General features: G+C 40.6%; 2 protein-coding genes across 6 annotated transcripts; both read right to left on the bottom strand.

The window, feature by feature from the left end:
• Positions 1-62809: 62809 nt before the first annotated feature.
• CTXN3 (cortexin 3) lies at positions 62810-70767 on the bottom strand. Of its 3 annotated transcripts, none has more exons than XM_020790663.3 (2): positions 70641-70767; positions 62810-63297 (listed from the first exon to the last, which is right to left on the bottom strand). In XM_020790663.3, the coding sequence occupies exon 2, from the start codon at positions 63248-63250 to the stop codon at positions 62957-62959; it is 294 nt and encodes a 97-aa protein (XP_020646322.1). In that variant the 5' UTR covers positions 63251-63297; positions 70641-70767; the 3' UTR covers positions 62810-62956. The 3 variants fall into 3 exon arrangements, with proteins under 3 accessions (XP_020646322.1, XP_020646323.1, XP_020646321.2); XM_020790664.3 differs by lacking the exon at positions 70641-70767 and adding an exon at positions 70534-70579; XM_020790662.3 differs by lacking the exon at positions 70641-70767 and adding an exon at positions 70281-70515.
• A 34262-nt stretch (positions 70768-105029) lies between these two features.
• On the bottom strand, positions 105030-241276 carry MEGF10 (multiple EGF like domains 10). 3 transcript variants are annotated; one of them, XM_078386217.1, is made up of 25 exons: positions 240634-241198; positions 200696-200817; positions 197578-197679; positions 196478-196578; positions 189613-189705; positions 174756-175002; positions 172854-172974; positions 171567-171703; positions 165091-165303; positions 159228-159402; positions 157802-157922; positions 153774-153937; positions 152287-152389; positions 131565-131711; positions 126685-126819; positions 124943-125071; positions 121944-122072; positions 120067-120195; positions 114977-115105; positions 111915-112151; positions 110640-110767; positions 110341-110446; positions 108971-109015; positions 108203-108409; positions 105030-107417 (listed from the first exon to the last, which is right to left on the bottom strand). In XM_078386217.1, exons 2-25 carry the CDS (start codon positions 200797-200799, stop codon positions 107257-107259), a joined length of 3363 nt encoding a protein of 1120 aa, XP_078242343.1. In that variant the 5' UTR covers positions 200800-200817; positions 240634-241198; the 3' UTR covers positions 105030-107256. The 3 variants fall into 3 exon arrangements, with proteins under 3 accessions (XP_078242343.1, XP_072848496.2, XP_072848497.2); XM_072992395.2 differs by having other exon boundaries at positions 110323-110446; positions 240634-241197; XM_072992396.2 differs by lacking the exon at positions 121944-122072 and having other exon boundaries at positions 110323-110446; positions 240634-241276.
• Between the last annotated feature and the right edge of the window lie 30718 nt (positions 241277-271994).

Raw genomic sequence — 271994 nt, forward strand, 5'->3', positions numbered from 1 at the left:
TTGTAGCCATGTGGGCTGGGGCTTGAGGGAGTTGTATCCCAAAAAGTAACTGTTGGAAGTTCCCTGCAGAATCTACCTGTATCACATGAGGGAACTTGGGTTTCTGTTTCCTGTATGTGAGAAAATATTACCACAATGTTTTGATAACTGTAGGGAAAAGCATGCCATGTTTGGTCATGTTGAACTTCCAGGTTGGCATCTAGAGAGGTTCAAAAGAAGGACTGTGGCCAAGCCTAGAGAAACAGGCTTAACAATTAACAATGAAAGTCCTTTCAGCTACAGAAACTCAAGCTGGCTAAGAAAGTCCAGGGAGGTGTGGAGCTGTTCCGAAGAACTGGCCAATCTCTTTGTTATTTTCTTGCCCACTAAGGAGGAGGACAGAGTTGTGGAGTCATGGTGTATGACTGATGATTAAATACGGCAATGTAAGACCAGTTATTTATGTTTAGGCCTCCCTGGAATATCTTCTCTCCAGAACAAACTGTCCTGTGGGTGAGCAACTGTGGATGAAAGTACAGCACACTGTAAGCCAGACAAACAGCTTGACTGGCCTAAAGGGTGCATGTTGTCCACCCCTAAAAGTCATTTGCCAGACAATGCAGTGTTGATGGGCGAGTTCTTATCTTTCGTACATGTGGCCCTTTTAAACCAGGGGAGACATCATGCAGAAGCAAACTAAAAAAATACAAAAAGTAAATGCTCGTACTGTCTTACTTAACATTGCTCAGACAACTTTTGTGGCAGAGCAAATCAAGAATATTGATGCTTTTCGTAATTATCTGGGAGCCCATGTGGTGTTGTAGTTAGGATGTTGGCTGGGAGTTGGGAGCCCAAGGTTGAGGTCCCCACTGAGCCATGATACTCATTGAGTGACTTAAGGGTCACTTAGTTTCTCTCAGCTTGACCTCACAAGGCTGTGGAAAGGATGAAATGATGAGAAAGAGTGCTATGCATGCCACCTTGAGCTCACTGGAGGATAGGTTGTGTAGAAACATAACTAAAGGGGTAAATACATTGGCCATTTACCCCACAAATTATCAGATTTGGCACAGATTAGCAGATAATGGTCAGTGACATAAAGTCAATGTAGGCGAGCCCATTGTCAAATTGCCTTTTATATATATATAAAGGCAATTCTTATACTGTATATATAAGAACAAAACAAATACAAAAATTCAAAATACTTGCTATACAATCTAAACTACAACCAGCAGGAGTGGTTCAGATTTGTTCCCAGTGGGTTGACATCACTTTTGTCTGCTTTCTCCAGTATCACCATCTGATCTAATGGCAAAGGAGCAGTCACAAGGGTATCAGTTCCCTATAGCTGAGCACTTTTCTCCAGATAGTATATTGTTTGGGGGCAGATGGGGGAGGTTTTGGCTCTGCACTGGAACAGTTTGGCTAGGAGGGTTCTATAAGCTAAAAGAGTGAGGTGGAGGTTGCCAATGAGCACCTTGTTAGCACCTTATGGCAGCTTTGGCTATTAGAGCTAAGTGCCAGTGGAGCTCCCTGCCTCTGTTTTTGCCTCTGCCAAGCCCTGCAAATTGTCATCTGGAAGGCTATAATGATTCACCCAGGTGAACTCAGTTTAAGAAACTTCAAATATACAGTGGATCTGACTGTATTTTTTCCACGGCAAACCAAACAGTACTTTAATTAATGGATAAATATCATTTAGCTGACATTTGAGCTTTTGCCACTAATTGCCCCTGGTTGCATGCTGAGTAATGTGAATGAGTCAGTATCCTTGATGAAAGTAGCTAATATGGCGGAAATGATAAAAACTTTTCTAAATTTTGAAAACAATCTAATATGGGAAAAAGGTTCTGCTTCTTCGTCTACAAGCTGGGCTTTTTTTGCCCATTTCAAATTTGGGAGGATCTTTGCCTTAAGGCCAATCAAACACAGATGAGTTTCTTTAATGCTTTCCCTTGGGAGATCAAGGGAAAGCATTAAAGAAACGTTTATCCTTCCACCAACAGCTGAAGACTCATCTTTTCAGGCAGACTTTTAACTTCATGTTTGAATCCCTGAATGCCTTCTTAGAGTTAAGATAGTTTAAAATGTTTACTTGCTGAGAGCTCAACAGTGGGTGTGGCGGAGAAGGGTGGCACCTTGAGTTCCTTTATCGGGAGAAAGGTGGCATATAAATAAAACAAACAAATTAATAAGTCAGCTCTTTTCTCCATGTTTCATCCAGAAGATACTGGTTGGAGATGAGCACAAACTGCTTCAGCACTTCAGTGCGGTTTGGTGGATCAGTGTTGTGCTGAGTTCTGGATTTCCTGGCCCACCTCCTCCCATAGGTGCTCACTCAGAGGCACCCCAGTCTTCCCTGCCCCACCTCCTCCTCTGTGTGGGTGCCTGAGGAAGGAGATGGAGGAAGGAATCTGGGGTGGTTGAATTGAATTAAGACCATTAAGAAACAAGAGGGATGTATCGGCATGCTTGACTGAAGCCTGAATTATGTGGAATTCATACAGAAAGATGGACAAATCTAAATACACACATTGTTATCTTCCTAAAGGTAGAGAAGGAAGATAAAAAGAGCCCTATGCCTTTATGAATCAAGGAATGGTGATAATTAAATGACACAGAAAAAAAGATAGTTTCACAAGCCTAACTCAAAGGCATACAACCTACAGGGGTTTAAGTGCAGACAGAAGCCTTCTGGCAGAAGAAGAGCGAAAAAGCCTGAGGAGACAGGAGGAGGTTAAAGGAAGAGCCAGGAATGACCCAACCCTCCTCTAGCCCAGGGCTGAGTCACTATCCCATTGCAAAGTTCGTTCAGATGATGGTAGCTGTAAATAATTTCAAACATTCTTATGCTAGGAGGAGTTTGGGTTCATCTGATCTAGTGTCAGCTCAACCATCCTGCAGCCATCTTCGCTAATTTAGAACTCTAAATTGCCTGAGCACCTTTTAGTTTACGGCATATCAGAAGGGGGCATATTTTTTATGGCTGGCTGCCTGGTGGGAATTATTGTGAACATTTCCATTAGGGGATGAGGATACATTGCAACTTGTTGTTGAAGGTCTATTTGCGTTACCCTTATTAATAACTGGATACCCTTCTTTTTAATCCGATAAACCACAACAATTCTAAGCATCTATTCCCAAACCTGGTGCTACACAAGAGCTATTGTTGTTGTGGGTTCTGTGGTTTATTTTAGAAATGAAAATAATATAAAGTAAATCTAATCAGCTGAGCTTAATCATGTGCACAGGTCACAGAAAACTGGTTCCTTCCAGCAAGCTGCAGAAGATACTAAATCTTCCAGACAGACCAACAGCAATAGTTACCAGGCATGCAAAACAGAGACGAAGTTCAACCATAAACAGAAGTGTTTTGGTTGCTATTCAAAATCATTTAGCTGACAAATTGAAGATTCTGGTACACCTATTAAAGAACTGGCTGAAGATAATCTAGAGGAACAGGAAGGATTCTGTAAGACAAAACATTAGAGGATTACATTTTCAAGGAAATTCCTAATTTAAGTATGCACTGCCACAGAAGAACCAGAGTTAATTATTTCATATTCAGGTTATTGGACCTACACATTAACTTAACTAACTGAGCATCTGAACACTTGTCTAGTTAGAAGATTGTTAAAACAGGGAAAGCATGTGAGCTCTGTCAGTCTCCATTGGCCCAGCGGGCATCCCTGCTTCCATCTCTGAATGCACACTCCTCAGACCAATGGGTTGAAATAAAATGGGGTTTATTGACTTGGGTAGGGAATGAGCAACAAATAGCTCAACATACTGCTTAGTCCACTTCCCTCAGCCCTAGTTCTTAGTATGGGTTCAAGGTCCTTTTGCACAGACTTGCTCCCTGGCTCTAGCTACTGAGAGTAAAGCGAGCCCTCCAGGACAATTAGTTCTCTCCACTAGATCCTTGGGCAAGCAAGTGTGTACAGTCCCACACATCTGATCCCCCAATAGCAAGGGCGGTGAGGGCAAGTGTGTGTGTGTGGGGGGGGTATTTCCCTGTATGGTGACAGGTTGTTCCTGGCTCTTGTGGTTCTCCTCCTTGGTTGCTTCTTGATGCTGATGTTCCCAGTTTCTCTTCTTGTGCCAGCATTTGGTCAGATGGAGGATTTGGTTTGCCCGCCTTCTTAGCTTCTTGCCTCTCCCATTTGCCCCAATATGACAGCTAGTAAGGAGTCTTTGAATTCTTGAGTTTCACCCCTCTTTCTTGGGGACTCTTAATTGGACCAATACCCCTCTTCATGGGTCTTACATATAAGTAGAATCCCACTCTCCCAGGGCTCCGGTTTTTCACCAGGGAAACCCTCCATCAAGAAAGTCCCCAATAATTCTTCCTGGGCATCATCCCACTTTCCATCTTCTAATTCCTCATTTTCTACTTCCTTTCTCTACCAATTCACCTTTAGATTTCCTTTCCGTCTTTCGCAAAGCACCTTGCCTTTCCTCGCCTTGACCTATCCAGACTTCCTTCTCTTACCCTCATCCCTCAGAGGTTCATATCCTTTCTGGTGCCTCCTTTCTTTCCTGCCCTTTCAGCAGCAAGGCTCCCTTTATATCTGCCATGTGCCAGGGGTAAAGTAACTCCTCCCTCTCCCTTAGTGGGCACCATCCTATCTATAAGGCTGATACAGCCACAGAGGCCTCTGTCTGAATCCCACTTTTCCAGGAACTACATGTGATGGTGCCCTCCTGTTCAGCATGTTGCATAACACCCCTTGTGACTGGCTCACTGGGGTGTGGGTTGTGTTGTATGTGCTCTGGGCTGGAGCTCGACAGACCACTGACAGGGAAACCCATGCCTCTGTCCTTCCAGAGCAGCAGCAAGAATAGGATAAGGAAGTGATGATGATGAGGAGGAGGAGGAGGATATGGATTATTTTTTTTGAAAAATTATCCTACCTTTCTCCTTGAAAAGGACCCAAGGCAGCTTACGTCATTAATAAGACAATATCCAAAAGCTAAAAACAGTAAGTATACAAATTTTTAAAAGAAATTAAATATTATATTAAAAGCAGTAAGTGAAATCGATATTGAACACATTTAAAACCACAGAACACAACAATCCATTTTTAAAACTTCAGTGATGAATTTAATATAAATTCACCATGGTTACACAGTACAGTCGTATTTTTATGTTTCCATCACAGACATCTCATATTCAGGTTTTTTTCTGTCTCTTTTCATTAGGATCTTTGCATTTATTCACTGGCTAGAACCCTTGGCTGGCTGGGACAACATAGAATTGTAGAATAATGGAGTTGGAAGGAGGCTATAAGCATCAGCATGTTTCAAATTAATGAAAAATTCTGGCATATTCTATTCAATTATCCTCACAGCTTTTTGGAAGTGGGATAATCTGTACCCAGAAAGTGACTTGTCTCAGGAAATATGTTTGGAAGTTCTTTTAATAGTTCCCTTGTTTTCCAGTGGAAGGGAGCCATTGTACCTTTGAGAGAAATGCACTTTTAAAACAGGAAATGGGCCACTCGCTTTTATGGCCTTCACAATTCCATAATGTTGAAGGTCAATGAATTATATCTCAAACTCCTTTTATAGGTTAGCCATATGCCTAATATTCAGTTTTTCCTCTTCCTTCTCCCACCCCTTCTTTTCATTTGGACATCTAAGTCGTCTGTAGGTCTATAGTAATGGAAATTTCTCTGCATGGTGGGGCCCTGAATATGTGGGTGGAAATGATGGGAGGAACTGTGTAACATCCTGTTTGTGGCTTAAGATACAACAATGCTGCTCGTCTGAATGTGGTTTACTGAAGTGCCATTTTGGAGACATCCATTTCTCAAAGAGATGCTCTATCAAGTGGCAAAAAGGTGTAATTATGAAATCATGTTAACAAATATTGAAATTTCATAGGGTGTACTTTAAATGGATGTCTCCAAAATGGCACTTCAGTAAACCACGTTCAGATGGGCAGCATGGTTGTAACTTCAGCTACAAACAGGATGTTACACAGTTCCTCCCATCATTTCCACCCGCATATTCAGGGCAGCACTGGTGGTCAATAGTCAAGATGGCAACATTATCACCTTCAGTATCAGAGGTGTGTACTTTTGTACATCAGTTGCTAGGGAACACAACATAGAAGGTGCAGTTGCCTCCATGTCCTGCGAGGAAGAGGGCATATACATATACAACTGATGAATCATTGTGTGAACTAAATTGGCCTATTGGTCTGATTCAGCATCAGTCTTCAGAAATATGGAACATACACTCTTTTCAAAAAGCGTCCTCAGATTTGAAATGAAGTGGTATCCCTGATACAGCACAAAGCCAGGAAGATGTGGTATGCCTGGATTCTGAGACCTAAAGGACATGCACTATATACTGTACAGATCAGTCCATATCTGGAATGTGCCAGTTTCCTATACAGTGGGGTCTCTACTTAAGAACTTAATCCGTATTGGAAGGTGGTTCTCAAGTTGAAAAGTTCTTATGTTGAATCTGCATTTCCCATAGGAATGCATTGAAAACCATTTAATCCGTATCTGCTCTTTTCCGTCCATAGAAACTACAGTGGAACCTCTACTTAAGAACTTAATCCGTTTTGGAATGGTGTTCTTAAGTTGAAACGTTCTTAAGTTGAAGCAAAATTTCCCATAGGAATGGACTGAAAACCAATTAATCCGTTCTGGCTGTTTTTTTGTTATGTAGAAGTGCGTTCGTACATTGAAGCATTAGTTCCCATAGGAACTAATGCAAAGCTGGTTAATACGTACTCTACCACTAGGGGGAGAATTTTTTTAACCTAAGATGACCTAAGGTTAAAAAAAGAGCTGGAAAGGTTTTTTTTCCTGTTCTTATCTTGGATTTCTGTTCTCAAGTAGAAGCAAAATTTAGCAAATGGAGCTGTTCTTAAGTTGGATTGTTCTTAAGTAGGGACATTCTTAAGTAGAGACCCCACTGTATATTAATTCAGGAATCCACTCCCACATCAACTCCCACATCATTCTGTGTTATTTTTTTTTAAAAAAAAACCACAAGCTTTGAAACACCAACTTACAGTCATGAGAAAAAGAAAGTACACTCTATTTGAATTCTATGGTTTGACATATCAGGACCTAATAAAAACCATCTGAGTCTTAGCAGGTCTGAAAATTAGGTAAATACAACCAACCTCAGATGAACAACAGCACACAACATATTTTTGTACACAACCTTTCCTAATATACACATTTTCTAGGCCTTGTTGGATCACAATGTTCAGAGAACCACAGAATCTTTTTTTTAAAGGATAATTTTGTTTCAGTTGACATATTACTCTAATGGTTCCCAAACTCTGCACCACGGAACTCAGCCAGGGGCACTGCAGAATCCTCAGAAGCACTACTCCGTCTGGGCTTCCCTCACTCAAAGTATCATATTGGGGGAGCTGTGGCCAGTGGCCAGTAAGCCAAGGGAGCCATGAGTCGAAAAAGTTTGGGAACCACTGTATTCGTCTGAGGAATGCAGCTTTGGTCAACTCATTTTAAAAAGCAGGTCCACAGTCACACAATCAAAGGTAGATTTGTACATGTCTGTTTTAATGAATAATGTCCTGGTCTATATTTAAGTATAGCAAAGTCCCAGTATCAGCACTAATGATACTTTACTTTTTTAAATGTATTTATTTTATTTTATTTTATTTATACCTCACCCATCGAAGTCTACTCTAGGCGGCTAACAATAAAAAATGGAATAAAACAATATAATAAAATAAAAAACAACAATAGTAATATAGTTCAAGATGGGGGAAAAATTCAAGTGATGACAGGAGGGAAAGCCTGCCTAAAGAGCCAGGTCTTAAGTCTGCTCTTAAAAACACCCAGCGAGGGAGCCAGACAGATCTCTGAGGGCAGACTGTTTCAAAGGTGAGGGGCCACTCCCGAGAAGGCCCAGTTTCTTGTTCTTTCTCTCTGGGCCTCCCTCGGCGTTAGGCCCCTCAGCCACCCTTCCTGATTAAAAGGAGTGGTTCTAGGTGGGAGGAGGTGTTCCACTAGATATCGAGGTCCTAAACTGTTTAGGGCTTTATATGTCATCATTAACACTTTGAAATCAATGTGGAAATGAACGGGCAGCCAATGCAAGGCAGCCAGAGTGGGGGAAATACAGTATGCTGATATTTTCTCACCCCAGTGAGAAGTCTTCAGAGTATTTCAGAGTACAGCATGTTTTTCCACTTTAGGAGTGATTAAAGCCCAAAGAATAAAACTGTAGCATGTCCTAAAGCCTTCAGCGAACCTTTTAGCTTTGCATCGTAGGGTTTAAGCTGTAGTCCTACACATGCTTATCTAGGAGGAAGTGCAACTGAAGCCTGTGGAACTAGCCTTTGAGTAGATGGAAACAGAATTGCAATATTAAACCCCTGTCATACTCATATGCTCCGAGTTTTGTCCTCCATCTGATTAAAAGAAAAAGAAAAAAAGGCAGAAGCTGTGCTGCTGACTGACACTGTGTCCCAATAAATAATAGGCAATGATCAAGGGCACTGTTCCTTCCTTCTAGTTTTGAAAATTGCTCTGAAAAGTTACTTTTTAGACCACAGCTTCCAAAAGTTGCCTTTTGGACTACTTTCCAGAATCCCCCAAGCAGCACAGCCAGCTATTGTCTGAAAAGGTAACGGTCCCAAGTTCTTGTCTAGGACCTAGGTAAAGGGGTGTGAATTATCCAAAAAGTTTTCTAATAATTTTCCTTTCCATACCTACCCCAACTGTTGGAATATTTCACTCTGTCCCCTGCAAAAATTTTTTGGCAAAATGTCTTCTATGCTGTTCCACTGCTCAGAAATAACATGGAGAACTTTGGAAAATCATTTTTTATTCAGCCCTTGAATAATGAAATATACAGGTATTGTTTTCTTCCACCCCATCTTGGGTAGGGTTCTTACACCTTATTTGTTCACCCTCCTCCCCTCTGTCTAAAGACACACAGTTCTGGAAAAATGAAGGTTAGGCCTGGTGTGGAGGTAGTGCCCCCTTACTTCTCAATGAGTTCATTTTGTTTACAAAATTTCACTGTAGCCCACCAGAGGTGGCCATTAGGTGACATTGCAAAGGAGGGTGACTATAGTGAGGCAGAACAACATTTGAGAATGGATGCAATGCCTGTGGGTAACCTATTGCAGTATTGTGCATACTCATGTCTCACTAAGTGAAGTGGGGCTTACTGCTTAGTAACTATGGTTAATGTTACTAACCCTAGTCCATGGCAGAAGCAAGACTGGAGTCATAGATTTCATGTTGGAAGAATCTGTCAACTTTGCTTTTCCTTACATTTGAATTTGTAATATCTCAAGTCCTTAGAGATATTCCGCTGTTATCCAATTGTGTTTAAGGTTTATAAGAAATGAACTAGGATCCAACCTCTTACATTCAGAGCTAAATACTCAAATCCTTTTGCCACTATGGGTAAATCTATTTCGCTTTCTCTAACAATTTATTTTTTAAAAGGTCAAGATTTGTCACTTAATTTGTGACAAAACTTGTAAATTTTGGAATGTTTTTATACCAGAGAGAGAGAGAGAACACGGTACCAAATTCTCACCCATCCCTGCCTCATGATTCAGAGCTCCACCTCTGAGCCATTACACCTTGCCAAATCTTATTCAATGCCCTTTTGTCTTTATGAAGTAAAGTGTACTTGAGAAGAACCAGCAAGGAATACTTTTACTGGGAGACTGACACAAGGAAACAAACAAATCCCATGGCAAGTGTCAAACAAAAAGCTGACTGAAGAGAAGGTTATAAAATAATGCTATATAAACAGCAATAAAAGTCTTAAGTAAGTTAATGTCAGAGAGAGACAATATGTTGCCAAAGCAGGTCAACAATAAAGCTCTTCTCCTAGATGAATGCACTGAATGCAAATATTAAGCAAAGCCAAAAGGCAAACTGCTTTTTTAAAGCAGATAGTCTGTCTATGTAAGTTACTTGGAATGGCAGAAGTGTGATGATGGACAAGTTGGGAGAAATTGGCAATACTTGCTGTTTACAAGAGGAGCAGCAACTAGAACACATTGTGACTAGAAACATTTTTTAAGATGCCTCACATTATTTTTACACATGTTTAACAGGCATGATGAGGGGCCTACCCATAAGTGTATGTGCGGACCAAGCTCAAATGAAGGCCGCACACTTATCTTGGCAGTACCATTAGGTCAGGACTTTGAAGCAGACCTCCAGGCTCGCACTCAGCATGAATGGGCAGGAACTCCCTAAGTACAACAGGGCCACCAAACTAAGGTAATGAAGGAAGATCAATTGTGCCCTATTTTCAGAGATTTGGGGCACATTATATGAGACCAGGGCTATACCCTTCTGATGTCATGGGGGTAGAGCAGGCAGTGGTTGGGAGAGAAGAGAATTCATTTTTCCCTGCAGCTGGTGCTCCATTTCCTTGTGCCATTGTTTCCTTGAATTAAAGGGCAAGATAGACTCAACATTGACACACCAAAACAAAAACAGAGATAAGGGACTGGGGGGCGGGGGGAACCAGTGTGTGTATGTACTTGGGCCCATGGTGTCATTTTGAGCAGCACAGACACCAACACCTTCATGCTAAGCCAGTGAGCTGAGGTTGTGAACCCAGGCTTTAATGATTTTTTGACAAAAATCATACCTTTTCACCTTCCAGTGCTGCTTTCCTGAAACACAGGGAAACAGAACAGTTCCCTGAAATTCCAGACAGTATCCAAAGACCCTAACATTGCAGACAGTGGTGCTGTGGAAAGGCAAGTTGGTGAGGGACTGCTATTCTTTGATACCTCTAAAGGGACTCATGAGAACAGTTCTAGGACCCTTGTTACCAAGGGTTGTATCTGACTAAGTTACTTCCTTCATACACTTATTCAAAGTATTCAGGGACTGTCTATTGCATCTGGTAAGCCCTGTCATTTGAGGTTCAGTGTATCAGCAAAGAAGGAAAAGGACTTGCTTTTTTCTTCTTTTTGCATATCTAGAAAAACTGCAGGACTACAAGGATGAGAAACTGACATGAAGATGAAGTTAACAGTATGAGCTGAAAGATTTGGATGAAAGAATGCAGAGGTTTAAAAAAAAGAATGGTGTGTGAGGATTAGCTGCGGCACCTGAGAGCAGGACTGGGCCTACTGGAGGCAAAGGCAGTGCCCTCTGCCAGCAAAGTCTGGGAAGTAGCAGCAGAGGGTTGGAGGAGATAACAAAGTGTGCAACAGCCCCTCAAATCCCTGCTGCCTTCAGGTGAGGTGGAGGATGCTATCTAAGCATTCCAGCTTGGGAACATCTAATTCTCTGAGGTGGCAATAAGAAGGGCAATCTGGATAAGATGTCCCAGAATCTGGATAGAAACTAACTAACTAGGTAATATGGAAATCCAGACCTGGGTGGGGGGTATTTGGGTGACGAGACAGATGGCAAAAGATGCCACAGCGACAACTAGGAAATAATGGAGATGAGTGTTCAAGCTTTAAACTACCTCACAGAAACCAAAGTTTCTTCTCCTTCACTATAGCTTGCCCTGACATTTTCCCCTGCTTAAAGACCTGGATCACTATTGTTGAAGAAATTTTAGCTGCCAGTCCAGTTGGATTTTTCACAGGAAATGGGAAAGTTTATTCACTAGGATGTTCTTTATGTCATGTCTTGGGCTAGTCCTTTCTGAGAGCCTCTATGGGATAGTTGGAAGACTATCTGCAAGATGGAGGAAGTTGCCAGAGATGAAGTACTATACCTTTTACCTTTCAAAAAATGATCAACAATCTTCTCCTTGACTCATAAATCTTAACCATTAATCACTTAACCATTAATAAGCATTTTTTCCTTTTGCTGGGTTTTTGCAAGATGAGTTATAATAAAAGCCCAGTGCAGACATTTGTTCAGGAATGCCAGCTACCCCTTTCCACGTTATGTGCAGACTCTTTGTTTCAATAGGAGCCTTCACGCAAGCATGCATGCACATGTACTCACACACCAATCCATTGCAAAGGATTATATCCTACACACTTTTGTTTCTCTATACATCCCCGTTTAGAGAAGAGCTTGAACATCATGAGCTAAACCCCAGTAACAGAATAGAGAAACTTGTTACGGGTCTTCAAATATTGCTGTACTCCATAACCAGAGACAACGGTCAACCATGATGGGAGCTGTAGCCCAACAAACTTAAATGGCTACAAGTTCCCCTATTCTGATCTTCATGGAACTATTGTGTCTGATAAGAAGCAGCATTAAAGAACTCTTTGCTGGTATTCTGTTGTCTTCCCAACTTCCTGCGCCTAACATTCATGAACACAATAGACCCAAATGTTTGCACTGCATGCCTGCACTTACAAGTAAAAGTGATTATGTGACATAAATAAATAAATATGTGCACCATTAACTCTGCGAGATGTGCAATGTGAGATTTAATGTGATCCATTGACCAGTAGTAATTTAACGCATAGTTTATTTCTTTTTTCTCATTAATTAGCAACTCAGCAGAAAAACACATTTCTCTTGTGGAAAAATATAAAGCCTAAAATATGAAAATTCACAATATGTTTTTTAAAAATTGTCATTAAGAGCAACTAAACGTTTAAAAGCAGACAATGAAACTCTAAATTATGACTTCGTAGTCAAAGAGAACAAAAACAAAAGATTTATTGTCTGGCTGAGAATTTTTTCTCATGGAGATAACAGGAAAGAGTAGAAACTGCAAATGCTTCAACTATATATCTAAAAAGATAAGCGACAGGCATAATTTGCTCAATTGAACAAGGTTAAAAGACCAAGTAATCCAACTCTCCAATGACATTTTGAATGGATTACACTGGGGAAGGGAGAAGGGAGATGGTGTACTTTAAAGAACTCTGCCACAAAAAGCTTCTTCTTCTTCTTTTTTTTTTTTGCATGATTGTAACTACTGTGTTGGTGGCATGAAAATCTATATTAGCTACAACAAGGTGTGGTGTACAACATGATAACTGACATCTTACTGTCTAGCTCAACAATTGACATTTTTAGTACAAGCAGCTGGAAAGAAAAAAAGACAGAATTTATAAGTGTATTAAGACTTGGAAATAGTTAACAATCCTAATGTGTAATTGCTATGCAAATTTTGGGAAGAAATATTGTTGCTTAAACTTAGATGTTATTTATGCATGGCAGGCTGGTAAGGAAGTGTTCTTTTTTTGTTTATATGGAAACAGTTTTCTATGATTTTTGTGCACACACAAATATTAGCATACAGTATTAGAGAGACAGGGAAATATCAAAATAAACAAAATACACAGATGTGGTTCTAAATATTTCTCTACAGTTGTGCAGATTTGTTAGTTTTTCTGCTCAGAGTAAGGCCCACTGAGTTGAGGAAGGCTCAAACTAAAGTAAACATCTAGGTAGATGTAGCTTTGTGGAGCAAGCTTGACTCCTAGATCTGATATTCTGAAGAAATTCAAATGGAGGGAAAGCAAAGCTTGGAAAAGTTATTTTCCCCTCACCCCTGGACTACACAAAGCCAGTGTGATGCGTGTGGCTGTGGCATTCTGAGAGTCCCAGTCCAAAAAGAGGGAATACTGCTAAGCTGAAGGATAAATGCTATCCACCACTGGACATGAGCTCCATCAGCAGGCGGGATACTTCCTGTTGTAGAAAGTTCCTTGGGGGATAGATGGATTGCCAGCAGTGTTTCCATGGACAGCAGGCCCTGAAACAGGATCATTTGTGGGTGGAGGTAAGGCAGAAACAGTGTAGAAGCCAGGTTGGATCTACAGAAATACAGAGGTACTGTCCCTACCTTCCCTTACAAAGTATTGGGTCCCTCATTAATGGTGGACAGGAATCCCTCCCAATTAAACTATTACAAGGTAAAAACAAGAATATTAAGAACAGTTAAAACAGTTAAAATTACATTTTCCAACCTCTATGTTCTCTACTGTGATCTGTCTTGGACTGTTGAGAAGATTCTAAGGAACACTACAGAGAAGTATACTGGTGAGTAAGAGCTTCATAAGGGGCATCCACGTGGCTTGTGGTATTAAGCAGTGGACTGCTGTCTACACCTATGGGAGAAACTGGTCAACCAGGTTAGCAGCCAAAAGTAAACATTTCTATTCTGTAACTTCTTTGTTTTGAAACTCATCTTGCGGTGGCAGGGAAGGCCTTCTCAATTTCCTCTTGACTGTAACTTCCCCTTTCTACACTTTTCTATTTAAAAAACAAAAAGAGTTTTCCCAAGCTTATGACAGTACCTCTGAATTTTTGTAGATGCAGTGCTTCCCTGAAAAGTGAGCAAGCACATAGTGGCTGGAATCCTATTGTTTAGCATAGTAAGTCACAACTTAGAGTAGGCCCATAGACTCAATGGACGTTAGAATTGACTTATCAAGTCCCCCTGATTCAAGGGGCCTACTCTAGTTGTGACTTACTGTACTAAGCAACAGGATTTTGTCCTCTGTTTCGTAACTGTTGAGAACAGCAAGACTGTGACGTCCACCCTCATGCCCCTTTGCTTGACCTTCAAGCCTCAGAGCACACGAAGGCAAACACTCTCTTCTTTTACACTTGCTGCCACCAGGTGATCTCTAAATCACCATTTACTTCAGAAAGATTCAGGTCCACACTTCAAGTTCTTTTAAATAAAACTTTGGTTTATTGATTACAGAGATTCATAAACATCTTCAGTAGCTAATCACACCTAAATTTCCCAAACTACACACTCTATTACTCTGTCTGGCTTTTGTCTCCTGCCTGACCTACATTTCGCTAACTGACTCAATCTGTCTTAATCTGACTTCTGACTCCGCCTCTTATAGCATCTCTCTTGGCTCCGCCTCTCAGCAATATGAATATTCATAAACCATTACATAATACAACAAGCACCATAGATCTAATAAATGGAGAACACTACAAAGACCAACAATAATCAGGGTCTTTTCACTGTACATCTCTCTTTGGTTCTCATTACTGTTCATCATGATAGATTGTCAAGGTGAACATATCTGCTTATGGTAATTCAAGCCTAGAATCAGTCTGTGTGCATCAGAAAAGAGAAAGTAGAGAACTTTTTGAAAATGCCTGAGGCCCAGGCTCTGGCAACATGTCATCACATGCCATCAAGGCAATTTGAACTTAACAGTGGCAATTTCCAGGGTTTTCTAGGTACAAATTCCTGACCTTTCTGCAGCTAGGGGATACCCAACTCTCTGAGCTATCCAGTCAGGTGACAGCATAAATAACTTAACTGAAAATATGAACTGCATTGTACCAATGGTAAAGTAACTTTGTGGCAGCTAGTTCTGCAACCAGATGACAATAGTGCACGTACAGTGGTGCCTTGCATGACGACGTTAATTCGTTCTGCGAAAATCGCTGTAAAACTAAAACGTCATCATGTGATTTTTAAAAGCTCATAGAAACGCATTAAAACCTGATTAATGCATTCCTAGGGGCTTCAAACTCACCAATCAGCGAAGATCCTCCATAGCGCGGCCATTTTTGCTGCCCGTGCAGCGAGGAATCCATGCCAGAAAACAGCGGGCGGCCATTTTTTTTACCTGGTGGCCATTTTGAAACCGCCGATCAGCTGTGCGAAAATCATCGCTTTGCGATGATCAGTTACCGAAACAGGGGACCGATCATCGCAAAGCAAAATTTCCCCATAGGGAACATTGTTTTGCAATCACTTTTGCGATCGTCAAACGGAGCGCTCGTAATGCGAGGCACCACTGTAATTGTTTCATCACAGGAAACAAGTTAACACCTTCTCATTTGTTCAGGAATTTTAACAGGCTGATTCCATTTGTTTTATTGAATCAATAATAAATGGGTTTTTCCTTGAGGACAGGTTTCCACCAGCCCTCAAGGAGACACTCATTAGGCCCATAAGAAAGAAACTTAATATGGTGGCAGACGAAATTGGCAATTATAGGCCTGTCACCAATGTTTCTTTCATGAGCAAAGTGGTCAAGAGGGTGGTCGCTTCAGGCTTCAGGCCCACTTGGATGAAACGGATGCCCTGGATCCATTTCAGTCGGGCTTCAGGCCGCTCCATGGTACAGAGACGGCATTGGTCGCCCTGTACGATGACCTGTTGAGGGAGGCTGACAGGGGTAAAACATCTCTGTTGGTTCTCCCTGACATCTCGGTGGCCTTTGATACCATCGACCATGGTATCCTCCTGGGGAGGCTTTCTGAGTTGGGAATTGGTGGCCTGACACTTGCCTGGCTCCTTTCCTTCTTGGGGGACCTATTGTGTGCATTCACAGAGGCCACAAAGAAGAATTGTTGTTTTCTGATGAATAAGGATGTTCTTTTTCTTGTTTTTGGACTGGAACTCCCAGAATCCTCCAAGAATTCACCAGGCAGAATTCTAACTGTTGCAGCCCACTAGCCCAAATCTAGAGACCTTAGATTACACACACATGCACACACACACACACACAGAAGAGCTTTATTTATCTCAGGTGATTTATCTTGATGTTGACTTGAATATGACCTTGAAGCTAGAGAATGGCATGTTGGAGTTAGAACCTAGAGGCTTTAACACCCACATCCTTTCTGAAGCCACAAAGAATTGCAAACACAGGCTGTGTGAATTGGGTTGGCAAACACTGTGTCTGGGAGGGAAGAGAAATAAACTGAAAACATCTCTGTGCCAACAATAGCCTAATACACAACCGGAACTAGAACTCAGCTGTCTGCGGTAGGCAGCCTTAACCCTGACGGATTCTTTGCTTTGCATTTTGGTTGTTTGCTGGTGGCGATGATAGCTTACTTGAGCCTTGGGAATTAATTAGCTAGGTGCAAATTAATTGATTCACAAACACTGGGCTTTTCAAAGGTTGAGGATCTGTTTTTCCCCACATTGGTTGGTTACTTGTTACAGTGGAATTCTGTTTCACTGGAGTTTGCACAAATAGCAGACTGTCTATGAGTAATGAAACTCTTAATATCTGTTTCAAAAAGAATATAATAATCTGCTTGTTTCAGATGATAGCTACTTCTGAGTGCTTTAGCCTAATGTGTTTTTCTCTGTGTTAAGCCTGTGTCCTTATAATCTAAGTGCATGTCTATTAGAAACTATCTAATTATTAGTGTTAAAGAAAATAAATATTCATTTTCCGCAAGGCTGACCTTAAAACACTACCTAATCCTCAGGAGGAAAAAGTAAGAGAGGGGAAACTTGGCACAACATTATTCCTTTTAATTTTTCCAGCCCAGTCCTCACAGGCCTTCTGTTAATGGGAGTTTGGTTCATGGCAACAATGAGGCTTATAGTGCTCAACCCTTTCAGCCGAATTCATTCATATGATGCATTCTCATGCCAGATTAACTCTCAGAGGTCATGAGAAGTTATCCATTTCTAATTTGTTGCAGGGAATCTTTGTGACCAAGGAAGAAGTGCTAAGATGCATGAATAAAGAGCAAGAAATGATAAAACACAGAAAGCTAGAATGCTCTGGTCACATAATCAGACAGAGAAAGTTCAGACTGACTGACTGACTGACTGAATGTTCCAGCTGATCACTCAATATAAAGTACAGTAAATGGAAAAAATAACAGACAAAAAAGAAAAAAAATCTTGGCTAAATATCACAGATTAGTCTAGATGCCAACTTCAGGCCATATATGAAAACAACATCACTTAGTTAAACCTGAACCAGTCCTTTCACTACCTCTCTGTACAATCCTGACACTGTCACTATCCCCATCAACCTGGTTCCGGTCACCTCCAGTGGCTACCATGTCTCTTGAGTCTTATGCATGTCATAAAAGAGGTCTGTTGGCTAGTGTTAGAGAGAACCAGTGAAGCTCTGAAACCAGGAAGCGGAAGATGAAAAAGCTCTGAAGCACATGTTGAGATGCTTTGAAGGTTTAAACTGATCTACTCGTACGAAACAGGGCATTAAAAAGCAGAGCTTAGACAAGTGGCCACACTGGATGGAGCATTTTAGGATCTGTAGTCCCTGAGACAGGATAGGCATTTGAAACAAGAACGTTGTTTCATAAGACATGAATTCAAGGTCCCCAGGTTTATTTTATTGATTATAAACAAAATGAAAGCTGCACACCCGAATAATTAGAAAAGCAGAAAAAGAGAGAAAATAATAGCGGGCAGTAATGTTGACATCCAAAACAGACTGAAGACCTAATCAGATAAGAGTTTAGATGTGTGTGTGTGTGTGTGTGTGTGTGTGTGTGTGTGTGTGTGTGTGTGTGTGTGTGAGAGAGAGAGAGAGAGAGAGAGAGAGAGAGAGAGAGAGAGAGAGAGAGAGAGAGAGGTGAGTGTAAGAAGTACATTGATGACTCCCAGGCCCAAAGCACTGGACAACTTCATGAAGATATTAAAATTGATATATGAGAACAAATGAATGTATCCCATAAACCAAACACAGAGTGGGCATCCACTAGCTGGTATCTACAGTCCAAGAATGAAAAGAGCCACATAAGACATAAGACATAAGACATAAGAAATTTATTTGTCATTGTGCTCACAAGTGGGTGCAACGAAATGAGGTGCTCTTCCCCAAGGTAAAACTGGACAACACTACAAAAAAAAGTTAAAATATACACAACTTTCACCATCCAAATATAGATACCCCATTTTCTCTCAGCAATTAAAATTCCACCAAAAACCTATGGCCCCGCATTTAAACTCAATACTGCATTTGGGTAAAAACTGTTCTTGAATCTGCTTGTCCTTGCTTTCAATACCCTGAATCTCCTTCCTGATGGTAATAGTTTAAAGAGCTGATATCCCGGATGAGAGGAGTCTTTCAGTATGTTAGATATCTTCCTCTTACATCTGTTCTTATACAATTCTTCCAAAGAGAGGAGTGAACAGCCAATGATGTTTTGGGCCGTCTTAATCACCCTTTGAATTGCCTTTTTCTCTGCCACTGTGCAGCTCGTGAACCATACACAGAGACAGTAGGATAATATGCTCTCAATCGAACTCCGATAGAAGGTGATTAACAAACTCTCAGTCAATTGTTGCTTTCTAAGAATCCTTAGAAAATACAACCGTTGTTGTGCCTTCCTGATTAACGCAGCGGTGTTTGCACTCCAAGTCAGGTCATTTGTTATGATAGTCCCAAGAAACTTACATTCAACCACCTGTTCCACATAGCTTGCTAGGTGACTCAATAGGTGGCCCTTGACCAATTCTACCAAATGCCATGGAGAGATCCAGAAGAATCAACAGTGACATGCACCCCTGTCCATGTCCAGCGTAAGCCATCTGCAAGGGTGATGATGAGGGATATTTCCACTCCAAAACCAGGCCCTGAAAAAAAAGTGGCAATAAGTTGGTATTGTCAAGAAAAAAACAAGAATAAATTTGTCAAGAGGTAGGAATCTTTCAACTTCTTTAAAGTAATTTTCCTTTGATTTTTTGTAGCAAATGTATTGTTTGCCTTCTGCAAAGTCCAAATGTTACATGCCTTGTGTTTGAAGGGAAGCAGAGTAAAAGGGCAACCCGTGTAGAGATTATGAGATGGAAAGAAAAGGTTTTCATTTTAGTGAGCAGGAGCCTTAAGTGAAACACAACATGCTCATTTACTCTAATCCTATTCAGTATGCATTTGAACTAGCTGTTTTCCAATGCTGCTGGTTAAGGATGAATGAAATATTTTAAATAACACTGCTCATTTCCTCATGGTTGCTATTTCCAACCACAGATGCCCAAGCAGAAAATGTTGAGTTATCACCATTTATCCAGCAATGTTTGCCCATTGACACTTTCTCATTTAGTTCCCTGGTTGATGAAAAGAGTCTTTCTCCCAGAATGTTCTTCTTTCCTCTGTTCCTACTAAAAAAAATACTCTTCGGGCTTCATACTTGTCAACTAGAACTTCAATTATAGGTTTTACAATGTGTGATTAGGGCTCTGAATGGACCCCCAGTCTGGCTTTAGGGCTTCTGAACATCACACATTTGAACTGGAGCTATTTGTGCAGCAGGCAACCTTAAATTGTGTTTTACAAATAAAAAAACAAAAGACTGAAACAGTTTAATTCTCTTTAACCTCTGGACCCAGCTTGGTTTTTAAATCCATATTGGTTCATTTCAGAAGCAAATACGGCCATTCCACAGAACACAGAACTGCATTTCACACAATATTGTCTAAATCAGTCCAATTTGGTTAGAAATTTGGGATTTCTCTCAATCCAGTGTGCAACCCTGCCTATAACAGATGTAGTTTCAAAGCAACAAATGAGATAACAAGTTGAACAAAGTACCTGTCTGACAAACCAAAAACATCTCGCGCCCAAAATCTCTTGCTTGCAAAGTTCATACTATGTCAGAACAGTTATGAGCTATATAGTAAGCCCTTCTATTTTCCAGGCCTGGATATAAATGCAAAAGTCTATCAGAATGCTGGTGTGTTTGTTCCCATCCCACTTTTAGCTGGCCTTCTTTGTCCTCCCCCCCCCCCACTTCAGAAACTTCTGTGCCAACATTCCTCTTTACTCCTATGCAGATCATAGGGTTTTAGAATTTTGCCAATTGTGGAGAGAGAGAGAGAGAGAGACAGAGAGAGTTAGGCAGGGCAACAAATTGGGTGCAATAGATGTTTGTGCAGTGAGTTCAATTTTCATTTGAAACAGCAGCAATATACACCAGACCTAGAGATGGGAAGTGTTTGTATTCTGGATAATTCCCAGTGCAGGCTGTGCCATAACTTGTAGGATTCTGGGTGTTGTAATCCAAGAACCAAACATTTCCTGTCTCCATTACAGCCTAAATAAACATAAACGTGCTAAAATGGAAAATTGCAGTATTTATATACACAGTGGTCATGTTGATAGTAATGATAATAGCAACAGCATTTTTGTCTTCATCTGCATCATACATGGGAAGAACTCCTGCATTTCAAACATAATTTAATAACCATCTAAATGTGACAGTCAAAATTAGGGCTGTAGCTACCATCGGGCATATGGAAATGACTACATATAATCAGGTCTAAGCTAAGAAATTTTACTGCCTGGAGTGGTCATGCTTCTTCCTGCTCATGCCCTCCCCAGTCTACCTTACAAACACTCACTAGACATTCAACTGAAACTTGATTCACCACCGGCAAAAGATAGGTTGCTGTCTCAACCAGAATTTAGGTAGCAAACTGTCAGAGTTCCCCAGGTCAGATAGGATCAAACTAACTACTCAACCACATTGCCCTGATTGTCCTGGTGTGGGTAAAGTCCAGGAAGGTCAAATGTGCTGATGTCTGGGGGCAATCTTCTTGCCTAGTATCCTCCCAACACCTTAGTCCACTCTGACTAAGCAGTGCTTCCAGGGAATAACCAAAAATCCACACGGCTAAGTGCTTTGACTCTCACTCCAACGCACAAACACACAGGGTCTTGATTAGAGATGGTCACAAACGGAACTACGAACCAGAAAACAAACACAAACCAGGCTGATTCGTGGTTTGGTATGTGCAACCCATTTTGCTGAAACAAAACAAAACACCAAACTTTTTTTCCAGTTCATACTTCATTTTACTTCTGCAAAACAGATCCCCAACTGCCCCCTTACTGCCCTCCCCATTGCCTCCCCACCTGGTCTTCCTGCTTCCTCCTCCTCCACTGTCACCATCTTCAGAGAGAGTGGCCTGGCATCCCTTCCAGGAGCCAGACTGGCTGTCTCTGAAGATGGTTGTGTTGGCATCGGAACCAGGTAGGAAGATGAGGGCAGTGGGAAGGGGGAGGAGAAAGAAGGTTCCCCTCCTCCCAGGCACAAACTGGAAAAATGAACCGCAAACTGGCTCATTTTTCAGGGAGTTTGGAGGTGGTTTGGGGTTCATGGTTCATAGCTACCTACAAACCACAAACCATTACAAACTGCTGGTTTCCCCATCTCTAGTCTTGATAAGGACTGTCAAGGTAAGGGCTGGTTTTAAGTATCATCAACCCTCTTACTCCATAAGAACTAAACGGTTGTTAGAATTTTGTATTTTATTAAAGGTGATGAAAAATGTGGAAAAGAACAAAACTTTAAAACCAGTCCCAACAGTTACAGAAACAGTCAAAAGGTTGTGGAGCAAATAAGCAATCAAAAAGATGAGGCAAGAGCAACTACAGAACAAAACTCCAAGAAAAGAGGAAAGCTAGCTATCATATGCTAATATTTACATCTTAGCATAACTTCAGCACAGTTTCAGAGCATAAACAAAGTGCAAACTATGCTACGCAAAGTAACTCCTGTCCCCATTTATATACCAAAAGTTCCAGTTTCCAGACTCTTCCAGAAGATCCACCAATCAGTTGTCAAATTTTCCCAAACTTTCACAAAGAGAGTAACGTCTTCCCGCTCTCTCAGTCAAAACCATTCTCCTAATTAACTCCATACCAAGGAGTGAGCTAATCCAAGCCTTGACATTCCCTTTCTCACAGATATAATCTGCAGGAGTTATTACATTCCCTCCCCTCTTTTGGTCAGCTTATCCTAGGCACGAACTACAAAGCCTGATTTTCCAGAAGAGCAATAGAGTCCATGATCCCTCTTTTTCTCATTTTCTTGATATATGCTAGTTTACAGTTCTGAGATGCACAGGGTAAGGATCTGTCCTTCAATGGGAGGGCGGCACTACTAGAAGACTCCCATTGCTGCAACACACCACAAGCATCTCTTGTCTCACATAGTTACCTACATCTGCCCAGTTGTAGCTTCAGCCCTGATTTCAGTTGTCACCTGTAACTGGAGATCACCAAATTCCCATTTCTTCTCTTCTGTATGAGTGTCGCTGATTGCTTTATTGTCTACTTGTCATCCCATGAATGTAGATACAATCTTGGAAACAAATGGTCCACCATATTATTTCTCTGTATATAGGGAAGTCTTCTGCTTCTCACAGAGAAGCATTTCTATCTTGCTAAAAGAGAATTCCAGTGTGTTTGCATGAAATGCAATCCCCATGAGTTACAGAAAGGTATACAGGCAAACTCTCTACATGAAAAAGTAGTCTGTTAGTGACCTTTCAAGTTGTCCTAGGAAATTAGCACAGAGATATGTTATGGCGTGTTCCATGCCTAATGTCCAGAAATGTGGAATTCTCCAGTCAGCTGATATGCATGAAATGCAACCCAGGCAAATAAAAATGATGCTTAATGCTATTTGCTCACTTTCATCTCTGACTAGTCTAACCAAGAACACCTAATTTCAAACAAAGTTGTTCTCACTAGATCCACTGTTCTTTTCAAAATCCTAAAATACAATAGGCAATGCATTTTTGGGCAATTATTGCATGCCTGGGATGATGTTTAACCACCCAGCAAGTACAATAATCCCCTAGCAATGCAGTAGCTGAAATATCCTGTTGCTTTCATAGAGCTGAGTTTACAAAAGAATCATAAGGAAAACAGTCTAAATGGGCACTGACCTAAATAGGATACTTCCACTAGTTGGTCTCCAAAGCTTCCCATAAGTCTAGAGTGTGAGCGCTCATTACATAAATAAGCACTTTCAACGTGCTTATTGACTGAGATCATTTGGCTTAGAAGTCACATCTGCCATGGAACAGTGTATGCTAGAACGAGGCAGAGCATCTGAACTCCTATGATATATTGGATCCTCGGGAAAGATTTGAACAATTATCCTTTCTTTTGTGCAAATCTTAGATAATCAATCAGGCATGATTTGAATAACACTTGCAGAGTCATTTCGAAAATGCAGCATACACTATGGGAGGAATGTGCCAGCCAAACTCTCTCCATCATTGCTTCAATCATGTGAAAGTAACCATTTGAAAAGGGGGAGGCCAGTATATCTATAGCAGATCCCATTTTTAGAATAACCAAACAGGGCTACAGAATGTCACAGATATGCTGGCTGAAATCTTGTTGCCAGTCGTATTAGAGTAGGCTCATTGTTGATTTTGTTTACCATTTTTAGTATGGTATTTGTTTGATTCTTTTAGATATCTGTATAATTATTGTTTGGGTCCTTTTAAGGAGAAAGACAGGGTGTGTATAAACAAACAAACAAATGGGAAAGGCTGCTATGGACACTTCTGTGGGAGTCTCATGGAAATTACGGACCTAACCACTGTATACAGATGTGTCGTGTCGGTTCATTGATTGCTGAAGGCTATTTTAAAAGCTCTAATTCGGCCAGTGTTTGCCTCTTCTCTCTTAGATGGTATGCTCATAACCAAGATGTCATTTAATGCACTTACTTATTGTTTAAAAAGTGCAAGGCAGGTTTTTTCGAGTCACCAAAAAAAAATATTTGATTTTCTCATAAGTAATTGAGGAGAGGAGAATTACTGTCAATATGTTTTCCAGAAACATTGTTCTATGTGGAATAGACATTATGAATGGAAAATTCCTGCCCAGAACAGGAATGTCTTGTACAGTTCTGAACATGTGAAACCAGAGAGAAAATTAGAAGGGAAACTTTTCAACATTAATAAGGTGCACGATAGGGTTTCTAAAAACCCAAACCACTATTATATTGTTAGAGTTATTAAACTCTTTTAAAAATATGTTCTGATGTTTTTTCACTGGATTTATTGTTGTACAGAATAATACGACTCTTCATGGCAGTTAAGAGCAAGCATGTTTATTCTTTTTCCAAAGCCAGCAAGACAACATGAACAGAAGTTAGAAATGTCAAATTAGAGGCCTTTGTCAATGGGACGCTGCCATACTCACTATTATTTTTTATTATCATTTATTCAATTTGTATACCACCCATCTCACCTGTGGTCACTTTGGCCAGTTCACAACACAATAAAACACAAACATAATACGTATAGCAAAGTGCTCTGAAGTAAACTAACTTAAAGTAAATAACAAAAATGTAAACAATAAAAAAACCTAACAATTAAAAACAGGTTTAAAATTGATCAAACAGGCTATAATAAATATAAAAGGCCGATACCCTACTCAAGATACAACATGGAAGAAAGTGATCTAATTGGGAGAAACATAGCGCTTAGTTTTTAGGCATATTAAAACCACGTGTGATGGATTAGTATCATTAACTTGGTAATGCCATGCTCAAAAAAGTGTCTTGATCTGAAAAGCCATTTGTGAACCGGGGGCAAAGCTGCAGCTCCAAGAATGCATAAGAGAAAGCTCATTCAGATCAGGAAAAAGCTTTTACAGTATTTTGAAAACTGGCTGATCTAAAGAAGCAGAGAGGTTATGCACTGTACCTTTTTGAACAGCAACTCACAAAATCTCCCAGTTGATACTGCGACACTGGTGACTAGTTTCTCAGAACTGGAGTCTACAAGGTAAGTTTTCCAGCTTTAGTTGTCAAGATCTATCTCCACATTTCCAACATAATGTTCAGCAAAAACCATATGGATCCATGGGATATGTTACTTCTGGATAGGGAAACAGCTCGTGAAATTAAATATTCAAGTGACAACATACAAGTGTGGTGTAAATTGCTGATGCCATTGCTCATTTTGGGAACATGTGAAGGAACTCTTACAAAATGTGCTCAGTTCTTTCTTTCATATTACAGAAATTGTATCTTTATTGCTTTATGTACAAGGTGATAACTATTACAAGAGGGAAAAGGTATGTAGAACCATCAAACCCACAGAATTGTAGAGTTAGGAGGACCACAAGGGTAATCCAGTCAAGCCCTTTGTCAAGGCAGGAAATCCACAACCTACAGCATCCTTGACATAAGGTTGTCCAACCCCTGCTTAAAAACCTCCAAGGGAGAACAGTTCAGCTGTCCTCTGGGACAGGCCATCCCACTACTAACAGCTTTACTTGTTAGGAAATGGATTATTTGAATTTATTTGTTTGGCTCCTGCCTTCTGGAGCAGCCGAAAACAAACCTGCTCCATGTTCCATATAACAGCTCTTCCAATGTTTAAAGAGGGCTATTAGATCACTTTTCAATCTTCTCTAGACTAACAATAATTTTAGTTACTAGATTTCATTTTGATTATCAACATTAACTGAAAATGCCTTAATATTTTAGGCACATAAAACTTTCTACACCTGATGACATTGACAAATGTTTTCCCATTGGTTTCAAATAATGGTATTCTTTATTTTGTTATCCCTCAGTTTTTCCATCTCATATGATGATATCTTCATGTTATTTGTCACATCCTGTTATGTTGTTAGTCAAGGTTGTATTCATGCTTATTACTTTGCTCACCCCATTTTTGTAAAAAAACAGCCATCGCTCTAACCAGCTAAAATTGTAAACTTCCTTTAAAGCCTATTTTACACAAGCAAGCAGTGCTGTGCTTGGAATAATGTCTTCATTATTCATTAATTCTTCACCATGCCAGATTTGTGGGAGATCTGTTTGCATTTCTTCAGGAAGCATATCAATTTCTCCTTAACTTCAGTTTAGGGAAGATGTTTAACTTGTGTAATTGCTAAGTGATAAGCTGTTAGGAAGAATATCCTGGTTCAAATTTCAGCCACAGACACCCTGGAATAGGATAGGTCAGTATTATATTCCAATAGTAATACCATGTTGACCAATCCTAGAGAACCGTTGTGAGGTTTACTGAGATAATATAAAAGATGTGCTTTGAATAATTAGGAAATTCACTTTATAAATGTTGTGGTCAGGTGTACGGGAAACCTTCTGCAGTTTCCTTTCTCTCACACAGCTTCTGAAGCTGAAAGAATGCTGCTCTGAAAAGTCTACTAATTTTGTCTTATGGGGCAATACTAGGAAGAGATGGTGGTCAAAAGTCTGAACAGGGGAACAGAAAGTTACCACAGAGATCTTGGGATATTACCCGAAGCATTGCTTTTACTCTTTAAAAAGGAAGATTTAGCCACAACCTAAATACAGCTTAGCCCAGACTAATCCTGGATATATCAATACAAACACTGGAGATTTTTCCTATCCTAAGACAGGGATGCACCTGTTGGAGTTTATTTATTTTTAAACTACATGTTTGGTGGTTAGGATGGTCAGTTATAAAAGGGAACAACCTAGGACATTGACAAGTGAGACTGTGTTAAAATATCCACCTTTTAACAACTCTTTTGCTTCTGGCCATCTGAATAATACAGTATTGTAAATACCTCCCTAGCCGTGTATAAAGAGATTAAGGCGTGTGGAGCACAAGCTCTTTAGTTAGAGCTGTCATAATTTCTTTTCCAGAAGGACTCAAAGTCTTTTACAATGAAAATAAACTCAATGGTTATGCTGCGAAGAAGATACGTGTGCTTTCTAACAAAACTTCACTCAGACAAAATACAGCTGATAAGAGACATCAGGCAGCCAACTACAAGAAATGTGTAGCCTGTGTAATTATTTTAACAATTTTAAACCCCCCAGAGAGTGATTTAAGTACTGTGGGGAGATATGTAAGCCACACACTTTGCTTTGCCCTTTTTCCTTTGGTTCAGTTCTAGCACATGTGATCTCTGGGATCAAACCAAAGCAGAGCTTGCAGCTTTAAACCTCCCTTCTATTTTCAGTTTCCCAATGGAGTTAAGTGGTTTAAGAAGACAGTTCAGCGACTTCATGATATTGGGAAACGAAACATTTCCTCTGCCCCTCTGTAGAGAGGGCAGAGTAAGGACAGCGCTGATGGAGTATAATGCTCAGAGGGAGGAGAAAGCTTCCTCCCAGAAGGAAGAGGAGAGAGAAAGGGACAAGAAGGGGATTTTGTTGTTTTCTTAAGGGAAGCAGACCAAATTGGGTTGCTTGAGGAGTATATAGCATGTAGATGCAAGGATCACATCAGATGGCATACCCTGCCTTAAGTGACTCTATTTAGACATGTAGACAAGCTCTTAGTGGATACACAGGTGTGCAGATGTGAAAATTAAAAAGACATTTGAACAAGCAGGGAACGGTAGGCAGAGATGTGAGGAAGAAGTACTGTATGTAAATGATGGGGGAAAGGGGGAAACAGGTGAGGATAAGGAAAAGGAAGATGAAGAATATGCTGCAAAGATGTAGATGACCCCAAGTGGAGGAAAAGGAAAAACACTCACTGAGGTGATAAAGTAAGGAAAATAGAAACTCTGGGACCACTATGGAGCAGGTGTGCATTATCAGTGCACACACCACCGACAAAGCAGTCCCAGTACAGAGTATACAAAAAGCCAGAGGGTAACCAGCAGTTCCTGCAGCAGGAAAAGAAGACACGAAGAGGCTTTTGCTATGGGTTTTCCCATGTATGATGTGCATCATGGGTGTCAGGGTCCAATATAGCAGTGGTCCCCAACCTTGGGCCTCCAGATGTTCTTGGACTACAGCTCCCAGAAGCCTACACCAACCACCTCTTCTGGCCAGGATTTCTGGGAGTTGAAGTCCAAGAACATCTGGAGGCCCAAGGTTGAGGACCACTGCAATATAGGTCCGTGAGTGCTCTATGTGCCCGAGAAGTCCCTGAAGTCTAACACTGGGGGGGGGGGATCTTAATTTTAAGGTTCCACATCTTTTTGAAATAAATATTGGGTATTTTGCCTTGCCTCAAAAAAAAAAAGTAGTGTATGTGTGTGTATATGTTTGTTTATTTTAGCAATGTTCATGACAGTTAATGCAATCAGCTATTCTCCAAAAGAGGTTCTCCATATATTAACACCCAATCTCCCCAGCACATTTGTGAGTTCCCTTATATATATATATGGTATTTCTCTTACGAAAGGGGACTTGTCCCCTGTTACTCTGTGCTTCCATTCACACTGACCTCACACCCAACTTAACAGTAGTAGTAGTAGTAGTAGTAGTAGTAGTAGTAGTAGTAGTAGTAGTAGTAGTAGTAGTAGTAGGCCATCAACCTGATTCCAACTAGTGCTAACCTCTTTCAAAGTTTCCTAGGTGTAAAGTACTCAGGAGTGGTTTGCCCTTCCATTCTTCTGAGAGTGCTTTGAGATTATGTAGCATGCCCAATAAATAGGGGTTAATTCAATGAATGAGTTTCTCCAGTATGGAGCTGTCCCTCTACAGCACCGCACCATAGGTTCCATGATGCCTCCCTGGTGAACAAGGCAAGCAGGCTATGACCCTGGGAATCTTGTGACACAGTGTTCCAGGAAATAGCCTTTGTTTGCCCACACTGTGACTCTTTTATTTATTAATATGTGTACTGAACAATGCTTATTGTCTCTTCATATTAGAATGCTGTCACATGAGCAGTTTGAGTGACATCAAAAGGATTGTGGAGCAAAGACAAGTGGCTCTCTGCTTCCAACAAGCGATGCTAGAATACGTTAATGCTCTACATGCTTGACAAATGTCTCTTTTCAGACCCAGTCACCCACATGCGTTCTTAACGTTTTCGGTTACAAGGAAGCACCCAAACAATAAAGCTTGTAGAAAAGCATTTTTCCCCTCAAGGCACACAAAGGAATGATTAATTCATACTTTTGTGGAGGCAACATCTCTCTTTCTGCACAAAAGGCAATTAAGTGTGTGATCAGATTAGGTAAAATTTCTGAATACTGAAGAGTTTAATTCAAAAGACCTTTCTTTTTGGAGTTTATAACTGTTAGACTAAAAAAAAATGGATACTTTGGAGGGAGAAAATATTTCCAACCCTTACAGGTTCTCTAAATGATTTACAGTGCATCGAAAACACATAATTTTTTTTTCATTTGTTGTGGAAGATGAGAAAAATCTGAATAAGGGATTCTTGCTGTTAGCTACTCACATGTATAGTCAGCCCAGCTATCAGGTGTGGGGGCAGTAAGAGCATTCCCCTAGCTGTTCCTTCTGAGCCTTTTCCTTTTCCTTTCCTTGATGGACACTCCTTCTGTACAGCCAGTTTTGCTCTCCTAAGTTCAGCAGGCAGTTTTGTCATTTTTGGTGTGTCTGATTAGGGAAGGAAACCACCTTCTTTTTACAGCCCAAAATCACAGACAGACACTGCTCACATTATAAAGGGGGAAAGTAGGGATGCTTCAGGAGCTGGCACATCACAAAATTCTTTCCTGAACTTTGTGACTCAGTACTATACAGAACTATAAATAGACCGTCTGTCTTTTACCCAGATGTTTATGGGCCACATCAAATTCCATACGTGATGCTAACTGTACCACTTGAAATCACTTGCAAATTAAAATGTCATGACTTGCGAATTAAATTTTATCACCTGCAAATTAAAATGTTATTAAAAAATTTTTAAAAAATTTTTAAATTTGCTTTATTTATAACATGTCCAGAGAAAAGCTCAGCTCTCCCTAGTTACATTCACAGCAACATCCCTTCTTGCGTGCTGCAGCTCAACTGGTCTATAGTATCAATACTATAGTGTTCCTGATTATTTATTTATACTTTATTCTGCCCATCTAGTGGCCAAGCCAATATTCTGGGTGGCTTACAACAAAACAACCAAGACATGGGAAAAAAATTCAATAATAGGCATCAATTAAAACATCAAACAAAAGAAAAAGCAGCCCCATACTAACTAATAAATAAATAAATAAATAAACCGCCCCGAGTAGACATGGTCTAAAGGGGCGGGGTAAAAATCCAATAAATAAATAAATAAATATAAAATCCAGCTGATACAGAAGATGGTGGCAAAATAGAGATGATTAACCTCAAAATAACAGGATGTCAGCAATTAAAGGAGACAAAATTAACCAGGGGTAAGGCTATGGAAGACCTGAGTGAACAGCCATGCTTTTACTTGTTTTCTGATTACTATGTATAGATGTGAAAGTTGGACAGTGAAAAAAAAAGACAAGGAAAAAACTGATTCATTTGACATGTGGTGCTGCAGGACAGCTTTACCGACACCATGGAAAACCAAAAAGACAAATAACTTTGTTCTGGATGAAATCAAGCCTGAATTCTCACTAGAAGCTAAAATTGTACTATGGACTCTTGAAAAAACAAGAGTGATGGAGAAGAGAAAATTGAAGACAGTAGGAAAACAAGCAAATGGGAAACCCTAACATAAGGGGCACTAACTCAAAAGAGGGAGCTTTTAGGATGCAAGATCTGAGCAGGGCTTCTAATGACAGACACTTATGAAGGTTATTTATCCGTAGGTTCACCATAAATTGGAAGTAACTTGACCTCAATAATAACAACAATACTGTTTTCGCACTCTACCAATGGCCCTTGCTTTAATCGTCTTTCATACCATTGTTATTATTTTGTGCTTGGTGACCTGGCAAGGAGGAAGAGTGGCACCCAGTGGCCAAATGATTTTACATCTTCAATGTATGACCAAGCTTGGCCAGTTTTGTATGAGTATTATTCAACAACAACACAGTGATTCCATCAGTTATTGAAATGTACTGTACTGTTTTACTAAAATCTTCTCTGGTCCCTTGAAAAATCAATGTATTCAAAAGTATTAAAAGTCTCATATTATTGGGGAAAAGTAAAGGTAATATTATCTATTCGCATTGTGCCCTGTCTAATTCTGTGGCATCTGAATTTCTATTTACCTAGTTATCTGTCTTTAAAAATATTTTTATTTATCCCACCCTTCTTTAACCTAATATTTCATATTAACTTATTATAATGATAGCTATATTCAACAGTTCTTTATACCATTCATTTAACTGAAAATCACCCAACAGTTCCATTGGTTTCTGTCATTCCAGCGAGGCCTTGAATCCTATGCTGCTTTACCTGTAGAACACAAACGCAAGGAAAGTTGTCCCCTTGTGCCTGACTCTACACTGGCACTGTGGATTGTGGAGAACTTGTTGCCAGGCTTTGAGAACTTTCCCCCGAGCCCCTGCACTGCTTCTGTCATGGTTTATGTAGCAAGAAAGCTCATAAATCACAACAGTAGCATGCCCCTCCCTGTCTTGGCACCAGGCACCCAAATGCAGACACCCACTCCCTGTCTCATCAGGCCACTCCAAAAAGTGCTGGCTTTTTGGGTGTGCCAATGTTGTACAAGCACCTAAAAATACTTCTGCAGTGAGCCCTGGTGCCAGCTGGAAAAAGGTAGATATGAGTGCCAAGGATTTAGGAGCAACCACACATTCTTCCCTCCTCTTGTGCCACTCTCTTTGAGATTTGTAACTTCACCTGGAGAACTGGGAAGCATAGCAACTCCATGGATTTCCAGGTCCCCTCATGGGCCCTGAGACCGGGCAAAGCTATTCAGTAGTGGGTTGATGCTGGATCCTCCAGGTTTGGGTTCGACACAAAATGTTTCCTTCCAGATATGGGACTGCAGTTCTCAACATTCCTCACCATGGCTAAGACTGATGGGAACGCAGTTCAACAAAGTTTAGTGGACTGAAATTTGCCAACCTTTGCTTTGACTTCCCCTCCTGACTCGTAAAAATCCTGTTTCTCATCTTTCTTTTCTTTTCTTTTTAGGCTTTTAAAACCCTAAAAGCAAAGTGTGCTGTTTATATACCACCACACAGTGTTTAAAGCTCTCTCTGGGCAGTTTACAACATTGTTATGCTACACATTGCCCCACCCTGTGAGCTGAATCCTCCGACCTCAGTAGAATGGGAGGCTGTGTCAATCTTGAGGACTGAACATTGTGAACATAATCTTGACTGCGGTACTGCAGCTTAACCACTGCACCATGAGGATTTAAAACAGTAGCTAAGGAGCGGTGAGCCAATGTGAGTGGTCGCGAGTGCACGTGATCCAGTGGTCTGCTTGTAATTCGAGCACCACAAGAAGTATCTTGGTCAAGAAAGAGACCAGAAGAAACTGTAGAAAACACTTTTGAATTCAGATGTTTCAGGATGAGGCAGCCAACACGTGGTCTTGGGGGTACAAGCAACCTGAAAGGGGAGAAAGGCACCCCCCCCCAGGGTGTCCAAGCCAGTAAATGAGTTATTGGATTAGGTCTGTCCTCATAGGCGCTGTCAGGCTTGCACAATAGGTAATAATTCCCTTTGGTTGTCCTTGTAGGTGGGTGGTCCTCTTTTTCTCCATTGCTGAGTCCTGCCCCTTCTTTGTCTCACAGTGGGAGTATTTTGTCTCAGTTGCAGAGGAGAACTATCCAAAGTTCCCCTCCAGCAACTGCTGCTTTACACTGAGGGGGGGGGGTGTCTTTTCTTTTGCTTTCTCCTTGTGCTCCTTTTTCTCAAGCTTGAGGCCACCCCCTTTCAGTTGCTATCCAGATAGGGAACATAGGATCCTATTCCCTTATGGCTGCCCTGCAATTCTCTCCCAGGGAAAAGCACCTGATTTCTTCTGTCATGATGTTGGTGACATTTTGGACTCTAAAACATTTCATAATAATAGACCCTCTGTCGATAATCTTTAATTCCTAGAGAACAGGTGAGGTTCTGAAGATAGGAGGAAATCGAATGTCATCCCCATTTTTCAAAAAGTGGAAGAAAGGGGATCCAGGCAATTATTAACTAGTCAGTTTGACAAGATACCAGGAAAGGTCTTAGAGCAGGTCATTAAACAGTCAGTCTGCAAGTACTTAGAAAAAAATGTGATTTATAAGACCCAGCATGATTTTTTCAAAAAAACAAGCCATGCCGGAGTAATCTTATTTCTTTTTTAAATAGAGTCACAAGCTTAGCTGATGAAGGAGACGATGGAGATGTTGTATATATTGATTTTGTCAAGGTTTTTGACAAGGACCCTCATTGTAGTCTTGTGGCCATGTTGGTAAAATGTGGGCTAGATGACGCTAGTATTTAGTGGATTTGTACCTGGTTAACAAGCTGTACCCGAAGACTGCTTGCCATATCATATGTCATGATTCTGGAGAGAGGTGACTAGTGGGGTGCCACAGGGTTGTTCAACATTTACATAAACAACTTGAATGAGGGTATGGATACTTCTGTTCTCATTAAATTTGCAGATGACAAGAAATTGGAAGGAACAGCTAATGCTTCAGAAGATGAAATTAGGATTCAGAAAGATCTTACTGGCCTGGAGAATTGGGCTAAAACAAAATGAGTTTCAACAGGCGAAAATTAAAGTTATACATTTAGGCAAGAAAAATCAGATGCTGTACACAAATATAGAGTGAGAGACAGTTGGCTTGACAGTATTACATGTGGGAAAGATCTAGGAGTCTTAATAGACAACAAGCTAAACATTAGTCTACAATGTAATGCAGCAGGAGGAGAGAAAAAAGGCTGGTGTGAAAGTCAGCTGTAGAGATGGGCACAAATCAGGAGCATGGTGTTCCATTTTGATTTGTGATTAATTAAAGTTGACAAATCAAAAATAATAAAGTTGACAGATCAAAAAATCATGAATTAAAATAATTTTTTCTGATGAATCAGTTTGTCAAATCATTTTTTGCATTTAAAACCCTATGAAACAGCCCCTCAAGCACTCAGAGACACCAAAATCACAGAGCAGCTCCCCCGGACTGTCCTCTACAATCCCTCCAAGTTTGGTGAAGTTTGGGCTTTGGATGTCCAATTATACAAACACAATGAGGACTCCCCAAGAAAGTTCCCCCAAGGCACCTAGAGACATCAAATCACAGAGAAGCTTCCCCTGATTCTCCTCTATAATCCCTCAAAGTTTGGTGAAGATTGAGTTTTGGATATCTGAGTTATACACCCACAAAATAGGTCCCCCCAGGAAAGCGTCCTTTAGCAAGTGGCTTGGAGAAACCCAGTCTTCACAAAACTAGGAGATATTATATTGGTGTCTCTGGGCACCTGGTGAGCTATTTTATAGCCCAATAAATAGAGAAATTAAAAATCGCTTAAAACTCATTGATTCATATTTGTCCAGGGGCATTGATTCATGCCAATACAAACTGAGAAATTAGCTGAATTTTTCAATTCATTTTTCAATTCATGTGGCTGACAGGCTGACAGTGTGAGCAAATTCAATCACATTTTCTCAGTCCTGGCTTGCCTACACTGGCTAGCTGTGAGGTTCCAGGCCAGGTTCAAGTTTTTGGTTCTTACATACAAAGCTCTCCATAGTTTGGCCCTTGTTAGTTTTCAGAATGCCTTTCCCCATGAACAACCATTCACACCACCAGATTTTTGCAGGCAGTGGTCCTATGGGTTGCCACAACAAGGAAAGACATCCATCAGAAATTGTGCCTTCTCAGCTATGGCACTAGCCCTTTGGAATGGGCTCCTGATTGAGTTGCACCTGCCCCCCTCCCTTCTTGCCTTTAAGAGGCTGCTTAAAACTATGTTTTTTAAAGAAGCGTTCAGTAGCAGCCTTTAAGGACTTGCCAATTTTGCCCTGTTGGTCAGACTGTTCTTATCGCCCTTGGTGTCTTTGTGTTATGCTGTTTTATTGATTGCTCCATTTGTATTTTTGACTATTTCTTACCCTTTCATGTATTATTGCTTTTTGATTTATTTGTTGTCAAGCATCTAGAGTAGTGCTTTGCACTAATTGGGCACTATAAAAGTGACATAAACAAACAAACACATTTTCCTTTTCAAATATGATTTCTCAGACACAAACAACCGCCTCGGTAACATCTCTCAAAAGCGAACAGGATTTTGCTCTAATGATGGATTATTTGTAATGTATACAGTAGTTTGTTGCTCAATGCCCCTGTTTTTGCTCCATTTCTGCCAGGAATGTGTAGGCTATTAAATGGAACACTAGGTGTGGCAAACAACTATCATTTTTCTCACTGCAAGTGGATAGAAATAATATGTTGAAATTGGGCACTCTGTGGCCTAAAATTAAAATCTGTTTGGAATGGCTGTTGCTAAAACACCGAAACCAACATTTTCCGCCTAGGCACATTACTCTCTCTCTCTCTCTCTCTCTCTCTCTCTCTCTCTCTCTCTCTCTCTCTGTGTGTGTGTGTGTGTTTTGTTAGTGGGATTGAGCCCTATGTTTAATGACAGAAAGCATGCTTTCTGCCACTAAACTTAGGGCTTGATCCCACTGACAATAAGCACTGTTGTTATACTGAGTTCTCCTTTTTAAAATAATGACTTAAATTTTAGTGTAATGTCTTAAATTTTAGTTTACATTAGGGTAAATGCACGCACAGAGTAATGTACCAAGGGTGCAAGTTTTTATGCTCTTCCTCCAGAGGTCTGTCTATGCTGAGGTAGATGATTCATTGGAATTGACTTTACACATGAGAACGCCCTGATAGTAGCAGGAAATCTCGCTCACAGGATCGCCCTCTCGCTTGCCCAGCCATCCACTTAATTGCCCACCCAATGGTCCCTCTGCCCACCCCCTTGCTTGCCCATCCACTTACTCACCTGCCCAATCACACACACACCAATCACCCCCACCAGCCAGATCATGCTCTTGCCACCGGGAGAGAGAGTTTCAGAGTCTGGGAGCAATAACAGAGAAGTCCCTCTCCTGCGTCCAGACTAAAAACACCTGTGAGGATGGTGGGACCAAGACACAGGCCTCCCCTGACAATCTTAATACCTGAGCAAGCTCATGAAGCCTTTGAGGTACCTTGGACCCAAGCCATTTAGGGCCTGCCCCCAAGTGATGGTACTAATGTCTACCAATTCCTTACTAATGCTTCCTTCATGAGCTCCTTTTCTATCTTCTCCATTTTCCACTTTCTGAAGACAAATATATGGGGATGTAGTTCATCACTCTCTCTCTCACTCTCTGTGTATGTGTATAAATCATTGAATTGTTAGTCAATTTTTGTATCTAGGGTGATAATATTGTTCTTCCAAGCCTTTCTATAGTCTGCCCCTAATTAAGTAATCTTATGTATCCCTCTTGACTGTCCACCTGACAAAAAGGTTTTGGGCATTTTACTGGGTTCCTGAGGTTATGTTTTGGAACTTTTCCCCCTCTTGTAATTTTTTAACTATTTTTTGTCCTTGCTATTATTGTTTATGACTTTGTTCTTCTTGTTAACCACCCAGAATAGTAGTCTAGCTATTAGTTGGGTGGAATAAAAATGGAAAGAAGGAAAGAGAGAGAGAAGGAGAAAGAGAGAGAGAGAGAGAGAGAAGAAGGAAGGAAGGAAGGAAGGAAGGAAGGAAGGAAGGAAGGAAGGAAGGAAGGAAGGAAGGAAGGAAGGAAGGAAGGAAGGAAGGAAGGAAGGAAGGAAGAAAGAAAGAAAGAAAGAAAGAAAGAAAGAAAGAAAGAAAGAAAGAAAGAAAGAAAGAAAGAAAGAAAGAAAGAAAGAAAGAAAGAAAGAAAGAAAGGCTTTTTCAAGGAAAGGGATGAGACTGGGCAGATCTCGCTATGTTTTTCCTCTGTACTGAAAAGGGAAGAACTAAATTACGAATCCATCCAACTCACTCAACCCAGGCTATTGAAATCTTTAGTTTCCAATAATCATCCAATTGCATTTAAACTGAGTGATACATTTGTAACATGAGGAACAATTATTTTCTCCACTTGTACTTGATAGTCCATCCAAATAAATTTTCTATTTGAACCTAAACACAGTTGGATTTTGTTTTGTTTTTTTCAAAATTTATGTAAAAAATATACACAACTCCTGGCAAGTTACCCTATATTTGAACAGCTAATATAGTTTATTTACGAAAAAATCTCTGATGATAGAAGACCGCACTGCACATTGCACCACTGACACATTTTACTTATCCACTTATATTCACGTATCTCATTACAATAAAGGGTCAAAAGGTGAATCAAAAGAAATCAAACTCAAAGGTGGTTGTTCTTCAGACCAGTACATCTGCCTGGAGGTTACTTTTTCTTTTCATTCCCTCCTCAAAAAACCACACCCATTCTGTTTAAACTCCACACTTTAAAGGGGGATCTATTTCTGGCTCAAATTGCCAAGCATTTTAATGAAAGAAGCTGATTAAACTCATGTGGCTCCACTTAGATTTCATCCTCAGCTAGTTCTGCCATGCATAATGGTGATTAGAGCAATTAGAAACAGATAATCAGTTGAAAACTAGGACAATCTTTCACATTAGAGGAGTGGGAGAATAAGCCCATGAATGCAACAAAGGGAAAAGACAGATTTTCTGGTAGTTTTAGAGATTTGTCCCACCAGACCAGCTCATGGCCAAACGTCATACACTTCTACCCATACCTTTTTGTGCAGATGCCAAACACAATCACAACTGGGTTCAATAAGATTTTCCTGTGCATTGAAAGATGTGCAACTTAGTGAGGTCATGTGACCTATTCCATAGACCTGCCCATTCAGCCAAGAGACTCTATATACATATGGATATACATGTGCCTCCTTGTATCCCATCTTTCATTCAAAGGATGCCACATTACCATCTTTTAGCAGCTCATGAACTTTGTTTTTAAAGAACAGAAACAGCTAAAGGCCACAATTAGTTATAGCAGTACAAGCCAATTAAATAGGTTACCATGTGAAAACAAGTACTGACATAAAGCAATTCAAAATCACATCAGAACAAAGTAAAACGAAAAAAATTACTACATCCCCCTTTGAAGGCACTTTCTTCAGTGGCCCATTCAGAAATCAAAAGCCTGCCTGGAGAGGAATGCCTTTGTCTGGCTGACACAAGGACAAGAGGGAGGAGTCAAGCTAGCCTGTAGCAAGAAGTCCCACAGGTTGAGAGGAGGCACATGGCAGGAGGTGCGGCCACTGTATTTGTCCAAAGGAGGATGCTGAGTTGCCCCAAAACAACCTCACAAACTGGTTAATGCAGTCTCCCTCCCTCCCCCATCTCTCTCTCTCTCTCTCTCTCTCTGGGTGTGTGTGTAATCTGAACTCCTCTTTCACTAATACCCTTCATGGAATAAATATAAGGTTTATCCTGCTTGAGGCTGATGTAAACAGTCAGAAGGGTGAATGATGTAGTCATAGCCTCAAGTCTAAAATATGGATGCTACAGCTCAGTGAAGCAATTTGCCTTGCTCTTGAGGGAGATTAGAATTTAATATGACTTCCCTTTAAATAGCAATGAGCTTGCACGGCACAAAATTAGGGCTTCAGTTTGAGTAAGAGATCAGTCTTAATTATGCATGTTGTTCCACAGTAACAGCTCTTAAAAGGGTTCTTAGTACTTTGTGACTGAAGTTTGAAAAACAAGTTACTTGTAATGAATTTATTCTCTTTTTTCTTTTAAATTTTTAAATAAACATTGTTGCTTCACACACCAATATTAGAATAACCAAATCAAGAAATTGAAGAAAGAAAACTAATTTAGAGAACATGTTGATAATAATTACATACACACTGTTGTGAGACAGGAGGCGAGTCAGGGTCCCCACTCGCTGGAGTGCCATCCCTTCTCACCAAGGAAACAGAGAGTGGAGGGAAAGGTCGATTCCAGACGACTCCGGACAAGGTCCCTGAGGAGTCCTTACAAAGAGCAGAAGAGATAGTCGAGGGCTTGAGGGGGGCGGGAGTGAAAGATGAGCAGTTGGGAAGACAATTGAAGAGGGGGAGGAGATTGAAGCAGAGGAGGGAGAGGTGATAGGAAGAAGTGAGGCATTACCTCTGGTGGCAAGATCCATGGACCCAAAAGTGGGAGAGAGTAAGAATGCCGAGGGAAGAAGCAGATCATAGGAAATGGTCAGTGATTCCTCCCCGACCCTCTTATTGGGGAGAGGCTGAAGCGTGAGAGTGGAGAAGAAAGCTGAGAGAAGAAAGAGACAGGGTGAAGCAGGAAAGATGAGAGAGGAGCGAATGGCGAGCACAGGAGATGAGGAGGATGGAGGGGTGGAGAAGGTCTGGGAGATGTTGGAGCCTGGGAGAAGTTCCCATTGGGAAGATTTCATTGGAGACACATCCGTGCCACTACTGCCAGTACAGACGGGCACGACAATAAAGGAATGGACACTACACAAATTACCAGGACCCTGGAATTCCAGTTATGGCAACCCCTTTGTTTTAGAAGAATGGAAGCCCCTTTCTACCCCATTGGAGGAAGGAGATAAAGACTTTGCTCCAGTTCAGGATAAAGGTTTATTTGTCAGTTTGAAAATAAATGTTCCACAGTTACCACTACAAATGTTGACTGAAATTATTGGGGAAAGGGAAGAACCCTGATCTCATACTAGCAAACCCTCACAACTGTCAAATAAGTTCTAAGTTATGCTGACTCTTTCCAGAATTTCTAGATACAAGGGCTCTTGTTCTTGCTCATGGTTCAGAGTATTAAGATGACCAAATGAGGGGTCTCACCCTCCATTTGAAGGGTTGCCTCCTATGCCAATCACAAGTTGCCACTATGGGCTCTCATTGAGCTGTGAGATATGAATCAAGGACTGTCATCTAAAATGTTCTTATTTTGAGTAGAAGAAACACATTTCCTTTTCATTGCTTTTGTTAGAGGAAAGTGTCTTTGATGCAGAAGAAATCTAATTACCCACACCCATCTCTCTCTTTTAAACCAAATTTCTGCCCATCTTAAGTCATTTGGATCTGATTTACAGTCTTCCTATAAGCCTGCAGAATATATTTGACTGTCCAGACAGAAGAAATGAGCAGCATATCTTATTTCGTATTTGAGGAATGGAAAAAGGGAGCATTCATATGTACTAAAAATATCACATTAAAAGGTTAGGGTTTGCCAGGACAATCAAGGCAAATACTGACTGTTTATTAGCTCTGAAGTACCAGAAAGTGCTGGTTTTCCTGCCTGCCATTGCTACTTTTATTGTGATGCCAGGCAGCTGAAAAGGAAATGTACCACATTCTTCTCCTTGTAGATGGAACAAGGCACCATTTTAATGGGCCATTATTTTTACCACCTAGCCACAATGGAATAGAATGTTATTTCTTCCATCGCTAGAAACATGTTTTTTCAGATGTTGATGAAATAATTCTTTTTTTGGCGAATGAGTTCTAGGCAGTGAGTTTGTAATTGTCCATATTGTCCATACGTACAACATGAAGGCAGGAAATGCTGCTTGTTACATAGTGAACAAATGGAAATGTAGTTAGGTAAATAATGTGATTCTTAGCACTTACTTTTGACTGTGGGTTTTTTAAAGCCTTCAAACACAAACATTTTGAAACACATAAATTGGGTAAACACTTTTTTAACTTGATTTTTATCTCCATGACAGAAAATCCTCATTTGCTAAATGTTTGCAGCTCAGATTGCTAAATAAATCTCAGGAGCAGAAAAAAAGAAAGAAAAACTGACTCCTCTGACATGTGTTAGTGACTTGTTGAGTACCAATTTCTGTAACTTTCCTAAGTGCAGTTAAAGAAGACTTCATCAGTATGTCATGCACACTAAATGAGGAAGGAACAGTATGCACTTAAAACAAGGAAGCTTAATATTTTAACTGGTTTAAAATGACTGTGAAAACAAAAACAAGTCATCTAGCTTTGGTATAGAATGTATTCTGCAGTGTGGAGCAGAGATATGTGCTCAAAAAACTACAATAAAAACATATGTCTTTGACAATACAGCATCTTAAAATGGTCCTTACATCAAGTGTAAGGCTGTGTCACTAGAGAAAAAGACCAAGATCATCCATACTCTTGTATTTCCAGTCAACATGTATGAGTGTGAAAGCTGCACAATAAAGAAAGCTGTATGGAAAAAAATGATTAGTTTGAAATGTAGTGCTGGAGGAGAGTTTTGTGAATACCCTGGATGGCCAGAAAGACAAACAAGTGGGTCCTGTTGTTGTTGTTGTTTAGTCATTAAGTCATGTCCTACTCTTTGTGACCCTATGGACCAGAGCACACCAGGCCCTCCTGTCTTCCACTCCCTCCCAGAGTTGGGTCATATTCATGTTGTTGGCTTCGATGACAGTGTCCTAGCATCCCGTCCTCTGTCGTCCCCTTCTACTCTTGCCTTCACACTTTCCCAACATCAGGGTCTTTTCCAGGGAGTCTTCTTTTCTCATGAGATGGCCAAAGTATTGGAGCCTCAGCTTCAGGATCTGTCCTTCCAGTGAGGACTGAGGGCTGATTTCCTTCAGAATTGTTAGGTTTGATCCAGTGGTGGGATTCAAATAAATTAACAACAGGTTCTATGTCCTAATGATTGATTGATTGATAAATAAATAAATAAATAAATAAATAAACAAATAAATAAATAAATAAATAAACAAATAAATAAATAAATAAATAAATAAATAAATAAATAAATAAATAAATAAATAAATAAATAAATAAATAAATAAATAAATAAATAAATAAATAAATAAATGCCCAGGACATTTTTAAAAAAGGTACCACATAAGCAACGGTCTTATGTGGTACCTTTAACTTGAAAAAAATCATAGTAAAATGAGGACGGTTGGGTGTTTGACTGAAGCGGTCTCACCCCAAAACTTTTTCCCTCTGTGTCCTGCCCTCATGCCTTGTCAATCACCCCCCTCTGCCTCGAGGCCATGAGCTTTCCTCCAGTGACGTCAAGGACTCATCCTCCCCCCCTTTCCCCCATTGATGCCTCTGCTCTTTCCAGGGCTTTATCTCTCTCACCCACACCCCACCTCAGACGGCTCTGTGTGGCGCAGGAAGGGAGGCAGCTAATTGCGCCCCCCTCCCCCCGCTCGTCGCTGGTCACCTGGCCCCTCCTCCTTCATTCATCTCAGGCCAGCAAACGGTTCTAAGAACCAATAGTACATTTAGGAATCGGTTCTATAGAATAGGTGCGAACCTGCTGAATCCCACCTCTGGTTTGATCTCCTTGCAGTCCAGGGGACTCTCAAGAGTCTCCTCCAGCATCACAATTCAAAAGCATCAATTCTTCTACGGTCAGCCTTCTTTATGGTCCAGCTCTCACTTCCATACATCGCTACTGGAAAAACCATAGGTTTGACTATGCAGACCTTTTTCGGCAAGGTGATGTCTCTGCTTTTTAAGATGCTGTTGAGGGTTGTCATCGCTTTCCTCCCAAGAAGCATATATCTTTGAATCACGTGGGTGCTGTCACCATCTGCAGTGATCATGGAGCCCAAGAAGGTAAAATCTGTCACTGCCTCCATATCTTCCCCTTCTATTTGCCAGGAGGTGATGGGACCAGTGGCCACGATCTTAGTTTTTTTAATGTTGAGCTTCAGACCATTTTTTGTGCTCTCCTCTTTTACCCTCATTAAGAGGTTCTTTAATTCATACTCACTTTCTGCGATCAGAGTTGCATCATCTGCATATCTGAGGTTGTTGTTATTTCTTCCGGCACTCTTAATTCCTGCTTCAGATTCATCTAGTTCTGCCTTTTGCATGATGTATTCTGCATATAAGTTAAATAAGCACAGAAACAATATACAGTGGGTCCTAGGTCAAATCAATTCTGAACTACTGTATCTCTGGAGACAAACATTTTGAAACTGAAGTTGTCTTACTTTGGGCACATCATGAGAGACAGGATTTTCTGGAAAACATAATAATGCTGGGTAAGGTGGAAGGCAGCAGGAAGAGAGAAACCCCAACTATGAGATAGACTGACTCTCTAAAGGAAGCCATAGGCTTGAGTTTGGAAGAGCTGAGCAGGGTGGCTGAGGACAGATTAGAAGGCACATAACGACAAAAAAATGATCCCTTAATCATTATGTATGTATGTATGTATGTATGTATGTATGTATGTATGTATGTATGTATGTATGTATGTATGTATGTATGTATGTATGTATGTATGTATGTATCGGGTGCTGCTGCAGCTACAATCAATCAATCAATCAATCAATCAATCAATCAATCAATCAATCAATCAATCAATCAATCAATTTTTAGTGTGCACATGAGGCATGTGCACGTGCAGAGTACTGTGCCAGGGGAACAAGTATTTCTACTCCTTTGCCAGAGGTCTATTTATTTTGGGGTGGATGGGGAATTGATTCATTGGAATCAGTTCTGCATATGTGAACACCCCATCCACTTAAAAAAATTAATTCCTGCTACTTGATAGTGCGCTATACCAGATAGGATGTTTAAAAAACCACCATACACTTGCTGAAAAAGCCGCCACCCGCCCTATCGCTTGCTCGTCCCACTTGTTCCTCTGCCTGACTTTGGCCCAAATCCGTGTGATTTTAGTCCAAACCAAAAAAAGAGATCCCCCTGCCAGTTTATTCCAGCAGTGGAAACAGGGCCTTAGTGAAACATTTTGAACTCCCCCGAGAGCCCAATAATCAATTGAATATCAAGAGAGTCCTGAAATAACGAAAGTGAGGCTGACATCAGCTCATTTCAGACAATGCTACTAGTTGATCCAAATATTCAGTCTAGATTGTCTTAAAATGCAGCAACTATTTTAATATGGCCCACACTCACCACAACTGGACTTGTGAAAATACCTAGTGGGAGGGAGGAAAACTCAGGGGCTGACCAGGTTTGTGAGTATGATTATTTTTAAAAATATTCAAAGGTGCATCATCAAAAAGTTTGAAGATCAGAAGTATACAGCTAGATGAATTCTTTTAAGCAAGCTATTTTGAAACATTTAAAAAATCTATTTCCTCTTCTTTTTAGATTTTTGCGACATTGGTTCTTCAGCTTCTTCAAAAATGTGATTTTGTTTCTGGAATGTGGAGACCTTAAAATACTGAGTGATTGTATAAAATATATACACAGGGAGTCAAAAGTCCCAGAACAACAAGGTTCTGGACAACGTTTGTAATTGTAACTCCCTCAGCAATGTGTCCTTTTAATATTTTTGGCCACTGATGAGTAGCCCATTCTAAGTTCTCTGTTAGGTTGCCAGGCAAAGTTAAAGGACAGGGAGTGTTGATTGGTGCAGATGTGTTCCACCTCTGTGCCGCCTCTAAATTTCTGATTCAACAATTGGCCCTGGTGCTCTGGCGAATACAAAAACAGGCTTTGAGACTTTGTAAATAAATTTGGACAGAGAGTCAGGCACTGACACCTATCAGAAGCCTTTCAGCAACTATTTGATTTTTTCAAACAATTGTTTCCTTCATATGTTTATCAAAGCCAGGCGAGAGAATGTGGAATGTACAGCATGAATGCCCTTGCAATCTCAGGTAATTTTCTTTTCCTGTCTCTTTCTCTCACTCACATACACATACAGAAAGTGAGAAAGAGGGTAAGAGAGAGATCTAAACTGATTGATTTCTTTACCTCTGTTCATTACAATCTCTCTTACTTTAAACCGTTCATTGCCAAGCAGACACCGAAAAGGGCTTGAACAGAACACGATTCCAGGATATCAAGATGAGAATTTATATATAAGTTCATGTTTGTAGTTCTAAATACTATATTTATGGATCTTTCCAATCAAAGTTTAGCCTGAGTGTAAGATTGTAGGATTTGGCATATAATTTATACATCATGGCAGTGATCCTCAGAACAATTATTCTGGACCTAATCATGTTTGGCTTACTGAATGCAGAGACAATATAAATAGTTAGCTTAACAGTTCAAGAAAATATTATAACAAAACTATTACAGTCTATAAACTTGCATTCTTACTATAGGGATGAGATAATATACTGTAGTTCAAGATATAAAGGAAAAAAATAGAAATAACAGTAAGCTGAAGCACATTTACCCTCTCATGGAGATGAAAGCAGTAACATATAAGAATTTATGTTAGAAAATTGCCCTTAAGGCAGCATAGTGCTTGTTTAGGCAAACGATCATGGCGATGGTCAGGGGAAGCTAAACTTTAATACATTGGTAAGCTTCATGGTAGCTGGCTGGTTAGCTCAGTGGTGCGGGTGTCTTGACTGAGCCAGTAGCTGAGCATTCTGTTCCCCAGTGTGCATCCTAACAGAGCCAGCCTGTGTGATGTTGGGTAAGCTCCTCGGTCCCAGAGCGCCCCCAGAAGAAGGAAATGGTGAACCACTTCTGAATACTTTATACCTAGAAAACCCTGGAAAAAGGTTGCCATAAGTCAGAATTGACTTGACAGCACATTATTGTTGTTGTTGTTGTTGTTGTTGTTGTTGTTAAACTTCATGATGGGAAAGAAAAGTAAAGAACTGTGGATCCTATTTTCAAAGTCTCATGGGGATTCAAGCCAGTAATACAATTCTTATCAGCTTGATATCAGGTTTTCAGATATTTGGGACTGCAAATTAGATTGTCCTTGCATTATTAAGACTAGGAGAAGTGGTTGACTGATGATACAGTAAAAGGAGTCAGCTTCTGGGGTTTTATATTGTGTGGTGTCACTTTATGAACTGTAGTGAACACAAGAGGGTATCCTGTAGACCATCTTGACTTGAAAGATTGGGAAGACTGACAGTGTAGACCCTTGGTGCTCAGATCACATTTGAGCTACAATGTGGAAGGAAGGTTCTCCAAGTGGCAAGTGAAATTTCAAGGCAAACAGCATTGGAGGAGGAAATAGTATGATTGTGTGTGTGTGTGTGTGTGTGTGTGTGTGTGTGTGTAAGTTTTGGAACATGTATCCACTTATTCCTAGTTTGTACCAGGCTTCACATGTTTGCGTGTATGTTGCTCCAGAGGGCTTAATGAACCCAAGATCATGCACTCACCAACATTCTCCCATTCCCCCCCCCCACTCCTGGCTTTTAGGCATGCCTGCTCTGCCTCCATGGCATCACTAAGGTACACCTCCAGTCTCAGGTTTTGCTGCTTACCCAGCAGCCCAAAATCTAAGTCTCCACGTGAGGAGATAAATCTCAGAGTGAACAGGAGTGGAGCAGGAGAAAAACTATTTTTGTGGGTGTGTAACAAGGTAATTTGAATCCTGGGTACACTTCTTCGATATTTCCCAGCAGAATCGGTGTAAAGAACTAGGTTGCCTTTATGTGGTTAGCCAGATTTTATTCTGCTTCTAGGACTATGTTCCCTCTCACTCCCATTTTCATCATCAGCTGGCCCAGAAGCAGCGCCAGCTGTTCTCCTAACTCTTGCCTACCCTATGATGCCGGTGACATCACAAGCATCTGCCCCATGACAGCACAATGGCCAGCACCCAAGCATATGTTTTGGCCCTAAAATTCCTGGGAAAGGGGCACTACTGATTTGGCAACTGTTCCCAAGAGATAGGGATATGGCAGGAGGCAGGCCCCCATGTTTTAGCCCTCAGGCCCTCTGTGGGGTACAATGGGGGGGATGAGTGGTGCAAGGAACAAGATGACATTAGTTCCCTCCTGCAGTGCCATAGGGAAAGGCCACTACCCTGTCATAATTACTGGACATCCTGAATATGAAACAAAAGACACAAGAGACTTGTCCCCTGATGGATTTTTCAGGGTGCCCAAATTCATATCGTTTGAAGAATTTTTAACTGGGGACTTCTCCAGGTAGAACATTTGTTCTGGTGTAAGATCTGTCACTGACCAAACTCTTTTTTACTTAAAATTATGCTGCTGAAAGGGAAATGACACCACCTGCAACAGCAGATTGCTCATAATTAAAGAGGCCCACTTTGTATTCGCGAAGGCTTTCACGGCCGGGATCTAATGGTTGATGTAGGTTTTTTGGGCTCTTTGGCTGTGTTCTGAAGGTTGTTCTTCCTAATGTTTTGCCAGTCTCTGTGACCGGCATCTTCAGAGGACAGCACTCTGTGCTCTGGTGTAGTTGGCTTGGGAGTGGAGTATTTATGGCTGTGAGATAAGCTTTTGTCCTTTTCTGGAGATGGGTGATTAGTGTGTCGTTGTGGGTGTATTGTTGTGATAAAGAGGAGAGATTATCTGTCATTGTGATTGATGGGTGTCATTAGCTGGTCTTTTGTGTGTAGTGATTCCCCAGTCCTTGTGGCTGGGTAGAGTTCGTTCACCTTTTGCACGCTATATTTTTGAGCTTTGCTCCAAGCTCTCAAAAATACAGTGTGCAAAAGGTCAACGAAACGTTAGGAAGAACAACCTTCAGAACATGGCCAAAGAGCCCAAAAAACCCACAACAACCATTAGGCCCGCTTTGATTTGTGGTCCTGCATTAAGGCACTTAGTTCAGGTGCAATGAAATTACATTTAAGCAATGAGGAACTGAAGCAGAGACTGTTTAATCAGCAGCAACCTGTTGCGTGTGACGTTATATTTTTTATGCTGGTGTAACTTATCACAATAGAATTTTGGCCAATGTTTTAAAAAATATTTCCTTGCTACCCAAATGATGTAAACCTTTGTTTCAATTCATACAATTACTTTTCCCTTGACTTTCAAGGGGTTTTTCATCCCTGCTGAAAGTGTTTGTTTCACTTCATTCTGGTGAAGCTCAGTTTTGCAGCATTTCCTATTTGAAATTAGGCCAGTGGGATTCTCCAAATCAGAAGCATTCAGTTTAGCAATAAATGGAACAGAAAAGCTCTAGAAGAAAAACTCCATCAGAGAAATGGACTTCTTCATCCTTTATGGAAGAATGGTTGAAAACATGCTAAACATAAGTACTTTCCTTAAAAAGGAGAGAAGTGCTTTTTAAAGGAGAGGTTCGGATATTGGTGAAGTCCATGCTCCTTCACAACCAACCGATAGAAGGAAGCAGAACTTTTGCATTGTGTGGAAGAAGCCCTACTTGATCCAAAAATGTTGGTTGTGCCAAAGTGAGCAGCCCTCTTCACAGACTACCATTAAGTACAAATTGCTATGAATACTATAGCACAGGGCTTGTTTTTCAGAAACATTCTTGGCTGTTTCTGAAGAAACCCTGGATACTACTGTCTTTTCTACACCCCTCTCATATTAAAGATGTAACATTCTGGGCATGTGGAATTTGTTTTGACAGACAATGATGTTGCATAGAGGTCATAGAAAAGTTTTAGCTGGATTTGATAAAACAATTTATTTTAAAATTCTAGGCCCATGTGGTTTTACTTGCAGCTGAACTCCCAAAATAGAATGAAGTAATTCTTAAATTTGAAATGTGCAACCGTGCTGATCACCAGATGTTCCCCACCACCATATTCCATGATTTTGCAGAGGTTGGTCTTGGATGCAAAAGGCTGACGATGTAAATTTCTCTGAAACTATATATATTTACTTCAGACTCTGTCCCACTGAAAGCAATGGAATGTCTGAGAAAATATACCATTATCATCTTTTATAAGACAAAATAAAAGCAGATGACTCTGATGCTTTACAAACATGCATTTTGGGCGGTCTACATGTATACATATAAAAGACTTTTATAAAGTGTGTATGCATTGGAGCTGGCTGGAGAGCTCAGTGGTTTAAATATATGGCTGAACAGCCAGAGGTTGGGAGTTCACTATGCATCCCAAAAGACCTAGCCTGTGTCACCTTGGGCAAGCTGCACAGTCCCAGGCTCGAGCAGAAGAAGGGAGTGGTGAACCACTTCTGTGTATTCATTCTCTACCTAGAAAACCCTGGAAAGGATCACGATGTCAGAATAGACTTGAGGGCACATGATTTTAAAAATGCATTGGAAGCAAAGAAATTTATAGCTCCTGGTGTTGGCTCCAGAACAATTCAAAACAGAGAATAAAACAATCGCAAATATGCACAAGTGCAAAGTCATCCCCAACTGTCAACACTACGCCACATCTACAGAACACATGAGGAATGTACTGTAAGGTGAAAGAAGTGCCCCTTTCTGTGAAAACACCTCAGCACTTTTGGAAGAGAACCACAAAATGTGAACATATCTTGGGCGGGGGGGGGGGCGGGGGGGAGAGAATGTAGAGAAGCTGTCAGTAAAAGGCAACCAAAACCTTTGGGAACTATGGAAATGAAAATTGATTACATTTCAGCTTACTCCAAGTATTAGTTGCAATGTTTCACTGCAGACTGGAAACATACCTTTTGTTCTTTCTTAGCACAACCCCCCTGTCACAGCAGCTCTACTGGCTGCCCATCCATTTCTGGGCCCAATCCAAAGCCCAGCTGATAGGTGGGTGCATGTGCAGAGGTAGCAGAATGGCTCCGGAAAGGGAGGCTGGGCTCACTGCCTCTGAGAATGGCAGCAGCTGCAGTGGAGGAGGAGGAGGAAGAGGTGGTGGTGGCAGGACCAGGGAAGGAGGCAACAGGGGCAATGGGAAGGGGGCGGGCAGGTGTCAGAGGACAGGACCAGGTAGGTTCCTCCCTGGTATGAACCAGAAAAAACAACCATGAACCTTGTTTGTTCTTCTGGGGTTTGTGGTGGCTTGTGGTTCGTGGTTAACCATGAACCAGAAACCAGCCTGATGTGTCGTTTTTCAAGTTTGTCCCCATCTCTATTAGTTATGTGTATGTCCGCTACCTGGACCATTTCCCAGTTTCATAGAATGACCTGGGCTCCAAGAGTGTCACCTGCTGAGGTGAAAAGAAATTTCCCAAAAGCCATCAGAAAACTCCCCATGATAGCCTCCCTCAGGAGACCACTTTAAGTGACTCCCCCACTCCTCCAGAGGTTCTGAGTTTGAACAAGTCTAAATAAATGCGAGTAGATAAATAGGTACCACCTCAGTGGGAAAGTAAAATGGCATTCCCTAATCACGCTGGCCACGTGACAATGGAAACTGCCTTTGGACAAGCACTGGCTCTACGGCTTGAAAAACGGGATGAGCACCTCCCCCTAGAGTCGGACACGACTGAACTAAAAATGTCAAGGGGAACCTTTGCCTTTAAACCTCAGTTAATGGACTATCCATGACAATGTGACTACACAGAGCTCTCCAGAGCCAGATTGACATCTACTCCCCCAGGCCAGAAAACTATCTGAAGTCTGCAATATAGAGTATGCACTGTGAATGTGATATTTTGGACTGACTCGTGGTTTTCATGAAGGACGTCAGTTTTGCTTTCTCCCTCATTGAAGAAGCTTAAATTCAAGTTCTTTCTAATGCAGTGGAGAGATGCAAGGTTTGAAAATTTCTCATAAAAAAAATGCTCACCCATCTCTATAATGTGCTACTGGAGGCTTCCTCCCGACAGATGTTCATAAGGAAGTCTATATATGCTATGTACATTAAGGATGGATGTGACTGGAACAGATCTGATCTGCCACTCACCCATTATAGCAACAAATGAGGAAAATGTCTTAACAGGGAGTCAGTGGTGTCTGCATTCCTGATGAAATGTTTTAAAGGCAAACCGTGAAGTGAACTGTAATGCAGCACTGACCCACAGTGGACTAGCAGAGTAAATGAGTGCTTCCATTCAGAAGGCTCAGGTGGAAATAAGAGTTTAGGGGAGAAAACCATTCCTTTTCCTGTGAAATAAATCCTATGTTCTTTCTATATACTGTAAAAGCAGCTCACATCTGAAATTCCAAATGCCAATAAGCAGAGAGAAGAGGAAATTATTTATCTTCAGTGGAAACAATATTCACACATCTCAAGAGAAAATAGTATAACTGAGTACTGTATGTGCACAATTGTCACATCAATCAGCTATGAATGTGGTATCAAGAACGAGGCATAGTCAGAAGTAGAGATTTGATTTTTAAAAAATTCTTGGACTGCAAATCCCATGAAACCTCATTCTGGGAGTTCTTCCTGATTTATGCACTCTTAACAGACACCTACATATGACTCATGTGGGGAAGAGGAAAGGACTAAACTAGAAGGCTTTGAGGCTTAGCTAGGCCTAGCTCTGCCTAGCTCCGTATTTAGAAACAAAACTACCAGCTAGGATGGGGCAGGAATAGGAAGCTTGGGCAGCACTAGGCCTAGCTAGGCCTCGAAGTCTTCCGTTTTAGGCCTTTCTTCCAGCTGAGCCACATTTAGGTGCCTGTGAGGTGCCTCTCTGTCAGGGAGCCCCCAGAGTAGATAATTAAGAGATTTCTATTCCAGTAAATTAGAAAGTCTGATTCCTAGAAAATAATTTTTGCTTCCTCAAGTGGCCAGTTATGATACTGTATGCTGGATGTATTTATAAAAATCCAAAAGGTGAGCAAAGCAAAACAGAAAAAGTAGTTATCTTGCCTCTAAAATGCCTTTACATTCCCTGAAAAAGTAACTGTTCAAAGTAACAGAGGGTTACTGAGTATAGCTAAGTGACTTAAGAGTTACATCTAAAAATAACACTTGTACCTACTAGCTGCTACTTTATCAGGCCAAAACCAAAGAAAAATTAAAATTAAAGAAGACAAATGTTGTGGCACCTTAAAGACTAACTGCTATGTTTTACTGTGACCTTTCATGGACTAGTCCATATCCTGTCTTCTAAGACTGATTGCCTCCTATAAAGTAACTAATTAAAAGTGACTGTATTACATGGGACCAATTGCTTCCAAGCTCTGAATAAAGCCAATGACAAGAGATTACCCTTTGGTTAACAGTATAGTAACCGTGCTTTCTTGAGCTAAATTACTGTAGATTACATTAGTGTACATTATATCAATATCTCTCCGGAAAGTACTCCTGGTTGCTATCAGGTCCATTGCTTATGTTGTGAAGACCGCTAGAAGTCTTGCATGCTTTTTATTCTAGTATATCAAATAGCTATAAAATATAATAAGAGAGAATTGCTCTCCAGTGCAATTTTTCTCCTTTGGTACCTTCTGTATGTAGTCCCCAGCCATGGTGTAGTCATAGTCCAACAGATTTTGGAATCAGTGGTAGAAGATTACTTTAGAGGAAAAGATTTTATTTGCCTCTTGATAGACGTTTAGCTTTTTGTCATGGTTATATGGAACTGATAAACATGCCATTTGGAGAGCAAAATAACTTCCATGCCTTGTCAATTAGCAAGCTGAAAATATCACATTGTTTGCATGGCGTTTTAATTTTATGAAGTCTGTATTGAATCCATTTTAATTTTTGTCCGCAGATCTACAAACGCTAACTTGGAAATAAACCCCTGGGAACTCTGAGGTTTACTTATGATCAACATCTGTAGAATTGATTGGGTTGTGAGTTTCCTGTTATGGTGATAGTGCAGCAAAACAAAATATTAAAACCCTCTTAGACAAGAACAAAACATACGGTTTCTGTTTCCTTACCACTAAGGCTCTTTATCCTTGCATTCATATTTCATGAATGAAATTGGCTGTTATGAAAGTTAGTGACAAGTGAAACAGGGAGAGCAAGATTAGTTGTGGATAATTGGTCAGTCCTTGTCTTGATGCAAGCCAAGTCCTCTGATACATTAGTCGGCAAAATTGCACAACAAGGGTTAATGAAAGTGCAATATTCATTAAGTTTGAGGTCTAAAATAGGCTGCCAGGATATTGGAAGACACAGGTGCGGATGCCTGTCCAGAGCCCCAGAAGCCAGCCTGCTTTCTTCAAGTGCTGTGGAGTGTTCTGCCATGTCAGTAGTGCTGAAGTCAAGTCAGATGTCTGTCCCATTGGCTTTTTTATCTGAAATCGGGGGTTGATTGGATGTACAGTATCACTGTGTCTTTTGTGTCAGGCAGCAAAAAACCTTGGTCTGTCCCTAATTAAAATTATCCCCATATTGCAGATAGGAGCAATGAAGCTAAAATGAAGGGCCTGCTTTTCCTTCAAAACAGGTGACGGTTACTTTGTATCTGAGATCAGATTTCAGTGAATTCTTATCTCTTAGTCTTCACTGTCATACTACACTATTCCCAGGGCTTTCAGACTTCTGGACAAAGGCCGACTGTGTGGAGCTGTCCAGCAGCAACCCAGAAGAAACAAATTCACACACAGTAGTAACCTGGCCCTCCCACTACTTGAGGCAGAAAGAGGAAGGTCACTGTTGCCGCCACCTCAACGTTTATACTATTTTCTGCTCAGAGTCCCTTTGGGGGCCATAGAGACTCCCCAAAATGATGAAAAACATTTTTTTTAAAAAAAAATGAAACAAGAAATGGCTGAACGTCTACTTCCAGTTTTGAAAAAAAAAAGTTATTGGGAGAATTGAACAGCTTAGAAGGATAGTAACTAGAGGTGGGCTCATACTGGAAAACCAATGGTTTGTAATGGTTCATGGCTACCCATGAACCATGAATGTTTACAATCCACCTTGAAAAATGAACCTGTTTGTGGTTCGTTTTTTTGGGTCCATGCCCGGGGGAACTGCCCGCCCCTCCTATTGCCCCTGTTGTCTCCTTACTTTCTCTTGAAGCCTCAACCACCACTGTAACCATCCTGACCATCAGCAGGTCCAGCTTCAAGGACCTGGGCCTGCTGCTTCTGCTCTTGCGCCCACCTATCAGTTGAGCGGTGGGGGCATGCACAGAAGCAGCAGGCCAGGATCCTTGCAAACAAAAAACACAGAAATTGAAAGAGGCTACCCCCCATGAGAGAATCCAAAATCAAACAAAACTGAAGTTTCCACAGGGAAATCCACTGTTTCCCTGCCATTGTTCTGTGTAACTAGCAGATCTCAGCTGTGCTATAACTGTTTGCTGATTGTTTCACCTGTTTTTGCCTTTTAAATTTGTGGAGAGAAATCCTATCAAGTCCCCATTAAGTTTATAAAATCAATGAATGGGTACCAAGTCTTGTCAAATGGGGCACCATCGCTTTCCCTTCTCAAGATAGGCACTTGTATGGTTAAGCCCTATGTACCAAATTCTGATATAACACAGACCCTATCTTTAACATCTTTCCAGTGTATTGCAATTAATAGCCTGGCAGATAAGCAGAGTAGGGAAATTAATGATTTATGTAACCGTTCTGAATAACCACCCTCTGGTTCCCTGTATCAGATGCCTGTTGAAGTAAAAACAAGAGTCATCATGAATCACACTTTAAACCTTCTAGGAGGAAGCCAAGAATCTAATACACTCTTTGTTTCCTATTCAATTTACTACTATCAGCATCTATCCTTCATGGATAGGTACTGGTAGGATGAATAAAGTTACCCTGAGTTGTACAGAGATACGGTAATGTAATGGGTGGAGGGAATTCGCTTGCAAATTTGGGATTTTTATTCTTTTTTCAAGATGTGAGAACCATCTAGGATTTTTATACTGACCCACAAGCTTTTCCCAATGCACCCTAACATTTCACCATTTGAAGCAACAGCAACTCATTGGTCCAAATTATGTATTATACATACCACTTCATGACATTATTCTGGCAGATCTTCATAACTAAGATATCAGATGTAGCCTGTGTTTACATCCAGAAGACCAATCACAAAAACAGAGCAAGCTAATTTAGAATCAGATATCTGAAAAGCTCTTGCAAGGACCATCAGGCATTTCTGTGCCTAAGAACATCCATCTCTTAATGATGTGCTCTCTGTATCAAATAGTTCAACCTTCTGGCATTATCTACAGAATGGGTTGGCAATATCCAACATCCAAATACTGTAATTTTATTTCTACTGGCTCATTCTAAGCAAGACAGATAGAAAAAAAGGTTGACATTCATGCCATTTTCCAGTCAATTTCCATAATTTGAAATGGAGGAAAACGTCTTAGAAACTTGTGCTTTGTTTTGTTTTGTATTTGTGCTTCCCTCCACTGACTGCCATGCTTGTGATCTCCTTTACCCATGTTTACCTTCACAACACAGGAGTCAGTAGTATGCAAAAGAACAGCTTTTATTAAACAACTTCCCGAACTCTTAACACTACCTGTTTTTAACAGCAAATGTCCATTTTCTCTTTGTAACTCTCTGGTTAATCTAACCCAGGATGGCTTCTTAACCTTAGCAAAAGTCAATGTTGAGTCCCCCAATTTCCCTCAGGGTACAGCAGTGGCTTCACATATGCCAGACAGGGCTTGCGACAACAAGGAGGGCTCATACACTGAACATAAATGGTCAGCTCTCCTCTCTTGCCTCTTGAACTTCCTAGGGTGTGGAGAGTTGGAGCGCCCCACTCTTGGGCCAGGGTACCACTCTTCCCTCATTCCTCTTTCAGAGAATAACTTCCTGAGCTCGACATCTTCTCTCTCATCAATCTCACTGCCCCCAATAAGAGAATTTATGAGGGGGTTGAGTTGATCTTATCCTTTCTGCCTCTACCTTGGGGGTTCGGAACAATACCAGTTCTCCAGTCCAAGGATCCTACTTTACTCCCTCCTCCCGCTCCTGAAGGTGCTTAATTTCCTCCAGGATTCCTATTTCAACTAGGTTGGTGTCAGCCACCTGCTTTTGCACCATGCCCTCATCCATTTCATTCTTCTCCATCTCTTTTCCTGCCTACCCCCCTTTTTTAGATCCTTTCTCTACATTGCCCTTCTCCTCCTCTACAGGTGCCCTTTCACTCTCCCCCCCCCTTCCTATGTTCTTTCCTGGCATCTTCCTCCTCAGTCATCTCAACCCAAATGATTAGCACTTATCCCCAATCAACAGCCAAGCTTGAGATTGTAGATTTTTGTGGCTCAGGAGAATGGCGAAGGCTCTTCAACAGGGTTCCTGGGTCACTGGTCACACAGTTTTGTTTTGTTTGTGTCTCAGGAATCCACAAAATTAATGTGGAGCTGGGAATACACAGTGGAGAGTAGCAGGGTTCAGTTCAAAACACTTCAGGTGGACTGCTTTCATGCATTTCTTTCCCACATTAATTTTCTTGTGACTTTGGATGGGGGGGGGGGAAAGCCATTTTTAATACAATGATGATCATATAAATATCCGAGAAACAGGATGACCAAATGGAAGTCAAAGTTCTTGTATCTTTAATGGGCAAAAGGAGACATTTCGAGGCAGGCACTGGCAATGTGTCAAATTATAAAACTCACAGAGACAACAGAAAAATTCCCTCCCTCTGGATGTTTCCGTGCAATTAAATATGGCAGAACCCAGTCCTTTGCATCTCTGTTGATTCCTTATATATAAGATATCCCAATACATTTCTTTCAATTCTCACTCTATGGGTGTAAATGTTTTTTGTAAACCACCACCACTCTGCACACCCAAAAATGTTTGCTTCTTGCTGGAATTGCCCTGCTATTTCCCCCAGCAATCAAATGTAAACTATTCCCACATTGCTTGAAATACTTTTATTGATCAGCTACCAGGCCTACAGACACACACTGATCTTTGTTATCAGGCAGAAGAAAATTGCATTCCAATATCCTCTTTATTGCACATAAAAGCAAAGAAATGAAAAGCACAAGGACCATATGCCATTCCTTATCCAAACTGTCAGTGGAAGAGCCACACAGAAGGGCTCGTGTGCCAAAAAGCCTTCCCCAGAGCAATCATATTTGTGTGCCTGCTGTAACAAGAGACCACTCGCCAGACAGCAAAGCGTTATCCTATCCTAGGATTTTTCAGCTGTCTGATTCCCAACTGGCTCATTTTCATTATTAGCATCAGCCAGGCTCCGCTATTTTGTACCACTGTGTTGCCTGTTATTATAGCATCTGCATGGTAATGTCCATTAGCAGAGAAGGTTTTAAGCTTTGTATTTGCTACGGGCACATGTGGCCAGAATAGGTAAAGGTAAAGCTTGCCCTTGACATTTAGTCCAGTCGTGTCCAACTCTAGGGCGTGGTGCTCATCTCCGTCTCCAAGCCATAGAGTCAGCGTTTGTCTGAAGACAGTTTCCATGGTCACACGGCCAGCGCGACTAGAGATGGAATGTCGTTACCTTCCCACCGTGGTGGTACCTATTTATCTACTCGCATTTACATGTTTTCAAACTGCTAGGTTGGGAGGAGCTGGGACAAGCGACAGGAGCTCACTCCGTTGCGTGGATTCGGTCTTATGTGACCATCACAGAGGCTTCTGTGGTTTAACCCACAGAGCCACCATGCTAGCCAGCAATTGGAAGAGTTGGTTAATTGTAGGTCTCAGCAGTTGTATGAGTTGATGCATTTAGATGGCAATGCCACTTGTGTTTCACTTTTTAAATTGTATCATTTCGGATAGGTGGGGATTAAAGTACATTAGTGCACAATCCTTTATATATCTAGTCAGAAGTATGTCTCACCAAGTTCAACAGGGTCCCCAGGTAGGGGAACACAGCATTGCAGCCCTAATTGCTTATGAGTATGTATCAAGGGTGCGAGGGATCCATAATGAAGCCAAATGCAGTAGTTTATGTAGCAAACTCAATTTGCATGGCAACTAACATCTAACAGTGAAATCTGAGAGACTGAGGGTTGTACCTTGCTGTATGTGCCGAGTGCAGAACTTTAAATGAATAAATGTAAATCTGATTGTTCTCATTGTTTAATCAGTTTTGTAATGTATGGACAACTGACTTCTGACTCCATGAACTTTTGCTTGGATCCACTTGGGAATTGGTCAGTTAAAAGGTTGGGAGAGAAAGGCAGGAGATGAGTAATAGGTGGCATTTGTCTCCTCTTTTCTGGGAAGATGTCACCAAACAGCAATTTAACATCGATGTAATGGTTGCCAACTTGCCCCTTCCAATATACACTTACAGTACATGAATTAGAGACACAGAACAAAAACCCATGCATATACATGCTGCCAGTGACACAGGCAGAAGGCAGCAAGAATTTCCTGTATTACTTTTGCAAGTATTTGTCATGCAAACTGTTAGTTTGTACTCCAGTGCAAATGTGACCAATGAAATGTTTGCCTTTTCCTCTATAGCAAAAGTCATGCAGATAGATGTAATTTCTCTCTAAGCCTGCCAGAAGTGTAGGGATTTGTTGAAGCCTTACTGCAGTAAAAAGTAAATCCATGTATATTTCTTTCTGCAAAAATAGCTCTTCCTTACATTTAAATGTACTGTACTTTTGAATTTAAATTACCACTTGCATGAAGCATGCCAATAAATCCATTAAAATGTTTTGCCTTTGTCATTTTAGAAATGTATGGATATCATGTTATTACAATTTATGTGATAAATGAAATTATAATATGGATTTTCCTTCTGAAAACTTGGCATACAGAGAAAAAAACAGGAAGATGAATTAAGCATCACAATAGTGATTTAGCTGCTGCTCCATATACCATAGCCGAAGGGTGTACATAATTCAGATTTGTTTTAGGTCTCAGGGATGGAATATCATCGCTATGGACAAGAAGCTGGGCTAAACTGAATGGATACCAAGATACATACCTATGTTTATCTGCTGAATGACAGCGAAAGTTAAGGCATAAAGGACAGAGAGAGTTAAGACTGGGGTAAGAGGAAAATCCATTGACAGGATAGGGGAACAAAAAATTGTTCATTTCTGTTAGTCACCTATTGCCCAAGAGATTATATGGGTTGAGATAATGAAGCCCTCCCCCCTTTTAAAGATAGTTCAGTCAAAGCTTTGTTTGTGAGAAACATGGCAGTTACTTCTTGTTATTCTATTAAAGATAAGATGAGAGCACTGACTATATCTGGCTGCCTTTGGATTAGGCAAGTCATGTGGCCTCCTTGTCGGAGTCTAGTCCTCTGTTTGAAGAGCTGCCAAATCCAAGTCAGATTCAAAGATACAGAACCAGGAGGAGAGACATCAGAGACCTTGACATTGCCTATCCTCAGCTGACGCTTGGATGGGCAGACACTCAAGGCACCTAGTCACAGTCTTCTCTACTCAGCTGACATGCATTGTAATTCTATATACAGGTATAAATCATAAAAATCATTTTTTTAAAATTTTGAATCTGTACATGGAACTCTAGATAAAAATCATCACAAGTAATTTTAGGCAAATGGGTTGCTTTTGGGCGGTGGGTGGGACGCATGATTTGTAAGCGGCCATCCTGCTTGGGATAAAATTATTTATTCCACTTAGGCCCTGGTCACATGAGAGAAATGTTTTCTAGTTCTTCTGATACTTTCCATACCTCTGTTGTACTACATCGTGGTCACATGGTTTATATCCTAGGATGAACGTCCCAAGGACTTTTAGCAGTACCAATTTATTTCCTCCTATTTGAATCATTATGGCTGGCTACACCATGATACTGTTTATTTTTCCTTTTGCTTCAAGGGGCAATTTAGCCCTTTGATTTATATAGAGAGATAAATAATATTTACTGATGCATCGATGTATCAGAAACAAGGCTCCCTCTAAGACTGCACAAGTGTGCTTGACTGCACCCCCTCTCCGGAGATCAAGTACTATCCTACTGAGCTTCTGCATGTTTAAATATAAGAAAATGGATAAAAACCAGAATATTTTATTAGAATATTCCATTCTAACAGTACTCTCTTTGTCTTTACTCTGTGAAAAAGAACAGACAGCCCCTGAGAGTAATATTTCTGAACTATATCAATCTCTGAAATGCCAGTCTTGACTGGGGTTAGCAGGATTGAACCTAAAATGGAGCCTTTGAGAAACAAAAGGGAAGTATCTATGAGCCTGAAGCAACCCCAGCTTTTGTACAGTGTGCATTGGGTAAGATAGCTATACACTGCAATGTTTTGTTGCAGATCCCATCCCACTTCAAACAACACATTATTAATAGTGAAGCCATGTGGAGTAATAGCTTATCTAGGCCTCATTTACCTTTCACCTCAGTAGTATTTTGATCTTGGTTGGATGGTTCTATGAGCCCCGGCCTACCACACAGCCTTATAATTATAAAAGTTCCAGTTTTGCAGACAGGATAGAACTATCACTTTAAAAAAAAGACGTGAGACGTATTTATTCCAGCTTTTAGAAATAGGATATTAGAATAGACTTGGTTTGGGACTCAGTGGAATTACACCAGCAACCAGACAGACAAATTCTAGAGGCTGGGAATCTGCTTGTCCTCAGGATTCCACAGGGTCACCTGACCCATTCAACATATATGTGAAGGCAGTGGTACTGAGAGAATGAAATACAGTATCTTAAAACCTGCAGAGGCTCATATCAAGACGTTTGACCCTTCAGATAGCCTCAGTCAAGTCCTTTAGATCTTTGTAGGAAAGCCAGCACTTTGAACTGGGCTTGGAGGCAGACTCATTTCATGAGTGAGCAAGAGGTGATGTCATAGTATCAATAATTCTCAGATTACAAAAGAAACAATACTGTACACATGCGGTATCCCACCAAGATTTCCTGCAGACACCCCACCATCACCACTGCTGTGGTATATTGCTTACACATTGCCTGCCTGTCTACTGAATATTGTATAAAGAGCTTGGAAATAATGAATTACCAGTAACAAAATTATCTGTAACTCCTTATCTCTCTTTTTTCTTTTTAATGAGAGTGCAACCATTTCGTATTTCTAAAGTAATCTTATCAATATGAACATTATTTCTTATTTCAAGGGCTGCAACAAGCAACATTCTTTGTTACATTTCAGTTACTTTTTAAAAGGCATTTTGAAGATAAATTTTCAGTAGCATTCCATTCTCTTTCTAATAATTAGTTTCTTTCCCCCAAATAGTGCGATGGAGTAATTTAATAGTGTTTAGATCACAACAAATTACTTATGAGATGTGGATTTTATATCAAGTTTCGTAATAAATTACATTTTTAAGTAACTTTGCAGGCTCTGGTTGTATCCATTTACAATGTACTAAGCTCCATTGCATTGACATTTGAAGAGACAATCTTAAGAGCTTCCTCACCTGCGCGCGCGCGCACACACACACGCACGTGCATGCATACACACACACACACACACCTACAAAGACTATAATTAATACTTGTATTTATTTATTTACCATTATATCAGCTACTTTGGTTATGCTCAAGAGAATTATTACAAAAGAACACTTCAAAGCATTTGTTCCTATGCAGTACAGAACCAGCCACCTCACTCTAACAGGTAGAGAGCAGCAATAAGGTTCCAAAGGGCAGAGCTGTGTGAGAACCACCTGTGAGATGGTTGTCCTCAGGTGATGTGCAGGTGAGGTTGTTTTGACTGTATCATAGGTGCAAGTTACATACATTCAATAAGGAGGCTGAGGCGGCAGCTGGTAAGCCAGCCCTGTTGCCTTTGGACATTGTCTTGCTCATTCTGCAAGGGGGCCCTGAACTTCCTCCCCACTTTGTTGTCCTGAGTCCAATGCTGAGGAGAAGCCTTAATGTTGCCCGTTAACTATTAGCACCTAGAGGGCAAACTAAGCAGGCACACAGTCTTCCTCAAAGTGTATTGTATTTTGTTTAAATTACAGTTTAAAAAAATTTCTGATACCCAGTGTGGTGTAGTGGATAGAGTGATGAACTAGGACTCAGGAGGACTGGGTTCGAATTCCCATTCAGCCATGGAAACTCCCTGGGCGTGTGGAACTGAGGAAACCACTCCTTAAATATCTCATTTACCTTGCAAACCCTATTACATCTTGACGGGACATAACATTTCCCCCCTATGTACATTACTTGTATTCCAATCACTGTGTTTTTTTCTATTTAAATAGTTTCTATTTTAATTCTAATAATTATAGGTGCACTGTAGTTGCATCAATATGCACAGGTTAGGCTATGCACATTTTATCCAAAGTATCTTATTTTGTTATCTTTTTCTGGTGCCGTATTTCCTCATTTTGGCAACCTGTGAGTGACCACCATAACTGTGAAAAGTTATGAAAAATTATGAAAGCTGAGACATTTTGTTAGCTAACATAAAAATTACAAAAAATCCCAACATATTCCTGAAGGCAGTGTTCTATAAGAGACCCACTAACAGAGAGAGTAGGAAAATATTTGGAATATGTATGCACTTTTTGGTTTCTATTAATGGATTATATGGCTACCTTTTCTTTGTATTCTTAAAAATGAGGCTCAAACAACTAAATTAAAACTGCTGCTGTGCAGCTCCTTAAAAAAAAAAAACTACCACATCCACATAGTGTTTCAAACAGAGTAGATTATACATTACCCTCACACTAAGAAAAGCTCATTATTTATATTTATAATTGTAGTCATGGATTTATAATGAGAAGCATACTATAAAAGTGTGGGATTTCCCCACTGAAATCACCAGACACTATCCAGCTTTAATTAACTTTGCTGAGAACCTTTTAAGTCTCTGGTAAGGGCAGAAAGGGGAATGGAAAGAATTTTTGTCAATGCTTGGAAAATGTTACCACATGTCCACATGCGATCTGCAAAAGAAAAATCCCATGCTTGCCTTTCAATATGAATATACTCGTTACAATTATGAAGGGGGGGGGAAGGGAGGAATGCAGAGGTAAGCCTGTTTCCATCTGCTGCAAATCAGAGTGTAGCCTGAGTGTTGTATTTTGTTTGCTTGCTTGTTTGTTTCATAGTTACATTTATATCCCACCTTTCCTTTGGTGAACTCACACCAATATACTGTACGTGGCTTTCCTCCCCGCCCACCCACCCCCCCAATTTTATCTTCACAACAGCGAAACGAGCTAAGCCAAGCCACTCAATGAGCTTCATGTCTGGGTGGGTATGAGAGCCAGGATCTGACAAGTCCCAGGTCAACGGCATAACCACGAACCACATGAATATATTGTATGTGTATGTGCATGTATGTGTGCAGATTTTCATTATACTTTGAAACCAGACATTGCTAACTAAAAACAAACATCAGTTTTGTCCAGAGAAAACCGATCACTTCCCATCAAACGTAAAGCACGCCTTACAACTATTTCAGTTTAATCATTTCTGAAATAGTTTTGCCTCTGCCCAAATGAGGTGTGGCTTCAATATGTCAGAGATACTTTCCAGATCTCGTTGCTATATCTTTGACTCTAAGCCAGAGCATACTCAAACTGGCCTTTCTCTAGCCCGTCAAGTCCATCTGTCCAGGTGGAAGTTGGCATACTCCTGTATGGGTCTAGGAGAATTCGGAAACACCGGACAATGAGGATGCCAAGAAAAATGAATAATAAAATCACAAAGACAAAAGTTGTTTTCTGTTCCAGGGTAATGCCAGTTTCTGAGGGAATGTTTCCTGAAGAGAAAAGAGTAGATGTGAAGGAATCTCCATCCATCCTCCAAGAATGATGAAAAAAATAATCGCACAATATTCTTCTTTTCATCATCAGGACATGGAAATCATGATAGGTGTTGCACTGAAACTCATTCTTACCTAAAATGCAAGTGATGAGAAATAGATGTTATAAGAGGAAACTGAAACATAATATTGCACTGTGAATGCTTCCTATTAAACATTTGAGCCATTTCATTCTATTCGCCTTCTATCCTTCATTTTTTCATCCCCATCCCCACTCAGTCAGTCAGTATACTGGTGCCTCGACTTACAAAATTAATCTATATTGGAACTGTGGCCGTAACTCAAAATGTTTGTAAGTCAGAGCACCATTTCCCATAGGAATGCATTGAAAACCGATTAATCTGTTCCGGCCAAAGAAAAAAATACCAAGAAAGAAAGAAAAAGAAAATAAACAGAGCAAGTCCCATGCTGGGAATGCAAAAAAATAAAAACAAACAAACAAACAAATCCAAAAATAAACATTGGAGCAAGTCCCACGCTGGGACTGCCAAAAAAAAGTCACCAAAAAACAAAACAACATAGAAACAACCCCCCCAGCCCACACTTACCCACCCAGAACAACTTTTTAAAAAGGAAAAAGCAGCACCTTACCAGTCCGAAGCTGGAGGCCTCACTGGTTTCCCCACTGCTGTCGGAGGCCTCACTGGCTTCCCCGCCACTGTTGGAGGCTTTCTGGGGTTCCCCAACGCTGTGACTACCGCTGTCAGAGGCCTCCCGGCCATCGGAGGCCTCTGGAGGCGGCAGTTGCAGCGGCGGAGAACCCCGGGAGGACACCTACGGTGGCGGAGAAGCTGGTGAGGCCTCTGACAGCGGGGAACCCCAGGAGGCCTCTGACGGTGGCGAGGAAGCTGGTGAGGCCTCCGGTGGCGACGGTCGCAGCAGTGGGGAACCCTGGGAGGCTGAGTCCAGCCGGGATGGTCCAGCGGCTTGCCTCCCAGCGGCGGTGGCAGCAGCGGTGGAAGTCCGGGAGGCTGAGCCTCCCTTTTCCTAACCATTGGGGCGAAGAAGCAGCCACCACCAACAGTTTGAATTTCCCGCCCTTTCCCCCTGCCTTTTTCCATTCGTAAGTGGAAGCTCTGGCTGCAAGTCGAAGCAAAATTTTGTGGCTGGAGCTTTTCGTAAGTAGGGATGTCCGTAAGTCAAGGCACCACTGTATTCTGCTACCAGTGAGAATATTCAGATCTCATTGCAGTGAACCTCTTGGCACAATGGTTAAACTGCTCAAACTCAGATTCAATCCCAGGTAGCCGGCTCAAGGTTGTCTCAGCCTTTCATCCTTCCAAAGTTAGCAAATGGAGTACCCAGCTTGCTGGGAGGAGGGGGCAGTGTGTAGCCTGCATAATTAACTTGTAAACATCCCAGAAAGTGCTTTTAGTGTTATGGGGGAGTATATAAGCACCACACTTTTTGCTTTTTTGGTGATTTCCCACTTTGAGTTTTTTCCCCCTTAGAATTTTGCACACCTTTGCAAAATTGAGGTTTCTCCCAAGCCTGATTATAACTTCCCCTTTCTGTAATAGATTGTGCCACTTTGGCTACACAAACAGTGGCATTCAAAGTTAATATCTGACAGCTCCCAACCCTCTTGCTACCACATGGGAAAGAAAATAGCACAAAGGAAATAGCACTAAAGCACAATGAAAGCACTTTCATTGTGCTTTAGGTTCTTAAAAAGATGATGCATATTGTTTGCTGTGGAATGTGATACCCATTGTATGATGTCATTTGTCACTCCTTCACCAGAAGAGTTTTCTAATGAGGACAAAGGGCAATATAACTTCAAATTCCCCCTGAGGGAGACCCCGTGAACTTCACAGGGCTTTAGGCTGGACCAGTGGTCTCCAACCTTGGGCCTCCAGAGGTTTTTGGACTTCAACTCCCAGAAATCCTGGCCAGCAGAGGTTGTGGTGAAGGCTTCTGGAAGTGGGAGTCCAAGAACCTCTGGAGGCCCAAGGTTAGGGACCACTGGGCTGGAGGACTCTGCATCTCCTGAAGGGAAGAACCAAGTTTACATTAGACTCCAGGCCTCCTCCAGTCACTGAGAATGTAGGAAAATGAACCTAGGCAGTAGGCCCTCAGATGGAATGCAAGGGAAAAATTTACATGAATGGTGGTTTCATCAGGAACAAAGGATCTTTCTGACAGTTAGTCCTATTTTATACGGAGACCTAAGCCTTCCTAGGCCACAACTGAGTCCTGAGTGGTTTCCTAGAAACTCCTGTTTCACCCATGCCCAGTGCTGGAAGCAAATTATTTACCACAGCTTGAACTTGCCCTACCAAACCCTGCTGGATTCCTCACTGACATGCCATGAGTGACCTGGACTATTTATTGTTGTACTCCACGTTTCTCCTTTTGGACTGTCATCATCTGCCAGGTAATTATTGTGGACTGTTGACCTTGGCCGGGACACCCTTTGTTGGAAACAATACTACCAGTAGGATTTTATTTCCTGACTATTCAGGGTCTGTGTAACTGGATCCTTCCAACAGAATTGCTCTTAACATATTGCCTCGACATCCCAGTGGAGCTGCTGTCCAGAAGCAGGACATCATAAACCCACTGGATAATAATCTATATAAGAATCAGCATGGATGCAAGAGAGGAAGATGGGCATTAGTGCATTAGTTGCTACAGAAACGTACAGAAATATAGCTTTTCTCACCTTTGTGAACACTATAAATTCGCAAACTGCCTACTAAGGATGTAACAAATACTCCCATTTGCTCTCATCCTTGACAAAAATGAGTTTTTTTAAATAAAGAATTTGTTGGAAAAAGGTCAACCGCTGTGGATTTATTTTATTTTATTTTTTGTTCCTGTTATTAACCGTTAATCAGAGGAAAGGCAGGATATAAATATATAAATGTTTAAATCCTACAAATAAACAGACAAACAGATAAATAAAAAGGAATGGTAAATGGTTCTTTTTTTTTCATAAGCTGTTGGCCATTGGCTATGCTGGCTGTGGGATTTTCAGGATCATAGTTAGAAAAGAAAAGAAAAAGCAGTTCTGTCTGTGGGACAAAAGCTTCTGAGGTGCTAGAGAAGCTGGGACTGGGAAACAGTACCAAAAAGCTTTACTTCCTCTGAGAAATCTTTTAGCTCTTTCAAACTTGGGGGGGGGGGGAGAGAAGGACCTTCTTAGCTCTACATTCTAGTAAGCTGCACAGTCTCAGGATGCCCCCCCAGAAGAAGGGAATGGTACTCTCTATCTGGGAAACCCTGAAAAGTTATAGATCATCATCAATATAAAATAATTTGATATGTTCAGATGTAGCATACTTCTGAATACCAGGAGACAAGCAGCAGGGATAGGTTTTAGCTTGTAGGTATGCTTATACTTTTTCTAGAGGCTACTGGATGAATAACATGGGGTGGGATCTTTAAGAACATCTTCACTGGATCCAGCATGGCTTCTCTGCAGGCCTCCAGATGCTCTAGACACCAACTCCCATCATTCCCAGCCAACATGGCAGTGATGTGGCCTTATGGAAGGTGTGGTCCATAACACGTAGCGAGATCTGATTTGGGAAAAGCTATTTTATGGTGGTTGTTGTGGGTTTTCCGGGCTCTTTGGCCATGTTCTGACGGTTGTTCTTCCTAACGTTTTGCCAGTCTCTGTGGCCGGCATCTTCAGAGGTAGGAATGCTCTGAGGAAGGACTAATTCATGTTGGCACTTACATTATCTAGTTCCTGGCAAAAAGAGCAGAGCACAGAGTGCTGTCCTCTGAAGATGCCGGCCACAGAGACTGGCGAAACGTTAGCAAGAACAACCTTCAGAACACGGCCAAAGAGCCCGAAAAACCCACCACAACCATTAGATCCCGGCCGTGAAAGCCTTTGCGAATACACTATTTTATGGTGTTGGACAGAAACCGTCCATTAAGGTTTGTTGAGCCAATTGAAAAAAAGTAAGGGCGGTGACTACATGGGCACTTGTCCCACTGTAGGGGTAGGCTGGTTTGCTCTTTTTGACAGGGACTAGACAATGTAAGTGCCAACATGAATTAATCCTTCCTCAGAGCATTCCTACCTAAACACCTCTGGCTTTCTGTCAGGAGCTACTCTTTTTTAGGTGCAGCTAGGTTTACTCCCTTTTTTGGCTAGTTTCCAGCATGCACAATCACTGGGATTGAATCAAAGTGTAACCTGCTGCTTTAAATTCCCCATCTGGTTTCAGTTTCCCAATATCATAAAGCTTAGCCACTTATTGATATTGGGAAATTAAAAATTCCTCTGCTCATCCATGCAGGTGCGGAGGGAGGAAGCCTTTTTTTAAAAAAAGATTCCTCCCAGAAGGAGGAGGGGGCAAGGAAGGCAATCCCTCCCCCTTTTTTTTCTTAAGGAATGTGGATGTGAAAAATTGCACCAAGTGGCATACCAGACTTCTATGTGAACTTAAGCAAACCTATTCAGTCCAGCCTGCTCCAATTGACCCATCTAGCCAAGCCTTATGAAGTGGTAGCTGAGTTGTACAGACCTGTACAGTAGGCACAGAGACCTTTGGGTAGTGTGGGTGGCATATAAGTTAAATAAAATTGAATAATTAAATAAATAAATAAATTATTTATTTATTTATATGCCACTTTGCTCCTCATAGAGAGACGATTGAAGAAGGATGAGAATGTGTACCATACAGTGCATAGAAAGCATGCTAGAAGGTGAGGAGAGGCACAATTAACAGTACTGGAAATGCATGGTTCAGATATTGAAAGGGAACTAATAGGGAATAGGGTAAAATGGAATTGAAATGTGATTTAAAGACTAATTTATGTTTGCTGAGCAATGAATACTAACTTTCCAAGTTAATAAAAATATTACAAGTAGTCCTCAATTATTTGTATTATATACATTATACACATAATGTATTATATACATTACGGTACATTTATTTTAAAATATGGGTATCAGCCATGGCACCGAAACAAACAAACAAACAAACCCACCAGTCTGGGTGCTGTATTTTACCATGCAGTAAAATCAAATAACTAGCATACTACTATAAAACATGCTTTGAGGTCTTTCAGTTAGGTGAGGTTGCACAAGCTTAAGTGCTACAAAAGCGGACATGCACAATTTTGGTTTTGACCATGGGAAGGACAACATCTATTTGCAGCCACAGAAAAGTTTGGCATTCATATTTCCCAAATACCCGTTCAGGTATGGGAAAACTTATATTTGGCTTTGGCCAAATCCCTAATTTTCAATCCAGTTTACTTCAGAGGATTGTTGCTCGGATAAAACTTTGCTTTGGCTGAACAGGATACAAGCATAGCACATAGTAATCAGCACTTTCTCCTCTCCACCATGTCTGATTCCAGCTTTAGCAGTCACTTGGTTCTTACAGTTGCCACTGCAGAGACCATGAGAATGGTGGCAACCAGAACCCCCTCTGTTGTGGATTGGATCCAGATTGAAACACACTCAAAGTGACTGAAATGAAGGTGTTTAAATTAGACCAAACTAAGAGCAGCCCCACTGAGTATAGCTAAATCGGTATCCAACTTGCTGGTTGGAGCAAGTTTATTCTGCGGTCTTACCCTAAGCAAAAGCTCCACTTCCATTAGCTTCTTTTTGAAGCTAATTGTACCCCATTAATTTGCTGAAGTTATAAATGACAAGTGGTCATCCTCAACACACTGGATGGGAAATGTTGTCTGCAAGTGTATATGCAGACGACATGTGAAATATTCCTTGTCCTTGGCTTAATTTTTAAATGTTTACCACTTAGCTCTGTGACTTCCAGCAACTAATACACACACTGTGTTGATGAACTCTTGTTTTAAAAGCAGACTTCTGGCCTTGAGCACAGACATCCATCAATACTGTACAAGACAGAGCTATCTTGAGTTGCCCGATATCTTGAAACACACATAGCTTTTAAAAATGCTTTCAAGAAGATAGCTAAACAAGAAGACATTTCTGCTTCAGTCTAAGTACCAATGGCATCTATAGAGCAGTTCTTAGCATCAGCTGATGGCCTTGCCCAAGGGGAGTGGGCCCCCATCTGTGCGCCACCTCCAGCAATTCCACACATAATGTAGGACTCTGACAAAAATAAAAACATGGTTTAAAGTTCAGCACCTGATCTTCCAAAGTAGGCTCTAAATTAAGAACTGGATTGTTTCAATAACATTCGTGGTATGTACCACCGGCCAGTCAGTTCCAGGGGAGTAAACACTTCGTGTGCCATGCATCTGCCCATTGTCTCTGCAGCTGTTGTTTGTAAAGCAGAGTTAATCAGCTGCAAAGGTCAATGAGGTCTCTAGCTGTAGAGCCAGAGGTTCGGAGTTCAATTCCCCACTGGGCCACCTTGACAGGGGCTGGACTTGATGATCCATAGGGTCCCTTCCAGCATTGCTGTTCTACAGTTGTTAAACAGTAGACCTCAGAGACCAATGGTGGGTAAAAACATTTAAACAAATGCAGGCGGGGAATCCCACAGAAGTATGATTTTGGAATTATATGGAGGGACAAAGTTAAGCTGAGAGCAAAGGTACTCAGGAAGGTACTCAATATTTTAAGAAATATTTTGCATTGCACTTTGTTGCAGTCTTTCAATAGTGCAGTACAGTACTAGTTATTACTTCAGTACACTCCAGAAAGAATGTATGTCATATGTCAATGTATGTGAACAGCTTTCCTTAATTTGATTTCATTTCTTTTCTATTTTAAAACATAGCAACCATTTAAAAATGCATCATATATGTAGCATGCAACTTTCATTTTTATCTACCTCTGCTAATATACATGTTTACTCAGAAGTATGCCTTACTGACTTCAGTGGACCTTAGGGTTGAAGCCTTATATAGCCTCCACAACTTATTTCACATCCAAGGTTTTGAAGCTAGGCAAACGTTTTTCCACGTCGCTTTTTAGATGAGGATGATCATCATCATCTTAGAACTGTAGACCTGGAAGAGCCCCTATGGATCATCAAGTCCAGCCCCTGTCAAGGAGGCACAGTAGGGAATCGAACTCCCAACCTCTGGCTCCGCAGTCAGGTCCCTAAACCACTGATCACAACCTAATAAACCAAACCAAAAAAGCAAACCTCCAGTTCTTCTGATCTGTACACAAACCGCGCTGACCAGCACGTTAATGCCTCGTATCACCATCACCCTTCTTTCAGGTTGGAGCGAGGCTTGTTCCCTCTCCATCCCACCGAGCATGGCGGGAGGGGGCGGGGTGGGGGACCCACTCCTTCCCCTCAGCCTCGCCACAGCCAGCCTGGATCGCCGGCGTATTGGTGGCACACAGGTGCCGACAGAGGTAACGGGGAAGTGCAGCTGTTACCCTAGAAGTACCTTTGTCCAGCCACGGGCGAAACTTCGCCCCCCCCCCGCGCGCCACGGGCGCAACTTCGCCCCCCCCCGCGCGCCACGGGCGCCGTTACAGGTAGTTTTGCTCTCACTCTGCAGACCGGCGCTCGTGTTTCCAAAGGACCACGAATCCAGGCGAAGAACCAGGGCTCCGTCCAAGGCTTCGGGTCTCACGCGGGTTTTGCCAGTGTTTTTCAAGGCGCGGGAGCCCACTTGCCTGCCAGCTGCTGGAAAGTAATTAGCGGGCGGCGACCGTCGTTCCTTTGAGGCGCGCCGACGGTTTGCTTCAGGTCTGCCTCATGGCTTCTGAGGCACTGAGGAGCGGCTCCCTCTCTAGAAGTCATTAACATTCAAGGGGGTTGCCGCCATGTGAAGGGGGGCGGCGGAAGTCTCTGGGCATTCCCTGTTTCTCTGCAAAAGAATCAAAGCCACCCATTTCACGACGTTACTCTCTCGATGCCGTATTGATTGCTGTCAGTAACCTGCCTTTTCGGTGCCAATTAGTGTTCTTGCAGTCGCTGCCTGGGGTATTCGTTACAGTCAGTGTGACCTTCAGACACACCCCCTTCCCTGAAAGACTTGCATGGTAAGAAGTAAATACGAATAATTCATGGACCCATGGCTAAGAGGAGATAAATAAACCTTGTGACTAAGATGCCATGCTTCTCGCCAGTGCACAGTATTTCTGGGACTGTGCCTTGCTCTCTTTGTTCCTGGGAGCCTTTCTGGCTGTATTTCTGCTGCCTGTTCTCCACTGGGGAAGGCCATATTGGCTGAGCACCCACCCCACGGTCCATCAGGGCAGTGATATCATGATGATACAGCTTTCATTTGGAGATCTTTTGAGGAAATGAATGTGCTGTTTCAGACAAGAATGTACTGTATCTTCTATACAAGAGAAACCTGCAACAAAATGCTGAGGTATGACCCTTGTAGGGTTTGAGCCAGTCATGACCCAAGACATTCCATTCAATTCCTGTTCCTCATTGCTTTTCCATTCCACATTTCCATCAACTTTCTGTGCCCAGTGGGTATGCCTTGTCCTGACTGAGCTGTTCCCTCTCTTGGTAGAATGGAGCACCAAAGTGTGTGGCAAGTGTTCTGAGCCAGTGGTGGACAGACAGTCAGATATATTTTTGCCTTTATAGTTTGTTGACGTATATGTAGCTTGGTACTCTTAGGCTGATTGCCTTCCTCCTCCTCCTCCTTTTAAGATCCTATCTTGTTTCTCCTCCTCTTAGCTAGAGAATGGGAGGTGCACGTGGCTTCATCATAATGGCTGCTGGCCAGCCTTGCACATATGGTAGCCTGTTGTGGGCCCTTTTCTGCAACTAAGGTGTGACTAGATGGCTGAATTATCCCAGCCTGGTCTAGTCTAGATTGTGCTAAACAGGGTCGCTTTGTGATGTGGTACTGTATATTATTTGGTGCAACCCTTGCAACCACGTGCAAGGATCTACCACACCGCACCTCAACTGACCTTCTTTATCATGATCAAGGTTTTTTTTTCCTTTAAAGGGGACTCTTCCTATTCCTCAAGATGGTTGAGGGCTGAGGCAGAACATGGAGGAGGAAGCTGGTTATTGATGCCGAAAAATGGGACGTTTCCCTTTTAAATCTTCCTTGCCACTCCCCTTTGGAGAAGATGGGAGGAGAAGTATTGCATTTCTTTTTATTTGTTGCACACCAACACAGTGCATCAGTCTTTGAGGAGATTTTTTTAAGGCCCTTTCAAAGCATTTCTAATGCATGAGGAAAAAGAAACTCAAAACCCCCTCTCCCATGCCTTGTTAAATGGCTTCCACACCCAGCCACCCACTTTGGTTCTGTTCCCACACCTAAATCGAATGGGTCCTGCCAAGGCATCAGAAGGGGGTGGATAGGAATGCTTTGGGGCTGGGCTGCACTTACATCATGTGGCCTCCAGCAAAAGGAGCAAGCCAGCCCGTCCTCAAAGCAGACCAAATAGCAGGACAGATCTCTGTGTAATCACCCCCTAAATTCACAGACTTCGTTTTCTAATATACATACACTGATTTCCTTAAAAAATAAAACAGTATGTTTTTCATTTTTGCCTTAATGCCAATTTCAAGCGTGCCTTTTCTCTTTAATAACCTTAGGGTCAGCTGTACCTTGCTGCACTCTGCCAATACAAATAATCCTAACACAATCAGGATTTTCCCTCTGAACTTTTTTGGTACTGTTTTAAACTTACAGCATTCCCAAGCCTGCTGATACTTTCATTTTCTGTGTTGATGGTGCAGTTTTGGCTAAGCATGTTTGTACACTTGGAGAAATGGTTTGTTGTTGGTATATTCTGTCACTCTATAAAAGTGGAGCATGTATCCTGTTCTTCCTATTTTTGTACTGACCTTCTGTAAAACTTCACTAGCTACCTCTTGTAATAGAAAATACAAATACTGTACTGTACTGATAAAATAAAGAAGGAACAGACTAGTACTACAAAAAAATGTGCTGCTTATACAGTATACCACTCTCTGGGTGGTTTTCAGTTTAATTACACAGGCTACACATTCCCTCATCCCAACAAGTTGGATACTCAGTTTGGCAACCTTAGAAGGGTGGAAGGCTGAGTGAACTTCAAGCCAGCTGTCTGAGATTGAACCTGGAGCATGAGCAGAGTTTTGGCTGCAGTACTACAGTTTAACCAGTGCACCACAAGGTATACTGTACAGGTAGATAATTTTAGATCTTGCACATAATAGTTTGAAAGGAGTCTGCTTTGGTTGGCCATGCATCAAAGGTTTGAAATATGCAAATATGCATGCAAAAGCTGCAGTTTATAGTCTGCACTGCATATTCTGCCTTATATTGGAGGACGGGGGGGGGGAGTAGTCATCATTTACAAAAACACATTGGAGGCTGCCAGGCTGTTCTGCCCTGGCCATTCCAGACCTGGAGACCCTCCATGTGTCATTGGGGGCAAGGGATGGATTCGGGATTCTACTGGTTTACCGTGCTGTGAACCAGCACTCACCTTTCCAGAACTGGTGGACTTCATATTGGCAGTGCTGTTGAAGTCCCCCAGACTCCTGGTTCTGGGTGACTTCAACAACCACACTGAGACAGAGGTTTCTGGGTCTGCTCTTGAGTTTTTGGAAACCATGGCTCCTTTGACATGTCCCAAATGTCCCAATTTGTCAGCAGCCCCACCCATGGTTTTTTACAACAGGGCCTGCTTCCACGTTCTTGACTGATATACATTAGAGCAACTTCTCCTCCAAATAACAAACTAACAAAAACCTGTATGTCAGTTGGGTCTGCTAATCCCTAAAACTGAAATATTTTGATGATAATAATAATAATGAGACAAAAACAGATGATACAGGGATGATTACAGAGTCAGTGGGCCTGTAATGGTCCACGTTCTCACACCAGGCCTAGCTGCTTCCTGCCACCATCCCACCTCCCACGTTTGGGTGGTCATTTTTCCTGATTGCCTTTCCTCAGTCCTGAGATACTGTGCTAATGCCACAAATTCATTACTAAATGTGAAAGTACAATATTTAGTTTGCAACACGGGCAGATGTGCATGACAAATATGTTGAGAACTAAAAGGCTGAGAACTAAGGAATGCACAAGGTGATGGAGGAAGGGGACAAGCAAGTGCGTTCCAAACAAACCCAGCTTGTGTTGTGCTGAGACAACGTTTAAACTGGGTTTTTATAAAGCCCCAGAGGAGTGGGCGTGAAATCAGCCATCTAACCCTCCTTCCCTTTTCCTCTTCCTCCTCCTCCTCCTCTGCTTCTTCCTTTTCATGGAGTTCCCTCTCAATTGTTTGCACAAGTGAGGATCAAGCTGTGCTTTGGATTGTGCATTCTTCTGAGCTTTACAGTATTGCTTGAGCTGAGGAAAATATATGCACCAAGTGTATATATTAAACAATGTTATATTAAGAAGTGTTTACAAATGTACGTACAGCAGAAAAGTATTACAAATCAATAATATCAGTGTAAAGATATTTTTAAAATGTACACAACATACACAAATCTGAAAAATGTGCACTTGAAAAACCATATACTGTACATGTTGCTGTTTCTTTCTTTCTTTTTTTCTTTAAATACCACAATCTTATATGGAATGGGCCCACATTGACCTTTAAGAATTATCTCAGTAAAAGCCAGCCTTGATAGGTCTGTTAAAAAACCACTATCCAAGCCGTACTGGGATACCAAATGAAATGCCGTTGTTTCAACTTATATATTGCCCCATAGTGCTAGAGTACTCTCTGGGCAGTTCACAACTTAATTATGCAAACAGCAACTTGCTTCTCAGTGAACTGGGTACTCAGCTTACCGACCTCAGAAGGATGGAAGGCTGAGTCAACCTTGAGCAAGCTAACTGAATCCTTTGGGATCGAACTCAGGTTGTGAGCAAAGGCTTGATTGCATGAAAGCGAATGAAAACAATATCCTAGTTTTCTAGTGCAGTGAAACTAATGTAGCCTGTAAAGAAGGCTGTAGAGGAGAATGTTATAAGTTCATTTTGGCACTTTAGTCAAGAGACTACATTTACATATACTTCCTTTACCAGTTAATTTATGTTTGGCTTGTTCTGCAAAATACAGAGAACTGAGCAATGGCCTTTTAATAATTCATTATATTTTGTCAAAACATACATTTCAAAACCTGTCACGGCCCTCTTTCCATTTTCCCTTCACCCCTCACTTTCAACGCTGTCAAGAAAGGTAGTCTTAAAAGAAAATGAGATGATTGTGAAACGGATGACATCTGCCGAAACAAAAAATCAGGGGGGTGGAGGATAAACAGTACAAAATTCATCTTTCCCCCTGCACCCACTGGTTACCCATGCAAATGTCTTAGGATAATTTTGAAAGCAGTGTGACAGCAACTTATTCATGCAGGTTGTTGCACTTAAGGGATGTGACAGCCGATCCATAACAATCAGCTTGAGGGAAAAAAAACCCACAACCATTCAAATTTGCAGTCCAAGCAACTTCATTAGACAAAAGCACAGGTTAACTTTCAGAACAAAAACAAAATACCAATAAAAGTATTGGCCATTTTACAGACTAATGGGCTTAATTCAGCATGAGATTTCACAGATTATGACCTACTTCATGAGACTATAGACTGAAGGTTTATATACAGCTATATTTTGTGAGGGTGTCTGGGGATCCAGTGGAGTAGGGATACGGGCTGACTTGTGCTTTTGAAATCAACTTGTTGATATGTTCATAGTATTAAAACCTTATTTTTCCCTGCAAATATATGTCTTCACAAAGATTCATTTTCCCTGTAGAAGATAACCTGTTGTCCTATAGCTATGTTGGCCCAATTTCATGTGGGCATCGCCTACGTCAAAAGAATTCAGTTCAGAGACTATTGACAAGTGTGACCTCTTTCTCCCATGGGAGAGGAAGGGCAGAGGGAAAGACAGGAGAAGAGGAGGGGGAATGAAAATATCTATCAAAGAGGGGCAAAAAGGAGTGACAGGAAAGCAAGAGAAGAGATCAGTGCAAAACATTTGTCACTCTGGACCCTGGCTTTGGCTCTACTCACAACCACAGGCAGCCCCAACATACTAACCCCACAGAAATGTGGCTTTCAGAAGTAAGAAGACTCCTCAGTTTTCTTGTAGCCAAACAGACCTGCTCTTTCAGGCATGCCACCTCAATTTACCAACCTCAGAAGGATGGAAGGGTGAGTTAAACTTGAACCAGCTAGCTGAACCCATTGGGAGCAATCTCAGGTGTTGAGGAGAGTCTTGACTGCAGTACTCAGTTACCCCAGACAGCAGGACATGTAATAATGAGCTCAGGCTACAGGAAACCAGATTTTGGTTGAATATCAAGAAAAACTTCCTAATTGTTAGAGCAGTACAACCATGGAACAGACTACCTCAGGAGGTGGTGAGTAACATTGGAAACATTCAAAGGAAAATGAACTGTATGATCTACAGTGGTGCCCCACAAGACGATGTTAATTCGTGCCATTGAAATCGCTGTCTTGTGAAAACATCGTCTTGCGAAAAGCGTTTCCCCATTGGAACGCATTAAACCCATTTAATGTGTTCCAATAGGGAAAAATCGTTGTCGTCCAGTGAAAATCACCCATAGGGAAGCTGCTTTGCGAAGTGCAGATCAGCTGTTTAAATCGCTGTCTTGCGAAAAAAGGTCCCGAAAACACCCGTTTTGCAAAGATCGCCCCTAGGGAAGCCATTTCGCGAAGCCAACAATGAGCTTTAAAAATCGTCTTGCAAAAAAAACAGTCTGCGAAGCACGGACCAAATTGTCGTCCAGCAAAATTCCCCATAGGAATCATTGTTTTGCGAAGCAAAATGGCAGTCGCAAAACCTCGTCATGCGGATTTGTCATTCTGACGAGCAATCATCTTACGAGGTACCACTGTACTCTGGTTTGGATTCCTACATTGAGCAGGAGGTTGGACTCAATGGTCCCTTTCTATGATTCTATGAGGCTCCGTCATCTTATCGACACTGAACAAGTACTAAAAATAATTCCACTCATTAGGGGTTTTTAAATTTAAAGACACTTTTAATGTTAACCATAGATTACTCCCTCAGACTTTGAGTTGCTTCTCATAGAATGGCAGATTTATGCAAAACTTAGAAAGCGTACTTGTTTTGGAGGTCTGCTCTCACAATCCACCAACTAGTGACCAGAATTTAAAACTGCAGTTTCTTTTACTTTTTAAAATACAGTACTGACAATATTGCATTCTCACCATTGCACAATCAGATGCATTTCAGAGGAAAGCCCACCAGTTTCAGACACAGAAGCACACAATTTATTCTAGAACTTGAGACAAAACAGTTTAAAGTATGATCTGTCAGGATTTTTGAATTCAAATTTTTGGACTGTATATGTTCTTTGAAGAAATAATAATTAGCTAAATAAATCCATACAGTTTTCAAAGAATCAAATTTTAATGTATCATTATCTATAGAGTTTGAGGGAAATAACATCTTTTCTAAGTTAAATACTGTAACTGCTTAATTGTAGGATCAAATTATCTTAGAAAAGTGAAATGTAAGTCTAACCATATCTGTTTACAAGCAAACCTTCCAAAACCTGAGTGCGTGTGTGTGTTTAGTCGTTTAGTCGTGTCCGACTCTTCGTGACCCCATGGACCAGAGCACGCCAGGCCCTCCTGTCTTCTACTGCCTCCCGGAGTTGTGTCAGGTTCATGTTGGTTGCTTCGCAGACACTGTCCAGCCATCTCATCCTCGGTCGTCCCCTTCTCCTCTTGCCGTCACACTTTCCCAACATCAGGGTCTTTTCCAGGGAGTCTTTTCTTCTCATTAGATGGCCAAAGTACTGGAGCCTCAGCTTCAGGATCTGTCCTTCCAGTGAGCACTCAGGGTTGATTTCCTTTAGAACTGATAGGTTTGTTCTCCTTGCAGTCCAGGGGATTCTCAAGAGCCTCCTCCAGCACCACAATTCAAAGGCATCAATTCTTCGGCGGTCTGCTTTCTTTATGGTCCAGCTCTCACTTCCATACATCACGACAGGAAAAACCATAGCTTTGACTATTCGGACTTTTGTTGGCAAGGTGATGTCTCTGCTTTTCAAGATGCTGTCAAGATTTGTCATCGCTTTCCTCCCAAGAAGAAGGCGCCTTTTAATTTCAGGGCTGCTGTCTCCATCTGCAGTGATCATGGAGCCCAGGAAGATAAAATTTGACACTGCCTCCATATCTTCCCCTTCTATTTCCCAGGAGGTGATGGGACCAGTGGCCATGATCTTAGTTTTTTTGATGTTGAGTTTCAGACCGTTTTTTGCACTCTCCTCTTTCACTCTCATTACAAGGTTCTTTAATTCCTCCTCACTTTCTGCCATCAGAGTGGTATCATCTGCATATCGGAGGTTGTTGATATTTCTTCCAGCAATCTTAATTCCGGCTTGGGTTTCTTCCAGTCCAGCCTTCCGCATGATGTATTCTGCATATAAGTTAAATAAGCTGGGGGACAATATACAGCCTTGCCGTACTCCTTTCCCAATTTTGAACCACTCAGTTGTTCCATGACCAGTTCTAACTGTTGCTTCCTGTCCCACATATAGGTTTCTCAGGAGACAGATAAAGTGGTCAGGCACTCCCATTTCTTTAAGAACTTGCCATAGTTTGCTGTGGTCCACACAGTCAAAGGCTTTCGCATAGTCAATGAAGCAGAAGTAGATATTTTTCTGGAACTCTCTGGCTTTCTCCATAATCCAGCGCAAGTTAGCAATTTGGTCTCGAGTTCCTCTGCCTCTTCGGAATCCAGCTTGTACTTCTGGGAGTTCTCGGTCCACATACTGCTGAAGCCTACCTTGGAGGATTTTGAGCATAACCTTGCTAGCGTGTGAAATGAGTGCAATTGTACGGTAGTTGGAGCATTCTTTGGCACTGCCTTTCTTTGGGATTGGGATGTAGACTGATCTTTTCCAATCCTCTGGCCACTGTTGAGTTTTCCAAACTTGCTGGCATATTGAATGTAGCACCTTAACAGCATCATCTTTCAAGATTTTAAATAGTTCAACTGGAATGCCATCACCTCCACTGGCCTTGTTGTTAGCCAGGCTTTCTAAGGCCCACTTGACTTCGCTCTCCAGGATGTCTGGCTCAAGGTCAGCAACTACATTGTCTGGGTTGTCCGGGATATCCACATCTTTCTGATATAATTCCTCCGTGTATTCTTGCCACCTCTTCTTGACGTCTTCTGCTTCTGTTAGGTCCCTCCCATTTTTGTCTTTTATCATGTTCATCTTTGCGCAAAATGTTCCTCTAATATGTCCAATTTTCCTGAACAGATCTCTGGTCTTTCCTTTTCTGTTATCTTCCTCTATTTCTTTGCATTGTTCATTTAAGAAGGCCCTCTTGTCTCTCCTTGCTATTCTTTGGAAGTCTGCATTCAAGTTTCTGTAACTTTCCCTATCTCCCTTGCATTTTGCTTCCCTTCTCCTCTCTGCTATTTCTAAGGCCTCGTTGGACAGCCACTTTGCTTTCTTGCATTTCCTTTTCTTTGGGATGGTTTTCGTTGCTGCCTCCTGGACAATGTTACGAGCCTCTATCCAAAGTTCTTCAGGCACTCTGTCCACCAAATCTAGTTCCTTAAATCTGTTCTTTACTTCCACTGTGTATTCATAAGGGATTTGGTTTAGATTATACCTGAGTGGCCCAGTGGTTTTTCCTAATCTCTTCAGTCTAAGCTTGAATTTTGCTATGAGAAGCTGATGATCAGAACCGCAGTCAGCTCCAGGTCTTGTTTTTGCTGACTGTATAGAGCTTCTCCATCTTTGGCTGCAGAGAATATAATCAATCTGATTTCGATATTGCCCATCTGGTGATTTCCATGTATAGAGTCGCCTCTTGTGTTGTTGGAAAAGAGTGTTTGTGATGACCAGCTTATTCTCTTGACAAAACTCTATTAGCCTTTGTCCTGCTTCGTTCTGAACTCCAAGGCCAAACTTCCCTGTTGTTCCTTTTATCTCTTGGCTCCCTACTTTAGCATTCCAGTCCCCTAGAATGAGAAGAACATCTTTCTTTGGTGTCAGTTCTAGAAGGTGTTGTAGATCTTCATAGAATTGTTCAATTTCAGTCTCCTCAGCAATGCTGGTTGGTGCATAAACTTGGATTATTGTGATGTTGAATGGTCTGCCTTGGATTCGTATTGACATCATTCTATCATTTTTGAGATTGTATCCCATTACAGCTTTTCCCACTCTTTTGTTGACTATGACGGCTACTCCATTCCTTCTACGGGATTCTTGTCCACAATAGTAGATATGATAATCATCTGAGCTGAATTCGCCCATTCCTGTCCATTTTAGTTCACTGATGCCCAGGATGTCGATGTTTATTCTTGCCATCTCCTGTTTGACCACCTCCAGCTTCCCAGTGTTCATAGATCTTACATTCCAGGTTCCTATGCAGTATTTTTCTTTGCAGCATTGGATTTTCCTTTCACTTCCAGGCACGTCCACAGCTGAGCGTCCTTTCGGCTTTGGCCCAACCACTTCATTAGCTCTGGAGCTACTTGTACTTGTCCTCCGCTCTTCCTCAGTAGCATGTTGGACGCCTTCCGACCTGAGGGGCCCATCTTCCAGCGTCATATCTTTTAGCCTTTTGTTTCTGATCATGGGGCGTTCTTGGCAAAGATACTGGAGTGGCTTGCCATTTCCTACTCCAGGTGGATTGCGTTTAGTCGGAACTCTCCACTATGTCCTGTCCGTCTTGGGTGTCCCTGCACGGCATAGCCCATAGTTTCTCTGAGTTACTCAAGCCCCTTCGCCACGACAAGGCAGCAATCCATGAAGAAGTGCAAACCTGAGTGCAATTATTTCTTATTGATTATGCTATTAAACTTATAGTTCTCTTGAGCGATCCTATGAATCTTTGCTTGATACTATGTCCACTGGTAAGTATCAGGAGAAAAGAATAGGATTTCTGCGTGAAGATGTATGGGCTCATACTCCTTAAAACATTGCCTTTTTAAAAATGTCCTGGAATTAGTTGGAGATATCGATTCAAAGAAGCAGTGCCTATTTAGAAAAAAGGTTTTTGAAATTATACAGTGGATTTTAAATGACCATTCTAATGAAGTCTTTCTGACTCAGCCTTTGGGTGTCAAAATAAATCATCCATCATTAAAACAAGCACACCTAAATATGTATATCTGTCATCGCACTGAACTGCCAGCACTAAACATTTTGTTTCATGAACTTTTCTATTTTTACTCATTTTACCAGTCTTTCCAGTAGGTCCCAGGCATCTGTCTTATTAATCAAAGGGAATTCAAATTTATCTTAGTTTATGTCTATCCCTGGCAGAGCTGAGAGATGACACATGATCAACAAAGAAGCAAGCGTTTAAATATTCTTCAGTTTTGTTAATGCAGCAGGAGTTCTTCAAGTGATTAAAATCCAACTGGTAGCTGTTTAACTGCTTGTCACACGACAGGTGTAACCACTACTAAGGTAGGGGTGGGGTGCGGTTCTTCCACGCACCTCTAGGTACCTTAATCATCCCCATTCTAGACTACAAGCCTCTGAACAACTCACCAGTTTTACAACGTACACATGTTGTTAGGACCTCACCTTGTGCTGGAATTTTTGAGAATTCTGGCTTTCTATGAGTAGGGAAGCATGCCAGTATACCTTGCCAGGTTTCTCCCACTGCACGTGAGAGAGACTAAACAAACCACAGACATTTTTGTCTATGGTTTGTTTACTATGGCACCCAAACCAGGCATTCTGGCATGCCTCCTTCCTGACAAGCCAAAGGAACAAGCCACTGTTTGTTCTTGGTTTCTTTACCCAGAATGTCTAGGGAGAGACAAGCCAGACCGCTGGTTCCAGAAGGCCTGGGGTTTGCTTAGCTGCATTTGCTTGCAGAGGATTTTGGCTTGACTGGGACCTGTGCACCCAGTCAGTAAGTGAAGTTTTTTTTACAAATTTTGGTATAGATAATTAAATGGCCTATAGATAGCAGGGCCAGAAATATGAGTAAACAAGTCAAAGGAGGGGGAGATAGTTGCATGTGTTGCCCTACACATTATGCTATGTAAAAAAGTAACAAAAACAAACACATTTAAAATTCGCCAGCTTGGTGATTGTTTGGTTTTGTATTTGAACCATTAAATCATCATCAGAAGCCTCAAAGCATTGTGGGTAAACTGCAGGGCTTCAGTCAAGACTCTCTTCACAACTTGAATTTGATTCTGACAGGTTCAGCTAGCGGGCTCAAGGTTGACTCAGCCTTCCATCCTTCCAAGGTCAGTAAATTGAGTACCCAGCTCATGTAGGGCGGGCGGGGGGGGGGATGACAACGTGTAGCCTGCATAATTAAATTGTAAACTGCCCAGAGAGTACTTCAAGCAGTATGGGGCAGTATGTAAGTAGAACACTTTGCATTGCTTTGCATTTACATGTTGTGAATGCTGGACTTCCCACAGACCCTCATGGTAAAGCCAGCACTTATTTCATAAACCAATTTCACTGCAGCGGTTGCATAAAAAACAGAGGCAACCTTGTTTGGAGATCCTTATTTACTGCATGGAATCTGGGAGAATCCAATCTTGCTAAAGGGTGCCTTTGCATGGTGTTGCAGGGCATCTTCCTTTCTGCAAAATCTCAAAAAGGATTTCTTTGCTTTGGTGCCCACTGTGCGGAATGATCTTCCCATGGAGAGCAGGCGGGCTTTCAGTGCTACATGCTTCTACCACCAGCTGAAGAACTCTCTGCTTACTGAGACATTTTCCTGAGCACTTTGCTAATTGTGGCACTATCGGGTTTTCCAGGTTTTGAATTGACTCTTTTAACATATATGATTATTTTTGTTTTTCTCTTCTTTTTAGCTACTTCTTTTATTGAATAACTCAGTGGGTGGGAGCACTTGGCTAAGGAGCCAGGGTGGAGAGGTTGCATTTCTACGGTGCTTTCTCAGAGGGGGGCAAGCAGGGGAGCCTCTCTGGCTGGCGGGGTTACACCGGCCATCTGTGCTGTGCTGCCGAGAGCAAGCTGCACAGTCCCAGAATGCTATTAGAAGAAGGGACTGGTAAATCACATCTGGCTACTTTGTAACTAGAGAGAGAAGCCATACGTCAGAAGCAGTTAAGGGCCTATTGCTATTACTTAGTGAATCTGTTTTTGTTGCAAGCTCCTGGATTTTTCCCCTAAATTAAATATGGTATAGAAATGTTTTGAAGTAAAATAAAATTTTGGCATCTAATCCCAAGTTTTTGAAGTCAACAGAGCCATTAGAAAAATAGCCTTAAGAATGCAAGGTAGCTGAGAATATTCCATCTTATTAAATGGCATGGAGTGATTGTCACAAGACTTCAGACGGGGCAGGATATAAGCAGCCCCCCTCAGATCATAGGCCAAGCTGAGTTCCTCTGACTTCTTGCATCTTTTGTGTGGCCTAGTGATCATTGGCAAATATGCTTGAGTTCTTTTGGATCCTTTCTATGAGAAAGGTCCTCTGCCATATCCATGATAGATGGGAACTTGTCTGCAACCTTGCCATAAAATAAAATAAAAATTCAATTTCATCCTACCTATTCCTTCAATAAGATTAAGAAGCCTTGAGAAAGCACAATAGCTGCCTTTTATAACTGAATCTACAACATTAAGATCCAATATGCCTGCCTAATTTAATTGAGCACATAATTTTTTGAATTAATTAGGTTATGTAAGAATATACATGTTTTCTTGTGCCCTAAAAGAAAATTTCAGACATGAGAAGAAAACCACTGTGGTCATTTTCAGAAATCAGCTACAAAACTGAGAGAAAAATATTCTCTTTCCCTGCATAGTTAGGTTCACTGGTGGCTGTATTGATTTCAGAACCCTAGGATTAGTTTCTGGGCAATCTCCTAGATTATGCTTCTAGGTTATCTAGGAAGTTACATTCATGTAATGATAGGCGCTGGGCAAAAGGGCCCTGAATGGGGGTTATGCATCAACCTGAGAGCCCTTTTCTGCACATGGGTTGCATTGGCAAGGAAGGGTCGGTACTCTTTCACAGCCAAGGAAAAGAAGTGGAATGTTTTTTCTAATGCAAATCAGAAGCTTTCATTGGGATCAATAATTCACCCAATCACAAGGATAATCGGAAATAGGTCACAGCAGTAGAGAAATTGAATTTTTATGTTCTCTAAAACAAGCTCAAATCCTCGCAATAACATACTTTATCTTGACAACTGAGTTCAGTACAGTATGAGAATAAACTTTAGCTTCTTACTGGTGGGCTCAAAGAGAAGATATTTTTCACGCTGTAAGTGTGAAACTATTTACCTAGTAGTGGTTTGCTTTTACTGAATGTCTCAGAGCAGAATCCAAGATTATCTTCTTTCCAGCATTAGGCAATCCATGTACAATATCTGTTTTGATTCAGCTAGGGTTGTTCACTATGCATATGAAACAAACACAGAGCACTGTTACATGTAGGAAAAGACAATATTTGAATCATATCTAGCATGTTTGACATCAGTTTTTAAAAAGGTGAGTACATGGCACACATGGAAGCATGGATTTGTTTAGTTTTTTGGCCGGGGAAGCATGTTTTTTGGCTGGAAAGTGAGGTATTTTACTCGGCAGCAAAATAGCAGCTTATTTTAAATCGGTTGTGAAATCACTTTATTTTCAATAATGTTGGCATATGTGGCTCCCACCCCTTCTCGACTCCCTCTGTGTGTCAAGAAGAGAGGTGTGTGTGTGTTTGTGTGTGTGTGTGTGTGTGTGTGTGTGTAGGTGTAGGTGTAGGTGTAGGTGTAGGTGTGTGTAGGTGTGTAGGTTTGTCTCTCCCCTTCACAAGCCTGGAAATGCCAATTTAGTCAAAATGTCTCTTGTCAGTTTCAGCCTGGACTAGTAGTAGTTGTGTACTACCTCTCCTTCTCTCTCTCTCTCTCTCTCTCTCTCTCTCTCTCTGTGTTTGTTTTTGTGTGTGTGTGTTTTGAAGTCTATTGTTTATGATGCAAGTACAGATGGGGAAAAGAGCATCTCTCCCATCAATGCTGAGTCAGAAGATCAAGGTGTCTAGCTAGACCTAAGAGAGTTCCCATATCTTCAATGGCTTTCCCTCTTCTGCTTCAATCAAGAAAAGGGTTTCAGGTTTCCCTTACAGTAAAGGCAGATGTATTCACACTCCTTTGCCCTCCCATTCCAGAATAATGAGGCGAGACACAGGTGATGGGTATAAATAGGGCCACACTTTATTAAATCAACATGCCATAACTTATGGCTTAGAACCAGGGGCTGCAGTAGGTTTGGTGCCAAAGGTCTCACAGGACCCCCTCACCAACCTATACGGGCGAGTCCCACGGCCTGTTGTTGTGCTGTCCCTAAGATAACATGACCCCGGCAGGTGAAATATCAAGCCCTCCTGGGCATGTAAACCCCCAGCCTTTCGCGGCCCTCAGCCCGGGAAGGGTCCCAGCAGGTCTTTCCTCCCAGCATTGTAACCTCACGATCCACAGCACCAAAAGTTCAGACCCGCTATGCACTGCTTGAACTCCACGGGCACTCACCAATTCAGTTTCCTTCACAGTGTGACCAAACATTAAAACAATTAAATAGCAATGGAGCTATACTAACCACATGCCAGTGTGGGATAGGTGGAAAATCCCTGTGACTACTTCAGCCAATTGAGTAGCGGTCAAAAATTCGTATCTGGCCCGCAATAGGACGACCAGTCAGAATCATACTGGATATCGGGCGGGTGGGACACAAGCCTCAAAAGAGGCCAAGCACGGGTCACTACAAGAATAGTGTCTCGCACTATCCTAAGGGAAGGGCAAAGGAGCTCCGCTCGGCGACAAGCACCACTGGAGCCAACATTAGATTGTGCTTGTATAAAATATATTTTTGGAACAGTTTGTTTCTGTAGAACACTTACTTCAAATGCCGAGAGTTTTTAAAAATTCTGGTATTGATTTCAGTCATAGTGATACATCACATATGTGACTAAATATACTCAAAATTGTATTTCTTTAGAATGTCTCGTATGTCTGGAAAAAAATAGTCAAAGTTTTAATATGATTGGGAAATTCCAGTAATACTGGAAATTGCATTCTTGCACTTTAAATATACAGTACCTTTGTGCAAAGATATCAGAATATTGCTGCATTACAATTAGGGCAGAAAGGGCTCCATCCATCACTTTTAAAGAGATTTATTTTTTCAATATAAAATCCAGACATCAACGAAAGCACAGCATAAGCATTTATACAAACAGGATATTGTTTTCCTGATTTCTTTAGAGGCAAAGAGGAGGCCAACTGTTTACAGTACCTTACCATTTGCCCTCTGAATTTAAAAACACATCATTTGTAACATAAAGTAAGCGATACATCATAGTGAGTAATGCAATGAAGTTTGACATCTGCGCAATGTTCTCTTACCTTAACAGGATTACTGCTGCTTATATTGGATAGAAAGAGGCAACCATTTGGCAGAGATGACAAGATCTGCCTCTTGTATCGGCCGCATTTCATACCAGACAGAGTGAGTTTTGTCAGAATTTTGCCAGCAGGCCTTCAAAGGCAGAAGAGTGCATAGTCCAAAAGATACAAACACAGGTGGCTAGGCATTAGGCTACTTTAATGGCAGAAAGACACAAGATGGCAGCCTCAGAGTTAGAAGCAGAGTTGTTGTAAGAAGAAAAGGTGTTTGATTAGCCTACAAAAAGGTTTCACATCTACGCCAAGTACATTGTACTGTAGCTCACTTTTGTTTGGTGGTCTCTAGAAAGAAGACAGCGCTTTGCTTGCATGTTGATTGAGCAAACACAGCACTTTTGAAGGAGTTTTATCACCTTTTAACAGTAAAGCCTCTGTCTCATTTAGTTCATCTCCAAGAAGCCTCATAGGATAGTGTTTCATAAGGCACAAACATTTTGACAAGTTACTTTTGGTGTACTTGTTCAAGAGCATGAAGAGGAGCAATGGAAAGAAGGAGGATTTCATGTTGGAGAGGAGAACAGAAGACCCAGGAAGAAATTCACATCTTTTCTCCCCTCCCCTACCAACATCCTGGCCCTTATTGCCCGATCAGGGTTGCCAGCCGAAACAACTGCAGCAACCAAAGCTATAAGAGAGTCATATTGCCAGGCCAGCCATGGCAAATATCAGTAGGGCTACCAGAAAAAGCTGCAAAGGCTTCAGGATTTTTATACACAAGAATATATGAATATAACAGTAAAACAAAACAGAAAGGCACTTCTTGGTCAATTATATTTATACTGCATTACTCATCGGCAAATGCAGCTAGCCCAGTTTCACTTTTCAGGCCTGTTTCTCAACTCTACTGTACAATCTCCACTCCACAGATTAATGTCTAACAAGATTGCTTGCTTAATTGTGTCAGCAGTATTTTAAATATCCCTTCCCAAGCATATATTTTTCTGTCAGTTTTACCGATGTTTAATGATTGTAGAATAGCAAACATATTGTTACAATTTCATATACATGGATATTGAGAATAATGAAAAACATGGAGGCAAGCAACTTGATACCATTTGAGATCATTCTGTTGCCTGTAATTCTTTATATTTAAAAAAAGAAAGTGTGTTCTTTTTAAATTAAAAAGGCCCAGTGGTTTCAAAACATTATATAAGAAATATATTAAAAGGTAAAAGAACACTGTGCTTACCTGAAGCAGGAGAGTTTTGTTGACTTTATTGACGCCAAGATTTCTCTTATAGATGTGCGTGCAATGAGCCATATCTTGGAACAGTATTTTCCTCATGTATTACCTCCTTGACTACAATCCTGATGTCTTATTCAGCATGTTGACATAGAATCAGCCCCACCTTCTCCATCAGGAGGCAGTGCCCTGGCTTCTGTGCCCCACCTCCTCCAGGCACTGCCTGTAAGTGGGCACCTGCTGGAGGAGGCAGGGCTGGGAACTGCTGAACACCTGTTTGGCTGGTAAACAAACCGGCATGAACCACCAAACTAGTGGTTCGTGCCCATTTCTGCTTCCAGTGCTTTGGGGTTTGATATTGTAATCATGACCTGGTCTAAGCTATTTCACCAGCTGAGGCAAAAGCAAAAGAGCACATGACAGTCCACATTGTGCCAGTCAAAATACTGTATGTACACAAAATGTACATGCTACGATACACACAAGGCCTCTTGACGCATTCATCTGGACATATATGTAGAGATGAAAGCAGGGGTGGGACATATGTGTACATGTGAGGACCATGCCCCTGAAGAGTGCTGCACCCTGCAGCATCAGAGACCATCACATGTTGAGCATCAGTTATGAACAGGATTTTGTACGCACATTTGGCTGGGCTCAGTTTCTAAGTTCCTATAAGCGGAAGCCTAACTTTACCAGGAGTCTCAGTCACTGGAGCTCTGGAGCTGTTTTCATGAAACATGGTTAGAGAGATCTTTTTAGACTTTTTCCACCTGAAGGTCTCTGGTGCTGCAAAATGTAGATCCTTTCAGGCAACAGCAAAGGGAAGGAAAAATTTTAGTGGCTTACTGTAATTTATTGTATTTATATGGTTTACTTACAGGAACAGGAAGATTTCCTGCTTCAGGTTACTTGGGGATCGAATGGGGTGCATCAGTGCCACTGTCCGCCCTCCTGAACTCTGTATAGTCTACTCAGAGAGCCCAGACAGGCATAAAAAGGAGATAGAAGCATCTTCATTACAAATTATGTCAAAAAATTCTGACAAAAGTCCTGCCTCATCTAGAAGGCAGTACATATTGTAGCTCTTCAGCAACAGTGTCTCTTTCTTCCACCCCATACTGTTGGTGGCATCTCTTCATCTAGCCCATATTTTAAAAAAGCACACACACACACACCCCTTAAAACTTCAGCAGACCATTGCTTCTCAAATAAATAATGCATTGAAAAAGGAGGTCTTCATTAGAGATTTGTGTGGTGTATAATAAAATTGAAGAAATAATATTTTCTTTATAGTCTGAAGTAATTGTACTTGAGAGAGTTTACAATTCATTTTTTAAATTTAATTCTATTAGAGAAGCATTAATTATATACTAGTGCATTGATTATAGAAACCTTAATACGTTTCATATCAGGAATGACTGATGGTGGCAGCTTCAAAATCTAGTTATCAAAGATCTCTAGAATCTACCAAGATCAATGACGAATGCATTGACTGAAAACAATGGGATTTTTGTTTTAAATGGTAATTTTCTTCATCATACAAATTTAAAGTTGTGCTTCTTTTATATCCCTGGAAAATGTCCACTTACTGTTGCTTTGTGCAGTTTGCATTTAGCGTTTCTTAGAATGCTCTGGAATCCCAACATATTTGGGGGATGGGGAATAAGCTCTGTGATGTGGCAAGTGTGTGTGGAGAAAGGTCCTTAGAGTCACCTTGTGCCCTCCATGGCATGTTTTGAGTGGCATGCAGGATTCCTGGCCCACCTCACCCCACCTCCACTCCTTTAAAAATAGCTTATTTGTTCAAGATCCTGAGGGAGCATTTCAAAGGTATGTCCTGGGAGCAGTACAGATGTCAAAGGTCTAAGGATGGGCATGTGCAGCCCCTGCACAAGAGAGTGCCTACCACTGGCTGGCTGTGAGGAAACAAAGCTACTGTACTTCCTGAAACTAAACAGGAAGGTTAAATCAGGCTAATTCTGTGTCTCATATTAAATATCTTGGTACCCCACTCCCAATTCAGAATGGAAATACTACTCATTATAAACCTTCTTCAAGTTAAATGTAGTCCTACTTAAGTGTAGTCTGATGTGTGAATGCTTCTTGTCATGAAGCAAGGTTTTTTTTCTTTTGAAAGCGCATATCATAATGCAGCCAGAATCTCTAAAACAGAGCAGCTTATGAAGGTATGCTTTGTCATAGGTATAAGTGGAATCCTGTATTTGGCATCTGATTAAAGCAGATGGAGTTCTAAATGGACTGTGCTTCTGCGCTAAAAAATTCCCTATAAAATATCAACCTTTATTCCTTTTCTGTCAAAAGAATAAATTGGAGATTAAAGGATCAAAAAGTTATACCCTCCTGAGGGTTTGGTTACACTGTTGGGTGATGGGGGAGGGGGTTGAACTCAGTTTAAAGTCACATGGCATTCACATGGTTTTTGGACTGGTGTGTGAGTCCTCTTGGGACACGTATCAATCCATTTTTATGCTTTGTTGTATATCAACTGAAGAGGCTACACAGGTTTTCCCCCCAAATCTTTGCATTTCAGACTTTGTCCTGTGCCTCCCCCACGCTTGCATTGGCATGTGTTCTCAGCTGCATAGGTTTGTCAAGCAACGGCTGCCAGGATCATGGGTTTATACTGAACTAGTTCTATTATAGTTTGAAATAAATAAAAAATAAAGTAAATATTAAAGATAACACTGGTGGCGGCAGAGAGAGGCAGAGAGCATGAGGGCGGGTGGGTGCTGCAGACTCATTGCATTTGAAGCCTTGTCCCGGACCTACCCACTTTGACAAAAAACACTGTCTCACCTCAGATGCAATTTCCCACTTTTGAGCTGCAATGGTTCAAAAATAACTTTTCTTTGATTTTCCAGGGCTCTTAATCATGCCAGAAACTCCCATACATCTTTGTGGGCTGGGCTAAATGTGCAGCCCCACAGCTCACCTCTATTTGTATTGGCTTTTCTGGGGAATAACCGCAGAACAAGGCTGGAATAAGGCTGCGAGAAGCTATTTTTGCATAGATATGTGAGGACTGATACAGAAGGTATTGCATTTGCTACATAGGCAGGCATGTACAAATAATGCTTATTGCATAGGTTGGCTAAGCAGTGCTAGAGTCTTTTACTGATGATAAATAGATAACTTAAGGGTTTTTGTTTTTTCAAAGAAAAAAATCCTTATTTACTCCACGTCCTTGAGATGGTTCAAGCTAGACATTTAACGGTGATTTTTAAAAATCTTGTTAGTATTAGTATGGATGCAGTTATTGCTTTCTATTTCAAATTATTTCTAATGGTTTGCTAAATGTGATACTGCCAGAAGGACAAGTAAGTGGGTTCTAGAGCAAATCAAGTCTGAACTCTAATTAGAAAATAAAATAACTGAAGTAAAACTATTGCACTTTGGATATACCATGAGAAGAAAAGACCCACTGGAAAAGATAATACTGTAATGCTAGAGAAAGTGGAATGTGGGAGGGAAAGAGGAAACCCTAACATGAGATCATTAACTTTGTAAAAGAAGCCATGTCCTTTAGTTTGCAAGACCTAAGCAGGATTCTCAATGAAAGAATGTTTTGGAAGTCATTAATTCATAGAGTTGTCATGACTTGATGGCACAGGAGTAGTAATACATCCATTTCTCTCTTTGATAGTTGAACCATGCAGTAACATGCACATGATGCAGCCCAGAGCAATTAAAGCCGTATTTGGGATTGCCATTTATTTTCAGTTTATTCCCTCTCCAATTATTTTAACAATGTTTTGCTCCAATTATCATACAATTTCGTGTTGCATACATAGGTAGAAGAGAACATGTCAGTCACAGTAATCAAGTAAAATCTGCATTTCTATGCAAATCTTTTCATAGCATATGCAGTTGCTCCATTTTAGATGAATATGATTATCCTTCTCTCAAAAATATTGTGTAGGAAATGGAATCTAGTAAGAAAAGAAACCACTTCCAGTCAGTAGTTTTAGAATAAGTAACTATGTTAGTTTGTGCTAGCATATCTGGCCCCAAAAAAAGACAAAAAAAAATATAAAGAAGTAAACATGTTGTGGCATCTTAAAGATTAACTGATATACAGTATTTTAATCTGAACTTTCATGGACAAGTCCACTTCCTCACACCTAAGAAAGGGACTACCTCATGTCTGAGGAAGTGGACTTGTCCACAAAAGCTCACATTCAAATATAGCAGTTAGTCTTTAAAGTGCCTGTGAGCGAAAGTCAACAAGTGTGCTGTCCTCCTTGAAGAATCAGGCAGGAGAGACAGAAGGATGTGTTGTGGGGGAACTGATTAAGATCGATGATGGAAAAATAGGGTGGAGCAAAGCTGTGGAGGTGTTTCTAGCAGAGGGAAGACAGAAACAGAAGAGGGTGGAGTTAGATTTAATGAGATGGGATGAGATAAAAAAGGAGGAGGAGAAGGAGGAGGGGCAGAGGACGAAAGATGACAAGAACATACAGACAGAAGAGACAGGAGAGACAAGGTATAAATTTGTAAATCTAGCAAAGGAATTCCCTAATTTGTTGACTGGGGGAGGTCTGCTGCCTGACCCCCCTAGCGAGATTAAGAAGAAGTATAGTGAGAAAGCAGGATAGAACATGAGAGCGGCTTATCCTATGCAGGCTGTGGAGAAGAAGGAGATCTCTTCTGATGCCAGCAGCTTTCTCCCCCGTCTGGAGGGAGACTACGTGAGACAACCATGCTGTGGGACAATATGTGCGGTACTGAGTTCCCCAGTGTGGAGCAAAGTTATGACAAACTCCTTTGGAGTGAAGAAAGATTAAGAAGTAATAGAAACGTTGAGTTCGGGAAAGTTAAAAGTTACAAGTTGTTGCCAGAGGTGAACGAGCTAGATCCATTTGGTTTGGGAATTGTTGATGTTAAAGTGAATAAAGAACCATTATTTGTACTGGATGCCTCTTCTCCTTCTGTTCTTCCCGCCAAAACCCCGGGCCTGCCCACGCTTACAAAAGAACCCAATCACAGTGCCACAATGTTTTTGTCTTTATTTTTTTATTTTGTTTTTGCTCAGTACACTTCTAGTCAGAGAGTGATTTCACATGGGATGGCAGTGCTTCTTGCTCTGGTTTAGGCCTGAAGTGTCTTGCAGAATAAAATTTAAGCCCACCGTCTCCTGAGGACTTGGGTGTTGAGAACATGACCGCTTTTAAAAAAGGTTCTGCCCTGGAACATTTTTCACTCAGAGCCGTGGTTCCACACATTGGGTCCCCAGATGTTCTTGGAGTACAACACCCAGAAATCCTGGCCAGCACAGCTAATGGTAAAGATTTATGGGAGTTTCTGTCCAAAAACATCTGGGGCCCAAGGTTGAGAAGCACTGATAAAGCATTAGAAAATTGTAGTATCTGTTCTGAGCCAATATATAGTGTTGTCCCCTTTCCATGAAGTTATCCTTGTCTGTACTCCTCAATTTCCGGGAAAGAATATAGTTCCAGCTAGGATAGATCCCTGGCAGATTTCTTTATTCCAGTCCATAAATGTGCAAAACATCCAGCATACCACATCCTGATGCCCACCCACTCAATAGCTCAGGGCAGAAACCGTAATCAGCAGAGTTAGCAGGACCTTTCATCACTTCTGGCAAATGTCAGGGCTAGCATCAACCGGCACCCCTCCCCACTATTATACCTTAGAGCAGCAATGGCGAACCTATGGCACATGTGCTACAGCTGGCACGCAGAGCCTTCTCTGTGGGCATGCGAGCGATAAGTCGCCATCAAGAAATACTTACCTGTCCTCCCATCCCAGATCAGCGAAGGGGTGCAATGGCAGCCATTACTGGTCTAGCCCAACATGTGATTGGAGGACCGGTAAGTATTTCTCTGTTAATATCATCCCGGGGGGGGGGGGGGGAATGTAAAAATATAAAAATGATTTTTTTTTAAAGTGAGCTAAGACTCGATGCAAAACTAGCAAACACCCCTAAAAAGTATGTTTAGTTGTACATCATATGGACTGATAATTGTAAATGAATTTCAGGTATGTTAAAACCAACGCAAGTACAAGGTGAAAAGGATGAGTAACCATGCCCTAAACAAACCATCCATATATTTAAAAGTGGCCCTGTGGCACTTTGTACAAATCATGAGTAAAGTTTGACATTTATCAGTCAGCCAGTGAGAAAAATTTTAAATGACTGATTTGACAACTTCAGTGTTTTGAGGGACTTTGCTAATTTAATGGTGACAAAACTCTCATTTCCTAAAATCACCTGTGATAAAATCTCTAGTGGTCACACTACGGAAGTATTTTGCCCTATAACAAGTGTTTCTACAATAATAAGCCTGATAACAACTCTTAGCTCTCAAAAGATATGCTTGTAAAATCACCTCCCCCCCCCCAATAAAAAGCTGCTACAGTGCTGTGACAAATGAAATCACTTTGCTGAAATCTTTTTCTGAGATTCTCAAGCAATTATTCTCAGAATATAGATAAAAACCTTGTCCATAGCAGTTTCATTATAATGCAGGTTGCATATAAATAAAATATGTGTTTTGTCTTATGTCACACCCATCAATATTCTGGCTATTTCTAATATAGTCCAATGACATTTGCTCTAATTTATAATCTTTTCTTCCAGAACTAACTACTGCATAATAATTTTTAATAATTGGTCAAAATAAGTGGGTAGGTTGGTGTTTTTATGTATTTTTGTGCATGTCAGTTGCCCACTGGCATGCCCCACTAGATAGATAGGATAAAAATCAAATCAAATCAAATCAAATCAAATCAAATCAAACAATCAATCAATCAATCAATCAATCAATCAATCAATCAATCAATCAATCAATCAATGTTTTTCAAATATCACTGAAACACAAAAAGCTAGACCTACAAACTTTTGTGCGATACTACTGATTTTCCTGCTTATATAATTGGGTAGGTAGCAGCCCTGAAATCAGTTCCCACAGAGCCTTGAATGAGACCATGGACAATCACTTTTGATTATCACCTGCTCGTAGGCATTTGCTGGAGCCTTCTGGAAAGTGTAGTTTTGGAAGAGGTAGCCATGTTAGTCTGTGCAAGCATATCAGGCAAAATCCAAAGGAACAAAACAAAACAAAAAGGGGAAGGGGGGCACCTTAAAGACTAAGCATTAGTCTTTAAGGTGGCAGAAGGCCTAATTACTGCATGTAACCAATGAACATTTAGAATGTGAAACTGATATTTCTTATACATTTCATTTCATTTCATTCTATCTCTTAATGTCTGACAAAGTGGATGTGTCCATGAAAGCTTACATTAAAATTTAACGGCTAGTCTTTAAGGTGCCACACGTTTTTGTCTTGTCTTGTCTTTTGTTTCTTTGGATTTTGCCTGATATTCTGAAAAGTGTGTAAAACTAGTTTCAACTACAAGACCCTCTTCCCTCTGGCTACAATACAAGACTTATTTTGAATGCGGTTTGTCTGTCCCGAGGGCTCTCTGAAACAATAACAGCTAGGAATGCATATATTTTCATGGATATTAATGACTGCCCAATTTAAATATCTGGACTGGATATGTCTCAGAGGTCCCCTAGTCTCCCAACTGGGCTGACTGACAATTAGGTTTTTGTAGTTCTGGATCATGGGCCACTTTTCTGTAGAGCATGTCAGAAAGTCTTCTGAGCCACTTCCCCTCTGGCTCTGAATCATACAGTTCATCTGTTATCAAATAGGTTCTTAAAATATTTATCACACAATACTGTGTGTTCTAATAAATATGTCAAAACATATCGGCTCAGATGGGGATAAACTAGCACGCAAAAATGGGAAAATATTACAATGTGAGCTGAGAATGCTGTTTTTTCAACTGTAATAATTGGATGAATGTCATTGTTCATTAAAGGTGTTACCTTTATTAGATCACTGAAAGTTCATACACTGTGGATTGAAATGTCTTTCCCAATCCTCTTAGACAAAAAGGCAGCATTCCCCCTTCTCCATTGCCCTATAAGGAAATATGTGGTACGTTATTGTACATTATTGTACCATGTTTCATTATACACATGAAACATGTATTTTTGGTGGGGAATACACAGAAATGTGGCAAAACTCATATCAGAGTGACTGGAATACAATTCTCTGTCTTTTTTTCTATTGAGTTTCTGAGGCATAGAAAGTCTGTTGTGGTGGGCGAGCTGCACTGAACTTTTCTCGTGTGCTGTTACCTGCTTTTGGAGTAGATTGAGCCTCTCTTGCCTTACCCCTGCTTTGGAGGATGTTTTATGAGTTCTTCAGGGTTTTAGCACTTGCAACAGAAAACACACATGGGGGAAAACAAAATGAAGTGAAAACTAAGAGCTTCATGCATGAAAAAACAAAAGAGGCCCCCTCTCCCCAAAAAAAGGAATTGGACGCAAAATATTTTTCTCTCTCCACACATCCCTATCCTAGGCTGTTGACTTCTTCCTTGTGTTTAGTAAGAAGGAGCAATAGACATGGGTGTCATCGATATTTACATCAAAGCTTCAAATGACTTTTTTGCCTTTTGTATGCTCTACTTTACAATTGCTGAGTGGAATATAAGTACAGCTTTCATTTGCAAGGCTGATTGCTGAGGTCTCTATCTCTGTCACTATTAAGAAAATCTGCTTTGGGAGGGAAAACAGGGAAAACATTTCTTGCATCGCTTCTTTCTTAAAATTGCTGTTATTTTTGATGCAGCAGATCTGGAATCACCAGCCAACATTGTGACTGTGTTCGCTGAAATATTTATTAATATTTCCGAGTATATTGGCAACAAATATTTTTAATTAAGATCACTTCTGCAGTTCATATATTCATGGTTTTCCAAAACTGCACATTCATTGATATAATACTGCCCCCTTGTGGTTCAAAGAGCAGTTGGCCTAATAAAGGCAACCTCTTTCTGAACCTTTTTATCCTAGTAAGTCAAACACCCACATACAGTATGTAGATGCAATGTTACATATGGGGATAAGAAGAAAGTGTATGCAATGCTGAAGAATTTCAAGGGTTCTGTACATGAACACTAAAGGCAATTTCAGCCTTTTTTCAGGCACACCAGGTGGTCAAGAGCTAATTTTACTGGGTGGATATTTTTTTTTCCCCATTAAGGTGAATTATACAGATGGGCACAAGCTTTGGTTTGGAGGTTTCTGGTGCCATGCGTTCTCTTCAACCTGACCAGATCTCCCACTCGCCAGCTGGTGCCCACTGCTCTCCTTTGCCTCTTTGCACGATTGTCCAGACCCAGCAGGAGTGTGTGCTTCCTTCCTCTGCCTGATCCAGCATCATCCACCCTCCGGACCAAGGTTCGTGCCCATCTCTAGTGAATTCTTCTTCTTGCTCTAATCAAAGGCAAAAGTGCCCGTACACAAAATGGAGGAACTTACTGTAAGGGGAGAATTGTCTTCAGCTTGAAGAGACAGTTAATACTTTTGTCCCTTTTGATGCATGAATATAAAGCAATGAATGGAGCCGCCTTGGCTGTTTCCCTCTTTGTGAGAAGCGACAGTTTGTGTTTCAGCGGAGCTGAGTTTCCAAGCAGTAGTTCAAATTACCGAACACACTGTACACCTAAGCCTTTGAAGCAGGGTTTTGTACACTGGCAGTTTTTTTAACAGATTAAATAGTCAATATTTTTTAAACCTAGAAAGGAGTTCCAGTAATTAGAGTCAGATGCAGGTCAGCTCCTAATGGTTTGGAAAATATTTTCCGACAAATATTCATTTTTTAAAAAAAGTTCCAGACTTGACTGTGAAATTCCAAAAGGCAGCCAAATATTATTTTATTTCACAATAAAGAGACCTGAGGCAGACACTGGGACAGCTTACTTTCCGAACTGGAAACTAGGTGGAGCTAAAACTATGCTAGGCCATAAAGCTTTCCAGCTTAGGCCTGTCTCCCAGGGAGCCATATTTAGGTTTCTGTACACGTCTGTCTGATAAATTGGCTCCCCAGGAGAAAGGCCTAAGCTGGAAAGGTTTGTGTCTGTATGTGTTTTTCTGGGTACCCAGTATGATGCAGTGGATAGAATAAAGGACTAGGCTTCAGGAGGCCTCGGTTCGAATCCATGCTCAGCCATGCAGACTCACTGTGGGAGGGGTACTAGTAAAACCTCAACTATCTCATTTACCTTGAAAGCCCTATTAGGGTCGGTTCAGACTTGGCAACACATAACAACATACCTGTCTATCAGGTGGCACTGCCAGAATGGAGAATTGTGGGATTTGTAGTAAAAAAAAATGGCACATCTCTATTCCATAGGTTGTGGCATCCCCCAGCAGAAGGCCATACAGTGGCCAAGGGTAGATTAACTTTATATTTCTGTTGGTCCAAAGCAAATGCTGGCTGAGTTATGTAACTATAGGGGTTTGCTGAGGGACAGATCTTCCTATCTCCCATTTGTCCTTAGAAGAATGATACATCTAGGAGCTAATGCATTCTCAGAAACCACTGGATTGCTCTCTTCAAGCGGCAATTTTGGAATCTACATGAGGCTTCTGTTGAAACTGACTCAAACTACAGTAGGTGTAGAATGTGGCTGCGAGGCTGGCGTCAAGTGTGAGTAATTTGACCAGATCTCCCCAGTTCTGGCTCAACTGCATTGATTACCTGTGATATTCTGGTTCAGGTTTAAGGTTTTGTTTTTTTATAAAGTCCTCCACAGTTTGGGACTTCGTTACTTGTTGGAGCACCTTTCCTCAAGAATGTCAACCAAAACCATCAGATCCTCGCAGGCCATGCACCTATGGATTGCCACACCAAAGGAGGCCAAAAAGTCTACTACCAGAAATCAGGTCTTCTTGTTTGTGGCAACATTCTTATGGAACGGATTTCTGGTCGAGCTGTGCCTAGATCCCTCCCTCCCACCCTTCAAGAGACTCCTGAAGATGATGCTCTTTAGTGAAGCTTTTCAAGGCATCCTCCAATGATGATTGCCAAATTACGTTTGCCCATCTATTTATTGTTTGAGGTTGACTGATTTTTTTTAAATATTAATTGATTTGACTTACTTTATTGTATTACCTTTGTTGTCGTCATATTGTATTATTTGTGTTGTTGACCATGCAGAGTAGTCCCTTGCACTAAGTGGGCGGTACAGAAGTTCAAGAAATAATATAAAATAACTGCCACATTTTAACTGAGACCATCCCGGACAACTGCAGTAATTTCCAAAATACTGTTTCGAAAGGGTAAGAAGAAACTGTTCTACCTATTTCAGCAATAAACTGACCAATGCAAAAGGAATGTGAGGATGAATGTTCCAGTCGAAAGCCAAGGGCAACCATCTCGTTTTTCATGAGCCTGCCAAAATGGCTATTAATTGCTAGCATGCTGTTGTCGTATACAACAGAGACCCATCAATTGTTACCATTCATGAAGTTACGTGTTACTTCTCCACCAACAGTTCTCCACTGACAGAGAGGACAAATTGGCAGCATGTGAGGGGAGGATGTGAAAGAAAATGCTACTGGGAAGCAGGGGGAATTACTCTAGTCCCATGCATCTCTAATTGGGAGAAACTGGTGGTCATTTTTTAAGACCACCCTAAGATGAAGAATGGTTCCCCACCCCCCGTTTCTGTCTGCTAGCACAACCCTCCTAGAGAATAAGAAGTAATGGTTCAATTGCTATGAGCCTCCATAACCCTCCTGCTGATTACTTAGCCTAATATTGTAGATAATTTTCCTGTTGATTCAGCATGTTCTTGTTTCTGTTGGTTAATTACAGTGGTGCCTCGACTTACGAACTTAATCCATCCCAGAAGATGTTCGCAAGTCGAAATGTTCTTAAGTCAAATCAGCATTTCCCATTGAAATGCACTGAAACCCAATTAATCCATTCCAGCTGTTTTTTGTTTGTATGTAGAGGCGCTGGTTGTAAGTCGAAGCATTAGTTCCCATAGGAACCAATGCAAAACCAATTAATCTGCCCTCTACCACTAAGAGGAGAATTTTTAAAAAACCTAAAATGACTTAAGTTAAACAAAGGGCTGGAAAGGAGGGAGGGAGGGAACAATGCGGAAAAGAGAAAAGAAAGAAGGTCATCACTGGGGCACACAGATCCCTCAGATAAAAGTTGTGCTTTTAAGCACAAAAAGAGAGAAGACGGAGAGAGAGAAGACAATGGGGGGGAGAGAGTTTGGAGTCTAAAACACATTTTAAACCCACACATTTTACACCAACAGATTTTAAACCAAACCAGGCAACCAAACTCCATTTTAGAGCACACCAGTCAGCACAGACCCTTGCAGAAAGGGTCTGCAAGACCCATCAGAGCACAAAACATAACCCCCTCAACTAACCCAAATCCAAAAATCAAAAATTTAAAAAAGCCAAAATAAATACAGTAAATACAGTACAGTACCAGGCAGTACCAGGCAGTCTGAAGTCTCTCTCCGTATCCACACTCTAACCACTGGGGCGAGCAAGGTAGCAGACAAATAGCCTCTTCACTGGTCAATGGTTAGCTGAAAGTTCAAATTTCCCACTTTCCCCACCTTCCCCGCATTTTTTCTGTTCGTAACTTGAAGCTCCGGTCGCAAGTCGAAGCAAAATTTTGCGACCGGAGCTGGTCATAACTCGAACTGGTCATAAGTAGAGGCATTCGTAAGTCGAGGCACCACTGTACCTGAATTAGGTCTTGTATTTGCATTTTTAAACCACAGAGTGAGTAATAATTTCCAGCATTTCATAACAACTCGTACTTCAATTGCATCATGCCACATTGTTTCATTACAGTTTATGCAAACCCTGTTACTAAGCTAAAATATTAGAGCAATAATCCTAAAATTTTTGAGAGAAAGCACAGGGTGTCACAGCAAAAGTTACCAGCTTCCTGTGACAGCTTGACAAAAGTCCTTTTTTTCACTCCCAGTGCAAAATGCTGTGTGCTGTCAGCTCTTTATGAGCCCCGATAAATGCAAAGTAGAACTAAGTTTATTTTGAGCAAAATATTAAAAGTGCCTTACTTGGTAAGATGCAACGTTGCAAAATACATTTTCAACAAACATAGCAGCCTGCTTCTTCTACATCACTCCTGGCCCTCTCAAGCTGTTGTTTTTGAGGCACTCTGAACCACAAGGAATAAAATCATCAATAGACTAATGTAGCTCTCACCACTTAAGCTGAACCACAGCTACACCAAAAGAATGCTAGGGTGGATAGACAAAGAGGAATTAACAGATGGAAAGAATGCTGGAAATATGAAAGTTTGCAGCAGGAGTATAGGATGCTACAGCACAGTACAGTGTTGTAGGGTGTTTTGCTGCCAGCAGTAGGCTGTAAAAAGAACACAGATTTCACTAAGCATCTCTGGGAGTTGAAGAAGATATGGCACCACTTATACAGTAGCATTTGTATGAATATATTTAAAAAGGAAATTTCCAGCATGGAAGTGGGAGTGGGGAAGACACAGTCTTGATTAGGATCCTGGAGTGGAATAGGACAGCTTTAATCCTTTCATATCTGCTGCTCTCCCAGTCTTAGGGTGTGGCTGCACTGGCCCTTTTTGTGCAGGCTGCTGTGGTCTAAATAGGGTTGCTTGAGATCCGGGGGGCAGGGGGGAGAGAAAAATGATATTCCACTTGGCCTGATCCTCAATTCCAAATGGCATACTGATATCAAACAACCCTCCAGCTCCTTCCCCTATCAACTGAACACCTTTGGGTAGAGTGGGCGGCATATAAGTTGAATAAATAAAACAAACACTTCCCCTGTTCCTGTGCTCAGTCATCACTGATACACTCAATTACTTCAATTTTCTTTTTGTCTGTGTGTATAGTGCTAATTGAAAAACTGTCCACAGCTACAGTTTTGATTGGCACTTCACTCAATGGCAAATTTAGATAGATAGATAGATAGATAGATAGATAGATAGATAGATAGATAGATAGATAGATAGATAGATAGATAGATAGATAGATAGATAGATAGATAGATAGATAGATAGATAGATAGATAGATAGATAGATAGATAGATAGATAGATAGATAGATAGATAGATAGATAGATGTAACATAAATCTTCGGAATGTATTTATTACAGGAAAATGCAATTATTCCAGGCAGGTTCAGTGAATGTGACATTGCTCTGCCAATCCATTTCTATTACTCTCTTGAAGGTTCATAAGTACAATTTGTTTAAATAATTGCAGAGACCAGCATGCCTCTTGTCTCATGGGCTGACCTTACTGAGATAACTGTAAGAGGAAAGTGACCACTCCACACATGGATTTCAGCTGTACACATCTAGCTTCTAAGGGAAGCAGCTTTGGAAGGAATCATTTGGAAGAGAGATTGAGTCAGTAGCTAAAAGCAAGCACAGGTTAAAACTTTATTAGACCACTTAAAATACATTTTTAATCGGCTTGCTTTCAACTCATGCAATCTTCACTCGGCTGGGTACCAATATCTTGTGGATGATGCTGAAAAATCAGGTAAAAGTTCCAAAAGTCATGGCAGATATCAATGACAAGTCTATCTCTTTAAAATGAGTTCCAAAATGCAGGGTGTAAACACATGTCAGGAGTGCTGAAATTAATTTGAGCTCATAAAATCATTTTTTAAATTATCATTTTAATGAAAGGCTCAAACTCTCAGGTCTTTGGAATTTCTACTCGCCTTCCAGTCTGGGAATTATTGGTTTGTATGGATCTTGGCACAAGGCTTATAGAAAGTGCAGCAACAATAATTTATTTCCATATCCATACAGTATTAGCGTCACTGTTTCCAACTAGTTTGGTGTCTTGGAAGGGTTTTGTTGAGATTTTGATGTGAATGTATTAATGTTGTATAGTTAAACCTGAGACATGTATAGATGGTATTCAAGTGTGGATCAAGGTTTCAGACTAAATGCTGTACAGCTGTGGTAGATGATGAAACCTTATGTAACTGAAGATGATGTAATGCATTCTATGATGGGTCCCAGAACTATGCATAAGTCATGTGAAAATGGGACATTGTATCTCCTGTAAGTCAGACCACTTTTTCCTATGCTGTGTGTTGTTTCATGCCATGTTATGCTGCCAGAGGAATGTCTATTCTCTATGTATAGACTAAGTTGATTTTACTCTCTCAGGGTCATAGTGTCATAAGTATCTCTGCTAACCAATATCTCCTTACTCTGCTAATGTTATAAGAATACACATTATAATCAAAATTCTCAACAGGGTGGTGGGCCCAGAGGAGATTGTATTTCAAGCAGATAAGTGCTGAATGTCTGGGAGGAAGAAACACATAAAAGCTGAGGCTGAAGTTGGAACGCAGCTGGAGTCTGATGGTGCTGAAGTAACTGAGAGTGGAAGTACTTCAGAGGACGTGGAGCAGACTGTAACAGCAAGTTCCATGATGCAGCAGGCAAGTAGAATAATGTGTACAAAACTAAATGATACTAATTACATGCCCTGGTCTTTTAAGATGGAAATGTACTAGAGGAGAGAGTCGCTGTGGCAGTATGTTGAAAATCCTCCTGATGATGAGGGATGCACAAATGATGATAAAGCAAGAGTCACAATAATATTGTGCTTGGAAGATTTGCAACTGACATGGTTTGTGCAGTTACTTAAAGATGCAAACATACAAATTGATTTACTGATTGATTGATTTGCAAACATACAAATTGATTTATGTTAGAGTGCATAATGGCAGCACCACTTACATTCAGTTGGCAACTGAGAGTCAAATGAAGAGTAGAAGCAAGCATATTTGCATAAAGTATTGCAATGTAAAGAGTGCTGTGGATCAGAAGTGTCTCGGTCATGTGCGGCCAGTCGAGCACCGCCGGCGAAGACTTGCTGCCCATGCCCAGGCTGCTGCCACTGCCTCCTCCACCGCCTGATGGGGCAGCGCTCAGTCCTTGGCCCTGTGGGTGTGGCTCCCCTTCTCCACCGGCAGGCCATTGAAGAGCAGCAGGTGGCTTGCCCACTGGGGGGTGCCCGATGCCGCCTCCCGCTCCAGCACTGGCACCGGCTCCGGTGGCTGCTCGCCGGTGCGGCCACGTTGGGCCTTGGCGTTGGGGCTCCCGCGGGCACAGTTGAAACTCCCGCGGACACAGTTGAAACGCCGTAACAGCTGCCGCACGGAGGGTGAGAGGCTCTACCAGGGTTGGCCAGCAGGCACAGAGGCGCCGCTGAAGGAAGCCATGTGGCCGGGCTAGCACTGCTGCTGCCTGACGGGCTCCTCAGGGACAGGGATGGAGCATACAGCGGTGGTGGCCCAGCGCCAGTAGGCTGAGCCTGGCCCGGGCAGCTGTTGTGGCCGTGCCTGCCCCCCTCCGTTGCGATCCACCTCTCCAGGCACTGGAAGGAGAGGCTCCTCTTGGCCGGGGTGCTCTGTCTGCTCACCCCGGCCTTGCCCTCCGCCATGGCCAGTCCTGCCACCGCCACCTCAGCTGCCCTACACCACCGGCTGCCATCCGCCATGGCTCGGTTACAGCCGGGCCGGAGAAGGGGGCAGGAAGGGGGCGATCGGGCAGCCAGGGACCCCCCCCTCTGGGCAGAAGAGGAGGAAGAGGAGGAGGGAAGGGGGTTAGGGTTGTGTCCTCATTACCCCCAGTATTTTCATTTTTACCCCATTTGGGGTAATTTACCTCTGTTCCCTGATCACCATCTTGACTGCTGCCATTGGTGTTGACAACATTCAGGCTGCCCTTTGCTATATAAAGTTTGGCATCCTTTTTCCTGCTGGCAGTAATTCCATTCTACTTTATCAATGGCTTTGAAGGTATCTAATAAGGGTGAAGACATTAGTTGTTTTGTATGTGGATAACATTAAGAATCCTTCTAATTGTATCAGCCATTTACAAGTCAAGTATGAAGCCTTACTGATTTGGTCCTAAAGGTTATATAAATTATGGATCCTATTTGGATCCTATTTAATAGTCTAGTCAGGAAAAACTTTAAATTTACAAGAGCTGTAGGTCTGTATGCTGGTAAACAAAGGTCACTGCCAGGAGTTTTAGGATTCTGGAGGTTGCACAGCTTTGTGGGAACATTCCTCCACCCATTATATCATAATGAAGTGTTAATACATGGGCAATTAACCATAATTCCAGATACTTTTCTGGTTTGGCATTTAATTGTGCTCTTAATTTATTTGACTGTAATTGGACTGCCTAAAGAATGTGTGTATGTGTGTGTACTGGAAAGGCACTGGATGCCTAACAAATTAATGTAGTGTTTATGTTGTGTTTTCTATCTAATTCTGGTTTGTACACATCCACATGAAAGATTTGTTTTTTCAATGATATGGACTAAAGCAAGCCATCTCCATTCAAGCTTTGAGATTCATGACTTTTTAAGGATGGTGGGACCAATTCCTATGACTTTTACACTACTAGGAAATTACCACTGTAATCACATTTCAAAAAAGATAGGCTTTATTTGTCAGTCTGTATAACATAATACAAAATTGTGTAGAGCTATTCCAAACACCATAGTAAACCTACCCTACAGAAAAGTATTTCTGCTGCTTACCTTCCCAGACTCCATGGTTTTCTTTTTCCGTATTTGCACGAGCAAAGAAGATTACATAGTTTTCAGTATTTCAAGACACAGGATGCCAAAATTTAGATCAAACTATGATTTTTGGTGGATAATGCCTTTAAAAACTACCGAATAATGCAAAGTAGAGTATACTTCTATTTCTGTACCAGTTTTTCTTGAGTACTGAGGAAGATTTTTTTAAAACAATTCCCGCCACCATGTGTGGCTGTTTTCACTTCTTCTTCTTCTTGGAACATGGTTACCCTAGTTCTGTGGATCTTGCACTACTACTGGAACACTGAACCCTGACATTTGTAGTAGAGCTTGGAAATCAAAGGCAGGAAGAAACATCTGTAGAAATGTTGAGCACACAGGATTTTTAAAAAACACATTCTATTGTGATAAACTCCTAAATTAAGGGCTTTAAGATTTATGGATAACATAGAGATTAAACTGGCCATCGTAAACTGATGAGAACATAACTATTAACACACAAGGGAATGAATGCTCTGTTCTGGTAAGGAGCAGAAAACCATCTAAAAGTGGACAGTTAAATTGTATAGAACAACTCTACACTGAGAGACAGATTAGTTGCCAATTTTTATGTTTTATATTAAAATTGAACTATAAATTGTCTCACTAGAACATACAGAAAAGGTCTTTGGAACTTGGGGAATGACACTTGTAAAAAAACCTATTCAAATTGAAGATGAAAAAATCTTATTTCTTTTCTGTTTAATAGTTTCTTTTTAATATACTGTATAAACATCCCTTCCATTAACACCAATTCAGATATTTTTTAAAAAATCTGACTAATTGCCATTGTTTACATTGATTAAAAATGATCATTCTAGCCTATCTCCAGGGGAAATAACATTATCTAAATATTTTTTCTTCTTTTAAAAATTTTGTTCCTAAATCAGACAAAATGGGAGAAGGAGGTTTTGGCAAAAATACAAGGGACACAAAATATTTCTGCACTGTTATGCTAAAGCACTAGAAAACATAGCTACATTACTTTAAAATAGCAATACCAGTTAATGAAAAGTGGGGTATATGTGCCAGGTTATGAGCAATGCAAAAGACCAGCTTAAGCATATTTTCCTATATCAGTTTTAAAAAGAAAAGGTGCCTTTTTAACAGGTAAGCATGAAGACTGATCAGTTGATTACAGGTGAAAATAAAAATAAAAAAGTTACTATTCCTCTTACAATTAATAGTACTACTTGCTGTATCACTTGAACCTTTTCTGGTATTTTAAGATGTGCAGCATACATTGCATTTCTCCTTCTAGTACTCATTTAATCCATTTTGACAAAAATAAACCTTTTTACTTACATGTATGAAATACCGATATGTTGCGAACTTGGCTTTAGCAAATAGTGTAGTCACCGCTGCTAACTGTGAGCCTCCACTCTGCTCATGATTCCCCAAGAACCACTGCCAAGTCCTACTTCATGACAACAGCCTCATAATCATATTCATCCAAGGATTTCCTTGCACTCAAATCAATTCCTGTATTATTTCCATTACCAGCAATGGAGAAAACATCTTTGTCTTGGCTTTCCCAAACTGATCCAGCACTGTAGTTAGTTATATTCTAACAGACTGTATCACCATATAAGTCATGGCCAAGGGGATATATAATGTCATGAGGAGGAACAATAAACACATTTGGTTCTCCCCTCTGCTCTCCACCACCCAACGCAACTAGGAATTCAGATGGCCTGGTGAAGTGATGATTTGGTAGGTTGTACCATCTTGGCTTCATGTCAACTATATAAGTTGAACTAGTGAAAAATTGGCCATTGTTTGAGAGGAACTGCTATCCAGTTGACAGAAGAACTGTTCTGCAAGCACGTACCTTTGAGCCAATACATTACAGTATAAATGTTTGGCGTTCGTTTTAAAAAAAGCCACCTTATTGCAATGGAAATTATGTCAGGATCTTCCAAGTTTGACATTGATCCATCTGCTGTGCATATGTACAAAAACCATAGTTTGATTATCTTGCAGCAAATGTTTACTGAATGGCAAAATAGGAGGAGAAGGATAACAACATCCTAGGTCTCCTTGACTGTGCCCCAGAATGCTCATCAGGTGTCATTCACTATTATCGTCTTTCTCTGAAGAAGCAGGACTATCCCGAACAGGCAGCAGATCATAATGGCAAGGGATGTGGCTGTTTTTTGGTAGATCATAAAGATCTTGGCTGAAAGGTTCATTGTTATTTGTTGTTCCTTGGATAACACTGACTGTAGGTTCTGCAATTAAAAAAAAATGCATTGGTGCTCTAGTGGGAAAGAATCACAACATTTAATGGACATTAGTAAATGAGTCCTTCAATGGTCCCCTGCTCTTTTAAAACAAGGATCACCTCTTCACTCTAGATAGTTCTGATAGGATATTAAATAATCTGCTAAAGCAGAGTATAAAATGAATATAATTTAGTATATAATAATGAGAGTGCAAGATACTTATATGATTAAGCAGAGCTGCACCTTCTGTCAGTAGGATGAGAGGGGGTGCTTGATATAATGTCTCTTAATTAAGGGACTTTTGAATTATGCTTTCCGGGAAGCCTCATTTAAAATCAAGAAAGTTGCTACAGAGCTCCAGTAGAGATATTTCTACTGACATTCTCCTACCCTTTAAAAATGATGGGACTCTAAAATGAGTTTCCCTCTCTTTCATGCTGGGGAAAAAAGATTATCAACATAGGCAAAGACAGCAGCATTTTGGGAAAGAGGGGATTTTCAGAGGACAAACTAAGATGGGACATCACAATTTTTTTAGGAGTTTATAGACCAGATGGGCGAGGTACAAATCAAATAAATAAAATAAAATAAATTACTTATTCTGATAGTTGCTAGCTACACTGATTTGATAACACTAACTTATCTAACCTTGCACATCTCATCTTTGTGTTTTATTTTCAATTTAGCCACTCTTTGTGAACCGTTTTTCAAACTTACACAATGTGTCCAGCAATTATCTAGGTTTGTACAATGCACACAAAGATACAGGAAAACACTAAACTGGAACTTACCAACTTCATACACATTCTTGTTGGTTGAAGCACTATTACTTATTTCTGCATATGCAGAGTCCCTGCGTGCTGGTGACTTCATTTCAACATATCCACAATCTGAATTTTTTGGAGTGAGTGCTGGTGGATCTTTAATAGTAGCATATGGATTTTCAGAGCTACTTAGAGAGCAGTTACTTATATTGCATTCAGAATTCTTCACTAGATCTGAGGAAACATATTTAAAAACCCTAAATGTTAATGGTACAGTACAAAGAGAAATATATTTTGTGGTGTGTAAGTTTAATGATGATTCTGTCAAATTTATCTTTTTTGCTACTTGCCAAGCCTCTTTCATTTTGAAATTACCCTATAAAACAATATATATAGTGAAACAAACAACACGACTGACAACTCTAATTTCTGTTGCCACTGAGGAATTTTGGGGGTTATTTCCTTTCAATAATATTCATTAGGTTGGGAGTTGTATGTGCTTATGTTTTTATCTGTGTAAGCCACCCAGAGCAGTGGCTCACTAGAGAGGTGGGGTAAAAATGTAATTAATTAATTAAATTAGTATCTTTGCATATGCTCCGGAAACTCTGAAAAAGTTTGTGAATACTAATTGACAATTTTTCCAACCCACTCTACTTTACGGCTTTCACTCTATGAAATGCTGAGGCCCCTGCTGCTTACTGTCAGAAAGATTGCAAAGTAAGCAATATGAATGCTGTAAGACCATTCATTTGACCCTGATATGTTTAAATCTGTGAGAAAATGCAAACTCACCTTTCAGAGATTTCCCTAGGCAACCTCTATCAATTCCAAAAGCCCCTGTAAATAAGAGAGAGAAGCAATATCAAAGAAAGTTGTAAGACACATGTATTGAATGCAAATCAGGAAAAGTTGCTTTTAAAAAGTAATCAATAATTGGTCTAAAATCTTTTCAACATCATAGTATTTTTTAAAAAAGAAAAACCTTTTGATATCTTGTTATCCAAAAAACAATTAAAACGTTGCTTTTATTACTTTAAAAACAGAGGTGATAACAGTGTGGTCAATGGTCCTATGCAACCCTATGGCGTAACCCCCTAGCCTCTTCATCCTGTGGTGATGCCCCTTTCTGTGGCTTCCTGTTTTGCTATTTTAAAAAATCTTGAGAATGCTGCAGTCCACTAGCCTACAGTAAAAATACACCTCAGTAATGTAGCCACACATTTTATGTTAGACTAACACTTGCACTGCAAAGGACAGACATTATCCCTTCTTATATTTACAATCATTATGCAAATTAGTTACTTATGACTTAGTTGCAATTAATTGTACATAATTCATTCTTGCACCATGTTACATTTTGGTTACATTAGTCACCATTATCATCATCATATCTTGGAACCATATTTTTTTTACATTTATTCATAATTTAGGGCATTCCTGATAAGTGTGTTTTTAATACTGTGACTTCCATAGCTGCAACCAGCAATTTTGGTGCTGAGGACTTTGTTGCCCTACTGTTAAGCTCAGGTCACGTGACATTGGCATACATAGGGGGAAAGGCGGAAAGAAGAGGCAGGAATGCTAATCAAAGTGCACAATACCCATATTGGGTCCATGCTGATCCCACTTGCTTTGTGTTTCCTTCTGCCTGAGGAGAAGAGATTGGAGTGTTATGTGCTCAGCACAGGCAGGTTCACACCATCCCAGCAGCAAATATTATTGGGTGGGTTCACTCAACCCTGGCAACAAAATTCTGCACTTTCTAAAGTCAAAATCCTGGCATTCCGTGTCTAGTCATGCTGGCCACGTGACCATGGAAATTGTCTGTGGACAAAACGCTGGCTTTACAGCTTGGAAACGGGGATGAGCACCACCACTTAGAGTCCGACACGACTGGACTAAATGTCAAGGGGAACCTTTAAGTCAAAATCGTATCTGCTACATCCTAGTAATGGGCTCTGGAGACTTCCTGTTCATTGTGACTCCCACTGAATTGGATGCAGCTGCACAAATGAAGAATCTGCATTCTGTAAATCATGGTCAAGTTCTCAAAACTTGTCCTGCTGGATGAAAACATCACTGTGTTTTCCTTCTAAAAAAGGGGTGGGGCAAACCCATGCTTTAAACTGATTTTCTTTCTATACCAAGTTCATTAAGGTAACCTCCGTGCTTCCAGTCAGCAGGCAACGTTCCTGTGTAATCCATGACAGGGCCTCGCTTCCCAGGTTCCACATTCTTGAGATTCACAAACAGCTGGTTGTTAGTTGTCTGTTTCAAAATAAAAGTGCAATGTCACATAATAAAGCCAGTAACTTAGTAATATTTGTCACAAAGAGTAATATTATAGCACAAATAGGAAGTGTGATAATTTACACAAGTAACATATTAAATCCAAAATGAATGAAAAACAAACAAATTATAAATATAACTAATGAATGAATAAATAAATGATTTTTTTTACCTTTGCCAGTGTCATCCTGTCAATGTTGTTAATGTTTGCTGGGTTTCCGCCCTGTGTCAGGGTGTGGTAGCTGGGATTGGAGAAGTAGTGACTATTTGCATTTCCACCATTACTGTGAGGAATGGTTTCTGTGGGGGAACCAAATGAAAAGCAGATACTGTATCATTTCCCACCCTTTTGAGTTTACATTGTTGACACCAACACCAACTCAACAGTTACCCTAAGACAAATGCAAATGTTAATATAGCTGTCTATAATAAATATCCATTTTTTCTGTTTCTAAAATGTACTTAACTAGTCCAACCTCTTCCTGTATGTGACAGATGCAAATGATCATTCTTTTTTTAAAAAGTTGCCTACTGCATTCAGAGGTTTACTAAAATACCTCATTTTTATTTACTTTGTTGCACCTCTACCAGTTTTACATAAAAGTTGGGGAACCTGTGCTTCTCTGTATGTTATGAGACTACAATTCCCATCATTCCTGACCACTGGATATGTGAACTGGGGCTAATTTTATTTATTTTATTAGATTTATATCCTGCCCATCTAGACCAAAAGTCTACTCTGGGTGGCAGAGGTGGAGTCCAAAAAATCTGGAGAGCCAGTTTCCCTACTTGCACTTTACACATCTCCTTTTTAAAATTCATCTGTTTTAGTATTACTAATAGTTTCTCAGTAATTATTGATTAGATATTTCATCAACATCTTGAACTTAGGAGAAGTGAAACCAAACACGTTGTTTTCTGTCCCCAATTTTTTCTGTGGTCCAGACCGCGGATATAATATTCTCCCTATAGTTTGCTTGAAGGTTAGCAAACTGGTTGCCAGCATTAGGAATGTTCACATACTTCCTGTAGTTTCTCCCTCTCTCTGTAGCATGTTTCTCCTCCTCCTTTAACACGAGTTTATAGAGAAGAATGTTAACTGTAGTTGTTAATGGCTAACCTGGTTTCCCCTTAAGCCAGATTTTGAAACAGCAATCTGAAGTAATGCTCGGTAGCTGGCATCATGACAACAGGTGGTGATTAACAGGTAGTAGGTGCTGCATGTAAAGATATTTCTGCTATAAAAATGCTGGACTGATGGACCACCTCCAAATTTTCAACCTTCTTGGCTGTACTGGACACTCCGGCCAGACAGTAATGGAGGATATGCCCCTGATAAAGCTAGCAGAGCATAACTTGTTTGGAAAGTCAGATGAAACAAACCTTGTCCTTGATGAAGCCATGTTTTACAGAGAACGGATTAAAGTTACCACCACTCCCTTCCTACCTGAAATAGTGTAGTCTCCATTTATGACCCTCGCGGCAGGTGTATAGCTAACTGCTGGCATATTTGTTTCCTTCCCCTTCTGTTTTTGCCGGTAAATGATGAATAGCACTAGCAGAAAGAGGACAACGAGGACAAGAACAATGATGCCAGCTATGGCCCCAATCTGGTAAGAATCAGCAGGGATGGCAGCGCTCGTACGGCTTAAGCTGTTCAAATTTCCCACTATGATTACCCCAGCTGGAAAACAAGAGAAATGAAAATACAGCCCATGAATGTACAGAAGAAGTAATCACACATATAAACTACAGTTTGAACTGTGGATTCAGTATTCGGTTGTAGATATTGATTTATGTTTAAACTCATTTGATGAAATTCTAGAAGATCAGATAGCTGATAGATTGGAATTCTAGAAATCCATGCTTTAAACATAAATTCTACCAGTGCAGCATGCTTTGTATGATTTTGTTTACATTTTGTGTTTCTTAAAACTACATATTTACATTAAGTTGTTTCAAGCTGATTGATCTGTGGTTGTTTTAACAATTTGTAAATTTTAATTTACAATCTGAAGTTACAAGTCTTTTAGTTGGTGAGTTTTCCTGAAGTGCTTTGGAATTTTTCACTCATCTCTTCAGTGGCTGAAATCTTGTTGCTTAGTGCAGTAAGCTGCCATTAGACTATGCCCATGGAATCAATGGAACTTCCAAAGGAGTTGACTCACCATCATCAGCACATAATTCAATGGGCCTGCTTTAGTTGTGATTTACTATGCTAAGCTACAGGATTTCGGCCACAGAGAGAGAAAATACTTTTTTTGCAATCATGAGGACCAGCAACTTGTATTTTAAATAAATCAAAACATATGGTCCTGAATATTCAGGTTTCTAGATACCTGAAATATTATATTCTGGTATTATTATCTCACTGACACAGTTTTTCAGAATACCTTTATTATAATTAGTAATCACATGCCATCAAGTCAATTCTTGATTTATTAATAGAGATGGGCACAGACCTCAATTTGGAGGTTTGTGCTGGTTCGTACACACATTCCCTTTCCCAGCTGGATTTCCACACTTAGCAGCTCCTCTCTTTCTTGTTTTTGGCTGTTCGACCAGTCGCTGGCAGGAGCACGGGCTTCCCTGCCCCACCTCCTTGGCTGAATGCCCAATCAGACAAGGAGGCAGGACAGACAAACCCTTGCTTCTGCTAGGGACCAGTCGAACAGCTGAAGAGGAGGAGAGGAGCACACTCCAACTGGTGAGTGGGTCATTGGCTGGGGAGGAAGGGGAAGGAAATGTGTGGCACCTATGATTCATGCCTGTCTCTAATTATAAATGATGCATTCTGATTTATGGCAATCTTCATAGGGTTTTCCAAAGTATAACAATAGTTAAAAGTGATAATTCTTCTAAGTGCTCTGAGCCATGAAGGTTGCCCAAGGCTGCACAGGTGGCAGGGCATGTAATACTATCAGCTACACATGATAGCATGTAATGCCATCAGCTACTATATTAGCTGACCCCTCTCCTGGAAATCCTGGCTTGGTTTTGCAACCATGTGTTCCAGCCACTGAGATATAACAGTTAATAATACCACACAGGTGCTATGACAGTGGTGCCTCGACTTATGAACGTCCCTACTTACAAACATTTTGACTTACGAACAGCTCCGTTTGCAGAATTTTACTTCGACTTGCAAACGGAGCTTCAAGTTACAAACGAAGAGGCTGCTTATCTGCTACCTTGCTCGTCCCAGCAGTTAGAGAGTGGATACGAGAGAGACTTCAGACTGCCTCATACTGCCTGATACTGTACTGTATGTACTATATTTTTTGCGGCTTTTTTTATTTTTGGATTTTTGACTTTCGTTTTTAAAACAAGAGGCTGCCTGTTGTGGGTGAGCACACTGTATTTACTGTACAGGTTTTTTTGCAGCTGGGGGCTAGGACTAGGTGGGGGTTTATGTTTCTGTGCTTTGATGGGTCTTGCAGTGTGGATTTAAAATGTGAAAAGTAGACTAATATTAAATTTAAATTAAATGTGAAAATTAGGCTGTACAGGAAAATTAGACTGTACATGTAAATTTTATTTACTTATTTTTGCATTCTGTGGCTTCTAGGGTTTGCGTACTGTGACCTCTCTTTTGTTTTAAAATGTGTGGGTTTAAAATGTGCATTCCTATGGGAAATGCTGATTTTTTTTCCATTTTTTTATTTTTTACTTTATATACACATATCCGTACATAGACATATATATACACACATATGCCTAAATCTCTGTTTACAAACGATACATACTGTAGAGCTTAGCCTACAAGCCTTTTGTATAATAACACATTTCTTTCAGCAGTGTCTTCTCCTCATTATTCCTTTTGGTCATTTTCTATTTATTACAAAGTTTTTGCTTTGGGAAATGCTGATTTGACTTAAGAACGTTTTAACTTAAGAACACCATTCCGATACGGATGAAGTTCGTAACTTGAGGCACCACTTTATTTCTTTCCACATCTGCTTTTGAAACATGAAATACATTGAAAACTGAAAAAAAAGAAAGTTATACTAGAGAAGATCCAACAAAATGTAAAGTGTCAGATGGGAACAAGAAATTTAGGAGGCATGTCTCTTTTCTTAAATTATGGCCCTGGAAGCCAAGCTGCCATTTAGTCAAGATGCTAGTTTGTATGTACACAACAGCATAGGGTATGTTTTAAGAGCAGGCAAGGAGACAGGTTGCAATCCTAATGGAGGAAGCGCCATTAAAATGAAAGCTACTTTTGATTAAACATGCATGTCATTCTATTGTTAAGCCTCAATTCTGAAAATACATAGGAGGAAACACAGTGTAAATTATTTTTGAGTAAATATACAGAGAACATGCTTGTATTACCACCCAACTAATTAGAAGCAACAAAGCTGTTGTATGAAAATTTCTGCTTTCTTAGTTTGTCTCACAGGGTTAAGACAGCTAAATTAGGTATAGCCATTTGGGATGCTTGCTATGGCATTGCCAACATATCCATGATTTCATAAGTATATTACTGTATATGAAACAAAGCATTACCTTGGTCACATCTTGCCCCTTTCCAGCCAGGGCTGCAATAACAGGTTCCAGTGATGTGGTCACATGTTGAGTTGTTCAGACAGTCACATATTTGCCGGCAACCATACCCATATGTACCTGGAGGGCACTCTGTACAAATGACAAACATCAACTGCTGATTTTGCCTTTTAACATATTGAAGTTTGTGTGCAAGTTCATAAGACATTCACGCTGACAGTGAATGTAATCTAGTGAAGCAGCGGTGTGTGTAGCAGGCACTGTCAAACTGTCAGTGATAGAAAATGAAGACACAGCACTCCATATGCTTCTGGAGCTTTGCTGCTCCACTCCTAACAACAGGAGTCCCAAGTGCTCCGCAGTCTTCTGAATCAAAACCAATAAAAAAAAGACATTTCATGGCTGGTGTTTCAGAATGGAGCATAAGCAAGGACTTTAACTGTTGATCTACTTGCAGTTAATGTGGATCTTTTAAAAGCCTGAAGGAAAGGGACGTTATCGAAAATGCTGCAATTTGCCATTGTCAAATCTTCCACCTTTTAGTGTAATTGTGGAAGATTTAATGTGGATCCACTAGGTGGCAATGTTTAATCACATCCATTCAATATGAAAACCACCACAAGTTGGTGTAATTAATGTATGTTCTTGAGTGCAGATTGGGAATCATGTAAGTATAAAACCTTGTAAAATTATCATTCATGCAGCAACAGGAAAAGTTGACAACGTTCTTCTTGGAAAGCTAAAAAGATTTCTAATACAGGAAACTACAAAGAGGTTAGACAGTCAACTCACAGAGCAAAAACAATTTCTCTTGCAGTGTCACATATTTTACACAGAATTACATTTCGGCAAATATGTTTTATTCAGATTGATGGTCAGTCAACATTTTGGGAGAGGTCACAATGTCAGACATCTATTTTCAGAATAGAAGTAAATATATGATTGGACAATGATAAAATCTTGTTCTGGATTGTGCTGGATTGCTTCACTGGATATAACCTCTCTTAAAATGACCTTTCTGAGCACTTGTGATCCAGTCCCAATTGCTCCAGCCCAACTTAAAAAAGAAAAAAAAAAGAGTAGACCTGCCACTGGACGAAAAAGGTACAGACTGGATACAGAGCCATTGTCTCATCACCAGAAAAACCACATTATGGCACAAGCAGTCCAAAACTTGAGCTATATCATTGTCTGATTACACCCTAAGTTTTTGAAAACTTGCTAAATTTCACTGGTGGTCTACTCAATTCTAGAACTGAAAAATGTTAAACCCAATCTACTAAGATATCACAGCAACTAAGTTCCATTTTTAAAGCATTTTGGGAGGGATCAATACATGAAGCTTCCAGCTCAATTCCACAATGATTTGTGGAAATTTGTTTCCTTGTGACTGCATTTAAGAATTTTTTCAGGCCCATAGGCCCATAGATTTCAGTGTATCTGATAGAGTTTGATGGGGAACAAAAAGGCAAGCCAACTGCCTTGGCTCCAGCACTGTTGATCAGGACAGATGAGAGGGCGAGTTCTTGTTGCTCCTTGTATATTTGACTCCCCCAACAGGGATTGTGACTATCTGAGGGGGTGGAGTTACTCTGGATCCAAAGCTGGTGTCAACCCACTCCCCTCGTCTCCACTGAATACTGTCTGGGGCCTCTTGCTTGCTCCTGCCAAGTGGGAGAGCCATTGGCAACAGCTTTGCATGCAGCAAGGGCCTCCACTGTGGCACATCAGCTTCTCCACATGTGATGCTAATCTCAATCGATGATGAGGCACCAACGTATTATTATTACTTCCAGACATCAATGGTGTGTGAGTGGGTGTGAACCAAACTCTTAAGCACTTTTACTATGGATTAGATGCCACTCACCCCTTCACGGATTGCTGCCTTGTCATGGCGAAGGGGCTAATTCAGAGATGTTATGGGCTATGCCGTGCAGGGATACCCAAGACGGACAGGTCATAGTACAGAGTTCTGACTAAATACCATCCACCTGAAGCAGGAACTGGCAAGCCACTCCAATATCTTTGCCAAGAAAACCCCATGGACAGAAACAAAAGTTAAAAGATATGATGCTGGAATGTGAGTCCCTCAGGTTGGAAGGCATCCAACATGCTACTGAGGAAGAGCAGAGGACAAGTACAAGTAACTCCAGAGCCACTGAATAGGTTGGGCCAAAGCGGAAAGGATGTTCAGCTGCGGACACGCCTGGAAGTGAAAGGAAAGTCTGATGCTGCAAAGAAAAACACTGCTTAGGAACCTGGAATGTAAGATCTATGAACCTTGGGAAGCTGGAGGTGGTCAAACAGGAGATGGCAAGAATAAACATTGACATCCTGGGCGTCAGTGAACTAAAATGGACAGGAATGGGCGAATTCAATTCAGATGATTATCATATCTACTATTGTGGGCAAGAATTCCATAGAAGAAACGAAGTAGCCCACATAGTCAACAAAAGAGTGGGAAAAGCTGTACTGGGATACAATCTCAAAAACGATAGAATGATTTCAATATGAATCCAAGGCAGACCTTTCAACATCACAGTAATCCAACCACCAATGCTGAAGAGACTGAAATTAACCAATTCTATGAAGATTTACAACACCTTCCAGAACTGACACCAAAGAATGATGTTCTTCTCATTCTAGGGGACTGGAATGCTAAATTAGGGAGTCAAGAGATAAAAGGAACAACAGGTAAGTTTGGCCTTGGGGTTCAAAACAAAGCAGGGCAAAGGCTAATAGAGTTTTGTGAAGAGAAAAAGTTGGTCATCACAAACACTCTTTTCCGACAACACAAGAGGCGCCTCTACACATGGACATCACCAGATGGGCAATACCGAAATCAAATTGATTACATTCTCTGCAGCCAAAGATGGAGAAGCTGTAGAAGCTGTGCCTGAAGAACTATGGATGGAGGCTCATAACATTGTACAGGAGGCAGCAACAAAAACTATCTCAAAGAAAAGGAAATGCAAGAAAGCAAAGTGGCTGTCTAACGAGGCCTTAGAAATAGCAGAGAAGAGAAAGGAAACAAAATGCAAGGAAGTTAGGGAAAGTTACAGAAAATTGAATGCTGACTTCCAAAGAATAGCAAGGAGAGACAAGAGGGCCTTCTTAAATGAACAGTGCAAAGAAATAGAATAATTATTAGAAAGGGAAAAACCACAGATCTGTTCAGGAAAATTGGAGATATTAAAGGATAATTTTGTGCAAAGATGGATAAAGGACAAAAATGGGAGGGACCTAACAGAAGCAGAAGATATCAAGAAGAGGTGACAAGAATACACAAGGGAATTATACCAGAAAGATCTAGATATCCCGGACAACCCAGATAGTGTGGCTGGTGACTTTGAGCCAGACATTCTGGAGAGTGAAGTCAAGTGGGCCTTAGAAAGCATGGCCAACAACAAGGCCAGTGGAGGTGATGGCATTTCAGTCAAACTGTTTAAAATCTTAAAAGATGACGCTGTTAAGGTGCCAAACTCCATATGCCAGCAAGTTTGGAAAACTCCACAGTGGCCAGAGGATTGGAAAAGATCAGTCTACATCCCAATCCCAAAGAAGGGCAGTGCCAAAGGATGCTCCAATTACCATCCAATTGTACTCATTTCACATGCGAGCAAGGCTATGCTCAAAATCCTACAAGGTAGGCTTCAGCAGTATCTGGACTGAGAACTCCCAGAAGTACAAGCTGGATTTTGAAGGGGCAGAGGTACTAGAGACCAAATTGCTAACATGCGCTGGATTATGGAGAAAGCCAGAGAGTTCCAGAAAAAACATCTACTTCTGCTTCATTGACTATGCAAAAGCCTTTGACTGTGTGGACCACAACAAACTATGGCAAGTTCTTAAAGAAATGGGGGTGCCTGATCACCTTATCTACCTCCTGAGAAATCTATATGTGGGACAGGAAGCAACAGCTAGGACTGGATATGGAACAACTGATTGGTTCAAAATTGGGAAAGGAGTACAACAAGGCTGTATATTGTCTCCTTGCTTATTTAACATATGCAGAATACATCATGCAAAAGGCTGGACTGGAGGAATCCCAAGCCAGAATTAAGATTGCTGGAAGAAATATCAACAACCTCAGATATGCATATGATTCCACTCTGATGGCAGAAAGTGAGGAGGAATTGAAGCACCTCTTAATGAGACTGAAAGAGGAGAGTGGGGGAAAATGGTCTGAAGCTCAACATTAAAAAAAAACTAAGATCATGGCCACTGATCTCATCACTTCCTGGCAAATAGAAGGGGAAGAGATGGAGGCAGTGACAGGTTTTACTTTCTTGGGCTCCATGATCACTGCAGATGATGACAGAAGCCACGAAATTAAAAGATGCCTGCTTCTTGGGAGGAAAGCAATGACAAACCTAGACAGCATCTTAAAAAGCAGAGACATCACCTTGCCGACAAAGGTCCGCATAGTCAAAGCTATGGTTTTTCCTGTAGCAATGAATGGAAGTGACAGCTGGACCATAAAGAACGCTGACTGCCGAAGTATTGATGCTTTTGAATTTTGGTACTGAGAGTACCCTGGACTCCAAAGAGAACAAGCCTATCCATTTTGAAGGAAATCAACCCTGAGTGCTCACTGGAAGGACAGATCCTGAAGCTGGGGCTCCAATACTTTGGCCATCTCATGAGAAGAGAAGACTCCCTGGAAAAGACCCTGATGATGGGAAAGTGTGAAGGCAAGAGGAGAAGGGGACATCAGAGGACGAGATGGTTGGACAGTGTCACCGAAGCTACCAACATGAATTTGACTCAACTCCGGGAGGCAGTGGAAGATAGGAGGGCCTGGCGTGCTCTGGTCCTTGGGGTCACGAAGAGTCAGACACAACTTAATGACTAAAGAACAACAAGATGCCACTCAATGGCCACAATCTCATTAATTGTGCATAAATTTCAGCAGTGAATTGCTGTCGCAACTTGTATTCTTCACCACATGACAAATTATACAACAGTTACCAACAAGAAGCACAATGACTCATACACTCTATTTTTCTGAGCTTCAAAATAACTGGTTAGGGAGATTCATACATTTACATATTTCCTCCTAACTGTACAGAGGACATTGGTTTCCAACTTACTCTGTTCACAGTGGTTCCCCATGAATCCAGTGCGGCAGGTACATTGCCCTGAGATGTGATCACAGTCAGCTCCATTCTGACATTGGCAGATCAGGGCACAGTCTTTTCCATAAAATCCCAAAGGACATCCTGTAGGAGAAGGAAAGAGAAAGAGGTAAAGTAACTTATATTGAATACTGTTGTTTCTAATCATATTCAGGATTTTATGGGAACAATGAAATGAAGTTCCAACATAAAAATTTCATGATCTAGACAGGATATGAAGCATCATATTATTTAAAATTGACTATGTAGGAGTTATACATCCTATTATTTAGAAAGTCTAACAAAATCTGTTACATTTCCAGAGTAATCCCATTTATCTTTATTCAGAAGTGTCACTAGCAGAGTGCTTTGTTATCAGCAAAAGTTATGCAAATAGTCTTCGTTTAGATTTTATGTATCACTGCCAGTACATTCTGCATTCAATTTCTTTTTGATCTCTCTGCCTATAAATCCACTTATAACAATGTGTACTGTATATATACACCTGAAATTCTGAATAACAGTCCAACCATATGATCATGCAAAGTAAATTTATAGTCTTCAAGATTCTTCAGACACTTTGTTTTGTACATGGGTTATTGTCCCATGTAAGTATGTATAACTCTCTCATACAATGTCCAAGAGACTTTTAATGCAACTCATTAAGATTTTAAGCAGAGGGACATAGGGAAGACTTTTCAATAATCAACAGCACCTTCGGATGTATATTGTGCATACAGAGTCCAAAAGCACAAGAAGTAACATAACAAAACCATTTTTACTCAGCCCTGCACAAAATATATAAGCCTTGAGTACTGATGGTAGCAGCATAGAACAGCTAGATGGCTGCATGCAGGGATATACATCTTCATTTATCTCATTTTTACAGATGAGGACCTCTAGAATTATACTATGGGTGAGGTATTTTTTGTACTCCTGGTAAGAAGAAAATGAAGATGATACATTTTTTGTGCCAATTAAGCAAAGTTGTTTAACACTTTAATACAAACAACACATCTTGCAAGAAACAGCATTACTTGTTTTGTTGCACGAACATTTAAGGACTAGAAGCATCACAAAAGGTATCTGTGTCTGTTTCAACAACCAGACGTTGTCCTGTGCTTGCTCTGCATGTGTTTGCGTGTACACAGAAGTGTACATGCTTTTCTTCTCCACGGGAGAGGACTAAAATAGACACCTAGATGGGGGGAAAAAAGCACTTTTGGGCTCTCTTGCTAGAGATGACAAATCAGGGGACTGAAAATTTGCTTTGGCCGAAAAGTTCTCAATGAGGCACCTCATTAAGTCAAGACAGCCAGAACACAACATTTAGCTAGTGTTCTTTATAGCTTTGTTAGTATGTTTATTTTCCTAATGTTATAAAGTTCTACTCTTTGGAAAAGAAAAGCTACTATGCTCCTATTGTAACTATGGCTAGGGCGTTCTGTGGCTGACCTCCTTCTGAAGGTAAACAAACCTGGAAAATATCCTCATTCCTAATACAGTGAGAAGCTTTCTTCCATAATCAGCGATCAACCCAAAATCACACAGGAAGCCTTTGCTGAAAGGGATGAAAGATTGAGTACCTTTTTTTTCATTATAGACATGTCATTTACATTTAGTCACCTTGGGTTCTTCTTAAGGAGAAAGGTGGGGTAAAAACAAACAAACAAACAAACAAACAAATTGCTGGGAGCACTCAAATACATGAGTCCTCCTTCTGACGAAATCTACATCAGGTTAAAAATTCAAATATACTCTTCTGACTTTTGGTAGGCATTCCCAAGCTATAATTTTCATATTGCTAGTTATCTTTACCTCTTATTTATTGATAAGCATAAGGGCAAACTCACTTTGTGTACAGTAGAGACCAGTCCATCCAGGTGTACATTTGCACTCCCCATCATAGGCACTACACCGAGCTCCGTTATGGCAATTGCAGGTATGAATACAATTTGGGCCCCAATGGGAAGGAGGACAAGCTGCAACAGTCCAAGTTAATTGTTTAGTCTTTTTAACAAAAGCACAGTGCAGTGGTGCTTTATGGATGAATGGCTGGCTGTTCCTAGAGGTACCAGGCCAAAGACACCATGCAGCTCTTCTGTCTTTCTTTCCTTAACATACTTTTTCAGGTAAGAAAAATGGAAGAAGCAAGTGGGGAAAATTGAGGGAGAGGGAATGGAAGGTCATGATATCTGGACCTCTCTTGCTGCCTGTAAAATTCTGGGAATGAGGCAGAGCAACTGCACACAAAAAAAGCTTCACGTAAAGGCACACTGTTCCTACAGGTTTGATGAATCTTAATCAAATAAATGAGATGATGTGATATAAATAGGAGGATGAAGTTACAAATCTTTTAGTTAGTGAGGACCAATGCAGATTTAAAATGAGCACTAGGTGAAGTACAGGAGCTAGAGTTAAACAGACATAAGATGTAAAACCAGATCCAGAAAAACTGCCCAAATGAATGTGTCCTAAGGATGAATGTGGAGTTACTCTCCCTCTTGCACAACACCAAGCGAGATGGAAACATATTTTTTAATTCCCAGACTGTGTGGACTAATTTCCAGACCCAGTTATCTGAAGTGGTCCACTGACCAATGCCCTCTGGGGTAAATCACAGTGACCATTGTGGCAATGGACTCTCTTGCTTGCTACAACCTATGAAACATGCCATAGCTGGTCTCACTACACAAAACTGTAAACTCAATACAACACCACGAGAAAGAATTGTTATCTCAATCTACAGGCCTACTGAAATCACACTACTGAAATTCATTTTCGTCAATGCAGAAAAGCTTTCATGAGAACCTACTAATGAGGTTTGGATCACAGCTCTTGCCTCAGGATTAATTTCTGTTTTCATCAGCCCACAAATCAATAACTCTTTCCATGTCATAGTTCATTATTTATGGAACAGTACAGTAAACAATCATTAAAGACATGCTTTCAGATTTGTTTGGGACAATTTTAGGAACTAATAAAAAAAATTTAGCAAAAAAAAGTGTTAAGTCGACGTATAATCCCCCCGATTATCCTATTATATTTATTATTTATAACTAAGATATGGGGTGGCGTGAAAGTCAGTGGTTTACACAGATAAAGAACTGTCAAGTCATGAACACAGAAATCTTTAAGAAGGTTCATGGAGGTCACATTGAAGACATTTTAAAGTAATGTGATCACATCTTTCTACAACAACTAAAGACCTCTACACAAGTCAAAAATGCTTCCCCTTTCCTGGTCTAAAGGTCAGACTTAGTAGATAGTTTAACTTGACTGTTAATTTTAAAAAATGCCCTACAACAGTTGTTCATTATGAGGATGTAATAGAACAAGAACCATTATCCAACACTAAATTTTACTGATGAATTCTGAAATCACAAAGACATAAAATCCCAAAACATTAATTTAAGAGAATAAGCATTAAAAATAATACTTTTTCAAAATAATTAACAACATTATTTTCATACAACTGTTATTTATTTGGCATCTTGTCTCAAATTGAACCCACTGTTCTGTATCAAATAAAGATGAATGCTGAACCCATCAAATTTAGAATTTTCTGAATGTACCAGATGTTGTGTAGCAGTGGGATACAGAAACCTTCTCTGTATTTGTGAAATCAGGAATGATGTGAACAAATGAGGCATATTAAAAGGAGTGCAGTGTCTTAGAACAGTTTTTTACACTCTTAATTCTCACATACTCTGAAATGCAACTTTGGGTACATCAGTATCATGTAAATACTGATTGAGACCAATCTATTAGAAATGTGCAGCTAGTTCTGCTATGTCTAATACTTCCCAAGTACTTATTTAATTCCATTGGCTACTAATTCAAGCAGACTTAATTAAACCAAAGTTGGAAGTCAGTATGGTGCTCAGCCACCCTGCCATTTAAGTTTTTCAATGAGACAAGACTGAGTTCACCTTCTTTAGAATAATGAACCAGAAAGCAAAGAAATATAGATAACTTTAAGGGATTATGTCAGAATGGCTGAAATTCTGTTGCCCAGTTATGCAAATAGTGCAATGTTAGATGCAAATTGCTGTATGTTAAGACATATCTGTAGACCTTGCGTGTTGTGGAACTCATTATGCAACAAATAATGTCTATGGAGATTTCTTAACTTATGGCAATTTGTCTCTAAAAGTTATATTTTAACTGTGCAACAGGATTGCTTAACTGTGCAACAGGATTTCAGCCTGTGTTTCAGAGGCTAGAAACACTACTTTTCAGATTATAATTTTGAGAATTCCCAAGGTAGCACAGCCAGGGGATTCTGAGAGTTGCAATCTAAAAATATAGTATTCCAAGTTCTGCTAAAAGTAGTTGAAAGACATCTATGAGACTATCATTGTGTGAATACATGGGCAAGAAGCTTTCAAAAATCTAATCTGTGCAGCAGGTTCACTTTTTAAATATCACTGTGCAACTACACAGTAAATATATCAGTACAACCTTGTATCAAAAACATAATGTTCACAAATGTCTAAAAGTGAAATCTGGAAAGCATTTATTTGTACACTAAAAATTGATTGACACTTATGCTGCAATTCAATGTTTTGTTTATGGAAAATGCATAAATGAATGCACTTAAAACATGAATTTCCCATAAGTAAATTTCCAATACAATTCAGAAGGTATATTGGAAAAGTAAATTTCCAGTGCAAAATCTCTATAGCAAATATCTGATGCAGTATTTGAAATGTGAGCTCTATGTATTCTTTTACTGATTTTAGGCTATTTAAAAAGTATGTCCTCAGTGTCAAGGAGAAGACTGAGCAAAGCCAAATTGTGATTAGTCAATTTAACAACATTTCTGACCAAAGAAAATATTTGTACTTACGCTGAGAACAGTCACTACCAATCCAGCCAGGATAACACTGACAAGATCTGTCAATTGGATTACAAGTCCCATTGTTGGTGCATGTGCAAACGCCTGCACAGTTCTTCCCAAATCTGCCACTCGGACAGACTGTAGAAAACAATGGTAGAATATATGAATCATCTGCTATCTTACAGCATATTTTGGTCACTGTTGTTTCTTTTTATTTTGAGTAAAAATATTGATATCATAGAGATATCTAAGATTGGAAAAGTTAGCTAGTTCCATGAATGCTGCAGGACTGTCTGCACACCAGGTAGGAAGAAGTGACACAAAAAAACTTTGGGAGGGAAAAAGGGAAGATTCATCCTTTGATTTTTAACGTGAAGGTGAAGGTTCCCCTTGACATTTAGTCCAGTCGTGTCCCACTCTAGGGCATTGTGCTCATCCCCGTCTCCAAGCCATAGAGCCAGTGTTTGTCCCTAGACCGTTTTCATGGTCACATGGCCAATGTGACTAGACAAGGAATGCCGTTACCTTCTCACCGTGGTGGTACCTATTTATCTACTCGCATTTACATGCTTTCAAACTGCTAGGCTGGCAGGAGCTGGGACAAATGAGGGGAGCTCACTCCGTCGCATGGATTCGATCCTACGACTGCTGGTCTTCTGACCCTGCAGCACAGAGGCTTCTGCAGTTTAACCCACAGCGCCACCATGTCCTTAATAACAGATAACTCTTCTCAAATTTTTGTGTTTTGATTCAGCCACAGTGTCACCACTGGTGGATGCAAACAGGCCTGATGATTCACCTGGTGATACCAGAAGGACAAACAAGTGGGTCCTAGATCAAATCAAGCCTGAACTATCTCTGGAGGCAAAAATGTTGAAACTGAGGCTATCTTACTTTGAGCACATTGTGAGAAAGCAGGATTCCTTGGAAAAGAAAATAATGCTGGGAAATGTGGAAGGCAGCAGAAAAAGAGGAAGACTAAATATGAGATGAATTGATGTCAACAAGATCTTAGCAGGGTAGCTAAGGACAGGACATTTTGGAGAACACTCATTCATAGGTTTGCCATGAGTCGGAAGTGTCTTGACAGCACATAACAACAACAACAACAACAACAACAACAACAACAACAACAACAACAACAACAACAACAACAACCAGAACAGCATTGAAACCTAATACCAAAACAATCATATCTGTAAGAGTGAAGATATTCAAAGACAACATTAATCTGAAGTGGTACATCACACAGGAAGCAATTTCAATACATATTAACTTTGCATTATTTCTGAGATGTTTCTCTTTCCTCAGCTAGAAAAGCAACCCAGGAGAAAACAAGAGACAGATAAGCATACTGACTAACAAGTGAAACATTGTTGCACACTGTTTAATACAATGTTCCATATGTATTTGCTGCAGATTTATGTACGTTCTTTGAAAGACAGTCATTCAATCAAAAGACAGCTACAAATTATTTACCACTCTGTTTTCCTATTTCAGCAGCTAAAATTTGTATCACATATGTCAACCTGCCCAAACATGCACCTTCTCAGGAGCAGTAAAAAGAGAACACCAACAGCTCATTTTTAAAGAAGTGAATAATTGTATTTAATTATACAATAAACTCTCTGCATAATAAGCGAAAACGTGTTTAAAGACTGCAAATTCAACCTCCGAAGCTGTCACTTTGATAGCAATAGGGAAAATGAAAAAATGTTATAGCTGGTATAAGAGTATATTATAATTTGTACCTTCATTGCAAAGAGCACCTGTAAATCCAGGTAGACAATCACAAAGTCCAGTTACATGATGGCAGGGACCACTGCTGTGCACACACTGAGGGCAGGCCTGGCTACAGCGATGACCATAGAATCCAGGAGAGCAAACTGAAAGCAGAAAGATGTCATCATATTCAGAGTCCATCAACATAACAATGACAGATATATAAATATTGCCTTAGATTGAGTTGGGAAGACCTGGAAACATATGAATACCGGATGTGGTTTACGCAGGTCCTTTGCTTCATATAGTCGAAGGTACGGCTGGTACGTTAAACAAGCAGTTTCACCACTTGATTAGGAGTTAAAGATGTTAAAATATAAAATATGAAAAGCAATCTTTTGTCATTAATATTATGACACCATTTACATCATCTCCTCCAGTTATCAGTAGGTCAGTACTTCCTCTTCTAGCAGGACAAGATGGATTCACTGCAACCTGCCAGTTCCCCACAGAATACAGTACAAGTATAAAGTAGGGCAGTGAACTGCACTCATTTTACACCAAATATACCAAACCCCCTTTTCTTTACAGATACATCACCATTTAGAGTGACAGAGGAAGAAAAGAGTCTATTGGGCATAATTTCTTTCTTCACAGTTCTAACCTCTTTTGCATTTTTTTCCATGACAAATTAGTATATTAAGCCATGGTCCAAGTTTAAGTGCCTGTTCTTAAGCAGCAATTGACATTTACAAAACTAACTTTTGCGTGTAAGTCATTTGAGTCATTTAGAATTCAGCCAGCTAGATGCGTGCTTGGAACAGGTTTCCCAGTCAAAGAACCTTTCCACGGATACCCATTGCTTGCCAAGTGAAATTGTAAGTCAGTCAGAAATTCTCCTCCTCTGTTACAGTCAGAGCTGTTTATACTTGTACTGAACATTGTGACTACTTGTCTTATTTGATGAAGACTCTGCTTTTTTCATGAGTTATTTCGGTGTTATAGTGTTGAGAGCCACTGTTTTATATTAGGTTTACGATAGATTGTTATATCATTTGCTTTTACAATCCCTTTGCATTAACTGAATAATTAATTCCAAAACCAATACAGATTGTGGCCAACCTTGGAACAACCTGTCAAGGACTATTGTTATGCTGCTTCAATTCACTTCAATAGGGTCTCTCTGTGTGAGCAATGCTTGATAGATTGCATATAACTGGATGCTCATTATGTGTTGCTAATTAAGAAACATCAGATTCTATATTCAAGAACACAACAGAGTATTATATATCCATCCTCGTTTGACCACTGCATCAATTCCCACAACATGGCTCATATTGCAGTTTACAGTAGACAGCATGAAATGCATAAAAAAATTAAATTGTACTATAATATAATATAATAATTATTTTTTACAACATTAAAAGTCAAGGTGTGAGAATCAGGGCTTGTATAAAATGCAGAACTGAACAACATCTGTAGAATATCAAACCAAAATGCCAAGAAGTGTACACACTTTTGAATTCAACCTCTTTGATAGGGTAGAAAGTACAAAAAAAAAGAATGGCTGGGGAAGAAACATCTATATCCAAGAAACATTTAAAAATAAGCCTAGATGTCACAGTCATAAGCCCAGCAGTAAGATTCTGTCCCAGGACATAGAATGAAGACCAAATGACCCACTGGTAGGTATACAAGTGTTGTCATACCTAACAACAGATACTGTGAGCTACTGTAGTAACTGTGAGACCCGAGGCAAGGCTATAGAAGCGCTCGCCGGAGTGTCGTCCTCCTTTAAGAGAGAGGAGACTCAAATGGAATCTATGGCTACTCGCGTCACGGTCAGACATCAGGGTATAGACACCTGTGATTTGGAACAGGGTGTGAGGAGACTGTCAGTGGCTACCCAGACAGGGATAGAAAAGGCAGGAACACGGATGGGGGAGCGACAGTTGGTAGAGGCGGGACATGGGGATATAAAAGGAGAGCGAGACAACATACCAGGAGGTTGGGAATTGATATGGGTGGAGGATCCCTGGACAGGGAGATGTGAGAAAGTGAGGGTGCCTTGAGAAGAGGTTTACCCCCCAAACTGTCCTATTGGGGAGAATCAAATGCTAGAGAGTGGCAGAGAAGGTTGAGAGAGGAAAAGGAGGCGGTAGAGAGGGAAGAGAGGGAAAGGAAAGCATGGCGTCTGGAGGAGGCTCACAGGAGGAGGTATTTACCAGACCCTGGGACCCCTATGCAGAGGGAGCCGACCCCTACGACCTGGAGAGGGGAGATGAGGAGACCTTACCCCTGATAGATGTGGACAGTGAAGCTAAGGAACCAGGTGAGACTAACCCATTTTCCAAAGGACCCTGGTATGATCCAAGTTACAATCCCTTTTTACAAGATGTATGGACACCCTTGTTTGACCCGTTGGCGACGAGAGAAAAGAGCAATGACAAGTTTAATGTTGACACTTCTTTATTTGATGTTCCAATAAATCCTAGTTCTGTTTCTCAAAAAACCGAGCATCCAATGTTTCTGTCCGATAAGCCTGAGGTAACTATTGAACCCTCACAGTAACCAATCTCCATTTTTGAATGCAGAGAGGCTGGATGCCACTCAGAAATCCCTGAAGTTGTATACAAACATAGTAGATTAAAGGTAATAATTAAACACCAGAAATCTTCTCTTTAGTCAGGTTGTAAGAATATAAACCAGAAAATAGAGAGTGAAACAAAGATAGGAGGCACCATATGGTTTTACCACATCAAGCAGCTTTAAACCCTAAAAACTATGCCAGAATATTGTATGCATACTTTAAGGGAACAGAAGCATAAACTGAAGTGGAGAGCCGACAGGTAATCAGAGAAGAGAGTAGCATGATGGAGGAAAGAGATCATTGAGGGCTTTCTGCTTTGCCAGAAGCAGAGAGGAAAGCAGGTTTCATACCACATCTTGTTTTGTGTAATTTCTGAGATGCTTATTGCACAGATAACTGCTCTCGGACAGCCATATAACCATTGATATGGAAAAAACACACAAAAGTTCATATTGATAATGAACCCTCTGTGTGCAGAGTGGGAACATGATTAAAATATCTGCCCTTTTTGCCTTCAAGTAAGGTCTCAAGTTAAACTCAGTTGAGCATCAGCTCCTCATTCTCATATTTGTTGTAATATTTTGATTCCCTTAGCCCTCCTATCTTCCCCTATTATTTGGTTTCCTTTTGAACATATAATCATGTTGCTGTTTGGATATTTTCAGTTGTCCTGCCACACTTCTTGAGTTTGCAGTTTGGGCTGACTTTTAATAAGTATAAAAATGAAGTATAAACCTGAAAGGGCAAAGATTAGGAGAATCCTGTTTAGATAATCTAAATTTTCATAAATTTTGTTTCCAGTTGGGCTTGCAATTAAAAATCAAGCCAAACATTGTGGCTTTACATGAAGAATGCCAGAAACCACTTCCACAAGGATAACCAAATTTTTAGAAAGTCTGCAAGCCAGCTCTAGCAGCTACAAAGCTAAGGAGAATACAGTACTTCTACCTAGAACTATGGATGATCCCTTTGGTAAACAGTTTAGAACTGTTGCAGTTCAATCATGGTGCTGTTATCAAACAGCAACATTTTTATTTTCAGCAGCTTTCCGGTGTGTGTTGTAATAATGTTTGAATAAATCCTAAACAGAGATGGGCATGAACCATCGGTTCAGCCATTGTGCTGGTTTAGACAAAGACTGAACAGGTGTTCTGTGGTTTGATGCCCTGTCCCCTCTGGCAAGCACCCACTGAGAGGCAGGGCAGGTCAGCCAGGGCACAGCTTCCAAGGGGGTGCCTGCCGGATGGGACGGGACCCCAAACCATGAAACACCTGTTCAGCTGTCATCTGAACCAGCACAAACTGCCGAACCAGACGTCTGTGCCCACCTCTAGTCCTAATTTGTTTATCTTGTCCTGCTTGACTGAGATACCTGGTGATATTTTCTACAAGTATATGCATTTGCTAACAAAACAAGACTTTAGTCTTGTGGGGTATTTTATGGTGGCAATAATAAAAGAAATGCATCTTACAGGTAACACATATATCATGTATATCAAATTTGCAAAATAAACAATAGCAAAAAGAAAGAGAACACTCTGCTTAATTTTTTAAGCACATGAAAAATACATATTGCAAAAATTAAAGGGAAAAAAATTGAAGTCACTATCTGAGTGCTTTTCAGTGCTGCCAATCAGAACTACAGTAACACCAGAAGAAAGAATGGATAGCTCAGTCAGCAAGGTATTGGAACCAGAGATTGTGTGTTTGATTCTCCATTGTGCTTCTCAGGAGGACATGTTTTGTTAATAACTGATGTTTGGGCTCTACATTACTATAATTGTATATTTTTTGTTGTTAGCCGCTCAGAGTGGTATAAATATACCAGTTGGGCGGGATATAAATCAAATAAATAAATAAATAAACCACCCTGTGTACCCTTGGACAAACTGTAGAGAGTGCCCCCCCCACAAAAAATGGAATAGTAAACTACTTCTCAGTATCCCTAGAAAATCCCAGAAAGGCTCACTATATGATGTAATCAACTTGATGGCATGTAATTATTACAGTGAACCCTCGACTTACAGACGGCTTGACTTACAGACTTTTCGAGTTACAGACTTCTCTGGCTGCAAAATTTAGATTCTACTTGCAGCCAGAGAATCGACTTACAGACCAGAAAAAAACCAAAATGGAATAAAAATAGAATAAAAACCACTGGTTATGGGATTAATCGGTTTTCAATGCATTGTAGGTCAATGGAGATTCGACTTACAGACTTTTCGACTTGCAGCCACCATTCCAATACGGATTAATTCCTTAAGTAGAGGGTCCACTGTATTATATTAAAGAAAGGGACAGGAGACTTTTAATACTTACTTCTTTGGCAAGTAGTGCCTCTGTAGCCTGGTGCACATTCACAGATTCCTTCATCTGGAGAACATGACGCTCCATTTTTGCAGTAGCAGGACAGTGAACAGTTTGGACCCCAGTGCCCTTCAGGACACACACTGTCACAACGCATACCTGCAAGAAATTAATATGTGCAGTGGCTTAGTAAGAGCCCTGGAGAAAACACTTCAATATCACAAATCACAAGAGGTAGCCGCCACTGCACAGCTGTTGTGTTGAAGAAGGAAGCACAGTTTAGATGCATTCTTTATTGTACATGAAGCCGTGTTCCACAAGTCTCTTGGGTATAGTGATTAAGGGCTAGACTGCAATATGCCCTTTCCTAAGGCAGTCTAACACTGAGTTCAAATTTTGAGCAAAAGTGTATTCCTTGGATCTAATTCTTTACTTAGCTGCTTAACTCGCTCTGCTTTTCCATGAGATTTTCTCCTTGCTTCACTTTACATGAGCTTGAGTGGGGTAATAGCAATCCTTAGAATATGGTATATTGTTGCATCTCAAAAAATAAATTGTAGAGATGAAAATATATCGGGGGAGATCACAGAGTTAAAACGACCTCATGATAAAAAGTTGCTCCACTGGTGTTATTTTTCGTTAGAGACAAGGTTGGATGTAGAACAGGTTTACAGAAGTATGCATGGTGAATTTCGTTGTATGTGTATATACTTACAATGACAATAAATTATTATTATTATTATGGTGTGGAAAAAGTATATTGAGAGAAGGATTTCTCCTTCTAGTTGAATACTGGGAAGTGTGGAAAGAAGAGAGGGTGGGTTTTTTGTTTTTGTATTTTTGCTTCACATATAATATAGTGAAGTTATGAAATTAGCAACCACAAAATGTGACAGCCACTACTTTTGGGTAGAAGCAGACATTATAATCCATCAGTTGAAATTCCTTAAATGATGGCAATAATAAAAATAATGAGTGCCACAACGAGGTTTTCTTACCTGGAATAATTTGCAAATTTGCTTGCTTTGTTTTGTGATTGGTCTTCACAACTGAAGTATGGAATTTATTTGAATTCTGATTCTGTTCTCAGATTACTTTAAAAGAGGATTGGACAAATTCATAGTTGCCAATGCCTACCAGCTATGATAACTATTGTGTTACCTCACAGATCAGAAGCATCATGCTGCTGTATACCAGTTGCCACTGGTATACAGCCACAGTTGCCACTGTTAGATCATACTAAAGTCCTATGTGTACCTTCTCCACATAGGACTTTAGTCTGATCTAACACAGCACTTATGTTTTCACATTTCTATGAATGTTTGCTAGGACAGAAATAAAACTAGAAGGATAAACAAACAAACACAGGTTAAAGTTCCCAGTCATTTGAGAAGTCAATAAATTTACAGACAAGGAAGTCCAGGATACACACTTGGAAGCAACCATGGACTAAGACCTCAGGTCTTTTTGTGTATTGGTAACTAACTAAATGCAGCAAACAAAAGATAAAACAACTGGATCATTTTTAACAGCTGGAGATACACAACAAAAAGCAGGCAACAGGCTTCTTAGGAAGATTGGTATTAAGTCTGCACTATTTAATTTATCTGAGGTTAGAATGAGCAGTGAGGCAAAGATTCAGAGTGTTTGTCAGCAGTTTAGACAACAGGTTTTGAAGCACCCAAGTATTATGAACATTAAGCAAAAAAATGCAAACTAAAATAGCAAAAATGATAATGCTACTATATAAATCTATGGTACATCTACCTTTAGTACTTTCATTACGTACAATTTTAGTCATCCTCTCCTGAAACAGCCACCCAGAGGAGGAAGAGAAAAGCGAAACATGGGTTACAATGGACAAAATATCCATTTTTGAGAATTCTTCCTGCCCTTGTGACCATTTTTGGACAGGATGACCAAAGGTTTACACAGTATATTAAAGTTGGCTGCACACAGATTCTATTTCAAATTTATGGTAAAGCCACTGTTAGTATTAGTGCATGGTATGATTACAACTGGTGTGGTGGTTGATCCCTCCAGTTAATCCCTCCAGTTAATCCCTGATGTTTTCCTTTTCTCATTTCCCCCTACTGTTTGCCTCCCATCTTGTTGAATGTGTTCATTATGAAAAAATCTTTTTTTTTTGTTTTATATGTTCCCTGTGTATTTTTATGATGTAAGCCGCCTAGAGTGGTTGTAACTGACCAGATAGGCGGGATATAAATAAAATAAATAAATAAATAAATAAAATTGATGGGGGTCTCTTGCCTGCCAGGTGACCAGTCTTGGGCAAACTGTGTGGTCCAGAACACTGCTAGCAGATCCTTCTGCAGCATATGATACCGTCCATCATCAACTGCTGCTCAAAAAGCTCTGCCTCTATATTAAAGATCATGGACTAACAGAAATAGTCACCATTCTACTTCAAAAGTGAAGATTCTTTGTTGAATTTCAAGGGAGATATAGTTGCTGGACAAATCAAAGAAACATTTTCTCACAGGGTAGCATCCTGTTGTTTTTTTAACATTTACACAAATGACCAGCCAACATTTCGGTACTCTAGGAGTTTCATCTATGCAGACAATCTAGCCTCAACAATCTAGGGGGAGACTTTTAAAGCATCAAGCAGCAGCTAACCTCAGTATTAAAAGATATTTCCTTATATTATAAAAACAACCATCTGAAATCAGACCCTTTAAAAACACAGGGCTATGCCTTCCACTTAAAGAACAGAGGAGCAGAGAGGAATCTCTGAGTTAGCTGGGAAGGCAAGCTTTTGGAACGTTGTCCTATCCAAAAGTATTTAGCCGTCACTCTGGATCGAATGTTGACCTACAAAAAGCACTGTCTAAACACTAAACAGAAAGTTGCCACAAGAAATAACGTAGTTAGGAAACTGGCTGGGTCAGACTGGGGAGAACACCCACAAACAATAAGCAGAACGGTTTTGTCCCTGTGCTGTTCTACTACAGAATACAGTGGGGTCTTGACTTGAGAACTTAATCCGTATCGGAAGGCGGTTCTCAAGTCAAAAGGTTCTCAGGTCAAATCTGCAATTCCCATAGGAATGCATTGAAAACCATTTGATCCGTGTCTGCTCTTTTCCGTCCATAGAAACTAATGGGAAGCTGCTATTCTGCCTTCGACCACTAGAGGGGGATATTTTGTGTCTTTTTTTCTTAGGTCAAGAAAGGTTCAGGGAAGGCAGGGAAAATACAGTCCAGGCAGTACAGTACCAGGCAGTCTGAAGACTGTCTCCCAATCCACTCTCTAAACGCTGGGAGGAGTGAGGAAGCAGACAGGCACCCTTTTCACTGGCCAACAGTTAACTGAAAGTTCAAATGTTACACTTTCCCTGCTTCCCACGTGGTTTTTTTTTTCAGTTCTTAACTCAAATCTAAGTATGTAAGTCAAGTCAATATTTTCCTATGAGAGTGGTTCGTAAGTCAAAATGTTCTTAACTCGAGCCGTTCTTAAGTCAAGACCCCACTGTATATCAGTGCTGTATGGATGTAGCTTTTAATGAATAATGCAGGAATATTATTGGTTGCTGGAAACCTACCCCCATTTGAAAAGTTTATTTGGCTGGCACTGCCCCTCCAGAAGTATGTCAAGAGATTCTAGCAAATAATGAATGAAATACCTCACCAAACCCATTGACACCACCCCCTAGGGGGTGGTTAAAACTGAAGAAAGGTTTAATGCACACATCTCAAGCTCAAAATATTAAACCAGAAGAAGCTAGGATAAACCTATGGAGAACAAAAATAACACATCTTGCTGAATGGATGAATGCTGAAGAATGCCTCCCATCAGGACAAGACTCTAGATGGACCATCTGGAAGACACTTTAGACTTTGAAGTGAAGTAGGAAGATCAAAGAATAATCAAGTAAATGGGGCTAGTTGGATACAGGACAAATCTTTTGTGACTGGAAAAACTCAATCAACACAGAACTTTTGTGCATGCAATTTATGTCTCATCACATGTACAAAAGAAGATCAAGCAGATGGCCAAGATAATGCTATTGAAGTAGCCTGCTTCTGGTCGAAGATAGTCTAATTATATTATTTTAATTCATTTTTAATTTTACCTATATTTCATATATGTCCATAATTTTAAATTGTGCAACACTCTGATGTGAGTAAAGAACCCTTCTGACTAATATAGAAAACCCTGTGAGGTTGCCGTAAGTGAATCACCTGATGGCATATTATGATTAATTTTAGAATGGTTAAGAAGTTGGAAGTACCATTTATTGTAAGGCATGACTGGAGTAAAGGGAGACTCACAGAGAGAATTCATTACTTTCCAGTAAGCCATCTCAACCATTCTAAGTGACTGCTGCTTGCTCATTTACCCTCTATGGCTGTGTTTAATCTGTCTAGTCACCCACAAGAAAAGCACAAGCAAAGTGGAAGATGCTGCCAAGTCTTCTCACTCTTGACATTGCATGGTTAGAGAAGATAGGTGAATAAACACCAATAACAAAAAATGGAAGGCTCCAGAGGGTGGCAGCAGTCCATCTGCAGTAAAGATGAGCAAGCATGCCCCTTATATATTGTTGGACTACAACTCCCATCAGCTCTAGGAAAGCTGAGAGGTGAGAGGGAGAGTTTGTATTTCACACATCCTTGCTCTGCAGAGATGTAGTTTGTATGTCTAAGGATAATCCAGCCGGGGTTCACTTTGAATGTTGATAAAACATATAGAAGCACTATATTGCTGAGCATCAGATGCAATGGACAAATTATAGGTAAAAATTACTCTGCGCTGCCCATGAGCTCCCAGAAGCACACATTGCTTCTGCCTGCTGATGGAAGCAGAATGTCAAATTAGATGAATCTTTGTTCTGCATTAAAAAAATTGTGCTGTTATGATTTTCTATTTTAGTCATTTCAGAAAACAAAAACCACCAAGTTCACTTCCTTTTTATTCCCTTTGTTTGAACTGGGAAAATGTGCAAGGCAATGGACACTAAAGAGGGTTATTTCTGTTCTAATTAGTGGCAAATTGATTACTGTTATATTTCTTGCCAAACAGGGTGGGGGTAACATTCCAAAGTGCTTAGCTATGCTAAGACCATTGGTCATTAAATGTTTTTATCACTGCCTGTTGCAAAAGGATGTACACCATAAACTTCAGTAATACAGATTCACAGAAGCAGCTGCTCATCATAACCATAGCTCTCTTTTTCTCTTCTACAGTTAATGTAACTAACTTTCTTGTTATCTTTGTCCATCTGTTTTCCTCACTTCGAAAAGTCTCCTTTCATGTCAAATGCCAGGAGGCATCCACTGCAGCTCTCAGACTCCATTGTGTTGACAGTGCTTTCTATTGACTATTATTGGTGTTCAGCTACTGAGTGAATCATATTAGTGTCAGAAAAAGGGAACTAAATCCAGAAGAATGGCTTGCTTTGTATTTACTCCATGCAAAATATCTTTCATTCATACTTTGTATCAGATTTCTGGAAGAAGCAGGTCAGCAAAATAGACTTTGAGTTATTGTGGGGGGAAAATCTTTCTTAAAACATCTCAGAGTGAATATATTGTTCAGTCTGCCTAAGAATTGAGAGAGACTGTCAACAGACAATTACTTTGCCTGTCCATACAATAAACAATCTACCCACCCACTCTACAGGGGGTAAATCCTATTTGGGAAATATCTCATCTTGTACAGAAGACGACTGAAGGTCAAAAATTTTACATCTCAGATTTTTGTACTAACCTATGCTTGTCAAACGAGTGACCAAAGGGACAACTTTAAAGGAAAATGCCTCACAATGAAATTTGACAGAAACTATACAACTAATTTTACACAGGATACTGAACAACCATAAAGGAACTACTTTCTCTGAGTGCAAATTCGAATGGAATTTGAACAGATTGTTAAGACAGAAAAATCTTGTTATACCATAAGTATCTAACAAGCAGACTTTTGTCTGCCTAGATGAGTTCTCTGAATCAATATGCAAAATAACGTATTTCGCAACAACCTGGAACCATATTTTCCAACTTGAAATTTAAACAGTCACCTAAATTTGCATTTGAATCAAGTTCCGGAGAGATACTTCGCCCACTTGTTAGGTGTCACTGAAAGCTATGTGAACATTGTCCCTCTAAAAATTTGACTAGCTTACTACCAATTTTGATGCCTATGTATAGAAATTCAATTGCACATGTATAGAAGACCTTTTTTTTTTTTTTTTTTTTAAAGAGAGAATACTAGCGAAAATGGCAGGGCAACAAATCTGGCTTGAAGAAAACCCAATGAGGAGAACAAGAAAACTTTTTTGTTTTTGTTTATGCAAACTTGTTAGGTTTAAAACTGAAAATTTGTTGGATATGCATTATAGTATGTTTTAATGGATTTTAAGTTAATATGGTTTAATAGCTTTTTTGTTCATGAAATTTAATTTTGTGTGTTCACATAAGTTAATTAATTTAATCATCATCATCATCATCATCTTAGAACCACCGAGCTGGCAAGGACCCTATGGATCATCAAGTCCATCCCCTGTCAAGAAGGCATGGAGAGAATCAAACTCACAAACTCTGACTCCCCAGCCAGATGCCTGCCACTGAGCTATCCAGAAGTTCTTAACATGTGGCTGCATTTGCCACAGTGCTGCCTTGTAATACTGAACTGTAGTTTAATATTAGAAACAGAAGCCACTGTGGAATAGAGGTTCACATGTTCCTGTTCACCTCCTTTTGCAGCACAACTATGAGGCAATTAGAAGTTTCTGCTTTGATTTCTGATTAATTATAACTTGTGATCATGTTCATATCCTAATCTACTATTCCTTTGACAAAGTTTTGCCAGTTATATGTAGCCACTTAGGTCCTGTGAGGCCAGCTTCTTCTCAACAAAGCCCTTCCCTTGACATGATCAGAACTTTCCTACCTACTATTGCCCATTTCAAGTTTCTGAGCGCAGAGTATATCAAAGGTAACAGTAAAATTCTGCAGTGAACGTTAACAATTAAAATGACAAATGTGCAAAGCAATATCTCTCTGTTCCAGAAGGAGGGAAGAGGAGTTTCTTCAATGATTTGTGTGTGTCAGATGATGACCAAAACAGGTTAGATTGTACCCAAATATTAGAACTCCCCCTACCCTTGTTTATTTCATAAGCCACCTTTGTAAAGTCTAGTTTGAATCTGACTTATTTTAATATATCATAAACAGTAGTTTGCTTGTGATCAGATGTCACTGCAAACTGTGGTTAGTCAAAAATGAAGGTGGTCACTTCCAAGCTGCTCCCTATGGCAATCTACAAGACATGACTGTGGGAGCATGCAAGCTGAAGACTCATTGCTGCTCATTCTCATAACACTAAACAATGTGTAAATGCAGCTATGTGCCTGATCAAGAGAAAGAGAAATAAGGTATGTATTCTTGCAAGTGAATAGCAAAAGTCCCCCCCCCCCAAGATCATGTTCAAAAACATTTTTTAAAAAGGAACCGATTGATGCTTTAACTCTGCATAATTTAACATTTCTAAAAGAATTTGTAATAGGGAGCAAACTTGTGCATGCTCAGATTTTGAATAACAAATATCAATAAACAGCTCTGCCTTATTTGGCAAATGATTTAAGCCTACAGACAACAATACTGCAATTGTGACAATGAAAGCTTTTAACATAGTTTTTAACTAATATCAATAGGAACAATGTATCTTCATGTAAATTTCATCATTTAATGCATGCCTTAGGAACTAAAAGAATTCTTAATAAATTTGTACATTTTATTCTTGATAAGCAGATTGGTAAAGCAATCTTTTTGCCAGCAGAATGGACAAAGAACTCTTTGATAGCCTTTATAAGTTGCTAGGCAATAGCTAAATGGTCATGATAAACTTCAGCTAAGCAGCTCCGAAGAAATCCTCATGCATTTAATGCTCAAAGAACTATGCCAAGAGCTTCACATCTAAATTAGCATTCTTGCAGCATCATATCTGCAATTGTGTGACTGAAGTAAATAATCCCCGGGTGGTATCATCTATATTGTTCTAATGTTAGAACACTCTATTCTAACAGGCTGATGCTATGACATACTGCATTGTGGCAGTGGCATGTAAGATCTAGCACAATAGTCTTAGCACTGATCTGGGGGAAGACCAATCGAAGCACCAGGACCAGACTCTGCACTCTATAATAACTATTGCAAAAACAGGTAGGTTGTTACAGCCTTTCTAATGCCTGCTGGAATGCTTACTAGGTCATAAAAGCTATAAATGATCATGCTGCAAAGGCACCATCAAATATCCTCTGAACATTCTGCAAACACAGACAGAAAACTGTATCTTATTTACCAACTTCCCAATAAAAGAAAGAAAAGGTCAGAATCTGACAGAATTGTTTCACTGCTGCAATACAACTGGGAATCCACCCCCACACACTTCCAAATCTTGCTCAATAACCAAATTGGAAATTCTCCAGAGAAGTTTTGTGTGTGGTGTGGAGCACAAAAGGCAGGAGGGAATGAATATTTGACTGTGCTAGTGGATCTCAGCTGGCATAATATTGGACTGAAGCCAATAAATCCTAAATTGAAAATTAAAAACAAATACACCTGTTGTTAATGCCATTAATGTTCCTCCATCACAATCTTTATATCATCCGTGAGGTATAAAATGTTTAACTATATGCTCATAATTAACTCGTGACAATACATCATTATACTCCATTAACTCCTGACAATATATCAACACATACAACCATAATGCAGGAAGAACAGCAAGAAGTCCTGTGCATCTTATAGGCTAACAAATTTTCATCCTATGAAGTGAACTCTGATCCTTTAAAGTCTACGCCATAATGAATTCTGCAAGCCTAAATCCAATTTAATAAATTCTGCCAGCTAAAGTAAACTTCTTGAATCAAATGGTGAATAACTCAACACTTAATAAACCTCGCTAAATTAATGGAGATTACTGTCAACATATCAACATGCCAAAGTGATCACTGAGACACAGAATATACAGCACAATCATGTTTGCCATGTTTCTGTGGATCAAAAACTAAATTGTAAATGAACATGCAGGGATTAATTTTAAAGGCAAGATTTTAGAGGAAGGATAGGCAACGTGTTGTCCTCTATACCACTGGTTCTTAACCTTTGTTACTCAGATGTTTTTGGACTGCAACTCCCAGAAGCCTTCACAATCAGCTCTGCTGGCTGGGGTTTCTGGGAGTTGCAGTTCAAAAACACCTGAGTAACAAAGGTTAAGAACCATTGCTCTATACTACAACTCCCATCAACCTTCACCATTAACTGCACTGGCTAGAGCTGCTGAGATTTGCAATCTGGTTACATCCACAAGGCCCCACTCCCTTTTAAAAGCAGCATGTGTTGCATTACTTCCTGAAAAAGAAACATGCTCATGCTCATTCCTGCATGAGAAGGTGCAAGGTACCATTAACTACTACACAATGTTGCGATCATATGACCCCCCAATATTACACACTTTGCTGGTTTGAACTGATTTGATGCATTTAGTGTATTGTATCGGTTTATTGTTGTGGTTTATTTTATCTGATTTTATGGTTAAATTTGTTTTACTTGTTTTTATTCTTTTATGAATGCCGTAATCCACCTCAAGTGCTACTTTCTAGTGGTCAGGTGGACTATAAATCTAGTACATAAGAATCACAGAATCATAGCATAATGAAGTTGGAAGGGGCCTATAGGACCGTCGAGTCCAACCCCTGCTCAGTGCAGAAATACAAATCAAAGGACATCTGCCAGGTGGTTGTGTTAAGTTTCTGTTAGAATGCCTCCAGTGTTGGAGCATTCACCATCTCTTGTGGTAATTAGTTCCATGGTCTTACTGTTCTAACAGTAAGGAGGTTTTTCTTGATATTCAACTGAAATCTGGCTTCCTGTAACTTGAGCCCATTTTTGTGTGTCCTGCACTCTAGCATGATCGAGAACAGATCCTGCCCCTCCTCTGTATCTGAACTATTTGAAAAGGGCTATCATACCTCCCCTCAGTCTTATTTTCTCAAGTGAATTAAATAATAAATAACTACATGGCAGTACCGGATTTCTGCATAACATTACATAGGACTGCTCCATTGTTTCTTCAGTTCCCTAGTCACACTGGCCACGTGACAACGGAAAGTGTCTTCGGACAGCCGCTGGCTCTATGGCCTGAAAAGCGGGATGAGCGCTGCCCCCTAGAGTCAGACACGACTGGACTAAAAATGTCAAGGGGAACCTTTACCTTTACCTCAGTTTACGAAATTAATGTGTTCTGCAGGACATTATGTAAAGCGAAACATTTGTAAACCGGAATGCGGATTGCCATAGGAATGGGGGTGACGCTATAAACCTCCAGGCACAATGCATCCTGGGGAAACTTTTATTTGTAAACCAAAACAAGGGAAAAAAAGTAAACTGAGGCATTATTTTCAATGGATTTCCGTTTGTAAACCAAAAATTATGTTAACTGAGGCATTTGTAAACCGAGGTATTACTGTACAAATCAAACACTGTCCTACAGCTGACAGACATAATGCCACAACAGTTCAAAGCAATCTAGATATCAAATGCTGATCAAAACAAACAGGAGCAACTCAGAATCCAGCATTACCATGTGCTATGTTATTGGTGTTTACAGTGCTTCAGCACAGTAGCAGAGCACCACATCTGAAACCCTAAAGTAAGTTTTTAAGTGCTTTTTCCAACTACACTGAAGTTATCAGTAAGCAGTGACATTTTCCACAAAATGTCACAGCACAGTGAAATAAATAATGTGCCATGACCTGTAAAATTCTTCAGATCTTCCTATAAAAATCTGTTTTTCATAACAGTTTAATGGAAAATCCTTGTCAAACAGATCTTAACTGATTTTAGCATCATAATTCTAAGCAGAACATTAACATACCCACTTCGGGAAGACTTTCTTCTTCACTGAGTACATAAAATGGCAATCCTCACCAATTCTATCTCCAGAGTGCAGTGGGTATCAGGCTGGAACCACAGAGCCTCATTACTTTTGCTTTAACTGGATCAGCACCCTGCTTTTCTCCCATCTCTTTCCCTGCTGTTCAACAGGAGTGGATATCTGGGAGCAACTATGATTCCACTCAGTTGTCAACAGATAATTCTAGCTGTTGTTCCTGGTAGAAAATCCCCTGAACACTCCAGAAAATTCCCCGAGGGATCTCAACTACTCACATCAGATTATGTCATGCCTTAGGGAAGGGATCCCCCACTTTATCCCCCCCCAATAAAAACTTTTTGAATTATGTTTTAAAAACATTCTTTCCCTCAGAAAGACTCCCTGTGTATTTAGCCGGCATGAGGGCCAATTCTGCCATGTTGAGTGGCTCCCAGCATTCTTGGAGTGGACCATATCTGAGGGTCTGAAGGCCATTTTCCCCCTTCCTTTGTCTTTGTACATTTATAATCCAGAGCTAGACCTCGAGTCTGTCAGTTTCCCACATGTACCTATTGTATCTGTGCACTTTCAAAATAATTTTTTCACAAATTACAAATTTCTCAATTCATTTTGCCTCCAAGTAGGCATTTCAAAAGCTGCTACCCTGTATGCAATCATCTGGGAGAAAGTCCTAATGAACTCATTTAGAATTACACTGTAAATGCACTATGTCCTAAAATATATATTTTCAGATGCCTGAAAATATACCGTTTCCCCGAAAATAAGACCTAACCTGAAAAATAAGCCCTAGTATGATTTTTCAGGATGCTTGTAATATAAGCCCTACCCTCCAAATAAGCTCTAGTTAAGTGAAACCCCGCCCTCCACCATTGCGTAGCATTGTGCAGCAACCAGAAGATGACATGGCTGTATTTGAATAAATGTAGATTGTTGTGTTTTCTGGAGCAAAAATTAATATAAGACCTTGTCTTATTTTTGGGGAAACACAGTATTTTTATATTTTAAAATTTTATATACATATATATATACTGAGCTGAGAAACATGTCACAGAACTAAGAAAAGTGGGAGGGCTTTTCAATCTGCATATTAGTGTGGGACATGTGGATCACGTTATTTGCATCAAAAGGAAGACCAAATAACATCCTAAAGCAGAGGGTTTCAAACTACAGCCCTTGACCACATCCTTTTTTATGCAGCACATGCATGTGGGACAGCGCATGTGTGTGGGGGCATGTATGTGTGCGTGCATATGGGCATGCAGATGCACATGTGTGTGTTCCTTTGGCCCTCGAAAATGTGGAAAATATATTATGTGGCCCTCACAATTTGGAGACCCCTGTCCTAAAGCACTCCTACTATAAATCTGGAAGATGCCAAAAGGACATATACTCTCATGCTTTTGCCCTTCACTGAACCATTAGATCACATCTGACACAATAAAACAGCTTAGAGAAAAATATATTTTTCTTGCTTTGCTATTTTAAACCGCTCTTCAATTATTGCTTTTAGCATTTTATTTTGACAGTTTCATATTTTTTCAAGCTCTTCGTGGAAGTGGCAAGACACTGGATGGTGCATATCAAGAAATAATAAAGTAGTACATAATCCTGTTTGAATCCAGTACTGGAAAATGAATTGAAATATGTCAGTGATGTCTAGACATACCACATGACACAAACAAGACATGTTCTGGTATTTGGTGTCTCAAAAAATCCCCACCCACAGACAAGTGGTGCTATTGTCAGCAATAATACGCCCACTGGTATTTGTGAATGTAAACTATGAAATGAAATAATATTTAAGGAAAGGCTTTAAAAGAGCTGGATCACAGGTTTGTCATTCTAGCATTTTTTTTAACAATGGAAGAAGATGAATAATGATGGTGTGTTTATTAAATTAGAAAAACAAGATCTAGGAATATGCAATGCAGCATTTGAGTGAATTAAGATGTCCAAAATATGGACAGCATATTTTCAGACAGAGATCTTCGGTGTATCTGTAGCTCAAAGTACGATCACTTAGATTAATTCTGCAATTATAATAAAAGTATTCCCTCCTGCTAGCACTATTAAGTGTTATCAGGTGACCCTATGGAATAGGGAGCTGACCCAGGCAGTTGACATGATTGCGCCTAAGTGCCCTCTCCCTGCACGCAGAGCCCAGACAGCTCCTTGGTATACTTCTGAACTGCGGGCGATGAAGTGAGGGGGAGACGGCTGGAGCGCAGGTGGAGGAAATCCCATTGGGAGTCCAATTGAACATGACTTAGAGCCCATTATCGGGCCTATTTCGTGGCAATACAGCTGGCAAAATGGCAATATTCCGCCATCCATATTGCTTCCTCAGAATGTCATCCAGCAGAGCTGTTTCAGGTGGTCCGGGATCTTCTTCAACTGGGAAATCTGGTGAAGGTTCCAGACCGCTCGTCAACTCGCTGTGATGAGTTTGCCATTATTTTGAGGGGAAAATTGCTCAGATTCACAATGGATTGGACTCTACCATTAACTGCAGAATCAGAGGATGTATCCAGTGTGCCATGCTTAGGTCAAGTACTAATGGATGAGTTTCAATTGTTGAGATCTGAGGATGTGGACAGGGTGCTTGGATCTGTCCGTTCTACCACCACTCCGCTTGACTCTTGCCCATCTTGGCTAATTGGAAGATCTGCCAGGGGGGTTCATATCTGGATCCAGGAGGCCATGAATGCCTCTTTAAGAGAGGGCGTGGTCCCTACTGCCTTGAAGGAGGCGATAATTCTACCACTCCTAAAAAAGCCTAACATGGACCCAGGGCTGGTGGTTAACTACTGACCTGTGGCGAACCTCCCTTATTTGGGCAAGGTGTTGGAGCGGGTTGTGGCTGGGCAACTCCAGGCGCTGCTGGATGAAACGGATTTTCTAAATCCATTTCAATCAGGTTTTAGACTGGGCTTTGGTACAGAGACTGACTTGGTTGCCCTGTATGACCACCTTTGCTGGGAGAGATACAGAGGGAGTGTGCCCCTGTTAATACTCCTGGACCTCTCAGCGGCTTTCGACACCATCGACCATGGCGTCCTTCTAGATAGGCTGGCTGGGTTGGGAGTTGGGGTCACCACTTTATGGTGGCTCCACTCCTTCCTGGCTGACCGTGTCCAGAAGGTGGTGCTGGAGGACAGTTGCTCTGCCCCATGGCATTTATGTCATGGGGTTCCTCAGGGCTCGATACTGTCCCCTATGCTGTTTAACATCTACATGGAACTGCTGGGAGAGGTCATCAGGAGGTTTGGGCTGAGGAGTCAGCAGTATGCTGACAACACTCAGCTCTACCTCTCGTTTTCCACCAATCCACGTGAGGTGGTTTCTGTGCTGAACTTGTGTCGGATCTGATAATGGATTGGATGAGGGTTAATAAACTGAAATTCAATCCAGACAAGACAGAAGTGCTGTTAGTGGGTGCTTCGCCAGACAGGCTAGAGGGCCATTTCCCTGCCTTGAATAGGGTTGCACTCCCCCTAAGGGACAGGGTCCGCAGCCTGGGGGTGCTCCTGGACCCCAGCTAACTTTGGAAGCCCAGGTGTACTCAGTGGTCAGAGGCGCCTTCCTTCAGCTGCGGAAATTATACCAGCTACAGCCCTACCTGGACAAGCAGAATCTCATGACAGTTACGCATGCACTGGTAACATCCCATGTAGATTACTGCAATGTGCTGTTTTCTCAGCTCCTTGTTTTTAAAAAAAGTCTGTATGAGATGCATTTAAGATATTTTAATCATCTAGGCTCATAGGTGACAGTTACTTGAGAAGTTCAGTAACTTTTACCTTATCATGAACCTGAACCTAGACCTGTCCACATAATAGGTTCATTTTCTTGGAAAATGTGCAACAAGTTTATATTTTTTTAAAAAACTACTCATTATGCATACTTATGCTGTTCCACCCAGAACATTCCAGTAATTCCATTATCTGCAGCCAGGCTTTATAATAAAACTACAGTGGTGCCCCGTACATGCGAAAACATCGCTGTACGGGCAAGGAAAGCCTATTGGAACGCATTAAACTTAGTTTAATGCGTTCCAATAAGCGTCCAAACTTACCCCTCCAGCGATGTTTTCGCGTCCGGCGGCCATTTTGGAGCCGCCGATCAGCTGATCGCCGGCTCCAAAATGGCCGCCGGATGACCCGAAATGCCCCCCGCAGTGTTTTCGCGACCTCCGTAAGCAAGGGGAGGGCGCGAAAACACTGATAGGGGGCCATTTCGGGTCATCCGGCGGCCATTTTGGAGCCACCGATCAGCTGTTCGGTGGCTCCAAAATGGCCGCCGGACGCCCCAATCGTCGCAAAGCAAGTGCGGCGATTGGGGCAGATCCATATAGCGATCCCCAAAAAGGGATCGCTATACGGATTCTTCGTTAAACGGTGCGCTTGTTAAGCGAGACACCACTGTATATCATTCTGTGCTGGACAGAGGCTGGCAAACTCAGGACTTATATTAGGAATTGCTTAAACCAATATATTCACCCACTAAAACAACAACAAAAAACCCCAACACCAATTAACAAGTTTGGACTGATACTCAAGAGTAAATTGCTGCAGGTCCAACTTAGAAAATGACAGAACACCACTTGCCATCTTTAATAGATCTCAGATGAAGTGCCATCAATTAAAAATGTTATCAGAGAACTGGAGCCCTACTTAAAAGTCTTGTGTAGTAAGACTATAAGCCTCTGTTTGCTTATTATAAAAACCAAGCTAAAACAACTACAGTGGTGCCCCGCACAGCGAGGTTAATCCGTTCCGGATTAATCTTCGCTGTGGGAAACATCGCACTACGGAACACAAAAAGGCATTGGAACGCATTAAACAGCATTTAATGCGTTCCAGTGCCAAAGAATACTCACCGTTGTGCGATGTTTCCCAGGGGCCAGCAGCCAATTTCGCGCCCTCCCCTCGCACTACGAGGGCGCCAAAATGGCTGCCATCAGCTGTCCAGCGGGTCCAAAATGGCCACCGGAATAGCCGAAAGGGGCCGGGGCACAGCGTTTTCGCGCCCTTGGTAAGCAAGGGGAGCGCGCGAAAACGCTGCCGGAAGCCCCGAAATGGTTGCGCGCTCTACGAGGCGCCCGTTGTGCGAGGCACCACTGTATTTGGCAGCAAGAACAGGTAAGAATTTAAACACAGGGATATAAACAAACAGGTAGAATATAAATATAGAGACCAGATGATGGAACAGACACAGAAGTTGACTCTTTCCCCATATGTACCATAGCAACACTAGTAAAGGATCCAATAACGTCACCCATAATGTTAAATGTTCATTTACTTGACCATGTTGCAATGAAACCTATGGTACCTTCCATCACCATTGTCCTTACATGTTCCAGATAAGTAAATCTCTGCTCATAGAATAATGAATCATAGAATGATGAATTTGGAAGGGGTCTGTAAGGCCGTCTAGTCCAACCTCCTGCTCAATGCAGAAATACAAATTAATATCTGTCAGGTGGTTGTCTAAATTTCTCTTGAATGCCTCCAGTGTTGAAACACTCACCACCTCTCAAGGTAATTGGTTCCACTGCCATACTTCTCTAGCAGTTAGGAAGTTTTTCAACAAAATATTCAACAAAAAACTGGCTTCCTGTTACTTGAACCCATTGTTGCATGTCCTGGAATCAGGAATGATCGAGAACAGATCTTGCCCCTCCTCTGTATGACTGCCTTTCAGGTATGTGAAAAGTGATATCATATCTCCTCTCAGTCGTCTTTTCTCAAGGTTAAATTCTTGAGAAAATTATTTCAGTCTTTCCTCATAGGGCTTAGTTATCCTGTCTATAACAATATAATATCTAATGCATGTTCATTATGTACTATTTGTTTACCCCAACCTTATATCTAGCTTCAATTCACCTTAAAACAGCAACAACACCACATTATGCCTTTACCCTGATTAGGTAAAGGTAAATATTTCCCTTGACATTTAGTCCAGTCATGTCCGACTCTAGAGCGTGGTGCTCATCCCCATTTCCAAACCATAGAGCCAGTGTTTGTCCAAAGACAGTTTCCATGGTCACGTGGCCAGCGCGACTAGACACGGAACGCTGTTACCTTCCCACCGAGGTGGTACCTATTTATCTACTCGCATTTTTACATGCTTTCAAACTGCTGATTAGTTTAATTTAATTAGTTTAATTTACCCTGATCAGTGCTCCCTTATTTCAGTTTAATTATCATTTTTAATATATAAGTTATGCCCCGCTGCAATTCCAGAAGTTAGGTATATACATGCTTTCCAACATTGAGGGCCACCTTCCTGTGTTTTTCCCTTTTTCATCTTTTTGTGTAATTCCTTCTCTTAATCTTTTTTCATTTTTTGTTTCCGTCTTTCTAAACATTCTGCCATCTTTTGTGTCCTCTAAGGCCATTTTATGCATTTGATTTACCTCCAATAGATCTTTATACACTTGGTCTATCTCCAATAGATCTTCCAGGCTATTTTTACTTGATTCTGCTGATTTTCTCCTCTTATCTTCCCTTAAGACTCTCCTCAACTCCACCAGATTTTCCATATTAATTTCCTCCAGGCCTTCTTTAGGTTGGCATACATGATCCACTGCCCTCTCATTCCCTTATTCATTATTTCCTGTCTCCTTTTGACTATTATTCTTCTTCAACTGTGCCGTGAATAATTTTCCCTGTTCGTTGTGGGATCTCACTATTTCTAAGATTGCTTGAAGGGTAGATTTTTGTTTCCTCCCAAAATTCTTGTGTCATTATGTTCCATTTGTCAAAAAACTGTATTCCAAGTTAAAGTTGTCCATATGCTTAAAGTAATCAATCCAGCTCCATTAAGCTTGAATCCATTCTCCTACATAGAGAATTTTCCCCGCCTCAAAGCTCAAGATCCCATCCAGGTCAACATCCAGGATACAGTTTGTAAATTCCACTTTGAATAAATTAGGCTTTCTAGGGTTAATTTGTCTGTAGTTCAGTTCCGTCCTCAAAGAGAAAGGGAGTTCCAAATAGTCATAGAATGTTCAAGGTCATTGATTCTAGGCATTTTGCCAATGCCTTAGATAGCTGTTACACATAGCATAGACAGATTTTTTTTCCAAAGTTATCAGTAGTGTTTTCAGGGGGAAAAAGTCTTAAGTTTTAATACCAAACTTCCTTCCTTTAAGTACAGTGGTGCCTAGCTTACCAATCGCTTCGTTTAACGATGAAATCGCTTAACGATGGGGTTTTGGCCATTGCCAGAGCGATCGGTTAGTGATGGCCCCTATGGGGATAAATCGCTTTGCGATCATGGCAAAGCGACCCTTGCACGTCCGGGAGGAGGTGGGAGGATCCACCTGGAGGAGAGCAGAGCAGCGGCGGGCTAAGGGAGAGCCTCTCATCCCGGCCAAGGGATCCCGTGGAAGCCCACCCTCCACTAGGAGTCCCACCACCACCACCGGCCGCTCTCTCCTCTGCTGGCTTCCCCCTTTTGCCTTCTAGCCCGGAGTCCGTCCTTCCCCCTCCTCGCGAGGGGCGCCTCTGCGGCCACTTGGGCCATCAGGACACCCACATGTCCACCTCCTGCCCCTCTCAGCCGGGGGGGTCAAAGACTGTCCACCCCAACCTCCCCGTACAGCCGCCTCCATCCCCCGCCCTCCAAATGGCTACTTTGCTCCGTGGCAGGGAAAGAAGTGCCGCCCTCCACCACACACACACACCCCCGCCTGCCTTGCCCTGCGTCCAAGGAGCAGAGAGGACTACGGGGCTGACTCCTCCTCAGACTAGCAGGCCACGGTGGTGGCTGCTCCTGCTCCTGCTGCTGCTGCTCCGCCGCTGCCAGGCTCCCGCTCCAGATTAGGCAACGCAGGGAGCACCTGCTCTTTTCTCCTTGCCTCCCCTGCCTTCTGTCTTTTTCCCCTTCCCTTCCTTCTCGCTCTCTTCCAAGCCAGGCTCAAGCGGGCAGAGCTCGGGGCCCTGGGCAGCCAATCCCGGCAGTCCGGTCTTGGGCTCCATTGGGGCGAGGGGAAAGGGAACGTGCACACATGTGTGCGCGCGCACGCAAACACACACACCACACACTTGGTCGAGGAAAGCAGTGGCGGGCTCAGGCAGGCGGGCGGGAGAGAAAAAAAAGATAGATAAGGAGAAATGGCTCCCTCGACAAGGAGAGCAGATGGGAACGTTTCTCCTTCCCGCTTTTGCAATGTTTTTAAACAGCTGATAGGTGGTTTCAAAATGGCCCCCGCAGTTTTGCCTCGCTTAAGAGGCACCGAAAATGGCTGCCCCTATGGAGGAACGCATTAAACACATTTTAATGCGTTTCTATGGGCTTTTAAACATCGCTTAACGATTAAATCACTTAGCGACTTTTTTCCAGAACGGATTAACATCGTTAAGTGAGGCACCACTGTATAATGAAGTGTCTAATTAATTCCCAATTCATTTTCCTTGTGTCTCCCTCCGTCTCTTCCTCTCCCCAGCTTCTCCGCAGTTCAATTAATGATGGAGAGCTATGAGATGCTATTTCTGCCGCAGAAGTTGTCTTGTCCAGGGATAGTAAATAGATACAGTTTTTAAAGATGTTTCTCGCCCATTTGTAGCACAATGTTAATTAGGCTGCTTTATCGCTTCTTCATAATCAGCTGCCGACAACTTGCAAGCAAGCTAGTTCAGCTGCTTGTTTCCGCCCACTGGTCAATTAGGGAGTTTCCTGGATCAAATGTGGGTAACCACCGCTCCCCCATGATCAACAGGCTTCTTCCCTGTTTCACCATCTCTTCAGGGTAGTTTTAACCCCCTAGGGGTCTCAAACAGGTTGGAATTCAGCCCAGGAGACGGAGCCCCATCCTCCTCCTGCTGTCTCGTCGCAGCGTCAAGCCAGAGACAACATTTCTATTAATACAGCCTAAAATAATATTTGCCTTTTTGTAGCCATATCACACTTTTGATGCATATTCAGTTTGTGATCTACAACAATTCCAAGATCCATCTACTCACAGTATTACTGAGCCAGGTATCCCCCCTCTTGTGTTTGATTTCTTTTTCCTAGGTGCAGTACTTTGCACTTATTCTTGTTGAATTTCATTCATATCTAGATAATTTTGAATTTTGTTTTTGTCTTCCATGGTATTAGCTATTCCACCCAATTCTGTGTTTTCCGCAAATGTGATTAGCATTCCCCGCATTCCCCTGATCCTGGTCATTAATAAAAATGTTGAAGGGCATTGGGCCCAGGACTGAGCCCTGGGGTACCCTTCTTGTATTTCCTCCCAGTTTGAGAAGGAGCCATTAATCATCCCCCTCTAAGTATGATTTTGTAGCCAATTGTATATCCACCTGACAGTTGTTATATCCAGCTGACACCTAGTTAGCTTGCTGATCAGAACATCATGGGGCACTTTGTCAAAAGCTCTGTTGAAGTCAATATATACTATGTCTACAGCATTCCCTCTGTCTGAAAAGGATCTGACATCAGACTGACATCAGAAACAAAAATATTCAAAAACATATTGACCAGTCTTTGGGCACCACAGTTTTCTTGTTTCAGATAACAGTTTTCAAGGAAGAACTAACTCAAAATATTGTACTTGGGCTCTGTGAAGTGGTCAGATTAGCCACACTCACTAAAATACTTAGATAACATAAATATGTTTTCTTTTTTCTGCTTACACACATAAGGATGGATATTATGAAAGATTTCAATATTTTGTACTTTCTGCTTGCGTGCATAAGCAGAGAATACAAAATCTGGGGATTTTCATATTCTCTGTTTAAGCAGGAGATCAACAACTACCTATTCTGTTTTGGAAGCCCTCCCCTTATTGCCTCCCTGATTTCAGCTCTACCTGACCATCCTGGGAGGCAGCGACAGTAGCCAGTAGTTGGGTGACAACCATCTGCATGACTGCAGTCACAGCGCTCTGCACAATCCAATCCATATGTGCCATCCTGTTGGAAAAGAAAAGAAAAAGCAATGGTGAATGTACTTGTAGAGGCCGCTGGCATACATCACGTAGCCTCACACTGCTGGGAAATCTTTGATTGGGTAATGATCACTAAAAATGGCAGTTGCATGCATTCATAACAGTATATGAACTCACTCACCATACCAGATAATATGCATATCTCCTAATATATGTGAAAAAGAGAACTAACAAGAATGGTTGTGAACAATGTATTTGTTTACCACATAAACACATACAAGAGAATGTGGAATAATCACCTCAGTGAGAACCAGAATTGCTTTACTCCCCACTGAAGTGGCAATATGCAAGAATAGGATTAAACATGTTTGTGACAGATGAAAGAGTATATAGTCTTATTTTAATAAATTTAGATGCTCATTACTAACCAAACCCCACAAAAGGTTCCCACAGTAAGTAGTTTCTAACTGGTCATTTTTCACTACACAACCTTGGCTATCAGGGAAAACAGCAGTATGTTGAACTAGGACTATAGAGTATTGAACTAGGACTCTGGAGACCTGGGTTCAAATCCTTGCTCAGTCATGTAAACCCACTGGAGGGATAGCAATGATAAAATCACTTCTGAAATATCTTGAAAACTTTATTAGAATCACCATAAGTCAGATGTGACTTGAAGGCACATAACAACTGTTTTCCTTAAGTGGAGAAGCAGCTGCTTGAAGTGGGGGATTCACACTGGCGAAACAGCATATGAAGCAAAGGGTTAACCCTTGCTGCAACAGAGTCAACCTTTAGCATAAAAAGTTGCCATTAGAATTCCTTTCCATCACAAGGAAAAGAAGAGGAAAAAAATTCAACATCAGGAAAAGAGATCTGATGATCACAGAGATACATGGCAGCAATTATTTTTTACAACAATCACTTCTATGGGTAGAGAAAAATCACTGGGTGTGGCACAAAGCTAAAATTGGTCATAGTAACACTGAAATCTGAAATGTGGGCCAATATACAATTCATCTGCTGATATCTGACATTCACAGCTATACTTTTATAATAGTTGATGGATTAGCTATTAAGTGGTATGCATCATTTACTTCTAAAGTACAACATGGTATGTGAGGAGAGAATAACAGTCATTGGTTTATCTTTGTAATCCATTTTTGCATGCAGGATAACAGATTAAAAGAAGCATTTCCTATGGATCTAATCAGATTTGAGAAAAAGAAATTCTCTCAATATATTTTGCTATTTTGAAGATAGTCCAAACATATTTTTCTAACTCCACATATTACGGTACTGGCAATAAAATTATGAAGCAATGATGATAAAAACAAAATATTACCTTCAAACATGTGTCTATTATTACAACCCCAAGACTGAACTTCTAGTGGGTTCTGTTTACTTACCGGACATGGATGCTCACATTTGTCCCCTTTCCATCCAGGAGCACAAGTGCAAGTGCCATCCAGGGTATTGCATGCCCCACCGTTAAGACACTGGCATGTTAAATTGCAGCCAAGACCCCATGTCCCACTAGGACACTTTACAGAACAGTCCACTCCATGCCAACCTGCCACAATAGAACAAAATGTTTATTTCCAGCCTTAAATTCTGATTCTGAAAGAGTTCCTTGATGAAAAACAGCAGCAGCAGCACTTAACCAAACAGCAAAGTCAGAAGACAACTCAAAGGAAACTTGGAGAGAAGGTTCTGGGAATCACCCCATTTCATGTTATCACATTATGTAATGTATTTACATGGATATTGTTGTCTACTCTATTTTCTAAATGAGGTTAATCCAAACAGATGTACCCAGGACCACTAATTCCTGTCCTCAAATCAGTCATCATAAAGGGGCACCATCTGTTTAAACCATGATTGGATGCAATTATGTAAAACCCTGGAATTATCCCATTTTAATGGCAAAAGTAGCAAACCTCGCTCTGTGTAGAAATGTCCTTACTTGTCTGAAGCTTCCTCAAATTTTGCTCCCAACTAAAGAGGTAAATATTTGCCTATTTCTCACAGGCAATAATTTTTTAAAAAAAGTTTTCTCCTCACAAAGGATATTATGAAAGTAGATTTTTTTTCCATTTTGTGCAGAAAACATTTCATTTTGTGAAAAAATACAAGATTTCTGAGTAAAAATTTTTTTTTGTTGCTTTGCAAATGCTGTTATTGATGAAAGATGTTGCTTCAATTCTCGTGTAAGAGTGAAATGTTCTGCAGTAGCTGAACATTTTTTTCAGCAAGATGTCTCTATGTGCCAACATCCAATGCACAACTACCAAAGAGAAAGGGCGCTTTTTTCAGTAGTGGGCATCCTAGTTATGGAATGCCCTGCTCTGAAATGCTTTCCTGATGCTTACATTACATATTTTGTTGTTAGGAAAAGAACTTTTTACTTTCCTAGGGTTTTCAAAATTTTATATTTACTTGGAATTTTTAAATGTCTAACCTATTTTTTGCTGGAGGTTTTATTTTGTGTTAAGTTTTATTTTTCATGGTTTATTTTTTTTCTTAGAATCATAGAATAATTTAGTAGGCCTATAAGGCCATCGAGTCCATCCCCCACCTTGTACACGAGCAAGAGATCTGGTATAAATATTGTAAAATACAGTCATGTGAAAAAGGAAGTACACCTTATTTGAATTCTATAGTTTTACATATCAGGACGTAATAAAAATCATCTGGTCCTCATGAGGTCTGAAAATTAGGTAAATACAACCTCAGATGAACAACAACATGACATATTACACCACATCATGATTTATTTTACAAAAATAAAGCCAAAATAAAGAGAAGCCATGTGTGAAAAACTAAGTATACTCTCACTACTTCCAAAGGAATTAAGAGGCTAAATAGTAGCCAGGTGCTGTTAACCCAATGCCCTTGAGTAATTGATCATCAGCAAGTGTGACCACATCTATAAAAGCTGAAGTTTTAGCAGTTTGCTGGTCTAGACCATTCAGGGGTGTGTTAACCCAATGCCAAGGAGGAAACACATCAGCAGTTATCATAGAGAAGCAATCGGTGCTGCTCATCAGTCTGGGAAGCTTTAGAAGGCCATTTCCAAACCATTTAAAGTCCATCATTCTACAGTGAGGAAGATTATTCACAAGTGGAAGACATTCAAGACAGGTGCCAATCTTCCCAGGAGTGAACATCCAAGCAAATTCACCTCAAAGTCGACTGTGCAATGAAAAAATAAATTAAAAAAAAAACAAGATTTACATATCAGACTATACAGCTCTCAGCTAACATTTTAAATATTAAAGTTCATGATAGTACAATTAGAAAAAGACTTAAGAACAAAGTATGGTCTGTTTGGAAGGGTTTTCAGGAGAAAGCTTTTCTAAAGAGAAAATGGCAGCATGGCTTAGGTTTGCAAAGTTGCATCTGGGCAAACCACAAGACTTCTGGAACAATGTCCTTTGGACAGATGAGACCAAAGTGGAGATTCTTGGCCATAATGCAAAGTGCCACGTTTGGTGAAAACCAAGCGCAGCATATCAGCACAAACACCTCATACCAACTATCAGGCACAGTGGTGGAGGGTTGATGATTTGGCCTTCTTTTGCATCCACAGGTCCTGGGCACCTTGTAGTCATTGAGTCAACCATGAACTCCTCTGTATAACACAGTATTCTAGAGTCAAATGTGAGGCCATCTGTCTAACATCCAATGCTTGGTTGAAATTGGATCATGCAACAGAACAATGATCCCAAGCACACCAGCAAATCTACAATAGAATGGTTGGGGAAAAAAATCAAGGTATTGCAATGGCCTTAACCCAACTGAAATGCTGTGGCAGAACCTTACGAGAACTGTGCATAAACAAATGCCCACAAACCTCAATGAATTGAAACCACATTATAAAGAAGAGTGCGCCAAAATTCCTCCACAATGATGTGAGAGACTGATAAAGTCATAAAGTCATTAGGAGTCAAGTTATTGCTCCTAATGGTGGTTCTACAAGCTATCATAAGGTGTACTTAGTTTTTCACACATGGCTTCTCCATTTTGGCTTTCTTTTTTGTAAAATAAATCATGACCATGAACACCATGTGTTGTTCAAGCGAGACAGACAGAAACCTTTACTGGCATACTGTACAAAATTAAAAAACACTAAGATGCAAATAAAACATTCAACAGCTAACATGGCAGGGAACAACCAAGTAGCATAGTTAGGGCTGGGCATTCTGTGACAGCACGCTGCATCGCCTCTGCATGATGGAGTGGATGTATCTGGCTGTTATCATGGTAAGTTCCTTAATAGTGCCTTAATACTTACATGGCAGGGGAGATACCTTGTTCAAGTGAGGTAAATTCCTCCTACATCTCCTTTTCTCCCCAAATATGGCTGGCAAACCAATTCATTTTGGGGGTGGGGAGGGTCATGCTAGCTTGTGGTTTGTGGTTCATGGGTAGCCACGAACCACTAAATATCATGAACCACCTGTTTTCCGGTTCATGCCTATCTCTTTTTGTAAATATGAAAATAATGTGCTGTCCTTGAAGAGGAATGTGCTATGTACATATGGAATTAGTTTGAAGATGATACTGATGGTCAATGTTGTTATACTGAAGTTTACTGAGATGTCCTTTCTGATCAAGACTGGGAGAACAATTTCCTGAAATGCCTCCATAATGTGAAGCTGTGCAAGCCATTGTAAAACTTTTGCCAGGGTAGATATCCAGGAATTTGTTCTGTGAATGCAGCTGCGTGATTATTTGCACAGTTATTTGTATGACAGAACACAAAAATTGCCTGGGTGTCAGTGCCTGTGAACTACTGCAGGCATAGCTTTATGTTGCTCCAAGTGCAATAACATTTCAGCCACTAAGTTTAGGAATTGTATATGATCCACAATGACTCAAACTGGGTTTTCATTTTTTTACACCCTTCGCAGGATAGGAAAGGAAAACTGAACTGAATTTAATCAATATGTCATTCAAAACATATGTGTTCTGATGAATCTGCCTCATGATCAGAGTCTCTAATGACAAAATTGCATGCTTTGTTAATTAGATTTCCCACCTATTTCATGGTGAAGTTTGAAAATTTATTTTTGCTGCCTTTTTGGTCTCATACTTTGGTACTTGTACAACACTGTAGATTAAAACAAGCAGTACTGGCTTTTTTTAAGATACCTTGATTATAAAAATAGTGCCTAGATGTAATAATGAGAAGGAGTGAGAGAGGAATATGCCTGTTGGGAGAAAAGCACATTCTTGTTCGTATTTGACACCTCTGCAAACACTGGAAGGAACCAGTAATATTATATCATAATGTTATAAGGTTAAAGTAATTATTAATGTTAACATTGATAATTGCCTTAAATTCTTTTTGACTTGTGTTAATGGTCCATTCTAATTTTTAAAAATGTTTCATATGAATTACGTAATAAAAGAGGTAAATTATTTATCTTACCTGCTTTGCAGGTACAAGAGCCATCCACTAGGGAACAGATGGCCTCATTTTTACAGTTGCAGGTCGATGAACATTTTACTCCGTATGTTCCAAGAGGACAAGGAATAGAACAATCAGAACCCTGAAACATGTATGATAAAAGATATGTAAACACAACAATATCAATTGAGAATGATTTTATTAGATCCTATCTCTCTCTCTCTTTTAAGTGCAATAATTAGGTCATCAGCTGTTGAATGAGTAGTTGCCATCATTTAATTTTAAAGCAGAACCTATGTCTAAGAGCTGACCGCCAAAGAATTGATGCCTTTGAACTGTGGTGCTGGAGGAGGCTCTTGAGAGTCCCCTGGACTACAAGGAGAACTAACCTATCAATTCTAAAGGAAATAAGAACTGAATGCTCACTGGAAGGACAGATCATGAAGCTGAGGCTCCAGTACTCTGGCCATCTCATGAGAAGAGAACACTCCTTGGAAAAGACCTTGATGTTGGGAAAGTGTGAAGGCAAGAGGAGAAGGGGACGACAGAGGATGAGATGGTTGGACAGTGTCATTGAAGCTACCAGAATGAATTTGACACAACTCCGGGAGGCAGTGGAAGATAGGAGGGCCTGGTGTGCTCTGGTCCATGGGGTCACGAAGAGTCAAACACGACTAACGACGACGATGTCTAAGAGCTGTTTAATACAGTGTGTGCAAACACTGTTCTTTATTTGCATAAAGCATTATGCTTTTCCTGTTGGAAGCAACTGGGAGCAGCTCAGCTTACACTTGAGAATATGTCCTTGCATGGAAACGAATAGACAGAGAGGTTTCCTAGACTGTTTTTACCTGCTCTGACCTATGTTGACCCTCCTTTTGCTTTAGAATGCTATTCTTAAAGTTGCTGATGTGACTTCTTTCCATTTCCCCCTTCTCTCTTGTTCCTCCAAGGAGAAGACATCTTGAATGCATATTCCCCTTTTTAAGCATTTGAACTAAAACATCTGCATTGTGAGGAGCACAATTCTAGCATTGGCTGGCCTATCATGACAGTAGCAGGAGAACCCTATGGGCCACATGCTTTATTTAGAATGAGCATTATGCAACACCATCACTTAACTCCCATGGGGGGCGGGGGAAGTATCTTCTATTCAACAATTCTTGAAGCTTTTTCTCTAGTGTAGTTAATATTCATGCTTCATTAGCAGTCTTCCATCCTTCTCTGTCTCTATACAGGGCAGATGATTCTAGGAAATCAATTTATTAAACTGCACACTCTGTACATGTGAGTTTTAAACTTTTCTATTCCTTTTTAAAAAAAATTATTCTAGCCCCCATCTTCAGTTAATTTGCTCATTATTAGTTTTTGCTTGAAAATGCAGACACTATTTCTGAAGGATTGGTAACTGTTCAAATAGCTGGCAATGAGGATCAGAACTTTGTACCTTGAATCCTGGGGCACAGACACATTTTCCAGTCACGCTATCACAGTCAGCACCATTTTGGCAACTGCAGATCTGTTGACAAGATTCGCCGTAGAATCCGGGGGAACAGGTCTCATTACAGTAGAGTCCAGACCAGCCCGGTTTGCAGGAGCATTCTCCAGACATTGGGTGACAGCTGCCACAAAGGGATGAAAGGAACAAAACATTTGGAGCTAAATATGACACCAGCAAGCCCAATGCAGCAGAATACTGTTATAGATATATTATAAAAGGATTTAGCACAGAGGACTTCTTTTAAAATGCACACATTTGGCAGGGTGGGAGTGAGCAGAAATATATCTTGTAATATTACACTACTTAGTAAAATAATAGCGATAAGAACAGCAGTTATTTTATGCTCCACCTAATTTATTTTTCATCCATCCACCCTGTGAAGTATTTACTTTAATATGGTTATTAATAATGTTGAACATTGGCTATGATAAAAACAAATATAAACAAACAACAACAACATCCTTTCATATGATTTGTAAAAATCCCATTGTTTCAAGCATGTTTAGTATGCTCCAAATCCTGCAACAACAAAAATGACTGTCACTGAGATCATGGTTGTAATTTGCATTCTGTTTCATTATGAAATATTCATTGAAAGAATATTTTTAAAATGATATGTTCATAAGGTTCTTTGTGAAGTGACATTATTAGACATGAGGTTAAATGAACCCTTGCAACAGGAATCTCCAACAAAGGAAACGACATCTTCCCCAGGATCACATTAGGGGGTCAAAGGCAAAATTCCACCCTCTATACTGGTTGCAACCTTTATAATTATCTGCCTCTAGAACCTATGTTATTTGCCTTAAAAAAAAAAACTCCACAAAGATGCATTTAAGTTGCGAGTTTGGCTCTGACTGATAAACCTAGAAACTCTTCACTTAAGATGGGGCTGCAGTCTGCAACTGTTTCCTTTCCTACCAGTCATTTTACAGGAGAAAGGTCAAGGGCACTCTTACTATGGCCTTGGAGAATGTGAACAGCCTGTCATTTCCATACCTGGTGACAGACCAGCTGTCTCTACCTGAAAACAGCAGCTTCATTCAATGGCCCGCCACACAGCTGTTATCTCATAACAAATGGGCACCATCAGCTGTGCTAAGATATATATGCTGGGGAAAGTGGACACAATGGAGTTCTCTGTGGTACTCTGGCAGACAAAGCACTTAGCTTAACGCTAACCAAAAGGAAGCCTTAATATCCAGATCAATTATGCTTATAACGGGCAGCCTGTTTAAAGATGGATTCTGATCACTGATTGAAGTAATATTCCCTAGGGCATTTTGAGAGAAGGGGAAATGCAACCAGGTCCAGATGCATTAAGCGAACTGTAAGAAAAGACTTGCTTCCTTCAATGGTTTAAAAACAAGGCTCCAGACTCCTTGCTCATTTATGTCAATGTAATTCACAACTGTTTTCTGTTCTTTTATGACTATTAAGAAAACACGGCCACCTCTGGAAAAAATATATCTTCTTACAAAAGCTAACACACACATCCTATGTTTTCAAATACATTTTTAACATGTGCGTGTGAAGAAGGACAATGCTTGCTCTGACTTATTCTTCATTTGTACTCCACAAGGATGGAGTATGAGAGGGATGGCTTAAAATAATTATTTGTTATTATTATTTCAATATTTGAAATATTTTATATTGCTTTTTTAACACAGCTTTCAGCATTACACAAAATGACAAATCATTAAATAATAATGGAGTGAGAATGAATGTACCATACATACATACATATACTGGAAATAAATAAAGCAGTGGTAAAATAAAAACCCAAGACATCAAAACAAAATTTACCACTCAGAGGGAGACCAGATAAATAGAAATGATGGGTGAAATTTCTATGATGGCAGAGCTCTAGCCATATACACATCTTTTCAAATATTTAAACCTTGTCTTTTTGTCTTTGTTTCATAAACATATATTTCTATAAATAGCAGTTGCATAGAGATAATATTTTTTATCATGTTGTATGCATGGCTGCTGGAAGATGTTGACCATGATGCTCTATTATCATGTTTTACCTTTCTTTGCCATAGGAGAAAGGGGTAGACACGTGTACATGATGGACAGAGACACAGGATGGATAGGCCACAATGTTAATGAAAGTAAGATCTGGGAGACATGCTACTTCTTCCCTATATCTGGCTCAGGAGACTAATCTGGATCCTGTGTTTGGATCCTAGACTGAGCTGTGCTCCTAAATCATGCCTGAACCATCCCCCAAAAGCAGTAATATATTTCTGTTGCAAGAAGTACCGTATTTTTCGCACCATAAGACACACTTTTTCCCCACAAAACAGGGGGGTGGAAAGTCTGTGCGTCTTATGGAGCAAAGAAAACAGATTATATTTTCCTGTTTTCTTCTCCTAACAAATTGGTGTGTCTTATGGAAAGGTGTGTCTTATGAAGCGAAAAATACGGTAGTTAATAATAATACCTGTTTATACTTCAGGTGCACGTATCCTACCTTCACTAGTCTATGCAGCTACTTAATTCCAAGACTCAAATCAACCTTGTGAGGACTCTGCTATCTCCTATTTCAGCCAATAGTGACTTCTCAATATATCACACATACAACATTAGGGTTATTCTGTCAGACTTGTGCCAAAAGTGAAACAGTTAAATAGACTCAGACAGCAGAGATGACACTGAAAATATGTGAAAATTTGAGGGATTAAACTGACTGAGGCTGTAAGGGCATCCACATGTTGTAAACCTCTAGGTTGGATTATTCTAAGGGACAGGCTTTTGAGTTCCATGATTCCCTTAAATACCAGGAGGGGCAATTTGTGGCCCCTTCAAATACTGCTTGATGGCTGTGCCTACCATTCCCCACTATTGGTCAGGGCTGATGGGAGTTGTAGTCTACCATAATCTGGAGGTCCACAATTTGTCCATTCTTGCCCTAGCATGACGACAGCTTCACACAAATGGCTGGTATTGGAACATTTTGGCGCTTCAGCAAACTGGAAAACTGACAACAAAAAAACCTGCAGAAGCAACATACGAATCAGCCTTGTCTCAAAGCCAGAGAAACAGTCCAGCTCTAATCTCTCTGAACTGACTGGCAATATGAGTAAGGCCATTTCCTGAACTGTAAGGTCTTAATGAATATAATATTATAGTGTAATCAGAACAGAAACAGAATCATGCTTTTTACCTCTAACCATTTTTCATTTTACTTGAAAAATATTTTAAATGCCATCAAACCTGTTACTATTTATTATATATAATCAATTAGTTGCTGCAATGAGGAAGGCTTTTGCAAGACCCAGTAGTCTTTCAAAAATATAGAATATTAAAACAGTGCACCTCAGAAAGATATTCCAGTTCAGTCAGCTACAGACATCATAATCAAAGCAAGCCAGCAAAAATAAATAAATAAATAAAAATACAAGAACTATTATTTTCACACAAGAGTGCTCTATCTCGCTCTCACTCTCCTTTCTGAAAGCTATAGAGCACGTGCACAGTAAAGTGAATCCAAACTGTGAGATTGCTATTCTGTACCCCTCTTCTCTTTCCCGAATGAGCGGTAGTAAGGCACACGTGCACATATTTTGATTGACACCAAAATTAGTATTCTATAATTTGCAATTAAATATAGGAAGCAGAAACACTTGGGAGGCTTTTGATGATTCTTGTGTAGTCAGTTTAATTGGCAAAGTCTAGTTAACACAGATGTTAAGCAATGCTACACATACTTGTTTTAAGTTCACTTCTTTAGGAATCTGGTTGCATGCAAAGCATCAAATTAGTATCTCTGTTTGTAACTCATCATATATTGCCCTGCTAGCAACACATTCTATACAGAAGACAGGGATAGTAAATGGCTATACAGTTGGCAGAAGAGGCAATAACTGTATCCAAATCAAAAAACCCAAGCACCACTAAGACCAGTTAGGTGTTTTTAAACCAGTGATTCTCATGTTTCTACAGATGTGACCATAACATACTTGTGGTGAGTGCATTTTTGAAAACTGGCTGCTGTTAGCACTATGCTGATGGAAAAAACACTTGCCTCTCTGTTTCAGTCCTTATTCTTTCCATCCCAGTGTTTTGTGTGGGACCAGAGAACATGGTGTTTGCATTCAAAAAAGATACAGTTTACAGCCTCACAACCTAAGTCATAACTTTATCATCAATTCTTCATCTGGCGTTAACTGTTGCCATTCTAACACTCCTGTCACTCCATTCTGTTTTCAGTAGAAGAGATTACTAAATGATAGGGACAGGCAAAATCAAACAATTAGGAGAAGTTAGCTGATAAATAATTGCTAATATATAGTCAGAGGTATTTACTCTGGTTTTAAGAGACAGGTATGAATTTATTTTAAATATATTCAAGCATATCTTACATGTTTTATTTTTCTTCTATATTACCAACTAAGTTGTTTGCTCTTCTCAACTATGTTGTAAAATGTACAAACAGATGATTCCACGCCTACACTGAGGCTAAGTCCATTCAATTTGTCACAAAAATATAAAAATAACATGTATATAGTCAAATATAGTCATGTGCCTCTATTTACATCAGAACAGTTGTAGTTTGACTTGATCACAAGCTGTCATCCAGTGGTATAAATGTATGAACAGCTGTGTTGAACATGAATCAGCCATAATCCTTGAAATATCAGAAATGCTATACAATGCCATGCCATGCATTCCTGTCAGGGTAAAGTGTTTACATACAAGTTTAGTTAATTTTCTGAAAGATTAACCAATCATGACTATTATATACAATCTTTAATAGAAATAAGATGAGAAGGATTGGTAGAACGTTGAAACCACAAACCATTACTTACTGTCTTAACTATCTCCTACAGTATTTTTAGAAAAACAACATACACACTAGCAAACAGGCATGTTGATTAAAATGAGAAAGGGATGTAGCTGTATGCTAAATCAATTACTGAACAAACCGAACAACTGGAACTTTCAAACATATTCTGCTTTGATAATTCTGTCACAAAATGGTGCAGATATTTCTTTTAAAGTGCTGTCATTTGTTCCCACAAAATATTTCTCATTAAAAAGCATAAATTCTAACAAAATCTACTTTCATTAAAGAATACACAAACTCTCCAAATGCTTGTCAGAGTGGTATCACTCAAAAATGTCCCATTGCCATCTTGCTCTCCTCTATCACAAGGAATGTGATCCACTGTGCCCATTTATTTCCTATTCCAAACTTTTAGATTAGACATCCTTCAGTCTCGAGGGACTATGGTAACATGCTCTGTATGGAGGACTTGGAACAGCGTCCAAGTGTGGCTGAGAAGGCCAATTCGAGAGTGACAGTCCCTTCCACACTGAAGACAAATACAATCTGTCCCCTGTCCAGCTCCCTGGTTTTGCTTGTTTCGGGACTGCCTCTTTGCCTCAGCCTGCTGAACAAGGGTCTCTTCAAATATTCCAAACTAAATAAAGTATTGTTCTGCCAGTTGTTGGTAATAACTGAGGAAACTGGGTAAGTTTGAACAGCAGCTTGCAAAACTATATAAGGTGACTGATAGTAGAAAGGCGTATAAAGCTTTTCACTCTCCCTTTTCAACTGGGACTTATTTTTACTAAGAGAACCTGAAGCCAACATTCTTGGAGCTTCTTTCATCAGAAGGGACACACTGAAAAATTAGTATCTATTTGTACACATATGACTGGAGTCTGAGGTCTATGAAATACTGTGATTGTGGTTGTCATTTCTTAGTCAGGATGTTTGAAAAGCAACAAATACTTTCTCATATTTTTAATTAGCCGTCAAGCTAGTGCTCTCTAATGGATTATTCCAGAAGTTTACCTGTGGGTATTTGGCAAATGACAAGGGCATCTGGTGTCACATTTGATACCATAAACACCTTCTGCACACAGTCTTGTTTCGCAGTGTTCTCCTGTATATCCTGGCTCACAAAAACACGCACCACTAATGTGATAGCATTTCCCACCATTCATGCATTGGCAGGTTTCTGCACATTGTACTCCAAAGGTCCCCACTGGACATTCATCTTGACACCTGTTGGGATGAAAAAGATTCATTAGGCATTGATTAAAACATTTTAAAATCACCACACTTGACATTCCATTAACTCCTAATTATCCTGCCCTATACCCACTGTTCCCTATCATTTCCTCTCTTCTTACACAAATATAAAGACTGAATGTAAATCACATGACATATGAGCTTTAACACTGTCATAATTATACTTTGCCTGGAGCTGAGCATGAAGCTAGTACTAAGGAAACTGTTAAGTACTTGTGCTTTGATCAATTGAGTTTCTTCTACCTCAGTTTTATTCCTTAATCAATTAGTAGTGAAAGGAAGAGGAACACAGCAACACTAATTATAGCTCCGGTATAGAAAAATGACTGCACTTATGGTGTCCTATGAAGGATCCATCACCACTGTTGTTTATCCTGTTCCATTCAAGATAATCCACCAAGACATGGCCATGCATGGTGGTGGCCCTTTTCTAGACAGTTGTATTAGTCAGTCTTAATTTCATACTGGGTACTCTCCAGGCATTTTGTATGACACTGCAGTTGGAAAGTCTTTGCAAGATGGACTTCAGATTGCTGAGCGCATGATCTTGGAAGGCTAAATCCAAATAGTGGTCAAAAAACTAGCTATTCTTGCAACTTTTGAACCTGTGTTGTTCCTAGCTAGGTATCCTTGATCTATACCTGCACATTTGAGATGCAAATGATCCATTATGATTCGGCTATAACTGAAAAGCATTGATCTTAAACCCCTTTTCTCCTTCTGGAATTTCCCCCTCCTCTTCTTTATCCTCTTCCCCCCCCCTTTTCTTTTTGTACTGAGATTACCATACCCAATTGGTGCCAACATCAACTATATACTTATTAAAAATTAATGTATAAAAAGTGATCAATGAAGCTGTAAAAAAGCATTGATGCATTGACGTTCTACCCTTACACCATGGTCCTACCCAATAGGGCCTAACTGCTTCGTCCTATAAACTGCAGCCAAAATGCTATACAGTAAAGGATCAAGCCATTGCTCCAGTGAAGTTTGACACCTATCCATTTATTTAAGGCAATTCGCACCCTGCATTTCCCCTTCAAAGCGACTACTAGAACAAGCATTAACTTCATAATACTTCCTGATAAACCTTTCGTAAAGACACCAGATAGAACATAACTGGACAAAAGGAAAATCATTCAAACAAGGCTTTATGAAACAAAATAACTCTTAAACACCATTTGAAGACCTATAGCAACAAAATGAAGTCACTACAAAGAAAGGCCCTGACCCTGCAACCCACCATTTGGGTCTTCCCCTATTGAAAGGTCAAAAAAAGTGATCCAATCTGCCAGCAGCAATCCACCAGTGACTTTCTGATATTTAAGATTTCTCCCCATCTGGAGGCTCCCTAGGACTTTCCCAGGGCAAAGGTGATCTCTAGGGAGCCTCACAATCATCAGGGAGTTACAGGAAGTTTTAAATTAAATTGAAATAAAGATTAACATCACCAGTGATGACATCATCATCACCGCTTACATGGCAGAGTTGCAAAACAAACAGGAGGCCAGGTACACAAAGGTAAATGTGAAGGGGGAACGTCTTTAGCATGAGAGGTTTTCTAGAATAAATAGGACCATACTCAGTACACACAGAGGAGGGAGTGCGGGAAACCTCATTTCAAGTGACAAAACACATTTAAAATTATTCAGGTCAGTGGTTCTGTGAAGTAATGTGCATATAAAGAAGGAAGATAGAATTCTTAGATTGCCAGTTGAGGCAGATAAAGAATTGTGTTCTACAAACACAGTCAAGAGGTAGAAAGCAAATCCCTTCAAGAGAACCGCTTAATAATAGACAAGAATAAATTCTATGAAACTGTGGTTTCTATTTAAGTCAACAGTTAAGCTTTTAAGGTCAATTTACATGTTGAACTAGTGTAGAATTTATTTCACTTAAACACCAGCTAGCAATTTTGGGATGGTTGTGTATTTTCTAGAGTAGGCTTTGTTTTTCCTCTAGGGTTTTTAAAAAGTTCATGGAAAGGTGTATTTCTTTATCTGATTAACTAGCAAATTATCTGAATAGTCACATGCTAATATTATTTCAGTTTTATTATCATTCCATCCATATTGTTTCTATTTACAATGGCCAGAACACATTTGATTTACATGCGCCCAAGTTAAATTGCATAACTCATCACACTGAATTGTCACTAACTAATTAATGAGGCCCAGTTGCATTACTGGATATGAGCCAATTGCACGATCAGCCACAAATCTTGTAAGAAGGTCAGTGTCTCATTAATTAGCAGCAATTTATCTTGATGAGTTATGAAATTTAAATTTTGCACATGTAAATCACCAACTGGATTCTAGTCAGCATTTTTTACAGGTGGACGTTCTGCTGAAAGACAACATTGCTCCCACCTGAACCATGAAGTGCACAAATGGGGGAAGTGTCTCATAGAAAAGCAAATAGTTCCAGGTTTACAAGCAAGTAAAACAATATACAGGAAAGCAATCACAGCTCAGCAGATCTGAACAGGAGGAAATGTCTTTAGAAAATGAAGTGTGACGACTACTTTCTTAACAAAATCTGTTCTACTAACTTTTGTCATTATAAAGCCATGATAAATGAGTGATCACTGATAGACGATATGGTCCCAGGTATGTCTAATAAAAAAATGACCCATGGCCTAATCCTATCAGCCAGCAGCTCCCATGTCAAAACTAATGGGGCATATAAAAGGAGAAATGCAGAAGAGGAAGAAGCAATGAGAAGTAGGGCACTCAGTGAACTCCAGCAATAAATACATGGTAAGTTACTACGAATAGCAGATTACTCTGAGGAAGCCTAGAGTCACTAAAGGAAAGGGATAGCAGTGTTAGGCTTTTTCTGTGGTAGATTAATTATGAGGACCCTCCTAAAGAAACAAGGGCAGTTCTTGACCATTATCCCCTTTCCAGCTGAGGAAAGGAGTCATCTGATCTCAGAGTGCTAGACACTTTTTCTCAATGGTTCCATTGTTGTACTACTCTAACAGGAAGTTTTTTCTGATATTCAACCAAAATTTGGCTTCTTGTATCTTAAATTTCTTGGGAAGGCCATATTTTGCAGAAGTTGCTTCCCAAAAGATAGCAGGATAATTGAAATCTTCAATTACTATTACATCATGTCTCTTTGAATTTTTTGCAATTTGTTTTTCAAAGGTTTCATTCATAAATTCTCTTTGATGGGGTGGTTGGAAGTAGTTTCCAACTACTATGTTTCTTTTCTTTCTTGTCCCAGTTATATTAATCCAGATGCTCTCAATGAGACAACCAAGCTCATCCTTCTGTATTTCTTTGCAAGAATATTTATTTTTGACTCCAATTATTTCTGTTTTTGTGTTCTTTTTGAACAGTTTATATCCTTCAATTGCTGTATTTCAGTCATGGGAGTCATCCCACCAAATATCAGTTTTCCCTATCAAGCGATATTTACCCATCTGAATTAAGATTTCCGGTTCTTCTCATTTATTTTCCATACTCCTGGCATTCATACATAGGCACCGGAGAGTGTGTGTTTTGTGGCCTGCTTTCCTTCATACATTTTTATGAAGACTATTATCATGACTCATTAGAGCTGCACAGTCTGTTCCTTGCATCTCCTTCCTGCTTCCAATTCAGCTTAAAGTCCCCCTGATGAAGTTCTTCATATTATGGTCAAACATGCCAGCCACAGAGACTGGCGAAACGTTAGGAAGAACAACCCTCAGAACACGGCCAAAGAGCCCGAAAAACCCACAACAACCAAACATATTTTTCCCAGTCCTAGTGAAGTACAACCCATCATTTGCCAGCAGTCAATCTTCCAGGAATTGTAGCCCTCTCAACATAATTTTGTGGGAGGGTGCTCTGCAATTTAGGCATTTAAAGCACTCAAAGCTGAATTCTTGCAGGTCAAAGTGATTTGTATAAATTGCATCTGGCTTTCTGTTTCTTAGGGTTCACATTTTCCTCCTTTTCCATTTATTTCTGCCATCCAAACAATGCCTTGGAATATTTATTTTAAGAGAAATCTTTTTTAAAAATTCTATAAGGGCTCCCTGTTGCATTGTGGAAGGGGTTAGGGTTATGGTTTAGGATTTAGGGTCTAGGGCCTAGGGCCAAAGGTCAAGGGGGGGTCAGAGGTCAAGGGTCAGAGGTCAAGGGTCAGCCATAGGGGTCAAGGTCTAGGGTCAAGGGGCAGGGTCAGAGGGCAAGGGCAAGGGTCAGGGGGTAGTGTCTAGGGTCAAGGGTCAACAGTCAGGGCTGAACGGTTAGTGTCTAGGGTCAAGGGTCAGGGTCAGAGGTCAAGGGGCAGTATCTAGGGTCAAGGTCAAAGGTCTAGGGTCTAGGTCAGAGGTCAGGGGGCAAGGGTCAGTCAAGGACTAGGGCCAAAGGTCAAGGGGGTCAGAGGTCAAAGGTCAGTGTCTAGGGTCAGGGGGTCAGGGGTCAGTGGCTAGGGTCTAGGGTTAAGGACTACAGTCAAGGGGCAGGGTCAGAGGTCAAGGGGGCAGGTCTAGGGTCAAGGGTCAGAGGTCAAGGGTTAGGGATCCCCGGTCAGGGGTCAAGGGTCAGAGTCAGGGTTTAGGGTTAGGGTGCAAAAGGAAGAAAAATAGTAAAACAGGAAATACTGTGTCTGTAAGGTGTTCTGAAAGCTAGTACACGACACGGGTGTGTGGGTGTGTGCATGTGTGACCAAAAGGCATCAGGAAAAAAAGATAAGTGGGAAAAGAATTTGTGTGGCGTAAAGCTTTACTTTGTTTTGTAATGCTTAAAAATTGTGAATAACCTACGTATGAGACAGCTATACTGCAATGAAGTAGGCGAGAATTCTGGTTCTACTATTTTGTACTGGGAACCCGATTCTGTGTACTATGGTAGTTACACTTGCTAAGAGGGGGAAAAAAACCTTCAAGATGACAATGTGAAAATGACTAGTGGAAGAAGGCTGGTTTTGTATGGGTGCCAGGGATAATAAAATTCAGTTTTCTTGGACCGTGAGAGCAATTGATTTAATTGGTAATGAGTAGGAGCTCACTAAAAGAAATCAAGAGGTGAGAGTCATGACGAGAGTAAGAAGTCTATTTTAATTTGTAAGTGTAATTTAATTTTTATTCAAATATTTCTCCTGCAGCATGCGGTAGGATCTATCATGTGAAAAGAAATGTGGAGATATTTACTCTACTAACAGAAGGGCCTTCATTTCAGGATCAAATCAACAATGCATAAGCTCACATAATGGGATATTTCCTGTTACAGCTGAAACAAGAATTTTTTTTAAAGCCTATACCAATGGTGTCTGCTGTTTATAACTTAAAAATGGTTATGCAGAGATAATTGAGGGTTAGGAGAAGAGGCCAAGGTTATGGCCAGCTGCTGCACATTCTTTTCAGACAACACAGACAGTATGCAAGGTTTCATAAAATATAAACAGAAAATACAGAGAGTTCTTACAACTCAACTGCTAACAGAGATTCCATTGGGAAGTTCTATGTGGTCCATATTGACATGAGATACACTAATTCCATATAAGGCAAGCATACAATGAAATTCAGTTCAAATAATGGGAAAGCTGCTGTTCTCTCTGAGAATGTTACCAATCATATCCAGAGGAATGGAAGACAATCAGAGAAAAAACGGGGGTGGGGGGGGCTATTGTGGCACAATTATTGGATTAGTGGATTAAGACCAGGGAAACCGAGGATCAAATCCCCTTTCAGATATATATACAATTCCTCAGTCCATTCCACCTCACAGGATTGTTGTGATGATAAGATAAGATGGAAAATGGACATCTTAAAGAAATTGAGATATATGGAAAGGTGGATCAGAAAGCCAGGGTGAAGAGGAAAAAGGAGTGGATGTAGGGAAGATGACGAGCAAATAAAAGGAACAGATTGTAAAGAGGCTGAATGAATTCTATGCACCAAGTCTGAATATCTGAGGCAAATACTAGTGAGTAGAGGAAGTTTTGTGCCTTGTTGAAAAATGAAAATGTAACTGATCCAATGGTCCACATGTTTATTCTCTTGAGAATTCTCAAAGAACTAAGATGTGATGCTGCTAATCTTCCCTGAAAAATAACTTCTCCCTAAGATCTTCCTCCATACCTACCCGAGGATTATAAAATTTCATAATCCATTCTAGACACGAAATGGAAACCCAATAATTTTGTCGTGGTTTTTATCATTCCCTTTTACAATTTTCCTTTTACTCCCCATGCAATAATAGTAGAGGGACAATTTGTTGAAGTGATTATCTTCTTACCGTTCCCCTGTGTAACCTGGGCTGCAGTAGCATTGACCTGTTGCTGAGTCACATGTCCCTCCATTGTGGCACTGGCATTCTTGGGAGCAGTTCTTTCCATAACGCCCTTCAGGACAAGGCTGGCCACAGACTGTGCCCTGGTGGGGAACATAAACTCAGTTTTATGCATGGGAGTGCAGCTGTGAGTGAGAAAGATGAGGCAGATTTGAAGAAAGCAAAGAGATCAATATGGTCTTATAATAAGACAGTCTGTATATATCTTAGAAATACCAGATATTTTTAAAGCTTGCATTACAATATATATTTGCTGTACGTGTTAGACTTTTAACTGGTTGGAATTTTTGTACTGTAAAATAAAGCTTTCCCTTCTTTCTGCACACAAATATTTTCATACAAGCAAATATTCAAGAGGTAAAGTGGCTAAAACACAAGATGTGTTATATTAAATTCTTTTTCCTTTGTAATCCTTTCTCAGTCTGAATTTTAAAAAAGATCTGTTGCACACACTCTGTTCCCTGGTCCTTGCCTTTCAGGAAATGATGTTAAAGGAAAACTGCCGGCAACATGGAATGGCAACTACGATAATAATCCCAGCATTGATAAACAGCTGTGGTTATGTATCAACAGCCACTGATTCACACAAGAGAATCTTGGCATTTGATTTATTGCCTTCTACCCTAGATTCTTGCACCATTCCTCTGTCTTGCAGTTATGCCCTTCATAGATCAAACACAATACAGAAACTAAACTAAACTAAACTAGACTAGACTAAAAAGGATCCTTCCTGATTTTGGAGCAGTTTCTACCCCAAATTACCAGATTCTCTCAACAGCTGTCCTAAGGCTCTACTTATTTAAGACTTGTCTGTGGATTTTTTTTTTTCTGTTTGTTTTCTTTTTAAAAATAACCTACATTTTTGTATAGTTAGAAATGAAGCTGCAAAGCATTAACACAATTAATGTATGAATTGGTAAAAGTATAAAAGATGCAAAAGAAATGTAAATAAATATCGGTCTGTGACTTGGTAGATTAACTGATTCCTCCTGTGAGAGAAGAAAACGCTTATGTTTTCCATCTTTGTTCACTAAAGACAGTCTTAAGTTCCCCTAAATTACTGGATGCTCAGTACCATATGTTTTTACAATGCTTTGGTTTTGATCCCTTGTGGTGATATTGTTTGCTAACGCATTTCCCTTTTTCATGGTTGATGTCAGGCTGTAATTCAAGTTAAATTCTCACCAGAGGCCCACGGCATTGGATTTCTAGTATTTCAGCTAGTGTATTTACCATCCATCCAGGAGGACATGCACATTCCCCAGTTACATGATGACAAACTCCTCCATTCTGGCATGGACATCTTTCTTCACATTGTGGCCCATGTTTCCCAGGGGGACAGAGATCCTCACAACTAAATAAATAAATAAACAAATAAATATTCAATGGTTGCCCATAAATATCATGTCATTTTTATATGTCACACCTTTTTTTTCAGTTTAAGGATGAAAAACAAACCTGTTCAGAATTATGAAGACCATCAAAAACTGTAAAAGGAATATTCTGTCAATAATTTACAACTTCCTTACTTACCATGGAATATGCAAACAAAATTTATTGCAGACATTACATTAGCAATTAAAGGTTTGCAATGGTGTATCCACTTTGTCACAGATGTTTCTGCTTTAATCAGATTTACACCTGAGCTATTTTTCTTAAAATAAAAAGCATAAAATCTAACAAGTACTGTAGTACTTTGTTTGACCAGAGCTACCAGGGATTCTACTAGCCACATTCTGGGAATTGTAGTCCCAAAAATAACTTTACCCACCTGTGCCTGTACTTACTTGCAGATAGATTTGCAAAATTTTCATCCTTTTCTGGAGAAAATGTTAAGCAGCTATTTCTGTTGCTGCTATCTATGCTGCAACAGCAGCCAGTTTTCTAGTAACTTTTCTCCTCTTTATGTACAGCAAAAGAGGATTTATGCTTGTTGTGGCAATCACACTTATTTATCTGGCTGGCTGAACACTCACCAAAGGTCTGCTTCAACTACCCAGTTTACGATAGACTGTCCCATTAGTTGATCATGATTCCCACTTCATTTTTTGGTCTTGTTCAAACATTTCTCAGCATGAATTGCTAACATTCCCACTATTGCAGCAAAAGATATCATCCTGCTGCTGTTGATATCTTTTGCTCTGGGACCAACCTAACAATTGCGGTATATTATCAGTTTCAAGAAAGACTAGCATACTGGCAGCCCACAGAAAAATGCATTATATTTTCTCTTGCCTTTCCTCTAAGGCAGTGGTCCCCAACCTTGGGCCTCCAGATGTTCTTGGACTTCAGCTCCCAGAAATCCTGGCAAGCAGAGGTGGTGGTGAAGGCTTCTGGGAGTTGTAGTCTAAGAACATCTGGAGGCCCAAGGTTGGGGACCACTGCTCTAAGGGTTCTGAGAGCAAACCCCACCCCCCATAGTCACAACAACTTAAGGCAAGTGATGCTACAAGGGGTAGGGATGAATTTAATTACTGGGTCAGGATAACATGCTAGCTCTTCCTGGTGTCAATGCAACATTGTCTGCTGCATCACCTAGACATAGGAATAACACAGTGTGCTGAATGTTTCTCATGTTTACCTGCCTTTTACTTCCATATTAGTCTGTTGTAAAAAGTACTCTGCTACAAATATTTATCGTGGCATACGTTTGTATAGATCAGAACTGACTTTTCCAGATGCATGAGGTAATACTATCAGTAAACAACTCAAACCTGTGATAAAAGTGGAGATTTATGCACCAAGACATTTTCGGTCTTTAAAGATCCAAAGGATTGTTCTATTCTATTCGTATTGTTTATTTATGTATGATAAAGCATGTTGTACCCAATCTGGAAAACAAGTTCAAAACGCCAGCTCAGCCATGAACATGGTGGCTGAAATTCAGTTGTAAGTAACAACCAGAGTAGGCCCATTGAATCAATGGAACTCACAGAGGAGCTAACTCATCAAATCCTCACTAATTCAATGAGCCTTCTCTAGTTGCAACTGGATTTCAACCAATATACTGTGTCATTGATGAAATGATCAACAAGATGAGAGAAATCTTGTCACCCATGCCAAGCTTTTGGGAAAGGAAAGACAATTGTGAAATCTGCTGTTATTCCACACATAACAAACACAACAGTTACATACAAAGCTCCAGTGTATCCAGGAGGGCATCTGCATTCTCCAGTCACATGATCACAAGTGGCTCCATTCTGACACTGGCATTTTTGGTGGCAATCGTTTCCGTATGTCCCTTGGTCACAGTGTTCCTCACAGCGCCATCCCTTAAATCCAGCAGTGCAATGGCAGGCTCCAGTGATAGGGTTACATAAGGCGCCATTTTTGCATTGGCAGCGACTACTGCAGTGTGGCCCCCAGTGGTAACTATCACAGGCTGAGCAGAAAGCAGAAATCAAGTGTTACATATCCTTCCTTTATGATATATTCTTCAGTTTAAAAAATAATTGCATTTTCAGCAAAATAAGACTGATGACTGGATCCCCTTTGGGGAGAAAGGTGGCATATAAATAAAGCAAAGATAATTATAATAAACTGAATAAAAATTAAAAGAGTAAGAAGAAAATAAAATGAGCATATGTCTTTTATAGAACAGATTAATGTTTAAAAATATTGGAAATGTGACATTATGATTTCAGAAGTGGAAACCTTGTTAAATCTGGTGCAGCAAAAGTCACAAAAAAGTCTAGCTAAGTCACACAGAACTTTAGGCATAGCAGTTCAGGGAGAGAGAAGGAGTGTGTGTGAGAGAGAGAGAGACACTTAGGAGTGAAGGAGTGAGGATACCATTCATGCTTTAGAATAGGAAATAGTCCCTTGGTGAAGCTAGCTATTTCCAAGGAAACAAACACTAGGCCCCCTTGCAACACCACATATGATCCCTGGGCTGCACTCTGGCCACCCCTGTTTTAACTGGTCCCCTCTATAAATCAACACAATTATAATAAATCTGATCATAATTCTTTTTAAGAAATTATTTTATCTTGCTTACAGTATTTTAAATGCTATATGCAAGATACAAAAACGATGCATCAACAGAAGAAAGCATATTCTAAATTTATCTGCCTTTTAATTTGAAGTTGTTTGTGCTTTTTTAAGCAGTAAAATCAAATGTCAAAAATTTTTCAGGTCACTTTCTCCAGTAGAACTAAATGGAACTCCAGTGGAACCAAAGAAGAAAAGCTGAGACACAGAGTCCTTCTAGATGCCTCTTTTCTTGTGCAGTTGCTTTGCCTTGTCCACAAAACACAAGTTCAGACAATGCCACACTCCTTTGTTACCTTTCCTTGTTTTCCTGCTGCTCACTTCTCTCTCTTCCTACTCCTGACCAGTTGGTGAGAGGTAGAATTACTGCATAGTGCCATTTGATTAGTCGTAGAAGAAGCCATTTACCTGCAGGCACTCTCAGACATATGCTGTACTAAAATACACTATAAAGCCATGTAAAAACTAGATGTTGCCAATGGCCAATATAAAATTTTACTGTTTTCATGAAGAGGCACCCTTCCACAGTGCAGTCAACAAAAACTATTAGAGGCAACGCTATATGTTTTAGCTTTTTGAGATTCAGTTTATTCCATCATGAGCTCAGCACTCACACACAGAAGCATCAAGATATACTGGAGCCTTATTTCTTCGCCTTTTCTCTCATGAGCAAACATGGATCACAACAGGCCTCTACATAACTTCCGTATGTCCTTTTCTGTTGCTGAAGAACAGAGCCACAACTTCAACCGAATATGGAGTGAGAGCGAGGCTAAAACATAGATATGGGATATGTGAACAGCCCCCCCCCCCGATATGGCCTCATACACACTAGCCCATCAACATATAGTTGATGATGGAGGAGAGCACTCTATTATAATACATTCATTGCATGTGTACTGCATCCATGGTAGACCTTAGTAAAATCTGTTACAAATAAATATTTCTGTAAAAAAAATATGCAAATGAATAATTAGGAAAAGCCTCATAAAAATGATGTTCTTTCCTGAATCTCCCCATAGTCCATTTTCGGAAGAAAATTATTCAGGGTAGGTACTACATGTAACATATAGAAAGGTCATATAAAGTTCACTGGGGATTTGCTGGACATACTCTATGAGCATCTGCTGTTTATTTTCATATTATACAGATAACAATAGTGCTGTGGCCAAATTCCAGAGTAACTACTCACTGATCATATACATTCAGCCTCCTCACCAACTGACAGCAATTGTTCTCATAGCTTTCTCCTGAGGCAGAGCAGTCAGGCAGAGAACAGACCTACTTTCTTAGATGAGACAAAAAGAACCCAAGACATCTCCTCGGGGTGAAAATTACTCTGGCGCAAGACTGAATCATACTGAGTATGCAAAGAAAAAGGGCTAGACTCTTTTAAGGAACATTTCCCACTTATGTGATTGGTAACCTAGATTTTTCTATATTATACACTACTTAAACGCTTTCTTCTTGAACAGAATATGCAGTAGAAATACCATTGTGTCTAAGATCACTATGACAGAAAATGCCCTTTCATTAGATAGGGACTTATAGTACACTGAGTTTTTATGGTGCTTCTTTCCCATTCTAAGCGGCACATTCATATTTTACACACATGTACACACTATGATATACATAAATTCATAACAAATAGATATATTGTTCTCAGAAACTGTGAAAAATCTTATCATGATTCCCATAAATTCAAAATTGTTATAAATAATTTACTTTGAATGTTCTTGGGTGGACAAAAAAGGAGAAGTTTATGCTCAACCATTTTTTTCACCTCTGAAACCTGCATGTTCACAGATATAATGTGTTACATTTGTTGGATAGACTCGTCTTCCCGGAAGATTTGACAAAGACCACCAGACTGGTTAACACCTCCTAGCATATTCAGATTACAGTCCCCTTTTAAAATAGAACAAGACTGTTCTGGTCAGTCCCCAAGGAAAGATTATAAAATGAAACTGAATGTCATTAAGTGCCAGAACAACTACCATGGGGAAATGGAGAATTTAGAAGTCACCATCAGATAGCACTGATATGGAATAAAATGGACCGTACCTATCTCTAGGGAGCCTTTGTCCTATATCTGAACCTGTAACTATTGCCAACACACTACTGCACAGAACAGTACATTCTCTTCACCCACAAACTCCAGCTCGTATTATTTTACCAATGACTGGGAGTGGGATATTTGATGCAACTCACCAGTACTCAGTCATGCAGATGTTTGGTAGGACAACTTAATCATTCTTAAGGTCACCATAACAAATTTATGCTGCTCCACACTTAACTGTGGTTGTAATGCAGACCAGACATCACATAAACAGGCTTACATGAACCCTGCTTTATATGTGAAGCATTGTTCATCTTGAGCCCATGGAATTTTCAAATTACCAGATGATCCTCTGCTTGTGATGCTGTCTCTGTCGCTAATGTTACAATGAGCCATACATTATATCTCACTTTGTGTCTAATGCTAAACTGGTCCAGTTATAGGATGTGCTTTCTAAATGAATGAAAGCAACTTATTGGTTACTTGGGGTGCTCAAGTGATTTGGTTAAAAGATATTTTAAAAGTACCGATAACTTTTATGCACTAAATGTTTTTTTAAAAAAAATAACGCAAGCATTGAACAAATTCTGATAAGTACACATTTCAATACCATTAGAATTCCAATGTACTAAGAAGAAGCAACAGAGGTAGTAGTATGGTTGGCACTGGGTTTAAGGCAAACTTTTTGAATTGTATAAACCAATGAGAATTAAAATGCCCCTCATTCACCCAAATGATGCCAACCTGCTGATAATCAGAATAAGTCACTTCTGCTTCTCAGCATCACAATTTGTTGAAAAGCAGTAAGGGACATTTTTGTCCCAATACTAATGTTAACCCCTTTTTTAAATCTTCCTTGATCATCTTCATGTATACTGATGCTCTTCATATTCCCATATTCTGTATGGGAGATGCTAACAGCTGGAGATGCTAACAGCTACTAGCATCTCTAGCTGTTAGCATCTCCAGTTTATCCTCCAATAATAAAGTACCTTTTTCTTCTACCTTTTCTTCTACTTGGAAACGTATTAAGTAATTAAATTGAACTATGTCATGTTTATTTGAAAGTTGCAGTCCCATGGCTACACAATTTTGAAATCCTCATTCTTCTGTAGCACATATTCAACAAATCATTCAAAATACAGAACAGCATACTGTTGGAGTTATTTTCAATCTTGCATGCTGTCTTTTTAGGTTTAGCTGGGAGGGACCTTTCTGAGTTGGGGGTGACGGTCAATCAATCTACCAGCAGCCAAATATTTCTTCCCCACCTCTGATTTTGAAGAGATAAAACAGAGTGGATGTCAACTGTATATTCCATTAGAAAAAAGCAGGATATATAAGAAATAAAAATAAATAAATTGCTCTCTCTTTTCTCAACAATTTTTATTTTGTTCCTTATACTTAAGTAAACTGGAGACTACTTGCTTAATCCTAAAACTAAAAAGGACTTTGAGTTATCATACAACAGTTTATTTTTCCATCTCCAGTAGAACTTCGCAGAGGCTAAATTCAATTGTTAGCTCCAACTAGAGTACACATAACAAAACAGTGAGACTTATGTAAATGCACAATTACTGCAGTCCATTTGATTCAGTGGGTTACTCTTGTCGAGATGAACAATTGGATATAAACTATAGTTCTGAAACAGCACAGTACATCCTAAGCAAACAAAAGTACTTGCTTAAATTTTAATATGTGTTGTTTTTCTTGAACAGTTGGATTTCCTGAGAGCAATGCTACTTTATTCCTCTGTAGTACATACTCAGCAAATCATTCAAAACACAGAAGAGCATACATTAAACATGCAACATCTCAAGTGAAAAAATGCTTTTGGGATTAAGAATATTATATAAACACTATTAAAATGCATAGGAGTCTAAAACAATATAAATTCACCATCCAGAGCAACAAAAGAAAATTATAAATGCTCTCTGAAGCTCAGTGACAAATGACAACTTTATGCATGCAAATAATCCCAGGCTACAAACTACTTCTTCAAGGAAGAAGTCTAGTTGTAATCATATCAAGAGGCACCATTCTTGAGGTTTTGTATATTTGAAAATGTAAGTCAGTATACTTCCCAACTTTAGTACACCCTGTTACTATTTCATAATTGAGAACCCATTTTTATGTAGGCCACTTAATTAAACCTGCACTGCTGCACACACTAAGACACAAGGAACTCGTATTTTGTTCTATGAAATATAAAATAAAAACTGACTCATTTTAGGTCTATCAGCATGGATTTCAAATGGCTTTAGAAATCATCTTGCGATCATCATAAACTGTTGCACAGCTACACCAGTATAGCAGGTATAACATCACTAGCAGTTTGCCACTACTGTACTGAGTTCCTGCTTCAATTTCGTGTGTGACTTGTGCACCCCAAAATCAAAGCAGGGACTCTTCAATTAGTGGCAATTAGTGTCATTATTCCTGCTTTGCTGATATAGTTATACAAAAGGATTTTGGCCAAAGTTTAAATCCATTATTCACAAGACATTATCACACAAGGGTTGTCCCTCATCTCCCAATTTCAATTCATTCTGTTCACATCTTTTGATAAGGTTGCAAAAATAGAAGCATGAATGGATCCAAAAATATTCACCATGATTGCTCTCAGTTCTATTCTTTTCCAAAGAGTAACACTTAATGAAAACACAATAAGGTCATCAAGAACAAACAAGGCTATCAAGGAAGCAAAGAACAGAAGAATATGTATCTAAAGAGTCATATGGTTGTAGCTATCCGTATGGCTCTTTCTTCAACATATTGTTTGTGATTAAGCAGTTCAGGTGTTTTAGGGATTCCATAGGTGTTGATTTAACAAAGTACCTTTCGATCTAGCCATTCCATTCATCTCACAATGTTTTCTCCAATAGTACTTTGTATTTTGCATTGTAGTACTCTTCTCATTTTACTCCCACACTTTGGAGCATTGCAACAGCATCATCTTTGACTGTGGAATCTCCTTCCTCAGTCACAAAATTCATTACAGGGTCTCAGCTACTCTGGGATGAATCCAGTCTAAGTGCTTTACTGACTTCCAAACGAAGAGAGGGTATAAACTAGAGCTTGGAATTGATTTTTACACTACAACTCCCAGAATCCTCCAGACAATACTGGGTTGAATCCACAACAAATGAGTCATGCGTGAGTCCCACTGAAATCAGTGGAACAAGTGACTAATTTGCCCCAATGGGCCCATTGATTCTAAGAAGACAAGATCATGACTCATTTGATCTGGCTCCAACTCACTATCTCTCAGCCTGACCTATCCCAAAATGATGCTGTGCATATAAAAAGTGAGCACATACAATCTATTGTGCTCCTTGGAGTAAAAGCATCATAACGTAAATAGACTCAATTAAAAAGCAATACTGTACCTTAGAACATGATTTTAAAAATGTCCAATGGATCTTTATATAGAACCTGCACTTGAAACTCATCTCATTGTCAAGAATACTTTTTCAAGGGCTAGGTAATATTCTTCAAGGAACACAAGTTTCTCCCCTTCTCCCCTCCTTCCCCTCTCTCACACACAGAATACTCAGTTCTTTGTAATCTGGTGAGTAGTAAAATACCCAGCCAACAACTATCTGAAGGTGCATCAGGGTAAGGCTTTTGTGCAACCCAGCTGAACTGCTATAAATCAGAAGAGCAACACACAAAAGACACAACCTTGTCTTCCATCTATGCCAAATAAAACTTATTCCTCTTAAAGGTGTCAGAAGAGTTATTGTCATCTTCACTGCAAGCCACTAACATGCCTACCCAGGGAACTCTCCTCCATTTCTATCTGTTCCATGTTCCCCCACCATTTTTTCAAAATTATTTAATGTTACCACAAACATAGTATCTGGTATGTGGGGAGAACAGATGCAAAATGCCATTTGGCCAGTAGCACTTATGGGGCAGTCTGTCTGGAAGCATTCACTGCTGCGAAAGCAGACCTTGCAGAGTCTTTCAGTCTAACACATGTCTTAGGACATGAGTTTTCATGGACTTTTAGCTACAGTGGGGTCTTGACTTGAGAACTTAATCCGTATTGGAAGGCGGTTCTCAAGTCAAAAAGTCTGCAGGTCAAGTCTCCATTGACCTACAGTGCATTGAAAACCGATTAATCCCATAACAGGCCGTTTTTTTTTCCATTTTGGGTTTTTTCTGGTCTGTAAGTCAATTCTCAGGCTGCAAGTCAAACCTAAATTTTGCGGCCAGAGAAGTCTGTAACTCAAAAAGTCTGTAAGTCAAGCCGTCTGTAAGTCAAGGGTCCACTGTATTAAGTTTTATCTTATAATATACTGTTCATTTTTAAAGTTTCTTCAAGACTCTTAATTATTGATAGTTTTGTTGTAATTTTCATAACGAACAACTTCTATCAATTTATGTTTCCTGTGCCTATATATTCGTGTATCTCCAGGTTCCACATATAATCTTTTCTCTCTCTTCAGTTTCACTCGTTAGGCTTTCTATCATCTAGTGCATTTATCACTCCTACTGATTTTTGTGTGTAATGAATCAAACCTTAATTATTCTCTCTCTATATATATCTACCTCTATCTCTCTTTTCATGCTGTTTGAAGCATGGTTAAGAAGAAAAGTGAAAATTGGCATTCAGAAGTATAAAAGAAGTAGAGCTGTAAGTCATTCGCACGCCATACATTTTATATGATAGTACAATTTATTTTAGAATGTAATGCTCAATTTTAAATAATTGTTTAGAGACATAGTAGCTGCTTATTACACACTGAAAAATAGGGACATGTTTGGAGTGATGACAGGAAACTTTAAAAATACAAATTTGACCATGATTTATCAGCAAGATGCAATTAGTGGTGGGGTTTTCTCAGGTGGGTTTGTGGTTATTTCACTATTATTGTTAAGGTCATATGGCATAGTTTTCAAATTATACCAGTCATTTTAATGGTAACTATCAAGGATTTGTCTTAAGGCAGTTAATGCAGTTTTTGTGCTGTACATGTATACACAAGCAGGGGAACCAGTAAAAGCCAATGAAGGATCCTTTTTCCTATCTGTTTTTAGTAGTATAGTGAACTGATACAATGAGCTTTTGTTGACTGGGGAAAAAAGCATTTAACTAAAATAGGTTTTTTTTTTAAAAAAAAAATCAAAATGTCTGCGATGCAGCAAAAAAAAAAATAGCCAAAAAAAGGGGGGGGGAATAGAGAAGGGCATAGAGGTCTTGAAGTGCTGAAAAGCTGTCAGAACATGGCAACAGCATCTCCCACATACCTCGGAATACGTAAGGGAATTTACTGAGCATTTTTAAAATATATAACTTTTTAAAGGGGGTACAGTATATGTGTCTAGAGGCTTCAAGGGTAGTACAGATTGCAAAAATGTTCCCTGCCCCTGGTCTAGATATTCAATCAACACTTCCAATAACAGTTCAAATTCTGTACTGGCTCATTTATAAACAAGAGCCAACTTCCAGTTTAGGTTTGATTGGATTCCATGATTGTTCCCCTCCTGGGTTAACCGAGTGCATTTGTTTTCTTTGGTTGTCAATCTGGTTCAGCCTTTCAAGGGCTGATTAAAAACTAAATGCTTCTCTGAGAATCTGGCACTGTTTGTTCCTAGTGTGCATATCCCACACAAATTATGCCAAGGGATACTGTTTCTGCTCTCTTCTGTATCTGCCAGATCCTGTGAGAAAAGTAACTGGAAGCCTGGAACATACAAAATTTATGGACATTCTTGATAGTGGCACTGCAGGGTAGCATGATTATTGTGTCTGAAAATTTCCATAATAAACGTCCACAGCTTAACAGTTAAAAGATGTACAGTGCTCCCCCACTACCACTATTATCCATCAAGTTTGAAGATTTAACAAGAAATAGCCCCAGATTGGGATTTTCTTCTTTCTTGATCAAATACTTCTACAAATAATAAAAAGCAGAGGAGTAAACTTATGCTTTTAGCTTGCTAGACTCTTTAAAATCTTCTTACACAAATTTTGTTGGTATCAACTAATAAAATTAATTTTGTCCTCTCTCCTTATTTGCTTCCATAGGCTAATGGTAATTCAAGGAGCAATTCAGAAAACACTTTTTCCAGTTATGTCTATCTTTACTATGAATTCAACCATAAAATTCAGATACAACATTTATTTTCCAGATTACCACTTTTACATGTGAAACAGTTCTATGCCAGATGGTGATCAATAAGCTTTAATATGTTTAAATCTGTGGTAGGTTGTTGATATATTTTATGAAAATGATTAACTTGAACACAATCAGAAGGAAAATGCTTTGAGATGCACAGAGCTTTTGATCGTTTGCTTATTGTAAAAATAAAACTTATATTGTGTTTTTTAAACAGCTCCCTTTTGTTCATAAACAATAAAAAACACCACATCAATCAATAGTTTTAAAGCATTGTAATCAATTGTTTCAGCGTGACTCTGACAACATGCTGTGTTTATTCTCTGGCTGCAAGGGACAGCTTAAACTTGTTTTTTTCTCCACTTCAAATGTTATTGATCTGTCTGTGATCACCCAATAACATAGTTCAGTTCATATGAATGTCAACTCTTCTGCTGGAAAAAGATTTTGTATCTGATATCCAGTTAGATTTGGAAATATAACTTTTCAAATATGTAACAGCTCTCTCATCCATTTTCTTAAAAAGTACCCTTCAAATATTCAATGTACAAGTTTTTCTAAGAGATCAAACAGAAACAAAAACAGGTACAAAAGCCTAAAGTATCATATTTTGTCTATTATCATTTCCGGAGCAAGATAAAACATGTCAAATTTGGATGTCTCTTCTAAGCTACGCACTCAAAGGCAATTTTTCATAATTTGTCAAAGTTGCAAAAACAACTTTCTCTCATTTTTGATCTTGCCGAGGAAATTGGATGTTGCATAGAGCTTTTCAGGAGCCTACCTTACCACTGAAACTATGAAAGGGACAGTGTTTGGGAACAGCAGAAACAACAAAGGGTAATGAAATTATTTCCAACCTAAAGAAGCATATTAGGTAAAGCAGGATAGGAGGAAGAACAGATAGAAGGGTATGTCATTTAGTAATCAGATCTACAATCCCCTTAGGGATCAGGAATGACAAGCCATGACAAGGGAAGACAGATCAATGGGAAAGTTAAGAATTTCACTGCATATTAAATCATTCATGATTGTAAACAACTTCATTGTCACCACTCAGAACCATATGGAGGACATTTTTTGTACATGCACTGGCCCCATTTTGGGGACACAATATGGCGTTTTCCAGGGTTTTCGCACATCTAACCTGTATTCTCTGTGGCACTGCAACCTGAGCAAGAGCCTGTGCAGCTCATTTCTAATTATACCAATGCTATAAGCCAGTTTCTAAATTGTCACTGCACATTTGTCTCATAATTATTTTAGGAGACTAGTACAATTTATATGGATGGCAGACCATGATGCATTAAAACAGAATTTCTCAGCATACAGGAAAGGAAAGAAGTAATGGAATTCCTGTTAACCCCTCACGTTTTGCACAGAGAAGCAAAATGTTTGCTCATGAATCAGATTTCTAAACCAGGATCAAAAAAACCCTGTTTGCCATCGATTTTTAGAGGTCAAGCTATGGTTCCTGCCAGCTGTAGCTAGCTCTGTTCAGATACAATCGTGAGCTGCACTTTGCCACTAGAAATGGGCATGAATCGAATTAGGAACCAAAAAACCCATGAACCAGGCTGGTTCAGGGTTCGGTTCAAGCAAGCCGGTTCTTCGTTTTGCTTTGGCAAAATAGATGGTCCTTCCTTCGCTACCATCATCTTCAGAGACAGCAGCCTGGCTTCCCTTCCTGGAAGGGAACACACCTATCAGTTGATAGGTGTGTTGCCTGTGCAGAGACAGCTAGCCCAGCTGCTGGAAGGGAAGCCCAGTTGCTCTCTCTGAAGGTGGTGGTGGAGGAGGAGGAAGAGGAGGCAGTGGCAGGACCAGGTAGGGAGGTGACAGGGGCACTGGGAAGGAGGCAGACAGGCATCATGGGAGGTGGAGTTGTTAGGTTCTCCTCCCCTCAGGCATGAACCACAATACAGTGGACCCTTGACTTACAGACGGCTTGACTTACAGACTTTTTGAGTTATAGACTTCTCTGGCTGCAAAAGTTAGGTTTGACTTGCAGACTGAGATTTGACTTACAGACCAGAAAAAAACCAAAATGGAACAAAAACGGCCTGTTACGGGATTAATCGGTTTTCAATGCACTGTAGGTCAATGGAGACTTGACCTGCAGACTTTTTGACTTGAGAACCGCCTTCCAATACGGATTAAGTTCTCAAGTCAAGACCTCACTGTAAAGAACCACAAACCAGGTCATTTTTCCAGGGCTCGGGGCATGGCTTGTGGTTTGTGGGTAGCCACAAAGCATGAACCACCCCAATTCATTGTTTTTCCAATTTGTGCTCATCTCTATTTACCACTAATAAAAACAAAAGTTGCTAACTCACTCTCCTGTATGCAGGAACAAGGGATTAAAGGGACAGATGAATCTGAATAAATTCAAATGCAAATGATATCAGTGCTACACCCTTGCTATACACAAGGCCAGGAAATCCACAGGAAGAAAATCACAGCATTCTTATTATATTTTTCATGTTTCACATAAATTGATACAAGAAGTCAAGTTCAAAGTTAAGCCAGACTTTCACCACATAAAGAAACATACAATATATACAAGGCTGCTGACCCAATGACATTGTGCTTGTTCTTTGTTCAGTTTTTTTCATCTACCCTCTAATACAGCTTTCAAATTTATGTTGCCAAAGCAGTCCAAAATATCTTGCAATGCCACAGATAGTACAGAAGCATGTTCTTTGGCCTGCAAATTGCTGTCACTTCATTTATTCTTCCATTCATAATTGATTTTTTTTATCTGTTGAAAAAAATATGTTGAGCAGATTTGTGCCAGTTTCGGGCCTTGCAGAATAATAATTGCACAAGAAGTGTTCGTGATCTTGCCAGAACTCCATTGCACACTTGGACATCCTTGCATTGAACACTGCGTTGAGCACCAGGTGTGTGACAAAGAATGGCAAAATGCAAAAAGTCTTTGCACAATTGCCCTTACATTTTCAGTAACCTGCAACAGGATTTCGGCTGTTGCTTCACACTGGAAAAATAGCATTTGCCCAAACAATTTGGGCATAGTTTAATTGCCTAGTATAGACAACAAAATCAACCCAATATGACTATTAATTGACAATTTGCTTGAGCAAGTGAACCTCTTTGTAAAATGTGTGGTAAGAAAGGAAATAAAAACATGCAAAGAATTATCATGTTTGTATTATGATAAACGTCAGTTGTCTTAGCCTTGCATTGTTTGGCATTTAAATCATAGAAATTGATTAAATATGACATTTATGATAGGAATCTATAGAGAGAATTTCCAGGCACTCATCAGTATGATTAAACCATGTTTTTTTTTAATGGAAAGGGGTCAGTATTGCACCACCTTTTCCCGTGAAAAGCTGTGTTTGTCAACATAGGTAAGTAAATCATACAGATAGTAACAAATGTTATTGTGGAAATTATATAAGCTAAATCATTCTTTCATTTTAGAATGTCTATGGAAAATTTTATTTGCAGCGGGACAGCCTAATAAAAGCAGCATCTGATTTCCCTTTTGTTTACAAGCTTTACTAGGGGTACATGGATGTCTGCCAGGCAGTCAAGGCTTCTTTCTCCCCAAATCCTGTCTCAACTGCATGTGAACAAAATGCCTTTTTCTGTCTTAATCTGCCCTTGAAGTATCAGTTTTTGAAGAAATAGTGGTTTATCACTTGAAGTTTGCTGCAATTATGCAAAGATTTTCCAGGGGATCTTAAACTTCCCATGAGATTTCTCAGTCCAAGGTACAGCAACAAGGGCTCTTTCACATGACTTCTGTTGAACATAGACAAAAGCACACAATATTTGTACTGTTGAACCTGATGACACTAGCAGCAAGTGGCAAATGGACAGAAGAAAGGCAGAAAGAACTTTAACACCAGCACAAACGAAAGAAAGAGGAGGAAAACTGTTTTGGAAAACAGGTTCCCCATTATAGCTAACAGAGAGCTGAATTTGGTTAATACATTCCTTTTCTGAATATTAGCAAAGCAAAGCAAAGCAAAACTGAAATATCCATTTTATAGACCTTCGTATGCATATTTTAGATTTCTGCATATCAAATCTGGCAAACATGGTTATCTCTTAAGAAATGGTGAGAAACCACGCGTTATTATGCATTTTGACACTAATGAAAACAGTGTTCACAGCGGACATGTTCAGTTGAGGTGATGAGACTGTTAAACCAGAGATGGGCAACCTTGAGATTTCTGGTACAATGTTGTTCCCCACTTTCAGACTGCATCTGGCTGCCAGATTCAGTGGCAGTTATATTGGGGTATTTAAAGCAAGAATTTTGTTTATTTTAATGGCATCACAGTTTGCTGCTGGATTTCAGTGGTAAACAGCTACAGGGCATTTTAAATATTTTTGCCTCCTCCAGATGGGTTTCCCTATCTGCAACCAATTTTCAGTGGCAAACTGCTATGAAGACAAAGAAAAAACAACAACAACAACAACAACAACACTTGCTGTAAATATGGGGTGTCCCTACTTGCTGTGCAAATTGGGTGGCATGCTTTTTAAGGGGACATCAGGAGGGGTCTCTAGAAAGGACTGAATTAAATAATAATAGATGTTTTTGGCTATCTACAAATCATAAGGATATATACTACTATGTGCAAGTTGAGACTGAGGTACAGCTATATAGAAAGTACTGAAACACTTTCCTTGTATCAGCATTGTAACCTAAATATAGGAAAAGTCCAGATGTAATTCTTTGCATTTTCCCATAAGGTCAATTTTAAAATGTCACTGTGAACATTTAGTAAACTATAGTCCCTCCTGCAGTTAGAAGTACTTTAATCCATTTCTTGTGCAAGTATTGGAAAAGAATCAGCTGAGGGAATGCAGCTTTAAAATACATGCATGCCAGTAGCTGATCTCTGTTGCATGCAAAATACCACGTGGTTTTGGTATTTGTTTCACACTGTGTTTTGGAATGCAGAAAAAGCTTTATTTAAAATATTGGCTACAATCCAACTCAGAGGTGAATGTTCTTAAGCCTACTGATTTCAAGGGTACTTTTGTATTACTTTGAAAAATGCTTAGGGAGGAAGAAGAAAACAATTGGAAACAGGCCATTTTGTTGCATCTAATCCCAAAGCAGAGGATTACAGGGTCCAAAAATGATTTCCAAATACAACAACTCCATAACCAGAGTTTAGAAATGTTGGGGGGGGGGGGTTTAAAGTTATGAGAACTCCCCAACAAACATAGCCACTCTCTAAAAGCAACATATCCAAGCTCTGGCTATACCACTCCTACTGGTATACAGATACCCACTGAAAACAATCTCAAGATATGGTCACTTACTAGTAAAGTCTGACAATTAGACACTTTGAGGACACTCTTTTTCACAAGTGTGGAAATTAAAATTGTGCCCGCTGTCTATGCAATATGCAAAATCTCCAAGCTACTTTGTCAAGTCTAGAAGAAACGGTATATGTGTTTCCTTTTCACACCATTTAGCTGGAAAGTAACAGCCAAGAATATGTTGTGAGTACATCATGTTCATTTTTTCTTTCCCTCTCTATGTGTATGCCACCTGTTAAAGTTATGGTTTATGTGTCAGAAAACAAAGTAGTGTAAGGTTTTATTTGTTGTTCATTGACATCTCTAATTTAAGAAAGAAGAAATACAGGAAAAACTGCATCACACAGAGAGAGTCCCTGTATGTACTTGTAAATGAGAGCTGATTCCCTCAAGAGGCACTGGGAAATCATGACATAATTTAAAAAAACAACAACACAATCTGTTCACAGAAAAGGACAACGGAACAGACAGACAACCAGACTGACAGCAGCAGATGCAGACTTACCACTGGAGCAATTGGGTCCGCCCCAACCAGGCTCACACTGACAGGTGTTTGGAGCAATGCAACGGCCATGGATACATTTATCAGAACAGTGAGCTGTCACAGAAAGAGAGAAAAGAGGAAGAACAAAACCATTGATTTTACAGAAAAACTCCACCTAGGCTTTCTACAATCCAGCTGTTTTTGACTTTCTCCAGTTCCTCTTAAAAACAAAGAAAATACAGTACTAGCAATATTTTAAGTTCCTTTTAATTTCCTCACAGTTACTAGGTATTTAACTAGCAAACACAGAACACTTATTTAACTACAGTACTCAGTTAAATGTCTGCATAATTAAATTGTAAACCACCCAGTGAGAGCTTTAAGCATTATGAAGTGGTATATAAGCAGCACACTTTATTTAATGACCACAGACTGTCCTCTCCTGTTGCCAAATTCCAGTAGCAGTCTCACACCATAGCTCTCTATATGAACCCGGTTAGGAGAATGAATTTCTTCTTTTAAAAAAAATCCTCAGAATTGCAGAATAATTGAGTTGCAAGAGGCCCATAAAGCCACTGAATCCAACCTCACAAAAATCCACATTCGATTCATATTTTGGCCCTTAAATTGTGATGCTACTGACATAGCCGCTGTAGTAAATGCCACTTTTTTAAAAAAATGAAGAGGGCAAGCATAACACTTTGTGTTTCACTAGATGCAGGAATAGAAACACCAGTATGGCAGTAGTGAGAGTGCTAGATTGAAACCTAGGGGTTCCTAAGTTCAAGTACCCACTGAGACATGGAACTCAGTAGGTGACCTGTACCTGTCAGCCTGCCTACCTCACAGGACTCTTATAAAAATAAATCAGAGAGTGTGAGAGACATGTATTTACTGGAGAAATGGTGGAATATAAATGAAAGTAATTAATAGGAACAGACACAAGAACGTATGCAAAGAAAAACTTCTATTTCACCATAATAAACCAAAGATCCAAAATGTAAAATGTGAAATACTGAGACCGCTTATAGGTATATGAACATTAAACTTTCTGCTCTCCTAACACCCAACACTTATTTACTTCATTATTCTGCTCCTCGAGTAGTTAACCTGTGGTAAATCAAGAAGCAGGACTGGATACCATCAAGGGGAACAGAGGAGCATGCCACTTCTGATACTGAAAGCAAGGGAACAGCTAGATGTGTGTGTTTATCCCATAGTTTGTGACACATTTTTCATTGTTTTTTTTTTTCAGTGCTCATCCCACTGACTATGCAATATTAGTGTTAATCATGAGTAGATCTGTTGTCCTAAGTATGTGATATATTTTGTTTGGCCAGCAGGGCCATGTTTCATTGTAGCATTTCTAGTTACATTATATTGTCTTGCTTTTGCCTTGTGTGCTATCACAGGTCAGGACTACAACTGCAATGAAATTTCTAAATTGGTTGTTGGGCTGTTTGGCCACGTTCTGGAGGTTTTTCTTCCTAACGTTTTGCCAGTCTCTGTGGCCCGCATCTTCAGGGGGCAGGAGTTAGAACTCTGTGTTCTGGTGTAGTGTGTGGGATAGTTGAGTATTTGTAGCTGTGGGATCAGCTTTTTGTCCTTTTCAGGAGATTGGGTGATTATGGTGATCAGGGTGCTTTTGTTATGGGTGTACTGCTGTGATAAGGGGGGAGATTATCTGTCACTGGGATTGATGGGTGCCGTTAGCTAGTCTTTTGTGTGCAGTGATCACTGGTCCTTGTGGCTGGGTAGAGATCGTTGACCTTTTTGCAGGCTGTATTTTTCAGTGCTGGGAGCCAGGCTTTGTTGAATTTCAGACTTTCCTCTTTTTTGTTGAAACTGTGCTGGTGTGGTTATGCCCTAAAACACAATTATCTGATTAGAATCCATTTTTGTCTTATCCTCCATGAACCCATTAAAGCTGCTCAGGTTTATAGATATTGCTTCACTACATCATTGTTAGCAAATTACATAGACTAACTTGTGTGAAGAACTACTTCCCGTTATCTGTTCTACATTTTTCACCTAATCTCTTGCTCTGCAGAGGTCAGGACTTCTGTGGTAATCTAGAGGTCACAAGTTAAATTCCCCACAGTGCCTCCTGGAGGAAAAGCCAGCATGTACACATGCTGCAAAGTCCCAGGTCTCCCAAAGAAGGGAAGAGTAAACCACTTCTGAGTACTTTACACCTAGAAAGACTCAGAATCAACTTAATGGCATGTATTATTATTTTAATCAACTAAATGTTTCCAGTATGTGTGTAGTCTTTAGGTATTACAATTAAAATTACAGGTCTCCATTAAATAGTCTTGAATAGAAAAGCCTAAAAACTGAAAGGATATTTAATCAAAAAGTGAAAGAGCCGGTAGACAAAACTTTCTGTTGCTTTCTTTTTCCCTGTTTGCTGTTCTCACTCTCCAATGCTATCCCAGTTTTTTCTCTCTTACTTTCAACTAGAATCATTCTTTGAAAATCTTGTATATACCAATATTTTTCAGGCCAGTAGAATCTGAAAATTCTGTGTTAAGTAAAGGCTACATGATGAAGTTCTGGTCTTCATGTTTTAGGAAGCATGAAAAACATCACAGCTGCTAGAGAGATATGTCACACATTAGTAGCAGCTGTCAGAATATTTACATTTGGGCTGAGTTCAAAGGCTTGGAGAGGTTTATGAAGGTATACGGGGACTTGTTTGTGTCATGATTTGCCAGGAAATGTTAAGACCAGATGTAGGGATACATTATGTTATCAAGAGCTGCTGGATAGTTCCGTGTTTGGTATCTGGCTGCAGAGCCAGAGATTGGGAGTTCAATTCTCTACTATGCCTCCTTGACAGGGGCTGGACTTGATGATCCCTAGGGTCCCTACCAGTTCTATAGTTCTAAGATTATTATGCATAAGTCTATTTTACAGTACAATCTAATGGCTTTTCACAAGTCTAATTCCTTGCTTTTAGACAGGTGGGCATAGGATTCCACTATTTGGTCTAGTTTGATAAATGTAAGAAGGTGCCGCACCAGGTATCTACTCTGCTGGGGATCACTTTATTGACCACATATTCTAATCAAATGTACAGTACTGGTTTTCTCAAAGGCCACTGAAGGATTATTGCTGAACATAAAAATAGCATTTGTAAATAGAATTATTACAATTCTTGTCTAACAACTAAAAACATGATGCTAAGTCAGAGCATTGGCCCAGATATCCCAGTATCGTTGGCTCAATGGGATTTGTAGTCCTCTCTGTGGATGTACCAGTGATTGAATTTGAGAGCTTTTACGTGCAAAGCATGCGCAGTACAACTGAACTATCAATCTTCTCAGCTGAATGCCTCCAATATTTCTTGTGAGTCATTTTCTGCTGATAGAATTTCAAGATCTCGTCATTTCAAGATCTCAAGATCTCGTATCAGCTGGATGAAATGCTTAAAAACTGGAGAACTTTATTTCTAGATCATCTTGCCATTTGTAGGTGTTGGCAACTTTAGACTTAACATTACATGGAACTCGTTTTTATTCTTATGCTGATGCTACTGGGTTATGGCAGTTAGTATGACATACTACTACAACAACTAAAAGCCTAATGGCTATTTTACATATTGATGCCCTTCAGGGTAAACATGTACTTTGAACATACACTTTCATTCTTTAGTCTATGAAAACTAATGCAATTGAATTGCAACCTCCCATTTAAATCGGACTTCTGCTTAAGTATCAAACATTGTGAACCTTGTAACATATTGTGCTGCATCAGAAATCTGGAATATTATCTTCTGAATCCATGGTCTTAATTCCAAGATAAATACAAGGTTCTCTCAACCCATCTAGTGTAGTACAAATTATTTTGTGCAGTGGTGCCTCGACTTACGACCATAATCCATTCTAGAAGATGGCTGTAAGTCTAAATGGTTGTAAGTCGGATCAGCATTTCCCATTGGAATGCATTGAAGCCCAATTAATCCATTATGGCTGTTTTTTAGATGTATGCAGAGGTGCCGGTTGCAAGTTGAAGCATTCGTTCCCATAGGAACAAATGCAAAAGCGGTTAATCTGTCCTCTACCACTAGGGGGATAATTTTTCTTCTTTTAACCTAAGATGACTTAGGTTTAAAAAAGGGCAGGAAAGGAGGGAGGGAGGGAACAATGGGGAAAAGACGAAAGGTCATCACTGGGGCAGACAGACCCCTCAGACAAAGGTTTGTACTGTTAAGCACAAAAAGCGAGAAGATACAGAGAAAGAAGACAATGGGCGGGAGAGTTTGGAGTCTAAAACACCTTTTAAGCCAAACACTTTTTAAACCAAGCACCTTTTAAACCAAACCAAGCACCTTTTAAACAAAACACATTTTAAAGGGCCTGGCATACTCTGGTCCATGGGGTCATGAAGGGTTGGACACGACTAAATGACTAAACAACAACAAAAAGCACCTTTTAAACCAAACACGTTTTAAAACCAAACACATTTTAAAACAAAAAGACTTTGGAGTCTAAACCCCATTTTACACCATGCCAGCCATAGCAGCCACCCAAACTCTGGGTTTTTGCCTAATATAGATGCCTGAGACATATGTGTTAATAATTCTTTGAATTATTGTGTATGATCTTCTTGTTACAGGACACTATAATCTAGAGTACGTGTCGGGTATTAATATTTTTAACACACACACACACATTTTGAAGGATGGTGGGGTATCTGGGAGTCATATGGGCCACATGCAGTCCTGAGGACCCATATATGACCCCATGATACCCCACCATCCTTCAGAATGTGTGTGTGTGTTAAAAATTGAAAATATTATTTCACTATGTTTTGATTTAAATTATGGATAAGGAACCTTGAGTTGTTTTAGATAACAACTCTCCTTCCCTCACCATTGACTATGCTGGTATGATGGGAGTTGCTGGCCAAAATTTAGCCTCCTCTGATTCAAAGTATTCACATGTGCATGCCCTGTGTGTTTAGAGAAATGAGCAAACAGAGGAGTATTTGTGCAATTCTGAGGTGACTAAAGGGCAGAGCACAGGAGTCATTAATAAGAAAAATGTCCCGCACACCCAAGAAATAAAGAGAGTTTTGTTTTGGTTTTAACAGAATGGCAAATCAGATGGGAATATTAGTGAATGAGGCTGGGTTTTGAAAATAATTGCTTTTTTCACATCCCTCTTAATGCAACTGTTCATGGATCCTAAAGCATTGGTCTCCAACCTCTGCTCAGCATTAAGAGAAGATTCTGGAAAAGTTTTGGTTTGGGGTTTGGTTTTTTATTTTATTTTTTACTACAGATCCAGAGAAACCATGCTGTATGGTGACTCTGAAGGTTAAGAAGTAACTGTTCCCAGTTTTGAGTAATGTTTTTCTTCATCCTGGAAACGCTACTGTCCAGTTTTAATCTTATACACTAGGACCTTCCTGACTGACTGACAGCTGAAGAAATAATCAGTGTTTTTTCTAATCCTGGCACCAGATATGCTAGACAGGAACTTCAAACTGCCAGCTGGAGCTGTCCATCAGAAAAGCCATGCATCCATCAGCATTGTTATTTCCAAGGAAAAATAATTCAGAGAGAGTGAATTAAACCACAGCCTTTTAAACTACTATGAAACCTACCTGTTGAACTGAGAGCAGGTGGACATAGCAAGTCCTCAAAGAACCTGCACAGAGAGTTCCATAATTGACATAATTTTGGATTATTTAAATAGTAAAAAAATAAATGCTGTTTCTTGGAATACCTTAAAAAAGAAAAAAAATCTATACCTGTATGAAAATTTACAGGCAATTATTCCATAATAATGTAAGTCCTATTTTTTCCTCATCTCCATTTAAGAATTCCAAAATAATCAGAGTCTGGAAATGTTACATCTTGGACTACATACAAATCCCCAGAATTCCCTGGTCAGCATGGCCATTAACCATTAGCTATGCTGGCTGGACTATTCTGGGAATTACAGCCGAAAAATTATTGTCTCCAAACTCTGACAGAGCCAAAATATCTTAAAAACTATAGTATAAATAAAAACACACAACAAATATTCATTTTAAAAATAGATAGGTATTCTGATCTAGCTATAGCTCCAAAGAACTGTACTTCCAAAACTTTCAAATTATGTTGGGAAACAATTTTTAATTTTATATAACTTTTTAAGAACAGAGAGTGTTCAATATGTTCAACAAGGAAGCATGACAAAAGGTAATAAATTCGTTTATGTATTAAAGAAGGGTCCAAATGATCTCATAGCAGATGTATAGCAAAGCATCAGTACTACGTCAATTCATGCGTAGTTTCATCACCAACAAAAGTGAAGTGAAACCAACTCTGGCCTTTTGAGTTAAGTAAAGCTATTTAAAGACCTTCCGAGGGAGGGAAGACCAGTTTTCAATCCCACATGGTAGTAGGAATAAGGAGCAACATCTTCTATACTAGACGTAGCAGGTTTCTTTCCCCTCTACCCCTATTTCCATCAAGGACAGAAAATGCAGCTGAATGTGCCTCTTTGGAAAACATACCAGTGGGATGTAATGGAGGAGGAAGAGGACAGAGGAATATAGGGACAAAGGAAGCTGTCTTCCATTCATTCAAACCACTGGTCCATCCAGCTACATGGGATTAGAGTTGTCCAGGATTCAGACAGGATTCTTTCTTAGCTCCACCTGGAGATCTCTGGTATTCCCTAGAAATCCCTCATCCAAGTACTAACCAAGTGCAACCCTTCTTAGCTTCCAAAATCAGATGAGCTTGATGGGCTGAAGGTGGTAGGATTGCATCCCACATACATGTCAATGGTGAGTGATTAGAACCGCATGTGGGCCACTGAAATCATGTCAAGTAGAGAGAAGTAAATCCAACCTCCAATTTGGCAGTATTGAAAATAAATTTACTTACGGATGCACATCTCCCTGCTTTCATAAAATCCAGGGCAACACTGAGATTTCCGTCTATACATAGTTTTTTCTCCATGCCTGTAGGCAGTCCGGTAACTAATTCTATTAAAATATACAAATGTAAAATATAAAATTGGTTAAGTACTTAAAGATAAGCAACTAAGCATGTGTATTTTGAACTGAGTCACAATTCATGAAAGATATAGTCATAATAAATTTGTTAGTCTTTAGCATGTCATGAGACCCTTTGATAATTTTGCTGCGAAAAATCAGAATAGCTACCCTTTTGATACCATCTCTTCTCTCCTTTGCTGAAGACTATGCTCTTTATGTTATGCCCCATATAACAAGCCTCATTAAAAATATGGCAGCTATGCTGCATAAGTGCTTGGCACATTTCATTCTACCATAATTAAAACGGAATATGCCAGTGCATCAACCTCACATCTCTTCTCCATAATTCCTGTTTAGAGAAAGGAAATGTATTTTCACACTAGTGCATAACATAATCCTCTGTCACTTGATAATCCATTGCAAAATTCACAGATAATATTTCAGAGACTTACATATCCTCACAGTCCTACTGAGGATTAATTCTACACATGAACACCCTTATGCCTACATATGAACTATGATGGCATCTATAGGATCTGATTTGTAATAATAATAATAATAATAATAATAATAATAATAATAATAATAATAATAATAATAATAATAATAATAATAATAATAATAATAATAATAATAATAATAATAATAATAATAATAAATTGCCTTCAACTCAATTATGATTTATGATTACCCTTTCCAGATTTTCTGGGTATATAATGCACAGATACATTTTGCCATCCTCTTTTTCTAGGGGTGCTCTAGGACTGTATATCTCGCCTGAGGCTACATATGGAGGTGCAATGGGGAATAAAATTCCCAACCTCTGGTTCTACAACCAGATGCCTAATTCACTGCGCTATCTAGCCAGGACATGCCAGAAATATGTCAGTCTACCTGAATTTATTCTATATAAAAACAACACTTAATCACTTTGAAAGGTTTATTCTAAGAATGCATTGTGAAAACAAAGGTTATTCTAAAAATCACCTGTGCCGCGTGCATTTAAACCAGTTCAATATATCTGTACAGCTGGTGTAGTAAACTTGATCAAAAGGATGGGGATACGATTCTTGTACAGTAACAGAATAACTGCATAAAAAGAAAAAAATGCACATACAGTATATTGTATTAGAACTACTGTTGAATTGAAATAAATTAATGGGAGGGAAGTAAAAGATTTAGGTTTATTTTAAAAAATTCCAAAATATTAGTAGTTCATGTAAATACAGGTAAATAGGTACATTTTAGGGGGGAAAAATCCATAGGTTAGGATGTCTCCAAATAAATATTTTGTCCTTGTGGCAGGTATGTTTTTTACTTCACTCTCTCATAGAGAATATGCGAATGAATTGTATGATTTTTTTTATTTTAATACAGATCTGAATTCATACTGTGTACAACAGTCCTGATATGTCAGTACTTATTTTCACCAGCCTGTTCTGAGGGAGTTCCTGCTTCTTTTTCTACTCCTAACAGGCACCATCCTGTTCAATAATGGATCAACTATAGAAGCTGCCACAGCAATTTGACAAAGTGCTGGTCATATCTGGTCATGTGCCTGAGCACACAGTTGCATATGGCAAGCACTTTGTCATATTGCTGCTGCAGCTACTGCCACTGGAGCTTCAAACATGTAAATACTGAACAGGATACTAGCCAATAACTTTTACTGAACATTAACAATTTTAACAAACATTCAGAATGCTATCAATAAGAACACTAAGGGGTTGGATTATTGGGGGGGTTGGGGAACAAGTGTTTCTGTTTAACAAAACATTAATATACAGTGGTGCCTCACTTAGCAATTGCTCCGTTGAGCGATGAAATCGCTTTGAGATGGACTTTTGGCCATCGCTGGAACGATCACTTAGCGATGGCCCCTATGGCTAAAATTCGCTTTGCGATGATCACAGGGAAGCGATCATGGCAAAGCGAACTTTTTTAAACAGCTGATTGGCAGTTCCAAAATGGCCGCGGCAAAAGCAAAATGGCTGCCGCTGTTTTGCCTCGCTTGAGAGGCACCCAAAATGGCCACCACTATGGAGGAATTTCGCTTTAAGGTATGTTTTTAGCCCATAGGAATGTATTAAACACGTTTTAATACATTCCTATGGGCTTTTTCATATCACGTAGCGATGAAATCACTTAGCGATGTTTTTTCCGGAACGGATAAACATCACTAAGTGAGGCACCACTGTAGTATTTGCTACAACAAATAAGTAAACCTACAGCTGAGTAGCATGTACAAATATTCTTAATGTTTAAATAATGACCCACTCAAAAGTGGAGTGGGGGAGCCTTAATACATAGCTTGAAAAATAATTATGGCAAGAAGGTTGTAACATGCGTTAGTAATTCTTGTTTATATGGACCATATTTAATGAAGGACAACCTCTAAGCAGTGATGGCGAACAGCTGACACACCCAGCCCTTTCTGTGGGCACGCGAGCCATAAGTTGCTGGATCGCTACCCCTGGCAGCCAAACCTGAGGAGGCGGCTGCAGCCACAGTGCTAGTGCCCCGACAGGCGACAGGCCAGGATCCAGAGCAGCTGGCGCTGGTGGCGGCGGGCCGGCCAGCCAAGCTATAGGCAGTGGCGGGGTTGGGCACAACTGGAGGCGGATCCATAGTGGGGTCTGGAGGCACCTCCATGCCCGGGATTCCCCCTTCTGCCATCGCCCCCTCCCCAGGCAGCAGTGTAAGCAAGGAAGGAGGTAATCTCCCTTCTACCTGCAACTCCTCAAACAGCCCAACAGATCTGGGAAATGCTCTGGAGCCAGTTTTCAAGTGATTTGTGGGTTGCAGGAGGAGAGAAAGGGAAAGAAAACCTCTGTCACAGAACGGCATCACACTGAATTAAGCCTCTTATTTTAAAATGATTGGCAGCTGGCCACATTCAAAGTGGACTTGACAAGCTTACGTTACTTCAAGAAAAGAAAAATTATGAGAACCCCTCAAAATCTAAAGAGAACTAATTGGCAGTAAGTACAAAGTTTCTTTGTAGAGTTTCTAAATGATATTTCACAGCCCAGATTACCGTTCAAGAAAACAGAGTGTAATTTAACTAAGGAGCTGCCCATTCTTGTGGCGAATCACTTAAAAATAAGTGCATTCTGTAAGACTTCACTGCGTGCACAGGATTATGCCAATAGCCTCATACATTCAGCATGTCCTTTATTCACCCTTAGGGAAGATTTTTCACCCTGTGATCACAATTCAGTTGGGATTATTTACATGAATTCACCAAAGACACAAGCAGGAATAAATTGATAGATTCTCCTGGTGTTTCCTACAGTCTATTTCAGCAGAGCTGCTAGTGCTATGCAATTTTCCAGATAATGTTTTTTTAAAATATGTTCTTTCATCTTGCCACACCCATGAACAGAGGGAGACAGATTAAATGTTGCTTTCTTTAGGCATAACCACTAGCCCTACTTCCTTTTTTGTTTTGTTTTTTGTTCTGTGCTGTTTTATTTAGCTGCTTTCCAAACCAACAAATTATGTTTTTTTTTAATTGGGATTTTAAAAAAAAACTTGTTTTGGTGTTGTTCAAGAATCACCCAGCCTTTCAGCTCTTTGTGTGTAAGAGCATTATGATGCTCAAAGAGCACATCCATGCTTAAGCAAAAGAGGTACCTGATCCCATCCACAGGACTACCCTTTCCAGTAAAATGAAAAATACATTGCATTGAAATTAAAACTATACACTATCTGTTTCTGAATTTTTTTGCCTCATTCCCTCATAAGATAATCAACCCAACAAGATTTTATATAGATTTTAAAAGCTTCATAATTATACCTCAATGACTTCCAATAGGGCTAATTATACTCCAAATATGCAGATTCTCCTACTGAGTTAATTAGATTAAAGAAACACATTTAGAATATGTCTGCTGTTAAAAATGGCCTCTGCTTCTCAATTCATACATGGATGGATTTTAATGTAGAACCATGTTTGGGCCAGGCTTACCTTTCTTCTCTGTTTAGTCCCCTTCTGTTTATAGTCCATAGCTTAACATAATACACTTCTAATCAAAATGAACAATAATAAGCATAAAATACTAGTAAAATATCATGATTATTCTATGAATTTTTTAAAAATTACCTCTCCCAGTGGCTACACACATTTGGATCCTCTAGATTTAGGGATAAAGTTGTGTCCATCCAGTGGTACAGAAGTATGATGAACCAATCGAAGGAAAAAAACATCTTTTCACCAGAAAAGCCCTAAGAGGTGAAGAGAGGGGGAAGAGAGGAAAGAGAAAGAGAATTTATGCAAACTATATAAAAGCATTATAGCACGCACACGTGCGCACACACACACACAAAACATTATCTAGACTGGCTGTGTACCCATCAGTCAGGAGGAGACAAAACAAAAGACCATGTGAAGATGTGAAAAGTGTAGGTGTTTTATTGATTGAGATGGGGGGGGAGTTGCAGGTGTTTATTGCATAAATGAAGGGGTATTTTCAAGAAAGACCTCAAACTTCTAGGAACATGAAGAAATTAAGGGATGAAGTTTAACATCTAGTGCAACATATCTGACAATACTAGAATGCAGCTATTGGCTGCAGCAATAAACATAAAATACAAATATAAAATGTGCCCTGGACCGATCTGTTGTTGTTCTGTGCCCTCAAGTCAAGACCAACTTATGGCATCCCTAATAGAGCTTTCAAGGTAAGTGAGATATTTAGGGAGTGGTTTTACCAGTTTAACGCCTCCAGTGAGCTTCCAGAGCTGAGCAGGCATTCAAACCAAGACTTCCTGAGTCCTAGTCCATCACTCTATTCACTACCCATGTTCCTCACATAACCTGTTTCCCCAAAAATAAGACAGGGTCTTATATTAATTTTTGCTCCAAAAAAAGCTGTAGGGCTTATTTTCAGGGGATTTTTTATTTTCATGTACAACAATCTACGTTTATTCAAATATAGTCATGTCATCTGGTTGCTGCACAGTGGTGGAGGGCGGGTTTTCACTTAACTAGGGCTTATATTACGAGCATCCTGAAAAATCCTACTAGGGCTTATTTTCAGGTTAGGTCTTATTTTCAGGGAAACAGAGTTTCATTAATAATTTAATTGTTAAATGCACATGCAACTTTGTCGACTTTGTAATTCAATGAAACACAGAACAATTCTGTCAAGTTTTAGCCAGGCAGAAGTTAAGCCACATTAAATTCAACAAGTCTTATTCTAAAATGAGTAAGTGTGGAACTACAGTCTGTTTTCTGTTGATTATTTTATTGATGGACATTCATCATTAGTCCCTGCTCCAAGAATCATTATTAAAAGAATTCAGACTGATTGTGTGTGTGATTACATGATCAAATACCGTAAGATTTCCTTTCGTGTTATAATACGGGTCAATTAGAAGGTTTTTCCCCCCTGATACTATTATGCAAAGGCTACTTTGATCCATCTTTTTTTGCTCCCATTAAAAAGAATACGTAGTAATGAATGACAAGGCTTGTTCAACCATTAGGCAGCTGCCTCAGGTGGCAGCTGCCTCAGGTGGCAGAATTTGCAGGGGTGGGTAGCTATAGCAAAGGTTTATAAGAGAGCTTTTTCTATGATGTTCAGCCTGTCCTTCATTTCCTAACCTAGTAAACGCTGCCTTAAAGCAGAGTAGTGGATGTTACCCCATTTCCAATGTTGAAGAAAATTTTAGTTTTCAGTCTAGATAGCTTGAATAGTCTTCAGCTTAGGAAGAAAATGTTCTGGGCCATCTCTGCTACACACCTTTTGGAATGCTCTTCTTGATTACCCTTAACTTCTTAGTAGATAGTGGTATGCTCATGGAATGTTTCCTGCTATTAATAGCTTATTACATGTACATTGAGGATCATGGCATAAGCAGAACTGCATGTACTATCAGGACTGTTGTATATGCAGGCCTGCACACAACACAGGGTTGTACACATGAAAGTAGGCTAGAGATGCTGCTGTGTGGCTCAACTCAAGACAATCTGCGATTGCTAAGCTATGACCCTAGTTCATTTTCTATTCCCTAGCTTGAGCTTTTGAAACAGGCAACATATAGTTTAGACAGGACCTGGTCTCTCATGTTGCACCTGCTCACTCAGTTTCCTGCAGTCTTCATGACTAGCAGCCCCTTCATGTGGAAGTATGACAAACACTGCGGTTTGTCAATGATTACTGAATTCAGATGTAAAATAATAGATTGCACAGTAACATGAAACCTACAGTGGTCTGATAGCTCCTTTCAAATCACAATTTGTAAACTGGTATAGGAGGTTCAGATATAATGGCAACATCATAATGTGAAGTAATATCTGAATTCAACCAATATCCAATGGCTAAACTGGACATGACTGTGGCAAATCCATGTGTTTTAAACCTAGCTGTTCCAGAATAAAGTGAGAATGATGTTTTGTGGAGGGTTAAAGGTGAGGAATACAACTTTTCCTTCTAAATATTCCCCCCTCCCACAAACCAAGACTTTCAATCAGAGCCCAGAAGTATAATGAAGTGGGTTTGTGACCTATGAAAACTGAGATGAATCTGTTAGTCTTAAAGCTGTCACAAACAAAAAAAAAATTACTATATGAGCAGAAATAGACTAACAGAGCTATCTCTTTGAAAATGGCTACTACTACTACTACTACTACTAATAATAATACTAATAATACTAATAATACTAATAATACTAATAATACTAATACTAATAATACTAATACTAATACTAATACTAATACTAATACTAATACTACTAATACTAATACTACTACTACTACTACTACTACTACTACTACTACTAATAATAATAATAATAATAATAATAATAATAATAATAATAATAATAATAATAATAATAATAATAATAATAATAATGTTTTATTACGGTCATTGACCAACAAAAGGTAAACAACATTATTTAAATTAGGAAACATAAAATCAATCTAAAAGCACTAAAACATCTATATACATACAGTATATATGACTACATTCACACAACTTATTAGATATCTCCTGTCTCCCTATCATAGGCCTTGTCTATGGGCTACTGTAGCTTGCATAGAATGACAGAATTGTTACTTGGAAGCTCATAGAGCCCGTATGATCATTAAGGTCTCTACGTGTATACACCAATTTACAAATACTATGGCTGCACTTTGGGTGGCACCTTTCCTCCAGGGATTTTGATTGCAGAAGCACAGAATTTAGCTACTTTTGTCAACATATCTGAATTTTGGTGATGGAAGTGCAGTGAAGCGGGCCAGAGTAAGGGCTTTACATTCTTTAGGTGTTAAGTGTAAGTATATTTAGCCGGTTTTGGTGGAAGCAGTGCATTATCAAGTATAAGCCTATTTATGACGATACCAAGGTCCTGCTTCCCTTCCGTCTCGCTGCCTAAGATTACTCTTGGCCTTCATGTATCCCATTTGTTGAATACATTCTACCAAATAGCCGTATCCGTTGATTTTATGGTATATTGCTCTCTTCCAAAGTGACTGAAGGTTATCCTGTTAAAAATAACCAGCCAAGCTCCGGCTTCAAACTTTGGGTAGCCCACTTCAAGCCTATTTTTAACAGACTCTTAAAACAAATCTCATCCAAAGTGGGGATTCTACAGTTCTATGCCATATAATACTTTCCTCTAATTCCATCTAGATTTTGCAAAGTCCTTGGTCTGCACCAAATCTCAAAAACTTTGCCAGTAGATAATACTGTAATATTCAGTGAATTATGTTAAGCAGGAATAACGAGTGGTGACTTCCTTCATTAAAACAGATTATGGAAGTAAATTGTATTTCCTTTCTCAAAATGTCAATAAATTTCCTTTTGAATACATTTAACAAAAAGGTAAAAAGAAGTCTCAACTATTTGCATGAACCCCCTAGTGTACAACTTGATTGCATCCTAGTTCTTTTGCTTAATTATTAGGAAAAATTAAAACAAAATCAGTATTACTGATTAGCAATGGTAATGTGTTTATATACTAGCAATGAAACATAGGATTATTTAACTCTTACTACTGCAATGTGAAGAAAAACATTTTAAAATCATACATCACATAAATATAAATGTTTGAAGCATCCTTTATGCATGGACATAAACTGACAATATATAATACAAAAGAGGTCTTAGATTTACATCCCAGTTGTGCTTTTTTTGGCATGGAACTGAACTGATGGTGGAAACAGAAAATTGCACAACTTCATTCCTATGGCAGCCTGCCGAGCATCATGAAAATGCTGGAGAGAGTGTCAGGGGGCCCTTCCTGAATGCAGGAGGCTGTGGTGTGGTAGAGGGAACCCCCAGAAGTTCAGTACTCAGAGATTATCTTCAACAGCCACAGCCCTTTATCTGTGGAAGGCAGATCAAATGACAGCTGCAGGAGGAGTAAGTTTTAAGTTTTCATGCATTTAGAATGATGGTTATTTTATGCACATAGCAGCTCACAAAATTAATGGTATGAAAATGGCTTATAAAAAGGCAACAGTGGCTTTTGGTTAGGATTTTTAAGGGGTGATGATACTATTTTATACTCACTATGTATAACACTGCAACATGTACATCAGTTTTTTTTCACATCAGTTTTTTTTTTCCATAAGCAATAGGACCCCCATATCTGTGGAAGATCAATTCCAAGCCCCCCCCCCCAGGGATGCTGCAAAATGCAGATTATAGTGAACACTATATATAGCAGTGATGGCGAACATATGGCATGCACAGCTAGCGCACAGAGCCCTTCTACAGGGACGTGAGCCATACGTTGCCAGATCGCTACACACACATCCCGCAGCGAAACCTCAGGAGGTGGCTGCTGGCACTATGACAGGCGGCGAGCCAGAATCCAAAGCAGCTGGCACTGGCGGAAGATCTGGAGTTGGGTCTTGAGGCACCTCTGTGCCTGGGATTCCCCCTTCCGCTGCCACTTCTGGTTCCGACGCCAACATGACCCGCAGCCCACTGGACCTTTTGTGGTTTTTTTTTTCCAGTTTGGGCACTCAGGCCCAAAAAGGTTCACCACCACTGATATATAGCATGGTCTCTGGCTCCCTTTAGTGGCCAGTTCTGGTAACTGCATCTTAGCATTATATATGTTTTTAGGATTTTTTCTTTTAATAATTTTAATATTTTCAGACTGCCGATAAGTGAATCAGCAGATAGTGATCCTGCAGATAAGGGGATCCTACTGTATATTGTCTTTCAAGGGGATAAGCTAAGATAATTGAACTGGGAAACACTTCAGAAAGACATTTCAATCCCTATTAAGGCATTTAGAACCTTTTAGCACTTGACTGCACAAAGGAAGTACAGGAGTGTTAGTGAGCTAGGCTTCCCATTCAGATGAATTGCCACCTGCCACTGCATATTCAGAATCAGTCTGAAGGCAAAATATGTGACTAGATTTAGACATTTACATCTCCCTCTGAAGGGACAGGAATCCTCCATCAACATGGATATATGTACATCTGTGCCTGTGTAACTAACTGCCCCTCCAAGCCATCCCAAATGCAGCCAGCATCTGCATCTGGGGGTGGGATTAGCCCATATGTTCTCATTATCCCCTTCAAATATTTCATACCTATAGGTATTAGCCATGAGCTGAAAAGTTATTTTGCTCTACATGCATTCTATTCTTAACTGCTCAGGAGGAGTTAAGGCATTCAGCAATTAATATAAGGTGGTAAGATGTGATTGGTGATAAAATACTTTTTTGTTGTTAAGACAAAAACATTAATTAAAACAAGCAATCTCAACTTATCACAACTTGTACACGGCCCACTCTTGTCAGTCATAATTAACCACGTGTAAACTTCTGGCTATGAATAAATTGGATTGCTTTTATCGATTGTTCTTGCAGTGCTAATAGATGAAAAGGATGAAATACAGTAGACGTTGCAGCAGATTAGGAAACAATTTTTACTGGCTCCCAAAAGCTTCCTAAAAGAATATGTGTGCATTTATGTTCAAGATCCATTGTATGGCACACAATCTGTCTCATGGCAAAAAATAAATAAAAATAAAACCAAACTTAGTATACATTATTAACTCATTTGATATAGCATGCTGCCATTATCAGAAGCACATTTTTACCAAGGACCTTCAACAATGAAGGGGAAAAATATATTAAGATATTCATATTCTCCCCAGCATCCATAACAGGACATATAATGATATGTAAGAAACAACATTTAATAAGCCAATAAAGGTAGGGAGACAAAGTGCAAAACTATTTTTAGAGGCTATCCACACTGGCATATAGTTATGGCATACGGTTCCCTGATAGCACTATTTGGGATGGAGGGGGGGGAGAAACCTTGTCCGCTTGTGTTCCTACTTAAAACAAACCATCTTTCCCTGGCCCATATCTTTCTAGCACAGGGCCTGGGCATGCAATATTTTGGGGATGATACACTGATATGCAAAATAGCACTTTGTTCTCCTTTTGCAGATGAGATTGTACTGAAGATAAGGACCTTTTAACCACTGGCTGGATCACACCAAACTTTACAGTGGGAACATGCCCTGAGATGCAAAATAGTTCTTTGTTTTGCTTTCACAGATGGGTACCAAGAGTTAAAATTGCACTGAAAATAAGGATCTTTTAAGCACCAGCCAGATGGCGCCAAATTTTACAGCATGAACAGATCCTAGCAAAGGGCCAATTATGCTATGAATGAATAATACAAAATAAACACAAAAAGTTTTTAAATGGTAATAAGCTGGAAATCATATAGAATAATATTCCATTATAAATTAGATGCTATTATATAATGTGTGGGCCGAAAACTGTACAGGACTGCAGTCTGCATTTTTTAAAAAAGGATGCTATACACAATTCACACATAACAATGAGCAACTATTCTAGAACATCAGCTTGTTCATTCCTGTTTTGCCCCTACTCCCAGCAGCAGAGGTTAAAGAAACCACGAAAACATCATGTATACCTCGTTTAACATTATGTACAAATTGAGATCCTTGGTTTGTTTGTCTGTTTTTTTCTCTCCTAACAGACCACAATCATAAACCACCATGGGCTTATGACTCCAGATGTGGGTTTACAAATGCAGAAGAGACTAGTAAATTGTGTATTCTATTACCAACTTGGATATATAATAATAAGCAAAGCACAGAGGGACATTAGGTAAAAAGATCAGCCAAGTCTTACAAGGCACAAGAATGCTTTGGTCCTTTTCTATAACAAATGAGGCAAAGAAGCAATGATTAGTGTTCCTTACATACCCTCCAATATTTCCTAGATAGGGACATATAAATGAATTTATAAGGGATGTAGCCAAGAAATAGGAGGGTGTGGTTAAATGCAAAAGTTCTTAATGAAGAACAGACAAATTTGTACTTCATGCAGAGAAATCTCTGAGTTTCTGTATTGCATTTATGGGAGTCTGAGAAAATTAAAAATGGCCAGAATTCTATCATGTCTGCTGCCAGAAGTTAAACAGCGTAAACCACAGTGGCAAATTGTGTTAGCTAACAAATTGGCAGTTGTATTCCTCTGTCACATGACTTGCCACAGGATAAAGAACATGAGCATCAATTCCTTAGCCAATCAATGGTTGTTTGCTGTTGTGATATATCCTACTGGTTTATATCACTATATGTAAGTAATAGATTTCAGGCTAATAGTATTTTTGTATAGCACTTTTATTTTGCCCATTCATGAAAATGTGGCCACCATTGTACTTTATTACCCTGTTTCCCAGCCCTAGTGTGGTTTTTCAGGATGCTCATAATATAAGCCCATCAAAAAATCCGAATTTACATATGTAGGAGAATACCACCATGATGCTGTCATCTGATTTGAAGGAAAAAATGAAGAGAAACTGAGGGCAAGCAGCAGGAATTGTGCAATCAGGGACGTGTTATTTCCTTCAAATTCCCAAATCAAGTAGTCTGTTAAAACCATTACAGTTGAACAACAGTTGGCTAGATCTCATGAACTGTTCACATCTTTTGTTCCATATTATAAATTCCAGACACTTCCAGTTTTAGAAAATGAAACCACAATACTATACTGGTACAAGCAAGCTGTTGTGGATAAAACAATCTGGATTTTAGAATCTCAAGCATAGCCGATTCCTCCTACAATTGGCTGTGTACTAGAAACAAGGTGTCACCTTTTCTGGAGAGCAGAAACGAACTAGTGAATGAATAAAATTATTAGAAAAATAGTAATCAGTATTAGGCACTGGGAGTAGGAAATTGTCTATGTGTTTCCTGCTGGTAAACAATTCTATATAGTATTATGCACAGAAACACTTTGATAATTACACACTAATTTGATATCAAAGTTCTCAGTTGTTATTCATATCACTAGCACTTTTCTTCTTGATGTTTATTTTATTTTTATTTTTATTCTAAAAAGATGTCCCTTGTCATTAAACCTTCAAAATCATTTCCTTTAATGTGGAACAGAATCTGCCATATACACAGCCTGCTACATCATTAAAGAGGAACTAACAAAGGCACAGCCTTAGAAACCCTAACAATCAAAGACCTTTTTAGTTGTAATTAATATTTTTCCAAGATAATTTCTCCTATTAAAATATGGTAATTAACTCTGGTTTCAGGTTATCTGAAACCTTCTGAAAGTGAATTTGGAAGCATATTCCTTCCTGTGAGCAGTAATCTGAAGGCAAATTAATGATGAGTCTATTTTTATTAACATAAGCAAAAAAAAAAAAAAAGAATACTCAAAACTGTGTTCCTTCCAGATTACATCTTGTATTATTGAAATCTGACTGCACCTTTGAAACTCGATGGTATTGATAAAAGGCACTCTTGTTCCAACGTATTTAATAAAATTTATATCCTGTTCTTTTTTCTTTCTTTCTTTTAAGAATGATCCCAGGGTTTTTCATGCAAAATATTATAAAACCAATAAAATGCATGTCACCTACTCAGTACGAAACATTTCATATACAATCACCATCAACTATTTCATTTTAATACCTAAATTAAACTGTCTAGTTAAAAAAAAGCTTTCATTTTGGGTTAAAAGGTGACCAATGTTGGTCCCAGGCTAACCTCTATGCTGCAAAAATTAATCTGTGGCTAGGATGTCATCACTAATGAGAGAGACCAAACTTCAGAAGCCTGGACTTCATTATGCCAACAGAACAACCAGCTAAGCCTCCTTGGCAGAATTCAATTAACAGGCAGTGTGAGAGGGAGGGGGGTCACCTCCCACAGGCTGTCTGTTCTTACTGTATGCCCCTTGGAAGGCCCATTGGAAACAGAGCCTGCCTGAGACCAGTCTGCAGGTCTAGGAGAGGGAGAAAAAGGAGAGAGATAAGGAGCACCTGGAGAAAGGAGCAGGTGTGCAGGTCTGTGCCAGCAGCTGAGACCAATAAAGCTGGAGCAGAGATTCAAAGGGAAGCAGGGACAGGTATAGCCAAGAATGAGCACTGGGGATTCAGGGCAAGAAAAGACTTGGTGTGACACAATGGAAGAACCGGAGCCGACCCTCGTTATGGAGAAGTTGTATTACTACACCTACATGAAAGATCACTGGATGGGGGTCTTGGTCCAGCTTCATGTTCCCCAAGGGAGAGAAGGGAATCGTAGCATAAACAGAGTATCTCGCTAGCCCCCATCATACTCAAGCTGCCACCGAAGATCACTGTAGCCACCAGGACAGTTGACCCTGACCCCCAGCTCAGAAGATGCACTGTATCACTCTGGTTGCAATGGATAGAAAAGTAGAAAAAAATACAATAAAATTATTTATTAAAAAAGAAAAAGAAGATGCACTGTAGACTCCAGCGCCAAGGCCAGCAGGATGATCAGTGGCACCTTGCAGGAGATGATAGTAAGTCCCCAGGATGGCTCACCTCTACAGCTCCTCCGTTTTTGTTCATAATGGTCCCAGTGGGGGCAACTGGAGGCCTTGAGGACATAGGACTCTTTGGGGGATTACAGACTGGAACTCAGTCCCCCAACAGATGGATAGCAGGGAGGGAGCTGATGATGTTGAGGCTGGTGCTGTATCACTCACTGGAGAGTTAATAAAAACAAACTTACTTCAGCCTTCCAGTTTGGAGTCCATGGATAGATATATGGACTAAAGAAGGCCTGCCTGCTACCCCAACACTCAGTGAAGGTGGTGGTGCATGTACAGAAAAATATCATTTGTAACCAGTTCCTAAAACTGCGTAGGGCTTTATACATCACAACCAGCCCCTTGAATTGGTCTCTGTATAAAATAAGTAGCAAGTACAATTCCTTAAGGACTGTTGTAACATGATGTGATTATATGGCTAAACAAGTCAACACTCATGAGCTGGAATTCTGTGGTGGAATTTCACTGGAATTTTTGGACATCCTTCAAGGGCAGCCTGTGCAAAGCACAGTAGTGCGGTCTAAAAAAATGCTGTTTGTAACATTGTCTAATTAAGGGCCTAGATATTATGCTAGTTTTAAGCTATTCAAATGCCTATTCATAGAGATAGAGATATGAGACACTTTGTTAAATGAACTTATTCTCCACAGTAAAAAGTGAGATAGGGAGAGGGAGGGAGGGTGAGCTTAATTGCCACATGTGTTATGAAGTATTTTCCAGTGATTGACTGAAGAGTGTGTCAAATTCTCTGCCAAAAAAGGGGGCGTTCGACACAAGAAGACTTTATATCCCAACTGGTATTAACGGTTTCTCTTTCACAACATCTACTGCTAGTCATTTAAAAGCTACAAAGCTATTACGCCTGGATTCTGCCATGAAAGACTTAAGTACCCTGGTTGCTGGGTAGTCTTTTTGTTGCTGATTACTCTAATTCACTACTTTCAGGAACCATAACTAATGCTCCTTGTTACATTGAGGTACTTTAGACTTAAAATACACAGGACAGAAACCAGAGAAGACAATGGGACTTCTGCACAGAAAGATTCCATTGATTCCAATTTGGGCCCAGGCATATTTTAATTTTCTGGATTGTCTCTGTAATATCCATATTATTGTTACAGAACCAAACTAACAGACTCCTCAAAGAATTCCCCTGGGAAAAGAATTCTTTTCTTCTTCACACCTTTTTTCCTATCTTTTTCTAATATCCACAAAGATAATAAAAATAAATTAGATCTTCTATTCAATCTTTGCATTCAGTCTAACTGGCAGGTACTCTTCAGAAACAGTTGTTATTTACAATATCTGTCTGGTGTAAAAAAAAAAGATTAAACTATCAAATTTCCCTTGACTTGACTTCCAAACTAGTCAAGCCACAGCTGGTGCATCAAGATTTTGAGCAACTGTTCCACATACACATAACAAGGCTTCTGTCTTCCCATAAGGTTTGCTCAGGTCATCTGCATGTGGTGTGGATTAAAGTAGTAATAAAGCTCTATTATAAAAAGAAGGCTAAATAGTCTGTTTATACACCAAACTTCTCTGACACTTGTAAATTCCACCCTCTGACACTCTTCACAACAGTTTACATTTCTTTCACACACACACACAGCACTGCATAAAGTTCTCAGCTAAGCCCTGTTGAAAATAGTCTAAAAATGATTGTTTATGCTTTATATTGTCAGACTGTATATGAAGAGTGCAACGAGGACCAGAAAATAAAAGTAATGTATGTGACTTTTCACAGGTCTCAGAAAGGTTATATTTTTGGAATGAATCTTCCAGAAACTCACAGGTAGAATTTCCAAAAGCGGATTTTCCAGTTCCAGTCTTGGGTAGATGTAAGACGCGAGGTGAGAGGGTAGAGGTTCTCACCAGACTGTCATCCCCCCTCAAAAAGGAACAAGAGGTGCAGACAGAGCTGCCTGCACCACCCCTCGAGACTAAACAATGGGGAGTCGATACCTGGGAATTAGAGCGGGAACTGTCAAAGATGACAGTGGCCACTCAGACTGGGAGTGAGTTGGCGGGAAGAGGAGAAAGAGGGAAGTCCGTCATGGAGGCAGGAATGGGAGATATAAAAGGGGAGGTGAACGTAATACCAGGAGGCTGGGAAATGATATGGGTTGAGGACTCGTGGACTGGAAAATGGGAGAAGGTACGGGTCCCTAGGGAAGAAGATGATTACAGACAGAGAAGAGGACTGCCACAGTGTCCTTCCTACTGGGGTGAGTTGGAAGCCAGAGAGTGGCACAGGCGGCTCAGGGAAGAGAAGGAGGCGGTAGAAAGGGAGGAAAAGGAGTGTCGGTTATGGCGTCTGGAGGAAGCCCAGAGGAGGGGAAACCTGATGGACCATGGGCCCCTCTTCGAGGAGAGGAAGACCCTTATGAGTCGGAGGGGCGAAATGAAGAGACCACCCCATTATTAAACCCTGAGGCGGAAGCTGCTGAGATGGAAAGCAGTAACCCGTTTGCGAAGGGACCCTGGAATGACTCAAACTGTAACCCCTTTAACAAAGACGTTCCCGTTGGCGACAAGAGACAATGCCGAAGTTGAGTTTGAGCATACGGACTTCCTGTTACATGTTCCAATAAAACATAGTTATAATTTTCCAAAGCAAGTGTTCCCAGTGTCTCTGTTGAAACCAGAGGAGGTAAAATTTGAACCCTCACAGTAGTATGGATCCATTTCAATCAGGTTTCAGGCCGGGTTTTGGTACAGAGACTGCCTTAGTCGCCCTGTACGATGACCTTTGCCGGGAGAGAGACAGGGGGAGTGTGACCCTGTTGATACTCCTGGACCTCTCAGCGGCTTTCGACACCATCGACCATGGTGTCCTTCTGGATAGGCTGGCTGGGTTGGGCGTTGGGTGTAGGGCTGCCAAAGCACTGGCACACCATGTGGCGGCAGTGCTGCGTCACCCCTGATTCTCGAGCCAAACATTCACACTACATGAAGCAAGCGCGTGATCATGCCACCTTACACCACCTTAATCTAAGTCAAGCTGATTATTAACAGCACTGCGACAAAGCTCAACCAGTCATAGTCTCACACGCTGTCCTAGTTGATTATAAATAAACCTCTCGCACTGTCAAGGGCAGACAAACTCCTTCCTCATCCTTGACTCCGCGTCTTTCTTCATCCCTTGACAAAGGGATCCCCGCAGTTGGGGGCACTGCTTTACGGTGGTTCCGCTCCTTCCTAGCTGACCGTGTCCAGAGGGTGGTGCTGGGGGAGACTTGCTCTGCCCTATGGCATTTATGTCATGGGGTTCCTCAGGGCTCGATACTGTCCCCCATGTTGTTTAACATCTACATGAAACCGCTGGGAGAGGTCATCAGGAGGTTTGGGCTGGGGAGTCAGCAATATGCTGACAACATTCAGTTCTACCTCTCGTTCTCCACCAATCCAGGTGAGGCGGTTTCTGTGCTGAACTCGTGTCTGGACCTGATAATGGACTGGATGAGGGTTAATAAATTGAAACTCAATCCAGACAACACAGAAGTGCTGTTAGTGAGTGCTTCGCCGGACAGGTTGAAGGGCCATTTTCTTGCCCTGAATGGGGTTACACTCCCCCTAAGGGACAGGGTCCGCAGCCTGGGGGTGCTCCTGGACCCCAGTCTAACTTTGGAAGCCCAGGTGGACTCGGTAGCCAGAGGCGCCTTCCTTCAGCTGCGGAAATTATACCAGCTACGGCCTTACCTGGACGAGCAGAGTCTCATGACAGTTACACACGCACTGGTAACATCTCGTATGGATTATTGCAATGCACTCTATGTGGGGCTGCCTTTGAAGACGGTCCAGCGACTGCAACTGGTCCAGAATTGAGCTGTGCTGCTGGTGAGTGGTGGAGCCGCTAGAGATCACATCAAGCCGATTCTGTTCAATTTACATTGGTTACCAGTTGCTGCCTGGGCCCAATTCAAAGTGCTTGTTTTGACATATAAAGCCCTAAACGGCTTGGGCCCTGGATACTTGAAGGACCGCCTCCTTCCATATGAGCCTACCCGGCAGTTAAGATCTAGCCAGGGGGCCGTTTTGAAAGAGCCATCCCTCAAGGAGGTAAGAGGGATGGCTTGTAGACAAAGGGCCTTCTTGGTAGCTGCCCCCAGACTATGGAACGCCCTCCCAACTGAAATTCGTCTAGCGCCGACGTTGATGACATTTCAGCGCCAGGTCAAAACCTTCCTGTTCCAGAAGGCTTTTAATTGAAATAACATCAACTATGGGTCCTGATGATGGCAATTTTAATTGTATTTTAATTGTATTTTAATTGTATTTTAATCATTTTATTGTATTGAATTTTAATTATTGTAAGCCGCCCAGAGATCTCTGGGTAGAGTGGGCGGCATATAAATAAAATAAATAAAATAAAATAAATAAATAAACACCTCATCAACAGACAGTTAATCCTGTTCAGTCACAGATTCATGCCATGCACTAAATTACCCCAGTACTTAAATGAACACAGAATGGTACTTGAACAAATAATTTCTTTTAGGCCTTTGAGAATGAAATGTGACAGCCCAAAATGTGCACACTCAAAGAAGAAAGTAATACTTTCTCAGTTGTAGGAAAAGTTAAGACGCTATAGTTAATGCTTTTGAAATCACTTATTAAATGAAAAAGGCACACTGATCAATACCAACTTTTGTGTGGTTCGGGTATGTACATGTCCTCCTGGGTACATATGTTGCAAGATACATAATATATGGCTGGGAGCAGAGTGTGGCAGAATTAAATGGAGGCAGCCCAGTTGTTTTTTTATGTTCCAATACATTATCAAGTCTATGGATGCAATAGAATTCCGCTGCCTCAAATAGGTCTACTCTAACTGTGACTTGCTATGCTAAATAAGTCACAGTTAGAGTAGACCTATTAGAAGCAAGATGAAGTTGTCTCATCCCCATGGATTCAATGGGTGTAATCTACTACAATTTACTATGCTAAGCAAGAGGATTTGGGTCATTTTGTCTGTAGGCATGCTTCCTTTCCAGCTGTAAGAGTTAATATTGCAGTGGATTGATGATCACATTCTACTTTTAATTTGGTCTAAACTATTTAAATAGCAATGATACCAAAATATCTGATAAAAATAGGCAAAAATAAAAAGTAAAGCTACAGTATATCCTAACTACATAGGCATCCTTCAGTCTTGAAAGGCTATGGTAACATGCTCTGAATGGAGGACTTGAACAGTATCTAGTGTGGCTGAGAAGGCCAATTCGAGAGTGACAATCCCTTTCACACTGAATACAAATACTGTACAGTCTGTCCCCTGTCTAGCTCCCTGATTTTCCTGGTTTCAGGACTGCCTCTTTGCCTCAGCCTGCTAGACAAGTGTCTTTTCAAAATGGGAGAGGCCGTGCCTCCAGGCTGAACACTCAGATTTCAAGGTTTCCCATCTGCTGAGGTCCATTCTTAAGGCCTTCAGATCCTGCTTGCAGATATCCTTGTATCCTTGTGGTCTCCTTCTGAGGTGATTTCCCTGCACTAATTCTCCATACAGGAGATCTTTTGGAATCCGACTATCAGCCATTCTCACAACATGCCCAAGCCAATGTAGATGTCGCTGTTTCAATATAAAAAAGCTAAAAATTCCAGCTCGTTATAGGACTGCACTATTTGGAACTTTGTCCTGCCAGGTGATACCAAAAATGCATTGGAGACAGTGTATATGGAATGTGTTCAGCTTCCTCTCCTGCTGTGCACAAAGGATCCAGGACACTGCAGTACAGGAGTGTGTTCAGGACACAGGATCTAGAGAACCTGGATATTGGTATATGCCGTCAGCTTCTTATTAAGCCATTCTCTCTTTGTGAGTCTCGGGAACATGGTAGCTGCTTTGCCAATGCGTTTATCCAGCTCGACATCTAGGAAGAGAGTGTCAGAGATCATTGAGCCAAGGTACACAAAGTCATGAAGAACCTCCAATTCTTGTGTGGAGATGGTAACAGAGGGAGGTGAGTCCACTCCCTGGCGCATGACTTGTGTTTTCTTCAGGCTGATTGTTAATTCAAAGTCTTGGCATGCCTTGCTAAAACAATTCATGAGTTGTTGGAGCTCTTCAGCAGAATGGGCAACAACAGCTGCATCATCGGTGAAGAGAAAGTCCTGCATGCATTTCAACTGGACTTTGGTCTTCGCTCTCAATCTAGAGAGATTAAAGAGCTTTACAACTACAGTATATCCTAACTATACCTATCAGATAGTAAGTTTCATGGGATTCAATATAATTTACTTCTGAGAAAACAGTGTAACTAGGATTGTACTGTACTGCAGATACTGTAATCTAAATTCACATAGAAAGACCAGTCTTTGAAAGTCTTTGTTCTATTGAGAACAAAAGACATTTTTTCACTCCTATTAAATATTGTGACAGTACAAGTTCTAAAAATGTTCTCTGCTGCTGCTGAATAAGTAGGGATGGATAATAATTTTCTGCCTTTACCTTTAAAATCTGAGATTTTCCTGTGACAATGGCTTACAAGCAGGAAAGTTCATGGGAATCATCAATCATCAATAGACTAAGATACTGGGTGCAGATTCCATTTTTAAATGTCTATATCTGACTATATCTACTGTCTCTATAAGACAGTAGTTGTATTAGGCATCTGAAAACTACTGTTAGGTGTGTGTGCGTGCGCGCACACGCACACGCACGCGCACACGCACGCGCACACACACACCCCTAACAGTAGTTTTCAGATGCCTAATACAACTACTGTCTTACGGAGACAGTGCGTTACTGAACCAGGAAAAGGTCAGTTTGGGGCTTTTAAAAATATATCTCCTTATCTATTCCATACCATCTTAAAAACACTAAAAATCTAGTTTTTACAATCATTTTTAAAGATATTAATACCGATGATTTTCATGAAGGTTACTTCTGTTCACCGAAATGAATTACATTGATAAATAAACCCATTGCAGTAATTAATGATGCTCTGTGGCCCAAGAATATTCTTTAATGGCGGTTCATGGGAAGCTCCTAGGCATCATTTACAAAGTAGTTCTCTAACTGCATACAAACCTTCTTACTTCCCCAGCCCTATCCACCATGTCTGGCACAACTTAAAAACAAGGCTTTTAAAAATGCTTAAACAAAGCTCCTTCTCTTCAAAGTTGCCTCCACAGAATGTGAGCAGGCTGTCTAGCCCTACACTTGTGAAGCCTTTCTTTGCCTAACCCATTCAGCTGTGTTGTCACAGTGATCAGTTTTCCTAGGACGCTTCAGCGAGTCAATGGAAAGAATGTCTGATGTTGATAGCCTAGACAGGCTCTGTTCTGGGGCCAAGCTTAGCAATGTGTCAACTGTCTCCTGGACTTGCTTGTTAACCAATGAAAAGAATCCCCAGAAGTTCAGCTTCAGACCTGTAAAGCATATTGGCCAAAATCCTATTGCATAACTTTCACCAATGCAGAGGGAATGACACTACCACCAGCAGCACGTTGATGCTAATTAAAAAGTCCCTGTGTGAAACTTTGTCTCATTGTATGCAAGTCACATGCAAGTAAAAATCAAAACAGAAGTCAACATCTTATTGCATAACTATGCAAATGGCATAACCTTTGGAGGCAAATTGCCCCAAATTAAGAAATCTCCACAGACATTATGAATTGCACAATGAGTCATACAACTCAGTATATATATAATCTCTGTAATGATTTCTCAATTTAGCAATTCATCTATAAAAGTCATGCCATTCACATTCATCATATCATCAGCATGACAACCTGGGAAGATCTGGGCCAAAGAGTCTTTAATTAGCAACCATCTAATGCTACTAGTGATGTCACTCTTACTATGCCAGCAGAGCCACACAACAGGATATTGCCATTATACACATTTGGTTATCTGGTTAAAATCATTTCTAGTGATTCTATGAAATCACTACAGATCTGGCCTGCCTGCACACAAATCTTTCAGTGCTATCTGTCCGAGGCATCAAACATGAAAAAAAAAGCCTTGTTATATAATTGATGAATTTGCTTTTTGGAAATTCTTATATAAAATCAGTTGCCATATTTTTCTGTGTATTAGACGATACTTTTATCTAAAATCTTTAGACTAAAAATTGAACTTAAACATGGAAGTAAAGGGGAGAAAAGGATCAAACATTGCAGGATCGCAGCCCTTTGATCGCTGTTTTCCCCGCCACTCCCTAAGCCCCATGGGGCTTAAGAAGTGGCGGGGAAACCAGCGATCAAAGGGCTGAAAGGGCTGCAGGATTGCAGCTCTTTGATCCTGCGGCCCTTTTATTGCTGCTTTCCCCCTCCACTTCCTAAGCTCCACAGGGCTTACGAAGTGATGGGGAAAGCAGTCATGAAAAGGCTGCAGGATGAAAGGGCTGCTTTCCCCGCCACTTCATAAGGCCCACGGATTATGCACATCTGTGAATCTCACACTGCAGATCTTGGTAATATTAAAATATCAAATATGTATTCTAAGAGAATATTCAAATTTAGATATGTAATAAAGTATGTGCTAAATCCCCCTTCATGGATTGCTGCCTTGTCGTGGCGAAGGGGCTTGAGTAACTCAGAAAAGCTATGGGCTATGCCGTGCAGGGACACCCAAGACGGACAGGACATAGTGGAGAGTTCTGACTAAACGCAATCCACCTGGAGTAGGAACTGGCAATGCCACTCCAGTATCTTTGCCAAGAATGCCCCATGATCAGAAACAAAAGGCTAAAAGATATGACGCTGGAAGATGGGACCCTCAGGTTGGAAGATGTCCAACATGCTACTGAGGAAGAGTGGAGGACAAGTACAAGTAGCTCCAGAGCTAATGAAGTGGTTCGGCCAAAGCCGAAAGGACGCTCAGCTGTGGACGCGCCTGGAAGTGAAAGGAAAATCCAATGCTGCAAAGAAAAATACTGCATAGGAACCTGGAATGTAAGATCTATGAACCTCGGGAAGCTGGAGGTGGTCAAACAGGAGATGGCAAGAATAAACATCGACATCCTGGGCATCAGTGAACTAAAATGGACAGGAATGGGCGAATTCAGCTCAGATGATTATCATATCTACTATTGTGGGCAAGAATCCCGTAGAAGGAATGGAGTGGCCCTCATAGTCAACAAAAGAGTGGGAAAAGCTGTAATGGGATACAATCTCAAAAATGATAGAATGATGTCAATACGAATCAAAGGCAGACCTTTCAACATCACAATAATCCAAGTTTATGCACCAACCACCAATGCTGAGGAGACTGAAACTGAACAGTTTTATGAAGATTTACAACACCTTCTAGAACTGACACCAAAGAAAGATGTTCTTCTCATTCTAGGGGACTGGAATGCTAAAGTAGGGAGCCAAGAGATAAAAGGAACAACAGGGAAGTTTGGCCTTGGAGTTCAGAACGAAGCAGGACAAAGGCTAATAGAGTTTTGTCAAGAGAATAAGCTGGTCATCACAACACTCTTTTCCAACAACACAAGAGGCGACTCTATACATGGAAATCACCAGATGGGCAATATCGAAATCAGATTGATTATATTCTCTGCAGCCAAAGATGGAGAAGCTCTATACAGTCAGCAAAAACAAGACCTGCGGCTCTGATCATCAGCTTCTCATAGCAAAATTCAAGCTTAGACTGAAGAGAGTAGGAAAAGCCACTGGGCCACTCAGGTATAATCTAAACCAAATCCCCTATGAGTACACAGTGGAAGTAAAGAACAGATTTAAGGAACTAGATTTGGTGGACAGAGTGCCTGAAGAACTTTGGATAGAGGCTGGTAACATTGTACAGGAGGCAGCAACAATACCATCCCAAAGAAAAGGAAATGCAAGAAAGCAAAATGGCTGTCCAACGAGGCCTTAGAAATAGTAGAGAGGAGAAGGGAAGCAAAATGCAAGGGAGATAGGGAAAGTTACAGAAAATTGAATGCAGACTTCCAAAGAATAGCAAGGAGAGACAAGAGGGCCTTCTTAAATGAAAAATGCAAAGAACTAGAGGAAAATAACAGAAAAGGAAAAACCAGAGATCTGTTCAGGAAAATTGGAGATATTAGAGGAACATTTCGCGCAAAGATGGACATGATAAAAGACAAAAATGGGAGGGACCTAACAGAAGCAGAAGACGTCAAGAAGAGGTGGCAAGAATACACAGAGGAATTATATCAGAAAGATGTGGATATCCCGGACAACCCAGACAATGTAGTTGCTGACCTTGAGCCAGACATCCTGGAGAGTGAAGTCAAGTGGGCCTTAGAAAGCCTGGCTAACAACAAGGCCAGTGGAGGTGATGGCATTCCAGTTGAACTATTTAAAATCTTGAAAGATGATGCTGTTAAGGTGCTACATTCAATATGCCAGCAAGTTTGGAAAACCCAACAGTGGCCAGAGGATTGGAAAAGATCAGTCTACATCCCAATCCCAAAGAAAGGCAGTGCCAAAGAATGCTCCAACTACCGCACAATTCCACTCATTTCACACGCTAGCAAGGTTATGCTCAAAATCCTCCAAGGTAGGCTTCAGAAGTATGTGGACCGAGAACTCCCAGAAGTACAAGCTGGATTCCGAAGAGGCAGAGGAACTTGAGACCAAATTGCAAACTTGCGCTGGATTATGGAGAAAGCCAGAGAGTTCCAGAAAAATATCTACTTCTGCTTCATTGACTATGCAAAAGCCTTTGACTGTGTGGACCACAACAAACTATGGCAAGTTCTTAAAGAAATGGGAGTGCCTGACCACCTTATCTATCTCTTGAGAAATCTATGTGTAGGACAGGAAGCAACAGTTAGAACTGGATATGGATCAACCGATTCGTTCAAAATCGGGAAAGGAGTACAACAAGGCTGTATACTGTCGCCCTGCTTATTTAACTTATGTGCAGAATACATCATGCGAAAGGCTGGACTGGGGGAATCCCAAGCCGGAATTAAGATTGCCGGAAGAAATATCAACAACCTCCGATATGCAGATGACACCACTCTGATGGCAGAAAGTGAGGAGGAATTAAAGAACCTTGTAATGAGAGTGAAAGAGGAGAGTGCAAAAAACGGTCTGAAACTCAACATCAAAAAAACTAAGATCATGGCCACTGGTCCCATCACCTCCTGGGAAATAGAAGGGGAAGATATGGAGGCAGTGACAGATTTTATTTTCCTGGGCTCCATGATCACTGCAGATGGAGAAAGCAGCCACAAAATTAAAAGACGCCTGCTTCTTGGGAGGAAAGCGATGACAAATCTTGACAGCATCTTAAAAAGCAGAGACATCACCTTGCCAACAAAAGTCCGAATAGTCAAAGCTATGGTTTTTCCTGTCGTGATGTATGGAAGTGAGAGCTGGACCATAAAGAAAGCAGACTGCCGAAGAATTGATGCCTTTGAATTGTGGTGCTGGAGGAGACTCTTGAGCATCCCCTGGACTGCAAGGAGAACAAACCTGTCAATTCTAAAGGAAATCAACCCTGAGTGCTCACTGGAAGGACAGATCCTGAAGCTGAGGCTCCAGTACTTTGGCCATCTCATGAGAAGAAAAGACTCCCTGGAAAAGACCCTGATGTTGGGAAAGTGTGATGGCAAGAGGAGAAGGGGACGACCGAGGATGAGATGGCTGGACAGTGTCTGCGAAGCAACCAACATGAATTTGACACAACTCCGGGAGGTAGTAGAAGATAGGAGGGACTGGCGTGCTCTGGTCCATGGGGTCACGAAGAGTCGGACACGACTAAACGACTAAACGATGACGATGTGCTAAATCCAATGTTACCTTGAAATGGACAGGCCTTTTAATTATCATTAATTTCAATGGAGTCACTCTAGCTGGATCTGGAAGTTGAATCATGGCAACTAGATTTCTTTATTAAGTTAAAACATTTCACAACCCATCCAAGTAGCTTCTTCAGTCTGAGGAGAGTTGGTAGGAAACCCCTGATATATCCTCTCCATTGGTTTCACTTTCTCCTAGTCTGAATAGGCTCATTAGATGGACAAAGGACTGAGGGTGGGTGCAAATTCCACTTCTCCAGTCCTTCTCCACCCATTATTGTGGCTCATTAACAGTCGTTAACTGGTGTGTGTGGTCCTAATCTTTCTGGGGACGGATGAAAGGGCAGCATGATAAATAGGAGACAAACTGTATCTAAAGCCTCCACCCCTGTTGAGTGAGGGATTTTATATATGCACATAAATGGCCTCCCTGACCCCTCTCTCAAACCACGTACAGTATCTTCTCAGTGCAAAATGAGTACATATATATGCCGTGTTTTAATTATAGTATAAGTTTCAGATATATATATTTTGCAGGTTATCTGAAACTTATAGTTCCTGCCAGAGTGCTCAAAACTAATCTAAAAGAAGAGCCTTCATGGGGAACACCAAAGCTTAATCAGTCTAGCATCCTGTTTTCCAGTCAAATGCCAACAGGAAGCCATCAAAGCCAGATGTGAAGCTATCCTCCTATACGATACAAAGGAAGCTCATAGGCAGGGACAGAGTTTATTTATTTATTCACCAATGTTTCCCCAGTGACGGTACTCATAGCCACGTTGTCTCTGATCATAAATACAGTATTATAAGTCAATAGTTATTGATAGAGAAATTTATCTAAAGCTCTTTTAAATTTAGGAGCCATTTCTACAACTCGTGAGGCCAGTTCTATGGCTTGGCTACAAACTAAGCTGGTTGAAATCCCATTGGTGCAAATTTACGTTGTGTGAACGGGATTATGCCTTTTTCCAGAGATGGAAATCCTTAATTAAAATTTCCACATCCCCCTCCCCTTCAGGTTCTAAGGTTCCTTTTGCCTTTGGGATGCCCTTGAAAGCAGTGGGACTCCAGGAAGCCTTAAGTATCAGAAAATTACTGCTAGGTTATGGCCAGGGAGGATCACATTTGAAAGGCAAATTATACCCCCCCCCAAGGCTTCTGCAAACATAATTTGGATTTTGGGGGGGCATATTTGGGAAAGGCTTTGGAAGGATTCTAGGAGCTGGAGGCTGCACTTTGTCCATCCCTGCTCTAGCAAGATTTCAAGATTCCAGCTAATAAGCCAGCTGTTATGCCCCTTTCTAGGATAAGATATAAAATGCATCATGTCTGTTAACTAACACACCACTTTTTGCCTTTGTCTTTCCTGACATTCCACAAGTCTAAGAGGCCACCAAGCATTTTCACTCCTTACAGCTCTGGCTTTTTGGCTGTTTGTTTTGTTTCATTTTTAAAGGTTCTATACAGCTCTGCATATTTGTTTCCCCATATCTCATGGCATACCTGAACATGCTGACATCTCCTGCTTGTTTATCAGTTTGTCAGTTATCAGAGTCTTGACGGCATCAGAGGAAAATAAAGGTGAACGGCAGAGCAATGTGTGTGCCGAGAATAGATGTTTCGAAACAAAATATTCTTCCTATGGTATTTTCTCCTCCAAGATGGTTTTATAATATTTCAAAGTCCGAAATAATATGTCTGATGCTACTGTTGAGAACCCACACTAATATTGCACTGGATGTGCCCTGAAATCCTTGCTAGGTAGAGGATCTACAGTTATGAACCAACAGAATTTTATTTAACAAACAAGTAATTTGACATACGTAACTCGCTCTCTCTATTGTCTCATAGTTAATTCCGTCTTCATTTGTGTCTGCAGCTGTGAGATTGGTGCACCAGTCTCTGAATACCTAACACTTCCACCTCAGAATGGTGAAGTTGCCAGAATTGCTGCTGTCTGGGGGTCGGTTCTGGGAGAGGCAGACAAAGGTTCTGGGGGAAGCTGGTTGTGCCTCCTCTGAATGGTATTTACAAGGCCAACTAAAGTAGGAGACCTGGAGGGCTTCCTGGGGAGGCTTGCACTGAGGGCACTCTAGTGCCAGCAACCAGACCTCTCGCTTTTGTTCCTCTCCCACTTCTTCTTTCTCTGCTTTCTGCAATCAGTTGCCCTTTGCCTCTGTCCCCTGCCCATGCTTAAGCTCGGGTGCAGCTGTTGTCCCACTTTCTTCACTTCCACCTCTTATACCCTCCTTGACCACCACCACCCACTATCCTTGCAAGTTCCTGCACTCCCTCTGGCCTAGCCCCACCCTGAGTCACATCTGTCTTGAAGCTTCCAGAGGTATCTGCAGACCCAAGCTTCCCAGGCCAGCATCTTTTTCTGCTTTTGCATCCTGGGTGACCCAGGAGTCTGCATCTCTACAGGTAAAGGGACCCAGATTGACTCTGGGGTGTGCTGGTGTAAAAGGCACAGGGGTTAGGGCTCACCTTGGCCCCCACTGTGACCCCTTCAGTTGTACACAGGCTTATTAGCATGGACCCTGACAAGGAAATTTCAAAAGCAATCTGAGTTCATAAATACTAGAGGTCAGGCATGCCCTTACAGAATGTGAGTAGTCCAGTGTTGTGCACAGTGATTTGTTTTAATGATAATTATTTTTATGGGGTTTTTTTAATATCATGAAAGCCACTTTGATGGACATTTTGCTAGATGAGAACCAAGGAATAAGAATTTTGTAGACTATGTTTAGGTCCAGTCAGCTTCCCACTGAGAATGCTGCCTACTATCTTTTCCAGGAGAGCAAGGAAGAATGAACACAGCTACCTGCTCTCTCTTCTTTCCCTTCTATCTTCCTCCGGTACATGTGTCTGGTGGTATTAACAAGATTAAACTATCAAGTGCACACAGATCTTCAACTATGTAGAGATAGGCATATGGAATAAATGCAGGCACCCAATTGGACCAGGTAAATTGAAGCTTATTAGCTAATAATTCAAGAAGTCTTGCATAAATAAATTTAAGTAAATTCCATCTTTTTAGATGACATTAAAAATGCTAGAAATGTCAGAAGGACTTGCACTACATTGTCCTGAGACCAGATACTTTTTGGGGATATGCAAATACATTAAAGCGCAGCCATGCCATTAGGGATTCCAGTTTAAATTTCTTCTTTTGACAATGTTTTCAGCCAAAAAAGAAAATATAAAATTAAAGAGCTTAAAAACAGAAGCTATAAAATTAAAAAGTAAGCCATTGGGTACTTTATGACATATAATCTGTACTTGCTATCTCACAATGAACAGTATAATTAAAATTAACCCAGACTCTGTTGATCTTCTCTGCATATGATCCAATAATACAGTATTGGTATGAGTTGGGCTCATGTCATCCTAGAACCCCTCCTTTCTCCTTAAAGGGACCCATATAGACACCTTAGAGTACTATCTACTGGGTATACATAAATGTGTGAGAAACAAACATTTCTGACTTTGAAACAAAAAGAGTAGCAGGGAGAAGTGGGAAAGCTTCTAATAGAAGTCAACAAGAGCTGGAGGTAGTAGTATTCTGGGTGGCCATAAAAGCTGCTCTCTGGAGATTTGTCACTGGTTTTTATGACAAAGCTTGATTACCAATGCATTTTGTGTTTTTTTAAGTTAAGTCTTATGTGTTCTCTTATCCATAGAACAATGAAAACTGATTGCTCTGCTCTGCAAACCTGTAGCTGCCTTGAAAAGGGAAATATACAACAATGTGTGCTTTCTAACTTTGGTTCTGCCAGATTTTGCCTGAATATAGGTCTGAGCGGACTGCAACTCCAGTTCCCCATGCATAATGGCTTCTTTGTATAGCTGTCACAAGCAAAGTGTTCTGTTACCATTGTTGTTACTTGAGGCTTAAAGTGGAAGGCATACTTTTATACAGACTACCTACATTTTCTGTGCTTCATGATTAATGCAATTTTACTCCTTTTTTTAAGTTAATCAGTTTAGCTGCTTAACTCAGCACTGCAGTGTTGTGAACAAAGTTCTGATAATTTAGAAAGTTTCCAACATGATTCTACTATCTCAACATTTTATTTGCATGTTTAGTCTCTCTTTCTGATGTTTATGCATTACTCAATGCAGCTCACAACAATTTAAATTCACAATGTCATAAAATATAATACAATGGGTTAAGGTGCAACAAAAGAATCTTAGATAGAACATACCATTTATTCAGGGTAGCCTAAAAATCTAAATGTCAAATATTAACGCAACAATAACAGAGCATCAGACAAATTGTTCTATAGATGTGTTTGAGAACAAAGTGCAAGAAAATAATAAGAAAAAACATCCAATAGCATTGCAAAGGCTGTCAGCAGTGAATGACTGGAGGTGGACCAAGAATTTTGAAAAGGCGTAGAACCTAATGAAGTCCTTTCATTTTCTGTATATTTTGTGTACTGATCCAAATTCTCTTTTGGGTCATTAATTTAGTATTTTCGAAAGCCTTTTTGCTTCCGTTGTTCCTTGTGTGACAACTTTGTGCTGAGCTCCTTATGCCCTCCATATTGGATTCCTGCCTGCCTGCTATACCTCCATCTCAGGGCCTTTCATTCTTGTCTTTTTCCTTGATTTCTTTTGAGAGATTCTCCCCACACTCATTTCTTTGGATTACTGTATTTTTGCTACAGCCCGTCCGTACCAGTATGCCTCCTTGAGATAATTTTTTTTCCTTCCTCTCCTCCTCCAATTTCTTTGGTGAGCCTCCCCTCTTTGGCTTTTGAAATAGCAGTAAACACAAATGGGGAAACACAAAATTAATGACTCAAAAGAGAATTTGGACCAATAAGCAAAATATACAAAAAATGGAAGAAACACCTCCCTCTAAAATAACACAAAGTGAAAGAAACCAAATTTTTACAGTGTGCGTTCCTATTTCTTTGTCTGCATGTGTGTGGCATTTGCACAATATTGAGTTCCTTGTGCTCAGTTCCACATTCAGTTGATCCCAAAGCTGTTCTGAATGCCACTCAACACTGGATGCCACTCAAAATGCCTGCTTTTCCATATTACAAGGATCTAATTCTGTGACATCACAAAGGCCTGTCCCATGATCTTAATATCATTCCAGTTTCAAAGAGTCAAATGCTGATGATATGGCAACTCTACAAGCCACTTTATTTTATTTTTATTTATTTATTATACAAATAGCGAGTGCAATAGCCCCTATGACATACCAACTTGTCTTTTAAATATAAATGTTGGAGGGAGTCTGACTTTATGTATCTATATCAAAGTCATATTTTAATTCTTGTGACAATATTAATAGACACCAAAACATTAAATTTGGTATCTATTAATATAGGAAACATAGGAATAACCTATGTTTGTTATTTTACTTTGCGTGCTCCTGCTTCTTTCATTATACACAGAAAAAGTCCCACGTTTTCTCTCTCACAGACTATGTGGAAACAAATCAACACCAAAATTAGTTCCTGTCATGTAATTTAGACACTTGTTTTGTGAGAGAAATCTTAAGATGAATTAGTCATATCACACAGCACAGTGAATAACAGCTGCTTCTTTGGGACAAATACAGACAGAACTCAATATGCTGGGGATAAAATTTACTAACAATCTGCATATCTTTCCAGCTCTACAAACAAGTATATCCACTAAGAAAATACTGTGGACCAAGGGTTTTTTTTTTCAGCTTTAAAACACTGCCTGTGATATTTTATTACTATAGTAATACTATTTAGCGTACAATTAAATCTTGAACTCAGATATTGCATTCCATAGTTTAAGACTACATAATTTGCACCATGGGAAAACATGGTCCATTGTATTTTGCTTCTCTGATACTTAAAAGTTCTACAGCACGATCAAACGGCTTTCCTAAGTGATGTCTTGAAAAATGTAAACAAGCTATTCAGCAGCAGAAAAGGAGAAATGCTGGTTCCTGGGTCTGTTGTTTTGCTACGTCCAGACACTTGTATTCCATACTCCATGCACATCATGAAGAGCACACATAGCTAATTATGTATGCCCCCTTCTTGAATTGTGTTACTGGGCATTCAGGATTGTTTACAAGGAAAAATGAAGTCTGGTGCCAGCTTTCAGTTTCAGTCTTGCATTAAATACAGAGCTTACTCAATGGGCACATTTCTTTTAAGTATGAGACAGGAAGTTATCCAACGAGACAACACTGTCCTATTCGGTCTTCAGAATTGTTATTAATCTTCCCAAGTTGCTGAAACACATCATTTGACCCCAAACATTACACTAGCCATGTGGCTAATCTAATTGATCTTGATACAGATAACTAAGAGTCCTTTGCAATTTTGATTTAAAAAAATAGACAGAACTTCCATTTCAGCCAAGCTGCAAAACTTGCAGGAAAGATCCCTGTAATTCTGTATGTTGAGGTGATTCATTATGACACATCGCAGTAATCTAGACATATCTGAACACAACTGATGCATTATGTGCAGATCCTAATATATTGATTTATTTTGAAACATGTATATACATCATGGTCCAATCCAAATTTCAGAGAAAATCAAAAATAAAGGGGGCGGAGGAGACATAAACTTAAAAGTCAACATTGAAATAGTAGAAGTAACAACAAAAAGACTTGCAGGTTACAGGGCACAACAGTAATCAATAATTTCTTCTTGAGGCCTTTTTTTTAAAAAAAGCAAGTTTAGAAAGAGAAATGAGGAACCACTGCTTGGTTTGGGGGTAACAAGGAGACGTTAATAATGTTATTTTTACAATGTAATATAGAGACTGAATATCAGGGAATGTATTCATTATTTCAAAATTATTGATCCACTGGGCATCATTTGAGTATATTTTCCCCTTTGGGCCCAAATTTCAATGTTTTCATAGAATCATAGAAAGGTGAAGTTGAAAGGGGCCTACAAGGCCATCAAGTCCAACCCCCTGCTCAACACAGGAATACAATCAAATCATATCTGCCAGGTGATTATCCAAGTTTTTCTTGAATGCCTCCGATGTTGGAGCACTCACCAACTCCCGAGGTAACAGGTTCCACTGTTGTATTGCTCTAACAGTTAGGAAGTTTTTCCTGATATTCAATCAAATTCTAGTTTCCTTTAACTTGAGCCCATTGTTGTGTGTCCTGCACTCTGGGATGATTGAGAACAGATCTTGCTCCTCCTCTGTATGACAGCCTTTCAAATATTTGAAAAACGCTATCATATCACCCCTTAGCCTTCTTTTCTCAAGGCTAAACATTCCTAATTTTTTCTGCCTTCCCTCATAAGGCTTGGTTTCCAGCCCCCTGATCATCCTTGTTACCCTCCTCTGAACTTGTTCCAATTTGTTAGCCTCCTTCTTGAAGTGTAGTGTCCAGAAATGAACACAATACTTAAGGTGAGGTCTAACCACTATTGAACAGAGGAGGACTATTACCTCGCAGGATTTGGAAACTATACTTCTATTAATGCAGCCTAAAATAGCATTTGCCTTTTTTGTAGCCACATCACACTGTTGGCTCATATTTAGCTTATGATCTATGACAATTCCAAGATCCTTCTTGCTCGTTGTTTTGTTGAGCCAGGCATCTCCCATCTGTGCAACTGGTTTATTTTTCTGAGGTTATCCCTGTTGAATTCCATTCTGTTGCTTTCATCCCAGTGTCCATCCTATCAAGATCATTTTGAATTTTGTTTTTGTCTTTTAGGGTATTAGCTATCTGCCCAGTTTTGTATCATCTGCAAATTTGACAAGCATTCACTGCACTCCCTCATCGAAGTCATTAATAAAAATATTGAAGAGCACCAGGCCCAGCACTGAGCCTTGGGGTACCCCACTTGTGACCTCCTCCCAGTTAGAGAAGGACCCATTCATCATCACCCTTGAATACAATACTGTAGCCAACTGTATACCCACCAGGCACTTTATCCAGCCCACACCTAGTTACCTTGCTAATCAGGAGATCATGGGGCACTTTGTCAAAAGCTTTGCTGAAGTCAAGATATACTATGTTTATGGCATTCCCTCTGTCTATCAGGAAGGTGACCTGATCAAAAAATGAGATCAAATTAGTTTGGCAGGATTTGTTTTTGACAAATCTGTGTTGGCTTCTGGTTATTACTGCATTTTTTCTAGGTGCTTGCACAATGACCGCTTTACGATCTTTTCCAGAATTTTGCCTGGGATTGATGTTAGGCTGACTGGCCTGTAGTTCCCAGGTTCCTCCCTTTTTTTGCCCTTTTTGAAGATAGGGACAATATTAGCCCTCCTCCAATCCTCTGGCACCTCCCACATTTCCCATGATTTCAAGAAAATAATGGATAGCGATTCTGAGAGTTCTTCAGCTGGTTCCTTCAGTACTCTCGGATGCCCTGCCCAGTACTCTTCATCCGGCCTTGGAGATTTGAACTCATTTAAGGTGGTAATGTATTCCTTGACTATTTGTTTATCAATCTCCAGCTGCAATCCTGCCCCCCACACTTCCAATTTGTTTCAAAGTTTATTGTGGGAAAAGACAGAACTAAATTAGAAGTTGAGCACCTCTGCTTTTTCTTTGTCATCTGTTATCATTTTTCCATCTCCTTTGCTGAGCTATGCCACTATGTCTTTTGTTTGTCTTTTGCTACTCACATACCCCACTTCACGGGTTTCTGCCTTGTCCTGGCGAAGGGGCTTGAGTAATTCAGAGAAGCTATGGGCTATGGCGTGCAGGGACAGCCAAGACGGACAGGTTATAGTGGACAGTTCTGACTAAATGCGATCCACCTAGAGCAGGAACTGGCAAGCCACTCTAGTATCTTTGCCAAGAAAACCCCATGAACAGAAACAAAAGGCTAAAAGGCATGACTCTGGAAGATGAGCCCCTCAGGTCGGAAGGCGTCCAACATGCTACTGAGGAAGAGCGGAGGACAAGGACAAGTAGCTCCAGAGCTAATGAAGTGGTTGGGCCAAAACCGAAAGGATGCTCAGCCGTGGACATGCCTGGAAGTGAAAGGAAAGTCAGATGCTGCAAAGAAAAATACTGCATAGGAACCCGGAATGTAACATCTTATTTATTTATTTATTTATTTATTTATTTATTTATTTATTTATTTATTTATTTATTTATTTATTTATTTATTTATTTATTTATATCCCACCTATCTAGTCGATAGACCACTCTAGGCGGTTTACAGCGAGAAATGCAACAGTAAAAACAACAAAATTACATAAAAAACTTTCGACAATTGGGTTAAACATTAGGAAAGAAAAGAGGAAGGGATCAGGAATTAACTAGGGGGGAAGGCCTGCCGAAACATCAATGTTTTTAATTGCTTTTTGAAAATACCCAGCGAGGGGGCCGCGCGAATATCAGGGGGAAGGTTGTTCCATAGGCAAGGAGCCACCGCTGAGAAGGCCCAATTTCTTGTCTTTTCCTTCCGGGCCTCCCTCGGCGTTAGGCTCCTCAGCCTCACCTCCTGGCTCGCGCGAGTGACACGGGTAGATCTTGGTGGTAGAAGGCGCTCCACCAAGTATCGAGGCCCTAAACCGTTTAGGGCTTTGTACGTAAGCATCAACACTTTGAAGTCAATGCGGAATCGGATGGGCAGCCAATGCAATGCGGCCAGAGTGGGTGAAATATGTTGGAATTTTTTCACCCCACTAAGGAGTCTGGCCGCCGCGTTCTGCACCACCTGAAGTTTCCGCAGCAGCCTCAAAGGCAGCCCCACATAGAGCGCATTACAGCAGTCTAATCTTGAGATTACGAGCGCATGCACCAAAGTGGTGAGCGCCCCGACATCGAGATAGGGCCGCAGCTGGGCTACCTGCCTAAGATGGTAGAAGGCGGTTCGGACCACCGACGCCACCTGGGATTCCATAGTGAGCGCCGGGTCAAGATGGATCCCCAAGCTGCGGACCCCATCCTTAGCATCTATAAACCTTGGTAAACTGGATGTAGTCAAACAGGAGATGGCAAGAATAAACATTGATATTCTGGGTGTCAGTGAACTAAAGTGGACGGGAATGGGTGAATTCAGTTCAGGCGATTATCATATCTACTATTGTGGGCAAGAATCCCATAGAAGAAATGGAATAGCCCTCACAGTCAACAAAAGAGTGGGAAAAGCTGTACTGGGGTATAATCTCAAAAATGATGGAATGATTTCAATACAAATCCAAGGCAGACCTTTCAACATCACAGTAATCCAAGTTTATGCACCAACCACTGATGCTGAAGAGGCTGAAATTGACCAATTCTATGAAGACTTACAACACCTTCTAGAACTGACACCAAAGAAAGATGTTCTTCTCATTATAGGGGACTGGAATGCTAAAGTAGGGAGTCAAGAGATAAAAGGAACAACAGGTAAGTTTGGCCTTGGAGTTCAAAACGAAGTAGGGCAAAGGCTAATAGAGTTTTGTCAAGAGAACAAGCTGGTCATCACAAACATTCTTTTCCAACAACACAAGAGGTAACTCTACACATGGACATCAACAGATGGGCAATACCGAAATGAGATTGATTATATTCACTGCGGCCAAAGATGGAGAAGCTCTATACAGTCAGCAAAAACAAGACCTGGAGCTGATTGTGGCTCTTATGATCAGCTTCTTATAGCAAAATTCAAGGTTAAACTGAAGAAAGTAGGAAAAACCATTAGGCTAGTCAGGTATAATCGAAACCAAATCCCTTATGAATACACAGAGGAAATGAAGAACAGATTTAAGGAACTCAGTTTGGTGGACAGAATGCCTGAAGAACTATGGATGGAAGCTCGTAACATTGTACAGGAGGCAGCAACAAAAACCATCACAAAGAAAAGGAAATGCAAGAAAGGAAAGTGGCTGTCCAACGAGCAGAGAATAGAATAGAAACAAAATGCAATGATGATAGGGAAAGTTACAGAAAACTGAACACATACTTCCAAAGAATAGCAAGGAGAGACAAGAGGGCCTTCTTAAATGAACAGTGCAAAGAAATAGAGGAAAATAATAGAAAGGGTAAAACCAGAAATCTGTTCAGGAAAATTGGAGATATGAAAGGAACATTTTGTGCAAAGATGGACATGGTAAAGGACAAAAATGGGAGGGACCTAACAGAAGCAGAAAACATCAAGAAGCAGTGGCAAGAATGCACAGAGGAATTACAGTGGTGCCCCGCTTAACGATTACCCTGTTTAACGACGAATCCACTTGACGATGTGTTTTTTGGGATCGCTATTGCGATTGCAAAACAATGATTGAATGGGATTTTTTCATTTCACGATGATCGGTTCCCTGCTTCAGGAACTAATTTTTCGCTTTACGACGATCAGAAAACAGCTGATTGTCAGGTTTCAAAATGGCTGCCCGCTGTGCTTAGGACGAATTCCTTGCATTACAGGCACCAGAAAACGGCCGCCCTATGGAGGATCTTCGCTGGACGCTGAGGTATTTCGCCCATTGGAATGCGTTGAGTGGTTTTCAGTGCGTTTCAATGGGCTTTTTACTTTCGCTTGATGATGATTTCGTTCTACAGCGATTTCGCTGGAACGGATTAACATTGTCAAGCGAGGCACCACTGTATACCAGAAAGAACTGGATGTCCCGGACAACCCAGATAGTGTGGTTGCTGACCTTGAGCCAGACATCTTAGAGAGTGAAGTCAAATGGGCCTGAGAAAGCATGGCTAACAACAAGACCAGTAGAGGTGATGGCATTCCAGTTGAACTATTTAAAATCTTAAAAGATGACGCTATTAAGGTGCTACACTCAATATGCCAGTAAGTTTGGAAAACCCAACAGTGGCCAGAGGATTGGAAAAGATCAGTCTACATCCCAATCCCAAAGAAAGGCAGTGCCAAAGAATGCTCCAACTACCGCACAATTGCACTCATTTCACACGCTAGCAAGGTTATGCTCAAAATCCTCCAAGGCAGGCTTCAGAAGTATGTGGACCGAAAACTCCCAGAAGTACAAGCTGGATTCTGAAGGGGCAGAGGAACCAGAGACCAAATTACTAACATGCTCTGGATTTTGGAGAAAGCCAGAGAATTCCAGAAAAACATCAATTTTTCCTTTATTGACTATGCAAAAGCCTTTGACTGTGTGGACCACAACAAACTATGGCAAGTTCTTAAAGAAATGGGAGTGCCTGACCACCTTATATATTTCCTGAGAAACCTCTACGAGGAACAGGAAGCAACAGAACTGGATATGGAACAACTGATTGGTTCAAAATTGGAAAGGAGTACGACAAGGCTGTATATTGTCCCTCAGCTTATTTAACATATGCAGAATACATCATGCGAAAGGCTGGACTGGCAGAATCCCAAGACGGAATTAAGATTGCCGGAAGAATATCAACTACCTCGGATATGCAGATGATACTACTCTGATGGCAGAAAGTGAAGAGGACTTAAAGAACCTCTTAATGAGGGTGAAAGAGGAGAGCGCCAAAAATGGGCTGAAGCTCAACATCAAAAAAACTAAGATAATGGCCACTGGTCCCATCATCTCCTGGCAAAAAGAATGGGAAGATATGGAGGCAGTGACAGATTTTACTTTCTTGGGCTCCATGATCACTGCAGATGGTGGCAGCAGCCACGAAATTAAAAGACACCTGCTTCTTGGGAGGAAAGCGATGACAAACCTCGACAGCATCTTTAAAAGCAGAGACATCACCTTGCCAACAAAAGTCCACATAATCAAAGCTATGATTTTTACTGTAATGATGTATGGAAGTGAGATCTGGACCGCCAACGAATTGATGCTTTTGAATTGTGGTGCTGGAGAAGGCTCTTGAGAGTCCCCTGGACTGCAAGGAGAAGAAACCTATCCATTCTAACGGAAATCAACCATGCGGGCTCACTGGAAGGACAGATCCTGAAGCTGAGGCTCCAATACTTTGGCCATCTCATGAGAAGAGAAGACTCCCTGGAAAAGACCTTGATGTTAGCAAAGTGTGAAGGCAAGAGGAGAAGGGGACGACAGAGGATGAGATGGTTGGACAGTGTCATCAAAGCTACTAACATGAATCAGACCAAACTCTCGTAAGCAGTGGAAGACATGAGGGTGCGGCGTGCTCTGGTCCATGGGGTCACGAAGAGTCAGACACTACTAAACGACTAAACAACAACAACAACAACTCACATACCTGAAGAATGCTTTTTAAACTGCTTTTAGTGTCCCTGGCTAACCTCATTTCTTTCTTAGTTTTTGCCCTCCTAATGCCATCCCTGCATTTCCTTGCTACTTGTCTGTACTCATCCTTCGTGGCCAAACCATAACAGTCAACATCCTATTGCCAATTTATATTTGGTTAGAGGAAATTGTTCAAGTCTTCGCAGCAAATTGGCATTTATTGATAAGTTGCTGCCTGTGTGCATTAGAGATGGGAACAAACCAAGGTTTGGCAGTTCAGCTTAGTTCATTTACTGCTGCAATGGGTATCTGGCAGTTCAGTGTCCTGCCCGCACTGGCAGGTGCCCACTCAGTGCCTGTAGGAGGCAGGGTAGGAAAGCCCATATGCTGCCTTTGAGTGGGCACCCACTGGAGGGAGCAGGGTGCCAAATAGCTGTTGTGGCAGTAAATGAACCAGGATGGACTGCCACTTCATGCCTATCTATAGTGTACAACAAATACACAATTGTGCATGTACTCAGGAACACAGCCAATACCTACTCATGACCAGTAATTTGTCATTCAGGTTTTTTTTTTCAATTGCCCTTGTGCAAACCTAAGTAGTCAGTAGGATTTTGGCCTATTATTATTATTATTATTATTATTATTATTATTATTATTATTATTATTATTATTATTATTATTATTATTATTATTATTATTATTATTATTATTATTATTATTATTATTATTATTATTATTATTAATAATAATAATAATAATAATAATAATAATAATAATAATAATAATAATAATAATAATAATAATAATAATAATAATAATAATAATATTCAATATTCAATAAAATAATAATAATTTAAAAATAGAAAGTAATAAACTATAATTCTTACAAGAGTGAATACCATGTAATGAGTACTCACCATTTTTTTAGAGTAATGAATCCTAGGGAGAGGATTTCTATGACATTTCAAATTTTCGTTGCAACGTACATTTGAACCCAGATGCTCATAAACATGTTCAAACCCACCCATAAACTCAAACATAATTTGCAGGGAAAAATGACATGTCACATAAATCTTCCCCCTATACGCTAATGAAGAAATACAAGTGTTCACGGGGGAGAAGCTCTTTTTGGTAATGGCACCATGGTTGTCTTTCTGATGGCCAGTAAAGATGCCAGGCCTTTTAAATAATTTATGTAGACCAATTAATACGCATGTGTGCCATTAAGTAAATTCCAATGTATGGCAACCCTTGCCAGGGTTTCCTAGGTATGAAGTACTAGACGTCCCTTCTTCTGGTGGCACCCGGGGACTGTGCCATTTGCTCAAGGCTACACGGGTCGGCCCTTTTCTCAGAAGGCATGGTGGAGAATCAAACTCATGTCCCTACTCCAACCCACTGTGCTATCCAGGAAGCCCTTGCGTAGACCAGCCCTCTCCATTTTGAAATCTGCATTCTAACTCTGAGGTAGCTGTCAGATTTGGTTTGTGTTTAATTGTTTTCCACTTTTTACTGCATGCCTACTTGGCAGTAGACATTAAATCAGGGTGTAGCAGTAGGCAGGGTAAAGGAAGGCTGGGCTACCATCAGCTCTGCTAAGAAGCCATTATCATTAGGCTTCCCCTCTTTCAACTGTCACCTGGCAACAGCCTTTAAATCAGCTGCCAAAGAACATCAGCTGCTCGCCAAGGGACTGCAGCAACACGAGGAGAGAAAGACTATTTATTTTGCTGTCATATCCTTAAACTTCCCAGTCACTGGCTTGGTGGAGACCGGAAGAACTACAAGTCAGCTACCAAGAAGACCTTCACAAAGAGCCTAGAGAGTTTCTGATAATTGAATCTGGACTTGGTGCACATAAACGTAACTGGCACAGTAGCAGACCCAAGGATTGCTATGGCTGTCATTACACCTCCCTGTCATCCCGACCTTTATGAATGGGGTGGTGCTCTGGGATGCATTTGGCTATATTACATACCTTTTATAAACTTGTAAATGACTAATCCTTGAAATAAACAAGTATGTATCATTTTGTATTGACACTGTTTTTAAATCAATTGTAAGCAATCCCAAGAATGTTACATTATGGGACAACATACAACCATAAGGAATAAATAAAACAATAAGTAAATTCCACATTTTCAAATTCACTTTCAGAATACATCCCACACATTGTCCTTTGTAAGACAACTAGTGTTATGTCACATGATGTCCCCAATGTCACAATGTTTTTGTTGTTTTTGTTGTTTTTAATGTTCCACACACGATAGTGTTATTCTGTTTCTTTAAATGAGAACAGCTTCCATAACCAGCACTCCATAGTTGAGCACATCTTGCCAGACAGGTGCCCAGAGAAAACTTAAAATTTCAAGGTTTCCAGAAACTCAAGCATTCTCAGAGCAGTTGAAAAACATGCAAGAATCAATACAGAGCCTCAGTTTGTTCTTGAACTAGCCTTAGAAGGTTTAAGGATGTACGTGGAGCTGCAAATCCCTCTGCAGTCTTTTATGTCGAAGGGAATATTTTTCTCCTGCAGACCAGAGATGACCAATTAATTACCAATTAAAACAGCAGTGCACAATGTAGGTGGGCTTTGGCAGTGCTCCACAACTGTGGAACTCCTTTCCTCTGGAGACCTGCCAATGCTCCAACTAATTTTAGACAGAAGAAGGCTGAAACAGAGCCTGACACTTCTCCCTGATCCTTTCCCCAGACCCAGATCGGCCACTAAACAAAAGAAGCACTTATCCAGTCTTTTAGGAGCACTGTGTGCAGTCAGCCATCAGGATCACCCTGCTTCATCCCTCAGAGAGCTAAAGGGGCAAAAGAAGAATCTTACTGATGTTGATCTGTTGTTGCACTTTTGTGCTGAGAGAGAATGTTTTTCTCTACAGCTGGGCCCCAAACTTGTTTTGTGTCATGAATAAGTGGGTTAAGGAAAAAAAGAAAGGTTTATTCCCTACTGCTGTCCTCCAAGAGAACAGCTCGAAACTATGCAACATGCTTTTCTAGTATTTTACAATCTTCATGATATAACCTATTTCATCTTAAAAAGAAAAGGCAGGTTTGCTTACTATAAAAGGGCAGCTGCTCATCTGAATGATGTACTTCTGCAATCTCTAAAAAAGCAAGATACAACCATGTGATCACATACCAGTCAAAAAAGGACACGAAAATATAAGAAGTATTCCATTAACTCCTGATTTTCTATATGATTCCTCAAACTTCTTATTTGCTAACTGAACTCCATACATGATAAGGCCTATGCTGCTACACAGAGATTACTAATACCCATGAAAAGATACTAGTGACATAGCCTGCTGATTTGGCAGCACAATATTTAGGGCTGTAACAAGTCCTACTTGCAGTAAGATGCATCAGATATTTTGCCACCCCCTTCTTCTGCTCCCCCAAGAACAAACAGCAGCATTCTCTGCCCACCAAACATGTTCAGTCCTCACTAGACTCCTTTGAGCACACCTTCCCATAATGTTCTTGTGCATGGAATGGATAGAGCAGTTGGAGAAGCCACAGATAGCTGTTGTGGGCCTTGACCATAATGACCATTGTTATAAAATGAAAGAAACGATATGAGTTGACTTTTGCTGTTATTGCTAATTATCTAAAGAAATGAAGGGCATAGAGAGGGCTGGGAAAACTGGTGACTTTTCTTTAGTAGTGGTGGGGAAAAGCAATGGGGAAATTGTGTAAGCTGCCATAGTTAACTAATCAATTTCTAATTACATGGTTTATTGGTTTTGGTCCAGTTTGTGAGGGATAGTGAACATGAAAGGTCCTGCACTGATGCAAAAAGAAACAGTCTACAAAACAGAGCTTAATTTCTTTTTTAAAAAACTAACTAGAGTGTCTGGTCCTCCAAGCAGTTCAATATCCATGTTACCAATGCTGGAAAACAAGCTTCATTATCTTGTCAAATGCGGATCAGTTTTTTGTTATTTAAAGAATGAAACAATTGTTTGCACATGTTTAGAGTGTTCTTCTATTAGCATAATTTTACCATAAAATAGATGCTACATGCCTTAGCCCTGATAAATAAGAAAATCCCTGCCTGAATGGATGCTTCTAGATACTTTTGGTCTTTCACAGCACTTTTTCATATTTCAGAGCCCTCTCAACTTTCCAAAAAAGAATGCCTGGGGCTCAAAGCTGTTCCACATCCATGTTATCAATGCTGGATTTCAAATACAGCCAACTGTTCTCTTTTTCTTGCTCCAGTTTTGGACTATGAAAGAGCCAGTTCTGCCTATAATGTTAAGCAGATCTTGGAAATGTTACTTTTCAAAAACAACAACCCCCAGAGTGCCTGAGCTGACCTGGTCACCAGCTGTACTGTGGGAGCTGTTGTCCCTCCCAAAAAATGTTAACTTCTCAAGCCTCAGATGTGAAGTTAGGTGTTCAAGACCCAGCACAGAACTATGAACATAAACAACTGAGTTCACCCCTCTGGAAAAACAAAAGGCAGCTGAATGGAAGAAATTCTTGCATGGACTTAGAAAGGGAGGGCAAACAGAAGGGGACGAGTTTTCACTTCCAAAACAAAGCTTTGTTTAAAAGGAGCTCTGCCTACCTCTCTGCGGGTAGAGGACAAACAAAAAACCCAGTGTCCTCTTCATTTTACAGCAATAGGAAATTTAACACTTTGGAAGCTAACAGAAGAGGCGTTGTTGTTTTTTTTTGGGGGGGAGGTGCATTTTTTATCATAAAAGTCAGTAAAACCAATCTTTCTTTGCTGATTCAGAGGCACCAGGGCTCCTTCTTGTAAATGCCAAAACATGTAAAAAATATTTAGGTTTTCCCTCCAGGATGCCTACCAAGCAGATGACCATTTGCACCAGGAACCTTTCCCATGTCACATCTAGAAACATACAGGCCGATGACACGCGTGGATCCATATCACCAACTGACAGCAGCTTCCCGCCATCACACGTGGACAGGGAAACTAGGTCTTATTCAGACGACCACTGGGGCGCCTTTCCCACACCTGTGCATTGTCAGCTGACACGGGTACAGCAAGGCAGTCCCGACCCCCCCAACACCCACGCATGTTCAGAAGTCCTCTGAACGCAGCCATGCCCGACACAGACACGCGTTCTTTCTGACATGCAAGACTTAAGCATCGCTCTGAAGAGGTTCTTGGCTCGTCAAGTGCGGTCGCTGTGCTTCCTGAGGTTTTTAAACATCCTCAGTTCTCTTTAAAGTTTGCTCCGGGGGACACGAAAGGCCGAGGCGGTGGGCCCCTGTCCCCTCAGGGAAAGCCACAAACGGGACACTCGCGGGTCCCGCACCTCCCCCCCCTCCCGAAAACTCGGGGGACTCCGCGCAATCAAGTGGCACCTGCCTCTTCCCGCCTTCGACGCCTCGGTGGTACCTGAGCAGCCGAGCCGCCGCCGCTACTGCTGCTGCTGAGGCGGCGAGCGGAGCTTCCCGCCGAGTTCGCCAGACCCGAGCGAGGCTTCTCCTTCGGGAGCCGACAGAGCGCTGCTGCTGTTGCTTCTTCTTCTCCTCCCGCCTCCTGCCTGCAGCCTTTTCCTGCGTGGGCGGCGCAAGGGTGCCTCCCGGAGAACAGCGACCAAGCCGCCACCTCGGGTCCCCGAGCCCAAGCTGCCTCAAGTTCACCAAGGTCGGCGCGGGAGAAAGAGACCCGGAGAAGAAAAAAGGGCCGCCGCTCCTTTTCCCCCCGGGCGCTTCTGCCTCTCGCTCCTCCGGGTGGGATAGGACCGTGGGTGGGTAGGTGAGTGGGTGGGCGGAATGTGGAGCGGGGCAGGAGCGCGAGCACCAAGCAGCGCCTCCCGCCAACCAACCCCGAGGCAGCTCCTGCACCTTCTCCTGCGCGGGCTGCCTGCGCCTCTCTCGCGCCGGCCAATCGGAAGTCGCGGCGGGCAGCCTTTGGCGGCGGCGGCGGCTGCCCCGCAGCAAACTTCAGGCGCCCGTCGCGGCGAGTTCCCTCGCAGGCAGTCACGGGGAAACGGGGGCGGTGGAAAGGGGCGACCGACGCGGGGAAGAGCGGGATGGGGCGGGGGGGGGGGAAGGTATCGCCGCCACCGCCTTTTCCAGCTTCACCGCCCAGCCTGGGGAAGAAACAGGTGTCCGCTCCCCAACGTTACGGAGCAAAACGGGGAAAATGGGTCCTTTCCCCGCCCCATCCAAGCACACGGCCAGTTAAGCCGTCAAGCGAGCGCGCAAACCCGGACACAGGAGGGCGGCAAACCTGGCAGCGGCGAGACCCTTCTGGTCGTCTTTTGCGCACAAAAGAAACTGGGTACTGTAACCAGCGGCTTTGCTTTCGAAAAGAGGAACCCCGCCTCAGCATCCGGTGTACCCTAAAACTCATAGATCTTCCCTGTTCTGGAAGGCAGCTATCAAATCCTGTTCAGCAAACATAGACTAATTAATGCATATAGGTGTAGGGAAACTTAAGGCACCCTCCTGCAGCTTTAGACTTACCACATTTTCTTGTCTGCGGTGTTCTATGCCTAGAAAGCATCCTTAAATTGAGGACAGGTAACTATGATTATTATTAAGTACAGAACTGAAACATTACTTATGCATAGGGCTGCAAGGGCCAACCCAAGACAGAGCAACAAGTGACATCCCATCCACTCAAGTTAAGATGTGTATTATCCAAAGCCAGAAAGTTATTTGGCTACATGGAGCACAAACATTTCAAAAATTCTCCCTTCTCTGTTTTTCACAATTGTAACACATTAATAAATCACTGTTACCAGTGTGAAGCCTGGGTTCGAAACCCTGCTCAGCCGTGGAAACTCACTGGGGCTGTGGAACTAGTAAAACCACTTAATATCTCACTTACAGTACCTTGAAAGCCCTATTAGGGTGCTATAAGTCGGTTCTGACCTGACAGTACACAGCAGCAGCAGCAGCAACAATAATAACAAATCAGCTGCCTAGAGTTCGATTCCCCACGATGCCACCTGGGAGAAGATCCAGCCTATAACAAATCAAATAACTGTTTTCTGCTCTTTAAAGTGTTTACATATAAGCATATACATAGCAACTTTTTCAAAATATGTATTGACAGATGACTCTTGACATGTTTGCACTTTTATATGGGAAAACAGCTAAAGGACTTTTTTATTTTACACAGATACTAACACAAATAGGGGACCTGTGGTTCATTTTACTCTTACAAATGAACACTTCTAAACTGATGGTGTAGTCAGACACAAAGAACTAGATAAAATGCAAGGTGAGGAGATAAATACACAAAAAGATGCATGTGTGGGCTCTAAGACTGAGCAATCACACACACATTTTCTCTCCTGAAGAAATGGGAGTCACACTGAAACACTTGTATCCAACGGTTAGCAATTGGTAACTTGTATCCAGAGTGCGTAGGGGCACATGTTGCTATTTATGTCAAAAAGGATCCATGCATGCCAGTCGATTTAACAGATTGTACATAATGAACAAACACAGGTAAACAGATGAGATTATGTTGAGCATATCAAATACAGATAGCAGTAAATCATGAGCAAACATAAGCATCAACACAGCATATGGAAACACATTTATTTATTTATTTATTTATTTATTTATTTATTTATTTATTTATTTATTTATTTATTTATTTATTTATTTATTTATTTATTTATTTATTTATTTATATCCCACCTATCTGGTCGGTTAAGACCACTCTAGGCGGCTAACAGCATACAATAGTATAAAAAAAATTTAAATAGAAGAAACCTTAGGAGAGGGAGGAAACAATAGGAAAGGGAGAGGAGAAGGCATCAGGAATTGTTTGGAGGGAAGGCCTGCCAAAACATCCATGTTTTTAGTTGATTTTTAAAGATACCCAGCGAGGGTGCCACGCGAATCTCAGGAGGTAGGTTGTTCCAAAGGCGAGAAGCCACTGCCGACAAGGCCCGATTTCTTGTCTTTACCTTCCGGGCCTCCCTCGGCGTTAGGCTCCTCAGCCTCACCTCCTGGCTTGCACGAGTGACACGGGTAGTGTGACAAACCCAGACCTACTGGGATCTATCACACAGTTACTAAGCTGCCACCAACCATTCCCTATAATAAGTCACACAGACCAGGGATGGATTTTTAAACAATAAAAGAATAAGGTTTATTCTAAATACAAACAGGGTAAATAAAACAATCAGGTGAATAAAATAAAGTAACGTGGCTTATTCTTACACACACAAGCATACAGTTTGGTTCACCTAGAACCTTTAACTTAAAGCACAGACCCTGAACCCATCAGTTCTGGCTAACCCACAGACCCCTGAACCTTTCAGGGTGGTACTCTGACACACAGTAGTACCCTGTCAGACACCCAGACTCCCACAACAGCTTCTTCTTCCCCAGCTGCTGCTTCGTCCCAACCCAGTGTCTCACAGTCTGTCTCAGCCTCCCTTCACCACACAGGCATCACATATTTATACAGTACAGCCCCTCCTCCTGATGTCCCGCCTTCCACTCCCCATAGGATGGAACTTTCCCTCCAAACCCATGACAGACAGGTAACATCAGTGCTGTTATGTAACACCTCCCCTCTTTATAAGTTGTTTTGTAGGGGGAAAGCTAAGGTGCTTTTCACCAAAAAAACAACCTGTATAAAACACACAACAACAATTATACCTACCATATTATACTTACATATACTTACACTCCAAGTTAACCATAGCAAATATGCATTTAAACATTTTACCATATACAGTACATCAATTTACCTTTATTAATACCAACCAAATTCAAAACCAGGTACATTTTAACTTTTTGTTTTCATTATATACATATAGTCCATGTTCTTTCGCCGTCTTCAGTCTTCAGGTCTTCTTGATAAGGCGTCAGCAACACAGTTCACTGACCCTCTGACCACCTTCACTTCAAAGTCATAGTCCTGTAGGTTTAAAGCCCACCTCATAAGTTTGCTATTGTGGGTTTTCATTGTCTTTAACCATTGCAATGGTGAATGGTCAGTACACAGAATAAAATGTCTTCCCCAGATGTAAGGCTTGGCCTTCTGGATCGCGTAGACTATGGCCAAACACTCCTTCTCCACGGTTGCCAAATGTCTCTCACCTTTTTGAAGTTTCCTACTCAGGTAGGACACTGGATGCTGGTCACCATTCTCATCCTCCTGGCACAGAACTGCTCCTACCCCGCTGTTAGACGCATCGGTGTAGATGATGAACTCCCGGTCGAAGTCTGGAGCACGCAGGACAGGATAGTTGATTAACGCCTCCTTCAACCTCTGGAACGCCGCCTCACAGTCGCTGGTCCACGGGATGCTGTCATCAGTCTTCTTCCTCGTCAGATCGGTCAGCGGAGCCGCAATCTCGCCAAACCTCGGGATGAACTTTCTGTAGTAGCCCACCAACCCAAGAAATGATTTGACTTTTTTCTTGGTGTTGGGTCTGGGCCAATCACGAACAGCTTCTATTTTGGCCTCCAGGGGTTTTATCACTCCTCCCCCTACCTTGTGACCCAAGTATTTTCTTTCTGGGATACCCAGCTGCAGTTCGCTCTCTCTGCAGAGCCTAGGCCAAAGCACTTCCTCCCCTGGGTTAAAGCGCCTCTCCCTGCCTTCCTGGTCATCCCAAGCTTTCTTTCTGACCTTTTGAGCTGGCAGGGTCTCTGCTGCTAGCTCTAGGTTTCTCCTTAGGTCATTCATCAAGGTGTCTATGTAAGTCACAACGTCTTGTGGGTCACCCTGGGCGATCTGCCCCCAACCCTGCTCGATCAAATCAAGGGGCCCCTTCACCCCTTTCCCAAATAAAAGTTCAAATGGACTGAACCCGGTACTGGCTTGTGGCACTGATCGATAAGCAACCAAAAGGGATTGCAGCTTCTGGTCCCAATTGTTTGGATTCTCTGCCAAGAAAGCCCTAATCATGCGCATTAGAGTCCCATTGAACTTCTCAGTTACCCCATCACTTTCAGGATGATAGGCAGTGGCTTCCCTGAGCTTAATTCCACAGATTTGCCATAAGCGTTTCATGAGCTTTGACGTGAACGATGTGCCCAAATCTGTGATTATCTCTGAGGCAAATCCCATCCTGGACATATACCCCACCAAAGCATCGGCCACTGTGTTAGTTTCAATGTTAGTCAGGGGTATGGCTTCAGGATACCTTGTGGCATGGTCCACAATTGTTAGGATGAACCTGTTCCCCCTCTTTGTGGCCTTGGGCAAAGGTCCCACAATATCCACCCCTATGCATTTAAACGGAGTGTCAATCACAGGCAAAGGGCACAACTTTGCTTTGGTCCTATCGCGGTTATTCCCCTGCCTTTGACACACATCACATTGTTTACAGAACTCCCTGATCTGCTTCCCTATGTCAGGCCAGTAGAAATTCTGTGTGATTCTCTGCTGTGTCTTGTTGACCCCTAAGTGTGCAGCAAACATGTCAGAGTGCCCCCTTTGTAAGATCATGGGGCGATACTTTTCAGGTACCACCAGCTGACTTCTGATCCCATCTCCCCCTTTTGAGATATTCCTCAGGGTTTCTCTATATAAAATCCCCTTTTTCTCCAGAAATCTCACTGGGGTCTCAGGTGTTAGCTGGGCGTCAGTCACCTGTTCAAAACACTTTTGGAGAGTGGCGTCTGCCTTTTGCTCCTGTCCAAATCTGCTGTCTGTGGTTAAGGTTTCCACCACAGCTTCTGAACTTCCCCCACCTGCTTCCGTCTCTGGCTCATCATTACCCCCCTGAACTGTCCCTGTGGTGGCTTGTGAGCGTGTAATCACTAGCACCCGTTTCACATGTTCAGCCAGGTCATTTCCCACGAGCACGGCTGCTGGCAGAGTCGATGAAATCGCTATCCGCCAATCTCCCCTCCAGCCTTGAAAGTTGACAGGTACCTCTGCTACTGGCAGAGAGATTATCTGCCCCTCAATCCCTGCCACCTTCATGCTCTCCTTTGGGATTATAAACTCCCTAGGGATGATATCTGGATGGCATAGGGTTACTTGGGAACAAGTGTCCCGCAGCCCCCTATACTGACGGTCAAGTATTCCTACGTCCACCCCTGCTGTCTCAAACAACTGAGAATCTGTTTTTACCAGCAAGCAGCGCTTTACCTCCCCAAGAGGACCATTTTCCTCAGCCTGATCAGCATAGGTAGCTGTTCCAGACTGAGTAGTCATGGCAACAGGCTCCCTCTGTGACAATGAGCTTTGCTCTTTCTGGACACAGAACACAGCTTTTGGCTTGGTCCCACTAGAATTCTGAGGCACCATTCCTTTTAGCTGCTTCAATTTCTCACATTCTGAGATCAGATGACCCTTTCCCTGACAGAAATAGCATTTTCTAGTGTATTTGGATTCTCTCTCCTCTGGTTTCGGTTTTCCCTCCAAATTCTGAGGGCTTGGTTTCATGCCTGAGGGCTTCCCTTCACCATGGGCCCCTCCCCCTTGCTGGCTTTTCCCTGGTCCCTGAGAGTACTTGCTGTAGGTTTCTTTGGGTTTACCTACAGATTTCCCCTCACCCAAGGGCTTTCTTATTTGGGAGATAAAATCTGCGATTTCTGCGGCTGCTGCCACAGATTTCGGTTTCCTTTCCCTCACCTGGAATTTCAATTCCCCATGCAGAACTGAATAGAACTGTTCCAGGGCTATCAAGTCTTTAAGCTGTTCATAGGTCTCTGTCCCCTCCTGCGATAGCCATTTCTCAAGCAGCCTCACCAATTGGGCCCCCACTTGGGTAAAAGTCTGTTCTGGCTTCTTGGTAAGGGACCTGAATCTTTGTCTCAGCTGCTCTGCATTTATCCCATGTCTTGCAAACACCAGTTTTTTGAACTCTGCAAAATCTTTCATCAGTTCCTCAGGCATCTCGGCATAAACTTCAGCAAGGCTACCACTGATTAAAGATCGCATGATGGTCATCTTCTCAGTTTCCCTCACTGAGAAGTCCACAAACGCTCTTTCCACTAAGGAAAAGAACACCTCAGGACAATCTCCCTTGTGGTACACAGGGAATTTCTTCAGGTCAGCCTTAGACAACTGGCCTCCCTCAGAATCCCTATTGTTATTATGGTTCTGGTTCATCATTTCCAGTTTTCTTAATTCAAACGCCATTCTTTCTTTTTCCAGAGCAATTTTCTCTCTCTCTAATCTTTCTTCTTTTTCCAATTGCCTCATCCTCAGTTCATGCTGTTGGGCTATGAGCAATTTTCTGAGTTCTGGGTCCTGCTCTCCTGTGCTGTCACCTTGCACTGAGCCAAATTCATCCTCAGAACCTTGGTCAATCTGGGGGTCTTTCACTTCACTCATGTCTGCTATCTGGCTTCGAGTCAAGGGCATAATCCCCCCTCAGAACAGGCTGCTTTAAAAAGTCAAGCCTCAAAATAAAACGACCACTTTTTTTCCTTTTTGCCTCAGAACCAGCTCTCCCTAGAGATTGCTGCTGTTCTTCAGCACTAAATTTGCAACAGTATCGAGTCAGAGCCTACCCCCCTCTGCTGGGCCTCTCAGCTGGCAAGCTAGCTCACTGTTGCTACGCAGTTTTGCCTCAGCGTTTTCCCGCCAAAACTAGGCTGCCTCAGAGCACCTTAATCTAAGTCTCCCCAGTTGGCACGTTCTTCTACTAGTGCACCTCCCCGTGAGGTACACCTAGAAGATTACCTACGCGCCTCAGACTGTCCCTGACTAGACCCCCCTTGCTCTGGGCACACTTGCCAAGGCTTTGCTGGACCGCTGGACAACTGGACCAGTCGTATCCCACACGCTGGACACCAATCAATGTGACAAACCCAGACCTACTGGGATCTATCACACAGTTACTAAGCTGCCACCAACCATTCCCTATAATAAGTCACACAGACCAGGGATGGATTTTTAAACAATAAAAGAATAAGGTTTATTTTAAATACAAACAGGGTAAATAAAACAATCAGGTGAATAAAATAAAGTAACGTGGCTTATTCTTACACACACAAGCATACAGTTTGGTTCACCTAGAACCTTTAACTTAAAGCACAGACCCTGAACCCATCAGTTCTGGCTAACCCACAGACCCCTGAACCTTTCAGGGTGGTACTCTGACACACAGTAGTACCCTGTCAGACACCCAGACTCCCACAACAGCTTCTTCTTCCCCAGCTGCTGCTTCGTCCCAACCCAGTGTCTCACAGTCTGTCTCAGCCTCCCTTCACCACACAGGCATCACATATTTATACAGTACAGCCCCTCCTCCTGATGTCCCGCCTTCCACTCCCCATAGGATGGAACTTTCCCTCCAAACCCATGACAGACAGGTAACATCAGTGCTGTTATGTAACAGGTAGATCTTGGTGGGAGGAGGCGTTCCGCCAAGTATCAAGGCCCTAAACCGTTTAGGGCTTTGTACGTAAGCATCAGCACTTTGAAGTTAATGCGGAACCAGATGGGCAGCCAATGCAATGCAGCCAGAGTGGGTGAGATATATTGGTATTTTTTCACTCCACTATGTAGTCTGGCTGCCGCATTCTGCACCACCTGTAGTTTCCGCAGCAGCCTCAAAGGCGCATTACAGTGGTCTAATCTTGAGATTACGAGTGCAGGCACCAAGGTAGTGAGCGCCCCAACATCAAGGTAGGACCGCAGCTGGGCTATCCGCCTAAGGTGAAAAAAGCCAGAGTGGACCACGGACGCCACCTGAGATTCCATAGTGAGTGCCAGGTCCAGATGGATCCCCAAGCTGCGGACCCCATCCTTGGTGGGCAGAGTCACACCCCCCCCAAAAGAGAGGGAGTTTCCCAAATCCCCAACTGTGGGGGCACCCACCCTCAGTACCTCCGTCTTGTCCAGGTTCAGCCTCAGCCCGTTCTCCTGCATCCATTGCAGTACAGTCCCCAGGCAGCGCTGAAGGGACAGAACGGCATCTCCTGCAGTTGGTGAAAAGGAGATGTAGAGCAGAGTGTCATCGGCATACTGATGACACAAGGCTCCACATCCCCTGATGACCCCACCCAGCGGCCTCATGTAGATGTTGAACAGCATTGGGGAGATAATCGACCCCTGCGGAACCCCACAATTGAGACTCCATGGGGCCGAGACACTCTCTCCAAGCTGCACTCTCTGGGGGCGGTCCTCCAAGAAGGAATGGAGCCAGGCCAGTGCCAGGCCACCTATTCCCGGCTCGGCGAGCCTCCCCAGGAGGATACCGTGGTCAATGGTTTCAAAGGCCGCTGAGATGTCGAGGAGTACCAGCAGAGACACTTTGCCCCTGTCAGCCTCCCTCAACAGCACAAAGAAACATACCTGGGTAAAATCATATCACTGCTTAATACAACCAAACACAGTCAGCAGATCAGAAGTAAACTTCTGAGCTTGAGTAGCAACTTCCAAACACTGATAGCATCATATCATAGATCAGACACAAGCAGAGGCCTGACAAAGACTAAATATGAACATGGCCTAATAAAGTGGGGGTGGATAAATTAGCACCCTCCAGGAATTCCCAAGATGACGTCGGTAGCGGGCGGTTAGCACTTTCCTCTGCCGCGCCGGTTCGCCTCTTGCTCTTTTTACTACGTATTTATTTGTCTTTTCCTCTCTTTTTTTCCTTTTCTCTTTCTTCTTTTTCCTTCTCCCCCCCCCCTTTACTGGTCCCTCTCCTTGCCCCTCCTGCCAGCATTTAATTTAATATTCTTTCTTGTGGCTATCTATCATTTATTATCTTTTGGAATGTTCTGTTAGTAATGATGTCAATGGATTTATATTATTTTAATTGTATACCAGATGGGCAGGTGAAGTACCCAAGTGCCACATAACAAAATATTTTATTTTTCCAAGTGTCCTAGCTAACAGCAACCGGATCCTGACCTGCACCTCTTCCTTCTCCCATCCTGACCCTAATCCTGGAAACAGGACTCCTTCATCTGTTCTACAAATTAGAAAACGGGGGACTGCTTTCACCAGCATCCAAGCCCAAGAATCAATTGACAGGATATTGCGAAAGAGGAAGCCAAGAAACTCTAAACAACAAAAGTCATTCACAGAACAATAATTTTATTTGTACGATCAACAGATCAGATGTGAATAACACAGAACAACTGCGTAAGAATAAATAGAATCAATACAACTATAATATACAATATGTGCCACAGACTCTTAGGGAAACAAATTCTATAAATAATTGTTAGGAGCATAATCCTACCCCCAATTCATACATATTCATTCATTCATACATACATACATACATACATACATACATACATACATACATACATACATACATACATACATACATACATACATACATACATACATACATACATACATACATACATACATACATACATACATACATACAAGCTGTAACATACTGCAGACAGTAGCATATCCTGAGCAAACACAGGACACACCCTACCACAAGCAAACACAAATGCAGCATGCAACATACCTTGGACAAATGAGACAAGTGTGATATTGTGAGCATACATGCGAAAATATGGTGAAACAGGCAACAGTACATGCTATACTGTAAATATAGAGAAAGGAGATTTTGAGTAAAGAGACATCATGTTGTCTCAGGAAATATGGGAAATTGCAACACCTCACAGGCAAACATAGACAGCATCAATATTCAGGCACACATGGGCAAGAGCATGTCACATAGAAACTCAGTCTCCGAAATGTCAAAATACAAACACAGACAAACATAAATATCAAATATGAATGTGGCCAGCATATTATGGTAGGCAAACGTCACGGAAAAAAAGTCAAGTGAGCCTTGCAAACTCTAATAGCGAAAATATGGTGAAACAGGCAACTCAGCAGCAGGTTTTAGACAAACTAAAGCACATAGGCAAAGAAGAGCAGAAGCACTGACAGGCCAAACATAGCAATCAGCACTTTGTGGCTTTCTGGCTATTACTTTGTTGATGGGGTAAGAGAACATAATGGGTAAACAGCAAGTATGTTATAGAGGGAGAGGGTCCACCTAAGTAAACAGGGCCAAACACAGGCGTCACAGGCAAATTTCTACAGCATGCTGGAATGGGAAAACAGCAGCACCACTCCATGGCAATACTGCATAATGTCACATCTGGGAAGACAGCATGATGAGCAAAGGCAAACAGTGCTACAGTATGTCCTACCACTATGGGCAGGTAAGAAAGCAATCACATGAGCCCCTATAAAGGCATGATGAGAAGAGATAAGACTCAGGACATGAGTAAGGGTAGGGCTGCAGAAAACAGACTGCCCTTGATTCTGTATCACCACATACTCCCACATCCAACACAAACAGACTGATGTTGTCCAATAGGGAAGCTTTCTAACTACTCATGTGGAGGTTTCCATGCAACTGGACCACCTCATCTATAGTTGTCTATGCAGTATGAGTTCCGCCTGTTCTACTTGTACCTCCCAAGTGAGGCAGTTGAATGCATTGACCCCGAGAGAGGCTTGGAAGGAAGACACCAGAAACCAGGCCTTCTCAGCAGTTGTACCACATTTGTGGAACCAACTCCTGCCTGATATTTACCAGGCCACCTCACTGGCCATTTTAAAGAAATTGTTCAACACTTGGATATTTATATGGGGCTTCCAGAAGGTTCCATCAGCAGAACCAGAGTACATACCAACTTTTCAGCTGATACTCTGCCATCTTGACTATTTTTATTAAATGTTGCTGTTTTCTGTTGTATTTTTTGTCTTTGCATTGTAACTCTAGCTTATGATGTATTTAATTTATAATGTCTGGTACACATTCTATTTTTTATATTATACTGTACATGTTACTTTAAATTGTTGTTGTTGATTATTTTTCTTATTTTTCTGTTGTAAACTGCTCAGAGTGGCCTTGACAGCCAGATAGATGGTATATAAATCAAATCAAATCAAATCAAATCAAATCAAATCAAATCAACTAACCAACCAACCAACCAACCAACCAACCAACCAACCAACCAACCAACCAACCAACCAACCAACCAAGGCTTTCCCCCAGCAGATGTTCACTCTAATAGAGCTTAAAAACATCACTTTTTAGGACTACAACTGGGAGTTGTAAAGTAACACTTTCAATCTCTGGGTATGCCTATCAGTAGAGTTACATGGTGATACAGTACATAACTAGAGATAGTGCCTTTGTTACTGTAGACTGAGCCTTGCTTTTGGGCTGAGTTGTACTACATCTAATAATACTTGAATAAAACTACATAAGCATATATACTGTATCAGAGGACTACACATTAACATAATGTTAATAAACTACATAAACACATATATCTCAATGGAGTACACATTAACACCTCTAACCTCCTTATAACAATTGTATCTGCAGTTATAACATCAACATATATTACTTCCCAACCCATGTGCAATACTAGTAGGGACAACTTCAAGAGAAGTACAATCACAAATTGTATGGTCACAAATTCAGAAACACAAAATTCCTCCAAGATACTCTCATTCTCTCTCCCCCCCCTTCCATTTTTTTGCTTCCTGAGCATGAGTCCATACGCATTCACGTGGTTCTACATTATGACTTAGCTGCAACGATATGGAAGAGGAAGCATTAATCTATTGGGAGGGAAGGGAGAAGCCTCCACCTTTTCTTACATGGCTTGTGAAATGGAGAGGCACTGGCAGCTGTCATGGCTTTCCTACTATGCCCCTTTAGGCTTCTACCCCTCCTACCCTGCCCCCCCTCCTTCTGGGCACAGCACAGCAAAACAGAGGGAGAGAGAGAGTCGGGTGGGAGAGAAGGAGAGAAAGTTTTCCAAGCAGCTTGATGAGGGAGTTGTGGGATGAGTCATTTCTCGGTTTCAGTTGACACTTTGTGTGTGCCAACCAAAGACTGGACCACAGAATGCCAAACAGCACTGAAGCCATCCTAATCAGGCAGGCAGGAAAGTAAGAGGGCAAGCCAAAGCCAACCTCTTCTGCCTTGGATGGAGCACAGGTGAGACAAGATTTCTCCCCCATCCAAAGGGGAAAGGTTGCATTAATGACATTGTTCTGGCCTCAGCTAGCTCTGGCAGTTGTAGTCCTAACAAAAGATATACCTCTCTCTTTCTCACTACAAGACACAAAGCAAGGGTGCTTTTGAAGGAGGGGCCAGACTAAGGAGACATGAGCTGGCAGCTACCTGATGGGAAGGTAACTGAAGGAATGACTTGATAAAGCCAATACAGAATAACCCCTGACAGTCCTGTTTGTAGAAAAAATGCTTTTACCCACCATGGGGTGGCAGGACTACACCTCTGAGTACAATGCAGATAAGAAGCCCGGCCAGTTATCCTATGGATATAACTTCAAGCTGGTAAGGACTTCTATGAGAAGCACAACTTCCTGAACCATAAATGCCATACTTCACAGGACTGGAGTGGACTTCATGGGAATGACTTTGCCGCCTCTGGCAAGCTTTTAAAGCCTAGGATCTGGCTTCCGTTACAGTGATGCAGATGATTGCCTTTGCATAACTTTCAGGGATACCAGGAGGCTTTATTCACCCCTTGCCAAAGAGAACTGTCTTCTAGGAATATTCCTGCCATTTCCATACATCTTGCATGTAATTAAAAGACATGTAGCTTTGCAAATAAGGAGACAATTTAAATCCTGCAAAAACATTTCAAAAGCCCAGTATTAAAAGTCATCACAATGAAAATGATCCGGCATGAAATAAGTGACATTTATTTGAAAACAGAGCCATCTGCTGTTTGTAACAGTATTCTCTGCCAACTTGTTTTGTTCAGCTGTTAACAAGCAGACCAGGGGCGGGGGGGGGGGAGCAATATTTTATGGAATTAAATATCTACAAAACTTCAAGTGATAGTGTAAACTTTGCAACATAAAATGCCTTGTCTGGTCTAAAGCATTATTCATGTGATCATTTGCTTTCGCGTCTTGATCTGAAATATCTTAGGCACTTATGTGGAGATTCAGGTACGATGCTGTCATTTATCTATCCAACATCACTGAGGCTGGGATCGGCACGATTAAAACCTTTAGAGTTCAGCGTGCCATAATAATCCTTAAATCCAGTTCCTCCGGTTGAGGCATATTCCTGTATTCTAATATTTTTATTAGTTTTTCTGAAGCAGATAATATTTCTAATATCCATATGCTACAGATGTAAAGAACAATTACATACAACACCATGAACGCAACCTGTGTTCATCTCCTTCTGAACTCCCAGCCCCATCACACACTTCCTGTGAATGTATGTGAGAGAAGGTGGCAGAGCGGGAAGAGAAAGTGGGAAGGCAGCAGTTGGTAGAAACTTTTCTACTTTTGAGGCAAACCAAGGTTTATCACAGTCCTCATGGCCCTGATCAGGACAGTCCAAAATGCACATAACTGGATTGATTGACGTAAACAATTAAGGAACAAGTATTTTGTCCTGTGAATGGCAGATTCCTCCCCATTTAATGGTTTTTATGGTGGGATTGGTTTTACTTGAGTCTGTTATATTATAGTTAGATTTGGTTTATTTTTTCTTTTTCTTTTATTGTATTACAGTTGATTGCCTTATAGATATCTTTCTTTTTTTATTCTTTAATGGAGTTTGTAAGCCATCTTATGCAGTGATATAATTTTTTAGAGGAAAGGCAAGAGTATACTTGTAAGAAATAAATATAAATAAATAAATGTATCTTCCAGCTACACTGAAGATTGCAGTGGAGCTCAGACAAAATAGGTGGGGGCAGATGATGTTGTTATCCTTGGTATTCAAAAGGTCTCATAACTTCACTATACCACTGTCCCTACCTGTTTCTCTGTGTGTGTGTGTGTGTGCGCGCGCGCGCGCGCGTGCGCGTGCGCATGCACACTTGCATGCTTGTGTGCACTCATGAAAAAGAGAGAGAGAAACCCCATATTTGCTCCTAGTTCTGTTTGTCATTCCTGCCTTCTTCTGCCATTGGCTACTGTAGCTTCTGTCCCACCAACCACAATGGGCATCAGCCCCCATTACTCAGAAGTCTGTGATTCTCTAGTAGTACTCAGGCCTGATATGTCCTCTATAAGCAGCACAAGCTTGGTTATTTAAATGTGCTTCAATATCGATTTTATTTACCATTTTAATATAATACTTGTTTAAGTATTTTTCAATATTTGGTATATTTACTGTTTTTATCTTTTAAATACTGTTTTTTAATTATGTAAGCCACTTTGGGTCCTTTTAAGGAGAAAGGCAGTATATATAATATATAATATCCTGGCTGGGGGACTATGGGAGCTATCATCCAAAAAACAGCTTTTCACATCTCTGAGATCCTTGACTTTTGATTCTAGATTCTCATGGCTGTTATTGAAATACTTGATTTGCAATTAATTTTATAGAAATAAATAAAGATATTTTTGTAGTCCACAGAACCCAAGAGGTTCCTTGTTATTTTGTAATGTTTGGGGTGGTTCTAGTAAAAACAATAACTTTCAACTAATAAAATAGCAATAAAACCCAGGTATGGATCTGGAATACTTTTCTGTGCAGAAGTTTAAATATTTCCAGCAGAGGGCAACCTAACATAGCTGTGTTTGCCAGATGGCCTCCATTACTCTTTTTAAATCCGCTAATTAAAATCATCTTGTAAAATGACATGTCTAATATATTTCAGTAAAAACTCATAAAACAGACATTGAAACAAGTGATGATACATCAAAGCCCCTCTTTGCCCCCAAATTATCAGCTTCGAGCTATAATACAGCCTAATAAGAGTTCATCATTGGACTCTCTTACAGTGAATATCCTAACATGTCTGACCTCAGACTTGATATTTGAGGTGAGACATGTTTGATATTTGAGGTGAAACAAATTTGATATTTGAGGTGAGTAAGCACAAGAGCATCTAAGCATGTCAGATTATAACCTTAAATAAACAGTACTGACAAATGCAATAAACCTCCAAATAAAGATGAATATAGACATAATTTTAAAATAAGCAGATGGAAACTCATTTAGTTGAAAATATAAATTGATAGTGTAATAAAAATAACAATCTTATGTGACATTACTATGTATTAAAATCTCCATATCTATAAATATCTGTAACTATAATATAATAATTTTGATATCCAAATGATGCTAATTCATATTTAAAGTGATGAGGGACGGACATTCTTTTCAGGACCAAGCTCAGGGAGGAGTCAGTGCAATAAATTAAATTTTTACTATTTCATTTGTAAAACCAAATTAACAGTTTCAGGATTCTGGAATGTTTGTCAGGCCAGATGATTATACACATGAATTAGATCTTCAGAATCATTGTTTAACAAAGATGGAAAATGGAAAATATGTTGTAGAAGACTATTGCTGTTGAAGGAAAAAAGCATGATAAACTATATTCTCTTCTGGTGCAATATATCACCACAGTTGCAGGAGCTATAAACTTAGTAGACCTGATTGACATCTTATTGGTCACCTAGGCAGTGCTAGTGAAGAAATGTAAAAGTCATCTGCTTTTGTCTCGCACATTTCATAACTCTCAGTGAAAAGTGCTGTGAAGCAAGGCATTATTTCAAGGATCAACAAGTGCTATTTCATATGGTTTGATTGTCTCCTAGGCATTTCCCATAGTACTCAGATATTTGAAGTGTTCAGATGTGTCAGAATATCAAACAAAAATGTAGCAAGGAAAGTTTTGCAGACTTAAATGGACAAGCTAATAGACTGTTAAAGAGATTTAAGTGATCTGGAAGAGAAAATGGATTGTTTTAGACAGTATATAAATGACAAATCCTATACTAATGGCAAATCCCCCCCATGGCATGGTCCTTTTGTATCTCATTCATTATCTTTAGTGTCTTTCCTGTGAAAGAACATTTGTCTGAGCGGGCCATTTATCCTGAAATTTAGTTTGGATTGAGCACAGATGAGTTTGATTTAAAGCCCAGTGACTACACAACATAAAACTTGGTGTGGTGAAGCCCATTAAGGAATCATCTTTTTTGAGCAGAGCATCATCTGTTTTGTTCAGTTGGCAGAAATGACCTAAATTTGTTCTGATCAGGGTGAAATCACTTTTGTCTGCTTTCTGCCAAGAGTGATGACTTGATATGATGCAAAGGAATGCTCTCAGACATGTCTGTTTCCCTCAACCAAGTGCCCCTTGACTCCAAATTGTCAGTGGTGGAACACACTATCACCGGGGCACCATTTTTAAAAAACAAGAGAGAACTGGAAATTGCCAATTAGCACCTGTTAGCACCTAAAACCTGCTTCTGCTATTGGACCTCCATGCAAACTAAGCTCTCTGACTCCTCCAAATTGTCATCTCGACAGCTACACCAGTTTCACCCAGAAAACCCCCCGATTTCCATGGTTGTGACTCACAGGAGATCAAAGTACGTTTCCCCTACACCCTAAGCTACTGCTCAGGACAGAGCTACCTGTCACAAAACAAAACAAAAACAAAACAAAACCACAAAGCTGTCTTCAGTCAAAGCTCTGCAGTTAAAACTCTGTTCACAACTTCCAGTCAATCCCAGTGGATTCAGGCTCAAGGTTGACTCAGCCTTCCATCCCTCCAAGGTTGATAAATTTAGTACCCATCATGCAGGGGGTGTGATGTGTAGCCTGCGTGATTCAATTCTAAACCACCCAGAGAGTGTTTTAAGCCCCACAGGGAGGCATATAAACAGCACACTTTGTTTTTCGCTTTTGCAGTTGAAAATGGCAATCTCATCATTCTGCTAATTTATGGCCCACATCATGCCTTCACGTCATTTTACTGTGTCTCCAACCTTGCTGATGATGTAAAGCAGAAATGAAGATGTGTTGGTCTGTTTTACACATTGCAGAAAATGAAATCTTACACATTCAAGACTTCAGTTCTGCAACTTTCTCATGTGCCCCAGGCATGACATATAATTGCTGAAAACACTTCAGATGGACAGATTTTTTTTTCAACAGCTCAAAGCCTTTTATAAAGACATGGAACTCATCTGTGGTGTTGCTTTATAGATGTGCATTTCTATGAGGAAGCAGGAAGACACAGGGAGATTGTGTGTGAGGGATGACCTAGCTAGACTTATATTACATTGACATTACAGTACCTTTAATAACAGAAAAACATGGAAATTGCTTTAGTTAAATGTTTCTAGAATTACAGCCCATTGAGTCATTGAGATAATAATTTGTCTCTAGCTATTGCATACTACTAACAGAAACACTATTATAGTTTACATTATCATAGTTTATGGTCTACATAAATAGATAAGTATTGTGAATGAACTGAATTCCAGTTTGGGAGTAATATTGGTCCTGCCTATGCAAAATGCATAGCTTAAGACACTTCTCCCCAATCTCGAGTTCCCCAGATGTTCTTGGACTACAGCTTCCAGAAATCCTGGCCACATGGCTAGTACTGAAGGCTTCTTGATGTTTTTGTTAAGAAAAAAGGTTGGGAGCCATTGGCTTAAGGGTGGAGGCTGGGGCAAAAGCAAAGTGAATGAGAACTAACCAGCCAAAAAGTGAATATAAACAAGCTGATAAATGACGTTATCATCTGAACCTCTGGTTTTGAATTCCTCCTTACCAACTTCATCCCTACGGGCACCATGAGACAGTTGCCTCAGATAGTAGATATTCACTGTCACAAAGGAGTAACAATGTTGAATGTTGTGTTTTTCTGTCAGGAAAAGGAATATGTGAGATTTTCTGTCCCAGGTGTAAAAATATCTTGGCTGGCATTCAGTGCTGAGTTAAGGGGCATCATTTGCTGCTCTGCCTCAGGAACCAAAATGTGTTAGACTCACCCTGCTCTTCACACATGGCAATTGTTATATGTCAATTGCAGTGTGGAACAAAAGACAGAGACACATTTACCAACACAGGTAAATAACGTGGTAGCTTCAATCTTGCCATACATTCAGATGTTGGGAAGTTAAGGTCATTGCTAATTACTGACATATACTACTAGAGCTAGTTCATACTACTATCCCGTAGAAATCCTGTACATGGAACTAGTCCATGTTCAGATATGGCTAACCCGTTTAAGGAAAAAAAAAAATCCATGAAATCTGCTAAATATTTACTTGGAAGCACATCACACTGTATTCACAAGTTTTTCATTCCAGGTAATTATGCATAGGATTGCAAATCTGCATCCATCTGTCACCTTTTTACATTACTGTCAGTGACTATAAAACAAAGGATTTTTATGTTTAGGTGATAATAAATATTTTCATGTAATCAGTTCCACTCTAAAATTTTAGCCTTTTAATCAACAGTATGTTCTGCCTTGATATGATTTTCAGTGGCCCCAATGGGATGATCTTGATAGATGTTAAGGCTATTAAGGAACATCGCTGAGTGAAAAGCAATACTTGCAGTTGCTAAGGTAGAATGCTTGATATTCCATGCACAATAAGAGCTGACAAAAACATTCTGTCCTGTAACAACATCTCATCAAAACAAGATTCAACTGAAGTAAGGTCTCAACATTAGAGATAACACACCATCTGTGATTTAAAAAAAAATCTCTCAGCATTTCTTCAAAAAGAACAAAAAAGAATTGTGATGTTTGCTGTGCTTGAAGGAGATGAATGTTTACTGTAAAATCAACACACATCTACAAAAATTGAACTAATGATTCCATTTAATAGATAATTTATCCTTTTTTCCTAGGTCAACAATCTACTGAAAATCTTAGTTATGATTAAATTATGGTTCCCAAAACAGAACTAACCAAAACACTTCAAATTTCGATAGAATGGCACCAATGTTAGGTAAATCCACTGAAATCAGTGGGATGACAAATTAATTCCTATTAATTTCAGTGGCTGTACTCCAAATAGAGCTAACTTTGGATTTGGTAACTTTTTAGAACAGAACTCTGACTTCCTGTTTGCTCATAAAAAACCAGACATATCCAGTTGCCTGTTTGTAGCTTTAGTGCACAGCCCGAAAGAAGGCTGAGCACAAGACTGAAGCCAAGTTTGCATGTCAGGACCATTGCTCCTTCCTCAGTGCTTGAGCATCGCTTCTAGGGGCAGGGGATATAGGTGGGTGTACATACGTGGTTTATGAGACAGAGCAATCTTCAGAATAACATGCTTGACTCCCTCACCTTAAGTGTGAGGGAAAACTCAGCTCTCCCAGGCTCTAACTGTTGGATGTATTGGATGGTCAACCAATCTAACTATAAATTTCAAAGGGAAGACCATCCAGTGCACAGACTAACTTGCTAGTACTGTATATAGTTTTGAATACTAACCAATTAGAGGGAAGCTTTAACTATTACTGATCTGTAACTGCCTCTTCTCTCTCTGATGTGATTAAAACTCAAACAAGACACTTACTTGTTCTCTCTCAGTTCTTTACACATTAAGCTATTGTTTCATACATTTATAAGATGTTTATTATGTAACAAACTGAAACCTTTAAGAATGATAACCTCATGTGAGTAAAATAGACTTCTTTATTTAGTGATAAAAAGACCTCCTGAGTATTTTGTTATGTGCTAGTGTTTGGTGAGGGGAGATTACCAAAAGGGGAATTCACACGAGTTCCACACAACTCTCAACACTAACTAATAGTGAGTGAATCATGTTCAGCCAAACAACATTTGCTGCTTGCACAATTTTAGTAATCCAGTCCTGTCCAATTATCCCCATAAGGCCAATATTTGAGAGGACAGCCTCTGACTCCATAATACAAAGAAACATGCCTGTATCACTGTGAATGTCAAAATCTCTGCCTCTTCCTTGCTCCAGAGATAGCAACCCAGCATCCCTTCTTCGAATAAGCATCCGTATGTGCAGAGCCAGCAGGCCCAACTCCCAGAAGGAAGTTGGTGGTGGAGGAGCAAGAGGAGGAGATGGCAGGACGAGTTAGAGAGGCGACAGGGGCAGCAGGAAAAGGGGCATCCATTTTGCTGAAGCAAAAGGAAGTGCCAAGTGGAAAAAAGTTAAATGTTTCATTTCATTTCGGCAAAATGGCTTGCACAAACCAAACCAAACCATGAACCAGCCCCCCCTTTTTTCAGTTTGTAGTTTGGTTCATGCCCACCTCTAGTGCACATTGATGCTGTTTTTGAACCACATCAGGGCTTTCTTTGATTGTCAGCTGGTGCTGGGAGGCTTCTCAGCTACTTACAGTGCTGGAGTCAGAGCTTTTGTTGTTGCTGTTTAGTCACTTAGTCGTGTCCGACTCTTCGTGACCCCATGGACCAGAGCACACCAGGCCCTCCTGTCTTCCACTGCCTCCCAGAGTTTGGTCAAATTCATGTTGTTGGCTTCAATGACACTGTCCAACCATCTCATCCTCTGTTGTCCCCTTCTCCTCCTGCCTTCACACTTTCCTAACATCAGGGTCTTTTCCATGGAATCTTTTCTTCTCATGAGATGGCCAAAGTATTGGAGCCTCAGCTTCAGGATCTGTCCTTCCAGTGAGTACGCATGGTTGATTTCCTTCAGAATGGATAGGTTTGTTCTCCTTGCAGTCCAGGGGACTCTCAAGAGCCTCCTCCAGCACCACAATTCGAAAGCATCAATTCTTCGGTGGTCAGCTTTCTTTATGGTCCAGCTTTCACTTCCATACATTGCTACTGGAAAAACCATAGCTTTGACTATTCGGACTCTTGTTGGCAAGGTGATGTCTCTGCTTTTTAAGATGCTGTCTAGGTTTGTCATCGCTTTCCTCCCAAGAAGCAGTTGTCTTTTAATTTCGTGGCTGCTGTCACCATCTGCAGTGATCATGGAGCGCAAGAAAGTAAAATCTGTCACTGCCTCCATCTCTTCCCCTTCTGCTTGCCAGGAGGTGATGGGACCAGTGGCCATGATCTTAGTTTTTTTGATGTTGACTTTCAGACCGTTTTTTGCACCCTCCTCTTTCACCCTCATTACGAGGTTCCTTAATTCCTCCTCACTTTCTGCCATCAGAGTGGTATCATCTGCATATCGGAGGTTGTTGATATTTCTTCTGGCAATCTTAATTCCATCTTGGGTGTCCCTGCACGGCATAGCCCATAGCTTCGCTGAATTACTCAATCCCCTTCGCCATGACAAGGCAGCAATCCATGAAAGAAGAGTCAGAGCTTGGCATGTGGCAAAAATAGAACCACTGGAGCTGCCTCTCGGGCAAGAACAGCATCACTGTCCAGCCAGTGTTGGGAGACTTTCCAGTTAACATCAACAGTGGCTGGCTGGCAGCATTGTTTTTCTGGTGGTGAGGCAGCTCCACCACATGTAAAGCCAGAGAGCTGCTGCTCTGACCTTGGTGCTGTCAGTAGCGATGGGACACCTCCCAACACTGTTTGACTGGCCGGCCAGCAGCTGCTCCACATCCTGCATCAATGTGAGGAATTAAAGCAGGATGTGTAAAATGGGCAGTTTCACACCTGTTTTCAGATAACCTGCTGTAAAAAACTCTGGATTGTATGCTTCCTGCCTGGGTGATCTATATGTCTGTTGAGACTGCTGTCTAACTGCTTATTGTGCATTAGTAACGTAAGTGTCTTGAGCCTTCTCCTTATGGTTGTATATCTTTAAGTAAGACTTGGATGGGGCAGCCTTTTTGTAAAAGAGAACACATTCCCCCCCACCCATTAGCTGAAACAGGTGGTATGAATTTGCAGGCTGCACAAGGAACAACTGCCCTATTGTATCTCATTGTTATTTGTGTGTTTATTCTAAAATACAGAAAATACCACAAACACACTTTACAACTCTCTCCTCCAAATGAAATTAAATCCTCTGGTACTGTCAAATGCTTTGTCAATGAGAAAAAATATACAGGCTGCAGTTCTACACATTGATACATGTTGGTTCATTAAATTAAATGGCAGTGTTCCTAATGTCAGCGGTGGCAGCACAATGTCTGTTTATTCCCACTTTATTTCTATTTCTTTTTTTCTTTTGTATGAGTTGGTGTGCCCCCCAGCACCCTCACAGGATTGGTAGGAAGTGTCTCTTCAGTGATGGGCTCCATGGACTCCACTGAGAGCTTCCAGCTAGTCTTTATTGGGACATGAAAGGGGTGTCCATTCGAGTTGACATGTCCCCTCTTCTCATCAGTACCTGTGGGGGCTTAGTTTTTCTACTAGCCCCACCTCCCCCCATCCTCTGGTTGAATTACTCTGCTCACATCTGGGACTCCTTGGTGAAGTGTTAGTGCTGGTATTGCTGCCGCCAGTCCTTTTTTTTAAAATTCCCCCTGTTGGCATCAGCTTCCCCAGGTGAGATTCTATAGCAGGGGTGTCCAACCTTTCACCTTCCCTGGGCCACATTAGAAGATGAAAATTTGGTTTGGGCCGCATGGGGGGGCAGCCCTAGCTATCCGCCGCAGCCCCGCTCCAAGCGCGCTTACCGGCAGCTGCAATCTCAGACAGCAGAGGCTGCCAGCTTTGACTCCAGCGGCTTTATGGGGCCGGGAGGGGGTCCACCTATTGACGGGGATGACGCAATGCAGTCATGCAGCCCCCCTGTCCCCTCCCCTCCCACTCCTTCCTTCCTTCCTTCCCTCTCTCCCCCTCTACTGTTGTGACATGCCCCAGCCACATTCCGGCCGCAAGCGCCAGCAGTGTAACTTGAAACTTTGGAATTTCTTTAAAAATAAAAAATTGCACTGGGCCGCATTACGAGCTGACCTTGGGCCGCGGGTTGGACAAGCCTGTTGTATAGGGTGGTTTGGCTACTTTTGCAAAGATCCCAGCAGGGGGAAGATGGCTGCTACTCCACCACAGGCCTTCCCTGGAGCAAAGCTTATCCACTCCCACATCCAGGGATCTAGTTGAGTGGGTACCTCGACTTATAAACTTAATCCGTTTTGGAACGATGTTCATATGTTGAAAAGTTCGTTAAGTCGAAGTACCATTTCCCATTGAAATGCATGGGAACGGAATTAATCCATTCCAGCATTTCAAAAGGCAAAAAGGCAGGGGGAAAGGGCTGGAAATTCCTTTCTCCATGCTTTTTTGGCTTCGGAGGTCTCAAATGGCTTCCTCCGATGTCAGGGGGGAAAGCCCTTTGAGACCTCTGAAGGTGGCGATTGCAGCTGTGGGGACCCCCAGGGTTTGCCCGCCAACATGGGAGAACTCCCTGGGGGTCCCTACCCCCGCTATCAGCACCTTCAGAAGTCTCAAAGAGCTTCCTCGGGGGGGGGGAGCCCTTTGAGAGCTCTGAAGGCAAAAAGGCAGGGAGAAAGGGCGGGAAATTTGAATTTTCAGCCCTTTCTCTCTGCCTTTTTGCCTTTGGAGCTCTCAAAGGGCTCTCTGCCCAACATTGGGGGAAGCCCTTTGAGAGCTCCGAAGGCGCCAATCGCAGTGGCAGGAACCCCCAGGGAGGTTTCCCATGGTGGCGGGCAAGCCCTGGGAGACCTTTTGTAGCTCTGATAAAAGCAACTTTTGTTAGAGATGGGTAGGCTGGACCTACCTAGAATTAAAGAGTTAGCAACAACAACAAAAATGCTCAAGTGTACAGCCCAAGGATTAAACTGAAACAGGCACTCTACTGTTAGAACAGTCCAGAGGCTTTAATTAATCCCACGTAAACATTTGGTGTCTTTTTCGTTACATATTTCTAAAAGAAATTGTGACTTAGGATTGTTCTCTTTGAACTGTAAAGTTAAACTAACCTTGCAATTAAACCTCCTGACATGGGGGGAAAGGGTTATTTTAAACAAAGTCATATTAGATATGCTGCAACACATGCTCATTACATTAGGAATCTGGAGATTCCTGGGTGGGTAAGAAAATAATGTGAAAAGTACTGCTGCTTTGCTGTTTGTGTGAGTTTATAACAATCCTCTAATTATGTAAAATTATTTGTCACTATTGGGCTATTCCAGTCAAAGCCATATGGCTCATTAGGGTCACTGAATATGTTATTTAAATCTTGTGTTAAAACTGCCTTCCACAAAACAAACACAAGACTGCTGGAGCCCTTCCCTGAGGCTTCAGTATTTGTATAAAGCCCCCTTTCTGTATATAGGCCTATCTGCACCATTGTGGGTGTGTTTATTTTGTAGAGGAATTGGTGCACAACTGCTTCCCATGTATAGTAACCAATCTACAGTCCATGTTTTAACCAAGTAAGCTCTGATCTTTCCTCTCTGACTGCTTCTGGGTGAGCAAAGCTCTGTAAGAAATATGGGAAACCTTTTTCATCCTAGAACTGAAAGAAAATGTGAATTTCACAGAAGTCTTTCAGTTTCAGAGAACTACCTTGTTACATTGGCGGGTTGAGTTAAAGGCAGAAGTATTGAAACCCATCAGATGGTGATGTAATGAAGAAAGGGGGGATGGCAATCTGAGGAAGGAGAGATAGACTGTTTGGGCCCCAGAGACTGAAGTTCCCCCACAGGTTGTTGGGTCTCAGACTGTTGGCTGATATGGCAGCAAACTGTTGTGCTTCTGTGAGACATATGTCACAGCGCGCAGTGGTGGAAAGTATGTGGAGAACGTCCTGAGGCCCCCGCTGCATCTGCGAAGGGCCTGGCAAAAATCCCCATATGTCATGTGATGCTGAAGGTACAGGCACATAGGATGTGAGGCCTAGCACAAATGGCAGCAGCTGCTGGATTTCTTTTGCCAGCTGCCAGCTGCCCAGCCACCAAAAATATGGGCTTTTAGTTTCTGGCTCTGGGTTGCTGGACTACTTGAGTCGTATATACCCAAATGTGCCCTTTCTGGAGCTTTTCCATCAGCAGCTGCAGCCGCCTCACCCAGCTTCTGCTTTTTCTGCCTCTCTGACATGATAAGCATATGCCCTCCAGTCACAGCTTGCAGTTCTAAAACTTCAGTGAATAGGATACCACTAACCTAGCAGCCCAATTCCCCATCCCTACTCTGTTGTGTACCTGATAAAATACAACACAACTAAACCTCCCAACAGCTGGACAAAAGATGGTCAGTTCATCAACTTTATACCAGTTTGATTGTGATGAAGCAAGCATAGCTGCTACAAGCAGGGAACTATTCATCGTCAAGCGAAAAAAACCCATATAAACATCGTTTTGTGATCGCTATAGCGATCGCAAAAAACCCATCGTAAACCAATTTCGTTGTCAAGTGGGGTAATCATCTAGCGAGACACCACTGTACTTTATTGTGATACTGTTTATGAAAGCAGCAGGACACAACTGTTCACAATTGTTCTCTCTAGCCTTCTTTTTCTCCTTGAAATATATGGTACTGTTCTGTGAATGCCAAATGTACTTTTACGACTAGAAACAGGCCATATCCTGATAGAGTCTCAGGCATGGATACTTAAGCTGAATTTTTGGTTTAAAATGTTCTTCACCCCTTAGTGGCTCCCTTAGTGCTAACTGATAAATTTCAGTCCAGATGGAAAAAAAAAATCTATGAATGAGAAATTAAATAATTTGGGCCTCTCAAGAAGTGCTATTTTGTTAATGGGCTATACAAAAGCAAAACAGGAACTACACCAGCACATCACAGACAATGAGCTGCAACACCATGTCAGCATAGCTATGGCCCATCTTGGCTTTAGAAATTATGGCTAGGCATTTTTACCTGCATGCTATTTGAATATTCTGACCCTTCCAAAATATAGAAAACTTTTACATTAGCAAAGTTTAATGTACTTCATTCAGTCCCACTGGAAGACAGATACAAGAACATTCCCTATGAAGAGCGCTTATGTCCTTGTGGGGCTGGTGGGGTGGAGACGGTTCACCATGTTGTGTTGTATTGCTCCTTCTACACTGGCTTCTGTGACACTTTTATTCGTCCAGTTTTGCAAAGCATCCCTGGAAGAGATTATGAGTACTATACGTGTTATCTGCTGGCAGACCAGTGTCCATCAGTAACGATTAAAGAAGCCAGTTTCTGTGCAGCATCACTAGTCTGCAGGCGGAAATGGTGCCTTAATCCTCTAGATACATGTATGTATGTATGTATGTACGTACGTACATACGTACGTACGTACGCACGCACGCACGCACGCACGCACGCACGTGTGTGTGTGTGTGTGTGTGTGTGTGTGTGTGTGTGTGTGTGTGTGTGTGTGTGTATGTATGTATGTATGTATGTATGTATGTATGAATATGTATGAATTGAGGGTAGGATTATGCTCCTAACAATTATTTATGGAATTTGTTTCCCTAAGAGTCTGTGGCACATATTGTATATTATAGTTGTATTGATTCTGTTTATTCTTACGCAGTTGTTCTGTGTTATTCACATCTGATCTGTTGATCGTACAAATAAAATTATTGTTCTGTGAATGACTTTTGTTGTTTAGAGTTTCTTGGCTTCCTCTTTCGCAATATCCTGTCAATTGATTCTTGGGCTTGGATGCTGGTGAAAGCAGTCCCCCGTTTTCTAATTTGTAGAACAGATGAAGGAGTCCTGTTTCCAGGATTAGGGTCAGGATGGGAGAAGGAAGAGGTGCAGGTCAGGATCCGGTTGCTGTTAGCTAGGACACTTGGAAAAATAAAATATTTTGTTATGTGGCACTTGGGTACTTCACCTACTTCTATGCAAGTATTCACCTATGGGCAGGGTTGGTGAGGTACGGTCTTCAGTCAAAACCACAGAGCTGTGGAGACCTTACAAACTTACACATTTACTTTAGTTGTAACTTTCATGGATTGTAGTGGGTTCCAAGGACTGGACCTACATGTTTCTTGTAATCCTCAACTGGCAGTCAGTTCTTTTTATCACACAACACCATTCCCTACTCTGGATTAAAATGGCGGCTGCTTTGAGTTAGTTTGTTTTTCCACTGAAGCAATGAAAAACTTAATGTGTATGAGTATATATAATAAGTATATTCCAGAATATGCTGGAGGTATACTGGAAGGGGAAGATGTGGTCTCCACAGTGTCAGTTTCAGAAGCCTCTTCATCTATTTTGATGTGCCTTTTTCCTCATGCCAAAGTGCCACAAAATTCTCTCACTGCTTTTCTTGCAACAAACATCGCTACACCTTTGGAAAATATCCAGTAAACTGGTTTTACAGTCTGAATTTATAAGGCCAAGTCTTTATTGGCCACATGCTTTACTCTTGACATATTAGAAAGCTTCTATTTAAATATATATACATAGCTTTGCCTGCGGCTGAATTATGCCTTCCTCATGCCATTTATACTCTGGAGAGAGTAAGGTTATGAAGGATTGTCAATGAACATTTGACAAAATCAATTGTTTTTTAAAATGTGGGTCTATTTTTCCTCCTATATGTCATTCTATTTCCTAAATTAAAATTATATACAAATTACCTCTAAGTGTCTCTCATTGAGGTAAATGGGATTTATTTTCCAACAGGTATTCCTAAGATTTGAACCCAGAGTCTCTTAAGATTGCTTAGTTGAACAAAGTGGCATAGTTGGAAAAGTTACTTTTCTGGACTACTGTTCTCAGAAACCTCATCTAGGATGGGAATTATAGTCCAAAAGGCAGCCCTTCCAAGTTCTCTTAAATGAAGTTTCTGAATAAACATTTATAATCTTATTGCAAGTCTACCAAAGTGTTCACAGTTTCTTTCTATATATTATATTTTATCTAGATCTTGTGCATCACTTGAAAGAAATACCCCAACCATTGTAAATGAACAAGAAGGACATTCTGTGGACTCCACTATGCTGTTATAAGAACCTATCAGTATCACCAATTTGTAATCATCCCATTGCATTGGGAGGCCATTTTTTCAGGATTATTTATTTACAGTGGGGTCTTGACTTGAGAACTTAATCCGTATTGGAAGGCGGTTCTCAAGTCAAAAAGTCTGTAAGTCAAGTCTCCATTGATTTACAGTGCATTGAAAACCGATTAATCCCGTAACAGGCCGTTTTTGTTCCATTTTTGTTTTTTTCTGGTCTGTAAGTCAAATCTCAGTCTGCAAGTCAAACCTAAATTTTGCGGCCAGAGAAGTCTCTAACTCAGAAAGTCTGTAAGTCAAGCCGTCTGTAAGTCAAGGGTCCACTGTATTTCATCAAGTCAATTCTGAGTTATGTTGGTATTGACCCTTTCCAGGGTTTTCTAGGGAGAGAATACACAGAAGTGGGTTACCATTCCCTTGTTGTTTTGGGGGTGCCCTGGGACTGTGCAGCTTGCCCAAGGGCCTCAGAGGCTGGCTCTATTCACAGGAGTCATTATGGGGAATTGAGCTCCCAACCAGAGATCTAAATCACTGAGCTATCCAGCCAGCTATCCTGGTTTCCTTCACAGAACCAGGATTGTACATATTTGCGTGATTAAATATTCAGAGTGAAAGCACAGAAGCTGTTCTCTCAGGCATACAGGACAGTATTTCATTTTCATCTAGACTAAAAATGAGCTTATTGATAAGTGCTGAGAAAAAGGTGGAGAGAAGCCATATGTCACCTGGAAGGGATCAGGAGGAGTTGTGCAATTGTGGTCTTCTTTTAATACATTTGCTTAGAGTTCACCATTGGGCCTAATCTCCAAGGCCCCTATCTCCTCCTCCTTCCGCTTGTATTAGGGTGTGTGTGTGTGAATGCATCTGCCAGAAGGGTAGAAAGAAGGTCTATTTCTCACCAGCCCTTTCTTAGCTTAGGGATATCAGTAATTAAATATGCAATATTGGGTTTTGGGTTTTGCTTCGTTTTACAGAATATTGGGTCTTGCTTCGTGACATATCAAAATCTGGAAATCCTCATAAAAAAAGGAAAGAAATAAAATCTTGGGTCACTGCCCAAAGCTTTATGTTCTTTTTGCAGTGAATTAAGACAAGGCACAACAGAAGTAAAGATGATGCAATTTCTTATCTATGTAAGCAAACTTTAATTAAACTTACTCTCAACAGTCAGTGCACTTTGAAAGTTATATGTATCTGAGAAGGTATGCAAATGTTGGCACACATTCTGTGACACATCTTTTCTTAATTAAAATGAGATATTAATCCTCCAAAATGGCAGTGCCGCCTCTTGTATTCTTCTTGGGGGAATATTTTCAGAGACTGTTGGCTTATCTTGTCTTTTCTGACACAGCAGGATGTGCTCAGTCTTGTCTTTGATACTATTAAACACAAGCCAGAAACTGCTCCAAGAGGCCATTCAGAGGCTGAGAGTTTAATGCCACTGATGCTTGGCTCGATCTTTTCATTATGACTAGATCCAGGGCTGCTGTTCCAATTCTGAATCAGTGCATGATTTCACTCATGGGCTGGATGTGGATGAAAAACTTGAAGGCAAGCCTAGAGAAGACAGGTACTCATTATTGAGTTGAAAGCCAAATTAAGGTACAGGGATTGGATTCTACCAATGTTCTTAGGAATCATAGTCCCCCTGAAGACTCAGGTGCACAACATGGATATACTCCTGGATTCCTCTTCTGAATTTGATTTCCTAGGATTTAGCAGTGGCCAAGAAAGGGTTTCCACAGCTAATGCTAGTGTGCTACCTGTGTCGATTTCCAAAGTTTGATCCGGCCATGCCATGGTACCTGCCTTAATTACTTGCTGTTTGGACTACTGCGACATAATTGTGGGAGGGCCTGCCTTTGAGAAGCGTTAGTCTCATCCAATAGCCTATAACCAGTTTGCTGAGGCGCCATTTACAGGGAGCATGACTTTTCCTTGGTTATGTCACCACAGTATAAAATGCCAGTTACCACCTATAACAATTGTGGCAAGGGTACTTGAAATACCATATTTTCCAATATGAGACTCTCTGATCTTTGAGAAAAGCCATTGCCCTCGTCTCATTACTCTCAGAGGCACATTCGGTAGGGAGGGAACCAAAAATAGGCCTTTTCAATGGCCAATCCCAGATCCTGAGACTTCCTTCATCTCTTTCTCTTTACTCCCACAGGCATGACCTTTCACTTATGAAGGTCTTCGGCATGTAAGCTACTCTTTTGCATTAGTAGGTTCAGCTGACAAGCTCCTGGTCCCACATTTCTGGTGTGCTTTTAATTTCTTAAGTTTTCTGTTGTCTAAAGTAATACATGCCATGAAAAAGCAACAGGAAACCACCATTAGCTTTTCAAATTGCAGAGCTCAGAGAGACTACTATGTTCACTGTAGAATTTAAGCAATTGCAATCCAAAATAGATTTTTTTCCCAGGGTTTGGAGTGTTGGTAAGTATCGCTTCACCCGAGGGCCAAACCACAGGAGAGGCTAAGCTCATAGCTAGAAGATGATAAACTTTTCTTTCCCATAGCAATGCAATTCTTTCACAGCTTCTTCTTTGAGCAGTCAGACTGTAAATGAAGCCAGTGTTTAACTTCCTGTGACCATCAAACAAAGCAAGATAATTCTCAAAATGCTGACATGAGGGAAAGCTTATCTTAGGACAATGTAGTTTTATTATTTCAGAGTTACTCCTCCTCCTCTAAATGTGTAACTGACCACCTCTTCTTGTTCCAACCTTAGCCTCCCCCAAATTCTTTGAGCTTTTAGAGTTTAGTCCACCATCAGGAACTGGGAACAGAAGATAAATGAATACCAGTGAATCTCGCTCCAAATACATTTGTGACAAGCTGTTAAACACAGAGAGATCCTTAAGGATCGGTTGCTGCAGATCAAAATTGAAATCATCTATACTGTGGTATTCTCAATTACTCTGTAAGATGAGTAAGCTGGATAATAAAGAAAGCTGACAGGGAAGATTTTTAAAATTAATTTGTAATGTGATGTTGAAGGGGAGCTTTAGGGATACCACAGGACAAATATGAGGATGCTAGACCAAATCAAGCCTGAACTATCTCTAGGAGCAAAAATAATTAGGGGGGAGGGAAGACCTATTCCAATTACAAAATCAGTAGGCACATTTTTTGCAGATTGAGTTACTTCATAAAAGATGAGAATAATGGGTCTGATACATATATACCAACATGCCCTGGTTCTTTTGATTACACAGAAGTCTGGACAGTAAAGAGAGAAATGCAGATAATAATTC

The sequence above is a fragment of the Pogona vitticeps genome, chromosome 2 (assembly GCF_051106095.1).
Source record: "Pogona vitticeps strain Pit_001003342236 chromosome 2, PviZW2.1, whole genome shotgun sequence".
Taxonomy (NCBI): Eukaryota; Metazoa; Chordata; class Lepidosauria; order Squamata; family Agamidae; genus Pogona; species Pogona vitticeps.

Excerpts from the sequence above, each read along its gene's own strand:
- CTXN3 (XM_020790662.3), bottom strand. The coding sequence starts at position 70,398 with ATGCTCGGTGGGATGGAGAGGGAACAAGCCTCGCTCCAACCTGAAAGA. Across the intron at positions 63,298-70,280 it reads ACAGATCAGAAGAACTGGAG|GTAAGAATGAGTTTCAGTGC; the intron begins GTTTGCTTTTTT and ends CTTGCATTTTAG.
- MEGF10 (XM_072992395.2), bottom strand. The coding sequence starts at position 200,799 with ATGTTTTTTTCCTTCGATTGGTTCATCATACTTCTGTACCACTGGATG. Across the intron at positions 125,072-126,684 it reads AGGTGCTCTTTGCAATGAAG|TCTGTCCGAGTGGCAGATTT; the intron begins GTACAAATTATA and ends TGTTTTCTACAG. Across the intron at positions 107,418-108,202 it reads CAAGAATGTGTATGAAGTTG|AACCTACAGTCAGTGTTATC; the intron begins GTAAGTTCCAGT and ends TTTTAATTGCAG.